The sequence below is a fragment of the Mytilus californianus genome, unplaced genomic scaffold (assembly GCF_021869535.1).
Source record: "Mytilus californianus isolate M0D057914Y unplaced genomic scaffold, xbMytCali1.0.p SCAF_10, whole genome shotgun sequence".
Taxonomy (NCBI): Eukaryota; Metazoa; Mollusca; class Bivalvia; order Mytilida; family Mytilidae; genus Mytilus; species Mytilus californianus.
The window spans coordinates 69,315,536-69,596,233 of record NW_026262582.1 but is presented as its reverse complement, the minus strand read 5'-3'; the positions used below and the strand labels follow the sequence as shown (position 1 = coordinate 69,596,233).

The window sequence follows — 280,698 nt, the reverse complement described above, 5'->3', positions numbered from 1 at the left end:
ATGATTATGAAAATAACAACAGATATTTTAGTTAATGCAAACTGCTTATGCTCTAAGAACATAGGCACGTGTCTCAGAAAAATATACCCATTTACGAATTAATTTTCTTCTTAGACAAGACTAAGTGCCTATGTATAAGAATTGTAATATACTAACTATAGTCAGTAAATTACAGTATATAAATTGATGCCTACAACAGGTTTGTAAATAGGCAGATTGGAATTGGATTTTAAATTTAGATATAAATCAAGTTTTTAGGCACCGACTATTATTATTTTGTGTGGGGCACAGACTTTTTTTCTTAGGGGGGAAAACATTTTTTTCAACTTAAGGTAGATGGGGGTCAAAATTAAAATCCATTGAATTTTTTAATAATTTGTCAAATGTAGTATATATCATGCTTTTTTTTCAAAAATATCATAAAAAGTATGGGTCACCAGGCTTTTTTTCACGCTACAGGTTGTGCAAAATTGTCAGATTTTGTATAAATTATGCATGGAAAACCCAAATTTGTGTGATAAAAAGAAAACTAAACTATAGAATTTTAAAATAAAATATGAGAAGATAGCTCTAATAATATGCTTTTAGATAAGAAAAAGATAAAACGGGGTCACTGAACTCGTTTTCTTGCTATATAATAAAAAAGGTAAATTCATTACACTTTCTATTGTAAAAGTTACTTTATCTGAGTTATGTCCCCTTATGTGGCAAAGTTTAAACAAATTTAATCAAACAAAAATATTCTGTTTTTTGTAAAATACAGTCATAAAATATGATAAAACACAAAATTTTCTATATCTACATGAAAAGTCTTACACATGAATTACATGTTACCCTGGAAATTTGCACATCTCATTAAAGATCTAGATCGCATTCAGCATATCGATGGCCTCGTTGTAGACTGTGCACGCCAACCCGGGTAAATCGAAAGACTTGCAAACTGGTATTTCATTTTGTTTCTTCTCCGCTAAGCAAGCGTCACTTAGGAGTAAGATTAAAAACTGGTAGGCTCAGAATCCATGTCATGTCTTAGTCCTGCATCCATTACCTTGTGAACAAGCACAAACAAAACCCAACTCAGCGTATTGCTCTAGTTCAAACCAGGATTTATATGCATATCACATTCAGGCACGTAGCTACGTTTACAGGGGCGGATCTAACCATTTTTAAAGGGGGGTCCAACCCAGGATAAAAGGAGGGGGGTTCCAACCATATATCCCCATTCAAAAGCATTGATCGTCAAAAAAAAACCGTACACAATTTTGGAGAGAAACAAAATTAATCTAAATAAATTAAAAGAACTTGTTAAAAGCACATGAGCCTTGTAATTCTTTCTTCGGTGGCGAGTAATTGAAGATAAAAGGGACGAAATTTACCTTTCAATCAAATTGTATCATATCATAATTTTGCTCATTTTCTGTCAAAATTTGAAACCACTCTGAATTATATTCATTTTCTGTCAAAGTCTGAAACCACTCTAAATTATACTTATTTTCAATCAAAGTCTGAAACCACTCTGAATTATACTCATTTTCTGTCAAAGTCTGAAACCACTCTGAATTAACTCATTTTCCTATTGTTTAAAGCAATTCTGTTGAGATACAATATGTGATTTGCATTTTTGCCTGCGACATTTATGTGCGTCTAGGTTTAGTCTGTGGTTAGTTTTTCAAATATTTTTCGAAAATTGGACCAAAGCTTTTTTGTGATCCAAAGAGTATCCAGAGCATAACGATGAAATAGATTTTTAATTTTTCCGAATTTTACTGAGAAATGGACTTTTTGCAGCTAACAAGTAGATAAAGTCTGGGGTTAAAGTTTGTTACATATCAATTACTTTTTCGAACCTTCATCGGATTTTAACAGATGGTCTTGGATTACATTTTATGACATGATAGATATGTAAACCACCATAAATTGTTATGAAACTTGGACAGAAACCAATCTTCATGATCAAGAAATCTAAAGCATCTAAAGAAAATTTTGAAATTTTTTTTTTTTTAAATTGTATTTGACTGATAAATGGGATCATTTATTACATATAACATTATATTTTATATTGACAGCAGCAATCCCAGGCTAGACAGAGGGCTCCGTGGAACTCATTACGAATTTCATATTACACCTGACATCTATAAAAACTAATTATTTCATGTGTCCATTAACGAAATTGAGAGAAAACTAGATGAAGACAAAATAATTAATAGAACGACAACATTGAAACTGAGACTGGTCAAAACATTAGGACCACCATTTTTCGAGAACTCTGTCAATGTGTCGGTCCTTCGCAAAAGTTTGGTGGTCGAAACCTTAGGACCACCATTTTTCGAGAACTCTGTCCGCAAAAGTTTGGTGGTTAAACCCTTAGGATCACCATTTTTCGAGAACTCTGTCAATGTGTCGGTCCTTCGCAAAAGTTTGGTGGTCGAAACCTTAGGACCACCATTTTTCGAGAACTCTGTCAATGTGTCGGTCCTTCGCAAAAGTTTGGTGGTCAAAACCTTAGGACCACCATTTTTCGGGAACTCTGTCAATGTGTCGGTCCTTCGCTAAAGTTTGGTGGTCGAAACCTTAGGACCACCATTTTTCGGGAACTCTGTCAATGTGTCGGTCCTTCGCAAAAGTTTGGTGGTCGAAACCTTAGGACCACCATTTTTCGAGAACTCTGTCAACGCTCTTCAACTTCTTACTGTATTTAGCATGTTTTAATATTCGAGCGTCACTGATATATAAGTCTTCTTGTAGACGAAAATTATAAGCCTGGAATCTTTGGTTAGTTTTTTTTGGTCACTGGATGTTTAACACTTAATTCATCATTATAGTCCATAATTGATTGAACAAATGTTCTACTGGTCGCAGTCGATTTCTGAACTAATATAACTTGGATCTGCAAACTGTCGGAATCTATTACAGACGGTCATACACGTTCAGTGGTTATAATTTATACTGCTTGTGGCTTTAACTAACTTGATATATATGTATAACTCATTGGGAGATGTAGGGCCTAATTTCCCATGAAGTTATTTCACAAAAGGGTCGTTTATAAATTATAATATGTTCTTTAATTTTTACTTATTTTCAGTATTCATCATTTTATGTCATATTACTAATCATATAGTCCAATTTGAAGGCCTAATATGCCTCAAGTCTGCAATTTTAAAAGCTTTTTGCAAACTTTGAGTATTCATAAAAAAATAAACGAAAGAGAAGAACATTGTTAAGCAAACTAAAGCCTAACTTTTTTGGAAGTAAATCTATTTATTAATTGTCTGCAAGATACATAATTATTTTGATTAAGGAAGTCGTGCAATCCTAAATTTTACAAAAAAATATATTAAGTTTGCAATATTTCACCCAAACTGTCTTAAACAGCAATGTGAATCATTTTGATTAATGGGTGTACGGAAAATTGTTGCAAAAGCGAGATCCAGTGATCCTAGATTCCGTCGTCGTCGCGGCGTCAACATTTAGGTTCAGTCTGTGATTAAAGTTTTTTTAGACATCTTGTAAAACCTACATGAAATTTTATGAAATTTGGACAGAAGTTTTTGTTTTTTTTTTATGATAAAAATACATTATCCAGAGTAAAATAATTAAATTTTCTTTTTTTTTTCATTTTTCCGTATGTTACTGATTAAATGACTTAAGTTTTTTTTGCAGTAAACAAGTAGATTCAGTCTGGGATTAAAGTTTGTAACATATCAATACTTTGTCAAAATTTATTGAATTTAATGAATCTTTGGTAGAAGCATTTTTTTTATGATTAAGAGATAATACCTGAAGCAGAGTTTTGAAAATATTTTTTTTTATTTTTCAGTATTTTACTGATAGATGAACTTAGTTTTTTGCAGTTCACATTTACATACGGTCTTGGATTAAATTTTTTTGACAAGATAACTTTGTCAAACCTTCATGGATTGTTAGGAAACTTTGACAAAAGATAATTTTCAAGATCGATAAATAAATCTGATGAAAATTTAGATGGTTTTAAAATTCTGTATATTGATAAATGGACCGACGTCTTACACTTTTTCACTCACAGTAGCAATCCCAAGCAAGACACTAGGTAGAGCGGAACTCTTTTCGATTTTTTTTGTTTATATCTTCCTCGTCCATCACACACCATGCACGTATAAAAGAATGACAGTTTTCTTAAAACACAACAGCATCCATGATCTGTTCCATGAAAACACGAGCATGGGGCATTGAATCGTTCTCCATACTCCATATAAAGCACAACAGCACAAGTACGACAAACAAGATTTTATACGAGTCTTTCCAGTTTTTGACGAGGTTCGTGTTGTTTATTCTTTAGTTTTCTATATACTAGTATAGTGTTTTGTGAACTTGTTTGTCTTTTTGTCGTCTATAAGTTTTGAATGTCCTTCGTATGCTCCGCCTCTTTTTTCATTCACTATAGAAGGACCAGAACTTTCAACTAGAAATACTAGTAAGTTTACAAATATACCTTATTGTTGGGATGTAGAAAACCCGTCCACGACCACTTTGTGTTTTTGTTGGATGTATTTCTATTTGTATTCATCTGATGAGTTAAGCCTTTTTCAACTGATTTTCATACTTTGTTCTTATGTTGTACTGTTACACCACTGTCCTAGGTTAGGGGGAGGGTTGGTGCCTTCAAACAAGTTTAACCCCGTCACATTCTGCATGTGACTGTCCCAAGTTTTTGTTTTTCGGTTCATTATTTTGTACATAAATTAGGCCGTTAGTTTTCTCGTTTGAATTGTTTTACATTTGTCATTTCGGGGCCTTTTATAGCTGACTATGCGGTGATGGGCTTTGCTCATTGTTGAAGGCCGTACGGTGACCTATAGTTAATAATAAAATTGAGAATGGAAATGGGGAATGTGTCAAAGAGACAACAACCCGACCATAGAGCAGACAACAGCCGAAGGCCACCAATGGGTCTTCAATGCAGCGAGAAACTACCGCAACCGGAGGCGTCCTTCAGCTGGCCCCTAAACAAATATGTATACTAGTTCAGTGATAATGGACGTCATACTAAACTCCAAATTATACACAAGAAACTAAAATTAAAAATGATACAAGACTAACAAAGGCCAGAGGCTCCTGACTTGGGACAGGCGCAAAAATGCGGCGGGGTTAAACATGTTTTTTGAGATCTCAACCCTCCCCCTATACCTCTAGCCAATGTAGAAAAAACAAACGTACAACAGTACGCACAGTAAAAATTGTTTATTTCTGTGTTATTAGGTCTATTGTGGAGAGTTGTCTTATTGGCAATCATACCACATCTTCTTTTTATATTTAGTCAGAATTTCTCTGTTACTAGGTAAGCCAGTACAACTACTTTCCTCATGCATTTGAACTATTATTTTATGTTTCTTTAATCACTCTGTAATGTATATGTCATGTTGTTATTAATGTTATGCTCTTAATGGGCCCTTTAATTTGGAAAATAAAAATATTGTTTTGTATTGTACTGTATCTACTAGGTATTTCTTTCAAAGATGTTACTGAAACATTTATAGTATAATACAATAAATATCATCAGATCTTTTCTATATCAGAGACGAATGTGTGTTGCCAGGACTGGATCATAGCATTCGCACCCAAATTACAATCGAAATATAGAAGAAGTGATTACTGTATGCCAAATCGCTTTGAATCCATTACAAAAATTAACTTGCTGAAACTTAACCATTATCATGATTATATGGATAAGGAGGTGTGGTATGATTGCGAGAGAGACAACTATTCACCAAATGTCCAAATGACGTGGACGGATGTAAGCAACTGAAACAATTCAAACGATAACACCAACGGCTTATATATGAAACAATAAATAAACGACGAACAAGTATGTTAGACAGCAAACTAACGACAACTACCGAGTTAAAAGCTTCTTATTTGGGACAGACCCATAAATTATGTTGCTTTGGTAAACAAGATTTTTTGTGTGCGCGCAACTCTCCACCCGACCCGAGACAGTGGTGTAACCTATTAAGAACAAATGATAAAAATCACTTGGACATTTCTTGACCTATCAGATTGGCACGAGACAAAAAAAGAACTAATATAAAAACAGAAGAAGCAAAGTGACAAAAAAAGCAAAATTAAAAAATCAACATTTACAGGCAATAACTCCTGTAAGGGGTCATTTGACGATTTCTGCAAAGTTGAATTATTTGTAGATCATTTTTACTGTTCCATTTTTAGCAACGGCGGCCATGTTTGCTGATGGATAAATTCCCGGATAAGATGAACATTCAGGTAAAGTTTAGTAACATTTGGGCCAGTAGGTTCAGAGAAAAAGTTTTTTTTTAATCTACGACGACGGACGGACTGTGCGAGCTAATATAATCGTCTTTAACACGTTTAATATCTTCATTATTTACTACAAGAGGGGGTATATCTACTGTATGCTTCCGAAGACAGTCCAGATAGGTTTCTCAGTAAATGTAACCATTGTTTATTATCTTGTATCATAATTATCATTTTACATCATTTGTTCTTTTTGTTTTCATGCTCACTTCGCATTACGTTTTTCGTCCCGAGCACATACCTGATGAAATATCTTACAGAAATAGGTGATATGCTTGCAGAAATCGGTATCATAAGCTTGTTAAAGGGTTCGAACGGGGGATCTTAATTTTCGTATTCTTTTTAATGTTTAGGCCATTTTCTAGATTCTTTTTTTTTGTATCGATTATTCCTTTTCTTTTTGTTTTGCGCCCTATAATTCTATACTCTTTTGTACCGATTTTCCTCTTTTACTTATTTTGTAAAGACATGTTTTAGACAAAACAGCTATTTAACTTTTTAATCATCAGAATTATACTGAACACACTGTTGAATGATGTCCAGAAACCGGTTCGTGACCTTCATTTCCTCGTCATGGAATTCTTTCATCATTCTCATCCGGTCATCTTCACGAACTTTCTGTTCCTCTCGGTATTTTTCGAAACTAGCCAACAATGTTTGTAAATCGTTATTTTTGCTTTTTTTAATTCGTTCTTGTCTTGATTCATTTTCAGAACTTGAACGTTTCCTGTCATTACAAAGGTCAATAACCGATGTATTTGGATAATTATGGCGGCCGTTTTCGGTGGGGTGTGATAATGGTGCTGTCGTGGTTTGTATGGGACTAGCTGGTGGATTTCTCTGTTGAAAACTAGATGATTGGTGACTGGATAGACGCCTCTCGGTATGATTGTCTGAAGCTTTCTGCTGTGCAAGACTCTGTCCTTGTGAAATGTGTTTGTTGCCATTAGAACTATTTCGTTGTGCGGAAGCTTCTAACAGCATGGATGCAGACACATAGAACTGACTATTTGGACTAGAATTTGGTACAGAATGTGTAGGTGTATTATTCGATCTTTTATCAAATGTTGATTCAGAGTTCGTTTGAGGAAGAGGTGAAAGTTGAGGCCCTTGTTGGCGTTGTGTAGGATATCGATATGCGGAGTGATCGGTAGGTGGAGAGGTAATAGAAGATCTACTTTCTTTTCCTTCAGAAACCGGTACCACTTGTACGTTATTAGCATTTGGTATCAGACGAATTGGAGCTGGCTGGAGATTCACTGGTGTCTTTCCATCGTCAATACCAATCTGCATCTGAAAAATCTCGTGTAGCTCGGAAAAGAATGCGCATGTTCTAGACATATTTCCGGTCATGCAGTTATGCTGAATTGTATTTCTGTAACTAGTTTTAAGGTTTAAAAATTTTCTTTCACAACGGTCTGCGTCAAAAGCGTATCCATTCTGTTGCATTACATCTGCTATTTCCCGCCAAACAACTTTCTTTTTCACATGAGGATTATTAAATTTCATTTGCTTATCACGATATAGTTTCAACATTAAAGCAGTGGCTGAGTCGCACCATTTGAAATCCGACATAAGAACTGGACTTTCTGGTGGCATGTTCTGTGATTGGTCCATTTCTGCAAATAAATTAAACGATTTCTGATCTGAAATATAAAACACACAATAGTGAATATCCATACATACATGTTTTAACTGTTTTGGCTGGTAGCATATATTTGATTGTACTTTTCGCTACGTTGAAAGTTCTACAATTGGCAACACAGAATTTAAAAAAAAAATGCAACTCGATATTTATTTGAAACATCTAAAAACGTATAAAATCATGCACATTCGTAATTTTCATCATTTATTATGATTTGGTTGTGTTAATCTGTAATCACCACAGGTAAGTTGATTTTTTGTTGCTTTTCCTCCTCGATGATTCACCAAATGCGGCTTATGCTATATACTTTTTTTCAAATAAAGAAAAACACATCACGTGATACTCGGGGAACAGGAACTGCTTACCCTTCCGAACTTCCGGTTTTTAATGAGATTAGTATTGCTACTGCTCAATCTTTAGTTTCTTCTGAGTTGTGTTTTGGGGATTGTTTTTTTTTTTTTATATCTGTTCGTTTCTTCTGGCCATGGTGTTGTATTTTTTCGATGGTTTTTACCCCCCCCCCTTTTTTTTGCTATTCTCCTTTTTGTTACATTAACCCTCTACATGCTGAAATGTTTAATTAACTGCACGTTTTGAATGCATCACTGAATCAAATTGATTCAAGTTTTAACCTGTAGAAAAATGAAAATAACACTTTATCAATTTGTAGCGCCGAGCGTAAGATAGGAACATGTGCTTTACCCATTCTGAATATGCATGACATATTTGCCACTGAATGTTGTAACTTAAATAATTGAACTATCGTTTGTCCATTCTAGAAATGAGGGTCTGGATGTGGTTAATAGAATAGAGAATAAAAGACCAATGCTGCAGAAAAAGTGGCAAAAAAATAAAAATACAAAAAAAAAAAATGAATAGAGAATAACAGGGTACTAAAATATAAAAAAAAAATCGTAAGGGTTCCGCGGAACCCAGTGTCTCGCCTTCTTTTGCTGTTAGTCGCAGGCTAAACAAAAATGGGGAAATAATTATTAAACATTTTCCTCTATAGATACTATCTTTTGAATGTAAGAAGCTTCTGTTCAAGTTTGGTAAGAATCCAAAAAAACTTTAACCACAGAGTGAATATTTGTGGACGCCGCCGCCGCCGACGACGACGACGACGCCGACGGAATGTAGGATCGCTATGTCTCGCTTTGGCGACAAAAGTCGCAGGCTCGACAAAAATGAGAATAATGGCAAAATTTATAAAGAATAGAGAAAAATTACCTAAATAGTGAAAAAATACAGATACAAAGGACCCCTATCCAGACCCTCGGAAAATGTTGGATGCTTGCGTTTGCACGTATGAACGGTCGCTTTGAAATAATCTTAACATACCGGTATCGATTCCGCATGTTCAACTTAGTGTGGATCTTCCGCTTCAGATTCCAACATTTTTGTGATAAAAGAAGCCGAGTCACAAGCCTGTATGCGGTTAAATAAATGATGTACTACAAATGACGCATGATTCTACTGAAGATTAAGCCAGGTCAATGTATTATTTTTTCAAAGTCAAATTATTTTCAATGAAATGTCAAGATTTTTGATTTTTTGATTTTTTGGTGTTTTAACGCCACTTTTAAGCACCGCTTTTGGGCTATTTCGTGGCGGCCAGTTTTTATTGTTTGAGGAAGCCGGAGTGCCCGGAGAAATCCACCGACCTTCGATAGGAAAACTGACAATCCTAGTCATTTAAGATTGGAGTCGAGTGCACCCGCACGAGCGGGGTTCGAACTCACAACCTCAGTGTTGACTGGCTAGTGATTACAGTAGTAACTACTTAGACCACTCGGCCACCGAGGCCCCTTGAAATGTCAAGAAATATGGCGTCTGAGAGCGACAATATCAAGGCAATAATAAAACTAGCTATTATTATAATATTACCAATGCTATGATCTCCTTTACTTGATTCTTCATTCTGTTGGTCCATTTTTATCTAACTAAAAAAAAAAGACAATCTAGTTAATAATAATGTTGATGATGGATGAGAGTTTAACATCCAGTGGCAAATATCACATGTATATCAGGTAGAGAGCATGTTAGAGGGTCTGGATGGGGGATCCTTCATTTCTGCATTCTTTAATTTTGTACACCATTTTTCTCAGTTCTTTAATTTTGTACACCATTTTTCTCAGTTCTTTATTTTTCCCATTATTCTCCATTCTTTACATTTTTGGCCTATTTTCTGTATTCATTGTTTTGTTTGCCATTGATTCTGCACTAATTACCCATTATTCCGTATTCTGAATTCTGTAAACACAATCAAGACCCTCATGTTAATGTTATATTATTAAGAACTCTGATTTGTACTAGACTGATACGTAAAGTCTACTATTTAAAAGGAGTTGTCTGATATAGCTAATGGATGGATACCGCTTCCGTGGTCTCGTCACTGGACGTTAAGCAACCAACAATCAATCAATCGGTGGTATCGTGGAAGCTTGTTCGCCTCGAGTGCGGGAGGTCGTTGGTTCGAACCCCGGCCGATTCAAACTAAAGACTTTAAAATTGGTATTTGCTTCTTCTCCGCTAAGCACGCGGCATGAATGAGTAAGAGCAATGGCTGGTCGGCTCGAAGTCAGAATAATGCGTCCGGGAAGGCTGACATGTCTTCCTGTGGACTGTTACCTGGTGAATTAGCATGTTAAAAATCCTCAGCGTGTCGGTCTAGTAAAAAGCATGTTTAATATTCATATTACACCAACATGTTCTCGACACAGGTGAATATGGATTTAATTTGCCGCTGGACGTTAAACATCCATCCATCATCTTCATCTTAGTGGATGGTAGATAGATCTCATCGTTTTGAACATTTATGTCCTCTGTCAGATTTTCTCTATCTGTCTACAAGATAATAGACAAAACCAATGATAATTGTGGCTAAGTAGGGTTTTATGTGGCCTCGTAGTTTCAGAGAAGAATATTTTGGTAAAAGTTAACGGATGACGACGACGGACAAAGTGATAGCAAAATCATAAACTGGCCTGGGGGAGCTAAAAAGACAAACATACACGGGCATTTTTCTCTTCCGCTATGTCAACGGAAGAACGTCTAAGACAAAACGTCTAATTACTTCTATAGCAATGACGATTATATATATATATATATTATATGATAAAGTTTCAGTGATTAATATATATACATGTAGCAACATTTTTTCAAACTTTTTGGCAATGAGTATTTTTTTACAATTATTTATGCAATGTAAACTGAGTAAATTTTGTTTAAGAACTTCGACCATTCCTTCGTACCACAGGCATTTGTCTCTGAACAAATACCTATATACCACAGCTGTATACGAAGGTCTGGATGGGTTTACAGAATAGAGAATAATAGGCAAAATGTGTAGAACAAAATGGTCAAACAAAATAAGGGATAGAGAAAAATAGGGCAAAAAATATAAAGAATAGAGAATGACGGGTTGTTAATAGATATAGGAAGATGTGGTATGAGTGCCAATGAGACAACTCTCTATCCAAGTAACAATTTATAAAAGTAAACCATTATAGGTCAAGGTACGGCCTTCAACACGGAGCATTGGCTCACACCGTGTTGAAGGCCGTAAATATTTTTACTGTTAAAATATAAAGAATATAGAATAATGGTAAAAAAAATATAAAGAATAAAGAAAAATGACCTAATAAATTAAAGAATACAGAAATGAAGGACCCTATCCAGATGATCCAGACCCTCGTTTAATAATATAGTTTTAGAGACAAATGCCTGTGCTTCGCATAAATATTTTTGTATTTTAGTTTTAAATTTCAAACATTTTTATACCTAAAATACCTATTATTTTAGTGAGATGATGTAAAAAAAAATACACAAAATAAAATCGAAAAAAAACTTTAAACATTTTGAAATTAGAAAGATATCCCCTTTTCAGCAGGTGCCTCCTAAGCAAATAAAATACTTGTAGCCATCAACTCAATCTGACGGAGTATCTCAAATATTTATAAACGAATCCGACTTTTTTCGAATATGATATTACAAAATATGTAAAATACTATAAATAGGTATTTCACCCTCAACGGAACCCCTCAATAAAATACAAAGTATTTACATAGAGATTCACAGAGCATGACGGATCAAAGCCAACATAATCATGTTCATTTTTAACATTTTTATGCATACATTGAGGACTCACTAGCTTTCTGATTAATCAAGCATGCATATCTTGTAAATAAACAAAGTAAAACGAGTAACATATTGTTTACATAATGACCTACTTATGATAAAATTATGATTGTTGTTGTCTTTGTCACCTTGTAAAGTCGGTCGGGAAAACGGGTCATTAAAATCATTTAAGCGTTGTCAGCCTTTTATATGCATTTAATTTTATCAGTAAATGCTGTTTGGTGTAAATGATTATTTAACAAATGTACCGGTTTATTTGAAACAGTAAATTGTATGATATACGTGCCTGGTAAACAGAATGATCAGCTTCCTAAACACTACAAACATGATCCGCCATGTTGGAGAAAACCAATTGATCATGATCGTGATGGGGGCTCCTGAAGGGTATTTTAAATACTGTATATAAATCGTTCTGAAAATGTTAAATATAAAAATCACAAATGTCTTAAAAGAATATATTTGTTTATACAATGAGTTTACAAAATAAATAATTAAGAAACTTAAAAGAGTCAAAATAATTACTTTGCTAAATTAATATTATTTTTTTGTCAATATGCCGAATCAATATAAAGTTTTACCAGAAGTCCATTAATTACTACTCTAGTATCAGTATTGTATCACCTTATTCTTTTATTTCCACAGTTTTATACTTTGGGACTATTATTCTCTTTTTTATATATTTTACAAGCTCATTTTCTGCATTTATTAATTTGATTTGCCATTATTTTTTATTCTGTAAACTCCATCTAGACCCTCAGAAATAGCTAGGGTTACTTATCTAAATACAAGAAAGCTATCAAATTTTTTGAAAAATTAATGAATCACGTGGTACAGGTCGACTAAGCTTAATCTAAAATAATCTTTAAAAAAATCATGTATTGCTCGAAAATCAGTTGAATGTACAAACATGACAAATTCATTATCAATTTTTTTGTGTTCTTGTCTTTCATTTTTGCTTATGTGCTTTGTCTTTATGCCATTTTGTTTTTCTTTGTTGACATATTTGTTTTTTTTTTATAGTGATTAAGATTATAACACAATGTTGACTGCTGTACCCTTATTTTTGACATTTTTACCTTTTATATATAAAAATCAGAAGATGTGGTATGATTGCCAATATGACAACTCTCCACAAGAGACCAAATGACACAGAAATTAACAACTATAAGTTACCGTAAGGCCTTCAACAATGAACAAAGCCCATACCGCATAGTCAGCTATAAAAGGCCCCGAAATGACAAATGTAAAACAATTCAAACGAGAAAACTAACGGCCTAATTTATGCACAAAATAATGAACGAAAAACAAATATGTTACACAGCAACAAACGACAACCACTGAATTATAGGCTCCTGACTTGGGACAGGTACATACATAATGAGGCGGGGTAAAACTAGTTTGTTGGCGCCAAACCCTCCCCCTGACCTGGGACAGTGGTGTAACAGTACAACATAAGAACAAATTATAAAAATCAGTTGAAAAAGGCTTAACTCATCAGATGGATACAAATAGAAATACATCTAACAAAAACACAGAGTGGACGTGGACGGGTACTTATGCATCCACACAACAGAAAGACACTAAGTACAGATATGAGAGTACTCGCAGTTACTGACAGCTAGTTTAAAGCCAATAACAGCTAATAAAAAAAAATCATGCATCTAAGACTAAAATATCAACCAGTACACATCCAACATCCATTGGATTTAGTGTAAAGACGTCATAAGCAGTCAGAGAAAACATGGCCTTGTGCAATGCCAAGGTACAGGTATCAACAGATTGTAGAGCCATGAATGTGCATATGTATATAGAAATAATATTTAGTTTGATTTTAATTTACCGATAACAAAATCAATATTAATACCAATAAAAACAATATTCACAAAAATCTAATTACAGTGTAGAATTGGTAATCTTTAAGAATAAGTTTATTTAAAGGATCGATAAGTTTACCCGGATCGTTTCCAAATTTCCGGGTTCGGTAAACAACATCTCCGTAAAAATGATGATGTGCTATTCCGTTTGAAATAAGTTTTCTACAGGTACAACCAAACTTTAAAACCAAATCTTTATATCTATAGAAGAATTTAGTAAAGGTTTTAAGTAATTTGTGGTAACGAAATTCCTGCCTTAATAATTGTCCAGTATAATATATAGATTACGTTAATTGAAATCCAAAACGTTACAACAGACACGGGCATTTTTACGATAGGGAACGAAAAATGTCTGTTTGTTTTCTTCACACATTGTTGTCAATATAATGGAATTTTATGCGACTGTCATACAAGTGAGAGGTTTAGCTAGCTATAAAACCAGGTTTAATCCACCATTTCTACATGAGGAAATGCCTGTACCAAGTCAGGAATATGACAGTTGTTTTCCATTCGTTTGATGTGTTTGAGCTTTTGATTTTGCCATTTGATAAGGGACTTTCCTTTTTGAATTTTCCTAGGAGTTCGGTATTTTTGTTATTTTACTTTTATAAAACTCAGAAAATGCTTCCATTTTAATATTATATTTGAATCTCTTGTACTGTAGATATAATTTGTCCATTCATGAAAAACAAGGCGATGCAGCAAGTTCAAAAATTATTAAGTGCATGATACCAGAAAACCTGCAAATTTAGAATTACTGCAAGCACCCACTTACTATTGAAATTTGAAGATATAAAAATTGAGATATAAAAATATCACACGCGATATCAAAGACTATGTTACAGGTGAAAAGTTATATTTTATCATATATCAAACAACTAGTCAGTGAGTGAAATCGCTAGGCTCCTTTGTTAAACAGTCTATGTTTTAGGGTGGGGTGGGGTTGCGCCCGCATCCATGTTTAACCCGCCAAATTCTGTTTGTTCGTGTCTAAGTCGCCAAATTCTGTTTGTTCGTGTCTAAGTCGCCAAATTCTGTTTGTTCGTGTCTATAAGTCAAGAGCCTGTAATTCAGTGGTTGTCGTTTGTTGCTGTATGTCATAATAATTTTGTTTTTCGTTTGTGGTATTGTACTTAGGTCAAGCCATTGATTTTCTCGTTGGAATTATTTTTACATTTTGTCAAGTCCACACCGGGCTAGTAAAATCTCGATCCGATTCTCACGGAGCATGTTCCTAAATCTCCGTGGGAATCGGATCCAAATTTTACTTTCCCACCGTTTGCGGTCTCGAGTAATTGCTCTTCGGGATTCGGATCTTCGGCGGATTTTGGATCGGGATACCCGTTTAGGCTGGTCCTCTCCCTTGCAACATACTGGTATCTCATCTGTCAGAGCCAAACAGATAAAAGACAGGGAACCAGTCTATATACCCGTTGTGATGTCGGGGCCTTTTATAACTTGCTATGCGGTAGGGGTTTTGCTCATTGTTGAACGCCATACGGTGACCTACTGTTGCTAACACCATTTGGTCTCTGGTTGATAGCTGACGGTCTTATTTGCAATTATAACACATCGTCTAATTTTATATGGAACTGAGGGCAGTGGGCATTTGTGGTTGTATTGAGGTTATGACGATTTTGTTCTTTAAAATTGCATTTACATGTATTGTCATGTATTTAAGAGATGTCCGTATTGTATTTGAAGCTTTGCGGACGTCCATGCATCGGTAGTTTTACCGTCGCAAATTGAGTTTACCTGGCGAAGCGTAGCAAAGTGTTATAAAATTTGATAAAAAGAAGATTTCTAGGTGCAAAATGTGAGGTTTTTTGCTTATTAATGGAGAAATTACATGTCAATACATTCTGGAATTCAAAATCTCGGTTTCCTTAGTTACAGACCGGAAGAATTTTACGCTTATTGTAATCCAATCTGAACCATTGATATAAAATAATTGCATTATAATATGACTTTGACCCTCTTATTGTTATAATTTGAGCTCTTTTTACCACTGTATCCATACATCTGATGGTGGACTGATGTGCCCCCCCCCCCCCCCCCAGGTACTATACTCAGTCCATTTGTGAATTGCTGTGGGTACTGGCATGAAAATACAGAAACTGTTTTATAAAATTGATTTGCAGTGATAAAACTGAGAAATCTTTTGAAATAAAGGAATGCATCTTCCTCGTGTATAGATCTCATTCCATATACGGATTCGACTACACTTTTTGTTCTTTTTGGTTATATCAGCTCTTCAATGTTTGTTTTATATTTTAGAATTGCAAATAGTTTGGCTAGACATTATTTGTAAAAAACAGAGACCAGAAGATACCAGAAGGGAACCAGTATATTTCCACATATAAGTATCAATATTTTTTGTTTCAATCTTAATGATCATGTGTAATCATGTTCATGGTTCGTACCCGTTCCCCAAAATGAAAATAACGGCAATTCATTGGTTCAATTTCTTTTGTTTGGGACGATATTAGGAAATCACAACGTTTTGGACAAGGATTTGTATAGTGAGCATTGATATCACTATACAAATCCTTGGTTTTGGTGTACGCTTTCAAATATTAAAATATTACCCACGGAATGCATTAATTTCGGAAATGGCCAATCTCCGATTGACAGGTGTTTCTTTTAGCTCCACGCCACGTAGAATATGTTATTTGATTATATTGATTATTAACAATAGCAACATGTTCCGTCTTACCTTAAACACAAGCAACAAAGAATTTATTCTTATAATGTTGATCTGGATTCAAATAATGAATTTCAATGATATTTGTAAACGCAGTGTAATATTACTACGAGCAACGTTTGGTTATTTTTGTCGTTGAGTGGCTGCTTTATTTGCGTGTATATCGCAAATCTACTTTTATTCATAAGTAAGAAAATAATAAAATGACGAAATTTTGTAGAGGTTGTGATTTCTTTTTTTCCCATAATTTGGAAAATAAAAAAAAAGATGAAATCTATTAAAATCTGTAAATTCTTTTTTTCATAGATTTGACAAGAAAAAAAAATGAAATCTTGTAGAATCTGCTATTTCCATTTTTTATAAATCGAGATATATTGAGTGATAGCCAAAGAAACAACAAAAATCAAAATAATAATCTTTATGTCTATAAATGTCACAGTACGGCCTTCAATGGACTAATATCTTTGACGTAGATTAAAATTAAAGTTCATGCCAAGTTCACGAATTGTCAAAATATAACTTGATCTATCCTTTTATCTTCTGTTGCTGTAATAACGATGCTATCTTTACGTGTAACTGCTTAAGGTTGATTTTTTTATACAGAAAAAATATTATATTTGTTGATAAACTGCTTTCTAAAATACCATTGAAATTTAATTATAATAACTAAATTCAAATTGGTGTGCGTATTTTTTTTTTTATTTCGCAACAAGTTCCAGCGTTATCATAATAGAGTTTAGATAGAGTAATCGCCTGTACCAAAAGCTAGTTCAAAGCCCAATTTCAGCTAATAGATTAATCATATTCTTCTAGACTAAAATATCAAATCAGTATAACTCTGACGAATTTAGATTAAAGTCGCCATGAGCAGTCTGAAAAACATATGACCCTTCGCTATGCCACAATATAAGCGTCGACAGGATGTAGGACCATGAGTGGTTATCTCTGGATATCAATACATGTTTTTAGTTTTTAAATTATAAAATAAAAGTCAATGTTAATACAGATATTTATTTTTCTTAATGATCTCTTAATAGCATTTTACCACGGGTGTCACTAGTAGATCAAAACCTCAAACCCTTCCCGGGCACATGGGTCCATCCACTGTTTTTTACGATGTTCGTGTTGCTCTAGTGTTTAGTTGGCTGTTATTTACTTTAAATTTAACTCTTTACATCTTTTTCATCTGGTCATATGATGTTGTCTGTTTGGGACGCTGATAGCAAATCACAATGTTTTGGTGCAAGCTTTTAAAATATTACCCAGAGTGCATTCGGGGTATGATGTAGTCTGTTTTTCTTCGACTTATGGTTTTTCATGAATCCTCGGTATCATCCCCCCCCCCCCCCCATTTTAGTGTTCGTCAGAATGATGCTCGCTTTATGAGGGTGTGGATGGGGGTTTACAGGATAGAGAAAAATGGGCAAAAAATATAAAGAATATAGAGAAAAATGAGGTGCTAAAATATAAAGAATAGAGAATAATGGGCAAAAAGTAAAAAGAATAGAGAAAAATGGCCTAAAAAAGTAAAGAATACAGAAATGAAGGACCCCCCCTCCCCATCCAGACCCCCTTTATACATAACATAATTCTGTAATTTTGATTTGCAAACGACAATTGCGAGACATTCTCTATTCATATTTTATTTCCCAATGAAATGCAACATCCACAGGACAACGTTGCAAAAAAATGCATAGAAAAAAGACAAACCATCGAAAAGCTTAAGTTTATTGGTTACAGCATAAAATTTTTGTATTGGTATAGGTTTACAAAAAGCGTTGATCGTGTGCACATTTTTAGTATGAAGCGCTTTTCATACAAAATGTGTATCAGTAAACGTTTTTACACATCCATACAGTTAAAAAAAAAACTAAAATAAAACATGTACCTGATTGGTGCATTGTTTTAAATCATGTTCGTCCTGAATATGCATGAAATATCTGTCATTGGAATCTTAATCATCAAAAATTAAACGATCCGATCACTTCTTAGACGTGTTGTCGGATATCGTTTTATTCACATAATCGCATTTATCAAATGTGGATGTTAAAATGATAATAACCGAAGGTTATGATATACCCGGTAGATATAGATGTACTTTTAGATTTGTTGATATATGAGGGTCTTCAAATCTGTATTCTTTAATTTTTTTAGGACATTTGTCTCTATTCTTTATTTGTATTGGCCATTATTCCCCTTTCCTTATATTCAAGCACCCCATTATTCTCTATTTTATATTTTTGGTCTTTTTTTCTGCATTAATTATTTTTTTCAAATTTGGCCCAATTTTCTCAACTCTTGCTCAATTATTCTTTACTCTGTAAACCCCATCCAGACCCTCGTTTTTAAAGAGAAAAGAAGTACATATCACGAAAAATTAGAATTCTGCTTAGTTCAGCATCTTTTTATTTATGAATATAAGGGAGACAAATCATCCGTCAATAAAACAGCAACTGAACAACACAACAGCACGTTCAATAAACTGCATGTCAAGTGTATATACATTAAGGGGTCTGGATGGGGAGTCTTCATTTCTGTATACTTTAATTTTTTCAGCCATTTTTCTCTATTATTTATAAATTTTGCCCATTATTCTCTATTCTTTATATTTTTGCACCCTATTATTCTCTATTTTATATTTTTTTGCCTTATTTTTCTCTAATCTTTTTTTTTTGCCCATTTTCTGTAGTATTGGTCTATTATTCTTTATTCTGTAAACCCCATCCAGACCCTCATACATATGTCAACCTTGCAATCGTCAAGAGTCTTAATAATTTAAAAATGAACCGAATAAAGATTGTGGCATCAAAAGCTAATTCCTTAAAAACATAACGCATTGATGAATTTCCAAAAATAACACTTTACACATTTTGTGCTTTCGAAGCGCTTTTCTGGATTTACCTTCATCAGGAACGCTCAAAATCAAAAAATTGAAAATGCCTGAATAAAATTGATATACACAAAAGGCTACCATGCATGCAACTGCCATGGAGAGGTACTACGACTTAAGACTAGTACTTGCATCAATAAGTGGTCGCGTTCGAATAGTTCTGTACTTGCAAAAACGTAAGAAGATAAAAAGGGGCAATAAAACCCCATTAGCCAAAGAAAAAACAGAAAACACGTACCACGACCAAAAGAAAAAGACGAAAAGACAAATATAAGTCGTCAAAACACTGCACAGAAAACTAAAGATGTAGCTACACGAAACTAACAAAAAAAAAGGGTTTAGCAGTTGTATAGTTGCACCAGTAGTGTTGCTAAACCCTCTACCATAATTTATATTAGTTGGGTAATACAAGGAACAGAGAAGAAATGTGCTGTATGCTATTAAAGATTATATTAAAAACCAGTCACACGTAAAACAACACTATACAGTAAAGTATCAAAAAATGCTCGCAGCTACTAGAAATGTTTTTGTCAATTGTTTGCGACAATGTTTCTTTTTAATTTGACGGTAAACCATTAGACTGCAGTTTTTAGTGATAATTTGACCGAGTCAATCACTGGTGCTTGAGGACAGGACCCCTGTTTTGAGCCCCAACAGTACGTTTCCTCCAACCTCATTAACGAAGATATTCATTTTTTACTATATTTATCACTTGTGTGTAGCGTATGTAATATAAATTTTCACGATCAATGTGCCACTCGATTTTTATATAGAGAAATATTATCTATCACTGTGCCACTCGACTTTAAAATCTTCATTCAAGTGGGACATTAATAGCATATACGGCATATTGGGTATACGGCTCAAATAAATGATTAATAATGGAAAAATATATTTTTAATGGTAATGAGGTGGGAAGAGGCTTTAAGGGATCAAGAAATGGTATTCTGAGTCCTCGAGCACATGTAGAATCATGCACAGAGTGCACAGAGAAAAATGTGCCAAAAAAATCAAGAATAGTGAATATATGGGTGCTGAAATATAAAGACTATTGTTTCAGAGAAGGGTGAAGGTTTGGTACCATTAAAACGTTTAAACCCGCTGCAATTGTTTGCACCTGTCCTAAGTCAGGAATCTGATGTACAATAGTTGTCGTTTGTTGATGTGGTTCATAAGTGTTTCTCGTTTCTCGTTTTTTATATAGATTAGACCGTTGGTTTTCCCGTTTGAATGGTTTTACACTAGTAATTTTTGGGGCCCTTTATAGCTTGCTGTGCGGTGTGAGCCAAGGCTCCGTGTTGAAGACCGTACTGTGACCTATAATGGTTTACTTTTATAAATTGTGACTTGGATGGAGAGTTGTCTCATTGGCACTCATACCACATCTTCTTATATCTATATAGGGAATAATTGGCCCCAAAAGAAGTAATCTAGAAAAATGGTCTTAAATATTGAAGAATACCTGTGTCATGGGGTTCTTTAATTGGATACTTTGTCATAATCTATTCCTGTTGGAACACATATTGTTTACCCTTTAAGAGGGTCTGGATGGGGGGGTTCTTCTTTTCTTCATTTTTTAAGACCATTTGTCTCTATTCTTTAATTTTTTAGACCATTTGTCTCTATTCTTTAATTTTTTAGATCATTTGTCTCTATTCTTTATCTATTTTGCCTATTATTCTCATTTCTTAATTTTTTGTGCTTACTTTCTCTATTCTTTTTTTGTTGCCCTTAATTCTGCACCTTTTGTCCATTATTCTATATTTTGTTAACCCCATCCAGACCCTCATTTATTTCGTCAGGTATATTTCTTCCTGTGAAAACAAAAATTCCATAATATTTCTTCCATTTGGAACATATATTATAAAAGAATTTTTATTCCATGACAATTGGATTAATTATTGTTTTAATAGTGAAATAAAAGTGTAAAATAAAACAGAGATTAATAAACAAACACCTGTAAATATAGATTATAACATGGCCTTTTTCATATCAGACCCCTTATCAGCCCTAGGTCATGTTATCAGCCCGAGAGCCGACAGGCTCGAGGGATGATTTTGACCATGGGCTGATAAGGGGTCTGATATGAAAAACGACATGTTATGTTCTTTTTATCATATACTTCAGCAGAAGACATACAGTCAAAACTATTTTTAAAAACTTTTTTTTGAAACAATGCATTTGTTGTAATATTTGTTTTGTATTTTTTAATAAATATATTTTCCTGGTTATTAATATTTTCTTTTTCTCCAACTTTGTTATGTTTTACTAAAAAAAAACGTACCATTCAGGTACATTTTTCGGAATTTGCCGAATGACGCCGAACTGTCATGCGATAACGTTACAGAAAAGCATGCGATAATATCCGGAAGCAGTTGATATGAAACGGAAGCAGTTGATATAAACCGGAAGCAGTTGATAACAAAAGTCATATCACACGGCTAAGGCAATTCTTCAAATTTAATGAATAAATATATGTACAAATAAGTTTTATCATGGGGTACAATTATACCATTATTTTCTATAAGTATCTGATAAATAGAGAATATCATATGGCTTTTTCAATATCACACCCGTATCAACCCGAGACACCAATATAATCCCAAGAGCTCTGCTCGAGGGATGATATTGGTTGAGGGTTGACCCGAGACACCAATATATTCCCAAGAGCTCTGCTCGAGGGATGATATTGGTTGAGGGTTGATACGGTGTGTGATATTGAAAAAGCCATATCATATATACACTTTATTATATACTTCAAGTAGGTGTTTTCCCCCGTAAGTTGATGTAATACAGATTAGGGGTTTGATAAAGCCTTTACAAGCGTGGCTGATATCGACGACGTGACGTCATAGAGTTGTAGGGTTTGGATAAATATAGATTATAACAGCCCTAGGTCATGATATCAGCCCGAGAGCCGACAGGCTCGAGGGATGATTTTGACCATGGGCTGATAAGGGGTCTGATATGAAAAATGACATGTAATGTTCTTTTTATCATATACTTCAGCAGAAGCCATACAGACATGAAAACTTTTTTAAAACTTTATAAAATTCATTTATTGTATTATTTGTTTTGCGTTTTTTAATAATATATTTTCCTGTTTCCTAATATTCCTTCTGTAATTCTACTTAGCTATGTTTTTTTTCACTTAAATGTACCACTGAGGTTTTCCGTAAATTGCAGAATGACGTCGAAATGCTTTGCGATTACGTTAAAGAAAGGCATGCGATAATAACCGGAAGCAGTTGATATAAACCGGAAACAGTTGATATATACCGGAAGCAGTTGATAACAAAAGTCATATCACACGGCTAAGACAATTCTTCAAATTTATTGAATAAATATATGTATAAATTAGTTTTATCAAGGGGTACAATTATACCATTATTTTCTACAAGTATATTATAAAGCTTATGTAACCGTGACTGATATCGATATCATCACGGATGGTTGATACAGCACGATTGTCATTGATTGTATTACACATACAGTATACCTGTATTTACTACTAAGTATATAATAAATGTCAATAAATGGGGATACCGGATTTTTGGCAAAGAAGGGGAGTCAGGGATAGATATTATTGTATATATAAAAATAAGATGTAGTGTGATTGCCAATGAGACAACTCTCCACCAGAGACCAACTAACATAGAAGTTAACAACTATAGGTCACCACACGGCCTTCAACAATGAATAAAACTCATACCGCATAGTCAGCTATGAAAGGCCCCGAAATGACAATTGTAAAACAATCCAAACGAGAGAATAACGGTCGGGTTTATGTGCAAAACAATGAACTGAAAGCAAATATGATATTCAACAACAAACGACAACCACTGAATTACAGGCTCCCGACTTGGGACAGGCACATACAGAATGTGGCAAGATTAAACATGATTGCAGGCGCGCCAAACCCTCCCCTAACCTGGGACAGTGGTGTACCAGTACAAACTATAAAAATCAGTTGAAAAAGACTTAACTCATCAGATCGATACAAAGCAGAAAAAACAACTAACAAAAACACAGACCAGACGTGGCAGGGTATTTATACATCCCCACAACAAAAAAGACAATAAGTACAGATCTGAGAGTACTCTCAGTTACTGACAGCTAGTTCAAAGCCAATAACAACTAATAAAAAATCATATATCCAATGGATTTAGTGTAAAGACGTCATTAACAAACAGAAAAACATGACCGTGTGCAATGCCAAAATATAGGTATCGACAAATTGTAGTACCGTGAAGGTGCATATGTATATAACAAAGGTATATGATTTGTTTTTAAAATTTGTTTAACTTAAGGTAAGTTAAAGTTATTAGAAAACAATCGTGCCCCTCAGAGAGCACCTGTCGATCTTAAGTCCATCTAAATTAAATTAGATGAATAAAAAGATAAGAGTTTGGGAAACTTAAAGAGGCATTTTTTCCCATATTACGCAATAAAGTAACTTACACGAGGGTTCCCACATTGTACCGGCTATTTTGACAGATTTATTTAAGAAAAATATCAAAAGTTGCCTTTGTGTGTTCATTTTGTATGAGAATCTTTATTTACTTATTTTTTGTTAAATTTTGAATCCATACTGAATCATAGAAAAATGGTTTAGAACCGACATCCAAACGTTTTAAGATTCTGTAATTAGGAGTACCTAAATTGCACACATGTTTAACTACGCATATACAAAAATTCGAATAACCGATGTTTTATTTTTATTTCTCCACATGTTTAGAACAATTTGACAGTATATAATGCTTATTACGCATTTTGCAATAAATGGATGTCTGTGACATATTTTAATTGTTCATATCTAAAAGTCGACTTTTTCGTATTCGTCGAATGGGGACTTTTCCGTAGTTTTACTTTTTTCCACCATCTTTTTGTATATTATTTGACCGTTTTGTGTATTTAATTATATTTAGCTAAGCTGAAAGACGTGCATAATGACAAATGATAAAAATACAAATTGTTCAGTCTTTAAGAAAATCTATCAGATTTCCGTCACACACAATACTCGGTGCAATTCGGACACTGTGACGTTATAATCAAATCAATCAAATACTTTATTGCCATATAAATCAAAAACATGATCTGTGACAAACACAACATATATATACAAATCAAACAATCTTCAAAATAAACAATACAATATAAAGACAATGAAAAATATAAATTTTACAAAACAAAAACAATTTTGACATTGAACCCCAAATAACTTTACAATCTTATTTTTTTAATCGTTGAAATGACCATTAGACGGGGGTCAGCAGTTTTCAAAATCACGATTTCTAAACAATTATTTGTACGTCTCATTTATTTATCAAAACATCTACGTCAACTACGAATCGTTTAGAAAAGAAAATCTTATACATTTGTACATGGTTAATTTAATTATAACACGGATACATGGATCGCCATCGGTGATATATTGAATTAACTTTTAGGTATTAACAAGGATTGCGTACTTATCATTAATTTTATTTTCATTTAAATAAAAACTGATATGTTTTGTACTTTAATTTAATTCAAATCTGTTGTAAACACAAGAGGCTTAATAACAATTTTACGTGGTATTATTCAACGTTTATATTAAATAAGACTTAGGTTTATGTTAAACCCGTGAAGACCCTCTGGACCATCTATTATATAAAAGATACCCAGTCTTCCGAATTCATTATAACGAAAAATCACTTTCAAAATGGAACTATTCAAGTTCCTTTTCTGTATTGTTTTTATTGCTGTCTGTGCAGCACTCTGTCCGGAATCGGATACAAATTTACTTAAATGGAGCGATCATGCTGGAACATGGAGCGGCTCGGTAAATATTATTATAATTTAGAATAAAATATTTTTTTTTGCATTTTACAATTAAACGAAAATTATAATAATTTTCCATTTTTTATTTTAGATTTATGAAAGTTTTTTCCCTTTGATTCAGTTCGGTATTGAACATAATCGGTAATTTTTGTAAATATATATATATGTATATGGATTGATCTGTCGTAGAGTTGTCACTTGTTTAGACGTACTTATCAAAATAATTATTTCTGTGTCGATCCTTTACGATAGGTATTTAGCTAACTCTGCAATCAATTCCATCTTCATGCCTAATATATCATGTACTGTGTTACAACTCTAGATTCTACTGACGAGGTAAGGTAACACTAGGTCACCGAAAGCTGAATTTTTAGTTCAGTCTAGGTGGCCGAGTGGTCTAGAGCGATGGACACAGTGCAGGCGGTGTTGTCTCGATATCCCAAATTGCATGAGTTCGAATCCCAGCGAGGGAAGAACAAAAAATTGCTTCTGCAGATTTAACATTGTTGTGCTGATATTTAGAGTAGTTATATATATATATATATACATATATAGACAACAATAGTGTATTGACTCTATAAGTATAGGCTTTGAAACAGGGGAAAATGCCAGCCGATCATTTTCTGCGTTTCGTGCCGAATCCTTATACATATATGTATATATATATATCCTTATTATGTCATGCCAATACACTTTTGTTGTCTTCATAGTTGCAATCTAAACAATTTTATACCCATTTTGTGCTATCATTTTGCTTTGAAAAATATTTCCAAAACTGCTTTTAACGGTTCACCCTAGAAAAGGCCTCCTACTTTGACGGAGTAAATTTGTAAGGTTTCAAAATATACATGCAGTTCATGCAGTCGTGTGAACGAGCGCGACAGATTTCAGTATAGAGGAGGGTCTGGATGGGGAAACCAGAATAGAGAATAATGGGCAAAAGGTACAGATTAAAAAAAAATAAAGAATAGAAAAAAAAAAATGGAATGGTAAAATATAAAGAAAAGAGAATAATAGACTAACAAATTAAAGAATAGAGAAAAATGGCCTAGACAATTAAAGAATACAGAAATGAAGGCCTTCCCACCCAGACCCTCAATCAGAAATGAATATAAAAAATTATACAACTTTATCAAATTATAAGAACAAGAACACACATGTTTGTATAACTTTTGTAGGATAAAATTGGAGAAATGAGTTTATGTCGACCGACTCGCGGAAGTGTGTACATTTCATTACGATACGGTCATTGAAGCGTATATCACAAACATATATAGTCTACGCATTTTGACTGCTCAAATAGAACGATTGCAGTATAAATATGTGTTTAGGTTATAAGCAATCGAACGTACATGATTTTTTTTATAGTAAAATGGTATGAGTTGGATAACTTTTTCATACAAACTTGATCCATAATCTTGGGTAGTTAACCTAAACCAGTCCAATCAGCAATCCTCGGGTGAATCCACTACACTCGTTCGTATAGATTGGAGGGACTGAATCGGCTGAGTTGTGACGAATTCAACTCAATCATGCTTAATGTTATGTTCCAGTTGCATACAATTTCAAAAGTCGAAATATATTATTTTTTCATCGTAGTCACATATTAAAAGTTTTTGATATGGTATTTATTTATTTACCGACAACGATATAGAATGGAGATACGTTCCGTTTTTTACATTTAGTCTTTGTGATTTTGTCTTATATTTTATTAGCATTTGTTTAAAAAAAATGTTTTCTTAAATTACCAATGTAGAACTTTCGTAGTGCGCTTGTTTTTCATTGTTTTTGAAAGAAAATACGCACCTTTACTGCCGATATAATTTTGATTTTGTTTAAGGTTTATGACCCCTTCTGTAGGCCTGTGTATTACGAAATTTTCAAAGTGCTGCAATATCAAAACAGTAAAAATACAGAATAAAAGTGATGTGCCATTTTGTACATATACCAAAGGGAAACGTTGTTCAAAGCAATACTGTTAAATATTTCATTTGGTGGCAAATGAAGCCAAGATTTTTTGTGTGCAAAAATCCCACAGACTTTATTATAGAGATTTACGTTATAAAATTGTAAACATATTTACTCAATTGTTTGTCCATGACGTGCTAGCGTGTAATGTCTACAAAAAGTCTTAAACAACCTTTACAATCCAAAAAACCTCGTGCTGGGTCATTAATGTCGAGCGCACACTAGAAGGTGTACTTGAATACTTAAATTGAGAATGGAAATGGGGAATGTGTCAAAGAGACAACAACCCGACCATAGAACAGACAACAGCAGAAGGTCACTAACAGGTCTTCAATGTCCATTTTTATACTTGTTTTAACCAATATATTTATCTAGTATATACTCGTTTTAAGGAAATAATTGCTAGCACTGCATGCAATAGTTCTCTATCTATTAAGCACCGAATTGTCAAATATATGAGTTCAAGGGGTGAGGCTGCGGGTGTTTTTTTAATAAAATTTCCATATGTTTAGCATTGAAACAATTAACAAAAGGGTACATTATCCTTAACTTCATCGTTTGATTAATAGCCCAAAATTGTTTAAATCTATCAAAATTACAGTTTCTTTAAGCTATATATATTTATATATATATATCAACAGACATTAACTTTATGGGTTGGTCAAAAGTTCATAAATAATGCGTACTGTAAATTCAGAAATTTTTGCGATGTTTTTTTTTTATTATTGCGAAAATTGCAACGGAATAGGTTTTTTATTGCATGATAATTTGTATGCAACATTTTACTGAAAATAATTATATTTTTGTCCATTCTTCAAAAATCGCAACAACGATTGCACACAATAAATTCTGAATTTACAGTAATAACCATGAAAATACGAATACGAAGCTGTTTTACAGTTAATCTTAGTTACGATTGGAAAAAGATGACAATGGTCCTGGTGTAAAATGAATTGAGGGCAATTTGGTACAACCTCTTTTCCTACAAATTCTTTTAAATATGTAAGGGATTACACGAGTTGAGTCGCTTAGTGCGGATTATTAAAAACATTATAAATTTGCCGATTTATTCATTTTCACTGATAACATATTCGAAAGTAAAATTTGTGTTATATTGGATTTGTTTATAAAAACAAACATGTTTATTCTGCCTACCTAACTATATAATCAAAAGAATTTAAAAATTACGTAATTCTATATGTATATACGTATATCATATAAATTAAAATTGAGAATGGAAATGGGGAATGTGTTAAAGAGACAACAACCCGACCAAAGAGCAGAAAACAGCCGAAGGCCACCAATGGGTCTTCAACACAGCGAGAAAATCCCGCACCCGGAGGCGGGCTTCAGCTGGCCCCTAAACAACAATGTGCACTAGTTCAGTGAAAATGGACATCATACTAAACTCCAAAACATATAAATGAACTAAAATTAAAAATCATACAAGACTAACAAAGGCCAGAGGCTCCTGACTTGGGAAATTGAATTAGTTTATATTTTTGTTTATGTTTTGTGATTTTCAAATTTCCGAATAATCATTCTAGGAATAACTAAGTTTACGTTTTAAACTAATGTATAGTATAGTTCTTCATTGCCATATTACCAAACGCCTAGGTGATCTCATGATTGCGTGCGCGCCATGATTGCTGGAGGTCGTTGATTCGATCCTCGGCCTGGTCGCACCGAAGACTTGATATTGGTATTTGCTGCTTCTCCCTAAAGCACACTCTACATTAAGGAGTTAGAGCTAAGACTGGTCGGCTCTTAGTCAGAATAGTGCTCCTTCTGTCTGTGTACCGTGTAAACTACCACGTCGAAAAATTTGACTCGTCGTGTTGGTCTAGTACAAATAAAGTGGAAAAGAAAGAACAATTTTATAGATATTGTATATATCTTATTTGATTAAAAAACAGGTACATAAATTGCCCTTTGAAAATACGATAACATTTTTACAGTGAAAATCTGGTATCTAAACATTTGTTTTCCTTTCGATAAATATTTGATAATGACATTAAATTTCATTTTTGTCATTTTGAAGTGGTTTAATTAAACACTAATGTGATATTATTCGACACTTACGTTTAAAATTCAAACGATTTAAATCTTGTGTTACCCTTTTGACCGTCAGCTATTAGAGATGTCTATAGAGATGACCAATTCAATAGCACAACTACTTATGTTCTTTAATTTGTTCGTGTAATTTAAATAGCCGTGTTAAAATATATTTAAAAGGCCATATTCAGCAAATATTTCTTGAAGTATTTTTTATCCAGAATTCACGGTTTAAATGTTCGTTCATTTTGTCTAGGAAAAACAATCAGTTCTAAGTTATATACAAAGCGTTTAAAAATAACACTGGATGTTCATTTTCTGATTACAATTCAGCACGTGCAGGTTTATTCTTCCGCCACTCTCCAGTTAAAAGAAATAGCTTGACCGTTCAAGTTTCCATGATCTTTAATTGTTTGACTCACATTTTAGTACATTTTTGATATTTCTAATAATCTTACTCCTGATTGAGAGATATATACATGATGGTCTTGATGTGTGTTCTTCATTTCTGTATTCTTTAAATCATTAGGTCATGTTTACCATTATTCATATTTTTTACCCATTATTCTCTATTCCATATATTTTAGGCCCATTTTTCCCCATTCCATATTTTTTTTGGGCCCATTTTTCTGGGTCATCCATGACTCATTAACCTCTTTTCTATAAACCTCATTCATATCATATATTTATTTTTTACTGTAGCCTCCAGCTGAAAATGACAACCTGACAATCACACAACCAATACTACTAGACGAACAGCCACCAACATTATACTCCATAGTCATCACAGCTACTGGTAAATTAGTTTGGGACCCAAACACTGTGGTCCACCTGAAGATACATTGGGTCCAAGTTGACGGAGGGTTACATATCGGAGCAGAGGATTGTCCATTTCAGACAAACACTCACATCACGTTTCTAGGTAAGCAAATAATGGGTTGGGTTGGGTTGGGTTGGGTTAAGGGGGGGGGGGGGGGGGGTCTTCACGTCGCTTCACGTACACATTAATATACACGAAAAGCGAGGCTCGTCGAGCTTTTCTCCTGTTTCGTAGCGAGTACAAATACATTTTATATTTTCCGACAATGTACATATATTGTTCTTATCCTGCAATTTACACCCGACACTTGAAACTTTAGTTGTCAAAATCCAAATCATTGTTTCTAATTTTTCAAAGAAATCGATATTGTTTAAACGCGGACCGCGAAGAAGACCCCAAAATGAACAGTTACGCAAAAATAAAAGTCCACATTACCGCTTGCTCAACATGGGAGCGGGTAACAGGAGACTTTATTTGTACAAGTACAAATAAACCAAAAAAATATTTGTGTACCTGTCATTTGTACAATAGTTGGCTTATTGCAGGATGAAATAGTATATGTAGGCTGAAAAAGAGTATTTCAGTCACTACACAAGCAGTTCCAAGATGTAGGTTCTCTCCCATGCAACATACTGGTATATGAATCACCCTTGTTGTTAGAGCCAAACAGACAAAGGACAGCGAACCAGTATATCCCAAGATAAAGAGCAGTGTTATTATTGCTATTTTTCATTTTGAAAACAATTGAAAGCACTTCGACGATGACTTAACGACCTCTTACTCCAAAGAGAACGACCAAGAACCATCTAAATTAGCTCTCTTAAATATTCACCTTTAACCGATAAATAAACCTTTTAGCCAAAATAATAAGTTTCATCATGTTTTATAACGGCTAAAAGGTTTTATTTACCTGCTAGAAGTATAATGATTGAAATGTTAAAAAGACCGTTATATTCTTTAAATTACCTTAAATTACCTTTTTTAAGGATGAATTATAAACATATCCTTTTAAGAAGTTGTCTTTGATGTTAATGATGACATGGGTGTGTATTTATGAGAGTATATAATGTACTTTAATTAAACTTATATTTGATATTTTATGTACGCTTTACTTTATTTTATGGACCCCCAGGAAGATAAATGTTGGTTATTGAGTTCGTTCTATTGAAATAAATGGTATTTATCTACTTAGTATATTTGTTTTGGCCTTGGTGGCTGGATGGTTTAAGTACTTCATCTAATGTATCACTAGCCTGTCAACACTGAGGTTGTGAGAACCCCGCATGTGACAGGTGCGTTCGACTCCTATCTTAATTAACTAGGTTTGCCAGTTTTCCTACCAAAGGTCGGTGGTTCTCTCCGGGCAATCGGGCACTAATAAAAACTTGTTGCCGCGATATAGCCATTAGTGCTGAAAGTGGCATAAAACACCAACAATCAATTAATCATTTAATGAACATTGAAAAGCTGATTTTTGTATTGTAATGAAATTTTTTGGAGAGTGTCTTTATAAAAAAGTAAAGAATTAAAATGTCAAAAATCTTTTGAGAATGTACCGTGACTGTAGACTACAATTGTAAGTTCCTTTTCTGATTACTTGATAACCAAGTTCATCTTAAAGTCAGCCAACTATTGTTCAAATAAAAAGGACACAAACAATTTGTTTGCTTTATTTGCACTTGCACAAATTAAGGATGTACTTAGGTCAGGTTTAGGAATTTTCATCAGATGTTCAGACTCCTTGTTTTTTTTCTACGATACAGGGTAAAATATTTTCCCCCATAACACCATATTTCTTTTCATATAGCTAAAAAAAATAGAAATATTTTGAGAACAATTTGACAAAAGTCAAGGCTAACTATTCATTATTTAAGAAATGGATGCCTGTAATATATTTTGATTGCTCATTTTTAAAAGTTGACTTTTTGTAGATGGCGACGTTTCCGTAGATTTTACTTTTTCCAGTGAATACTTCATCTGTTGATATATTATATACTCTGAACGTTTTGTGTATATTTAAACATATTTAGCTATGTTGAAAGTCGTGCATAATATCAAATCATTAAAATACCAATTGTTTAGTCTTCAAGAAAGATTTCCGCTGCTTTTTTACTAATTTGGTGCAATTTGGGTACTTTGACGCTATATTGTATATATTTACTTCAAACTTTATAACCGTATTATAATTTAAGAGCTCTCGTCCTCATATGCATTTGATATTTGCAACTGAACGCTGAACCAATCATATTATCATCATCTATACAATATCTCTACCTGTAAAATCGCCCATAACAGGATTGATTGAGTGTTGCGTATTCCAAATATAAACAAGTTGCTTTCTTTTAAAAAAGAAATGCAATACGTGAACAGTAAAAGCTGTTTTTATTGAAATTTGAGATATGTTCATTGTTATCTGAACAATGGCTTGATTTTGATCATTGTTAAAAGCTTTATGCCTGCTCTGCAAGGTTTTTGTTATGCTTAGGGTAGTAAGTATTGACATTTTTAAGTTGTGTGCTTCGTGCTCTTAAAGTTTGAGATGACAAACCTCTTTTGTTAAAAACAAATACTTTTTAAAACCCTTTCCACACTTTGGGGATATCGCTGAATTTTTTCTGAATGATCAAAAATATTCGTTTCAGAATAATTGTTAAACGCTAGTCACTTTTTATTTTGATGTCATATATTTTAATTTGGTGGTCATGAAAAATGGCCTGCAAATATTATTGTAAAAAGTAAAATCACAAAAATACTGAACTCTGAGGAAAATTCAAAAGGAAAGTCCCTAATCAAATGGCAAAATCAAATGATAAAACATATAAAACGAATGGATAACAACTGTCATATTCCTGACTTGGTACAGGCATTTTCAAATGTAGAAAATGGTGGATTGAACCTGGTTCTCACTTGTATGACAGTCGCATCATATTTCATTATATTTACAACGATGCGTGAACAAAACAGACATAATAGGTAACATTGTCAAAATATGGGTACAGCAGTCATCACTGTGTCACAATTTCAAAACAAACAAACATTTAACAAAGAAGCACAAAAAGCATCTATCAAATATAACAACCACATTCATTGCATACTTATATATGTATTTTAAATCAACCCATAAGGGATTGAAATATTTGAAAATAAGAAAATATAACTAATTTGAATTGCACTGTATCCTCTTCACCTTCATGACCAAAACCAATTCACAAAGAAAGCTATTAATAGCCCAGGCAAAACAGTTTACACCTAGTACTTGAAAATAAACAAACAAAAATGATAACCAAAAAAAAACCTAACATGGTCAAGCATGAAAATACCACTGAATAACCATCTCCTAAATATTAGTTTGATTAAGGGCCACATTTATGAAGTGTTGTAAGGTGTTCCTGTTTTATCTGAACACGACTTTTTCATTAATTTTTAAAGGGTGTCTTTTAAGTGCTAATGTAACACTACTGTCTTAAGGTTAGCATGTAAAAACATTTAAACCAGCTGCATTTACATGCACCTGTCCTAAGTCAGAATCATGTTGTTTAGTGGTTGTAGTCGTTTTGGTGCAGTTCATATGTGCTTAACGTTTCTCGTTTTGTTTTTAAATTAGACTGTTGGTTTTCCTGTCTAAATTGATTTACAATGGTCATTTTAGGGCCCTTAATAGCTTGCTGTTCGATGTGAGCCAATGCTTTGCGTTGAAGGCTGTATTGTAACCTATAATTGCTTACTTTGACTACACTGTGTCTTGTTGGATAGTTGTCTCATTGGTATTCCTATCACATTTTTTTATTCATAAATATATTTCCTCCAACACCTGTCCTAAGTCAGAAGCATGTTGTTCAGCGGTTGTAGTTTTTTGGTGTAGTTCATAGGTGCTTTTCGTTTCTCGTTTTGTATTTAAATTCGACTGTTGGTTTTTCCTGTCTAAATTGTTTTACAATGGTCATTTTAGGGCCCTTAATGGCTTGCTGTTCGATGTGAGCCAATGCTTTGCGTTGAAGGCTGTATTGTAACCTATTATTGCTTACTTTGACTACACTGTGTCTTGATGGAGAGTTGTCTCATTGGTATTCCTACCACATTTTCTTATTTATAAAGATATTCCCAATGACATTTGACAAGTCCATTAGAATATACTCTAAATACTGAAATTAAACTGTTTTTGCCTTGGAGGAATCTCTTTTATTGAACATTCTATCCTTTTGATCTCTTGCTTGAATCGTTTTGTACTGGTCATTTGGGGACCCTTTGTAGCCTACTGATCAGTGACAGCCAAGGCTTGCATTGAAAGTAATATTGTAACCTATAATTGCTTATTGTATCTACATTGTGTCTTGATGGGGGGTTGTGTCATTGGCACTCATACTACATCTTCTGATTTTTATATGGAGGCAGTTTTGAATGAAAAAAGATAATGATTTCCAATATTGAAAATGTTTTTTTTTTCAATTTAGTTGTTTTTTATCAATTTAGTTGATACTAAAGAAACTAATTCTTCAATTATATGTCATATATGTTTCTTGCTGCTTCTTTGTTTAAGTCAGAGTAATGATAAATGTAAAAAAAAAAAAACAAAGCAATTTAATACCAATAATATTTATTTTAAACAAACATGGCAAGTTATTTTAGAGAAAATACGAAAGCTGATGCACTATAAAGTATTAAAGTTTCATATAACATTTTAAATTTCGAAATCTCATATGAATCATTCAGACACATGTCAATTATGCAAAGAAATTACCTAAACAATTTTAGATTTTGAAACTTGAACTTAATTGGGGAAAAGTGTCTAAATAAGAAATTGGCTTAAAGATTGAATTTAAACTGGTTAAGAAATTCATTTTCTCTGACAGATAAACTATATATTAAGCAATGAATTCTTGTTCTAATAATCTAAATCTCTGGTATTCATGGTATTACTATAATGTGCTTATAAAGTACAAAATATTTACACTTGTGATAAAAAGTATGTTTTAAGCAATAATGATCTAAAAATATATTGCCAAAAAGAATGGAAGTTTTCAAGCGCCTTAAAATGTTTATCAAATCTAGGCTTTAGATATAAATATGTACAAAACCATATAGTAATTTTTCAATAATAATTATGAGTTGAAAAACATTTTGATATCTGACATTTATTGTATAGAGATTAATATGTTGGTAAGATGGAGATTAATAATTTTATGTCCAGTTAGAAAAATTACAGCTATAAAAATATTTTATAAGATAGAGCGGGATTCTGTTAAAGAAGTTCCAATCAAAGTTTAGAAAGAAAACACTCATTAATAAATGAAAAAACAAAGAAGTTTATAAAAATATATCTATACATATATACACAAGTCTATAAAATAATTACTATGATCAAGTACAACCAAAATACATTCATCCGAAGCATACATCTTAAAATCACATATTCATAATTTAAAATTTAAACAAACATGCATTCTTTCTTAGCAAACATTATAAAACCACATATTTATTATTTATAATTTAAACACACAGAAATTCTTCCCAAGCATACATCTTAAAACCACATATTTACTATTTAGACTTTAATGATTTTTATTTACATGTAAACCCAAATTTATATATAAGAAAACCAATGCAAATTGATTAAAATCTTCATACAAGGGAAAAAAAACTTAATAAAGTTATAAGTTGTTGAGTAAACAAGTATAGTTTTTCTTTAACATGTCTAATTTGTACAATAACCGATTTGTTTTTGCAACGCAACATCTACATCACAAAAGTAACACTTACAACCAAAACACCGTAGCTGTTATATAAGACATCATAGAAAGTTTCGTTTACACAATTATGAAAACAGTTGACCAGGTTAATTAGTTAGATAACGCGTTTACAACGGTACATTGTCAGAGCTCTGCTGCATTTTGATCCAAATCAGTGTATATAAAGTGCGAATCCAGTTAGTTCATTTTCACTGTCGTATGCGAGTATGTCTATTGTAGAATAAAGGATGATGGGAAAAACTGCGTTTGTTTACTTTTTGAAAATAAAAAATAATTGATTTGAATGTATGTTTTAACACTATTTCATTAGAATATAACTTTTTAATGTATGATAACAGAATTAAAGTCCAAAAAAGTGTAATTAAAGCAGCTAAATCCATAATATTGATTACTGAATGCGATTCATTTTAACTATAAATGCGATCATTTCTGATGTGGAATTTTTGGAGGTGCGATGAATTTTCATTGTTGTTTTATATGATAATTCGACATGCAACAACTAAAAAATAGTCTTTTAATGACTTTAATATTGATTATATTTTCAATTTAAAATGCAAGCTAGTCGTAGATATTTACTTGAATATACACGGGTATAACCAACGTATGGTTGATTCCGGACGTTGTGTATTGTGTACCGTTCGTCGATTTTTTTCTGTACGTTCGTTGCGTGTTTTCGTCATAGTTCTGTGTCGTTCGTTAGTAAAACATCGAGAACATAATTAGCTGTTTCTATTGAAATACCTATCTTTTATTTTTTGTTAGCAAGCATTTGCAACTACTAAAACTATTTGACATTTCTTACATTTCATATTGAAGATTAAAACAACCTGAATTTTGTATTGGTTTGACGTGATCTTACTTGAGCTAGAGAAGCTCACTTATCGGGAGCGCCTGATTGCAATTCAGTTTCTTATAAATCCAGTATTTTTGGTCTTGAGGTCAAAGGCCAAGCTCACACGAAGGTCAGGTGATATGCGTCACATCGCCGTAAGGTGATACACGTTCATATCATGCATATTCAAGTTTTTTTGGTGAGTTTGCTATTAGTGTGTCATGGATCCGAAAGTATTCTGGAGTAGAACATCTATGAATATAACGTATTTTTATGGCGAGTTTTCCTTGAAAAGTTTTAGTTCGCGCTTAAAAAAGCTTTCAAAATTCGTCCCGCCGTACCATACATATTTTTACCATATTGATAGGCTTTTGCACAACGAACAGTACAAGAATGTACAACGAACGGTGAATGAATCGTACAGTGCCAACATTCTGAGGTCAGTTTTTCAAGTAAATGTCTGCAAATAAAATAAAACAACGGGTTTCTCATTCGCATTATGTATTTTAAACAGCAACAAATCACAAAATACACGGTCGCATTTAGTGTAAGAGCCAACCAACTATGTTCTATTTGTAGTTTAATCAAGTTTGAGTTACACAGAGTGTTTGTTTCGCGATGTTTACAAGCAATTCACAGATCTGTCTATATCAAATAGTCACAGGGTGTTCATGTAATATAAATAATATACAATGCTGTCAGGAGCAGTAAACTTTTTTTTTATTAACATTGAATACTTAACTGAACAGTACGTCAATTAGTCTTTTGTGAAAATATTAGGACGGTCTATCTACCAACATCGCTTCGCGATGCAGGGATTAACGTCCGGAATCAACTATACGGCGGTTATACCCCGTTATATATAACTATTTAAACACGTTACAATAAATTGTATTCAATATATCCGTGTATTCTTACAATTACGTATTTGCTTATTTGTAACAACGATTTATACATAAATTACGGTTGCTCGAACTTTCTTTACTGTATATAATGTACTCAGACTTTGTAAAACGTCACCAGTATCTGAGCAGTTAGTTGATGAACGAGGGGTATGTCAAAGAACGTCTCATCCTTTTTCTAAAAAAGTTCATCGGAAGGTACCAAGACCTTGTTGATAAATATTCCGTATCAACTTCACAAATAACACACGATGTACTTGAAGTATAGATTATGGGTACTAACGTTGTGTATCATCTGAATAACGTGTTATAGTATTCTTTTAATTGTTTTTAAGAATATTACTTTTACTGTTTAGTCTATTTTTGATGATATCCATTTGACGTGGCTCGGTACTTATACATCCCGGCATTGTGTTATTGTGCTATGGCAAATTTTTGTATTCTTATAACACAATGTTGACTGTTGTACCGCTATTTTGACATTTTTACCTATTATGTCAGTTTGTTTTGTTCACACATCGTTGTCATTATAATGGAATTATATGCGACTGTCATACAAGTGAGAGGTTTAGCTAGCTATTAAACCAGGTTTAATCCACCATTTTCTACATAAGAAGATGCCTGTACCAAGTCAGGAATATGACAGTTGTTATCCATTCGTTTGATGTGTTTGAGCTTTTGATTTTGCCATTTGATTAGGGACTTTCCGTTTTGAATTTTCCTCGGAGTTCGGAATTTTTGTGATTTTACTTTTCATGCATACACAATGGCATGGGAAATATCAATTATCCAATCATCTAAGCTTCAAATGTAAGGCAATTGTTTGTGCGAGATGAAAACGTTACCACTCACTCAATCGTTAAATGAAGATCGTTTTGTGAACGCTCTTTGTTATCTAAGTTGCATCCATTAGAGCTTTTTCCTAATGCTTGTAGTTTAAAGGTTTGGTTGGCTTGCTTACTTTTTTTGTATAAATGTTTGCCCAGTCTTAATAACAATGCTTAAGCAAAATTCATAAAAACAAAGCAAGCAAACCAACCACACCTTAAAACTACAAGCATTAGGAAAACAGCTCTAATGACGTTTTATTAGTATGTGATGTAGATTTAGACCGAAACCGAAAACTTTGCTTTTTCGGTGACGTGGATTGGCTTAGCTGTCCAAGATATATGCATTCAATGATGGCGTGTCATACATGTATGAAAAGATAAATTTTAACCTACATATAGATCTGAATCTGGATAAATTATTAGAGAAAATAGAGTTGACTATATTAGCAATAAATGCTATTTTTAAGGAATTTATTGACATTTCCAGGCTTATGGAGGTAGAACATCATTGTTAGAAAAACGCCGTTAACTATTATAAACCTGATAAATATCGAGATTCAATTGTATACATATTTGTGAAGAAAAGATAAACACTTTACCTTGGCTTCTAATGAAACTTAACTGCTGATTTTAAATCTCTTGCACGCTATTTTCGTCAACTATTCTTAATATTTATCTATTTGTGTATCAATTTTACACCTGGATGGCTGTAGGCGCGATGAAAACCCGTCTGCATCTCATACCTATATCATGAATTTATAAAAACAGTACATTCTATTAAAAAATAATGAATTTGTCGTCTGTTTATTTATCATTGTATATTAGAAATTCATAACGGATACAGTAAAAAATGGTATTTCAGGATTCGCACATTATATACACTGCAAATTCATAAATAAACTAATTTCAAAATCTCCTAAAAACTATTTTTCAATTTCTTATTTATCAGATTATAAAACCGAATATCCATCATCCTGTCGTCTTAAAGATATATATATTATTTGTTTTTTTATATTTTGACGAAAATTTTGATGAGCCTTAATTATTATAAATAGAAATTCGTTTTCTTATCTCTGCCTGCATTTATCACCACTCGGTGTCTATAACTAGACATTTGATATCTTATCGCTGACCCTGTCAAGTCCGGTAATATTGCATGCATGATCAACTTTGATGTTATCGATCGTAATTTACGCGGCACATTTAATTAATCTTCCTAAGTCGTCATTTCATTGCTTAAAATATTTTCATATCTTGCATGCATCTGCATGATCAAATGTAATTTTTTTAAATATATTTTAGATTTCATTTTTTTTTATGAAATTTAATTTCTACCTATTTACATTTTAATAACGAAAATGGATCCAGAGGTACCTATGACAATCTGATTTGTTATTTTAACAAAATGGAAATAATGTTGCAATATTTAAACAAAAATAAATTACTGTAATTATTTCAGTTTGCAATTTTAATTAAAATAATAACTGAAATGTACTTTCATAATTAATTTTAACATTATTTTAAATAAACGAAAATTTTTATAAAAATCATCATTTTTTACACCTATCATAGACGTAAAAGTTTATTAAAATGCAAGAAAGACTTCCTTTTAATTTCAGTATTAAAAAAAAAATGAAATTCCTTGTTTTGTACATCTTCCCTAGATGTAGAATCTTAAATAAAATGCTAGATGGACTTCTTTTTTAATTTCAGTTTTAACGAATCTTAAATACGCGTAATCGTTTCATATATATCGCATTGTTTACATGAAATCTTATCTCATATCTGAACACAGCTGGTATCAACGCTTGACTCTAATTAGAAAAACTACGCATATAAGTAATGTAAATATTAGCAGCTTGTATTTGCGTGCAACTCACATTAAAATGACTATGGATGAAGGTTGTTTGAAAATTAGGCAGTTTTAAAATCTATATTATTAACACAGCTTGCATCAGAATAAATTTCTTAACATATGCGACTCTAAGTAAAACTAAACACATATCTCAATAGCAACTTTAAAATGCTAATGCATTTTCAATAGGTAGATTAATAAGCTATTGCGCATGTAGTTCCGAATAGAAGCTGTATTCTGAATATCAAAGGGGGCCATAGAAAGAACAGATGTATTCCGAAAAGACTTCCGGTGTTTCGAAAGACTACAGAGGTCGTCCAATATAAACTGCGTGAACACTCAGGGGTTCACGCAATAACACATAGCTGAGAGGGTGTTGGAGCAGATTGTTACCCAGAGAAAACATTGTCAACTGAGGCGAGGGGTAATAATCTGCTCTTTCACCCTCTCAGATATGTGTTATTTAATTTATTATACTTCAAATGTTTTGTTATTCCTGTCGATTTAATTTCAAATTCAAAGTCATAAACTATGACGTCTTGTTCATAACAATCATCATTATTTATTAAAGCGCACACTTGATCAAGCGTCTCCGTGAAGGGTAATATAGTATTTGCCATTGGATAGAGTAAATTGTCTCCCTCATATTAACCAATCAAAATCTGGCATTTTGACATGAATTATAATAAAAGCAAATATTTCATGCATATTCAGTTCGAAAACAAATAAACAATTAACACTGTAGGTACATTTAGGCTCATAAGATAGGTTGATCGTAATGAAATGCGGTACATTTAGGCTGCCACTGATAAAGCCGGATATGATAGATGGAGACAAAAGTTTATTGTTGCAACAGACCACCTGCCGACCCTAAGAGAGTTTTTGCAAGAGCTCTTTTACGTGTAGTGAGCATGGTATTCGCCCTACTCGCGACATGTGGATATACGATCACATTCCACACGGATATGATTGCAAATTTATACATCCCGCGCAACAAAACGGCCACCCCATGAACTTTAGAAAGCGTTTTACTGCCGGAACGGGAGAAGTTCAGAAATGACCCTATTGCTATACCCACATCTTTTTCCCGAAGAAGACTCTTTTTATTCTATGTATTTAACTTTGAAACCCTTGCAACATAATCACGCATAAGAAGAACGGTCGGTACCTAGTCAAACTGTGCACGAATGATAATGCATCGCTTCACTAAGACGACAATCGACATTGAACGACATCATCTCATACGTAACAATCTTGTTTCCTTCCTTTAAGCGTTTCGAAATATTATTTGTTTACAAATTTTGCATAATTTTATATTGATTACTTCAGGAAATGTTGAAGAAAACAATCTTGGTGCTGGCGGAGATAAAGCATTATTTGTTACAGCTGGTGGAACACTCGAAATTCACGGAAAACCAAAACTTTCCTGGACCAAGCTTGCGCAGACCGCTCCAAAATTAAACACAGATACAGACGTTATTGCTAGCCATCAGGTAAGTGAAATGTTAAACACATTGACATATGCACACTGATCATTGATCATTGATTGAATTAATTTGCATGACCGGCGATTGTTATGAATGTGGTAAATTCTTATGGTAAAATAAGTGCTAACTATCAACACGACGGGTGTCACTTTGAAATGTGGAGCAGGACCAGCTTAGCATAGCCAGAAATTAGTAGTACTTTTGCTAATTAATATTCATAATATGCAAATGAGAATTGTACCACGTGATAATAGTTTGAACTGGACTGGCTTGATATCATTAAAATCTTTAAAACACGGATATAATAAGTTGCCCGTCACAGAGTCCTTGTTTATAATCACTCTGGTATTTCCGTAAAGTTGTCAGGCGGTCAAAATCAAAACAATGAACGCGAATTTAGTGAATTTTTCGTGTTTTCGTCAGTTTATTCTTCTTGAAATAGTGGCATTTTAACTTTACGTGGGAACCTAGAGTTCAACGACTACACATACAAGGTTTGGACTTGCTTATTCTTTGGACATTCAAGTTTCAAGTTTCACCCCGGCAACCTGTATTTCTAATGACCTTGTTAGCCAAATTCTAGCACGAAGTTTGCAAATTTGACGTTTCAGCCATTTTAGCCTATATTTTATACTGCAATGTTAAAAGCCTCTCGCTTCGATTTTTAAAATAGCTCAGGAACCTTGATTTTTGCAGCGCCAGTCATTATATTTTGTTTAAATGGTATTTATTGTTGTGTATATTTATTTTCTGCCCCGGCAAACTGTCTATCACTTAAATCAAAGTTTAAAAAGACATTTTTTTCTAAATTCCCTATCATTTCAATATAATTTCCGTGACCCGTATCCGATTTCTTTAGTATAATATTCAAATAAGCAAATTGGCGTTGATTTCTGGATATGGCCTTCCGGATACAATATCTTCTTTCTATTTTATGGATGGCTAAATGCACGACATCATTGAGTAGTAAAAAGAAACTTTACGTACTTTTTAACATGTTTGCATTGGGCTTTTTTCTTCTCTTTGGTCAGGTTGTTGTCTTTTTGACACATTCCTTGTTTCCATTCTCCAATTTGTTATGAAAATAAGAAGATGTGGTTTGATTGTCAATACGACAAATATCCTCCAGGGACCAAATTACGTATAAGTTAGTATAAGTTAGTAACTATAGGTCACCATACGGCCTTCAACAATGAGCAAACGCGTAACGTATAGAAAACTATAAATGCCCTGAAATGTGAATCATTTCAAACGACATGACACATGTTCACTTGAATGTTCTACAAAGAGCAACGCATTATTTTTACTTGTATACTATGTAGACCGTCAACAATCATACTATTATGCTACTCAAATAGATCTTTTCAAAGACATCAGGCTTATAGTTTGGTACGCAAACCGCGCTGTTCGTCTACAGAAAACTCATCAGTGGCGCTCGAAAACAGTTTGAAGGCCAAATCAAATATGAATGTCCATGAAATTAAGCATCTAACAAGAGTATCATAATGTTTAAAATTTTGGTTTGGCGACTGATGATCGGAAACCATAGAAAAATCCGTGAAATATCCATTTGTTAAAATAAATAAATACGGAGTTGTATAAATAATGTATTTATGAATTTGTATGTATAATTACTACTTGAATACAGTTAGAAAATATGAACTATTTTAATAATATAAAACCATATTTATATATACATATATATATATATTATAACTACTGATCATCAGCTATATATAACTATAATATAAATAGTTATCTCACACAATTTGAACTATTTCAATGGTAAATGCTACAAGGACAACAAATACAGGTGTCGTTACAATTGAACCATTATTATTGATTGTGGTGCGGGCTATGTTATATTACAAACTTGTCAAAAAGAATATTGTGAAAAATTGTTCCATTTATACGGTTAAGGCAATCTTTGTCTGGGGGGGGGGGGGGGGGGGGTAGAAAATCACTACATGTACCATTATCTATCGTACATACTGTAAATGGTCTTCCTCTGACGTATACAATTTTGATAAATATATCAATTGGTATACGTACTAGCGTCTTAAACGGTCATTTTGATCTTAATATCATCTGAAAAGTCTGAACGATAAATTATTCTCTCAGGTTCAATCGTTCAGTCAACTTTCAGACTTATCCACCGCGGAAAATTCAGTACTGTCCTGACAATTTGCTTGCGGTCAATTCAGTACTGTTCAGTAGCTTTTAGATAATTCAGTATAATGGTGATGTGTACAGGTTAATAACAACTAGTGAACAATCTAAACATAGTCTGAACACATCTTAATTGAAAATAGAAATTGAAAAATTGAAAAATTATTTATTTATCAGTCTAAATCGGTACACCAGTGGTGGAACCTAGAACTGTATCAATATTCTGGGATTTGATTTAAACATGTGATATCTTTTTACAGGAAAATACTAATAGTAAAGGACTTGCTGTTTACAGTATCAACCCTACTACAGGAGAACTGATTGACTCAGCTTTCTTCAACTTTTTGATCAATCGTAGAAAATATCCAGAACTTATCGTAACATTCGTAAATTTCTTAGAAGGTAAGATTAATTATATATTTTATTTGGCACGTATAATCTGTATGAAGTTAGATATAAATAGGAGGTCTGAATGGGAGTCCCTCAATTCAGTAATCTTATTAGTGTTTTTTATATTATTTTCTCTGTCCCTTTATCTACTTTGTCTATTATTTATATTTTAACACCCCATTTTTCAGCTATTTTTTCCCTATTCTGTATTTTTTTTTGCCCTTTATCCTGCACTTTTTGCCTTTAGTTCTGTAACCTGCTAACCCCATCCAGACCCTCATATACATGTGTGACAGTACTATAGAATCATTTAATGCCATGTTTCAACAAAATACGATACGTGCAGGTCACATGTTTAAAGTGAAGATGTAAAGCAGGTGAAAAGGAGTAAGGTCCTTAAAATCTTAATTTGTAATATCATACCTAAACATCAATATTCATGATCAAATATATACATATTTAGATAATTTAGAATTTTTTTTTTCTGTTTACTGTTTTGTTTTCAGTGTTTACAACTTCAGAAGTGTGATATTTTACCAATTTTGAACTATTTATTCTGTGCATTTTAAGGTATATCTACTTCTGAAAATCATCGGCCACTTCCTTCCACCAAAACAGATTTGTTTTAAAAAGATTTACTCGGTGTGATACAAATGATAGCCATAAATTTTGGTGGTCAAAGCTTGTGGCCAATGTCTTCTGAAGGAAAATTTCGCAAAATTTAAACGGCATATTTTTCTGGAAAATATTGATTTTCAACGTTAGATCGCACAATTATAATCATTACAGTCGTATGGGACAAGAGCTTGTTTAATTCATATTGGTCAGATATTTTTTTCATCCATTTCATGAAATTTTAGGACCAATATTTCCGTGAACCTACTCCTTTACTATTGATTCTTTCAGATGTTTTAACAGAGCTGGATACGGGTTCCTTCATTTGTGTATTCTTTAAGATTTTAGATTATTTTTCTCTATTCTTTATATTTTTTTCCCATTAAACTCAATTCTGTATACTTGAGCACCCAATATTTCTCAACTGTTTATTTTTTTGTCCATTTTTTCCGTATTCTTTATTTTTTTGGCCCTTTTTCCGTATTCTTAATTTTTTTTTGGCCCAGTTTTCTGTAGTTTGCTCAGTATTCTTTTTTCTGTAAACCCTTTCAAGATCCTCTGTTATCATATAAACGGATCACTTCTAATAGATTTTATATTTGAAATAAACACAGTTTTTATTGAAAAAATCCAATACAAGCCACGGCCTTACCAAACATAGATTTTATACACGTTAATATCTTTGTGTACGACATCTTGTAGCAGAATTTTTTTTCGGCCATGGCTATTGCTCATATAAAATTATTAATAAGATCTCACAATGAGTGTTTTTGTCAGTTGTTTTGCAGTTTGTCAGACGTCATTGAAAAATCAGTCGGTCAAATGTATTTGCGAATTAGATATTAGATTTACAGAAATATTCTATTTTGGAATTCCTTGGCCTTATTATGACCTAACTATGCCTAATGCCATATTTCATTTATTATTTGTATTAACCATATTTTGTATGTGTAATACAGGTATACCAAATGGCAACATAGTTGGTATTGCAATACACAAAGACTTACCTCGTAGAGGCGACATCAGTGGAGCACTTGAAGCAATCGAAATCTTATCTGGACAAACAGATGGAACGAATCCGCTCAGGGATACTGAGGATGCAATGTATGCTCTTCTTACAACAAAAGGTAAAACAATAAGTCATATTTTATTTTTTAAGATGTGAATATGATTGAGCAACAGGCACAGCCTATAAAAGCTCTCTCGGTATTACGTTGTACGTGTGACCGACCGTGCAAGGGCTGTATAGCCAGTCAAGGTCGTTAAAAACTTCCATTTGTTGTACGTGTTTCTTACAACAAAAGGTAAAACAATAAGTCATATTTTATTCACTAAGATATGAATATGATTGAGCAACAGCAACAGTCTATAAAAGCTCTTTCCATATCACATTTACGTTATGCTCACACCAAAAGGTAAAACAATAAATCTGTTCAGGGATGCTCAGGATGATTGTACCCTCTTTCAACAAAAGATAAAACAATCAAATCGCTCAGGGAAACTAGTGATTCTATGTCGAATCTTCTTACAACCAAAGGTAAAACAGTACTGTTTACTTAGTACGACCAAAATTGTCTTTGTCAGTTGATAAAAAAAATATAAAAAAAAGAGGCATATTCTATTTACAGGCTCAACTTCCATGACGAAAGAGGTGTACCTTCCGTTAAATTCAGAAGGCAAAACAATTGCCGAAGTATCAATGGTGGTTGAAAATTTCATCGTCGTAGTGACAAGTACATTTGATATGAAAATGAAAGGAAGGTCCAAAGCTGAAGTATTGGTCGCAGTCGATTTGATATACAGACCAGTTCTGACTTTTATAGAAGATGTCAGCACCTGGGAAACAGGTATTTTAAGTCATAAATATATATCAATTTAGTAGAAAAATGTTTGAAGTTGTCTCACATTTTGTAATCCAGGGGGCATTGAAGGCTTACTACACGATATACGCTTGTTTTCCTTCAGTTTTGAAGGCCTTTTGATGATCTCAAGTAGTTTACATCCTTATCCGTTGACCTTAGGTTGTTAGTTGTCTCATTAGTTATCAAATGTTTAGTAACATTTTCTCTTATCTTATACAACCATGAAAGCAACATTTCGATTGAATAAGTACTAACAGCAAATAAGTCGAAATCATTTCACTTTTAAGATTTTTAAAACTGTTTGTATCGGTTCCTTATTTCCTGTTTTATAAAGGAAACAGTTGTTTTTATTTGACTTTGAGGTGTGGGATTAACTATACCTTAAATTTCAAATATATTATAAAAATATCAAAAAGTCGATATGAAAATAATTTTCGTACCATTTACATTGTCCTCTCGATTTAACCTATTTTTCGACAATTAAAGAAGAAATGTGTTTCATCTTACTTTTTCTGCATAGGAGATACTGTCGTTATTGCATCTACTGACTATGACTGGAGGCAGGCTGAAGACAAAACTCTCATTGAATGTCCGTCCTGTAGTGATAACCAAATACGGGTATCGGGTAAGTATCTGTACTAATTAAACTCACGTAACCACACATAGACACACCCACAATTGTATCCTGATTATTATATATATTGACATTATAGCTAAATCTTTAGGTTTCTGCATTACCTTTGTGAACAATTTGCGTAAAGTTATGTTTTTACCATGTTATGGATTGCTATTTTATATTTTCGGTACTGATTGATAACACGGTTGTTTTTTTATTCTCTGTTGATAAATTAAGGATGTATTCTTCTGACATTACAGTCTCGTTGGAATCTCGTTCTGGAATTATTTCCAAAACATGTGATACAAGTGGAAAATATCAATGAATTTAAAAAATGTTATAATCAAACTTAACTCTGTGAAAAAATTGTTGGTAAATTAATACACTAAATTTAAAAAAAAATAGGTTTCAACTGCATCATGCTAAGTTAACCTTTAGAGAATTTGGCTTTATCTTTTTAATTACACACGTTTGTTGGCCTTAAACATTTTAAACATTTTGGGTAATGAGCGTTCCGGACTAAAGGTAAAACCGGAAAAGCTCTTCACGCACTAATTATTCAAAGTGTTATATAGATATAAGAAGATGTGATATGAGTGCCAATGAGACAACTCTCCATCCAAGTCAAAATTTATAAAAGTAAACCATTATAGGTCACAGCACGGTCTTAATCACGGATATTCATTTATATTTTCTGTATGAATTCAAAATATACGAATTTGAATTAGAATGTATTAATGTTTTCGTTGGAAAAGATTCATCTTGGGTTTGATATGAAATGCATTGGAAATAATTGCATTTTTGCTTTTGATGCTAACGTAAATAAACACGTCAAGCGAAAAATGTAAAATAACAAAAATACCGAACTCCAATATCGAGCCCAATATACCGTGCTGACATTACAGCTTAAGAAGTTAGTATAAAAAATAAACAGTGCCATTATCTTATATTTATATTATTGCATTCCGTGTATCTTGGTTAAGAATAAGAATTACGTGAAGTAATTTATAGAACTCTTTTACGCTTATAAAACATGCGATAAATGTTCGGTTGTATGATTGACGTCAATTGCATTTCATTGATTAATTCACGCAGATGGACATAGAGGAAAATAAAATTGAATGGTTTTCCTAATTTATTCATTTATCAATAATAGTAGACGAAGAGCATAAAGGGGAAGCAAACTTATATTTAGTATTGCCTCATGCATCGTTTATCTACGGCAGGTCCACTGAAGTTCACTCACTATGGCGAAATCTACAAAAATGTTGATATGAGAGGCGAAGTCGGACTATTAACCAGAAACATTTTGTTCGACACTCAAGATGCTGAAGGATCAACTACATATGGTGGAAATCTTAAGGTAAGTATATCACTGTGTAAACAAAAGTCATTCACAGTGTTAAAAGAATAATAACAAAAATACCGAACTCCGAGGAAAAATCAAAACGGAAAGTCCCTAATCAAATGGCAAAATCAAAAGCTTAAACACATCAAACGAATGGATAACAACTGTCATATTCCTGACTTGGTACAGGCATTTTCTTGAATTATCTATCGCCAGGAAATCAACTAACGGAAAAGGGTACCTGTTTGTGCAAACTCCATGCAGTGATCGTTTCCGTTCCGGAACTATTTTCCTTTACTCCATCAAGTTTGTGTAGAGTAGTGTGCGGATCGGAGCTTGAACTGCCGGGCTGTTTGCTGTTTGTGGACTCGACACAACACCTATACTGTAACATTAAAGTACCTAATTTGGCTTTTATTGTCATCTACGTTTATTTCAGACAAAACTTTCGTTTATGTGTTTATTTTATAGATATAGCCTTATTTAATATATAGTTTCACACTTTTAATTTTCAATTCATATTGAATGGTAGAAGAATGGGTTTGAACGACCCAAGTTTCTGTACTGAGAATTACGTAAATTGCTCAAATTCACATCCGTAAAAATCGAATAACTGACGTTTTGTTTTATTTCTTCACATTTACAGAGCAATTTAACAATAGCCGATACATACTTCTCATGTTGTAGAAAAAGATGTCTCGGACATATTTTAATTGGTAATTTTAGAAAGTTAACTTTTTTGATAGTCACATGCGAGGTTTCTATCAATTTTATTTTTTTCTCGGTGTACGTCATCTGTTAATATACAATGTGACTTTTTTATGCGTATTCTAATATATTTATCGATGTTGAAAGACGTAGAGAATGATAAGTTATAAAAATATAAATCATTTAGCCTCTAAGATTTACGCTGAGTGCAATTTGGGAACTCGGTCGATCGTGACCGGCATTTATGAACGTTAAGCAATAAAATATCACAAAAACAAAACTTTTGAAGACATTATAACATGTCGTGTATAAAAATACTAGCAACAGTAATGTACCGATGTTTAGATATAGTTTATCCTTTTTTACTTTGAAATCAAGTGAAAGCAAAGACGGGAATAGCATTACCTCCAAAAAGAGAAAGAGCGGTTTGGTCAATGTGGAAATCGTCAACTGTACGATAAATCATAATTTTACCACAGAACTAGTCAATTTAGTTGTACCAGGCACTTTCAATTTATGATTATATATTGAAGCTAAAAATTGATTCGACTTATAGAGAACCAATCCAGAAAATCAGCTTCGCCTTGTTCGCAGTGTCTGCTTCCTCGTAAATTAAGATATTTGTTTGCAGAACTTTAAAATCTCTTAATCATATCCGTTTTGTTATCATCATCAATTGTAATACTAAGTAATTTAACTCTACATTAAGTTACTGAAAGGATTCGAAAGCGTTCATATTGAAAATGTCATTACATTTACCTTTATATTCAGGTACGAAAAGGATTCAAAAGCGTTCATATTGAAAATGTCATTACATTGAACTCTATATTCAGGTACTAAAAGGATTCGAAAGCGTTCATAATGAAAATGTCATAACATTTACCTGTATATTTAGATACTGAAAGGATTTGAAAGTGTTCATATTGAAAATGTCATTACATTTACCTCTATATTACGGTACTGAAAGGATTCTAAAGCGTTCATATTGAAAATTGCATTAAATTGAACTCTATATTCAGGTACTGAAAGGATTCCAAGGCGTTCATATTGAAAAAGCCATTACATTTTACTCTATATTCAGGTACTGAAAGGATTCAAAAGCGTTCATATTGAAAATGCAGAATTTAATGATCTAGGTCAACAAGAAGTGTTAGGTACGTAAAAATAATCTGAGTATAGTTTTTAAGGAAATCAAGAAATGAAATTCAACGACTGGAATAACGTATCAACTGGGAGATATATACTCTATATGCAGGCGCTGTTGGAATGGTGCTTCATAGAAATGGAAAGTTCACAATTTGTGATAGATCCATTCATTATTGTCACCTAACTTTGAAATATTCAGTGAGATGACACAATTTTGATAGCGGTACAGAAGTTAGAGGATAATGCTAGCTTTTTAAAATTTTTCCTTAGAAGCTCCTATATGAAGTCTGCACCATATGAATATAGGAAAAAAGTCGACAAGAAGGGGAGCACATTTGGTTTCCATTGGAAAGTGTTCTTTTCATTTACTTAAACTGGGTCAATTTCACAAAATCGTCTTCTGGTCTCTGGTTACCCGTTTTTTGCTGTTCTTTTTGTCCTTTTTGGTTTTATCAGCCCTTCTAATATTTTGGCCTCGGGCATCACTGAAGAGACATGAGGTATCAAAATGTGCATCTGGTGCAGTAAAATTGGTATCATTAATGTTATTTTATTATTGTCAATCATACCACATCTCAGTATCTCTATATTTATTAATTATATATTTGGAATTAAACTTACAGGCAGATACCCAATTCATTTCCATATGTGTGAGGATGTTGATGGTGATGATGCTACAAGGCCATGGATCAAACACAACTCTATCCATCATTCCAACAGCAGATGCGTTACTGTTCACGGAACACATGGTCTAATTGTAAGTACGGTTATTGATTGTGTCAGAAAAAAAGTATAACAAAATACCGAACTCCAATAAATTCAAAAGGGGGAAGTCTACAAAAACTCACAAAATCATACGATACTAATCAACGGAACAAGTGAAAGATATAGTGCGTTCAAATTTGTATCGCCCTTTTTGTAAAGCAGATATAAGTATTTATATCATGAAACCTGCAAAACCGTTGAAGCAAGGGCTTTAAACTAAGTTCTTGGCGCACATGTGATGGTTATTTCATGCTGAACTATAATTCTGCAGTAAATTATTGTCAATATGCAGTGAAACTTGTATAAAACGAACCTCATTATAACCGAAAACCTGCAAACTAAACACCTTTGCCAGAGAAAATAATAAAAACTATGTACTGACAATTGTGTAAACATGTTTGTTCTAAAACTAGTGTTAATTAAACATGCTTTATGATATAGCAAATAATTGACATATGCAGAATATATATAGAATTAAAATAATGCATTCCTTTATTTTTCGTGAAGGGGTTCGGTATAAGTAATTGCTTTGTACATGTGTTCTAACAGATTAACGTCGTTCGAAAACATTTAGTAACATTCAATGCGTAAAATGATATTGACATTCATCAGAAGTATAAATGCATCCTTCACAATGCTGAGTCTAAGATAAACTCGAAGACACCAAGCTTATTATTTTGTACTCCAAAAAAACATGCTTTATGATATAGCAAATAATTGACATATGCAGAAGAAATATAAAATTAAAATAATACATTCCTTTGGTTATTCGTGAAGGGGTTCGGTATAAGTAATTGCGTTATTCATGTGTTCTAACAGATTAACGTTGTTCGAAAACATTTAGTAACATTCAGTGCGTACAATGATATTGACATTCATCAGAAGTATAAATGTATCCTTCCCAATGCTAAGTATAAGAAAAACTCGAAGACACCAGGCTTATTATTTTGTACTAAAAAAAAAAACAAAAAAACAAAACATTTGTCTACAAAAGACTCCTCAGTGACGCTCAAATGAAAAAGTTCGAAGGTCAAATCAAGTACGAAAATCTATTCCAGGGGTAGAAAATCCTTAGTATTTCAAACAATTCAATGTTTTGTAAACAGCTAATTCATATATATGATCATATCCATGATGTGCAATGTCAACTCGGAAATGCTGACTACTGGGCTGGTGATACACTCGGGGAGAAAACCTCCACCAGCAATTTAGTGGGGAAGGAATATCTTCTATTATACCCAAATATGGTCTTAATTCTATCGTCAATTTCAAATAATGTAAAAGAACAATGCAACAGATTACAAAAAGACTACATATGAATAGTTTATTGTACGAAAATCAGTGTCAGCGCTCTTTACATCACGTCAAAATTACTGCAAATTTCAAACTTCAATATAATAAAAAAGCAAACTTAAACATTAGTCAAATAAAAAAAATACACTATAAAAAAGAAAAAAAAAACAAAAAAAAAAAACAAATAGACGAACAAAAGCCCACAAAATAATGAATTGAAAATTAACATATCGGGATGAAATCAAGTGCACCGGGAGCGAAGCAATTCATTCTTAACAAGTGACATATAGTACTCTAAGTATACTCGAATATCACAATAGTTATTGATATAGATAATAAACTCATCATAAATACCAGACTTAAAATTGTGTACGCGTTTTAACTTCAAAAGACTAATCAGTGACACATGAATCAAAAAGTTAAAAAGGCCAAAATAAAGTTCAAAATTGAAGAGCATCGAAGACCCAAATTCCGAAAAGTGGTTGCCAACTAATTTAAGGTAATCTATTGTTTAGAGCGGATGAATTAAAAGGAAGGTAAATTTTCATTATTTTTCTATATTTAGGTGGAAGATAATGTATGTTACATGACAAAGGGTCACGGTTATTTCTTGGAAGATGGTGGCGAAAAGAGAACGGTATTAAATGGAAACTTAGGACTGGGTCAGGAAAAAGGAACACTTATTATAGCTGATAAGTAAATATCTAAAATATCTCATCATTGCAATTTTTCTTTCCATAACAAGTGTGTTAATTTTTAAGTGTGTGTATTACCTCTAAAAAAGTAAAATCATATCTTAAATTTTTCAAATTTATTTTTTTAACGTGTATTATTCATGAACAAGCTATGTGTATTTAAAACGTGTGCTTAAGTATAGAAAAAGTAGATGAAATGCGGCAAAATATTTTTCCCTGTAACGTAGGAAAAAACCAAAGAAGTCCGAACATCTGACAAAAATTCATAAACCTCGCCAAGTACATACTTAAGGAAGAAATTCGGCAACATTTAAAACTGCCATTTTACTTTTTTTACAGAGCACCATCTACCTTCTGGATTACAAATCCTCTTAGTTACGTCACAAACAACGTTGCAGCAGGGGGAGAGGTAAATGTTTAATTAATTATCACAGAACAAGTTGAAATCCCAATCACATTCTCGGATGTCAAGTTGGTTCAGTATTCAACTATTAACATTGAACATACAGAATATTTTTTTTTTTTAAACATTTTTTTTTCATTTTTTTTAACATTTGTTTTCAGCATTCAACATTCGACATTCGATTTTAACATTCAACATTAAACATCGTTCAAAATTTTTGCATTCACACGAATAAATAAACTTAAAATTTACAATTACAATTTATCAGTTTGAGCAGTCCAGTTTTTAAGCACATGGTTATGTAACGTACGTTGCCTTTTGGGTCTATGTTCACACAGCTGTAAAAAGAAAATTGAAGTCTATAAATGTATTTTGTGGCATGGAGAATGCTATGACTTATAAGTTTTATCGTAATTTAATATCTTCCACCTCTCTTTAGAAATTGTTAATATTTGGTTATCCAACTATTTGGAGTATGTGGTTATCCAACTATTTTGAGTATTTGGTTATCTATACGTTTTGTCGGAGCATATTTGATAAAGAGTATTCATCAACACGTGCCATACGTACTGAAATATGTATCCCGCTTTTGTTGTGGTGTTACCTTCTATCAGGATTTTGCAATTGTTGCAGAATTGGTGTCGTTTTGTTTTTTATATTGCTGTATCGGGGCGAAAATCAAGCAAGTCCTCTATTAATTTTTATCTGCTATTTTTCTGAACTATTTGTTTTAGCTAGAAATTAAATTACAGTTAGTAGTTAAAAAGTAACGGTTTTTATGCGATCAAAACGATGCAATAGGTGTTTGATAGTATGGATTATGTCTCGTGCATTTTATTGTTACATTGACCCGAATCTACATGGACAATGTGGCGTTGATGCATTGATACCTGATGTCTTTGTCTGATATTTATCGGTTTCACGTCTGGTTCATTATCTAAAAATATTTTATGTAATAGGATCATCGGGAAAATGTTTAAATCGTCAATAAAAGCAGATCATTCGTGTTTTCTACATACTTCTTTAAGATTTGGTAATTTCAGGTATGTGCCTTGGTATTTTGAACATTGCATTTTGTGTTGAGTCTTGTCATTTCTAGAAGCACGAGACAAGTTAATGTAATGTTTATGTTTTTGTTCGGTTTTGCACTCAAATCTCTTTCCAATCTGTTTAAAGTTGCCGTATATTTTTTTTATGAAACAAAATAATGAAATAGAATGAAAATCAAAATTCCTACCAACAAATTAAAAGAAGTCACTAGCGATCCTTCGAACAAAAGATTGTTTCTGTCCTGTGACGAATGTTTGTTAAAGCCTTAGATATTAGTTTCATCATGTTGCGTCACTTTCGTATGGAACAGAGCAATAACTCATCATAGATACTATGATTTGATAAAAATGTTGTACGTCGGACGTTCGTTTTTTCTGCAAAAGACGCATCAATGACGCTCGAAAAAAAGGTTAAAAAGGCCAAATAAAGTACGAAGTTGGGGCGTTGAGGACCCATCATTCCGAAAAGGTTTGAAAATACTGCTAAGGTCATATATACCTTTAGTGGAAAATCCTTAGTATTTCGAAAAATTTAAAGAAATTTCAGTGTTAAAGAGTTAGAGCAAAGGTTAGGGTAAGAGGTTGGGTTATGGTTAGGGCTCGGGTTATCTAATGTAGGGTTGGCTTTGTAGCCTTCACGAAAATTGATGAAAGTTAATTCAATCTTAAATTGAACAAAACAATAAAGAAGAAAATTGTGGTTATTTGTATATGTATATGTTACTGATGACCATCAATTTGTGTTATATGAAAATATATAATATACCAGGACTGGTCGGGTTGTAATTATTCGCCTTTGTTTTACAAAAAAATCCTTATAAATATATATTTGGCTTATAATTAATATTAGCAATTCATTGACAGTACATTTACAGAACATAACCGCATCAATGGTATTTCATTTCAGTTGTCAATTGTTAATTACAATACAAATGGTGATGATTTGGTCATTTCCGTATGTCATTTTAATTTTAACCACAAATTTATTTGAAATTAGTAACTTTAAAACTGAACTATTTTTTCCGTATGTAAAGTGGATTTTAGTCGTTTGGGGATATAAATCTTTAGTAAAGCAACATGGCACTATCTTGTGTTTTTATTCACACTTTGTCCATTCCACTGTGGATGGATTAAAGTGACAAAATCCACACGAGCGTACGAACCCGCCTTGGTGTTTTGGTGGTAGCGGCATCGCCTCGATTTCAAGAGGTCTTGTGTTCGAACCCCGGCCATGGGCAAATCAGAAGTTTAATAATTAGTATTTGCTGTCTCTCCGCTAAGCACGTGCTATTTAGGAGTAGTTACAAATAATGGTCGGCTCGGAGTCGGAATAATGTGTCCGGGTAGGATGACAGGAGGACTCATACCTTGTGAACAAGCAAGCTTAAAATCCGGCTCAGCGTGTCGATTTAGTACAACGCAGGGTTTATATTCATATCATATTACCATGTTGTCGTCCTGAGTATGCATTTAATTTGCCACTGGGCGTGAAACAGTCATCCATCCGTCCACCCATCAACCCATTCATGAGCTAACGTATTAACAATCTTTATTTTATATAGGGACGAGGATATTGGTTTACATATCCACGAATTCCAACAGGACCTTCAGCTGACAAGGGATACATGTTAAAAGATGAAGCAAGACACACAGTTATTACTGAATTCGACAACAATGTTGCCCATTCAAATAAAAAGGTAGGGAAGATCTTTTCACTGTAGTTTTTCAAGGAAAATTCTAAATAGAAAGTCCCTTTTCAAATGGAAAAATCAAAAGCACAAACACATCAAACAAATGGAAAACAACTGTCATATTCCTGACTTGGTACAGCCACATTTTCTTACGTAAAAAATGGTGGATTAAACATGGTTTTATAGCTAGCTAAACCTCTCACATGTATGGCTGTAATAATCTAAAGTAAAAGTTTTGACCTTTGCAGTCATGAAATATGTTCTAAAATGTCTAAGGATAAAATGACCTTTGGATTGGATTTACATAATTTTTAGATATTTTACTTGCGACGTGTTTAATTATATTTTGACTTGCAAACTTTGGTCATGGACTTACCTCATAATGTATTGAAAAAAAGACGAATTGTTTGCTCCCTGAAATATTCGTAGTGGATTTACCATGATCTATTTATAAATAACCACTAAATTCTAAATAAGGTATGGAATATTTTGACAGATGCCTGAATAATGAATCAAACACAATTGTTACTAGATGCTTTTAAAATTCATTATTTAGAGTGAATATTCCTTAATAACTGCCAAAAATAAAAAAAGAAAATGTTATAAATTGCATGCGTCCGAAGCGCTTTTCTTGATTTACCTTCGTAAGGAACGTCCAAAGCCGAATATTTGAAGGCCAAGGGTGTATAAGAATCTAAACAGTTGAAGAGCTTTTTGATCCAAAAGGACTGAAAAGATATCCAAATCCATCTAAGGTAAACTTTGCATGAGGGGATTAAAACCTTAGTTTCTTATATTTTCAAAAATTTATTAGCGGACAATTTCAGAAAGTTTGTTCAACTTTCATTCCTGATGAAGAAAATGCATGATCCGATGAATGTGTTTTTCAAGATCTTTAAATGACGTCTATTCTATGCCTATAGAGGTAGGTCACTACCATTGATTGAGGTGCTGTATATACTGTCATATGTTAATTTGTGGTTGCTACATTAATTTCAGCATGGATTTTTCCTTGATAACGAATTTCATCCCGATGGAAGTGCTACTGGATACAACAGGTACAGACCTAAGGAAGATCCCATAATGCACCTGAAATATAAGAACTCTACTGATAAACCATCAATAATAAACAGAATGACAGGTAAAGCAATATATACATATATATATATATATATTACAAGTTTGTATTTTTAATAGTTTAATTTACGTGGAATCTTTGATACAAGAGTCTCTCGTGTGACTAATCCCATTAAAAATGTAAGGTTTCAACAGTTATTAATGTTAGGTACTTTTACTTGTTGTGTAAGGTTTTTAAACTGAAACAGTTTTGTCGAATTTTTAGTTTTCCTGAATTTGCTGAAACCTTATACAAGGACAACTGAATTGGAACATTTTGCGAACTATTTATTTCAATAATTTTTAACCCCTTCAGCTAGTGTTGCAGACTAAATTGATTTATATATTCTTAAGATGTATTTGGCGGTTTGACGTATAACTCTCATCTCCTTTGTGAATTTTGACGTACAACTCGCATCAGCTTTCGAAATATTGGATCCTCAATGTTTTATAACTTCGTATTTTCGTATTTTATTCAACCTTTTCAACTTATTTGATTCGAGCGTAACTGATGAGTCATTTGAAGACGAAACGCGCGTCTGGCGTACACATTTTTAAACCTGGTATCTATGATGAGTTTATTTTGTTAATAATTTACTATCAAACGATAAGTTAATGAATTTACATGGTACGAAAAAAAATGCATAATGTGAATTAGACATTTTTCATCCATTTTAGCCTACAAAAACACTCCTAGAGACGCATGGATTAGAGGAGGAATGTTCAAAATAGTCCGTGCATCGTAAGTAGTTATTCAAAATCTGCCTACCCTTCCGGAGCACCTGACATCACCCCCGGTTTTTGGCGGGGTTCCAGTTGCTCAGTCTTTAACGTTTTATGTTGTGTTTTGTGTACTGTTGTTTGTCTTTTGGTCTTTTTCGTTGTTTGCCATGGCGTTGTCAGTTTAGTTTCGAATTATGAGTGTGAATGTCCCTTTGGTATCTTTCGCCTCTTTTTTATGAAAATAAATATTTTAAGATATTTCATACATCGAAATATTCCCCTTTGAAATCTTCATTTGAAGAATTTAGAAACTATTGTTATCAATTGGATACTAATACACATATAGGGGATGCAGTTATCTGCAAATATCAATTGTAAATTTTGCTCTCCGTTACAGGATACCGGAAGGTATACCAGAAGTTACATGTTGTCTGATATTTGTCATCGCTGTAATGTGATGCAATCGTATTAACACGCTATATTATTTTTTTTTATTTTTGTAATGCTCTTTTTCATTGTATAAACTTGTCTTGAAAATCGAATTGCAAAAAAAGTAATTAATTTTGTTTACATTGGAAGACTAGAAGCAACATTCAGTAGTTTACCGATACTTAAATCTTATATATTCACTAAAAATCTAGATGAACAAATTACGAGAAAAAACGAAAATGAGGGAACCACATCAACTCCAAAATGGAGCGAGACAGGATGCTTCGACAGGGACGCGTTTTGCATGCATCACCACCATGCGAATACAATCAGTGAAAATGTCAAAATTGGGAATAAGACACAATCGGGAAATGTAAAAATCAGACGACTCTTCTGGCTTCAAAAGATCAAAGACTGTGAAAACATGTGTCTTGCTATTTAAGACACAAATACCTAGAATCTTCTTCACTGATTCATAAGTGGTGTTTAATTCAAAATTGTTGGGAGTTCAGATTAGAAAACTAAGCAGAAAAAATCAACCTGAGTAAATAGATAAAGGCACTAGTAATATACCGCTTTTCAATAGTCTTACATCGATTTAACTGAAACAAATCCGGGTCACAAACAAAAACTGAGGGAAACACATCAACTATAAGAGGAAACAAAACGGAACAACAGAAACACTGAACTGCTACAAAAACAAACGTTAGATTGTTTCCACATAGTTTAGTTTACTCTGTAGAAATTTAACAGGAAATTCGTTCTGAATATCATACTATCAAATGCAAATAAAAGCAAAGATATGTCACATGACCTGGTTATAAATTATCTACGTTCTGCAATTCAACAGAAGTACTACAAATATTTACATTCCACAATGATTCATTTGTCTCCAATTTTTAACTTTTCTTTTTTTTTCTTTTTTCTATAAGTCATCTTTTTCACATCACGTCTCAGTTCAACCAAATCGCTTTACAACAAATTTATTTGGCATACTGTGATATATATATAATAAACTCTTCACTTTTACAGGTTATCAGACAGCGCTGAGTTACTTAATTTAGTAAAGTAAGTTTTGCATAAAAGCACACATATGAACGTACACCCATTAGCACACACCGACTCTTAAATAATAGTTTTTATTCGTTTTAAATATTGGGTGAACATTCAATTAAGAATTGTTTCATTTTTATTTTTATCATTACTATTTTGTCTACTAGTATCATTAATATGCTCGCAATAGCTTTGTGTACTGTTATGGCGATCTCCTTTTTTCTATAAAAACCGTGATCTTTCTATGTTTTAGAAGTTTTTGTCTCTTTCAGTGAAGTAGTTGAGGCAAGACTTATGTGTAAGATATCCAGCGTTAACAGCTGTTTTAGTTTGTGATTATGTAATTATGTGCATACATCACAAATGCATTGCTAATTGTATATATATGTATATATATATATATTATATCCACCAGTGTTGAAATGAAGTGGAAGTAAGCAGTTATATGAAACCGTACGGCCTTCAATTAATAGAAAAACCAATACCGCATAGTCGACTATATGCATAAAGACATGGAAAATGTGAAACAACTCAATCAAGAAAACTAACGGCCTAACCTGTAACAAAACAATTAACGAAAAAATAACTTGACAAACATGAACTTACGTATATTTGTAACGTAATTTAGGCTGCATTGACTTGTAATACAATACTATGGTTAAGTCAGTGTAAGTGGAATTATTACGTGTGGGTCAATTGTATTTGGAAAAAAACTTGTAATAACTCAAATACTGAAAATCGAAAAAACGGGAAAATGCATAACAAAATGACAAAACCAACCGTTTGACTGTATTAACCAACGGAACTCTTAGAAAACCATTGTCAAATGGAAAGCATTTGTATTAACATAATATTAATAAGAAGATGTGGTATAAACACATGTTATAGCCATGGAAATCATGTAGCCCGTCCAATCAGTCACGGCAAACTGATATTGAAAACGTTCCATAGATGTTATGAATAAGTTTGTTATTATATATGTAGGACTCTGAATCGCGATGATACTCCGAACCGCGATGGTCACGCTGAAGTGCGATGGTCCACGATGAAGTGCGTTGGTTAACACGCTGAAGTGCGATGGTGACATTGTGACGCCAACTTGTCGATAGCTACGCTGAAGTGCGTGTGTGGTTACGCTAAAGTGTGATGGTCTACCTTTGACGTTGACGTTGATTGTTACAATGAATTGCGATGGTGTATACTACCTTAATCCATTTATCTGATGTTCTTACAGTTTTCAGGAGATAGAGAAAAAAAAAATAACTATGACAAGTTCCAGTTGAAATGAATTATACGCATACATTTAGTCGATATATACTTGATTAAAATTTGCCTGTATCTTTGTTTTGCTAAATCTCATCTGTGGTAGGTGATAAATCTTATGCTACATTGTGTGATTCTGTATGATATTATGATATTTTTAGAGAGAATTCTGCACTACAGTTCATAGACCAGAGCGTATTTATAGGAGATTCTCCTAATTTAGGAGAGCCAGCAACAGTTAACGGCCAACCCGTATCAATTGGAAGATCTTTCCCGATTATGTCTTCAAATATGTGAGTAACGAAATTTATACGAACACTAATGCGATGGAAAAAAAATCAACAATCAAATGGATGAATTAATAGCAGAAAAGCTATTCAATGCTTTCGGAATTTAGGGTTGTCAATTCTCATTAACTTCTTACTTTATTTGCCTTTTTAAAACTTGTTGATTGGAGCGTCACTGGTGATTTTTTTGTAGACGAAACGCGCGTCTGGCTTACAAATTTTTAATCTTGGCATATATGATAAGGAAATATTTGTATAAGGTTCGATCATCTCTTAAGATACAAATTAATTCTGAAAACGCCTCTTGTGCAGTACAATTGGTATAGTTTATATTATTAGAAAATTTGGTCATTATTTCTGTGGGAGGACTATAAGTCCCAGGGGGAAATTACCATCCTAATAAATAGGATTGTATTTCGGTATTAGACTTGATACATTAGTTTATTGAATTTTGCTATAATAAAATGTTGGAAAACGTTTTAGATTTAGGAATGTATCTCTGATTCCTTGTCCGGGATGGGCGAATTCTAATCAGTTTTTGTGTGTCCATTATCAAGGCCTCTAGCATCTTGCTGTTATACATGGTATAAGCACTCCATCTTTTACATTATGTTTTCTGAGTTTCTATTATTAAGGACTTCAGCAACTTGCTGTTATACATGGTATAAGCACTCCATCTTTTATATTATGTATTTGAGTTTCCATTATTAAGGCCTTCAGCATCTTGCTGTTATATATGGTATAAGCACTCCATAATTTATATTACGTTTTTGAGTTTCCATCATCATGTCCTCAAGCATCTCTGAATAGATATATATATTTGAAATAAACATCTACAGGTCTACAACTCTAGATTTCTTGACGTCAGAATATATTTGCGTAGTAATTTCCGTAATAGAAGGTAAACATGGCCTTAAAAAACTGACCAATTGACTCAATGAACTACAATGCATTGTGGGCTACTACGAGTTTACTACCGCTTAAAAACACGTGGAGTTAGTGGAAAAACTGTCAACTAATATAGTGTCTGGGACTCTCATAATAAATGATTTTGTTCAGCGAATGTGTTTAATGTAAAATATATAGCATAATCTTCAAATTGCATGCTCAGATATTGTTTACTGGCTTCACGATTCGACTTTCTTTTTCGCCTTGTAAAAGTAGTTGAACAGGTTTTGTCCATTGTAATGCATTGTACCTGTGGATTAATTTCACGTGAAACAGTGAAATTTCCAATGAAGTTATTACTGTCCAGAATAGAAATCTTTTGAGCTCTTTTAAACCCGTCAAAACGGTTTGAAGGAATGGGTTGCACGTCTATCTCTAAATATGCTTTTGGATTTTTTTGTATCCTGTATAAGGGCATACGATACAATTTTAATCTCACGGTGATTTTTTTTATGAAAATTTGCATACAACCTAATTTTCACCTAGTCAATTCAAATATGAAATAAAAAATATACCTTCATGTGCTACTTTAAGAGATAAATGGGGTCAAAGTTTTAAACATTTACAAAAAATTTCGGTTTTGTGGACATTTCTATCCTTTGGAAAGACATACATAACATTTTTTGTTTCAAAAGATACACACAAGCGCATTTTTGTAAAAATAAAACATTTGGAAAATCTTCTTTACATAAGTATGTTCTAAAATTGTATAACAATTCTTTGGAATTAATTAATTTTTATCAAAGTTTCAGGATTTTAGAAAAAAAACGGTTTTTTTTTGCTGTATATTTATCTTATTTTAAAAAAATAGTATAAATAATCTTCATACGTAATGATAGCACCATACATGATTTTATTAAGATTGGCAAATATCCGAGTCCGTTAAAAATATAAAAATTCCAATATCTACTTTGGAAGAAAACGAACTTTGCATAAACGAAAACAAAACGAAACTACAGCTGCTTGCAATGATTGAGGAAAATATTGCTTCATTACCTTCAGAACAAAGGGAACAGTTTGAAATAGAAAAAAAATCCAAAAAACTGCAATTTGCCAAAAAATCAATACTTATTGATTTTGATAACATTTTCAAAGAAGAATTAAGAAATGTCTTGAGCAGTTTTGATAAAATATGATAGATGATATAGGTTTTATACATGTTCTGTACCTGTCAAATTCTAAATTTAAAAATATTACACAGTATTCTATAGTAAATATCTCTTTTCGAGATAATGGAAAACCAATCATTCTGAAAGGTGTTTGTATATAAAAATAAGGAGGTGTGGTATGAATGCCAATGAGACAACTATCCACCAAAGTTCAAATGAAGTGGATATAAGCAATTACAGGCAACAACAATGAGAAAAACCCATATCGTATAGTCGGTTATAAATAACCCCGATTGACGATTACACGTGTTTGTTTCTCAAAAACAGATTAATAAATAAATACCCTTCCTCGATTTAAATTACTTTTTAATCATAAAAAAAGGTACAATATCATAACATCAATTTTATGAATAGTTTGGAAATTTCATTGACCCCAACAGATATTTGACACACTCTAAGTCTTCCTTTTTTTACGAACCCAAAATTCAAGGATCCTTTTTTTTTTACTATCTAAATGAAAGTTTGTCTTATGAGTAATTGTGTTTTTCACTGTTATTTCGTTGTTGTCTTGTGGACGAATACCTGAAATCTTCGTATAGCTTAACCTGTCACTTGTATAACAGTTGGAAAAAAGTGATCAAGCGTAAAGGTTAGCATTAACCTATTTTCCAATAACTATCAACTTTTTCAAGTATCCGCAAAGGGAACAAATTCTTAGGTTTGATAAGCTGATATCTTTACCTGATAAGGAAATGACCTGTCCTCCATTTTGGTATACAGGTGAGGAAAACTATGGCATACAAAAAGACCCTATATAACTAACACTAAAGAACGCTAAAACATGCCTATTCAATTAAGCTTGGATAGGGAACACAGCATGTTCTACTTAATAAATGTTTCCAAAGGCAAAAATTTGAAATTAGTAGCAAAATCGGTTAACTAAACATTGAATTTTATTGGTATACTGAATAGGCTTTGTGAATTTGAACTGAATTTCAAATCCGATGTATAATTAAGAATATACTTTATAGGTAATCTTTAACGACTTAATTGAATATTTAAGGATAAAAAGTTTAAATCCACGAAATTTTATAACATTTAGAAAAGAACCTGTTTTGATATATAAATTAGTATTCTTAAATGAACTGGGGCCTCGGCGGCCGAGTGGTCTAAGTAGTTACTACTGTAATCACTAGCCAGTCAACACTGAGGTTGTGAGTTCGAACCCCGCTCGTGCGGGTGCACTCGACTCCAATCTTAATTGACTAGGATGGTCAGTTTTCCTATCGAAGGTCGGTGGTTTTCTCCGGGCACTCCGGCTTCCTCCACCTATAAAAACTGTCCGCCACGAAATAGCCCAAAAACGGTGCTTAAAAGTGGCGTTAAAACACTAAAAATCAAATCAAATCTTAAATAAACTTTTAAGTTAAAAAGTTTCAATTTGAGAAATTGAATCAACTGTTGACATGTGTAGAAAAGGGCCTTTGTTGATATAGATATATATACATATAATTACTCTAAATTTCAGCACAACAATGTTAAATCTGCAAATTTGCGGAAGAAAATTTTTGTTCTTCCCTCGCCGGGATTCGAACTCATGCTATTGGGATATCGATAAATTGCTAATTCTTGATTTAAATTTTAAGGATGCAAAGTTTCAATCCAAGAAATGGAATCAACTTGAGAAGAGGACCTATTTATGTAACAGATGTTTTCTTTGATGGTTTTGCTGATAACGAATATTACCAAATGGGAGCCATTGGTTGGGATAAACTGCACAGACAATCCCCTTTTCACAGTATTACTAATGCACAATTTGGTTTTTCTGATGTAAGTTGATTGTTTTAAACGGGGCCGTGGTAGTTGAGTGTTTTAATTAGTTCAGTGACAAAAAGCATGTCAATATTAAGGTTGTGAGTTCGAACTCTGCACCTGGCAAGAATGTTAGACTCCAACTAGGATTGCACGTTGTACTGCCCACGAATGTCGCAAAAGAGGGCAAAATATACCAAAAATAAAATTCATAAGTCGATAACATAATGACAATGCAAACTAAAATACGAAAAGACAAACAGTACAGAAAATACAACCAAAAAACCGGGGGATATCTCAGGTGCACAACAAGGTTAAGCAGATCCTGCACCACACAAGTTTTGACACATGTGCCAATTGGCAATTGACGATACCCATCAACAATCATTGCAACAAAACATTCAAGAATTATCTTAAAATCTGACACATGTTCTCACAGAATACAACTACAAAAGTGTTGATTCTTATTTATGTATTAATAAATGAAAAAGTAAGGAATATTTCAGCTCACAAGTTTGATGAATTCATATTTTCAGAAACAAGAAATTATGCACATTGTTTACAACAATAGATACATATTATGCCTTATTTCAAGTGCAACTAGTCCCATCAAGCTATAAAGAAACCCAAACCTTAATATTGTAATACAAATGCATAATAGTTTACTCAAGCTAAACATATAGAATGAGTTAAATATGTTCGCTGCTCTGTTTAAAAAAATCCCGCACAAATCAAACTTTTTATAATAGATATAAGAAGATGTGGTATGAGTGCCAATGAGACAACTCTCCATCCAAGTCAAAATTTATAAAAGTAAACCATTATAGGTCAAAGTACGGTCTTCAACACAGAGCCTAGGCTCACATCGAACAGCTAGCTATAAAGGACCCCAAAAATTACTAGTGTAAAACCATTCAAACGGGAAAACCAACGGTCTAATCTATATAAGAGACGAGAAACGAGAAACACTTATGAACCACAGACTGTTATAGATTGATAGTATATAAATGACGTGAATAAAAGCAGAAAATAATGAAAAGTCCGTGTCCTTGTCTTTGAGATATAAGCCATTGAAATATTTGCAGGAAATAGTTCTCTTTAGATTTTTGTTATATATTTAACATTGGCACCATTGTCCTTTTAAAGACTACGATTTATAACAAGGTATCAATCATATATGTAATAAAATTATGAAAAGAAAAGTAGGAATTAGCGGAAATGCTTTTTATTGGTTCTTCAAGGATAGTTGAATATCAGGCAAAAAGTCAAAAACAAGACCAACGAGTACACTCAAAGTTAAAAAACGGGTTATTGGTTTATAAAATGTTATTTAGAAAAGATTTTGCAGGGATTTAGCACTCAATTAATACCATGTCTTCTTGTATAATATTAAATTTACAGATGTTTTTATGGAACTCAGTATAAGATTATCATTTGTTACACTTCTAGTCACCTTTAGATACAAATGTATTTTTCTACCACAGCCAAGCGAAGGAAACAGAGTCAGAGATATTCTTCAGGATGAAACGCAGCGAACTGGTGACGATATCCGAACATTCAGAGATATGGATAACTCGGTGACGGAACTTGATGTATCAGATGATTCAGTCGTTACAGTTCTAAGTCCTACAGCCTTCCATATGACAGAAGAGTGTAAGATTAGGTCAAATTGGAACTTTGGATACTGCGAACATGCTTTTGGTAAAGTAAGTGGTTAACACTTTTTTCATCAGTGTAGCATTATTCAAAATGAAAAATCAATTACGCAAAAAAGACAATGAGGATATGAGGCTTTAAATTTGAACTGCCATTTTTGGCGTTTGGTAAACACCAGACTAATTAGAGGTGCTTGAATAAAAAAAGAAAGAATAAAGCGTGTATGAAGTTGAAGAGAATCAAAAGAAAAATAATGCAAAAGAAAATGTAGCATATATACTGTAAACCAACTTATTTTCGCGGATACTTTATTTCGCGTTTTACCCTTTGTAGACCACTTCGCGGCTATTTACTTTCGCGATTTCCTTACTAACTTGATTAATTTTAATAAGGAATGATCCAAGTTGTACATAATCGCGACGATTTATATTAGCGTTATTTTTCTACTCGCGAAAGTCGCGAAAATAAATCGCTCGCGAATATAAGTTGGTTTACAGTATTGCGATATCGTTAAGGTAAATGATTTCATCAAATAAGAATAAACAGAAGAACAAGCACATGTATATATAAAGATAAGAAGTTGTGGTATGATTGCCAATGAGACACCTCTCCACCAGAAGCAAAATGACATAGAAGTTAACAACTGTAGATCACCGTACTGCCTTCAACAATGAGTAAACGCCATACCACATATAGTCAGCTATACAAGGCCCCAAAATGACAAATGAAACACAATTCAAACGAGAAAACAAACAGCCTGTTTTAAGAAGAAAACAAGGAACGAAAAACAAATATGACTTATAGCAACAAACGACAACCACTGAATTACAGGCTTCTGACTTGGGATAGGCACATACAGAATATGGTGGGGTTGAACATGTTTGAAGTCTCATACCATCCTTTAGCATGGGTCAGTGATGCAATGGCACAACACAAGAACAAACTATACAAATCAATAAATGAGAAACTAAGACGAGAAACAGCGATGAACAACAACCACTGAATTACAGGCTCCTGAATTAAGACAGGAGCCTGTTGTTTAGTGGTTGTCGTTTGTTGGTGTGGTTCATAAGTGTTTCTCGTTTTTTGTATAGATAAGACCGTTGGTTTTCCTGTTTGAATTGATTTACACTTGTCATTTTGGGGCCCTTTATACCTTGCTGTTTGGTATGAGCCAAGGCTCTGTGTTAAAGGCCGTACTTTGACCTATAAATGTTTACTTTTTACACACTGTGACTTGGATGGAGAGTCGTTTCATTGGCACTCATACCACATCTTCTTATTTATACATATAGAAAATACAATAGTTGTAAAATGAATCCCCCAAAAGACACAATACTCAGTAATACTTGGTCAAATTTCCATGATCTCGGACTTTGAAAATCAACTTTGAAGAAGTTGTGTACCTAAGATGTTCCCGTTTATGAAATGTCAAATTGTAAGAACTAATTGTTTTATTTAGAATATCTGGAAGAAAAACAAGTTTCTATTTACAGTAGCTAAATACCGTATAGCGGGTTATTTTCGCGGGTGTAAAATTTCGCGATTTTCATTAAATAAGGTATACGAAATATTTTGGCGGTTCTTATTTTGGCGGATTCAAAACTTTTATCAATACCTTTCCATGTACACTTTGGAATTAGCGGAATTTATTTTGGCGATTTTGTTCTATCCGCGAAAATAAGCGAAAATTTACACCCCGCGAAAATAACCCGCTATACGGTATTGTTCGTCTTGATATAACAATAAAAGTAAATACAATGAAGATTTACACTCTTTGAGGTGGTACCTAACACTACAGGGAGATAACTCTGTGAAAATCAACTAAACGTTTTAATCACGTTGTATTGTTAAGGAAATATTAAGCTTCTCCATGATCAAGATTAGTATTTGTCAGACTGCTATATAACCAATGAAATTTTTCTGATAAAGTGGTTGGTTGAAATTTTTTGAAATTTTTATATTTTTGTCAAAGGGTCAAAGTAAACATTTTGTCAAAATTTTATGAAAATTAAACGAGCCAAATTAATATTAGTCAAGGTGTTTGGTACCACCTTAATATATTACCAGGATGTTTTCGATTCTGTAATGGCGAACTGTGAAAATCTCTAAAAAAGCAAAGTACTGTTTATTACAGTTAGCTATAAAGTACTCTTCAGAAAACGTTTTAACGATGACAAGGGACGATGATTACGAGACAGCCAGAGTGGATGCGGATTCACCAGATGATGCCAGCTTTCTCGTCATTACAGGAGAAAGTTACAGTTATTCTATGTATTTTGAAGAGGAAGTTCCGAAAGGATTCAGTATACAAATGGTCGGATTGTCAAAGTAAGTTTCGAAAGAATTTAATATGAAATGAGCAGATGCAGATTCTCAAAGAACGTCCCGAAAGAAGTTAACATAAAAATGGTCGGATTGTCAACGTAAATTGTAAAAAGAGGATATGTAAAAGGATCGGATTGTTAAAAAAGGATTTGAAAGAAATTATTTTAAAATTATTGGATTGTCAAAGTAAGTTCACACTGGACGTCAAGCAAACAACAATCGATCAATGAATCAAAATAAGTTCCGAAAGAAGTTTGAATAAAATGATCGGATTGTCAAAACAAGTTTCACTTCATAAAATAATAATGTCTTCTTATTATTTGTGTTGTTAGGTGTCTGTCTATTGACGTTTTAAATAGATATTCGATCATACAAGAGTGGGAGAGGTTTTCAATTTGAATACCATATATGTATTGAGTAATTAGACCACTGTAGAAAATTCCGGACTGTTCATTTGATACTATTCTTGATCTTACTGAAAAGTTCATAATTTTGTACAATTATAGGAAACTTTTTTATTCGATTATATTTTCTCAGGCAAAATCATGACAAAAGTAATTAATTCCTTTGGTCTCACAATGACGCTAATGCATGATTGCTGATTTGGTTCTATATGATCATTCCAATTTTATATCAAATTCATTCGTCACCTCTCAATCAACAGAAATTGATAGTATGATAGATAGTTTGTTTAAAAAAATCTACTCAAATATCACATGTAACAAAATGCCAACTTTTACACACACTTGATATAGCATGTTTATGTTTTATAAACCATATAGCAATTCCGTTCGCTTTTCCTCATTCGTGACATATAACTGAATGTCACCCAACATTGGAGCCGGTGAGTGAACAGGGAACCAGTCTCGCTTCCGGACATCATTTATGTGTTGTTCATGTTGCCCAATCTTTAATTTTCCGTGTAGCTGTTGTTTGATTGTCCCTTGTTTCCTTTAAGTCAATTAGCACATTCAACACACATAAGCTGATCATGACATGCATCTGTTAGAAAATGATAATGAGTGAAAGGTTCTACTGTGGATTCATTTATATTCGTTGGATACCAATTTTCGTAAATTTCGTTGGTATACGCTGACCACGAATTCAAATGTCCAACGAAGTAAAAATGTTCTTTTGGTATATATGCAGACTTTTTGTAAAACCCCGAAATCAAATATTCCCAAATACATAATTTTCCCTTCAATCCACGATAATTTGTATCCACGAAAATAAGTGGATCCACAGTAATTAGAAGGGCTTTCTCGAATAAAAAAAATAATTCGGTATGATTTCTCAAAATTGAATTGATGCAGTATTTTTATTTCGATTTTTCACTTGACAGTGTCCTTCAAAAATATTCTTAATAAGAACAAAAGAATTAATTGCGAATACATCAATCAAAAAGCAAACCAATGACGAAGATAACCAAACAACATCTATAGGGCGAAATGTAGTTTTTCAACAATAGACAGATGTCTACACCATACGTTAACTGTTTGTTTAATGACCTTTTGATGTCACTTCTGGATCCAACTTTGTACACTAAATGTCTTTTCACATGATTTGTCTCATCTTTCAGATCACAAGGTGTACGATTAGGAGTGTGTATCCCATCCGATGCTACTTTTAAAGTTTCCGGAGGAATGGTGAAATGGGCAGCCGTAGATTCACTAAGCGACGTTGATGCGATCGGAGACTACTTTTACGATTCCGATACTGGGTTTGTGTTGTTAATGTTATTACGTTATTCTAAAGTCTGAAGTGGCAAATTATTTGTCCATGATTTCTTAATAGCCAACAGTTATGGTTTACTTTTTTTTAATCATAACACATCAAGCTAATCCCTCTGGGAATAAAACCACTAGTTCATTGCCCCATTGCTTTCTATGTAAAAAATAAAAACAACACGTTATGGATTTCATGCGTCCGAAATTCCGCAATTTGAAGCATTAATGGCTACTTTGTCTTTAAGTTCAAATGAAGTGGCAGTCATTTCATATTAAAACAATACCTTATCCTGACTTGTGCAGAAAAAAATCAACATATCTTAAATCGCATATTAGAGCGCACTGGTTCCTGCAAGTTTGATAGTACAAATAGAAGTAGAACTGAACAACAGGACAAATGTGCCCTCCAACCTCCAATGATAATTTCATATATTTTTTTTTTATTCAAAAGAAACTTTTAACAAGGGTTCAACAGTGATCCCAAGTGCCTAAGCTTCCATTTCATACCAAAATTACCTAGATATTTTACTTATTTTCAAAATTAAAACTCTGCGTAGGAACTATTTTGATTAAAATATATACTACTTTCTCGTATGTTTAATTTCTGACCGGTCCCGAATTAGTGGTTAAATACCTCCAACAGCATAGAAAATGACATCAAGATGATCAAGCAGCTTGAAATGTAGTTACATAATTTAAGAATTGAAAATGTACTGCTGGTTGACCGCCAGTCCATGACATGATTACATACATAACTTCTTTGTTGATAAATTTACGAATTTTTGTTGTAATTAAGGTTCTAAGTCTGTCAGGAAAGTTGACCTCAGGTGACTTTGGTTATTTCTTTTCATGTACCATATGGGCATGATGAAAGTAAAACCTCAAAAGCGCTTTGGACGCACAAAATTTATAAAACATCAATGTCATCCTACAATAAGAGTAATACAATCTGACGATGTGTACCTGTCGTTTTGTATACTTTTTCAAAATGTTTATCTATGATGAAATTATGTTTTTTTGCAAATAGGTACCTTGCCTTATTCCTGGCTGACGTGAACGATTTTGAGCCTGGGGAAATAGGTCAATGTGTTGGAGAGGGTGAAATGTGTAAAAGAGTAATGATACGAATTGAAAACGGCGATTTAACTCAGACTGACTGTTTAAGTGCTGCTCATGAAAAATTCAACCTTTCTTCGAATATAGTAAGTTTATTCTTCAAAGTTAAAGGGGCACTAGCTGTCAAAATCATGTTCACCGATTTGACTCAAATTCTCATAGTTGATTTATAACATACTAAAACATATATCCAAATTATAGTAAGTCTTTAATAAACAGTTAACAATGCATAAGATAGATAATATATATCAGAATTTCTGTGTATTTTAGTCTACATGCTATCTAATTAACTACCGAGATGACCTCCGAAAGCTACCGACGGTCACAAAACACGATATAAACATAAATATAAATATAAATCAATAGCAACCTCGTGCAATTAGATTTGTCTATGTCTGTTTGATTTCATGTTATAGGTTAAATAAATATAGGCAATTTTACCTGTATAAGAATGATTTTTTGTGGATCAGTCAATCAAATGATTTACCTTTGTTTCAATTTCAATGTTGACAGTCTTTTCTTTTGATAACGGAACACGCATAAATCATGCGTAATTCATCTCTATCTAAGGGGTTAAATTGGAGTTCACATGAATACGGATTCAATAAGATCGAATTATTCACTTGCAAGTGAATAATTCATCATCGATGTATCTTATTTAGCTTATTTTGACAAACTTGAACTATACTGGCTGCGTTATTTGCGTTTTATGAGATAAGGGATTTCTTGTAATCTGTTAATACTGCAATAACATTAACGATACCAATTTAACTGCATCAGATGAGTATTTCGACAATTAATGTCTCTGTAGTAATGCTCGAGGCCAAATTGTTGATAGTTCAAAACCTAACACAGACGTGGCAAAATTCTTTGATATATATTTGTGCACCATCGGTTTGCTATGATGATTGTTGTCGTATGATAACACACGCGTTACGAAAATATCTAAGATGATTTTTATTTTGCGTATTTTCGCAGATGTGAATAAATAGTCTTTCTGTCGATCAATGCCTTGAACATTTATTGTTAGTGTTTAGGGTATATCAGCATAATGTTCATTGAACAGAAATAATATATTGTTCTCGTGTATCTCCCGTGCTGATAAATGGCCGGCGTCTGAAGTAAATTATTCCTTGATTGATTTATAAGTTACGTATCTAATTATATTTTCCTTCTTTCAATATGTTCAGTCCGAATCCCGAAGGAAACTTACAACACTACTCAAACTGCTAAGTGAAACACTTACTCACGGAAGCAGACATAAAAGGGCCGTTGACACTGCTGGCGAGATAGATACCAGAGAACTGTCTGCTTCTGCAAATGAACCACCTGCGGTAAGAAATTCTCTGTTAAGAATAATACGGACAATAAACAGCAGGTTCCGAATTCCAAAATCTCACTATGAATAGGATTATCTAGGGGATAAGTCAAATATATCAACGTTAAATCATTAGAGAAAGATAATGCACTACTAAATCTCGTGCAATACGATATGTCTGCATCACCGAATCTCGTGCAATACGATATGTCTGAATCACCAAATCTCGTGCATTTCGATATGTCTCCAATCTCCACAGTTAAATTTCAAATATAAAAAAAAAAACGTTCGAGAAGCTTTGTTTTTAAAATTTATAATTCAACTGAGTGTAGAAATACGGAATCATACGCCATGCAATGATATAATGATTATTACAAAAATCTATATATCTATCACAGCTGTGTCATGATACCATTACAATAATTTTGATTAAACGCACATTACTACGGATTTCACAAGAATTGAACTTAGATTGCTTTATATGAAGTGTAGCTAGCTTAACAGCATAGGTTCTTTATCATTAAACGAATAACACCCGTTTTACAGTCAGATTTTTCATTTCTTAAAAATAAGAAGATTTGGTATGAGTGCCAAAGAGACAACTCTCCACCAATTTCACCATACGGCCTACAACAATTTTTACTCATTTTTATATTATTAAGTTATTTTGAATAGAGATTTAATGAACCAATGTCCTACTGATTGTCACTTTAATTGACATGAGACGAATAACTCTCATGCGAGTCAGTTTCTCTCAATTGTGATATTTGTTCTTATTGAGATGTTTTGTATTTCTTTTCAGAACTGGGGAGCAGGTTCAACCAGAGGATGAGAAAACACAGGGTGTCAAAATCTAAATTCAGATAAAAAAAAAAAAATCATACGAAACCACTTCTGTTTCGTTGTATCAATAAAAATGAAAAAAAAACGCCTTTTCCTGTTGACTTATACATGTTATATATCACTCTATTTTGAAGCATTTGCGATATACAGTGAAACCTGCAAAAGCAAATGCTTTACTTTTACAAATTGTGACTTGGATGGAGAGTTGTCTCATTGGCACTCATACCACATCTTCTTTTATCTATAAACCGAAACCTAGCCAAAAGTAAAATAACAAAGATACCGAACTCCGCAGAAAATTCAAAACGGAAGTCCGTAATCAAATGGCAAAATCAAAGGCTCAAACACATCAAACGAATGGACAACAACTGTCATATTACTGTCTTGGTACAGGCATTTTCTTCTGTAAAATGGTGGATTAAACCTGGTTTCTATAGCTAGCTAAACCTGTCAATTGTATGACAGTCGTAAGAAATTTTATTATATTTTCAACGATGTGTGCACAAAACAAACAGACATAATAGGTTAAAATGACACAAATAGGGGTACAGCAGTCAATATTGTGATATAATCTTAATCACTATAAAAACAACAAACATGTAACAAAGAAACACACAAAGGCATATGGACAAAGCACATTAGCAAAAATGAAAGACAAGAGTACAAAAATTTGCCATAGCACAAAAACACAATGACGGGATGTATAAGTACAGAGCCAAGTCATATGTAACAAAGAAACAAAAAAAAAAGGCATATAGTCCATCACATTAGCAAAATGAAAGACAACAATACATTTTTTTTTTACTTTAGCACAATAACACAATGACGGGATGTATAAGTACAGAGCCACGTCATATTTAACACAGAAACACAAAAGGCATATAAACAATGCACATTAGCAAAAATGAAAGACAAGAATACAAAAATTTTACCATAGAACTATAACACAATGACGGGATATATAAGTACAGAGCCACGTCAAATGGGTATCACAAAAAAACAGACTAAACAGTAAAAGTAATATTCATAAAGACAAATAAAAGAATACCATACACGTTATTTAGATGATCAACGAGTCGGTACCCAGAATCTATAGTTCAAGACCATCGTGTTTTATTTGTGAAGTTGATACGGAATATTTATCAACAAGGTTTTGATACCTTCAGATGAACTTATTTTAGAAAAAGGACGAGAAGTTCTTTGACATACCCCTGGTTCATCAGCCTTCTACTCCAAACATGTTCTAAAGCCGCGTCATATCAAATTATATGCGTTGCGATCTTGATGACACCGAACATCTGCCAAAACCGAACAAAATCTTAAGGATGTTCGCTCCTCTTGTTTTTGATTTTTTGTCAGATATTCGGAATCCTTTGGTTTTATCCATGAAGTGCCATTAAAATAATTTCTCCGCTAACCCCTACTTTTCTTTTCATAATTTTATTACATATAGTTTTAAAAGCCATATTTGAAAATCCTATAAAATCCTTGTTATTTTTTCGTATTTTTTAAAAGAAAAAGGGTGCCAATGTTAAACGTATGAAAAATCTAGAGAGAATTATTTCCCGCCAAATTTTCAATGGCTTATATCTCTAAAACAAGCACACGGACCCTTCATTTTTTTCTGCTTTTTTAGTTCCTTTATTTATATACTATCCATCTATAACAGTCTTTTTATAATCTTGTTATTTTAAAACAGAAAAGCGAACATCCTTAAGTCCCAAAGAGGTTTCAGACAAGTTTTTGGCAATGTACTATTATAAATGATTCAGATTCCTTTAAAGTTTATGACATATTGAAATATTGACTTCACGGGACGGTACATACTAAATTGCTATGGCAATATTTATGACAACATATCCCATGTAATGATATAATGATAACTTTAATTAGCAGGGAGGCAACATATACCAATATGATGTTTAAACTAATAAGTTGAAAACAAACTGACAATGTCATGGCTGGAAAAGACGAAAAAAGATTAAAAGACAAATAACGGTACACAAAACACAACATAACGACTGAGCAACACAAACCCAAAGAAAAACTAATTCCCCTGAATTTGTTTCAAATTTAGGATAAATTCCGAAAGTTATCCCTCGCATTAGTTTTTTTTTAAGATAAAGAGGTAACTCATTAATTAGCAACAGGACAGCGTCCAACAACGACAAGAAGACTAATTAAGCGACAAGAAAACTTACTTTTAATTATTTCAATTAGATAAATATAGAAAAATGCATTACAGTTTATTTGTTAAATATACGTTTACAATAAATTTGTCTTCTTATCGATAATTTTTTTTCTTGTCGCTACTTTTTTCTTCTTGACCCTGATAAGTGAGACGGGAAAAAGAATGATACTTTGCCATTTGATTGAGGTATGAAACTAACAATGCAAAATGATAGAACCGTATCTAAATTGAATGATATTAAGATACATCTGCGCATGTCACGTATTGTAACGTATGTAACAAGACTAAAAACCAAACAAGTATAAACGGTCTAAACATGACTGAAGGAAAATGATGTGACGCTAAAACAATAATACGGCAAGCTAACGACACACAAAAGTTAGCATACGGTTTTCAACAATATAAAAGGCTATTTAACAAAAAAAAAAAAAAAAAAAAAAAAAAAAAAAAAAAAAAAAAACTATTTGAAGAGGACACTTTCTCCACTTGTTAGCTTTATTATTACAATTCCGTAAAAGGCTTGAGGTATAATATGCATGATACAAATGTATTGAGTGTAAGTGAGGTATCTTTTTTGTTTTGTCTTATCAGCGATTCACAACAGCAAGAAGTACATTTATAATAACATATTTCACTGTCACTTATTTATGGTAACACCACATCTACAGGTTCAATGATTGACCAAAAATATTTACTGACCGGATCATCTGAGTAAATGTTTTGTGATATTTTCGTTGGTCAACTTGTAGTTTTCTTTGAAATCGTCTTTTCTTGTCTGATTCTGTGTATTCATTGACATACTCTGACTTTGTCACGGTCTACCCACATTTCAGAATCATGTTTTTTGGATCAACGAACCGATTGTTTTGACAATGATTATGTTGCTATCTGTCCCTCGTCAACTTCGTCTTGTTTCTGGGGTCGGACTTTGCCAATTTTTGTATAAGCATTATTAGATTGATTTGATTTTGATTTTTTGTGTTTTAACGCCACTTTATAGCACTACTTTTGTGCTATTTCGTGGCGGCCAGTCTTTTATTGGTGGAGGAAGCCGGAGTTCCCGGAGAAAACCACCGACCTTTGATAGGAAAATATTATTTTTAGAACAAGTGACATCACACGTTTTGTATATGCATAAAACACAATATAGAAAACTAAAGATTGACTAACACGATCAAATCTTAAATCACAATCTACTTTTGTAGTAATATCATATGTTTCTATGCCTTACACATCTTCTTTCGTTAGAGAACATTGTGAAAAGTAAAATAACAAAAACACAAAACTTCAACTGAAATTCAAAACGGAAAGTCCTTTTTAAATGGCAAAATCAAAAGCTCAAACACATCAAACGAATGGAAAACAACTTTCATATTCCTGACCTGGTACCTAATGTAAAAACTGGTGAATTAAATATAAAAAAAATAGGGAGATGAGATATGATTGCTAATAATACAACTATCCATCAAATAAAGTGGATGTTAGCAAATATAGGCAACCGCACGGCTTTCAACAATGAGAAAAACCCATACAGTGCAGTCGGCTATAACAGACTAAAAGCTAGCTAAACCTCTCACTTGATTGACAGTCGTATGAAGAAAAAAATAAAAATAAAAAAAAAACTTTTTCAATTAAACATTTTTAAACAGTTCTTATTTCTACTTAAAGGTGATTGAATATAAAGATTCCTTGTTTCAAGTCATGAAAAAGTTTTCTTTGTGAAAAAACCCACAATGATTCCAACAACGAATACGCTGAAAATGAAACAAGCTGGACTTTTGTTGTTATCTACAACTTGTTGATTGCTATTTCAATGAGTACTAATTGTGCACTACCATTGTTAGACTTGTCGATATATCCATAAGAAGCAGACTTGTCACTTGTTTTCAAATCCTTGTATTGTATTGATCTACGTATGCATTTATTTGTTTTCTGAATAAAGTATTTTTTTACACTAAGACACAGAAATCATACGGTACGTGAAAAGGTTACTTCTAATTAAGGTTACTATCATAAACTGGAAGATCGGGATTTTTGTATTGACCTATTTACAGATAGTGACATACACGGACGGCAAAGGCTATTACAAACGTGATGATTTCAATTTTAAAAATGTCAACTCTCAATTAATAAGCAGTAACATACCTTCTGGCGCTTCGTATGATGTTTACATGTCACATTTAAACGGCATTCATTCACAACAGTGCTTCAAGAACAATTGAAATCGAAACTTCATAAGTTTTACTGTAACCATTACAAATTGGTTGACCAATGGTCGATGCTACTACATATATGTGTCTCAATTCACTGACGACATGCAGTTTACGGCTCTAGATCTTAAGACACCATTTCATTTCTGATAGTCTGATCTGTAATTTCATCGATTGTGGCTTATTCCCATTTGTGGCAAATAGACTAATTGTTTTCACCTGTCCTAAGTCTGGAATCTGATGTTCAGTAGTTGTCGTTTGTTGATGTGGTTCATAAGTGTTTCTCGTTTCTCGTTTTTTATATAGATTATACCGTTGGTTTTCCCGTTTGAATGGTTTTACACTAGTAATTTTTGGAGCCCTTTATAGTTTGCTCCGTGTTGAAGACCGTACTTTGACCAATAATTGTTTACTTTTATAAATTTGGACTTGGATGGAGGGTTGTCTCATTGGCACTCATACCACATCTTCTTATATCTAAGTATGGATTTGTATGGCATATGACACAGACAGTGTATGATGCATCAATTCTCACTCTTTTTTAGTGTTCGTGCGATATCATGGGTTTTTCTTTGTTTCTCTGAAACGATTAAAGATATTTGAACATCGTTAAATCACCAACAGATTATGAAATGACAATATATATATCAAGTAAATTAACACAAAATACCGAACTTCGAGTAAAATTCAAAATGGAATGTCCCTGATCAAATGGCAAAATCAAAAGGTCAAACACATCAAACAAACGGATAACAACTGTCATATTCCTGACTTGGTACAAGCATTTTCTTATAAAGAAAGTGGTTGATTAAACCTGGTTTGATGGCTAGCTAAACTTTTCACTTGTATGAGAGTCGCATAAAATTCTAATATATTGACGACGGTGTGTGAAAAAAAAACCCAAACAGACATAATGGGTAAAAATATCAAAATAGGGGTATCAATGGAAAAAATCATGGTCGGGATTCGGTCAGGGTTATAAACACTCAAACGTGACTCTTTTTCATGATATTTGCGTCATCTGTTATGCCGGTTACACAGAAGACAGGAATCTGTAAAAATGATAACTCCATAAAAATATATTAAAATAAAACATTTTTTTATATACTATGTATGATATATTTTTCTCAATATTTGTTTACGAATTCGAAAGATTGGCAACAGTACTATCACTAAGTATTTAATTTTAATTTTCACTTTTTTAATATAATTGTAACTGTTAAAACTGCAATCATGCCAAAAGATATCACAGCAACTCATCCTTCAAAAATAATTTCTCCTCTTACGTGTCTTAAACCATGTCTCTGAAATATATGAATTAGCTTAATGTTAGGCGAAACAAAACTACACACGCAAAGAAAAAAAAACCATTTGGATAGATATATAAATTCAGTGAGAAGAAGTTTTATGAGACACATAAAAAAAATAATATCAGTATAATGAATACTATTGCAAGTAAGATTTTCTCTTTTGAATTGACTGTGTATCATTTTCAAATTGTTATATAATGTTGTACGTTGATTATATGTGCTTATATGTACGTTAAATGGTGTCTATAAATAGTTGTATCACTGGCAATCATACCACATCTCCTTATCTTATTTCATAATGATTCTGTTCAAATTTTTATTATTTGAGTTTCATATTTTTTTTTTGTTCTTAGTTGGCTATAAGCAATCTGTCTTATTCGAACCACATTTAGCACATCGGATCAGTCTGCGAATTGAATGATCATCTTGAAATGACTTAATAATGTATGTTATATAGATACAATGGATAAGCGTGGATTCTTGAAAAAGAAACCATGAGCCCGGAGGGCGAATGGTTTGTTTTTCATGAATCTACGCTTATCCATTGTATTTATAACTTAAACTATTGTGTTAATTTCTTTTCAAAATTAAAGCCTTTTCTTAATTAGAAGGTATTGTAAATGAGTTTAAATAACCATGTTATCGTGTCCAACGATGCATTGATAAATCTCAGATCACAATTAATTGGTTAACAGAACACAAATATAACACTTCTACCTTTAAAGATCTTTATATTACCAGACATATGAATATTATCTGTTTATACAAAATAAGACATATTCAAAATTATTTCTAATAAAATTAAAAATGGAAATGGGGAACGTGTCAAAGAGACAACAACCCGACCAAAAAGCAAATATAAAGTATATATGATAAGTATGTTATCGAAATTTTTCTAGCACTCTAGGCACATCACGATTTTCTCGCATAGGAATTTGCGAACAAACCTTTGTAAAATTATGTAGTAAAACAGATGAAATCATACTATATTTATAAAACAAAAATTGACAAATAGAATGTAATCATTTTTGTTTCAAACATGTGAAATAGCCAATAATAATAAAAAAAAAAACGGTAAAAACTCGCTATTATTACAAAAATATCCACTATAACATGCAAAATTAGAAAAAGAACAGGATAACTTAAGAATTGGAACAACAGAGAGAATACAGGGATTCGAACCTAAACCGACAAATCCCTATCTTTGACTCATTGATTTTAACCATGCTAACCTCGCGGCTACCAACTCATACTATACGACTGCCTATTGTGTCTATATAAAGGTACAAGCCCTGTGTGTCCGATGAACCGATGTATATCAGATGTTCATTCAAATATATAAAATAGACATAGATTTAGGAAGCGTTGATTCTAGAAAAAGAATCCACGATAAATGAATAGGCTGACGTCACCACAATGGTTTAATTATCAGTGATTGATAGTCAAGCCTAGTGAAGGTCATTTATTGAGATATCTGTCAAAACGATTTCAATTCATCCTTTTCGTATCTTTTATTTGTATCGTTGCAAAAAGAGAGAGAGAGAGAGAGAGAGAGAGAGAGAGAGAGAGAGAGAGAGAGAGAGAGAGAGAGAGAGAGAGAGAGCTGAGGCCCACCTTCGGGTGTGGGATTATCTCGCTCCATTGGTGGCCGTCGGCTGTTATCTGATCTTTGATCGGGTTGTTGTCTCTTTCATTTTGTCTTTAACATATTCCCCAATTACATTCTCAATTTTAAAATAAAGGAAGATTTATTGCAAAAAAACAACAAATCACAACACAGCATGACAAATAGAATGATATGATATAAAAAATACTAGCAGAAACTAACAGTCCATCATACTCTCGAGGGTAACAGTCTATCATACACTCAGGGACTAACAGTCCATCATAATGTCAGGGACTAACAGTCCATCATAAAGATTATGGATTCAGTGCTAGTATATGTGAATAAGCATTATAGGTTTAGGTGCACCGAAGTGTTTGTCTGGTTAACATTTGGCAAAAGTGCTTAAGGGTAATCATTTGAAAGCAGGGATGTATAAATAGTATTACTAGTAAATGCGTTGAAACTTTTCGAGTTTTTACAACAAAAGAGACATAGCGTAATGAATGTAAGAAATGAATATGAGTGTCATGTTTAAAAAAAAAACCTGTTTATGATATACAAAAGATAAAGAGTTAGATGTTTATTATGAAATCCAGATAATAACGGAAAAAAGTCTAAGCAAGAAGGATGTAGAATATAGGGGGAATCGTTTTAAAAATGAATACTTAGAAATAATGATACTGAATCATTGAAAATGGATTTGAATCAACATCCGAATTTTTTAAGATTCTGTGAATAGGAGTACACTTAGAGCTTAGTTATTCATCCATAAAATCGGATAACCACGTGGGGTCTCAATTACGAATACAACATACAAATTCGAGTACAGACGTCTAACCAGTGTTTAGAAAATACCAACATTCTTATATTGATTTATGCGAAAATCCCCACCCGTTCATATATTTCATAAAAAAAATCTTAACTCAATTGTATTTATTTTCCGGCTATCATGACATCTTATGTAGACGTTAACCAAATGCGATCATTCATATTGTTAGATAAATAGGGATTGCAGAATAGAGAAAAAAAGGACAAAACATTATAGAAATTTTGTAATAAAGTAGACTAAACATTTTTCCTTTTGGAACAAATATTGTATAAATTACTGTAATTTTTCCTCCTGTAAAACATTTTTTTTTAAAGAATGTTTCTTCCATTAGAAACATACATTATAAATGGGCTTTGCTCATTGTTGAAGGCCATACGGTGACCTATAGTTGTTAATTTCTGTGTCATTTGGTCTCTTGTGAATAGTTGTCTCATTGGCAATCACACCTTATCTCCTTTTTTATATATTATAAAGCATTTCTGTTCTTTGACAATTAGATTAAATAGTAATCTAACAGTTAAATAAAAGTGTACAATAAACATAATTTAAAATACAGAAAAACAAAAAATCTGTAAATGCCAATGAAAAGGGGATCAAGAAATGTTGGCAAAGTAGGCCAGTATTATTTTAATGTAAGTTGTAATTATTGGAAAACAATCGTGCACTTCAGAGAGCACCTGTCACCTTCAAAACTTGAAGTTATATGTGTTCAATCTGTAGAATGGTTTAGATCTTAAATTTCTGACAGAATTCAATTTGTATCTTTAGATAATGTTATGTCGGTACCCATGGAAGTAACATGTGGTGTCCCCCAAGGAAGTATCCTTGGACCGCTGTTATTTTTAACATATATTAATGATATGTCAATCACTATTGTTGAAGACTGTAAATTAATTCTATATGCTGATGACAGCGCTATCTTATATAATCATGTATTATTTCTACAAAATTTGGAAAAATTGTAGAAACATGTTTAGATAAATTTTGGAATTTTGAACAAAATAGTTTCGAATTTCATGAAAAAAAGTTAATGCAAGATTAAGATTTATTTATAGAAATGCAAAATATTTGGATACTAGATCACGGATGACTCTCACATCAGCTCTGATATAATGTTATTTCGATTATTCCTTCTCTTCGTTGTATAGTAGTCTGGGCAAAGGGATGACAACACAACTGCAAGTTGTACAGAATAAGGTGGTGAAACAGGTCGGTAACTCTAGATTTCCTGACGTCAGAATATATTTGCATAGTAATTTCCCAAATAGAAGGAAATATAGCCTTGCAAAACTGACCAATCGACTCTATGAACTACAATGCATTGTGGGCTACTACGGGTTTACTACCACTAAAACACGTAGAATGAGTGGGAAAACTGTCAACCAATATAGTGTCTGGGACTCTCATAATAAATGTTTTTGTTTTCCGAATGTGTTCAATATAAAACATATAACATAATCTTCAATTAGCATGCTCAGATTAAAAAAATATTGTTTATTGGCTTCATGATTCGACTTTCTGTTTCGTCTTGTAAAAGTAGTTGAACAGGTTTTGTCCATTGTTATGCATTGTACCTATGCATTTATTTCACGATGTGAAACAGTGAAATTTCCAATGAAGTGACCACTGTCCAGTTCAAAAATCATTTGAGCTCATTTAAATCAGATTAATGCCATTCTAAAAACATTGCTGCTTCCAAAATCACAAAGAACATTGAACTTAAACACTGCTTAATTTCAAGCATGTTGCATTATGTTTACTTTTGTCCATCGCTGAAGTCCGTCTGTTGCTAATTTTATTTCAAAATATACCTAAGGGGTATTTTTATCGTTCGGCTGCTATCCTATTGACTTATGTGCAATATCTTCAATCATTTAAATCCTTCGAATCATAGTGGGTGCCATTTTGCCCATTTAGGTTTTCTAAAACGTGCTTTGAATATAGAAATAAGAAGATGAAGTATGAGTGCCAAATGAGACATCTCTCCATCCAAGACACAATCTAGTAAAGTAAGCAATCATAGGTTCAACGCTTAAAAGTAAGCTATAAAGGTACCAAAAATTACTATTGTAAAACAATTCAAGCGCAAAAAAAAACAAAAAAAACAAAAAATAAAAGAACAACGGCCTAATTTATATACAAAACGAGAAGAAAAATTGTCAAATAAGTAAGAGAAACATAATAGGTTAAGATTCGATGCAGCAATTTTTACAAAACATATCGAAGTTCGCGTCCTTGTCGCACATACACATGGACAGCATCATAACTAATTTTATTAAGGTTGGCAAATAGACGTGTCTGTTAAAAATATCTAAAATTCCAATATATACATTAGAAGAAAAAACGAACTTTGCAAAGGGGAAAACAAAACTAAACAAATTCTGCTTGCAATGATTGAGGAAAGTATTGCTTCATTAACATCAGAACAGAAGTAACAGATTGAAATTGAAAAAAGTCCAAAAGACTAAAATATGCCAAAAAATCAATACTTAGAGATTTTGTTAACATTGTCAGACAAGAATTAAGAAATGTTTTGAGCAGTTTTGATGAAATATAATAGATGGTATAGGCTTTATACTTGTTCTGAATCTATCAAATGCTAAATATAAAAGAATTACACAGTACTTAAAACCTTCCATCCTTTATGGGTGGATTTTACATAGATAAATAAAATCGTATAATATAAGCAAAATGAGGATTTTAAATTTGATGTATGCCTTTTTGTGCTTCTTCGTTACATTTGTTTGCTTTTATAGTGATTAAGATTATATCACAATGTTGGCTGCTGTACCCCAATTTTTGACATTTTTACCTATTGTGTCTGTTTGTTTTGTTCACGCATCGTTGTCAATATAATGGAATTTGATGCGACTGTCATACAAGTGAGAGGTTTAGCTAGCTATAAAACCAGGTTCAATCCACCATTTTCTACATAAGAAAATGCCTTTACCAAGTCAGGAATATGACAGTTGTTATCCATTCGTTTGATGTGTTTGTTTTTTTGATTTTGCCATTTGATTGGGGACTTTCCTTTTTGAATTTTCCTCGGAGTTCAGTATTTTTGTGATTTTACTTTTTACACAGTATTCTACAGTAAATATCTCATAATGGAAAACCATTTTTTTTCTGAAAGGTGTTTGTATATAACAAAAAATAAGGAGATGTGGTATGATTGCCAATGAGACAACTATCCATCAAAGTTCAGATGAGGTGGATGCAAGTAATTAAAGGCAACCGTTATGCCTTTAACAATGAGAAAAAACCCTTACGGTATAGTCGTCTATAAATTTCTCCAATTAATTACACGTGTTTGTTTTTTGAAGACAAATTAATAAATACATACCCTTCCTAGATTTAAATGACTTTTTAATCATACAAGAAGGTACAATACAATTTTGTGAAGCGCTGTGAATAGTTACCCCAACAGATATTTGAGACACTATAATTCTTCCACTTTTTTACGAACACAAAATTCAAAGATCCCTAATTATTTTAACTATCTATATATCATATATGGAAGTTGCTGGTCTCATGAGTATTAACGCCGGCAGTTATCGACGTCTAGCTACACACTAGTAAGTTTGTCTTATGGGTAATTGTGTTTTTGACTGTTGTTTCGTTGCTGTCTTGTGGGCGAATACCTGAAATATTCGAGTCATCATCAATCATACTAATGGCTATATTTCGGGTAATACAAACACTCGTTTCTTCGCAGAGAAACAACTCTTCGTTAATCTGAGCATAGAACGAATACTTTATATCATGGAATATAAATGTGGATACAAAAAATGAAAAACTAAGCGAAATTGTTAATCCCGCAATGCATGAAAAAAGTGTTGTATTTCAGTAATTAACACGTGTTCTCGGTTGATTGTAAACACGTAGTAGTCCATCATAAAATTGAGAATGGAAATGGGGAATATGTCAAAGAGACAACAATCCGACCAAAGAGCAGACAACAACCGAAGGACACAAATGGGTCTTCAATGCATTGTTAGTCATTTAGTGGATTGGTCAAAAACCCAGGTACAAAAAAATGCGTCATACGTAAATAAACAATAACATGTGCGAGGACATAAGTATGATAATTTATGCATATCCATATAAGGTAGTGTTCCCGACCTGTTAAAGTATTATAGGATTGTAAGTATGCTTTATTTTATCACCTTGCACTTTCACGACTTGATTGTGATTTTTTACAGCAGTTTGTTCAAATTTCTGACTAGTTGAACAGTTTGGTTTTATAAAACAAATTGCAATTTTGTCAGAATTTTGAATAATTTGCAATAGGTGGAGAGCAACACTAACAGTCAAGTCACAGTAAATAAAATGAAAATTTGTAAAATTATGAAAATACAAATTGGTTTTAATCCATTGAAAATTGGTACCCAAGAAAGTAAATTCAGTAAGATAGTTAGTATCCTTTCAATTGTATTTTTAAAAGTGGTGTACTTGTGGGAACACTTATTTTAACAGTGTAAGGGAGTAAATTAACAGATTAGTATGTTTGTTTATGAATGGTTTCCATGAAAAGATGTATTAACATCAGACTATTTTTGTCTTAAATTTTCACTTTTATAAAAAAAATCCACAATGTTGACTCATTAAATATATTTATTCTAATATGTTTTGATTATTTACTTATTTCTTAGGCTACCCCGACATTCTGTGGATTCAATATGATTTTTGGGAATTTTAGAGTCTAAAGATGAACCACAAATTTAAATGTTCAACGAAATACAAATTCTATATATGCTTGTACGCTGACTTTGGCAAAACGATGAATTAAATTTATTAACAAATGTATAATTTTTCCTCAATCCACAAATTAAATTGGTACATATGGAAAAAGAATGAATCCACAGTAACCTACATCCAGGTGGACTTACTTTCAAGTACTAACTTATTCATTTTGTTTCAAATTTCCTGATAAAGCAGGAGGTAGAAACAGAGGGGGGAAGTGACATAAGACAGAGAAAAACAGACCGTAATTTGACTAGTAATGGTTTACTTTTATAAATTGTGACTTGGATGGAGAGTTGTCTCATTGGCACTCATACCACATCTTCTTATATCTAATAATCATGGCAAAGGCTAAAATTACTGGAAATTAAACAAGTAATCAAGCAAAGGCCTAAATAAAAAAAAAGATAAACACCGGTTTGCAAATTCTAATAAGAACACAAGATTGAAGAAAAAATACTCCAAAAAAAGAGGGGACAAGCTTTTGGCTCCGAAAGGGTAAGCAGTTCAAGATCAATTAGTAACAACTGCCTTGTAGCTAGTAGCAACTGAAAATTCAGTGGTAATAAAATTGAGAATGTGTCAATGAGACAGCAAGACGACCAAAGAGCAGAAAACAGCCAAGGTCTTCAACACAGCAAGAAAATCAACACCCATGCAGAGGCAGGCCTCAGCTGGGCCCTAAACAAAAATGTGTTCTAGTTCAGTAAAAATGGACGTCACAGTACTCCAAAACATATAAATGAACTAAAATTCAAGACTAACAAAGGCCAGAGGTTCCTGAATGGGACAGGCGAAAAAATATGACAGGGTTAAACATGTTTTGTGAGATAAGCTACAAATGTCAATTTCCCCGGCCCTTAAAACAAAAAACGACAGGATTGTGGCTACAACAAGAGGAACACATTGTCTTTAGTTATTTCTGACTCAGGTATTCAAAAACAGCCAACAAGATTATGATGGTGTCATTTAAGACAATCGAAGAGATGACGTTCACATTAAAATTGTCAGTATGTAATGAGTGCCAATGAGATAACTCTCCATCAAAGTCACAATTTGTAAAAAGTAAACAATTATAGGTCGAAGTATGGCCTTCGACACAGAGCCTTGGCTCACACTGAACAAACAATTCAAACAGGAAAACCAAGGGTATAATCTAAGAGTGCACACGCTTAAATGTCTCGCCTTCTTTACTAACCATTGATATTATGTTGATAGTCTTAAATATAAAGCTTTACTACAAATATAACATAAACTTAACATGATCCAAGAAAATGAGGTCAAGAGCATATAAACCAAACAAGAAATACATGTACACCTTACAATCCTTCAATACACTTTGCTTATAGTTTCTATGAAACAGACTTAACTAAGAAAACTAAACATTGACCAATGAACCATGAAAATGAGTTCAAGGTCAGATGAACCATGCCAGGCAGACATGTACAGCTTACAGTCCTTCCATACAACAAATATAGTTGACCTATTGCTTATAAATTAAGATAAACAGACCAACACTTAACACTGAGCAATGAACAGTGAAAATGGGGTCAAGGTCAGATGAATCATACCAGGCAGACATGTACAGCTTACAGTCCTTCCATACAACAAATATAGTTGACCTATTGCTTATAGATTAAGAGAAACAGACAAAAAATTAACACTGAGCACTGAACAGTGAAAATGGGGTCAATGTCAAATAAAACCTGCAAGACTGACATGCACATCATAAAATATTCCCATACACCAAATATAGTTGACCAATTGCATATAGCATTAGAAAAAAAGACCAAAACTCAAAAACTTAACTTTGACCACTGAAACATGAAAATAAGATCAAGGTCAAATGACACCTGCAAGTTAGACATGTACACTTTACAATCAAATATTGTAGACCTATTGTATACAGTATAAGAAAACCAGACCAAAACACAAAAGCTTAACTATAACCAATGAACCATTAGAATGAGGCCAAGGTCAGATGACACCTGCCAGTTGGACATGTACACCTTACAATCCTTTCATACACCAAATATATACGACCTATGGCTTATATATAGTATCTGAGATATGGACGACCACCAAAACTTAACTTTGTTCACTGACCCATGAAATGAAGTCGAGGTCAAGTGAAAATGTCTAACAGGCATGAGGACCTTGCTAGGTACGTACATATCAAATATAGATATCCTTTAACTCATAATTAGAGAGAAATTAACATTACAAAAAATCTTAACTTTTGTTTCAAGTAGTCACTGAACCTTGAAAATGAGGTCAAAGACAATGGACATGTGACATGTGACATTCGGAAACTTTGTTACATAAGGCATCTATATACAAAGTATGAAACATCTATGTCCTCCACCTTCTAAAAGAAAAAGCTTTGTAGAAGTTAGTTAACGCCGCCGCCGCCGCCGCCGCCGCCGCCGCCGCCGCCGCCGGATCACTATCCCTTTGTCGAGCATTCTGCGACAAAAGTCACAGTCACGAAAATATAAAACGAGAAAAGAGAAACTCTGATCATCAACAAACTACAACCACTGAACAACAGTTTCCTTACTTAGGACAGGTGCAAATAAAAGCTGTGAGTGTCAAAATTTTTTAAACAAACCCAAATCCCCACCCTAACCCGAAACAGACTAATATTATGTTTAGTTTGTGAGAAATTGAACTTTTATTGAATAGAGTCCTTGGAGGAGTATTTTCTTCAAACTCTTACAATTGATCGGTCTTTGGAGAATAACAGTTGCAAACGTTGTCCATTGATTAGTCTTTGGAGAATAACAATCAAAATTGATGTTCATTGATTGGTCTTTGGAGAATTACAGTCAAAATTGATGTCCATTGATTGGTCTTTGGAGAATTACAGTCAAAATTGATGTCCATTGATTGGTCTTTGGAGAATTACAGTCAAAATTGATGCCCATTGATTGGTCTTTGGAGAATTACAGTCGCAAAGACTGTCAAATGTCTACCTTTGAATTCAAAGAGATTGAAAGAATATATATATGTTTAATAATGTGAATAGACAAACTGAAACATAGACAAGCGTTAATAGGCCACAAAAAAATACTATATGCTCGAAATATATGCAGGAAATAAATATATTCAAAGGTTAAAATAAATAAAAAACAAGCGAGCAACAGGTGAAAATGAATATTCCTCCCGAAATATTGCTTCTGTGCAAACAATTTTAGACCAACAATCATAGAATTGATGCTCTGAAAGGAGTAGGTCTGGTAATGGCTGATTTTGGGCTCAATCCTCAGGTTCATCTGATGTAAGATTGTAGACACTTTTAAAATGTTTTTTGAACACTTAAGTGTCTACTTCAGTCGATTCAATTAGTTTATGTGAAAGATTTGAACTGACTTAGTCATTAAAGACGCTCAAATGCAAGCTTAAATATGAAAAATCTATCAAATATGCCATAATATGTCACTTTCCAGATGGTTTATGTCGAAAATAAAAGTGGCCGCATCCGTGTTCAGTCTCAACCTTTATATATGTTATGTTTTATCATCAAATACAACTTACATATAAATATTAAGAATGAACACAAATGCGGCCACTTCCATTTAAGATGGAAACCGTATAAAAATTAACTCAAATGCTAAAATTGTAGGATTATATGTATCCAATCCAAATGAATGATACAATGTACAAATAATGATGCAGTACAATGGTGATACATTATGATAATCCTCCACTTTGTTAATTAAAAAATATAGCGAAAGTGGAACAGAAATATAAAGAATAGACAAAAATGATGTGCTTAAATGTAATGAATAGAGAATAATGGGCAACACATCTTCGCCAGCCAAGGGTTACGATCCTCTACCCTCACGTGGAGAGGAGGGGAGTGGATCGTTACCCTTGGCTAGCGAAGATGACAAAAAGTATAAAAAATAGAGAAAAATTCCCTAAAAAATTCAAGATTACAGAAATTTGAAATCCTCTCCCCCTCCAGTCCACACTCTCAAAAGAATGCTCATATACTAAAAGTCAGTAATGATAGTAAAGAAATCACGGTATCCCTTAAACAGGCTAGACAAATTGGTATTGCATTTTAAATTTGTATTTGAAACATATTTTTAGGCACTGCATGACCATTTATTCTATGGTTTTGTGGGGGACACATTTGTTTTCTTTGGGTAAACATTTTTTCAACTAAAATAATACAAACAATTTTGGGTTTTTTCATAATTGTCAGGAACAAATCAGTCCGTTGTTGGGTTTTTTTTGTGGTTTTTTTTGACAGTATACTGTTTGCTCGTTGTTAAAGTCTGAACGGTGACCTATATTTGCCTATACACATTTCATTTGGTTAGTGGTGAATAATTGTCTAAGGGAACTTCAAGGCGGAGGGGGTGGGTTTATGTTTTTTTTTAAATATTCTGATCCCGTTTTTGATAAAAAAAAAAATTCTGGTCAAGCAGATGACAAAAAAAAATTCTGAATACAGATTTTCCAAATACCTTATAGTGTTAAATATCGAACAAAATAATATGATTGATAGCGTTGAAAAACTTAATAAACAACTGATCGCGCCTTGCGCTACAAAAATTTCTTACTCAGACAAAAACCATTCCATTCCGGTTAAAAGATAAATTTAGAGATTATATAAAAAAAAAATGTATGTCTTTGGTTGTATGATATGCTTATTTTTATTCTTATTCTTATACTATGCCGACTATAAATAAAGCTTAAATATTATTATAATTTATTTGTCAGCTCAAGATGTTCTCGTCCTGTGTTTGCTGTTAAAGTTTTAGACTAATCTATCATCACGGTCCATAATTGATTAACCATCTGATGCAGTAGTCATGGTTACTATATGTTTCATTCGCTTGTAAAAAACGAGGGTTTGGATGGGGTCTTCATATCAGCATTCTTTAATTTCGTAGTCCATTATTATACGCCCGTCAAAATTTTGACGGGACGTATTATGGTATACAAATGTCCGGCGTCCGTCTGTCCGTCTGTCCGTCCGTCCGTTGTCCGTCTGTCCGTCTGTCCGGCGTAAACATGTCGCACCATAACTTGAGAACAACTTATCCAAATTTCATGAAACTTAAAATAGTTGTTTCTTATGATGGTCAAACGATCTGTATACTTTTTGGTGAAAATAAGATTAAAACTTTTTGAGACACGGGACTTTGTAACTAAAAAACAGGGGTGTATTTTTTTCACATGTCGCGCCGTATCTCAAAAACGATTTATGATTATTGCTTAAAACTTTACACACTTCTTAGTTATATTAATCTAAAGATCTGTATAGTTTTTGGTGATTATTCAAAATTTTTATTTTAGAGTTATTGAGTTTTTGTAAAAAAAAGGGGGGTTTTTACATGCCGCGCCGTATCTCAAAAACGATTTATGATTATTGCTTTAAACTTTACACACTTCTTAGTTATATAAATCTAAAGATTTGTATACTTTTTGGTGACGATACAAAATTTTATTTTAGAGTAATTGAGTTTATTGTAAAAAAAAGGGGGGGGGGGGGGTTCACATGTCGCGCCGTATCTCAGAAACTATGTATGATTATTGCATAAAACTTCACACACAAGACGACGGGCGTATCATGCGCTCGTAGCGCAGCTGTTTATTTTTTTTAATCAATATTTAATTTAAGAACACCGTGGGCATCATTCTCCATTCTAATCTTTTTAAATTTTAGTTGGCCAGTTAATCTGTATGTTTTGCCCTTTATTCCGGCTTTATCTTATAAATTCCAATCATACCCTCATATACATTCAGGGTTAAGTTCATACTGCTTGTATTTCTAATAGATTTGAAAAAAAACTCGTGTTTTGTTGGAACAGGTCATGGCTGCTGAAAACTTCCATCTTTTTTATGCGTGGTGTGTGATGGAACATGAGTTCTAATTTAAGGATGTTCGCTACTTTGTTTTAAAATAACAAGCTTTTTAAAAGACTGTTCTAAAATGATAGTATATAAATAAAGGAAATAAAAAAGCTGAAAAAATGAAGGGTCCGTGTGCTTGTTTTTCGGGATATAAGCTATTGAAAATTTGGCGGGAAATGATTCTCTCTAGATTTTTCATACTTTTAACATTGGCCGCTTTTTTGTTTCAAAAACTATGAAAAAATAACAAGGATTTTATAAGATTTTGAAAATATGGCTTTTTAAACTATATGTTATAAAATTATGGAAAGAAAAGTAGGGGTTAGTGGGCAAAATTTTTGAATGGCAATACATGGATAAAACCAGAGGATTCCTAAAATCTGGCAAAAATTCAAAAACAAGAGGAGCAAACATCCTTAAAGCAAATTTCTGAATCATAAATATATATCTTGGGTGTTTCAAAGCATCATTCATTTTTTTCATGTGGTGATTCTATAAGATATTTTTGAAACTTGAGGTTACATGGTTACTTAAGCTTTGTAAACAGGAAAAAAAGTTGTGAAAATTTGATTGGTAAACTTATCTTATATGACGTGAAACTTTGTCTGTAGTACATTGTACTTGACAGAATAAAACTTCGGTGATGCCATGTATATTTTTATTTGGAACAAAGATAGCGTCTGCATAATTTTTGGTAAAGTGTCAATTTAAGAAAGACTAATAGGGGAAAATAATGGTGGTCTTATTAACGGGGATGACGAAGTGGTGTGGTCACGTTTCTCCAACATTTGATAATTTGACTAAAACAACATTAGGGTCCTCTTCAGAAATCATCAAAATTTTTCCATGTATTTTTTAAAATAATTTGCCAAGATATTAAAAGTCGACATAATCTAGCACAGTGATGTAAATTTTTATTTTACTGTGTTTTCATATTTCTTTTCTCTGTTTTCGAATTTAATGTATTATCAGTGGCGTAGCTAGGCCATGTTTAAGTGTACGCCCGCAACTCACAGAGTAGCTTGAGATCTCTTAAGCAGATCCAGGACATACTACCTCCTGGTAGGGGGCGAACCCCAAGAATTTCAAGCGTTATTGGGAAAGATATACCAATATCTGTCATTTAAACTCAGCAAAAGCAACATACTTGGTCGGCTAAGAACAAAACTTTGCGACAAAAGAGATTATTTCAGCTACCAATTGTAAACTTTTCTTTTCAATCTAGCAACATTCAAGTAGCACCTGCATATGCATGGAGTAAATAACTCCCAGATGATAAGTTATACTAGATCCAGCATTCGTATTGCTTACTCTTACGGAGCACTCAGCATTCCAGCTGCTTGCAATTGGAATATGATATTGATTTGGCACAAAATACCAGGTCAGTGGTCGAGCTTCTAAAAGACAGACGTAGAGGTGACCGGAGGCAGAGAAGATGGTGAACTAATGACTGACTACCTATCCATGGTCAGAATGAGCCCCTCATGACTGAATTTTGTGCGGAAAATCCAGTAACATTTAGGAACTTTGTACGAATAGTCAAAAATATGTTGCTACATGTTATTGGTCCGAGGATTACAAAGAACACCACATGGTACAGTCACACAGATACATAATTTATTTAACAAAACAAAACAAAAATCTACGATTCACTGCCATAAAGAAATGATAAATCACAAGCTTAATCATTTGTTAATTATATAAATAACTACGGCTTTTAGAAAATATGGCGGTTCGTACTACTCCGTTTTAGACCGTTCTCAATCGTACTAACCCTTTCTTAGCTTATACCGTAGCAAACCGCTGTTTATCCGCAGTACCTACGCCCCGACACGTCGTTGCGTATTAAACCGTGTCTCACCGTAAGAACCCGTATCACTCATGTTGCCAAATGACCCATGTCCTTCATTATCCGTAGTAGTAACGTCAAAGCCCGTAGTCATACCGTTTAGCCTCCATATTGGATCAGTATCGGACTACGGAAACTGCATTTCCGGGATCATCCGTGAGATTAAATCCGTAGTGGATCCGGCGAGGTGATCCGTGAATGTGTGACCTAGGCAGAAGGGGCATACTAAATATTCTATATTCTGGTGCATTTATAATAGTTCGAGTCATCAAAATTTTTAAAAGTATCTAGGATGTAGTATATTTGAATTTCTTGGTCAACTTGCATTAATTGTCCAAATCTTAAGTGATAAATCGAGAAAACTTGAATACCACAATTTACCAAGCCAATTCCCACAGTTGAACACCCACGATGTGATGTACCCAATTTTTGTTCTCCCTTTTTCGTGGAAAAAAGTGGACAGCTATAGCTGCTATACCATTGACTGTTCCATCTGCGTAGAAAACATGCCATGAACATGGACTTCAGCTAATAAGATATACAGACAGTAGGACTAAGTAGATATATGGATTTTCTCAGCTTTAGTTGACTTTCTATGTAAACAAAACTTTGCTGTTGCGCATCGTTTTAGAATTGAACATCTACATGTAACACAATGCACAGACAAAAATATACCGAATAATAGAATAAATTACTAAAATGATGTATAGTCAGTGTACATTTCGATTGTTCGTGTTATTTTCAATAAAAATTCATTTAAAAAAAAACAATTTTGAAAATATTCCTTGATAACTTTTTTTTTTTTGAGATTGATTTTCATAGTATATTCATATGGTATTCATGGAATATTTAGTTGGAAAACTTTTAAATTTTGTAATTCAAATTTCTGGTTATATTCGACCAAAAATATATGAAAAATAAATTGTTACCCCAAAAAATTGATTTGAAATGTCTTAATATATTGAAAGTTATGTCCCCCTGGACTGTATGGACATGTCTAATTGGCATCTCCAAAAAAATGATATTTAAGATAACTTCAGTGTTGGTTGGTCGCTCTATTATAGTCAGTGTGTGGTAAACTTAGATCTAATGGAACATAAAAGAAGAGTAACAAAGCCGCAATCAAAATGAAATCATTTTAGATAATAATTACGGATGGCGAATATAAAGATTACAGATCAATAACTTACATTGTAATTCAGACGTCATAAGAAGACACCATGTGACAATTTTAATTAGTCAATTGTTTTAGTGTAACAGAGTTGCATTTTTTCTTAGATCTACAAAAAAAAAACACAAAAAAAAACGAACTGGATGTTTTTATATCAATATTAATCCCAGTAAATAATTTTAACCCGTTTTCAATATTAAAGATCTGAAACTTTTATTATTAATATAAATTTGATACAGAATTTAATACGATTAAACAATTATGCAAGTAGTCATTAAAATTGCTCTGCCTAATGAGTTTAATAAATCATATTGCACAGGAAGAGAAGCTTTTAAATACTTTCTTTCATTAAAAATGAAATTACGACGTCGGCTGAGAGGGCATGGTATATATTGTCCGTTACATTTATTAACAACAACTTGTACAAATATTCTTTTTGAAAATAAAAACAGTTAAATAAATCAAACAAAACTATCCGTCACAATGATATATGAGGGTCTGGATTAGGGGGAAAGGGGGGGGGGAGGGGAGTGGGTGGGTTTTACATTTCTGTATTCTGTAATTCTTTTGGCCATTTTTCTCTATTCAGTAAGAAATATGCTTATTCTGTAAATTCTTGTGTTCAGACCGTGCATATGAAAATTTCCTGTTGTATCATGATTTTGACATGATAAGATCTTTTTGTCTGTATCAACGACATATAAATATTTGAATCTACATTTTAAATTGATACAAAAAAATCAAAATTCTTTGATCTATAGATTTTCATAAATGGAGTCTAAAATATATCCATAATAAATGCACTGTATCAAATGCATATATGAAAACAACTACTTATAAACTGCTACGCGTCGCATACTTTGTATAGAGACATGCATCATAAATCTAAGTTAAAAGACAAATAAAAAAAAGGAATTCTAAAAGCTTTCTTTGACAAATTTTATACTAACTTCATTTTAACAAGTTTCAATTACATTTTCTAAAATAGAGCTAAGAACTGTTTGTAATGTTGTATAAATTTAATTCGTTTGAAATTTTTATTCAAATACACTGTTGAAGATTACTAAGCGCCAATAGAATACAATAATTTTGTATTTTATAAATTAGTGTCTTCGATAATGAAAAATTCGTCATCGAACAGTCTCATTATCATGTCGGTATTTGAAATGACTCGTTTCATTGTTATTACAAAAAATAGGTCATAATAATATGACAATTATGCAAGTAGTCATAAAAATTGCTTTGCCTAATGAGTTTAATAAATCATATTGCACAGGGAGAGAAGCTTTTGAATACTTTCTTTCATTAAAAATGAAATTACGACGTTGGCTGAGAGGGCATGGTATATATTGTCCGTTACATTTATTAACAACACCTTGTACAAATATTCTTTACGAAAATAAAAACAGTTAAATAAAACAAACAAAACTATCCGTCACAATGATATATGAAGGTCAGGATTAGGGGGCGGGGGGGGGGGGGGGGGTGGGGGGGGGGGGGAGTGGGTGGGTTTTAGAATTCTGTATTCTGTTATTCTTTTGGCCATTTTTCTCCGAGTATTCAGTAAGAAATATGCTTATTCTGTAAATTCTTGTGTTCAGACCGTGCATATGAAAATTTCCTGTTGTATCATGATTTTGACATGATAAGATCTTTTTGTCTGTATCAACGACATATAAATATTTGAATCTACATTTTAAATTGATACAAAAAATCAAAATTCTTTGATCTATAGATTTTCATAAATGGAGTCTAAAATATATCCATAATAAATGCACTGTATCAAAAGCATATATGAGAACAACTACTTATAAACTGCTACGCGTCGCATACTATGTATAGAGAAATGCATTATAAATACTAACTTCATTTTAACAAGTTTTAATTACATTTTCTAAAATAGAGCTAAGAACTGTTTGTAATTTTGTATAAATTTAATTCGTTTGAAATTTTTATTCAAATACGCTGTTGAATATTACTAAGCGCCAATAGAATACAATAATTTTGTAATTTATAAATTAGTGTCTTCGATAATGAAAAATTCGTCATCGAACAGTCATATTATCATGTCGGTATTCGAAATGACTCGGTTCATTGTTATTACAAAAAATAGGTCATAATAACATGACTGAGTTTTTTTGTTTCAGAATATTCTAGATAAATATACAAAAAGCAAAGTTTAGACAATGTACCCTCATAAGCCTGGAAGTGGGTAGTCACATATAGTTAACGGCATTTTTCTCACAATGATGTTCTACCTCCATAAGCCTGGAAATGTCGTGGCGGGTCACATATAATCAATCCTTCTGACTTCATAAATTTTGTTAGAGAGTCGGCTGAATTAAGACGTTATATGATGAAAATTAATTAATTTCCTTCCGTGAAAATGCATCACATGTATAATAGAAATGAATCGCCCCTACAGTGAAAATGAAGGTCTAGTATCATTATTCGACAGTAAACATGAATCGCATAACGAAAACAGCATAGTGGAATTTAATTCAATATCAACAAGCTGAATAGCAAAACATGTTTTAAGTTATACAACATTAATAATTATGTTAAAAGGTACATTTTTCTGCAAATGAAACTTGACTGCTGCCTTTAAATACCTTGCACGCTCTGTTCGTGAACTATTCTTAATATTTATCTATTTGTGTATCAATTTTTACACCTGGATGGCTGTAGGCGCGATGAAAACCCGTCCGCATCTCATACCTATATCATGAATTTATAAAAACAGTACACATTATATCTTATTTCTTATTCTTTTCAAAAATCATGAATTTGTCGTCTGTTTATTTATCCTTCTACATTAGAAATTCATAACGGATACAGTGAAAATGGTATTTCAGGATTCGCACATTATATACACTGGTTTTGTTTATTTTATTGGACTTTCTTTTACTTCTTTTTCAACGACAACGCATGCAACTTCTTATTTCTTGTTTGAAAATTCTTCTCTTGGTCATAGATCTTCATGCAATATTTGCCACTGTACGTTCAGAAAACAGCAACCAATCAATCATATCTCCTCTAAAATTGCAGTACTATAATAACTTTAGACATTATCAAATAATTGTTAAAAAATTCGTTTAATCCTTTGATCAAATATAAACACATCTGGTCACTCTCCTATTATTTCAATTTCCGATACAAAGAAAAAAAGTATTATTGAATATTAAAGGAAGTAACCCATCAAAGATACAAGGCTTGTGTTTCGTCTACAAATGAAAAACATACGAATACACCCACTCACCTGATTCGCTCGTCCTCACAAATATAAAAATTCAAAATATAAAACCAATTATATACAAAATAAAGGATAAGGTCACCCCGTATGCCGCACAAATGCCAAGGCAACGAACGAGAACCCTGAAAGGACATACTTGGATTCCAAACCGATACCGCTAAATGCCCAGCTGTATTCCTGCTAGAGGAAAGCCGAAAATCCTACAATAAAGCATCTCGGAAAGAAACTACCGATTCATTAGGGGAACAATAGCTAAAACCCCCAGACATCAAATAGATTGGTCTGACAGTTTCCCACATGGAAACTACTAATGAATTCCATCTGACCACATGTCTCAAACAAACCTGAAAATATCTGCAGAAACTTTTCTCAACAAAAAAATAATAATCCAAAAACATAAAATATAAGATGTAAGGATAATAATATTTATCCATGAAACCAATTTGGCAAAACAATTTCAATGATGTTGAAGGATTCTCTCTGCAAACATTTTCACGTCCGCTCTCATCAGCATGCTCGACTCACTGATCTGTGAAAGAAGAGTGTGCCATATTCCGATGTAAATAAACTACGATTCACACCTCCTGTTTACAACAAGAGTTCCTTTTTACGATACACTTACGATGATACACAGTGCGTAACTTGTGATCAACTTAGTAGTCCTTTACGATGCCTTTGTGAAACACACGTAACGGGAACGTAGAACCACACGTAAACGGATCGTAAAATGATACGGTGATCGTAAGTTAAGAAGGCTTTGTGAAACGGTGGCCAGGTGTTTACGTTTGATGCCGGAAGCATACCTATGACGTCACCTAGTTTAGGCGCCAAAGAAGATAACATCATTTCGCGGAATTTTCGTTTAATTAAGATTTTACACTGAAAAAATGACTAAAATTCATTGATTTGTTTATTTTGCATTATAATAGAGATAACTGTATTCTATTTGAAGCTTTGCGGACGTCCATCGGTAGTTTTACTGTCACAAATATCCGTTTACCTGTCTCCGCTACGCGTCGCCAGGTAAACTAAATTTGCGACAGTAAAACTACCGATGCACGTCCGCAAAGCTTCGAATACAATACAATTATCTCAAAATTCTCTTGATGCATGTAATTGATTCAATGTCGATTATAAACGATATATGTATTCAAACTTTGAACCTACATATTAAAGTATTGAAAGAAAAAAAGGTTTTGAACTTACAAATACAAAGTAATAGAATCACACAATTACAATTCTGCAAAAATTGATGCCTGTGACATAATTATTTAATTGATTTTTTTCAAAGTATATTTTTTTGTGGACGTCGATTGCACCTTTCAGTAAATTTTACTTATTTGCACTGGAGACCACCTTTTTGCATGTTATGTGTCCGTTTTGTGTATCTATAAATATATTTAGCTCAGAGGAATGACGTGCATAATGACATATATAATAAAAATACGAATTGTTCAGTCTCTCAAAAAACGTATAATATAATATTCCGTCACTTTTCTTCGAAATAGTTGCAAATTTGGGTACTCGGTGCAATTCGGGCACTGTGACGCTATATAGATGATGAAATAGTACAGTTTTAATTCTAAATACGCTTAATTATATGCGAAGTTCGTTTTTTCAAAATTTCGAAATTCTGTACTATCAATAGTACCTGTTCAGTGAGTACTTTTAAGGTACTTTGTATTCATAATTAGATATATTTTCGATACGTTGTTAAAGATGGAGGTTTGCATCTAAATGAACTGGAGTTTTTCAGCTTAAAATGTGTTTTATTCATGTCATTTCGCATTTGTAAATTGCATATGTTTAATTACATAGTTGTAGTTTGTTAACTTTTTCTTTGGTTATATTTTGTAGATAACCACTCAAGTAGGTGGCTTACAATGAAGTTCGTTATTCATTGAGTCAGAAGATTTACAAAGAAGTAACATATTCTTTGGATCTTCAGTAGGAGATTTACAAGAAAGTATCATATTGATTTCTTGAGTTTCCTCAGACTTACACAAAAGTATATCAGTTTGTGGGTCTGATTGATTACTATTCTATAATATTGCTTTATCTTTTTTGTTTTGTGTTTTGCGGGCTTGTTTGGCGGGTTATTTTTGTAGGGTCCGCAATGTTGTATACTCTATTTCATGTATATGTATATTATTTGTTAACTGAACTTGTACAATAACTTTCGGCCAAAATAAAAGTATTATTTATCTTGTTTTCTATTCTGAGCCAGAGATAATTGTACTGTTTTTAATTCTAAAAACGCATAACTATATGCGAAATTCATTTCTTTCAACATTTCGAAATTCTGTACTATCAATAGTACCTGTTCAGTGAGTACTTTTAAGGTACTTTGTATTCGTAATTAGATATATTTTCGATAAGTTACCCTCCCGCCCATCCCTAATTTTGAATTATTGTACTAGTGAGTTATTTTTATTATTTTTTGTTTACATATTTAACTAATGCGGGTTATTTTTGTAGGGCCCGTAATGTTGTATACTCTATTTCATGTATATGTATATTATTTGTTAAATGAACTTGTACAATAATTTTCGGCCAAAATAAAAGTATTATATATCTTGTTTTCTATTCTGAGCCAGAGATAATTTAAATTGTACAAAACAAAAACAATTTCGACTTTGAACCCTGAATAACTTTACAATCTTTTTTAATCGTCAAAATGACCATTAGATAGAGGTCAGCAGTTTTGAAAATCACGATTTCTAAAAAAATATTTGTAAGTCTCGGGAGGTTTGGCTAGCCACAAAACCAGGTTCAACCTATCATTTTTTCTTAAAATGTCCTGTATTATTAAGTTATTTTATAGTTCGTTTCTGTGTGTGTTACATTTTAATGTTGTGTTTTTGTTGTGTCGTTGTTCACCTCTTATATTTGATGCGTTTCCCTCAGTTTTAGTTTGTAACCCAGATTTGTTTTTATCTCTATCGATTTATGAGTTTCGAACAGCGGTATACTACAGTTGCCTTTATTTACTGTACTAAGTCAGGAAAATGGCCATTGTTATATTATAGTTCCTTTCTGTGTGTGTTACATTTTAATGTTGTGTTTCTGTTGTGTCGTAGTTTTCCTCTTATATTTGATGTGTTTCCCTCAGTTTTAGTTTGTAACCCGGATTTGTTTTTTTCTCAATCGATTTATGAATTTCGAACAGCGGTATACTACTGTTGCCTTTATTCATTTATTTATCATAACATCTACGTCGAAAACGAAACGTTTATAAAAGAAAATGTTACACGTTTGTACATGGTTAATTTATGTATAACACGGATGGATGGATTAACATCGGTGATATATATATTCAATTAACTTTCATAGGTATAAATAAGGATTTTGTACTTACCATTAATTTTATTTTCCTTTGGAAAAAAATCAGTTTACTGTGATGCATTTTGTACTTAAATTTAATTCAAATCTATTGTAAGCACAAGAGGCTCAATAAAGCATGATATTATTTAACTATCACAATATAAGAAGACTTAGGTTTAAGTTAAACCCGTGATGATCCTTTAGACTATCTATTATATAAAAGATACCCAGTCTTCCGAATTCATTATAACGAAAAATTTCTTTCAAAATGGAACTGTTCAAGTTCCTTTTCTGTATTGTTTTAATTGCTGTCTGTGCAGCACACTGTCCGGAATCGGATACAAACTTACTTAAATGGAGCGATCATGCTGGAACGTGGAGCGGTTTGGTAAATATTGTTATAATTTAGAATAAATTTTTTTTTTGCTATTTACATTTAAATGAACATTATAATAATTGTCCATTTTTATTTAGATTTTTTTAATATTTTTTCGCTTTGATTCAGTTTGGCGCGGAACATTATCGTCCATGTATGTAAATATAAATATACATGTATAGACAATAACAGTGTATTGACTTCTTAAGGACAAGGCTTAGAAACGGGGAAATGCGAGACTGCCAGGGGCGGATTCAGGCGGGGGCGTGGCAGCGTGCGCCCCCCCCTGAAATTTGCAAAACATGGGTTTTTCAAGTTTGCGCCCCTAACCTAAAATCCTGGATCCACCCCTGACTGCCGAACATTTTCTGCGTTTCTTGCAGATTCGTTATAACGTTAGTACGTGAAATCAATACACTATTGTTGTCTTTAAAATGCAACATAAACGATTTTATACCAATTCACCTTAGAAAAGGCCTCCTACTTTGCCGGATTAAATTTGTTATGTTTCAAAATTGCCAACTGGAAAATTTTCGTTGTGCGCTTGTAAAAATACAGAATAAAAGTGACATGCCATTTTGTACATATACCAAATGGAAACGTTGTTCAAAACAATACGGTTAAATATTTCATTTGGTGGCAAATAAAGCCAAGATAGAAATTGAAGATTTGTGTTTGTGCAGAAATCACACAGACTTTATTACAGATATTTTCGTTATAAAATTGTAAACATGACGTGCTAGCGTCTATTGTCTACAAAAAGTCCTAAACAACTTTTACAATCCGAAACACCTCGTACTGAGTCACTAAAGTCGAGCGCACACTAGAAGGTGTACTTGAATGAGTCCATTTTTTACCGGATTTACAATTAAAGTAAAAATCGGTTATTGATTTGGGGATGTACGGCGGGTGGAGCATCCGGGGGGTGGGGGTGGGCATTCGAGCGGCTGCCAAACAGTGTCCGTGCATTAACCCATGAACCGTTCAACCAAAGCTTTTCAGATTTTAATATGTTGTAACTGTTGATATAATGGAGGTCAAGTTCAATATTGACGATATTCACTATCACCGTTCAGGAGTTATGGTTCTTGAAAGATTGAAAAATTGTGTTTCCAGTTGTGTCCGTGCTGTAACCTATGAACCGTTTAACCAAAGCTTTTCAAATTTTAATATGTTGTTACTGATGAAAAAATGGAGGTCAAGTTTGATATTGACGATTTTCACTTTCACTGTTCAGGAGTTATGGTCCTTTTGATATTGAAGAATGCAAGGACACAAATAAAATGTTAAAAATCCGGTTTGCTGTCACTCTGACAGCCTCCTGTTATACTTGTTTTAACCAATAACTTTATCTATTTACTTATCTTAAGGAAATATTTCTAGCACTGCATGCAATAATTCTCTATCTATTAAGCATAGGGTTGTCAATTATAGGAGTTACGATTTTTTTTTATAAAATTTCCAGATGTTTGGCATTGGAACAACAAAAGGGAACATTATTCTTAACTTCGTCGTTAGATTAGTAGCTAATGTTTTTTTAAACTATCTAAACTACAGATTCTTTAAGCTATATATATTAACATACAGACATTTTATGGGTTGGTCAAAAGTTCAGAAATAATACGTACTGTAAATTCAGGAATTTTTGCGATTTTTTGTTTCATTAATGTGAAAATTGCGACGAAATAGGTGTCGCAAAAATACAAAAACTCACATTTTATTACTTGATAATTGTATGCAGCATTTACTAAAAATAATTATTTTTTTGTCCAGTCTACAAAAATTGCAATAACGTTTGCACACAATTAATTCTGAATTGACAGAAATTAACACGAAAATACGACCCAGAAGCTGTAACAGTAGTACAGTTAATTTTAGTATACTAATGATTGAAAAAAAATGACAATGGTCGTGTTGTAAAATGAATTGAGGAGAAATTGGTCTGACCTCTTTTCCTACAAATTCTTTTAAATATGTAAGGGATTACACGAGTTGAGTCACTTAATTGTGATCATTAAAAACATTAGAAATTTGCCTATTTTCGAATTTTCACTGATGACATATTAAAAAAATTGTAATTTCCAAATTTCCGTATAATCATTCTAGGAATTACTAAGTTTACGTTTTAAACTTATGTATAGTATAGTTCTTCATTATCAGATTAACAAACGTCTAGATGATCTCATGGTTGCGTGCTCGCCATGAGTGTGGGAGATCTTGGATTCGATCCTCGGCCTGGTCGCATCGAAGACTTGAAACTGGTATTTGCTTCTTCTCCGTGAATCACACTCGACATTTAGAAGTAAAATGCTAAGACTGGTCGGCTCTTAGGCAGAATAGTGTTCCTTTGGACTGTGAACCTTGTGAACTACCACGTTGAAAAATCTGACTCGTCGTGTTGGTCTAGTACAAATAAAATGGAATAGAAAGGAACAAGTTTATGGAAATTGTATATATCTAATTTGATTGAAAACAGGCACATAAACCGCCTTTGATAACACAATAACATTTTTACAGTGAAAGTCTTATAACTTAACATTTGTTTTCTTTTCGATAAATATTTGATAATGAAATTAAATTTCATTTTAGTCATTTTAAAGTGGTTTAATAAAACACTAATGCGATATTATTCGAACGATTTAAATCTTTTATTACCCATTTGACCGTCAGCTATTAGATTATATTTATTTGTCTTTCTTAAATTGAATGACCACTTCGATAACTTTACAAAACGGACTTTGCGATCCATCCTAAATTTTTTGTTGGGTTCCAGGCTCCAATTTACAGACTCCGGGCTCCTTTCAGCAATGTTTTGGTGCTCCGTGCTCCTTTCGGCAATGTTTTTGAGCTCCGTGCTCCTTTCAGCAATGTTTTGGACCTCCGTGCTTCACTGATACCGGTATGACATCGAGCTGTTCTACTAGAGCCCCAAGCTCCAATGATAGAGCTCCGAGCTCCGTCGGTAGGAATTCGGATAACAGATACGTGTTTGATCCCAATAACATAATTACTCCTTTTCTTTGTTCGTGTTATTTTGATAGTCGTCATAAGATATATTGAGACCATATTCAGGAAATATTTCTTGAAGTATTTATTATATAAAGTTTTCGGTTTAAAGTGTTCCTTCAGTTTGTTTACAAGAAAAGCAATCAATTCTTAGTGTATACAAAGCGTTTAAAAATTACATCTGATTTCGATTCAGCACGTGCAGGTTTATTCTTTCGCCTGATCAAGTTTCTATGATCTTTAATTGCTTGACTCACGTTTCAGTACATTTACTACTGTTTGGGATATATATATTTATATGTATACATTGTCATTTTGTTTATTTTCTTTGGTTACATCTTCTGACATCAGACTCGGACTTCTCTTGAACTGAATTTTAATGTGCGTATTGTTATGCGTTTACTTTTCTACATTGGCTAGAGGTATAGGGGGAGGGTTGAGATCTCATAAACATGTTTAACCCCGCCGCATTTTTGCGCCTGTCCCAAGTCAGGAGCCTCTAGCCTTTGTTAGTCTTGTATAATTTTTAATTTTAGTTTCTTGTGTACAATTTGGAGTTTAGTATGGCGTTCATTATCAATGAACTAGTATATATATTTGTTTAGGGGCCAGCTGAAGGACGCCTCCGGGTGCGGGAATTTCTCGCTGCATTGAAGACCTGTTGGTGACCTTCTGCTGTTGTCTGTTCTATGGTCGGGTTGTTGTTTCTTTGACACATTCTCCATTTCCATTCTCAATTTTATGAAAGTCTTGATGCATAGGCGGATCCAGGGGGGGGAGGGCCCGCCCCCCCTTTCGTGGGAAAAATTTGGTTGATTATATAGGGAATCACTGAAGCATGACTAGAGCCCCCACACCCCCCCCCACCTTTATGAAAACTTCTGGATGCGCCACTGTAGATGGGTGTCTTCATTTCAGTATTCTTTAAATCATTAGGTCATTTTTTGCCATTATTCATATTTTTGCTATTCCATATATTTTTGGCCCATTTTCCTCCATTCCATATTTTTTTGGGCCCATTTTTCTGGGTCATCCATGGCTCTTTAGCCTCCTTTCTATAAACCTCACTCATGTTAAATATTTATTTTTTTTTTGTAGCCACCTGCTGAAAATGACAACCTGACAATCACACAACCAATACTATTAGACGAACAACCACCAACATTATACTCCATAGTCATCACAGATACTGGTAAATTAGTGTGGGACCCAAACACTGTGGTCCACCTGAAGGTACATTGGGTACAAGTAGACGGAGAGCTACATATCGGAGCAGAGGATTGTCCATTTCAGACAAACACTCACATCACGTTTCTAGGTAAGCAAACAATGGGTTGGGTTGGGAGGTATTCAAGTCGCTACACGTACACATTAATATACAATATATGTACATTGTCAGAAAATATAAAAATATATTTATATGAGTTTTAGAAACAATACGAAAAGCGAGGCTCGTCGAGCTTTTCTCCTGTTTCGTAGCGAGTAATTGTTTCTAATTTTTCAAAGAAATCGATAAAATGTGAAAGCGGACCGCGACGAAGACCCCAAAATGAACAGTTACGCAAAAATAAAAATCCACATTACCGCTTGCTCAACATGGAAGCAGGTAACAGGAGACTTTATTTGTACAAGTACAAATAAAGCAAAATTTTATTTGTGTACCTGTTATTTGTACAATAGTTGGCTGATTGCAGAATAAAATAGTATTTCAGTCACTGCACAAGCAGTTCTAAGATGTAGGTTCTCTCCCATGCAACATACTGGTACATGAATCACCCTTGTTGTTAGAGCCAAACAGACAAAGGACAGAAAACCAGTATATCCCAAGATATAGAACAGTGTTATTATTGCTATTCTTCATTTTGAAAACAATTGAAAAGCACTTGGACGATGCCTTAACGACCTCTTACTCCAAAGAGAACGACCAAGAACCATCTAAATTAGCTCTCTTAAATATTCACTTTTAACCGATAAATAAACCTTTTAGCCAAAATAATAAGTTTCATCATGTTTTATAACGGCTAAAAGGTTTTATTTACCTGCTTGAAGTATACTGATTGAAATGTTAAAAAGACCGTTATATTCTCTAAATTACCTTTAAGGATAAATAATAAACATATCCTTTTAAGAAGTTGTCTTTGATGTTAATGATGACATGGGTGTGTATTTATGAGAGTATATAATGTACTTTAATTAAACTTATATTTTATATTTTATGTACGCTTTACTTTATTTTATGGACCCCCAGGAAGATGAATGTTGATTATTGAGTTCGTTCTCTTGAAATAAATGGTATTTATCTACTTAGTATATTTGTTTTGGCCTTGGTGTCTGGATGGTTTAAGTACTTCATCTAATGTATCACTAGCCTGTCAACACTGAGGTTGTGAGAAACCCGCTCGTGACAGGTGCGTTCGACTCCTATCTTAATCAACTAGGTTTGCCAGTTTTCCTACCAAAGGTCAGTGGTTCTCTCCGGGCAATTGGGCTTCCTACACTAATAAAAAACTTGTTGCCGCGATATAGCCATGAGTGCTGAAAGTGGCATAAAACACCAACAATCAATCGATCATTTTTCAGTGAGATCAAGGCTTGCATTGAAAGTAATACTGTAACCTATAATTGCTTATTGTATCTACATTGTGTCTTGTTGTGGGGTTGTGTCATTGACACTCATACTACATCTGCGGATTTTTATATTGAGGCAGTTTTGAATGAAAAAAGATAATGATTTCCAATATTGAAAATGTTTTTTTTTTTTTCAATTTAGTTGTTTTTATCAATTTAGTTGATACGAAAGAAACTAATTCTTCAATTATATGTCATAAATGTTTCTTGCTGCTTCTTTGTTAAAGTAAGAGTAATGATAAATGCCAAAAAACAAAGCAATTTAATACCAATAATATTTATTTTAAACAAACATGGCAAGTTATTTAAGAGAAAATACAAAAGCTGATGTACTATAAAATATTAAAGTTTCATATAACATTTTAAATTTTGAAATCTCATATGAATCATTCAGACACATGTCAATTATGCAAAGAAATTACTTAAACAATTTTAGATTTTGAAACTTGAACTTAATTGGGGAAAAGTGTCTAAAAAAGAAATTGGCTTAAAGATTGAATTTAAACTGGTTAAGAAATTCATTTTCTCTGACAGATAAACTTTATATTTAGCAATGAATTCTTGTTCTAATAATCTAATGTCCAGTTAGAAAAATTACTGCTCTAAAAATATTTTATAAGATAGAGCGGGATTCTGTTTAAGAAGTTCCAATCAAAGTTTACATAGAAAACATGCATTAAAAAATGAAAAAAACAAAGAAGTTCATAAAAATATATCTATACATATATACACATGTCTAAAAAGTAATTACTATGATCAAGTACAACAAATTTAAACACACATACATTCTCCCCAAGCATACATCTTAAAATCACACATTTACTATTTAGACTTAAATTATTTTTATTTACATGTAAACCCAAATTAATATATAAGAAAACCAATGCAAATTGATTAAAATCTTCATACAAGGGAAAAAAAACATAATAAAGTTATGAGTTGTTGAGTAAATAAGTATAGTTTTTCTTTAACATGTCTACTTTGAACAATAACCGATTTGTTTTTGCAACGCAACATCTACAACACAAAGATCCAAAACATCGTAGCTGTTATATAAGACATCATAGAAAGTTTCGTTTACACAATTATGAAAACAGTTGACCAGGAGTTTTTAATTAATTAGATAATGCGTTCACAACGGTACATTGTCAGAGCTCTGCTGCATTGTGGTCCAATTCAGTGTATATAAAGTGCGAATCCACTTAGTTCATTTTTACTGTCGTATGCGAGTATGTCTATTGTAGATAAAGGATGATGGGAAAAACTGCGTTTGTTTACTTTTTGAAAATAAAAAATAATTGATTTGAATGTATGTTTTAACACTATTTCATTAGAATATAACTTTTTAATGTATAAAAACAGGATTAATTAAAAAAAAAGTCTAATTAAAGCAGCTGAATCCATAATATTGATTACTGAAAGCGATTCATTTTAACTATAAATGCGATCATTTCTGATGTGGAATTTTTGGAGGTGCGATGAATTTTCATTGTTGTTTTATATGATAATTCGACTTACAAAAACTAAAAAATAGTCTTTTAATGACTTTAATATTGATTATATTTTCAATTTGAAATGCAAGCTAGTCGTAGATATTTACTTGAATATACACGGGTATAACCAACGTATGGTTGATTCCGGACGTTGTGCGTTGTGTACCGTTCGTCGATTTTTTTCTGTACGTTCGTTGCGTGTTTTCGACATAGTTCTGTGCCGTTCGTTAGTAAAACAACGAGAACATAATTAGCTGTTTCTATTGAAATACCTATCTTTTATTTTTTGTTAGCAAGCATTTGCAACTACTAAAACTATTTGACATATCTTACATTTCATATTGAAGATTAAAACGACCTGAATTTTGTATTGGTTTGACGTGATCTTACTAGAGCTAAAGAAGCTCACTTATCGGGAGCGCCTGATTGCAATTCAGTTTCTTTTCTTAGAAATCCAGTATTTTGGTCTTGAGGTCAAAGGCCAAGCTCACACGAAGGTCAGGGTGATATGCGTCACATCGCCTTAAGGTGATACACGTTCATATCATGCATATTCCAATATTTTTGGTGAGTTTGCTATTAGTGTGTCATGGTTTCGAAAATATTCTGGAGTAGAACATCTATGAATATAACGTATTTTTATGGCGAATTTTCCTTGAAAAGTTTTAGTATGCGCTTAAAAAAGCTTTCAAAATTTGTCCCGACGTACCATACATATTTCTACCATATTGATAGGCTTTTGTACAACGAACAGTACAAGAATGTACAACGAACGGTGAATGAATCGTACAGTGCCAAAATTCTGAGATAAGTTTTTCAAGTAAATGTCTGCAAATAAAATAAAACAACGGGTTTCTCATTCGCATTATGTATATCAAACAACAACAAATCACAAAATACACGGTCGCATTTAGTGTAAGAGCCAACCATCTATGTTCTATTTGTAGTTTAATCAAGTTTGAGTTACACAGAGTTCTTGTTTCGCGATGTTTACAAGTAGTTCACAGATCTGTCTATTTAAAATAGTCACAGGGTGTTCATGTAATATAAATAATATACTATATAAAAAAAATGCTGTCAGGAGCAGTAAACTTTGTTTTCATTAACATTGAATACTTAACTGAACAGTACGTCAATTAGTCTTTGGTGAAAATATTCATATCCAACTAAGTCAGACATCACGTGACTTTTGTGACGTATACTAGCCGCCATTTTGTATTATATTGCCCCATATAAAATGCATAGGTGCTTCAATAAAGTTGAGTTTTCTCATGAACCTGACCCGTTTTCTAACTTTTGCAAATCAATCCTTGATATTCAAACATATTTCTATCAAACAATGTTGGTCCTAACAGTTTAATTTTTGATTAAATTCTGTCACTGGAGAATCGTAAAAACATGAACTTTTTCCCGTTATTTCTCCGTTGACTCAATGCTAAATTACCGATACCCATGTCTACTTGTATAACAAATAAAGAAATTCCGTTAATAAAAATAAAACTTTGCAACTCGATTAAGTATATTCAAACATATATCTGGCGAAAAATACTATTTAAAACAGTTTAATTTCTGGGCAATTTCGGTCAAAAATCGATTTAAAAAAGTGAATATTTCGGGATTTTTCAAAATGGCGGATGATGTATATGGAAATGTTGCATCAAATCGAGGATTTGTATAGTAAGACTTTCCTTGATTTAATTTAATTTTCATGTAGAATCTCTGATGTTTCTGTTATTTTCTTTGGTGATATTTCGATATGATTGATTTCAAAATTTATTGATTAAAAAAATATAATTTTAAGTGTGACACGGGAAAATTTTATTTTGACAGATATCCAGGATATACTGTTACCAGAAAATAGTTAACAATAAAATTTATAATAAAATTTTTTCTCTTCTTTTTTTCCTGTTTTCTGTATAATTTATCTTTCTTTAGAAATATATTTATACATTCCTTTTAGAACAAAAAAATATTTACCTCCCAAGAGAGAAAAAAATCCCAACAATTATTATAGATAAATATTCCATACCTTCAAAATCTCATCACTTGACGAACAGGTGAACTCTGACTTTGGATGTAATGTTACATAACAATATATTGTCAGGTAGACGTGCAAACCAAAAGCAACCAGGTGACATTAAACATCCTGTGTATACATGTATTACCAGAGTTTAAATTTTGTGATATACAAAAGTTTTCATAACTGTACAAATAAATATCTTCTCTTCCCCGTGTCAAACCAGAAGAAGTATGTATCATAATAAACTTAAAGAAAATATGAATATTATAAAAAAAAATCTTTAAACAAATAATTTTTGCTTTAAAAGATAATCAAACTAATATTTATGTTTCTATAATTATTTTAAAGAAATATTTTGATTCAAATTTCAATTTAAATGGATTTTGTATTATTTCGTAAAAAATTAAACGAGATTTCATTGAATATGATTTTATTATTTATTTTTTTAATTCAATATTTTAAGCAAAATCCAGGCATTCAATAAATCGATATAAAGTTAAACTTGTGTAAAAAAATTTGTTATTGTATACATTTCAACAGAGACATATAATACAATTGCTCTGATTTCAACAACATTGTTTACCCGACAATATTTATCGACAGAGTTATCGGTCCTGAATAGGACTGATATAGTTGGGTATGAGGACGGTCTATCTACCGACATCGCTGTGCGATGCAGCGATTAACGTCCGGAATCAACTATACGGCGGTTATACCCCGTTATATATAACTATTTAAACATGTAACAATAAATTGTATTCAATATCCGTGTATTCTTACAATTACGTATTTGCTTATTTGTAACAACGATTTATAAAAAATTCATACATAAATTAAGGTTGCTCAAACTTTCTTTACTGTATAAGATGTACTCAGACTTTGTTAAAAGTCACTAGTATCTGAGCAGATAGTTGATGAACCAGGTTCTTTTGTTGACTAGTATATGACACATCATATATAAGTTCTGAAGAAATTTTACGTTATCGTTTGAAGTGAAAAATATTTGAATCTACATTTTAAATTGATACAAAAAATTCAAAATTCTCTGCTCTTTAGATTTTCATAAATGGAGTCTAAAATATATCCATAATAAATGCACCGTTTTAAATGCATATATGAGAACAACTACTTATAAACTGCTACGCGTCGCATACTTTGTATAGAGACATGCATCATAAATCAAAGTTAGAAGACAAATAAAAAAAGGAATTCTGAAAGCTTTCTTTGACAAATTTTATACTAACTTCATTTTAACAAGTTTCAATTACATTTTCTAAAATAGAGATAAAAACTGTTTGTAATGTTGAAAATTTGATTCGTTTGAAATTTTTATTCAAATACGCTGTTGAAGATTACTAAGCGCCAATAAAGTACAATAATTTTGTATTTTATCAATTATTGTCTTCGATAATGAAAAATTCGTCATCGAACAGTCTCATTATCATGTCGGTATTCGAAATGACTCGTTTCATTGTTATTACACAAAATATGTCATAATAACATGACAGAATTTTTTGCTTCAGAATGTTCTAGATAAATATACAAAAAGCAAATTTTAGACAATGTACCCTTATAAGCCTGGAAGTGACTAGTCACATGTAGTTAACAGCGTTTTTCTCACAATGATGTTCTACCTCCATAAGCATGGAAATGTCGTGGCGGGTCACATATAATCAATCCTTCTGACTTCAAAAAAATTTTGTTAAAGAGTCGGCTAAATTAAAACGTTATATGACGAAAACAGCATAGTGAAATTTAATTCAATATCAACAAGCTGAATAATAAAACCTGTTTCAAGTTATACAACATTAATAATTATGTTTAAAGGTACATTTTTCTGCAAATGAAACTTAACTGCTGCTTTAAATCTCTTGCACGATCTTTTCGTCAACTATTCTTAATATTTATCTATTTGTGTATCAATTTTACAACTGGATGGCTGTAGGCGCGATGAAAACCCGTCCTCATCTCATACCTTTATCATGAATTTATAAAAACAGTACATTCTATTAAAAAATAATGAATTTGTCGTCTGTTTATTTATCTTTCTACATTAGAAATTCATAACGGATACATTGAAAATGGTATTTCAGGATTCGCACATTATATACACTGCAAATTCATAAATAAACAAATTTCAAAATCTCCTAAAACTATTTTACAATTTCGTATTTATCAGATTAAAACCGAATATTCATCATCCTGTCGTCTTAAAGAAATATATATTATTTGTTTTTTATATTTTGACGAAAACTTTGATGAGCCCTAATTACTATAAATAGAAATTCGTTTTTTATCTCTGCCTACATCTATCACCACTCGGTGTCTGTAATTAGACATTTGATATCTTATCGCTGAGCCTGTCAAGTCTGGTAATATTTCATGCATGATTAACTTTGATGTTATCGATCGTAATTTACGCGGCATATTTAATTAATCTTCCTAAGTCGTCATTTCATTGCTTAAAATATTTTCATATCTTGCATGCAATGTAATTTTTTAAAATATATTTTAGATTTCAGTTATTTTTTTTGAAATTTAATTTCTACCTATTCATATTTTAATAACGAAAAAGGAAAAAGGTACCTCTAACAATATGATTTGTTATTAAACAAAATGGAATTAATGTTGCAATATTTAAACAAAAATAAATTACTGTAATTATCTCATTTTGCAATTTCAATTAAAATAAAAACTAAAATGTACTTTCTTTTGTTACCTATTCTGACATCGAACTCGGACTTCTTTTAAAGAAGACGTGACACGATTTTTAAATTTTTTTTTAATTTTTTCAGTAAATTGATAAATATTAGTCTTAAAACATATTTTGTACAATTCTGCTAGTCAAAACATGATTAATCGGCATTTTCTAGGTCAAAGAATCCAGCGCTTGTCATAATGAATGAGTTTTAATTAGATAACGATCACGTGATCGCGCTTACGTCAGTGGTTACAAGCTGGGAAAATGTCTCTTACTGTGGTAACAATCCGATCGGTATTGTTTGAAAAATCGTCCTTGTTGGACTTTTCGCATGAAGAATTAATATCCTTTTCTTGGTTATTTTCCACACACATGCAATGGCTCAAATTGATGAGGTCAATTGTCTTTGTTGTTTGTCAGTAATCGGGAAAAGTGCTTTCAATACCGTCCATAGTGTATCGACTTCGTCATATAGGTTTGTCGAATAAATTTAATAAACCGCTTTCCTCATTTTTTATTTATTCAAATAAAACTACTTCTAATCATGATTCAAATTATAAATTTTATTATTGATGATCAAATTGTTCTTTTTTCTCTCTGTTACGGTAATTTTATAATTATGTGTGCGCCCGAAGCAGAAAAAAAAGAAAAAAAAAACGATAGTAAAAGTAAAATTATGCGTTCGCAAAGGGTACGTTTTTTGTTTTGTTTTTTTGTTTTGTTTTGGTTACGGTGAGACTTTTAATAGGTATAAATTATCACCAAAAGTTATGCATATATTTTTTTTGGTTGGAAACCATACATCACGCCAAGGATTTGTATAGTGGCAAATCCTTCATCACACTTTTTCTGCATTAAGATATTCAATTAACAATTTTATTACTTTCCTTTCCACCTTTTTATGTAAACAATTCAATTCAATATTTTATTTACGTCTCACCTTATGTATAGAATTAAACAATACAAAACATTTATTGGAGGCTGTTGTATTAGTAATTAAATTTTGACACCTATAGCATACATGTACTTGACCAGGTGAAAGGTAAGAAGGCACCTGTAGTGTGATTAAGTCGCGTGTTATGTTATTTACCTTGAACTACTGTAGTCTTATGTTGAAATAATTAATATAGTTATATTACACTTCTAACGTATACAATTCCATCCAAACTTTATAAATTTAACTTCAAATTTAAGGAATTACACAAAGTAAATTCAAGTTCACACATTTCCACCCTTCTATTCCAAATATCATTTAGCAATCAATTTGTTTATTGCTACCAGCAAAATGCTTGAATCCAGGAAAATATTCACAACTTAATATTTCTTCAAAAAGGGGTCATTTGAATAGATATTAAATTTTCAATCGTACTGAGTATGAAAATGTTTACATGTTACATACTTCAGTCTTCGAATACATGAATTATGTATTATTTGTATTTGGCTTTGATCTAGCATACATTATTTGTGCGTTATCTCTATTGTTTTTACGTAAGTGGTTTCTGTACTTCGTACCGATCTTTTGAGTTAGACTGGTTTGTATAGTTCTTATGTACTGCTGTAAGACCGCTATCACACGTTTGGAGGGGGGGGGGGGGGGGGGTAGGCGCTCACAAAACATATATCCCCCTGCATATGCATCTGTTATAAACCTTTTTATATCTGCATATTCTTTAAAGCAATAAAAATACTATATACAGGTTGTCTATAATTAGTTATCAACGCTGGTTAGGGTATTTAATTGGTGGTGCATAGGGTATTGTATGGTCGTACTACATGCAGGTATTCATTAAACATCAGGTAGTTGTACCTGTATTACTGTAACAATAATATATTCCAATCTCACCTGTGCCCTCGGCAAAACCAACATCCAGGATGTACACAAAGAGCTTATGAAGTAATATTGCGTAATAACTATATCTTATCAATCCCCAATGTGGCGTGACACCTGAAGCTTGCAACTTCAAACGAGACCTGAAATTGCGAAACTCAATCACCTGTACCGTTCACCTGTAACCTATGATGAACTCATGGCATGGCACCCAAGACCCTGGATTCCTTATGAAAGTGGGCGGAAAGAAGTGTAGTTTGGGCTTGTTAACAAATCCTATCTTTACACCTTTTAAGTCCGCGTGCCATTCGAAAAACAGAAAATATCATGTCAATATTCTTTTTAATTATATTGTTGAATCCACCGGCATCACACATACTCATTTTTTTATCACTGTCATGCGTTTTGTTGGATAATAATCGAAACTAAATTTGCGCTGTACCATATGTTAATATGAATGAAAGGAACCACTGACGTAGTAGCCTCGTTCTGAGTGACTTCCGGGATGGAAATATGCATATTTGACAGGTCGATAAATAGTTGCATTAAAATCTCATTCAAATACATATTTTAACAAATATTTGACACTCATATTGCTATCGATGTATTTTTGGGGAAAGTTAAGTATAAATAAACATTTTGAAACACAAATTGAAAATCGTGTCATGTCTCCTTTAAACTGAGTTTTACTGTGCGTATTGCTATGCGTTTCTTTATTCGACATTGGCTAGATGTATAGGGGGAGGGTTGAGATCTTACAAAACATGTTTAACCCTTTTTGCGCCTGTTCCAAGTCAGGAGCCTCTGGTCTTTGTTAGTCTTGTATGTTTTTAAATTTTAGTTCATTTATATGTTTTGGAGTTTAGGGTGAGTTCCATTTTCACTGAACTAGTACACAATTTTATTTAGGGGCCAGCTGAGGACCACCTCCGGCTGCGGGATTTTCTCGCTGCGTTGAAGACCCATTGGTGGCCTTCGGCTGTTGTGTGCTCTTTGGTCGGGTTGTTGTCTCTTTGACATATTCCCCATATCCATTCGCAATTTTATTTCATAATTAATTTTTACGTTATCCTAAATAAACGAAAATTTTTATAAAAATCCTCGTTTTTTACACTTATCCTAGACGTAAAATTTTATTAAAATGCAAGAAAGACTTCCTTTTAATTTCAGTATTAAAAAAAAACGAAATTCCTTGTTTTGTACATCTTCCCTTGATGTAGAATCTTAAATGAAATGCTAGATGGACTTTTTTTTTAATTTCAGTTTTAACGAATCTTAAATTCGCGTATTCGTTTCATATATATCGCATTGTTTATATGAAATCTTATCTTATATCTGAACACAGCTGGTATCAACGTTTGACTCTAATTAAAATAACTACGCATATAGGTAATGTAAATATCAGCAGCTTGTATTCGTGTGCAACTCACATTAAAATGATTATGGATGAAGGTTGTTTGAAAATTAGGCAGTTTTAAAATCTATATTATTAACACAGCTTGCATCAGAACAAATTTCTTAACATATGCGACTCTAATTAAAACTAAACACATATCTCTATAGCAACTTTAAAATGCTACTACATATTCAATAGGTCGATTAATAAGCTATTGTGCATGTAGTTCCGAATAGAAGCTGTATTCTGAATATCAAAGGGGGCCAGAGAAAGAACAGATGTATTCCGAAAAGACTTCCGGTGTTCCAAAAGACTACGGAGGTCGTCCAATATATACTGCGTGAACACTCAGAGGTTCACGCAATGAGACATAGCTGAGAGTTTGTTGGAGCAGATTGTTACCCGGAGAAAACATTGTCAACTGAGGCGAGGGGTAACAATCTGCTCTATCATCCTCTCAGATATGTGTTATGTTTTGTTATTCCTGTCGATTTAATTTCAAATTCAAAGTCATTAACTATGACGTCTTGTTCATAACAATCATCATTATTTATTAATGCGCACACTTGATAAAGAGTCTCCGTGAAGGGTAATATAGTATTTGCCATTGGAGAGAGTAAATTGTCTCCCTCCTGAGCAACTAATCAAAATCTGGCATTTTGACATGAATTATAAATTATATTATATAATTAAAGCAAATATTTCATGCATGTTCAGTTCGAAAACAAATAAATAATTAGGTACATTTAGGCTCATAAGATAGGTTCATCGTAATAAAAGGCGGTACATTTAGGCTGCCACTGATAAATCCGGATATGATAGATGGAGAAAAGGTTTATTGTTGCAACAGGCCACCTGCCGACCCTAAGAGAGTTTTGCAAGAGCTCTTTTACGTGTAGTGAGCATGGTATTCGCCCTACTCGCGACATGTGGATATACGTCCACATTCCACACGGATATGATATACATCCCGCGCAACAAAACGGTCACCACATGAACTTTAGACAGCGTTTTACTGCCTGAAATGACCCTATTGCTATACCCACATCTTTTTCCCGAAGAAGACTCTTTTTATTCTATGTATTTAACTTTGAAACCCTTGCAAAAGAAAAAATTGAAAACAAAACGTTATAAAATTCATGCGTTCGAAGCGCTTTTCTGGATTAACCTTCATCAGGAACGCCCAAAGCCAAATATTTGAAAGCCAAGGATGTATAAGGACCGAAAACGTTGAAGAGCTATAAACCAAATAGGACCTAACAAAATAGCCAAATCCATCTGAAGGCCAACTTTGCCTGAGGGAGTTGAAACCTTACTTTCTGTATAATTTCAAAATTTATAAACGGGCAATTTTAGATAGTATATTATAAATCATGTTAGTACCGAAATACTGACTACTGAGCTGATGATACACTCGGGGACTGATAGTCCACCAGCAGAGGTATCGACCCAGTGCTGTTAAAAAAAATTGAAAACAACACATTATAAAATTCATGCGTTCGAAGCAACATACTCACGCCTAAGAAGAACGGTCGGTACCTAGACAAACTGTGCACGAATGATAATGCATCGCTTCACTAAGACGACAATCGACATTGAAAGACATCATCTCATACAATCTTGTTCCCTTTCTTTAAGCGTTTCGAAATATTATTTGTTTACAAATTTTGCATCATTTTATATTGATTACTTCAGGAAATGTTGAAGAAAACAATCTTGGTGCTGGCGGAGATAAAGCATTATTTGTTACAGCTGGTGGAACACTCGAAATTCACGGAAAACCAAAACTTTCCTGGACCAAGCTTGCGCAGACCGCTCCAAAATTCAACACTGATACAGAAGTTATTGCTAGCCATCAGGTAAGTGAAATGTTTAACACATTGACATATGTACACTGATCATTGATCATTGATTGAATTAATTTGCATGACCGGCGATTGTTTACGAATGTGGTAAATTCTTATGGTAAGATAAGTGCTAATTATCAACACGACGGGTGTCGCTTTGAAATGTGGAGCAGGATTAGCTAAGCATTCCGGATACAATATCCTTTTTCTATTTTATGGAAGGCTAAATGCACAACATCATTGAGTAGTAAAAAGAAACTTGATCTTTTTAATAAGCTTTGGATTTCCAAATGTGTTGGCCTTGAGCATCACTGAAGAGACATTGATTGTCAAAATGCGCATCTGGTGCAGAAAAATTGGTACCGTTTATGTTATTATTACCCCTGGGTCGATGCATCTGCTGGTGGACTGATAGTCCCCGAGGGTAAAACCAGCCCAGTAGCCAGTACTTCGTTACTGGCATGAAAATACGGATATTGTGTTATTAAAATTTGCTGTTATAAAATTTTTGAAATTATTTTAAATTGAGGAATTTATCTCCCTCATGCAAACCTCTGATTCCTTGCTCAGCTTTGGCTATACTTTTTTGTCCTTTTTTGGTTTATAGCTCTTCATCGTTTTAATAAGCTTTGGATTTTCAAATATGTTAGCCTTGAGCATCACTGAAGAGACATTAATTGTCAAAATGCGCATCTAGTGCAGAAAAATTGGTACCTTTTATGTTATTAATAACAACTAGTGAACAGTCTAGACATAATCTGAACACAACTTAATTGAAAATGAAAGAATAAAAATTGAAAAGTTATTTATTTATCAGTCTTAATCGGTACACCAGTGGTGGAACCTAAAACTGTACCAAGATTCTGGGATTTGATTTAAATATGTGATATCTTTTTACAGGAAAATACTAATAGTAAAGGACTTGCTGTTTACAGTATCAACCCTACTACAGGAGAACTAGTTGACTCAGCATTCTTCAACTTTATGATCAATCGTAGAAAATATCCAGAACTTATCCTAAGATTCGTAAATCTCTTAGAAGGTAAGATTAATGATATATTTTATTTGGCAAGTATAATCTGTCTGAAGTTAGGTATATAAAGGAGGGTCTGGATGGGGGTCCTTCAATTCAGTAATCTTATTAGTGTTTTTTAAAATTAGTTTTCTCTGTCCCTTTATCTACTTTGTCCATTATTTATATTTTAAAACCCCAATATTCAGCTATTTTTCTTTATTCTCTATTTTTGTTGCCCTTTATCCTGCAATTTTGCCTTTAATTCTGTAACCTGCTAACCCCATCCAGACCCTCATATACATGTGTGACAGTACTATAGAATCCTTTAATGCCATGTTTCAACAATACGATACGTGCAGGTCACATGTTAAAAGTGAAGATGTAAGCCAGGTGAAAAGGAGCAGGGTCCTTAAAAATCTGAATTTGTAATATCATACCTATACATCAATATTCATCATCAAATAATTACATATTAAGATAATTTAGAAGTTTTGTTTTCTGTTTACTGTTTTGTTTTCAGTGTTGACAACTTCAGAAGTGTGATATTTAACTGATTTTGAACTATTCATTTCTGTTTTAACTGCATTTTAAGGTATATCTACATCTGACAATCATCGGCAACACCCTTCCACCAAAACAGATTTGTTTTAAAAAGATTTATTCGGTGTGATACAAATGATAGCCAAAAATTATGGTGGTCAATGCGTGTTGCCAATGCCTTCTGAAGGAAAATTTCGTAAAATTTAATCGGCATATTTTTCTGGAAAATATTGATTTTCAACGTTAGATCGCACACTCTTGATCACTACAGTCGTATGGGACAAGAGCTTGTTTAATTCATATTAGTCAGATAGTTTTACATTGCAATGTCACTTAGATTGATAAAGTTAAATTTCATGAAATTTTAGGACCAATATTTTCATAAACCTACTCCCTTACTATTGATTCTTTCCGATGTTTTAACAGGGCTGGATGCGGGTTCCTTCATTTCTGTATTCTTTAAGATTTTAGATTATTTTTCTCTATTCTTTATATTTTTTCCCATTGAACTCAATTCTGTATACTTGTGCATCCATATTTCTCAACCGTTTATTTTTTTGTCCAATTTTTCCATATTCTTTATTTTTTGGCCCTTTTTTCGTATTCTTTATTTTTTTTTTTTGCCCAGTTTTCTGTAGTTTACCCCAGTATTGTTTATTCTGTAAACCCTATCAAGAGCCTTTGTTATTATACATACGGATCACTTCTAATAAATTTGATATTTGAAATAAACACAGTTTTATTGACAAAATTAGACAGAAGCCACGGCCTTACCAAACATATATTTTATACACGTTAATATCTTTGTGTATGATATCTTGTGGCAGAATGTTTTCGGCCATGGCTATTGCTCATATAAAATAACTAATAAGATCTCATAATGAGTCTTTTTGTCAGTTGTTTTGCAGTTTGTCAGACAACATTGAAAAATCCGACAGTCGAATGTCTTTGTGAATTATATTTTGGACTTATAGAAAGATTTTATTTTAGAATTCCGTGAACTTATTGTGACCTTACTATGCCTATTGCCATATTTCATTTTTTATTTGTATTAACTATATTTTGTATGTGTAATACAGGTATACCCAATGGCAACATAGTTGGTATTGCAATACACAAAGACTTACCTCGTAAAGGCGACATCAGTGGAGCACTTGAAGCAATTGAAATATTAGCTGGACAAACAGATGGAACGAATCCGCTCAGGGATACTGAGGATGCAATGTATGCTCTTCTTACAACAAAAGGTAAAACAAAAAATAATATTTTATTTATTAAGATATGAATATGATTGAGCAACAGACACAGTCTATAAAAGCTCACCCCGTATTACATTGTACGTGTTTCTTACAACAAAAGGTAAACAATAAGTCATATTTTATTCATTATGATATGAATATGATTGAGCAACAGGCACAGTCTATAAAAGCTCACCCCGTATTCCATTGTACGTGTTTCTTACAACAAAAGGTAAAAAAATAAGTCATATTTTATTCATTAAGATATGAATATGATTAAGCAACAGGCACAGTATATAAAAGCTCACCCCGTATTACATTGTACGTGTTTCTTACAACAAAAGGTAAACAATAAGTCATATTTTATTCATTAAGATATGAATATGATTGAGCAACAGGCACAGTCTATAAAAGCTCACCCCGTATTCCATTGTACGTGTTTCTTACAACAAAAGGTAAAAAATTAGTCATATTTTATTCATTAAGATATGAATATGATTGAGCAACATGCACAGTCTATAAAAGCTTTCTTGATATTATATTGTAAGTGTTTCTTACAACAAAAGGTAAAAAAATAAGTCATATTTTATTTATTAAGATATGAATATGATTGAGCAACTGACACAGACTATAAAAGCTCACCCCGTATTACATTGTACGTGTTTCTTACAACAAAAGGTAAAAAAATAAGTCATATTTTATTCATTAAGATATGAATATGATTGAGCAACAGGCACAGTATATAAAAGCTCACCCCGTATTACATTGTACGTGTTTCTTACAACATAAGGTAAAAAAATAAGTCATATTTTATTCATTAAGATATGAATATGGTTGAGCAACATGCACAGTCTATAAAAGCTTTCTTGGTATTACATTGTAAGTGTTTCTTACAACAAAAGGTAAAAAATAAGTCATATTGTATTCATTAAGATATGAATATGATTGAGCAACAGGCACAGTCTATAAAAGCTCACTCCGTTTTACATTGTACGTTCTGCTCAAAACAAAAGGTTAAACAATCAATCTGTTCAGGGATGCTTAGGATGATCGTTTGCTCTTCTTGCAACCAAAGGTAAAACAATAAATCCGCTCAGGGATACTCAGGATAATTGTACCCTCTTCTTTCAACAAAAGGTAAAACATCAATTCGCTCAACGAAACTAGTGATCCTATGTCTGCTCTTCTTACAACCAAAGGTAAAACAGTACTGTTTACTTACGACCAACATTGTCTTTTTCAGACTGGAGTAAGAATATACTATCTTGATACTGCGAACCCAGATCTCGAGGATTGAATTCGATTTTCTGAATAAGTTCATTTTGATAAAAACAAAATGTATGAAAAGAGGCATATTCTATTTACAGGCTCAACTTCCATGACGAAAGAGGTATTCCTTCCGTTGAAGTCAGAAGGCAAAACAATTGCCGAAGTCTCAATGCTGGTTGAAGGATTCATCGTTCTAGTGACGAGTTCATTTGACATGGAAATGAAAGGAAGGTCCAAAGCTGAAGTTTTGGTCGCAGTCGATTTGAAATACAGACCAGTTTTGACTTTTATAGAAGATGTCAGCACATGGGAAACAGGTAGTTTCAGTCATAAATCTATATCAATTTAGTAGAAAAACAAATGTGAAGTTGTCTTACATTTTGTTATCCAGGGGGGCATTGAAGGCTTATTACACGATATACGGTTGTTTTCCTTCATATTAAAAGGCCTTACGGTGATCTGAAGTAGTTTATATCCTTATTCTTTGACGTTAGGTTGTTAGCTGCCTGATTAGCTATCAAAGTTCTCTAACATTTTCTCTAATTTTATATCCATGAAAGCAAAATATCGATTGAATAAGTACTAATGATAACATTACATGTATGTTTCATTATAATACGTTATTTTGATTGGCTAACAGCAATCTCGCGTCATTCTGAAATTAATCATCATTTCAAAATGAAATGTAACATTGATCATCACACGTGCTTCCACGATAAAGTGCACAGGTAAATAAAAGAAAACTTAATACAAATCGTGTTTTCATGATCCTAGCAAAAAAATGTAATTATAAGTATTGAATGCTTCTTTTAGTAATTTTATAGGGTTGTAAATGCGTTGAGCGTGCGCACATTTTTAGAATGAAGCACTTCCGCGCTACATACAAAATGTACTTCGGTCAACGCTTTTACCCCCAAATAAATTTACAAAAAGAAGCATTCAATTCTTGAATAGCAAACAAGGCGAAATCATTTCACTTTAAGATTTTTAAAAACTGTTTGTATCAGTACCTTATTTCTTGTTTTATAAAGGAAACAGTTGTTTTTATTGATGTTATTTGACTATGAGGTATGGGATTAAGCATACCTTAAATTTCAATTATATCATAAAAATATCAAAAAGTCGATATGAATAATTTTCATACCCTTTACATTGTCCTCTCGATTTTGTTTATTTTTCGACAATTCAAGAAGAAATGTGTTTCATCTTCTGTTTTCTTTATAGGAGATACTGTCGTTATTGCATCTACCGACTATGACTGGAAGCAGGCTGAAGACAAAACTCTCATCGAATGCCCGTCCTGTAGAGATAATCAGAAGCGGGTATCGGGTATGTATCTTTACCAATTAAACTCACGTGACCACATATAGACGCACCAACAAATGTATCCTGATTATTATAGATATTGTCATTATTGCTAAAGCTTTAGGTTTTGGCATTACTTTTGTGAAAAGATGCGAAAGTTATGTTTTTACCATGCTATTGATTGTCTTTATATCACTTCGGTACTGATTGATATGTTATGACAGAAATGTACTGGAAAAAATATATGGATAAACTGCATAGTGATAGAATAATTGCATTTTTGTTTTTGATACTGACGTAAATAAATATGTCAAGCGAAGAAAGTAAAATAACAAAACATACCGAACTCCAATATCTAGCCCGATATACCGAGCTGATATTACAGCTTAAGAAGTCAGTATAAAAAATGAAATGCCATTATCTTTTATTTATTTTTTTCATTATGTGTATCTTGGTTAAGAAAAAGAATTACGTGAAGTAATTTATAGAACTCTTTTACGCGTATAAAACATTGCGATAGTTGTTTGGTTGCATGATTGCCATCAAGTGCATTTCATTGATAAATTCACGCAGATGGATATGGAGGAAAATAGCATTGACTGGTTTTTGTCTCGCCTTGACGGAGTCAAAAAGCGAGACATAGGTATGCTGCCTCCTGTGTCGGCGGCGGCGACGGCGGCGGCGTCAACAATGTATTAGTTTGTGATAAGGTCTAGTTTAAGGTGAACCACTAGTGGTTGGTCAATGATATCTGGTATGCAGTTGTATTAGCACTGACACATCTCATTCCCATAGAGATTATTTGGCCCTGCCCCCTCAGTCATGGTCTATTGACTTTGAAACTTTTGCTTATAATTTATATGTATTAGTTTGTAATAAGGCCAGTTTATGGGGAACCACTAGTGGTAGGTCAATGATATTTGGTATGCATTTGTATAAGCATTTGCATATCTCATTTCCATGGAGAATATTTTGTCCCGCCCCCGCAGTCATGGTCTATTGACTTTGAAACTTTTGCTTAGTTTACATGTATTATTTTGTGATTAGGTCAGTTCAAGGGGAACCATTAGTGGTAGGCCAATGTTAATTGGTATGCAATTGTAAAGCATTAGCACATCTCATTTCCATGGAGAATATTTGGTCCAGCCCCCTTCGTCATAGCTATTGACTTTGAAAATATTGCTTAGTTTTACATGTACTAGTTTGTGATTAGATCAGTATATGATGAACCGCTAATATTAAGTCAATGATATTTGGTATGCAAATTTATTTGCATTTGCAAGTATCGTTTCCATGAAGACTCCTCATTATGGTTCATTGACTTTGAAACTTTAACATAGTTTACAAGTCAATGTTTGTGAACGACTTATGATAAGTCTATGGTATTTGGTATGCACTTGTATTAGCATTGGCACATCTCATTTCCATGGAGATTGTTTTGCCATGTACCTTCAGTCATGGTTCATTAACTTTGAATATTTGCATAACTTACATGTTAAGGTATTGCTATTTTAATTTCAACATTTGCATTATCAAAAGTACAAAGAGGTGAGACATATCTCTGTGTTTACAGTTTATCCTAATTTATTCGTGTATCAATAATAGTAGATGCAGAGCATAAAGGGGAAACAAACACATTTTAAGTATTGCCTCGTGTATCGTTTATCTACGGCAGGTCCACTAAAGTTCACTCACTATGGCGAAATCTACAAAAATGTTGATATGAGAGGCGAAGTTGGACTCTTAACCAGAAACATTTTGTTCGACACTGAAGATGCTGAAGGATCAACTACATATGGTGGGAATCTTAAAGTAAGTTTATCACAGAGTAAACAAATGTCATTCACAGTGTGAAATTATCTATCGCCAGGAAATCAACTAACAGAAAAGGGTACCTGTTTGTGCAAACTTCGTGCAGTGATTTTTTCCTTTACTCCATCAAGTTAGTGTAGAGTAATATGCGGATCGGAGCTGATTGTGGACACGACAAAACGAACCGGAAGATACCAAAGTGAAAATCAAAACTCACGAGTCGAAGATAATCTGAAGACATCATTGCAAAGCACACGAAAAACGACGAAAAAGTAATTAACAGTTTACAAAAATTTCATAAATACAATAGACCGAGCAACACGAACCCGACCGAAACCCAGCAGGATCGAAGTTGTTTTTGATCCTACTCTACATGTGGCACCTGTCATATTGCTCATTTAAGCATAAATTCTATACTGTAACGTGAAAGTACCTACTTTGACATTTTTTCTCCTACGTTTATTTCAGATCAAGACAAAATTTTCAATTCTGTTCAAAATTTTTAAAGACATAATATCAAGCCGTGCATAAAATTACTAGTGAGAGGTTTAGCTAGCTTTAAAACCAAGTTCAATCCACTACAGTACTTTACCGATGTTTAGATATCGTTAATCCATTTTTACTTTGTAATCAAGTGAAAACAACGGCGGGAATTGCATTACCTCCAAAAAGAGTAAGAGCGGTTTGGTCCAGACGGAAATTGTCAACTGTACGCAAATGATAATTTTACCACAGAATTAGTCAATTAAGTTGTACCAGGCACTTTCAATTTATAATTATATATCAAAGCTTAAAAATTGATTCGATTTATTGAGAACCAATCCAGAAATTCAGCTTCGCCTTTTTCGCAGTGTCTGCTTCCTGGTAAATTACAATAAAATATTTGTTTGCAGAACTTTTAAAATCACTTAATTATATTTGTTTTGTTTTTTAATTTCATCATCAATTGTAATACTAAGTCATGTAATTCTATATTCAGGAACTGAAAGCATTCAAAAGCGTTTATATTGAAAATTTCATTATATTTACCTCTATATTCAGGTACTGAAAGCATTCGAAAGCGTTCATATTGAAAATGCCATTACATTTACCTCTATATACAGGTATTGAAAGGATTCCGAAAAAAGTAAAATCACAAAAATACTGAACTCCGAGGAAAATTCAAAAAGGAAAGTCCCTAATCAAATGGCAAAATCAAAAGCTCAAACACATCAAACGAATGGATAACAACTGTCATACTCCTGACTTGGTACAGGCATTTTCTTATGAAGAAAATGGTGGATTGAACCTGGTTTTATAGCTAGCTAAACCTCTCACTTGTAGCAGTCGCATCAAATTCCACTATATTTACAACGATGCGTGAACAAAACAGACAGACACAATAGGAAAAAATGAAAATAGGGAAACAAAGTGTTCATATTAAATGCCATTACATTTAACTCTTTATCCAGGTATTGAAAGGATTCAAAAGCGTTCATATTGAAAATGCAGAATTTAATGATCTAGGTCAACAAGAAGTGTTAGGTACGTAACAACAACCTAAGAATAGCTTTTTTTTTTAAATGTTTTTGATTGCATTCTATATAGCTAGATGTTTAGCAAGACACATTACAGAAACTTCTGTTTTCTACATTTTTCAAGATGCTGTGGGGAAATTGTCCTGAAAACGAAGATCAGATAAAGTAAGACGACAGCAGTTTACCGACATTCAAATCTCTTAAATCGATTTAGAAAAGACAAATCATGGTATTTAACAAAAACGTATCAACTGGGAGATATATACTCTATTTCTCTATTTGCAGGCGCTGTTCGAATGGTGCTTCATAGAAATGGAAAGTTCACAATTTGGAAGCTGTCATCATCCCTTTTGTCATAAAGTTATGTTCTAAGCCGAACATCATTGTTAATTTCTAATGTCAAGATATGATGGAGACTTAGCATTAATTATAATCGTGGTAACTTTGATAACTATTTAGCATTATCTGTTGTATCCTTTATTTCAAGTTCGATGGGATGGATTCGTTCATAATAGTCACCTAACTTTGAAAAATTCAGTGAGAAGACACAATTTACATAGCAGCACAGAAGTTAAAGGATAAGGCTAGCTGGATTTAATTTTTCCTTATAAGCTCCTGTATGAAATCTGCTCCATATGAATATAGGAAAAAGTCGGAAAGAGGGGGACGCATTTGGTTTCCAATAGGAAGTGTTCTTTTCATTTACTTAAACTGGGTCGATTTTACAAAATTGTCTTCTGGTCTCTGGTATCTTTGGCTTTGGCTGTTCTTTTTGTCCTATTTGGTTTTATCAGCTCTTCAAATATTTTGGCCTCGGGCATCACTGAAGAGACATGAGTTGTCAAAATGTGCATATGGTGTAGTAAAATTGGTACCATTAATGTTATTTTATTATAGTCAATCATACCACATCTCATTATCTCTATATTAATTAATTTCATATTTGGTATTTAAACTTACAGGCAGATACCCTATTCATTTCCATATGTGTGAGGATGTTGATGAAGACAAAGTTACAAGGCCATGGATCAAACACAACTCTATCCATCATTCCAACAGCAGATGCGTTACTGTTCACGGAACACATGGTCTAATTGTAAGTACGGTTATTGGTTATGTCAGAAAAAAGTATAAACATGTAAACATGTTTGTTCTAAAACTAGTGTTAATTAAACATGATTTATGATATAGCAAATAATTGACATATGCAGAAGAAATATAAATTTTAAATAATACATTCCTTTGGTTATTCGTGAAGAGGTTCGGTATAAGTGATTGCTTTGTACATGTGTTCTAACAGATTAACGTCGTGACGATCAAATCAAAAAGTTCGAAAATCTATTCCAGGGGTAGAAAATCCTTAGTATTTCAAACAATTCAATGTTTTGTAAACAGTTAATTCATCTATATGATCATATGAATAGTTTTTGTTAAAAAATCAGTGTCAGCGTTCTTTACATGACGTCAAAATTACTACAAATTTCAAACTTCAATATAATAAAAAAGAAAATTAAACCATAAGTCGAATAAAAAAATAACACTATAAAAAAGAAAAAAAAAAAAAAAAAAGACGAACAAAAGTCCACAAAATAGTGCATTGAAAATTAAAAGACCGGGATGAAATCAAATGCACCGGCAGCGAAGCAATTCATCCTATACAAGTGACATTTATAGTATTCTAAATATACTCGAATATCACAATAGTTATTGATATCGATATTAAACTCATCATAAATACCAGACTTAAAATTTTGTCAGACGCGCGTTTTAACTTCAAAAAGACTCATCAGTGACACATGAATCAAAAAGTTAAAAAGACCAAAATAAAATACGAAATTGAAAAGAATTGTGGACCCAAATTCCGAAAGGTTGTTGTCAACTAATCCAAGGTTATCTATTGTTAAGATCGGATGCATTAAAATGAAGGTAAATTTTGAATTTTTTTATATATATTTAGGTGGAAGATAATGTATGTTACATGACAAAGGGTCACGGTTATTTCTTAGAAGATGGTGGCGAAAAGAGAACGGTATTAAATGGAAACTTAGGGCTTGGTCAGGAAAAAGGAACACTTATTATAGCTGACAAGTAAATATCTTACATATCTCGTTATAGCATTTGTCTTTCTATAACAATTTTGGTAATTTTATAAGGATGTGCATCAGGTCTTGAAAAGTATAAATCATATCTTCATATCTTCAATTTTTCAAATTTTTTATTTTAACGTGTATTATTCAGGAAAAAACTATGTGTGTTTACAACGGGTGCTTAAATATAGAAAAAAGTTGGTGATATGGGGCAAAATATTTTCCCCTGTAATGTAGAAAAAACCCAAGAAGTCCGAACATTTGACAAGAACTCATAAACCTCGCCTGAGTTCATCCTTAAGGAAGAAATTCGGCAAAATGTTAAACCGCCATTTTACTTTTTTTACAGAGCACCAGCTACCTTCTGGATTACAAATCCTCTTAGTTACGTCACAAACAACGTAGCAGCAGGGGGTCAGGTAAATGTTTACTTAATTATCACTGCACTAGTTAAAATCCCATTCACAATCGCAAATGTCAAGTTGGTTCAGTATTTAAAATTCAATATTCAAAATATTGTTTTCTTAAACATTATTTTTCAGTCTTTTTTTAACATTTGCTTTCAATATTCAACATTCGTGTTTCAACATTCAACACTCGTTTTCAACATTCGACATTCGATTTCATCACTCAACATTAAACATTTAAAAAATATTTTGCATTCACACAAATAAATAGATTTAAAAATTACAATTACAATTTATCAGTTTGAACAGGCCAGTTTTCAAGCACATGGTTATGAGGCGTACGTTGCCTTTTGGGTCTATATAAAAAAGAAGATGTGGTATGATTGCCAATGAGACAACTCTCCACAAGAGACCAAATGACATAGAAATTAACAACTATATGTAACAATACGGCCTTCAACAATGAGCAAAGCCCATACCGCATAGTCAGCTATAAAAGGCCCCGAAATGACAAATGTAAAACAACTCAAACGAGAAAACTAACGGCCTAATTTATGTACAAAAAAATGAACGAAAAACAAGTATGTAACACATCAACAAACGACAACCACTAAATTACAGGCTCCTGACTTGGGACAGGCACATACATACAGAATGTGGCGGGGTTAAACATGTTAGCGGGATCCCAACCCTCCCCCTAAGCTGGGACAGTGGTGTAACAGTACAACACAAGAATGTTTACTCAGCTGGCATAAGAAAATTGAAATCTATCAAATGAATGTACTTTGTGGCATGGATTCTGTTATGGCTTATGAATTTATATTGTAATTTGTTATTTTCCGCCTCTATTTAGAAATTGTTAATATTTGGTTTTCCAACTTTTTGAGTATATAGTAATCTATACGTTTTTTCTGGAGCCTATTTGATAAAGATTATTCATCAACACGTGCCATGCGCACTGAAATATGTATCCAATTTTTTTTGAGGTGTTACTTTCTTTCAGGATATTGCTATATCGGGGCGAATATTAAGCAAGTCCTCTATTAATTTTTTTTCTGCAATTTTTTTGAACTAATGGTGTCATCAGTATCACATACAAATAACCAAAATGTTCTTCTTTATTGTTTTTATTAATTTAAAATTGGTTGTTTATGAAATTACAGTTAGTAGTTAACAATTTTTTTACGCGTCCAAAAAGATGCAACAGGTGCTCTATAGTATGTATTATGTCTCATGCATTTTTTTGTTACATTTACACAAATCAACATGGACAACGTGGCATTGATGCACTGATACCTGATGTCTTTTTCTGATATTTTTGGGTATCACGTCTGGTTCATTACCTAATGCAATAGGATCATCGGGAAAATGTTTAAATCGTAAATAAGAGTAGATTATTCGTGTTTTTAACATACTTCTTTAAAATGCGGTAATTTCTGATATGTGCCTTGGTGTTTTGAACATTGCATTTTGTAATCACTCTCGTCTCTTCTAGAGGAAGGAGACAAGTTAGTGTTTGTGTTTTTTTTCCAACTTCCAATATTGCCTACTAGTTGTGAACAATGTCCCTTAGCGCTACAACAATGACGCTAAGGTTCCTCCCTGTGTTATAAGTTAGTGTTTATGTTTGTGTTTGTTTTCGCACTCAAATCTCTTTCTAATCTGTGTCCAGTTGCCTTATTATTTTTATGAAACAAAAAGATATAAAAGAAGTTAAACCCAAATCACAACCAACAAGATTAAAGAGGTCACTAGTGATGCTTTGAACAACCGATTGTTTCTGTCCTGTGACGAATGTTTGTTAAAGCCTTTGACATTAGTTTTATCATGTTGCATCACTTTCGTATGGAACAGAGCAATACCCCGTCATAGATACCATGATTTGATTATGTGACGCTTGAATAAAAAAGATAAAAAGGCCTTCTAAACTATGAAGTTGAAGAGCGTTGAGCACCCATTATTCCGAAAAGTTTTGCAAATACAGCTAAGGTAATATATTCCTTGGGTAGAAAATCTTTAGTATTTCGAAACTTTCAAAGCAATTTTAGTGTTTAAAAATTAGAGCTAAGGTTAGGGGTTTGGGTTAGGGATTGGAGTATGGTAAGGGCTCGGGTTATTTTATGTAAGGTTGACTTTGTCGGCTACACGAATATTGATAAAATTTAAATAAAGGCAACAGTAGTATACCGCTGTTCAATAGTCACAATTCGCTTCAACTGAAACAAATCCGGTTCACAAACCAAAACCGAGGGAAACACATCAACTATAAGAGGAAAGCAACGGATCAACATAAACAACCAATTTTAAATTAATAAAAACAATAAAGAAGAACATTTTGGTTATTTGTATGTGATACTGATGACCATCAATTTGTGTTATATGCAAATATATAATATACCAGGACTGGTGCAGTTGTAATTATTCGACCTTATTGTTACCAAAAAAATAAATCCTTATAATATTTGGCTAATGTAAGTACATATTAGACACGCGTTACCTCTACGACAGATTCATGTTTTGTGCTGGGATCAAAACCATTTGGATGTCAAATCAAACACGGCGTTTCAAATTCATAAAGCAAGATTTAGCAATGATTACCTCCCTTGGGGAAAAAGAATCTTAATATTTGCAATTGAGTGACAGTATATTTACAGAACATAACCGCATCAATGATATTTAATTTCAGTTGTTGATTGTTGATTACAATACAACTGGTGAAGATGTGGTCATTATGACAACTAAATTTTAACCATAACATTATTTGAAATCAGTAACTTCAAAAACTGAACTATTTTTTCCTAATTCGTAGTTGGTTTTTATCGTGTGGGGCCATACATCTTAAGTGAAGAAACATGGATTTTTCTGAGGGTTGTAATAATTCTTTGTCAACTCCCACCTCTGTCATCTCTTGGTAGCATTCTCGCTCAAGTGTGGGAGGTCGTGGGTTCGATCTCCGGTCAGGTCAAAACATGAAAATTGGTATTTGCTGTTTCTAAGCACGTGGCATTTAAGATATAAGCAAATAATGGTCGGCTCGATGTCAGAATAATGTGTTCGTAGGATGATAGGAGGACTGGTACCTTGTGCACAAGCACGTTAAAACACGTTAAAAAACCAACTCATCGTGTCGATGTAGTACAACGCATGGTTTATATTCATATCACATAACCATATTGAGGTACTGAACATGCATTTAGTGTACACTGGACGTGAAGCAGCCATTCAACCTTCCGTCCACTGGTGAGCTTACGTATACACAAATTTTTATTTTATATAGGGACGAGGATATTGGTTTACATATCCACTCATTCCAACAGGACCTTCAGCTGATAAAGGATACATGTTAAAAGATGAAGCAAGACGCACAGTTATTACTGAATTCTACAACAATGTTGCCCATTCAAATAAAAAGGTAGGGATGGAAAATCTGTTTTCTACGGGTTTTCATAACAAAATTTAAAGGACAATCATTGTATCAACGATTTATCAGGGTTTTCTCTATAGTTAATAAAACTACTACAATCAAGAGTAACTCATAACTAAGGTATTATTTGCTTTTACCTTTAACTGAATTAAGTATATAGTTATTAAAATCTATCATATGACTCCTGATGTTTACAAAAAAAGAGTAAAATAAAAAAAAGTCTCACTTGTATGACATTCAAATGTTCAGCGTTGGTGTGATTATCAATACAGAGCGTCTTGATTTTTTATTTTTTCTAATGTAAATACTATTAATATTCATTGAATTATTGGTTTTCATTGAGTATACCATAAGCAAATATAAGATGTATCAATTAAATACAGAATTCAAGAGAACTTGTGTCCCGCATAAGATTGATAATTAGATGAACCTTTTACTTAACTAAATGGACATACTATTTGAATTTGTTTCCAATGGATGTATTGTGTATCTTCATGACTCAGACATAATCATGATACTTGAACTCTGTCTAAACATGTTCCAGGTACCAGAATGTTGTTATAATCTAAAAAGTTATATAACAAAAATATCGAACTCCGAGGAAAATTCAAAACGGAAAGTCCCTAACCAAATGGCAAAATCAAAAGCTCAAACTCATCAAACGAATTGATAACAACTGTCATATTTCTGACTCAGTACAGGCATTTTCTTATGTAGACAATGGTGGAGTAAGCCTGGTTTTATAGCTAGCTCAACCTCTCACTTGTATGACAGTCGCATTAAATAACACTTTTGACCTTTGCAGTCATGAAATATGTTCTAAAAATGTCTAGGGATAAAATGACCGTTGGATAGGTTTTACATTATTTTATATATTTTATTTTGCGACGTGTTTAATTACATTTTGGATGGCAAACTTTTATCATGAACTTACCTCACAATGAGTATTGAAAAGAAAAAAAATGTGCTCCCTGCAATAGGTATCATGCATTTATTTCTAATGGATTTATCATGATCTATTTAAAAATAATGACCAAATTCAAAATGAGGTATGGAATATTCTGACAGTTGCACAATAGTGAATCAAACACAATTGTTACTAGATGCTTTTAAAATGTACTAATAAGCGTGAATTTTCCTTAATAACAGTCAAATATACAAAACAACATGTAATAGATTGCACGCGTCCGAATCTCTTTTCTGGATTTAACTTCATAAAAAACGTCCAGAGGCAAATATTTTAAAGCCAATGATGTACAAAATTCGAAACAGTTGAAGAGCTATTTAATCAAAAAGGACCTAAAAATATCCAAATTCATTAAAGGTCAAATGTGACTGAGGGAGTTGAAACCTTAGTTTCTTATAATTTCAAAATTGATTAAAGGACAATTTAAGAAAGGTGTGTTCAACTTTCTTTACCGGATGAAGCAAATGCATGATTCGATGAATGTGTTTTCTAGATCTTCAAAAAGTAATATAACAAAAATACAGAACTCCGAGTAAAAGTTCTAAACGGAGAGTCCCTAAGCAAATGGAAAAATTAAAAGCTCAAACACGTCAAACGAATGGATAACAACTGTCATATTCCTGACTTGGAACAGGCATTTTCTTTTGTAGAAAAATGTGGATTAAACCTGGTTTTATAACTAGCTAAACCTCTACTTTTGTATGCCAGTCGCATTAAATTCCATTATATTGACAACGACGTGTGAACAAAACAAACAGACGAAATAGGTAAAAATGTCAAAAATAGGAGTACAGCAGTCAACATTGTGTTATAATCTTAATCACTATAAAAACAAGCAAATATGTCAACAAAGAAAAACAAAAAGTCATATAGACAAAGCACATATACGAAAACGAAAGACAAGAATACAACAATTTACCATAGCACCATTAAACAAGTATGAGATGTATACTTACCGAGCCACGTCAAATGGATATTACCAAAAATAGTCTAAACAGAAAAAATAATAATTTTTAAAGACAAATACAAGAATAGTATAAGTCTGAGTAGTTGCTGCATGCTCTTGAATACCGAATGAGTTGGGAAATGTTTATCCCATATGCAGATGAAGTTGGTATATTGCTATTAAAGTGGGGTGAAAGTGATAATTTTAAAATTAAAATCGTCTCGTTTGTCATAAATTCTATACTGAGATGTCCACATATGACAAATTCGAGGTATAAGTCTAAAAAGGAGACAGAGGAAGCCGTGTCTGTTGTTTCTTTAATTTCTAGTTTTGGAGTATATATTAATGGAATCCAATCCGAAAAGTTTGGATTGTTAATGGAAAGAACATCATCAATATATCTGAATGTGATATTAAATGAATGGCGTCTTTGATCTACATGTTTTTGACAAGAGTCTGAAGGAACTCCGACTCGTATGAAAAATACGAAGAGGAAGAGGTCTGCAAGGAGATGAATTATATTCTATGCCTATAGAGGTAGGTCACTACCATTGGTTAAGATGTTGTATATACTGTCATACATTTATTTGTTGTTGCTACATTAATTTCAGCACGGTTTTTTCCTTGATAACGAATTTCATCCCGATGGAAGTGCTACTGGATACAACAGATACAGACCTAAGGAAGATCCCATAATGCACTTGAAATATAAGAACTCTACTGATAAACCATCAATAATAAACAGAATGACAGGTAAAAACAATATATAATTATATATATAAACAAGTCTAAATTGAAAACAACGTTCAAACCTATCATTGCGTTGTGCATGCAAAACAAATTTCTTGTTAGAGGGGTCTAAATACAGCACAAACAACATTTTCCAAAAGACCAAAAATGTGAAAAAGTATATTTTAACAAAACGCATTTGACTAACAGGTCGAACAACAAATGTTCTTAAACCCTGCTGACTGCCATTGGCGATTGCCAAATTAACGGATCACCGATATAATAAATGGATCTTAATTATAAATTCAAAACTAAACAGAAACCAATAAACTTGCGGAAAAGATGGTATACCGCAAATAAAAGGTGCAATGGTTTTTGTACACCATATCCGGATTTCGACAATTAATGTCTCTTCAGTGATGTTAGGAATCGAAACGGTATTTGGAAAGCCATACAATTTACCTCAATTTAGGATAGACTCTTGAATTGTGAGGAGTCATCTATATATATATACAAGTTTGTGTTTTAAATAGTTTTTAATAACTTTAGATGACGTGAAATCTTTGATACAAGAGTCTCTCGTGTGACTTATCCACTTAAAAATGTGAGGTTTCAACAGTAATTATTTTTAGGTACTTTTAAGTTTTTTTGTGATTTTTTCTAAATGAAAAAAATGGCCGAATATTTAGTTTTCCTGAATTTGCTTAAACTTATACAAGGACAACTGATTTGCGTCTAAAGATTCAGACTATGAATTAGGATTTTGAAATAAAAAGAAAATCATAAAATTGATATATGATATTGCAAATTCAGTTAACCAAAATTATCTTGATAATGTTCTATCCATTTTGGTAAAGGACATTTTTGCGTAGTACTTGTTTCAATATTTCTAACTTCTCTAGTCTAGTGTTGTAGACTAAATAGATTTCTATATTCTTACAATGTTTTCTTTGACTTATAATTCGCATCTCTTTTTGGAAGTTTGGGTCCTAAATGCTCTTCAACTTCATACTTTATTTGGCCTCTTAAACGTTTTTTGATTCGAGCGTCATTAATGAGTCTTTTGTAGACGAAGCGCGGGTCTGGCATGCACATTTTTAATCCAGGTATCTATGATGAGTTTATTGTGTTTATTATATACTATTATACGATTTTTTAATGAAATGATATGGTACGAACAAAATGATGTAATTCAGACATTTTTCATCCATTTTAGCGTACAAAAATTCTCCCAGAAACGCATGGATTAGAGGAGGAATGTTCAAAATAGTCCGTGCATCGTAAGTTACCATTCATGATCTGCTAACCCTTCCCGAGCACTTGAGATTACCCCCGTTTTTTAGTGGAGTTCATATTTCTCAGTCTTTAGTGTGTAATGTGGTGTTTTGTACACTGTTTATCTTTTGGTCTTTTTTATGTTTGCTATGGCGATGTTAATTTATTTTCGACTTATGAGTTTGAATGTCCCTTTGGTATCTTTAGCATCTCTAATTCAAAAATGAATATTTTATGCACGGAAATATTCCCCATTGAAGACTTTATTTGAAGAGTTTAGAAACAAGTGTTATCAATCGGATACAAGCATAATGGGGATGCAGTTATTTGCAAATATCAATTGTTCATTTGTCTTTTCTTTACAGGATACATGAAGTTGCATTTTGTCTGATATTTGTCACTGCAGTTATTTGTTGCAATAGAATCAATGAGCTAGGATAAATTGTTTAATTTTTGTGATGCTTCCCTTCGTTGTATAACATTCTCTTTAAGATCGAAAAGCAAAAAGGTCAATAAGTTTTGTACTTTTGAAGACTAGTCAGTAGTTAAGCGATACTGAAATCGTATAAATGCACTACAAATGTAGATGAATAATTTCCTATTTTTTCTTTTTTTTTCTATCAGTCAACTTATTTACATCACGTCTTAGTTCTACCAAATTGCATTACAGCAAATTTATTTGGCACACTATGATATATGTATAATAAATTCTTCATTTTTGAACAGCGGTTAACTACTATTGCCTTTATTTACAGGTTATCAGACAGTGCTGAGTTACTTAATATAGTAAAGTAAGTTTTACATAAAAGAACATGTGTAAAGTAAATTTGACATAAAAGAACACGTGTAAAGTAAGTTTTACATAAAATAACACGTGTAAAGTAAGTTTTACATAAAAGAGCACGTGTAAAGTAAGTTTTACATAAAAGAACACGTGTAAAATAGGTTTTACATAAAAGAACGTATGAACGCACTCACATAATCACACCCGAAACTTGCATAATAGTTTTTTTATATCGTTTTAAATATTGGGTAACAATTCAATTAAGTATTATTCAATTTTGTTTTTTACATTTTCACATTTGAATTGAAATGTATAAGCTATTTTTTTTATCGCAATTCACTTACATGCTCTCAATAGCTGTGTGTATTCTTAAAGCGATGTTCTTGTTTTGTGTCTATCAAATACCGTGATCATTCTATTATTTATGACATTTTTTCTCCTTCAATGAACATGGTGAAGTAGTTGAGGCAAGACTTATGTGTATGGTTCCGGCGTCAACAGTTGTTTAAATTTGTGATTATATAATCATGCGTATATATTAACTGATGCAATGCTAATTGTATATATGTATATTTATCACGTAAATTATATAGGCTGTTTGAATAAGATACTATAATTAAGTCAGTTTAAGTGGAATAAGTAAGAAGTTAATAAAATTTAGAAAACGAGTAATAACTCAAACACAGATCTCCAAGATTAATTTAAAAAGGGGAAAGGCAAAAAAACTGACAAAACCAATCGCTCGACTGTATCAACAACAGAAAGCATTTGTATTATCATTGACCAATGTGATTGCCATGGACATCACGTAGTCCGTCCCCTCAGTCATGGCAAACTGATATTGAAAACGTTCCATAGATTTGTGATTAGGTTTGTGATTGAAATAGTTAAGATGAACCATAAATGTGAGTCAATGGTATTTGCTTTGTGGGTATTTGCTTTAGCATATTAAATTTTAATATCATTATTATTTGGGTTCAACCCTCCAGTCAATGCCTATAGAAACGTTTCATCTTTATGTGTTGCTATTGAAAAAATTCCACATTAGCTCTGTTTTATTAAAATGAGACATATCACTGTCAAAACAGACTATTACCCTTTTACACATCTATTATATAGAATATTTCATGTTTCATTTCGTGTTTTTTTCACCAGATTAATTTACTCTCATTCAAATTTCCTTTGAAGCTTTCGAATTTATAATGAATGACATTCAAGCGACATTATCATTATAAAAATAAATATAAAATGAATGTCATTTGAAAACTACAAATACGAATTAAATGCATTGGTTATCAAAAAAGATACCCTTGAGGACCTACATTTTACCAGCAGAGGTATCACCAGCCCAGTAGCCAGTACTTCGGTATTGGCTGGTATACACATACGAATATTATTTTTTAAAAGTTGATGTTGCCAAATTTGGCAAATTATTTTAAATCAAAGAATACATCTCCCACATGCAAAGCTCTGATTCCTTGTCCAGGTTTAGCGACCGTTGCTGTCCTCTTTGGTTTAGAAACTCTTCATTTCTTTAATAAGGTTTGGATTTAATAATCTGGTCTGGAGCATCACTGAAGTGACGTTTATTGTCAAGATGCGCATCTGGTGCAGAAAAAATGATACAGTCAAGGTTAATTGCCACTTCATTATTTGGGATAACTAATCTGTGCTTTTATTACTTTAAATTTAATAACAATGACAATTTTCAGTTGAAATGAATTTTACGCATATATGTAGTCGATATTAACTTGATTGAAATTTACCTGTTCCTTTGTTTTACTTAATTTCATCGGTGGTCGATTATTTATCTTATGCTACATCGTTTGATTCTGTATATGATATTTTTAGAGAGAATACTGCACTGCAGTTCATAGACCAGAGTGTATTTATAGGAGATTCTCCTAATTTTGGAGAGACAGCAACAGTTAACGGTCAACCCGTATCAATTGGAAGATCTTTACCAATGATTCCTGCAAATATGTAAGTAATGATAGCTTTAAGAACACTGATGCGATGGAAAAAAATTTGCTCCTTTTAAACTTTTTGATTGGAGCGTCACTGGTGAGAGTTTTGTAGACGAAACGCGCGTCTGGCATACAGATTTTCAGTCCTGGCTTCTATAATGAAATATATGTATAAGCATGATAAGGTTCGATCACCTCTAAAGATGCAAATTAATTCTGTTAAACGTATCTTGTGCATTGCAATTGGTATAGTTTATACTACTTTTGCCTTTATATATATTTCTAACTATTAGTATTGTATTTCGGTATTAGAGTGACCAAAAAAAAACTTGATACATTATTTCATTGAATTTTGCTGTAATGAAATAGTGGAAAACGTTTAAAATTTAGGAACGTATCTCTGATTCCTTGTCCGGGGATGGGAGAAACGTTTAATTAGTATGGTATAAGCACTCAATCTTTTGTATTATGTTTTGAAATACTGAACTCCGAGGAAAATTTAAAAGGAAAATCCGTAGTCAAATGGCAAAATTAAAGCTCAAACACATCAAACGAATGGATAACACTGTCATCTTCCGGACTTGGTACAGGAATTTTCTTATGTAGAAAATTGAGAATAAAACCTGGTTTTATAGCTAGGTAAACCTCTCACTTGTATGTATTTGAGTTTTTATTATCAAGTCCTCGAGCATCTCTGAATAGATTTATAAAGAAACAGAAATACTGTTAAATTATCACAATTATTGAATGGGAACGGTAAATTGAGGAGCGGTGGTGTAGACACGACTAAAACTAATTGAACACTTAATGTGAAAATTTAATTGAGGAAAAAATATAACAAAAATACGGGACTTCAAGATATATTCAGAAAGGGAAAGTCTATACAAAACTGACAAAATCAAACGTGTTATTTTTTATAACATCGACACGAATGGAAAAAAGCGTCATATTCCTGACTTGGCACAGGCATTTTCCGTCGAAACAGGTTGGCTTAACGTGGTTTTATAGTCAGCGTAATCTCTAACTGGTATAACAGTTGAGAACAAGTGATCAATAGTACGGGATAAAGTTAGCCTTTTTTCCAATTACCATTCACTTTTTCAAGTATCTGCAAAGGGAACAAATCCCTAGGTTCGATAAACTGGAATTTTTACATGATAAAGAATTAAAAGTTCCTACATTTGTAGTATACAGGTAATCCAAACAAAGGCGTACAAAAAAAACCTATATAGCTACATTATAACTTATGTCAAAGTACGCTGAGACATGCCGATTCAAATAAATTTAGATAGGGAACACCGCATGTTCTACTTAATAATTATTCTCAAAGCAAAATATTTTGAAATTAGAAGCAAAATTGGTTAACTAAACATTGAATGTTATTGCTAAACTGAATAGGATTTGTGAATATGAACTGGATTTCGAATCTGATGTATAGCTAAGAATATTCTTTATAGGTAATCTTTTTCGACTTAATTGAACATTTCAGGATAAAAAGTTTCAAGCCACGAAATGTGATAACCTTTGGAAAACGGACTTGTTTTGATATACAAATTTGTATTTTTAAATTAACTTTTACGTTACAAAATTTGAATTCAGGAAATGGAATCAACTGTAAACATGTGTAGAACAGTTCCTTGTTGCTTTATATATATACATAATTACTCTATATATATATATATTGATAAATTGATAATATTGATTTAAATTGTAAGGATGCAAAGTTTCAATCCAAGAAATGCAATCAACCTGAGAAGAGGGCCCATTTATGTAACAGATGTTTTCTTTGATGGTTTTGCTGATAACGAATATTACCAAATGGGAGCCATTGGTTGGAATAAACTGGACAGACAATCCCCTTTTAACAGTATTACTAATGCACAATTTGGTTTTTCTGATGTAAGTTGATTGTTTTAAAAGGAGCCATGGTAGCCGAGTGTTTTAATTTGTTCAGTGATAATAGCATGTCTATATTAAGGTTGTGAGCTCGAACACTGCGCCTGGTAAGACTGTTGAACTCCAATTAAAATTGAGAATGGAAATGAGGAATATGTCAAGTGACAACAACCCGACCAAAGAGTAGACACCAGCCGAAGGCCACCAATGGGTCTTCAATGCAGTGAAAAATTGTTTTTTTAATTAAGTAGGATTGTACATTTTACTACCCACGAAAGACTGGTAAGACTGTTGAACTCTAATTGTTTTTTTTAATTAAGTAGGATTGTACATTTTACTACCCACGAAAGACTTGTAAGACTGTTGAACTCCAATTGTTTCTTAATTAACTAGGAATGTACGTTTTACTGCCAACGAAAGCCTGGTTAGACTGTTGAACTCCAATTGTTTTTTTAATTAACTAGGATTGTACGTTTAACCGCCCGCGAATGCCGTAGAAGAGGGCAAAATATACAAAAAATCAAGCTCATAATTCAAAAACATACTGACAATGCAAACAAAAAAACGGAAAACAAAAGACGACGAATAGACAAACTGTACAGAATATGAATAACAAAAAAACACCTTACGACTAGAGCAATGTGATCTCCACCAAAAACCGGGGGATATCTCAGTTGCACCACAAGGTTAAGCAGATCCTGTTCCACACAAATTTTGACATATGTGGCAATTGACGATAACTATCAACAATAATTGAGATATAAGCCATTAAAACTTTTGCAGGAAATAGTTCTTTTTTGATTTCTTAAACATATAACGTTTGCACCTTTTTCTTTAAAAACTATGAATTTTAACAAGGATTTTATATGATAACAAAACAATATGTAATAAAGTTATGAAAAGAAACGTAGGAATTGGCGGAAATGCTTATATTAGTTCTTCAAGGATAGAAGACTTTCAGACAAAAAGTCATTAACAAGACCAACGAGTACCCTCAAAGTTAAAAACGGGTTATTGGTTTATAAAATATTATTAAGAAAAAAATTTGCAGGGATTTTGCTCTCGATAAATGCCATATTGTTTTGCAAAAATGTTTTGTATAATATTAGATTTTCAGATATGTTTACAGACTTCAGTATAAGATTATTATTTGGTACACTTCTAGCCACCTTTAGATACAAATGTATTTTTCTACCATAGCCAAGCGAAGGAAACAGAGTCAAAGATACTCGTCAGGATGAAACACAGCGAACTGGTGACGATATCCGATCATTCAGAGATATGGATAACTCGGTAACGGAACTTGAAGCATCAGATGATTCAGTCGTTACAGTTCTAAGTCCTGAAGCCTTCCATATGACAGAAGAGTGTAAGATTAGGTCAAATTGGAATTTTGGATACTGTGAACATGCTTTCGGTAAAGTAAGTGGTTAACATTTTGTTCATCAGTGTAGCATTATTAAAAATGAAAATTCAATTATACAAAAAGACAATGAAGATATGAGGCTTTAAATTTGATCCACCAGAGTCATAAGAGGTGATTGATAAAAAAAAAAAACTAAATTATGTATGAATTTGAAGAGAATGAAAAGAAAAATAATGCATAACAAAATGTAGCATATATAACGCGATAGCATTAATGATTCCATTAAATAAGAATAAACGGCACAAGCACATGTATATATAAGAATTTGAATTTGTGGTATGATTGCCAATGCGACACCTCTCCACCAATGTCAAAATGACATAGAAGTTAATAGCTATAGATCACCGTACGGCCTTCAACAACGAGTAAAACCCATACCGCATAGTCTGGTATTCAAGGCCCCAAAATGACAAATGTTACTCAATTTAAACAAAAAAATTACTGCCTGATTTATGAAGAAAACAAAGAACGAAAAACAAATATGACTTATCGCAACAAACGAGAGCCACTGAAATACAGGCTTTTTACTTGGGATAGGCACATACAGAATGTGATGGGATTGAACATGTTTGAAGTCGCATAGCATCCCCTAGCATGGACAATGATGCAATGGCACAACACAAGAACATACTATACAAATCAATAAACGAAAAACAAATACAAAAAACAGTAATGAACAACAACCACTGAAGTACAGGCTCCTGAATTAAGACAGGAGCCTGTTGTTCAGTGGTTGTCGTTTGTTGGTGTGGTTCATAAGTGTTTCTCGTTTTTTGTATAGATAAGACCGTTGGTTTTCCTGTTTGAATTGATTTACACTTGTCATTTTGGGGCCCTTTATACCTTGCTGTTTGGTGTGAGCCAAGGCTCTGTGTTAAAGGCCGTACTTTGACCTATAAATGTTTACTTTTTACACATTGTGACTTGGATGGAGAGTTGTTTCATTGGCACTAATACCACATCTTCTTATTTATACATATAGAAAATACAATAGTTGTAAAATGAATCCCCCAAAAGACACAATACTCAGTAATACTTGGTCGAATTTCCATGATCTCGGACTTTGAAAATCAACTTTGAAGAAGTTGTGTACCTAAGATGTTCCCGTTTATGAAATGTCAAATTGTAAGAACTAATTGTTTTATTTAGAATATATGGAAGAAAAACAAGTTTCTATTTACAGTAGCTAAATACCGTATAGCGGGTTATTTTCGCGGGTGTAAAATTTCGCGATTTTCATTAAATAAGGTATACGAAATATTTTGGCGGTTCTTATTTTGGCGGATTCAAAACTTTTATCAATACCTTTGCATGTACACTTTGGAATTAGCGGAATTTATTTTGGCGATTTTGTTCTATCCGCGAAAATAAGAGAAAATTTACACCCCGCGAAAATAACCCGCGATACGGTATTGATCGTCTTGATATAACAATGAAAGCAAATACAATGAAGATGTACACTCTTTAAGGTGGTACCTAACACTACAGGGAGATAACTCTGTAAAAATCAACTAAACGTTTTAATCACGTTGTATTGTTAAGGAAATATTAAGCTTCTCAATGATCAAAATTAGTGTTTGTCAAACTGCTATATAACCAGTGAAATTTTTCTGATAAAGTGGTTGGTTCAAATTATTTGAAATTTTTATATTTTTGTCAAAGGGTCAAAGTAAACATTTTGTCAAAATTTTAGGAAAATTAAACGAGCCAAATTAATATTAGTCAAGGTGTTGGGTACCACCTTAATATATTATCAGAATATTTTCGATTCTGTAATGGCGAACTGTGAAAATCTCTAAAAAAGCAAATTACTGTTTATTACAGTTAGCTATAAAGTACTCCTCAGAAAACGTTTTAACGATGACAAGGGACGATGATTACGAGACAGCCAGAGTGGATGCGGATTCACCAGATGATGCCAGCTTTCTCGTCATTACAGGAGAAAGTTACAGTTATTCTATGTTTTTTGAAGAGGAGGTTCCGAATGAATTCGGTATACTAATGGTCGGATTGTCAAAGTAAGTTTCGAAAGAAATTAATATAAAATGAAAAAATTCTCAAAGAACGTTCAGAAAGAATTTAACATAAAAATAGGCGAATTGTCAACGTAACTTGTAAAAAGAAGGATATAAAAAATGATCGGATTGTCAAAAAAGGTTCCGAAAGAAATTAATTTAAAAATTATTGGGATATCAAAGTAATTTCACAGTAGACGTCATACAAACAACCATCGATAAACGAATAAAAATAAATTACAAATTCGAAAGAAGTTTATATAAAATGATCGGATTGTCAAAGCAAGTTTCACTACATGAAAAAGTACTGTTGTTTAATTATTTGTGCCGTTAGGTGTCAATCTATTGACTTTCTAATTATATGTTCGACTATACAACTGAGGAAGGTTTTCAAGTGGGATACCGTATATGTATTAAGTAATTAAACCAAAGTAGAAAGTTTTCCTATTGTTCATTTGGTTCTATTCTTAATCTTTCGCGAAAATGTCTTTTGTCCAATGATATGAAACTTTTGTTTTTGATGATATTTCTTTTGGCAAAGTTATGACAAAGCTAACTCGTTCTTTTAATGTTATTTACCCAGATTGACTCACAATGACGCTCACGTGCATGATTGCTGATTTGATTCTATATGATCATTCCAATTTTATATCAAATTTATTCGTCATCTCTAAATCAACAGAGTTTGATAGTATGTAAACATAGTTTGTTTAAAATCTGCTCAAATATCACATGTAGCAAAATGCCAACTTTTACAAACACTTGATATAACATGTTGATGTTTTATAAAGCATATTTCAATTCTGTTCACTTTTCCTCATTCGTGACATATTATACAACTATAGGCTGATGTATCTGTCAAAATATATTATAAAAAATCTATTTATAGTTGATATAACAATCAGAAGTCAAACCAATGACAACTATAACCAAACAACATGTATAGGGCAAAATGCAGTTTTCAGCAATACCATACATAAGCTCTTTGCTTAATGACCTTTTGGATCAATCTTTATACAGTATATGTCCTTTCACATGCTTTGTCTCATCTTTCAGATCACAAGGTGTACGGTTAGGATTGTGTATCCCATCTGATGCTACTTTTAGAGTTTCTGGAGGAATGGTGAAATGGGCAGCCGTAGAGTCACTAAGCGACGTTGATGCGATCGGAAACTACTTTTACGATTCCGATACTGGGTTTGTGTTGTTAATGCTGTTATGTTATTCTAAAGTGTGTAGTGCCAAATTATTTGTCCATGTTATGTAAATGGCCAACACTTATCGTTTACATTTTTATAAGCATAACACATCAAGCAAATTCCTCTAGGAATAAAACCACTAGCTCACATCCCCATTGCTTTCTATGTAAAAATTAAAACCACACGTTATAGATTTCATGCGTTAGAAATTCTGCAATTTAAAGCATTATTGGCTACTTTGTCTTGAAGTTCAACTAAAGTGGCAGTCATTTCATGTCAAAACTGTACCTTATCCTGACTTGTGCTGGCAAATTCAACATACCTTTAATTGCATATTAGAGCGCACTGGTTCATGGAAGTTTGATAGTAAACAGATAAGTAGAACTGAACAACAGGACAAATGTGTCCTCCAATGATATTCTCATATATAAATATTTATTAATCAACAGATACTTTTAACAAGGGTTCAACAGTGATCCAAAGTATCTAAGCTTTCATTTCATACCAAAATAAACTAAATATATACTGATTGACAAAGATACAGCTCTGCGCAGGAACTATTTTGTTTAAAATTTATACTACTTTCTTGTATGTTTTTTTCCTGACCGGCCCCGAATTAGTCGTTCTATACCTCTAAGGGCATGGAAATGACACCAAGGATATATGATGATTTAGCAGGTTGAAATGTAGTTACACAATGTAAGAATTTAAAATTTACTGCTGGGTGACCGCCAGTCCACGACATGATTTCTTACGTAACTACTTCGTTAATAAACTTACATTTTTTTGTTTGTGTAATTAAGGTTCCAAGTCCCTCAGGTAAATTGGTATCAAGTGAATTTGGCTATTAAGGTCCCCTAAAGTGTTCTGTATTTGTGTTGACATTTTTTTTTGTAAATAGGTACCTTGCCGTATTCCTGTCTGACCTGAACGATTTTGAACCAGGAGAAGTAGGTCAATGTGTTGGAGAGGGTGAAACGTGCAAAAAAGTAATGATACGAATTGAAAATGGCGATTTAACTGAGACTGACTGTCTTAGTGCTGCACATGAAAAATTTAACCTTTCTTCTAATTTAGTAAGTTTATTCTTCAAATTAAACTATGCTTATATACCGATATGAAGTTTTTTTTCTTCTCAGTACGGTTGCCTTTTCTACTGAAGAAGCAACTAAGGCGATGCAAAGTTTCTATGAAATGTGATTCAATGAATACAATAAGGACTTATGTATTTGTATATGTAGAATTGTTATTTACCCTGAATGAAATAACAACTATTATCGCTATTTTACGGAAATTTTCCTTTGATCTTACTGACTTTTAATTTCCTTTCTCAGCACAGTAGAGTGATATGAAAAATTATCGCTAGTAACTAAGGAGCACGTGCCTTAGTCAATGTAAACATCAACGTCATCATAGGCAAAGAAGCAATAAACATATTATCATTGGTCATCTCAACTCGATTGCTTTTCTCACTTTCGACGTACCGGCTCAAACGAGAAAATCAATCTCGCTGAGATGACCAACGATAATCTATAAATATAGTTTGTTAAAATATTTTATTAATTCGATTTTGCAAATACTTATATATATATATAATCCTTCAAACATAAATATCAGTGGTTTTAAAATGTTATTCAACATTCATTGTACACTTTCTGTCAAATGTCATGCTAAGAACATTTTTCTGCTCTATTTTTATGCCCCTTTCATGGGCATTATGTTTTCTGGTCTGTGCGTCCGTTCGTCTGTTCGTTCGTTTGTTCGTCCGTCCGTTCGTTCGTCCGTTCGTCCGTCCGTCTGTCCCGCTTCAGATTAAAGTTTTTGGTCAAGGTAGTTTTTGATGAAGTTGAAGTTCAATCAACTTGAAACTTTGTACACATGTTTCCTATGATATGATCTTTCTAATTTTAATGCCAAATTAGAGTTTTGACCCCAATTTCACGGTCCACTGAACATGATAGTGCGATTGGGGCATCCGTGTACTATGGACACTGTACTATGGACACATTCTTGTTTTAAACTAAACTCAGTGTATATTCTTAAAACAAGGAGGTAATATTTCAATGCAGATAATATTGAAGTTTTCCATAAATTTTCCAAAATTATGATTCAATTGGTACAAAGCATATCAGTTTTAGGAAATGGGGGATTAAATATGTGTATTAAAATGGAGGCATAATATTTTCAAGAGTTTATCAATAGTTAAATGAATAACAATAATGACATTTACTGTTGATTAAGAAGCACGTTAAAAAGTGTTAGCAGGCGACATTTTCGTTTAATAGAAAGAAGGATTCAGTGCAATGTTTTACAATGCAATAACATGAACGGTACCAGTTTTACTTAAGCAGATGCGTATTTCGACAAATTATGTATATTTATTACGAGGCAAAATTTTTGAGAAGCCAAAACCTAAAACAAACCTTGCTATAGAATTTTATGCCTTCGTTTTGCTATGCTGATTGTTGTCGTATGATAACACAAGCGTTACGAATATATCTAATTTGATTGTTATTTTGCGTATTTTTCGCGGATGTGAATAAATTGTCTTTATGTCGAGCAATATCTGTGTGTATTTAAGGTATATCAGCATAATGTTCATTGAAAAGACATATTATTAGTATCTCTCGTGCTGATAAATATCCAGCGTCCAAAATGTATTATTATTTGATTGATATATAAGTTACGTATCTGATTATATTTTACTTCTTTCAGTCCGTGTCCAGAAGGAAACTTACAACACTACTTGAACTATTAAGTGAAAGACTTCATCACGGGAGAAGACAAAAACGGGCCGTTGACACTGTTGGAGAGATTGATACCAGAGAACTTCCTGCTACTTCTAATGAACCACCTGCGGTAAGAAATTTTCAAATAAGAAATATTTTGGTAGGACAATGAACAGCTGGTTCCAAATTCCAAAATCTCACGATTGATAGGATTACCAAGGGGATAAGTAAAATGTATTAATGGTTTTCTTGTACAAACTTATTTCATTTTCACTTTTTAACCTTTTTTATTCGAGCGTATCGGATGAAAATTTTGTAGACACATAGCGCGTCAAGAGTACAAAATTTGTAGCCTGGTATCTATAACGAGTTTATTTACAAACTGTGGCTGTTTTGGTATCGGTTTGATATACATACTTCTTATTAGTAATGCGTTGATTTAAGGTGGTACCTAACACTACAGGGAGATAACTCTGTAAATTCAGCTAAACGTTTTAATCACGTTGTATTGTTAAGGAACTATTAAGGGTTCTCAATGATCAAAATTAGTGTTTTTCAAACTGCTATATATCCAATCAATTTTTTCCGAGAAGTAATTGGTTCAAGTTTTTTGAAATTTTGAAATTTTTTTGCAAAGTAAATATTTTGTCAAAATTTTATGAAAATTAAACGAGCCAAATTAATTTTAGTCAAGGTATTGGGTACCACCTTAAACTGTCCGGTTGACTATTTATTTTATTATTGGCTAGTTTGATACCATTATTTTCATTAGATAAAAGTTCAATCATATGTAGTCAATATTTCTGGAATTGCAATTCTGAGAAACATGAGATAGAACACAGATACTACAGATCGTTTACAAACCAAAAAAAAAAAAACAGATAAAGTTGTCTCTGTATATCAACGTTAAGTCATTAGAGAAATATAATGCACCACTAAAATCCATGCAATACGACATGTCTGCATCACCAAATCGCTTGCAATACGATATGTCTGCATCACCGAAACTTGTGCAATATGATATTTCTGTACACCAAATCGCTTACAATACGATATATCTGCAACACCAAATCTCTTGCAATACGATATGTCTGCATCACATAATCTCATGCATTTCGATATGGCTCCAGTTTCGAAATTGTGAATATAAAAAACGTTCAAGAAGCTTTGTTTTTAAAATTTATAACTTATCTGAGGGGAGAAATACCAAATCACACTCGATGTAATGATACATTCATTGTTAAAAAAAAATATATATATGTATCTATCACAGCTGTATTATGATACAATTTCAATAATTTTATTTAAACGTACATTACTACGGGTTTCACAAGAATTGAACTTAGATGGCTAAACATAAAGTGTAGCTAGCTTAGCAACATAAGTTCTCTATCATTAATCGAGTTTCACTCGTTTTACAGTCAAATTTTTCATTTTATAAAAACAAGAAGACTTGGTATGAGTGCCAAAGAGAAAAATCTCTACCAAAGTCACCAACTGGCTTTCAACAATTTTTACTCATTTAAATATTACTTAATTATTTTGAATAAAGATTTGATGAAATATAGTGTCCTACTAATTGTCACTAAACGAGATACTCTCAGATGAGTTAGTTTCTTTCAAATATGATAGTTATTTTTATTTAAACATTTTTACATTTCTTTTCAGAATTGGGGAGCAGGGTCAACCAGAGGATAAGAAAAGACAGTGTTTTAGCATATGAATTCCAAATGAATAAAATCATACAAAAACATATCTGTTTCGTAGTATTGATACAATGTTTTTTATTCATACGACTTCTTCTGTTGACTTATATATGAAGCTCTATTCCGAAGCATTTGCGATATACAATGAAACTTGTCTAAACCGAGTCTTGCATTAACCAAAACCAAACATGTTCTTTAGACCAGTCATATCAAAAAGTATGCGTTGAGAACCTGACGAAACCTTACATCTGCCAAACCGAACAAAATCTAAAGTCCCGAAGAGGTTCGTGTTAGACAATTTATAGGCACTGTACTGCATCAAACCTCTTTCAAAATTATTTACATCAATTCTGTCAGCAATCAAAGCCAGGCTTCAAAGTTATTGTGAAACTGCCTATTCTAGAGGTGGCATGAATCAGATGTGGATACATAAAAATTCCAAAGATCTATAAGAGTACATACAATCCAAGACTCTTTCATCTTGCAATAGTATTAAAAATTTGACTTGTCTACACTTTACAGAAGTATTCCCCATTCCAAAATAAAAGACAAATTGAAAGAGTTGGTATTGATTTGTTTCATAAAAAAAAGGCCAACGTAGAAGGATCTTGTCTTAGAGAGGGATAAATCCTACTTTGTAAAGAATCACTCTGATTCAAACAAAAAATTCTCTGAAACTGACATTTTCAAGATGCTTGATTTCTTGATTGACAACATATTTGTTACGTTTGGATGACGTGTTTTTTAACAAACCATCGGCATTCACATGGGAACCAATTGTGCCCCCTTTCTTTCCGACTTGTTCCTTTATTCTTATGAGGCTAACTTCATACAGGAACTTCTTAGGAAAAAAGTAAAGAAGTAAGCAATATCCTTTAACTTTACTTTCCGCTATATAGATGATGTTTACTCGCTAAATAATTCAAAACTTGGTGACTATGTTGAACGCATATATCCCATCGAACTAGGGATAAAGGACGCAACAGATACATTTAATTCTGCCTCATATCTTGACACACACCTAGAAATTGACAATGAGGGTCGGTTAAAAACAAACATTTACGACAAAAGAGATGATTTCAGCTTCCCAATTGTGAACTTTTCATTTCTATGTAGCAACATTCCAGCAGCGCCTGCATACGGAGTATATATCTTGACACCAATTTCCCAGTCTTGTATTTCCTGTCATGATTTCCTTGATAGAGGGTTGCTGCTCACAAGGAAGCTATTAATCCAAGAGTTCCAAATGGTAAAGTAGAAATCATCCCTTCGGTAATTCTACGGACGCCATCAAGAGTTGGTTGACTGTTATGGAGTATGTGTTTCACATATGATATCGGATATGTTCCTTACGTCGTAAATAAAATCCCGTTCTGTAATCACGAATGTGACCTACCGAATTAGACTATTTACCGAGTTTGTAATAACACGAGCAACACGGCGGGTGCCACATGTGGAGCAATATCTGCCTACCCTCCCGGAGCAACTAATACCCCCACACCCAGGTTTTGGTGGGGTTCATGTTGCTTAGTCTTTTGTTTTCTATGTTGTGTCAAGTGTATTATTTTTTGTCTGTTTGTCTCTTTCTTTTTTAGCCATGGCGTTGTCAGTTTATTATACCCCTCGCAATTTATTGCGTCCGGTATAATGTTTTTGACGTGTCCGTCTGTCTGTATGTTCGTCCGTCCGTCCGTCAGTCCTGTTCTTGTTTATCAAAACTCCTCTGAAACCACTTAACAGAATTTCCTGAAACGTTGTAGATAATAAGGACATATTATGTGGATGTGCATATCGACAGGAAATTATGATTCAATTTTTTTTCTAGGAGTTACGCCCCTTTGAACTGATTTGCCTCAATATACTACTGCAACAGTTTGTCATCGCAACTCCTCTGAAACCACACAACAGAATCGCATGAAACGTTGTAGATAATAAGGACATAATATGTTAATGTGCATATTCACAAGAAAATTTTGATCAGTTGACTTTTGTAGAGTAATGAGTCTTAAAACTTAGGAATCTAGTGCGATTGTGTTTGTTCAGTGACAATGTGAGGGCGTGGGGCATTTTAGCGTGCTCACATAGGTTCTTTAATTTTCAATCTATGAGTTTGAATGTCCCTCTAGTATCTTTCGGCCCTCTTTGAGAACCTTATATCTGCCAAACCGAACAAAATCTAAAGTCCCGAAGAGGTTCGTGTTAGACAAGTTTAGACAGTCAACCAACTCTTGCTATATCGAATGATTGACTTTACGGGACGGTACAGACTAAATTGTTGTAGCAATATTGATGAAAACATATCCCTAGTAATGATAATAATAACATGTATGAGCAGGGAGGCAACAGATACCAAAGGGATGTTTAAACTAATAAGTCGAAAACAAACTGACAACGCCTTGGCTTGAAAAGACGAAAAAAGATTAAAAGACAAATAACGGTACACTAAACACAATAAAGACTGAGCAACGCAAACCCAACGAAAAACATATTTACCCTGAATTATTTCAAACTTAGGATTAATTCCGAAAGGTATCTCTCGCATTAGTTTTGTTTTAAGATAAAGAGGTTTCTAACTAAAAACAACAACAAAAAAGCGTCCATCAGCGACAAGAAGACTAATTAAGCGACAAGAAAAATTTCTTTTAATTATTTCAATTAGATAAATATAAAAAATGCATTACAGTTTATTTGTAAGATATACGTTTACTATAAATTTGTCTTCTTAATATCGATAATTTATTTTTATTGTTGCTACTTTTTTTCTTGAGACTGATTAGTGAGACGGGAAAAAGAATGATAATTTTGCCATTCGATTGAAGTACGATACTAACAATGCAAAATAACAGAACCGTTTTTAAATTGAATGATATCAAAATACATCTGCATATGAAACGTATTGTAACGTATGTAACAAGACTAAATACCAAAAAGGTATAAACGGTCTAAGGATGAATGAAGAAAAGAATGAGACGCATACAACAATAAGACGGCAACCTAACGATACACAGAAGCCAGCATATGGTTTTCAACAATATAAAAGGCTAGTTAAAAAGAACTTTATGAAGGACTATGCCTTTACTTGTTACCTTTTTAATTAGAGTTCTGTAAAAATATATTATATGTATGATACAACAGTATTGAGTGTTTGGTCTCATCAGTGATTCACAACAGCAAGAAATAAATTTGAATCAGACAGATGTAACTGTCACTTATTTATGGTGGTACCACATCTTCAGCTGACGAAAAGTATTCACTTACCAGATCATCTAGGTAAAAGTTTTGTGATATTTTCGTTCCCAAACTTGTAGTTTTCTTCGTTTAGTTTGATGATTTTTGTTATCGTCTTTTCTTGGCTGAAACATATCTGTGTATTCATTGACAGTCAACATTACCTTCGAGACTAACAAGCAATATGAATTCAGTGCTTGTTTATGTGAATAACCATTTATAAGTTAAAGTGCACCAATGAGTTTCTCTAGCTAACATTAATCAAAAGTGCTTAAGCCTAATCATTTGAAAACCGGGTTGTGTAAATGCGTTGAAACTTTAAAAGGAACACGAAAAGCATAGCGTAATGAATTTTAAAAATAGATATGTAAGTCTTTTTAAAACAAACAAAGTTTAAAAAAAGCAATACGTGAACCTAAGATCGCTGGTCACCAAAAGATTGTTGCTGAATTTTTGTTTGCTTTTGAACTGAAATAATTGACTGTGAATAAAAGAAGATAATGATGATGTTAAACTACCTTTTTTAAAATTATGTAATTATGTCTACATTCTTGCCAAGTCAGTTGAAAGCAATGCTGGATAGTTGTGAATATAAAAGTGTATTTATCCAGCTACTATTTGAATATATATTTTAAAGCTCGTCTATTTTATTTATTACTTGGGAATATACATAATTTTTTCATAAACCTTTTGCAAATCCAAGTTTCTACAAACCAGATGTCTAATGCAAATTGCACAAACCAATAGCAATATCAATTTAACCACTCAGTTTGCTTTATAATCTGGATGTATTTATTTTATCTGTCATATCTTTATTTTATGTTTCCTGCATGGATGCCTTCAAATTCTCAACTCATTATTGAAGCTATATGAACTCATGGTAGATGTTGTATAGATGAATTTATTTAAAGTCCAATTTCTATTTGAAGTGAAACCCTGTGGCATGCAACTTATAAGAAGGTCTCGTATATTTTTCCTAAGAGTAACACACCAGCTTCATTGGGCCCGCTTATATAGAGACTTATTTTATTCCCATTAAAACATATCAAATTTTAAGGATTTCTTGATTTTACTTTAACCAATCCCAATATTCTACAGAGAAACTTGGTTTTGAAGAATATCTTATTTATGAAGTTTCATGAATACCTGAACATACTCTCAAAAGAAACAATTTATATAAAAGATATGTAGATATAAATGATACCAGGATTAAAATGTTGTACGCCAGACGCGCGTTAAGTCTACAAAGAATCATCAGTGACTCTCGATTAAAAAAAATTAAAAAGGCAAAGTTAAGTAATCTATTCCTTGGGTATAAAATCCTTGGCATTTCGAAATTGTCACAGTTAATAATAGGACAGTGACTCAAAAGAGAAAACAAAAGAGAAACAGCTAGAGGTCAGAATACCGTAAGTAACATATATATTACATGATGACCGTGCTTGAAAGTCACATGTCAATCTCTTACTGCCGTGTCTTGAATTAAATTAAAAAAAGCGAAAATTCTCATTCACGAGTGAAATTAATTTTTATGCATGCACGTGGTATTTTTGTCCAAGAAATAGTGAATAGAAAGCATACGCACTGATACTCTGGATAAGAATACGCATTTTCGTCATCGCATATATTAATATAATAGTTGAATTCGGGTGTCAAACTACCTACCTCAAGTGTTTTGACTTCGGATTCATTGACATTTTATCCGGAATTTTTGTGATAGTGGGCGTGTGAACAGGATGATGTATAATGTGAATGAATCAAGACGTGTATGATAGCTGGTCAACACAATGAATACAATTTTCAAATCTGTACCATAGTACAAATATTTAGATGCTATAAGTAGCAAATGCTCAAGTGATTTTTTTAGTGATATTTCTAAGTAATTTGAAGTAACATTCCACTAGTTCAGAGTCTTACTGATATAAAACAGCAATAAATACAAGATAATCTGAGATAACATTTTTCTATCCATGTTTAAAGATTTAAAAAATTTCAGTCAAATTATCTAACCTTAAATATTCCCCACAAAAAGCGTCAACCATGAATATTTTCAAAAATAAATAATATTTGGCTTACTTTTTATTTCCAAAATTACTTAACTGGTTTAATAGAAATAAAAATATACCTTTAGATAAGATGTGTAGCATAGAAAAATACAATTTTGCAAAAAATATAAAATATCATAAATTTTGTAAATCTTTTGTAAATTATCTCCCTTTCGTCAAAATCATTTTTTTTCTAAATGAATGATTAATTGCAAGGCAAATCATCAAGAATTAAATAGAAATGAACATAGTTTTATTATGGAAAGAATACACTGGTATAAAACTTTAAAATTATAACACATTTTCTGTCATTTTTGCAAAAAGACTTGGCTCTGGATACCTTTTTTTTCTGTATTAAGCTGTTTTTCGTTTTAAACCTCACTGCTCTTCTGTAAATCTCACTGACTGCTCTTCTTTACACCTCACTGCTCTTCTATAAATCTCACAGACTGCTCTTCTATAAACCTCACTGCTCTTCTATAAATCTCCACTGCTCTTCTATAAACCTCACTGCTCTTCTAAACCTGCAAAAACATATATATTAATAAAACTTAATTTATTGGATTCAAGAATTTTTTATATCAATTATAATCATATTCAATGTTAACATGTTCTTTAATACACAAATTAAAATGACAGAGACAAAGCTGCAACTACAATAGCTTTAAAAGATGATTTATGAGTACAAAGTTAAAATATATTAAAATTTACATGCTACTATTTTTTAAACAACCGAAAGTATTGTTCTTCCTTTATATATTAAAATATTTATCCAAAAAATCTTGCGAAGAATGTCATTGTTATCTGTATATTTACATGTCTGCTTTTACTATCATATTACTGCAAGAAGATTCTGTGCATTCAACAGAATTAACAAAAAGCAACAAAAACAAACAAAAGCAGCAATAAAAAAAATTGTAACATAACAATAAATACAATGGTATATTTCTAGAGAGACCTTTACTATTAGTAGTACGAGTATATTAACAGACCATAATTTATCATAATTTATTTTAGAATTTATGGTGTCGCTAGATATAATCAAGTGTATTAATGATCTAGGATATATTTCTTGTACTTTCAATCTGAATATAGTTAAAATTATCAAGTTTTCTAATAAATTCATTAATTTGCAAAAGAGGTCTTTTACTGTTTATAGAATGTTTAATATTTTAGCACATAAAAAAAATTCTTACACTGATATCTCTATCATGCCACGACATTTTTTGTTAATGACCTAACCATTCTGTTTAAGAAACATTAAAGTTGAGAATGGAAATTGGGAATGCGACAAAGAGACAACAACCCGAGGACACAGCGAGAAAATCCCACACTCAGAGGCGGGCTTTAGCTGGACCTTAACATATCAGTGAAAATGGATGTAGCAACTCTGAAACATAGATGAACTAAAAATAAAAAAAACATACAAGTCTTACTGAGGCCAGAGGCTCCAGACTTGGAACCAAAGAACAACCAAAGAACAAACTAACATTTGAACAAATCAACAATGTATTCTTTGCTTCTCCCATTGTTTAATACATCTAACATATTACTGTTATCATTTTTAAGTTCTATGCATTCTTATTCTTTATGTTTGAAATCTGTCTTTATATCTTTTATTTCATTACACATTTCAACATACTTTGTTTTCAATGACTTAAGTCTTTCAACAGATTCCCTTAAGCTGTTACATTCCTTAATGAGACTGTCTTTCACAACAGACAGCTTTGAACATTCATTCTTAAATTTTTTTATTGTTTTCAGATTTATTCAAAGCACGATCGAGTTTTCTTTTTAATAAAATTCGCTCTTTTCTGACATTCAAATATTTTTCTTTCACTATTTCCACTTTATTTTTTTCATTTTCAAGAAATTCATTTTCTTCCTTAAGTTCCTTAAATACTGATTGTTGTGATGTTTGTACAATTCTCTTGAATTTTGCACTCTGGGTATTTGACAAACTCTGAACCGGTATGTAGAATTGTTCATTATTGAATGTTTTTAGTCCCTTTCCTCCTTTTTTTTTTACATGCTAGAATTTTATACAATTTTGCTCGTAAAGTTGGTAAATTTATGATGGTAAATTCGATTTCACAAATTTTCGACAATATTTCGGCTACTCTACATTCTGGTTGAATTGTTTTTTCACTTTTTTCAGATTTAGCATATATAAAAAGTTCAATAACTAAACCATTTTTAATCATAAATTGTGGTATATTTTGGACAAGTTGTTCTTCATTTCCAGGTTCTAATGTTTTAAAATTTATATTAAGGCTGTCAGCAAATGGTCCTAATGAAGACATATTTCTACAAGTACATGTATATATATTTAAATTAAAATTATTACTGTTTATTAATTTTCTTCTTGAAACTATCAATCTGACCACTGAGCACTTTCATTTCGGCTTTCATTTTGTCTTGCCATATTTGCTGTTTTTTTAAATCTTTGTTTTTTTCTTCCAAATCTTTGTTTTTTCCTTCCAACTCTTTGAGTTTTTCTTCCAACCCTTTGTTTTTTCTGTCTAAATCTTTATTTCTTACCCTTAGCTGCTTGTTTTCAGATCTCAATTCAATATTTTCTTTCCTCAGTTCTTCATTTTTCTGTATGTAACGTAAGGCAAATGGATCTTTTACCTGGATAAAGAAATAATAAATTTCCACTTGAAAACTAATAGTTGTTTGTTTGTAGGATTATTAATGATTGTTTTGCATAATTTTCTATTTTGAGTAAAGGTGGCAGCCATGTTTGATAGCTGTTGTCGTCTTCAAACACAATACTGAAAGAAGATCAAATATGTATCATTTTTCCAAAGTTTTTGTTTTCCTCAGTTGGTTGACCGTTATGGAATACCTGTTTAACATACAACGACGGATATGTTCTAATTGTCGCAACAACATTCCTGTCCCTTTCCCCTGACTTTGACCTAGCAAATTAGACTTACAATGTATAACTGGGGTTGTACTTACATGATCAACAAGACGGGTGTCACATGTTGAGCAGGATCTGTTTACCCTTCTGGGGCACCTGAGATCGCACCCAGTTTTTGGTGGGGTTTGTGATATTCAGTCTTGTCTTGTGTTTTGTGTACTATTGTTTGTGTTTTGGTCTTATTTTTAGCGATGCCAGGAGTTGTGAAACATCATTGAAAGTGAGAATCATAGCATGGCGTTGTCAGTTTACTTTTGACTTATGTTTGAATGACCCTCTGGTATCTTTTCCCTCTCTTTAAATGAATATAACCCTCAAACTTCTTAAAATAACATGAAGACATGTCATTTTTTACATAATTGTACTTGACTCTAGTCTTTTACGTGTTTGTATAAAAATTAATAACAGACTCTAAACATACTATTTTCACTTCTGGTTTTTCCCGTCTAACAATGATGGTCTTAAATCTTTTTTTCTCCGGTGTATTGAACACAAACTCTTGATCAGAACTACTTGGTTCACACTGAGAAAAAAATATATATATATACATGAATCTCATAACAAAAGCAGATACATCAAAATATGCTATTAAATTAAAATCATAGTGCTAGCATAGCATTAGTATAGTAAAATACTCAATATCTGGGGATATCCTTACACGTACATGCAACCATATATACCTTATTGTAGATTTGATTTTGTCTAGCTGATAAAAATTAATATACTGCTGCACTTGTTCAGTATGGTGGAAAAAAACTGTCCGTAATATAACAGTTATAAAATACATGTAACACATTTATCCCTTGAAAAATAGTGCTGCAAGTGTGTCAATTAAATGAAAGCTACAATGTATGGTACAAATTGTAAACATGTATTTTAACAAGACAAAATTGACTTATTTAAAAAAAAAATACTTTGCAAACAGTATATATATATATATATCTTATAAGTACCTCCACTTGGTTTCTTTTCAATTCTTTTGACATTGATGATGACATCTAATGATTCCATAAATTCTGATAATGATAAACAAATTGTGTAAAATGTATAGAATATATTATGATAATGACACAATAAAAAAATATGAATTCAAATATTTACTTATCTGAATCAATTTCTTATATACTTTATTGAAGAAGAAAGTTTAGGTTGAATTTATTTGTTATTTATTTATTATTCTAAAGACAACAATTAAATTACAAGTTGTGAACTTGAATTGTCTATACAGAGCTCTTCATAGACGATCCAAGTAGTCTTTTATGTTTTAGTATACTCAAAATGGGAAATTTATCAGAGACGATATTGACTATTGTTGAAAAGATTTCTCTTCCGACACAGTCTTTTTCATTAAATATAATTTCTCTTCTGACACAGTCTTTTTCATTAAATAATTTACATAGTCAAAACTTTAAATTTCATACTTTGACTTTGAGACAATGATGATTTATTGATGGCCAGTTGACTTTATAAACAGTCTGAGTTGTCTTTTTTGTAGACTGTCCAATTAGTCTAGCATTCGTCTATTTTTTGTCTACCCCCTTTTTATGTACCTTGCAACCCAGTCGACTATTGGACCTAGAGCACCTATCTGAAATCATTAGATGACTGAAAAACTATTTATCATCAATATTCATTACGATCTTCTAATTTTCTGGTTACTGCAAAATTGCTGTTGTGAAAAGTTTGCTGTATTTTCTGTGAATCGGAAAACCGGAAGTGAAGAAATCATGAACAGATAACTGTAGTTTGCATTTTTACCTTAGTTATTGAGGAACACCATAGCAAAGATTATCTCTATTTTTAAGCTAAGTACGGGAAATGTATGTATGTGCAATAGAATATATCAACTCAATATGAAATATGCTTCAAAATGAACCGAAGTAAAGGGGGACTATAGTTAATAAACAATATCCTTCATTTTTATTGCTTCAAACTGGGTACGTGTTTGGAATGTGGTAAATAATGAGCAGTGAGTTATTTCCCCTTTGCATTGAGCATTGCTACTATAAGGTTGAACTAATAAAAGAAAAAAAAATTGAAATTGTATAATAAACAAACATTCCTGCTAGTGAACTTTTCCGAAAATTTAGAATATAATATCAATTAACACAAACGTTGAGTATTTAGTGATGGACAATGTATTTATCAAATGAATCTCTTTTGAAAGTCTATCATTCGACTATATGAATATATTGCTATACAAAATATAAGAAGAGACTTATAAATCCATACTAAAACAATATAAAACAATTAACATTATAGTAGTTATTAATTTTGTTATTATAATTATTGTAAAATAATAATTACGTTTTTTGTGAGATACAAGGATTTCAAATGCGTGTGATTTGAAACGTATTTTCCATTCACGACCGTTTGAAATTTAGATATTTAGCTAACTTTGGTTACGCATCCGTGCTCATTAGTGCTCATACATTACATATAATTTTCATAAATGTAATAAAGGCAACAGTAGTATACCGATGTTCGAAACTCGTAAATCGATAGAGATAAAAACAAATCCGGGTTACAAACTAAAACTGAGGGAAACGCATCAAATATAAGAGGAGAACAACGACACAACTGACTTGGTACAGGACATTTTAAGAAAAAAATGGTGGGTTGAACCTGGTTTTGTGGAATGCCAAACCTCCCGCTTTTATGGCAACGTCAAACACAACACAAAAACGACAACATCACATGACAGGACCACAATACAAATAAATGGGAGAACATATAGGACAAAGAAACACACGAATAATAGCTAACAAAAGGTACTAGGCTTAAAATTCAATACGCCAGACGTGCGTCTCGTCCACACATGACCAACCAGTGACGCTCAGATGAAAAAAGTTTGAAAGCCAAAACAAGTACAAAGCTGAAGAGCACCGAAGACCAAAACTTCCAAAAAGTTGCGCCTAACACGGCCAGTGTTTTCTGCCTGGGACAAGAACATCCTTATTATTTAGAATAATTTATAATTTTGCAAACAGTAAATTTTATAAAATGACTATATAATAGATATACATGATAAAACCGAAGTGGGGACTAACTACAGAATAAAAACGGATACATTACATAAAACAACTTAATCCAACACTTAAAATTACACAGCCGAGTTAGCCAAAGCCTCAACGCACAAAGTAACGTCACATCTGAAATTCTATAAAATCACACAAAGTGACGTCACATTTGAATTTGTAAAAATATTTCCCAAAAATAAGATCAAATCTGATTTTGAATTTTTGGAATTTTGGGTCCTCAATGCTCTTCAACTTTATTCTTGTTTGGCTTTCTAACTAATTTGACCTGAACTTCATTGATGAGTCTTATGTAGACGAAACACGTGTCTGGTGTATCAAATTTTAAGCATGGTACCTTTGATAACTATTTTACTTACCTTAAAATGATATCCATCCAGGCCTCTCTTGGCCTACTTTACTCTATGGGCCACTCGATATACATCGGAATCAAGATTCTCGGAACGTCTCGACAATTTTCGATCATTTATACAGGTAGTTATCTATGTCTTTGATACGGTCCCTCTGTGGATAGACTACCACGTGACATTATAAATTTCAACAATCAAAGTTCATTTGTAGATTGGAAAGTTAACCAATAGAGACTAGGTTGCATTTAAAAATCATTTATATGTTAGAACCTATTTACCTTTTGACAAAACATATGTGTTTTTAATAATGTGAATGTTAATTAAATATTAAGTATAATGATAACGCAATTATATCACTGAGATCACCCCCAGTTTTTGGTGGGGTTCTTGTTGCTTAGTCTTTAGTTTTCTATGTTGTGTCTTGTGTACTATTATTTGTCTGTTTGTCTTTTTAGCCATGGCGTTGTCGGTTTGTTTTCGATCTATGAGTTTGACTGTCCCTCTTGTATCTTTCGTCCCTCTTTTATATAATTTATGCTTTGATAAGTTCCCTCTACACGTTGTGTGTTGTGTATTAAAACAGCGTGGTGTCGTGCATTGTGACAATAAACCTGGGAATAGTTTTCTGATATATAATGACCCAGGATGAACTGATTATTTCTGAACGTTTATCATTTGATATTGTGTATTTAGATCATAGCATGAGAATATGTCGGAAAGCAAAATGAAAATTAAAAAAAACGATTTTTCTGTTTATTCATCTTAGGTCGGAAAAAAAGTGGTCGGAAAGCAGAAAGATAATCAAACAAGAAGATTTTTCTGTAAAAAAAATATCTAATTTCATTAATAGATACTACCAGACTAAGAGAATATTCATTGTTAAGTTTAAACTGAGACTGAATTTATTAACAGAATATAATTAAAATTGTAATTTTTACGTGCATTATCATGTCTCACAGATTTGATCTTATTTTTTTTAAACTCATAGATCGAAAACAAACCGACAACGCCATGGCTAAAAAGACAAACAGACAAATAAAAGTACACAAGACACAACATAGAAAACTTAAGAATAAGCAACAAGAACCCCACCAAAAAATGGGGGTGATCTCAGTGATATAATTGCGTTATCATTATACTTAATATTTAATTAACATTCACATTATTAAAAACACATATGTTTTGTCAAAAGGTAAATAGGTTCTAACATATAAATGATTTTTAAATACAACCTAGTCTTTATTGGTTTACTTTCCAATCTACAAATGAACTTTGATTGTTGAAATTTACAATGTCACGTGGTAGTCTATGCACAGAGGGACCGTATCAAAGACATAGATAACTACCTGTATAAATGATCGAAAATTGTCGAGACGTTCCGAGAATCTTGATTCCGATGTATGTCGAGTGGCCCATAGAGTAAAGTAGGCCAAGAGAGGCCTGGATGGATATCATTATAAGGTAAGTAAAATAGTTACCAGGCTTATAATTTGATACACCAGACGCGTGTTTCGTCTACATAAGACTCATCAATGAAGTTCAGGCCAAATTAGTTAGAAAGCCAAACAAGAATAAAGATGAAGAGCATTGAGGACCCAAAATTCCAAAAAATCTGAAACCTATTTCAAAACAGTCGTGCTCTTCAGTGAGCACCTGACGATCTTACATGCATCAAATTAAATCAGATGAGACAAAAACAGGATAGGTAACCTGGTTTGGGCTTTTTATACGCAATGAAGTAACTTATACATGAGGGATCCCATATTGAAACCGGCCATTTTGACAGATTCATTTAGGAAAAAGATCGAATGTTGTCATTTCGTGTTCATTTTGTAGGAGTATAGAATTGAGAATGGAAATGGGGAATGTGTCAAAGAGACAACAATCTGACCAAAGAGTAAAACAATCCAGCAGAAGTACACCAATGGGTCTTCAACACAGCAAGAAAATCCACCTGCCGGAGGTAGACTTCAACCCCTAAACAAAAATTAGTACTAAACTCCAAAACATATAAATGAACTTAAATAAAAAACAGATACAAAACTAATAAAGGCCAGGTGATCCTGACTTAGGAAGGCGCAAAATCCAGCAGGTTAAACATGTTTTGTGATATCTTTATTTATTTTTCTACCTATTGAATTTTGAATCTGAATCATAGGAAAAACGTTTTGAACCGACATTCAAACATTTTTGGATTCTGTAATTAGGAGTACATATGTACCCAAATTAAACACATGCTTAAATACGCATCCGAAAAATAATAAAAAAGATGTTTTGTTTTATTTTTCCTTATTGCTTTTAACTAATTTTGGAAGAAATAAATTCTTGCGACATATTTTAATTGCTCATTCTTAAAAGTCTTTTAGTGTACATCTTAATTTTTATGAAGAAATAGTTATTTGTCTTCTTATACTAAAAGTAATAAAAATAAAGATGAAAACTAAGAAAGAAAATTCAAAGAAAATTCAAAGAAAATTCAAAATGTGAGATCATGTTATTTTTCTGATAAAATTGAAGGAAATTAAGATGACACAAAAACTAAGGAGTCATTTGAAAGATCTTGGTTATAAAACAAAGTTCAAGACATTAGTATTGTACTCGAAATACATGAGAAATTTCACCATGACTCTAACACCATTACTGAATCAGTACAGACATTAACAAATGCCAAAGGCATATTTACGATTGTATCATATATTTTAAACAAAGAAATATAAAAGGAGAAATCCTAATCATATGAAATATTACTTGTCGCAATTCAATATTAAAAAGAGCACTTTAGATGAAATACCTGCAAAATTTATCAGGAATGGTGCTGGTATATTACAAAAATCAATCTTAATTTTGACTGCTGTACCCCTAAGTTTGACTTTTGTACCCATAATGTCTATTTGTTATTGTTCACGCATCGTTGTCAATATAATGGAATTTGATGCAAATGTCGTACAAGTGAGAGGTTTAGCGCTATAAAACCAGGTTAAATCCACCATTTTCTACATAAGAAAATGCCTGTTCCAAGTCAGAAATATGACAGTTGTTATCCATTCGTTTGATGTGTTTGAGCTTTGGATTTTGCAATTTGATTAGAAACTTTCCGTTTTGAATTTTCCTCGGAGTTCAGTATTTTTGTGATTTTACTTTTTTTTCACAGAAATTATAAACCATCAATATTGACTAGCGTTGTTCCAAATAGTATGTAATTCTCAAGAGTAAAACCTTTATTTAAAAAGAATAGTGTTCTTGGTGTTGGTAATTATAGATCTGTCAGTGTACTTAGCATTTTATCGAAAGTTATTGAAAGGAGTGTTTATAACAGTTATCATAGTTTTAAAGAACCAACAGATTTTTATTTGAATTTCAATCAGGTTTCAGAGGTAAATACTCTTATATTACATGTTTAATACATTTATTATATTATCTAAGAACAAATGATGAAAATGCTACTTATACAGGAATGATTATGTTAGATATGCAAAAAGCGTTTGACACTGTCGACCACCATTGCTGGCATTGCATTGCTTTAGCTGTCACTTATGGTAGAAGCATCGAATTAGAATAAAGAATGTTTTTACATTGGTAGCAATGAATTACATTGATTTCCCAGTCAAATAAAAACCGATAATTTCACATGTGAAATAAACGTGGTTATTTCACTCTCTGACGTCATACAACAATAGGCGTTGTCAAGACGTCGATAACGTCGGATCAAAACAAATTGTGAATGCGTAGAAAAAAGATATAGTTCCTTACATTTTCTACATTAATTTCATTAAAAAAGCCCTTTGCCAATGTAATAAAAAGAATAACTCATCAAAGAATTCAAATAGAGAAAAATATTCAACGAGTGACCGAACAACACTGATAATTAACTCATGCGCTACGCGCATTCGTGAATTGATGTGTTGTTCGGTCACTCGTTGAGTATTTTTCTCTATTTGAATTCTTCGATTAGTTATTCTATAAATAACTCTCTCTACATGATCAATCAAGTTTCATCGCTCTCGTTAGATTTCGTACGATTTTTTTTTTTTTATTTTTCGAAGTTGATCAGGTCAAGTTTTCTTCTTACTCTTAATTTTTTTTTCTTTTTTTTTTCTTATATTTATTAAATAAAAATTGTTATCTTGCTTGGTTCCAAATATAAGTAAATTCTTCCAATAATGAAAACGTAATTACCATTTTCATATCCGTCAGGACATTGTCAAGACATAAGTGTAACCCTTAATGGCTGCCAGATTCTCGTTTAATCGCGATCTTGAAAAAAACGGGACAGAACGGAACAAATTCGATGTTAAATACATTAATTTTCATTTATTTACAAAAACAAGAATTTAGAAATTTTGGTGACGTTTGTAGTTCATTTAAATTTTATTGTACCACGGAAATAACCGAAGTTTGAACGATCAAGTACAGACCTTCTAAAATTCAAACTGACCACACGCACTTTACACGCACGATGAGCGATGAGCGTTACACGGAGGATTAACGAAAAATGAATGATGAATGATGAACGCACGATACACGCACGATGCACAATGAAGGATGAACACACGATACACGCACGATGAAAGATAATTGATACACGCACGAAACACGCACGGTGAATGAATCATTGACGAATGAACGATAAGCGCTTAATACACGATTCTAAAAGCCATTTTATTTGGATTGCATTTGGAATTGATGTATGATAATGAAAATATATAAGGGTATACAAATTTTAGATATCTCGCTTTCCGTGTTGATTTGTCGACAATTTTACTAAACATTCCAAGTCTTAAGGAGGCTCGAGGGAACAAAAATTTCAGCAAAATATTTAACATTTTTTTTTTCATTACAAATTTTATTTATTACACTTTTAGTTGTTACTTTATTATATGGTACAAAAATCAACCTAAAAAAATCGATTCGTTTTGGCCTTAGATGATTTTTAAAATGCTTATATCATTGAAAAAGCTCCAAATTATCTCCCTTTGGTGCAAAAAAACCCAACATTTTTTTGGCATTAAAATTGAAATATCTTTTTTTTATTTCGGTATAACCTATGTTTCTCCAATTAGTTCAACAGAAAAAAAGTACCTTAACAAAAATGCATGCTTCTTTCGGACGCAGATTGTGAGCTTAAATGAACGGTGACCCCATTTGTTATTTCATTTTTCTATTAAGTATATGATAAAGTTCATTTATAGAAAAAAAAAATAGCGAAATCGGATTATCCTATGTTAAAAAAAAAAATAGCACTCCTATACAATTTAGTCCTTTGTAGCATTTTATACGTCATTAGTGTACTAAGGAGTCCTTAGTCGTGTTTAGACGTACCCTTTTCTGCTCTTTGGTCGAATTTTTGTCTCTTTGAAACATTCTCCATTTTTTTTCAATTGGTTGTTATTCTTTTTATCTCCCTCTATGATGTTTTTGCAGACAAAAACAATTCGCAGAATTAATCTAAATAAACAAACATTAAACTCTTTCTTCTAAAACATTTAGCATTAAAACCTAATTGCATGAAATTGAATTAGTATGTTATTATCAGTTTTATAACTTTTTTGGATGACCTTAATAATATTTACCTATACAATAATTTTTTGACAAAATTTTATATATTATAGAATTCGTTCTTTTTATCGACACATTAATTGCTGCCGTAAAATGTTATATTTCGCGACGTCAAACTGAAATATCGAGAAAAGATGCATTTTATCGAGATTTAACCATTAGCTTAAAAACAGGCACATGGACCCCTCTTTTTAAAAATGACGTTTGGCTTGATACTGTATGAAGACTATTCGTTCCAACTTTTATGAAGAAATAACCGACTTTTTCAACTAGATAAATATACAACAAAAATCAATTTATTTAAACAAAAATTAAATATTAATAAAGAATTGTTCCACACATGTAGAGCCCAATTTTGTAATGAAGATATTCCTAATCTCAAATTTGCATATTTTTATCTTTTGAAACAAAAAAGTTAAGGATGTCTGTTCAAAGGACAGAAATGTCCACGAAACCGAAATTTTAAGTAAAAGTCGAAAAATTCAAACCCATTTATCTTTTAAATTTAGCACATGAAGATATAATCTTTATTACATATTCAAATTGATTTTGTAAAAATTAGCTTGTATGTGAACTTTCGTGAAAAATCACTGCGGGTTTAAAACTGTATCGTTTGCCCATAATAGCCCTAAAGCTAAGTGTCATCGCCAGATTATGAGGGTCTGAATGGGGATTCATTTTTTTTAGTATTTTATCATTTTAGGCAATTTTTTCTATTCGTTATACTGTTAGCCAATTATTGTTTATACCATATATTCTAGTACCTCATCATTTTCTTTTCTATATATTTGTCTGATTATTTTCTGTATTCTTTATTTTTTGTCAATGATTTTCTATTTTGTAAACCCCCATCCACACCCTCATGTATAATGGAAGACGATAAACATTTTAGTATACATACCACCCCTTGTCATTTCTCACCTGTCATACAAACCACATGTTGTTATTTCTCACCTGGACACAGGATTTATATATATATTACGTAATAGTAACGAATGTAAAATTATCGATATAGTAAATTCTGTAGAATATAACCTGAATCAACGCACTATACGGTATGGGTTTTCTCATCGTTTAAGGTCGTACTGCGCGACCTGTTATTGCTTTTATCTTCGTCATCCAATCTCTGGTGGATAGTTGTTTCATTGGCAATCATACCATAACTCCCTATTTTATATGAAATATAAATTTAATAATAATTACCTCTTGCAAAATTTCAAGCGGTCTGTCATACTTGTTGATATTGGGTTGCATTGAACCCGAAGGACGCCACATTTTAACTTTATATTTAAAATAAGTCTGTTTTATAATTTGTGTCTATTCGTGCAAATATTGAAACAGTAAGTGGGAAAGAAAAGAAAAGAAACAGACTACAATATACTCAGCTTTGAGTAAAAGCCAATTTCCATTGTTTTTACTGTTATTTCCGCAAATCTTTTATTTAAAAAAGCGCAAACAAACACTTTTCCAAATATAATTTTTCTAACAAAGCATCAAAGAAAAGATCAACAGCCCTTTAATCATTACTAATTAGCAACAAAGAACAATAATTTACTAGTTAAAAGATAATCCCTCAAAATTGATTGGATCAATTAACAATGTGATCAGACATTACACAAGAAGTGCGCGTGCCACGTTGACAATGTTAATAACTTTTAAATCTCTTTAGATCTTCGAACCAACTTTTAACATAATTTTTTTTTAATATAATGATTTATCTTAATTAATGTTCTTGGTGCATATTTAACCTTTCATTCATATCCTTAGTGCAGTGTTTATGAATTCGTCAAGCTTCAGTGGATTCAATCAACAATATGACAACTGGGCTAATATGCATAAAAGATTTTTCCGAACGGACGGATTTTTCATTATGTCCTACGATAAATTAGTACTACGATTGGATATCTTAACTTAAGTGGTTTTATGCATATCATCCCTGGACACATTACACAAAAGTCGGCCCGTGCCATGTGAAATGTTAATAACTCTTTCATTTCAGAATATATTTACACCAACATTTAAATATATGCTCTTTATTCAAAGCTTTATCGTACTGAATGACCTTGGTGCTTATATGACTGTTCCATCATGGGCTTAGTGCAGTTTCAGGAGCTTAGTGCATCAAAGCGGACTAGGTGGTGTTTAGACGTACCGTCAATGCACTGGCTTGTTAAATGTATTTTGATCTGACAACAAGAATACATTTGTTTATCATATTTTTAGTTTATTTAAAATTGATAAGGTAAATGGGGAAAATGTCAAAGAGACAAAAACCCAAAAAGAGCAGATAACAGCCGAAGGCCACCAGTTATATTTGATCACGTTTTAGTTTCGAAAAAGGCAAAAATCATCGTATTTTAAAAAAAATCTCTAAAAGGATGATGAAAGTTTTAACGACCTTGACTGGCTATACAGGCTGAGCCCTCGCACGGTCGGTCTCTAACAGTTGCCAAATTTAAGAGCCTATATCAAGAGATAGGCTTTACCTAGCTTTAGTGATTTTAAAAAATATCCATTTTATTTTAGGAACCAAATTATGGCTTCTTTCTATTTATATCAAAATTGAAATTCAAACCAGTATTTTGTCGAAGAGAACAATTACCCAAAGTGCAACATGCGAGAAGAGATTTCATTTTCCCTTAAATTTTTTATTGAAGGGACTAATCTTTTGAGGTTACGTCACGAAAATGTATTTTAAATGAAAAGGTGCAACTGGATGCATCCCTAAAAACAAATAAATATATATAAAATGACGGGTATTCGTCAATCAGACAGCAATCCAACATAATCAGAAGTAGGTTACCTGACATCTATAATAAAAGGTTTAAGCGTAACCCCCGCTGGTATCAACTTTCTGAATTCTGAGTAAAATTCAATATACATGTAGGACTCTGAAAAGTGAAATATACGGAAGTTTTTTTTTTTACGTACGATGGAGAGTGGCATTCCCTAAATACATACGGGTTCACGAACTATTATTATTATAATATAACCGTAAATGAGGATCTTATTAGAGGAACAAAGTAAAGATACATGTTGAAGCAAGAATAATTTCCACATGCAGAACATCAAAAAGGACGATCTCTCAATTAGTATGCAACTGTAACTAATACATCCATAGACCATAACACTAGTAAATGCTTTATATACTGACATTGAAACAAGTATACTGCTAATAATAATTGCACATATATAGACTTTAATCTATAGGTATCCCGCGTTATATATAAACCATCACACACCATCGAACGGCTCATCGCACTTCGGCGCAGACCAGCGCACTTCACGCGTGACCATCAAACTTCATGATCCCCATTGCACCTCCGATTCATACATATATATATACTTCTTTTTACTTGATTTTGATAATTGCAAACACTTTTATACTGATGTTCTAATGATGGTTTTTATTTTAAGTAATAATTTTAGGTATTGCCCAAAGAAATAAGGTTTATTTAAGGGTTTACACATCTTCATAGCTAAAATGTTTGATACTTACAGTGGAGATCACTTCTAACTCATTAGAACACCACGCTGAAGTACGTCCATTTTTCATTTTTCATTATTCAAAATTCAATAATGAATAATGAAATAGTTCACTATTCACTATTCAATATAAAGTGATGAATAATGAATAATGAAATAGTTTATGTTTCATTATTCAAGTTAAAGCGGTGAATAGTGAAATAAAAATAAAAAAAATTGACTGTGACATTTTAGCTATATCCCGTATTTCTAAATGAGTCTTTTTGATGTTATCTAACAAATATTCAAATTGATATAAGAAAAAATAAATAAAAATACTCTTTAAATTATAATTTGATTTATTTATCTGGTTCCTAGTTTCGGAGGATAAACTAGTGGGTTTTCCTAACTATTCTTAACAGAAATTCCTTGGTTCAATGTATGGACGACCTGAATACCAAAACATATATTTCCATTTCCATTCTCAATTTTATATATAAATTAAAATACTCTACGTGGTCTTTTTTTTATTTTTACTGGACCTTTGCTATTCTTCATCCTCTAATTATAGATATAACAAGTCGATTGTTCAGCAATGACAACTAGAGGGGTTACGGAGGACCTAAATGCCAAAATACGCGTGAAAATTAAGAAATAGCCAATTTTGAATAATGAAATGGATATTTTGAATAATGGAATGGACTGCTGCGACCCTTTAGCTCCTAATTATAGATTTACCTTATACCTCATTCGAAAGCTTATTAAGAGAGGAACAAAACTTATATAGTCAATATGTTCAGCAACGCATATTAGAGGAATAACGAAGGACCTAAATATCGAAATACGCGTGAACATTAAGAAATAGCTTATTTTGATTAATGGAATGGGCTGCTGCAACCCGTCAGCCCCTAATCACGGAAAAATTTATACACCAAATTAAAGCTTATTGATAGAGGAATAAACTGAGTATAAACGATAAGTGCCGCAATGACCATTAGAGGGGTTACGGAGGACCGAAATGCCAAAATACGCGTGAAAATTAAGAAATAGCCAATTTTGAATAATGAAATGGATATTTTGAATAATGGAATGGACTGCTGTGACCCTTTAGCTCCTAATAATAGATATACCTTATACCTCATTCGAAAGCTTATTAAGAGAGGAACAAAAGTTATATAGTCAATATGTTCCGCAACGCATATTAGAGAAATGACGAAGGACCTAAATATCGAAATACGCGTGAACATAAAGAAATAGCTTATTTTGAATTATGGAATGGACTGCTGCAACCCGTCAGCCCCTAATCACGGAAAAATTTATACACCAAATTAAAGCTTATTGATAGAGGAATAAACTGAGTATAAACTATACGTGCCGCAATGACCATTAGAGGGGTTACTGAGGACCTAAATGCCAAAATACGCGTGAAAATTAAGAAATAGCCAATTTAGAATAATGAAATGGATATTTTGAATAATGGAATGGACTGCTGCGACCCTTTAGCTCCTAGTTATAGATATACCTTATACCTCATTCGAAAGCTTATTAAGAGAGGAACAAAAGTTATATAGTCAATATGTTCCGCAACGCATAATAGAGGAATGACGAAGGACCTAAATATCGAAATACGCGTGAACATTAAGACATAGCTTATTTTGAATAATGGAATGGACTGCTGCAACCCGTCAGCCCCTAATCACGGAAAAATTTATACACCAAATTAAAGCTTATTGATAGAGGAGTAAACCGAGTATAAACGATATGTGCCGCAATGACCATTAGAGGGGTTACGGAGGACCGAAATGCCAAAATACGCGTGAAAATTAAGAAATAGCCAATTTTGAATAACGGAATGGACTGTTTCGACCCTTCAGCCCTAATTACAGAGAAACCTTATACACCATTCGAAAGCTTATGGACAGAGAAACAAAAATTATAATCAATATGTGCCGCAATGCCCATTAGAGGGGTTACGGAGGACCTAAATGCCAAAATAAGCGTAAACATAAAGAAATAACCACTTTTGAATAATGGAAAAACTATTTTGAATAATGGAATTTACTGCTGCGCTGCTGCGACCCTTAGGTTCGCCAATTTATTTACTTATTACTTATTTATTATTCGTTACTTATTCCTCATTCCTAATTCCGTATTTCTTACCTATTCGTTACTGAATCATTATTCCTTATTCGTTACTTGTTTTTCCTTATAATCTTTTCATATGTTGCCCCCCTTTAATGCTTTCTTTTCTTTCCTTAACTTTGGTTTGAGGAGGTAAAAATAACCTGTAAGCGCGTATGTACCCGTTTCAGCGCTCGAATGATACCCTATTACTTGTTCGCTACTTATTCGTTCCTTATTCCTTTTGATACGCTACCCCTTTTTGATGCTTTCTTTTCTTGTCTTTGGTGTTAGCTATGGGTTCGGTGAGTTGATATTTCCTGTTAAAGCGGATGTCTCCGTCTTTGCGCTCGACTGACACCCTGTTACTTATTCGCTACTTATATGTTCCTTATTCGATTTTTATACGTTGCACCTTGTTGATGCTTTATTTCCTTTTCTTTTCTTGGTTTTTGTTCTTGGTTCGTAGAGGTGAAATTGCCCGATTAGCGCGTATGTATCTGTTTTTGCGCTCGACTGATACCATGTTACTTATTCGTTCCTTATTCGCTTATCATACATTGACCCCTTTTAATGATTTCGTCTTATTTCTTTTCATGTCTTTGGTGTTGATATAAAAAAGAAGATGTGGTATGATTGCCAATGAGACAAATCTTCACAAGAGACCAAATGACACAGAAATTAACTATAGGTCACCGTACGGCCTTCAACAATGAGCAAAGCCCATACAACATAGGCAGCTATAAAAGGCCCCGAAATGACAAATGTAAAACAATTCAGACGAGAAAACTAACGGCCTGATTTATGTACAAAAATGAACGTAAAACAAATATGTAACACAGCAACAAACGACAACCACTGAATTACAGGATCCTGGCTTTGGACAGGCACTTACATACAGAATGTGGCGGGGTTAAACATGTTAGCGGGACCCCCCCCCCCCCTCCCCCCTCCTAACCTGGGACAGTGGTGTAACAGTACAACATAAGAACGAACTATAAAAATCAGTTGAAAAAGGCTTAACTCATCAGATGGATACAAATAGAAATACATCTAACAAAAACACAGAGTGGACGTGGCCGGGTATTTGTACATCCCTTTTTTACTTATTCGCTAGTTATTTGTTCCTTATTCACCTTTTATACGCTGCACCTGTTTAATGCTTTTTTCTGTTCTTCTCTAAGGTGTTAGTTCTTAGTTCGTAGCGGTGAAATTGTCCTATTAGCGCATATGTACCTGTTTCCGCGCTTGACTGATGCCCTGTTACTTATTCGTTCCTTATTCGCTTATCCTTATTCTTTTTTTTTAAATGGTTGTAGGATTATTCTAACTTGATTTTTTTTTGCATGATTGGAATGAAACATTTACACAAGCAATATATTGAACTGGGAAGGGAAGTTATATAAAAATAAGGAGATGTGGTATGATTGCTAATGAGACAACTATCCTTCAAAGTTCAAACGAAGTGGATGTAAGCAATCATAGGCAACTGTACGGCCTACAACAATGAGGGGAAAAAACATACCATGTAGTCGGCTATAAAAGGCCCCGACATGCAAAAATGTGAAACAATTCAATTGAGAAAACTAACGGCCTATTTTATAACAAAACAGTTTACAATAAAACAAATATGACAGACATGAACAAACGACAACAACTGAAATAAAAAACCCTGACTTGGGACAAGTACATAAAGAGTATGACGGGTTAAAACATGTTTATAAGCGCTCAATCTCCCCTAACCTGGGTAAGTGGTGTTGTATCACAACATAAAGCATCGAAATAGTACTCGCAGTTACTGCTACTCAAACCCAATTACCAGTAAAAGATAAACTATGTTATCCCAGACTTATATATCAATCTTTACACATCCAACATATTTAATGTGAAGACGTCATAAACAGTCTGAGAAATGCATTACCCTGTGCAATGCTCAAATATATGTTAACAGTTTCGACAGGATGTAGGAATATATATAGCAATATATATTTAGTTTTCATGGTTCAATTTTATCAAAAACAAACTCAATGTTAATACCAATAAAAACAATCTTTAAAGATTTTTCTACTGTGGTAAATTTATAACCTTTAATGATAAGTTTATATATAGGATCAATTAGTTTACATTGATCGTATTTAAATTTAGGGGCTTTATAATCAACATTTTCGTAAAATTAGGATGTGGTATTCCATTTTCAATAAGAACTCTTCAGTTACAGCCAAACTTCTAAACTAAATATTGAATTTGGATGGTTTTAATTGATTTTTGATAACGAAATCCCTGACTTAAAAATCTATCAGTTAAACATGAATTACGTTCATTGAAATCTAAAACATGACTACAGACATGGACAAAGAGAACATATTGTGAAAAATACACACCGTAAGTATGGGCGAAAGGAACGCCACCATTCTAAAGGCGAAAATTAACAATAAATCGTCTCTTTTGTCGTAAATTTTTGTATAGAGTTTCCGTGTGGAACTGAAATGTCCGAATCTAGATAAAGAAAAATATTGCTGTATGTATTAGATGTATTCAAACTAATTACCTTTGGGTGAATTCCCACAGTAAAATTCGAAAATTCTGGATTATTTAAAGCAAAACGGATTTTTACTGATTTTTGGCCATAAAATGTGATTCACAACAATACAACAAGAAGTCTACTATTAAAGGGGCGCAATTGGTACCCATCGGAATACCTACATAATTTCGTTAACCTTTATTGCCGAAACGTACATATATGTTGTCAAGAAGAAAATTTAAAGCTCTAATCATCTCATCACAGTTCCAGTAAGCATATTTGATAGAAAAGCAAAGGATATGGGTTATCCATCCATGACACAAAATCAGAACATGCACAGCAAAAAAAAAAAAAACCAAACAAACATACAAAAAGCAAAGGAACAGCGCTTTCATTGCTGTTCTTCATCTCTTCAAATCACAGTGAGGCCTTCAACACGGAGTAAAAGATAAACTCTCACCTTACTGCAAGAGTAAGACGGTCCCCAGCACCGATTTGAATGAAATTCTTTGTAAAATACTTCGGGTAGACTTTGTAAGATGCAACACCACTAAATCGGGGACGGTAAAAAGACATACTGAAAAGTAGCATATTTCCCGTTTTCATTACAGAAGAACCTTATGTGATTTGAAGCAATTAAATCTGCGACCATATTGTAATATAGTGTATAGAGTCGAAAATATCATAACTGTCAACCGAATTGAACGGACCATCAAAAGCACGTAATTTATCCAAAACATCCAAATAGTTTATAACACTCCAAAATAGTTAATTCAATTATTTTCATATGCTTTATAACAAGTTTTGTAATAAAAGTAAGGGGACCAGTTAACAGCCAAGTCAGATTAGAAGTAGAACATTTACTAAAACACAAAAAAAAAGATGACAAATAACATTTAAGGAAATCACTCCTGTATAGAGTAAACCAACGATTTCGGCAAAATTTGACTTATTTGTAGATCTTGTCTTGGTGATCATTTTCAGTGTATATAAAGTGCGAATCCACTTAGTTCATTTTCACTGTCGTATGCGAGTATGTCTATTGTAGAAAAAAAAGATGATGGAAAAAACTGTGTTTGTTTACTTTTTGAAAATAAAAAATAATTGATTTGAAAGTATGTTTCAACACGATTTCATTAGAATATAACTTTTTAATGCATAAAAACAGGATTAAAGTCCAAAAAAGTGTAACTAAAGCAGCTGAATCTATAATATTGATTACTGAATGCGATTCATTTTAAATATACATGCGATGCATTATCACTGTAAGTGCGATCATTTCTGATGTGGATTTTTTGGAGGTGCGATGAATTTTCATTGTTGTTTTATATGATAATTCGACATGCAACAACTGAAAATAGTCTTTTAATGACTTTAATATTGATGATATTTACAATTTGAAATGCAAGCTATTTGCAGATGCTTACTTAAATATACACGGGTATAACCAACGTATGGTTGATTCCGGACATTGTGCGTTGTATACCGTTCGTTAATTTTTTTTTCAGTACGTTTGTTGCGTGTTTTCGTCAAAGGTCTGTACCGTTCGTTTGTAAAACATCGAGAACAAAATTAGCTGTTTCTATTGAAATATATATCTTTTATTTTTTGTTAGCAAGCATTTGAAACTACTAAAACTATTTGACATTTCTTAAATTTCATATTGAAGATTAAAACAACCTGAATTTTGTATTTGTTTGACGTGAAACAGAACTTACTGGAGCTAGAGAAGCCCACTCATCGGCAGCGCCTGATTGCAATCCAGTGTTTTTAGAAATCCAGTATTTTGATCTTGAGTTCAAAGGTCAAGCTCAGACGAAGGTCAGGGTAATATGCGTCACATCGCCTTAAGATGATACACGTTCATATCATGCATATTCAAATATTTTTGGTGAGTTTGCGATTAGTGTGTCATGGATCCGGAAATATACTGGAGTAGAACATCAAAGACTATAACGTTTTTTAAAGCTTTGTAAGCTTTGAAAATTTGTCACACCGTTTCATACATATTTCCTCCATATTGATAGGCTTTTGCACAACGAACAGTACAAGAATGTACAACGAACGGTTTTAAAGAAAGCAAACAAACTACAAAGAGAATAAATCGTACAGTGCCAAAATTCTGAGGTCAGTTTTTCAAATAAATTATTTCTTATTTTATTCAAAAATCATCTGTTTATTTATCATTCTATATTAGAAATTCATAACGGATACAGCAAAAATGGTATTTCAGGATTCGCACATTATATACACTGATTTTTGCTTTTTAAGTGTCTTTCTATTCTTTTTTTTTTTATAGTTTTCAAGATAGTAGGCAAAGACGTAAAATATTGGTAAAAATCGACAGTAACTTCTATAAAAACTTATTTGTAGTACTTGACTTGCTGATAATTTTTGCTTTCTTATGTTTTTATCTATCTGATTACAGTTTTTCAAATTGATAAAAAAAAAGTCATTAGAGGACAATAACTCGAGAGTCGTCTGACGATTTCGACTATGTGCTTTGATCATTTTTGGAATATTAGCCAAAAGTTTTGAAATAATAGATAATAAGTAGACCTGATCATTTTGAACATTTCAACCTCTTTCTGTTTGTTTATTTTTCTCTATTGGCTCAATAAGTAGCAGTTTTCAAGATAATAGACAAAACCTGCATTTTATTCCTGTGTTCTATTTAAAGCCATGTCGGCCATGTTGGTTGGCAAGCGGGGTCATCAGACATATTTCTCTAGATACTCTAATCATGATTGTGGCCAATTTTGGTTAAATTGCCCACTAGTTTCAGAGGAGAAGATTTCTGTATAAGTTAACGACGACGGACGACGACGGCCAAGTGATGATAAAAGCTAACTTGGCCTTTTTGGCCAGGTGAGCTAAAAAATGATATACAGATAGTAGCACAGATTTATCTTGCTTGGTGGAATGAAACTTATACAGATGGTTGATATAGGGAATAGGTTTAAATTACTATTAGTTCAAATACAGGTTCGGTACAGTATCCCATTATCAATTATTAATTGCAACACATGTATACAGACAAAATATTTTCAATGAAGGTTCCTGCTTCTTTCTCACTATAATTGCAAGCATATGTACATAAAATGTAGTTCGGGGAGCGTCAGTTGGCAGTGAAGCTTTTACTGGTATTTTTTTACAAGCATATTTGTAAGATTCTGATCCTTACTATCATTTGAATACGGCATTGCAGCTCATATTGATAATATCTTTTCTTCCTCTATAATTAGGGCTGAAGTGTCGCAGCAGTCCATTCCATTATTCAAAATAAGCTATTTCTTAATTTCAACGCGTATTTCGACATTTAGATCCTCCGTAACTCCTCTAATAGGCATTGAGGAACATATTGACTATATACCTTTTGTTCCTCTCTTAATAAGCTTTCGAATGAGGTATAAGGTATATCTATAATTAGGAGCTAAAGGGTCGCAGCAGTCCATTCCATTATTCAAAATATCCATTTCATTATTCTAAATTGGCTATTTCTTAATTTTCACGCGTATTTTGGCATTTAGGTCCTCCGTAACCCCTCTAATGGTCATTGCGGCACAAATCGTTTATACTCAGTTTATTCCTCTATCAATAAGCTTTAATTTGGTGTATACATTTTTCCTTGATTAGGGGCTGACGGTTTGCGGCAGTCCATTCCATAATTCAAAATAAGCTATTTCTTAATGTTCACACGTATTTCGATATTTAGGGCCTTCGTTATTCCTCTAATATGCGTTGCGGAACATATTGACTATATAACTTTTGTTCCTCTCTTAATAAGCTTTCGAATGAGGTATAATGTATATCTATAATTAGGAGCTAAAGGGTCGCAGCAGTCCATTCCATTATTCAAAATATCCATTCCATTATTCAAAATTGGCTATTTTTTAATTTTCACACGTATTTTGGCATGTCGGTCCTTCGTAACCCCTCTAATGATCATTGCGGCACATATCGTTTATACTCAGTTTACTCCTCTATCAATAATCTTTAATTTGGTGTATAAATTTTTCCGTGATTAGGGGCTGACGGGTTGCAGCAGTCCATTCCATTATTCAAAATAAGCTATTTCTTAATGTTCGCGCGTATTTCGATTTTGAGGTCCTTCGTTACTCCCCTAATATGCGTTGCAGAACATATTGACTATATGACTTTTGTTCCTCTCTTAAAAAGCTTTCGAATGAGGTATAAGGTATATCTATAATTAGGAGCTAAAGGGTCGCAGCAGTCCATTCCATTATTCAAAATATCCATTTCATTATTCAAAATTGGCTATTTCTTAATTTTCACGCGTATTTTGGCATTTCGGTCCTCCGCAACCCCTCTAATGGTCATTGCGGCACATATCGTTTATACTCAGTTTATTCCTCTATCAATAAGCTTTAATTTGGTGTATAAGTTTTTCCGTGATTAGGGGCTGACGGGTTGCAGCAGTCCATTCCATTATTCAAAATAAGCTATTTCTTAATGTTCACGCGTATTTCGATATTTAGGTCCTTCGTTATTCCTCTAATATGCGTTGCGGAACATATTGACTATATAACTTGTGTTCCTCTCCTAATAAGCTTTCGAATGAGGTATAAGGTATATCTATAATTAGGAGCTAAAGGGTCGCAGTAGTCCATTCCATTATTCAAAATTGGCTATTTCTTAATTTTCACGCGTATTTTGGCATTTCGGTCCTCCGTAACCCCTCTAATGGTCATTGCTGAACAATCGACTTGTTATATCTATAATTAGAGGATGAAGAATAGCAAAGGTCCAGTGAAAATAAAAAAAGACCACGTAGAGTATTTTAATTTATAAATATATGTTTTGGTATTCAGGTCGTCCATACATTGAACCAAGGAATTTCTGTTAAAAATAGTTAGGAAAACCCACTAGTTTATCCTCCGAAACTAGGAACCAGATAAATAAATCAAATTAGAATTTAAAGAGTATTTTTATTTATTTTTTCTGATATCAATTTGAATATTTGTTAGATAACATCAAAAAGACTAATTTAGAAATACGGGATATAGCTAAAATGTCACAGTCAATTTTTTTATTTTTATTTCACTATTCACCGCTTTAACTTGAATAATGAAACATAAACTATTTCATTATTCATTATTCATCACTTTATATTGAATAGTGAATAGTGAACTATTTCATTATTCATTATTGAATTTTGAATAATGAAAAATGAATAATGGACGTACTTCAGCGTGGTCATTAGAACTGTCAGAATAATCTGTAATAGAACTGTTCTAAACTGTCCTAGAACAGTTCTTCCTTAAACAGTTTTTCCTAGAACAGTTCTACCCTAGAACTGTTCTAAGTAGAACTGTCGGAATCAGTTCTAGGTAGAACTGTCAGGATCAGTTCTAGGGTAGAAATGTCTAAAACTGTTCTAGGTAGAACTGTCCGAATCAGTTCTAGTCGTAGAACTGTCAGCAGAACTGACCAAATCAGTTCTAACCGTAGAACTGTCAGCAGAACCGACTAAATCAGTTCTAACCGTAGAACTGTCAGCAGAACTGTCTAAAACTGTTCTAGCTGTAGAACTGACCAAACCTATCAGGATTGTCGAACAGTTCTAAATGACGTCCCGGCAGTTACGACATTTTCCGTAACGAGAAATGTTAAAACAGTGCTGTGATGAGAATTTTTTAATATATATTATATTCTTTTGACTTATTCATATTTAAGACAAAGAGTTCTCAAAACTGTTCTATGGATACAACTGACTAAATCAATTCTAGCCGTAGAACTGGCCAAATCAGTTCTAATCGTAGAACTGTTCTAGTCGTAGAACTGTTCTAGCCGTAGAAATGTTCTAGTCGTAGAACTGTCTAAAACTGTTCTAGGGTAGAACTGTCAGGATCAGTTCTAGGTAGAATTGTCTAAATCAGTTCTAGGTAGAACTGTTCTAGCTAGAACTGTCTAAAAGGTGTCAGGATGACAGTTCTACATACTGTCCTAGAACAGTTCTCCTGACAGATTCTTACAGATTTTATGAGAGAGTAGAAGTGATCTCCACTGTATGTAACGAACAGATATCTATGACAAACATTTCTTAAATTGTCAGTATATAAATTCAATATAATAGATTTTTTTTAAGAAACGTAGGTTTCAGCTACAGCAGACTAAGTTGGCCTAAAATAAGAAAATGTGGTATAATTGCTAGTGAGACAACTATTCAAGAAAGTTCAAATCAAGAGGAATGTTATCAGTTATATCTATATGACCTTCAATAATGAAAAATACGGAAACCGTAAAGTCGGTGATTAAAGGCCCCGTCCCGACATGAAAAAAATTAGAAACAATTCAATTGAGCAAACTAACGGCCTTCTTTATGACAAATCAATCTTGCCACAAAAAAAGCCAAAATATATAACAGAATTTAAGTTACGAAAACCACTGAACTACGTGCTTTTGACTTTGGACAGACACATATATACAAAGAATGTTGTGAATGTGTAGGTCCTTTATTGGTCATATAGCTCTACACTCTTATCTATTTTATACGTTCTTTGTCTTTCAAATATTTAGCATTGAGCGTTCCCAGAAATTTATAAAGTATTGTTTTGTGATGGGATCAAAATGTAGGAATGTGAATGAGTGTTTTATATGTGCAATAATTTTGGCTTCCAAACTTTAGTGCAAATCTGCAGTTGTTTCATGTATTCAGTGATATGCAAATTATCACAAAACTAAAAGGATAAGATGGGTGAATTAATAGTTGATCGTTTAACGTCCAGTGGCATCTTTTATAGATTCATTATTAGGGGGAGAACAATAATTATGATATAACTATGAACATTGGCAATCATACCACATCTTCTTTTTTATAAGGACGTACATGTGTAGATTTTCGTCTTTTACTGTAAATGACAGTGTCCCCGGGAGTCAAAGCCGAAATTAAACTTGTGTAAATTTCTGAAACATACATTTCATTATTCAACCAATGTAAGCAAAACAAATAATACCGTTTTGAGCTATAAACCAAGGCAATCCTTTATACTAGACAAAAGTTGCTGGATCTTGATATATGCATACGAAACTTCAATGAAATGTTTGTATTTTTCAAATTAACTATTATATCCGATAAAAATGAAAAAAATCTATCGGATTATAACTACCGTTTTTTCTATGAGACAAAATTTATCCCTATTGGAGTCAAATTTTTCATATGGATTCGTAGGGGACAAAACATATCCTCAGTAACGGAACAAAACATATCCTCAGTAAACGGAACAAAAAATACCCCCATGGTAAAAAAAAAATCCGTCATTAAAAGGTTAACAAAGTACTATTGTAAATTCTTTTTTTCGGATATTAATCTTTTAGACATACATTAAAACGGTGTCCCGGATATGCAATCATGAACACGATAAAAAGTGAATCCGAGAAATTCTATTCAAATAAAGACTTGTTATGATAATACCATATATTTAACTTTTTTTATCAGAAAATTAAAAAAAAGACTGTATTTTAAACCCGTAAACACAATTTCAAGTTAAAAAGTTCCTCAATTTAAAATCATTCTTAAGGAATACGTGATATATTTGCCTGATCTTATACTTGTTTAATTACAAAATGCCTTCAAATACATATAATGTTTATTTTTATTTAATTTGCCACAAAACGTATTTAGCTTAGTTTAAATGAAAAGTAAAGAACAGAGAATAAAAACACTGTTTAATAGAAAATACATATTCGTGTTAAATTTGGCTCAGTTTGTTAATTTAAGTTTGACATCTAACATCTTAATCCGCAATCCAAATTTACCCGACAATCTTGTGTATTGTATTTTCTTAATGGAATACCCTCATGTGCATGTGACCATCAGAAACTGAGACAAATAGGATATTTGTAATGGTATTTATCAAAACTTAAATGATTGAAAATATCTTAGTTGAATATGAATTTGCCAAATAAGCGAAGAATTATAATCTACCATAATTCAACATTGGAGAAATGACTCAAGTTGAACGTTATTACTGATAAGATGTCCAAAATATATGTACATGCATATTGCGATTGGTGCTGTAGTATATCAATGGTATTAAACGCCCGTTGAGGGACAAAAATTTGTCAGCTTAAAAATCTAATTCTGACACTGTTGGTTTTAATTTTCTGACTCAAGTAATGCATAGATTTAAGTGAAGTTTATAGTGACACTATTTTTAGATTCAATATTTTATTATAGTCTCACCACATACAAACATAAAATGAGATTCACAGAAATAAACATAAAACATTATAACATTTGCATTGTATGCACCAATCTTAAAAAGATTTATGAGATACATATATACATATTTTTACTCATTTACATTTAAAATTTACAGTGTCCATCTATACTAAATGAAAATAAAACTAGTGAAATAAAATACCGTTTCTTTTCAATATAATATTGTTGATGTTTTTGTCAACTATAGCAGCAACATTGTCGTTATTAAATAAAAATATAAATTTTTCGCTATCTGATAATAGGTTTAAATGTTCATTAAAATGTTAAGCTTATTGTATCATGATTTGTCTTAAATCTACATATAATTGGTATTTTAAAAGGACACGAAGTTCATCTTCAATAGTAGAGCTACAAAACATGTCATCTCGTGGACTTCTTTTCTTTCATACCGTACAGTTTCTATTTTAGTGGAGCTACCCCACATCTAATACTTGCAAAAGCACTTCTGTTTTTAATTGACAGAATATTTTTAACAAATAACAGCTGTTCAACAGTATATTTTTTAGCCCATTTCGCTCAGTTGAATAGAAATTCCAATTTTAACTGTTCTGTCGTAGAAATGTCATCATGTTATTGTTTGTATGTAGAACATGTATTATTATATTAAAATGTGTCAATCTCAGCCAAGACTCACTGAATAAACACGAAATATTTACAGACGATAAATAAATTTTACACAAAAAAGTCATGAATCTGTATGGACGTTATGTACGATGAAGTTAATTAAGAGTTCACAAGAAAGTAAGTAAAAATGTAAATTTTATTTAAAATCGGAACATATATACACTATAACAGATAAAATATAAGCTTTGGTGAGCTCTATAACCTACTATCATATAAAAACCACAATGAATGAACGTTACACGATTAGAGATGAACGATTGACGAATGCACGTTACACGGCTATACACGATTGATGAACGCACGATACACGGTTAAGAATGAATGATTGTTGAGTGCACGATACACGGTAAAGAATGAACGAACGATGCACGCACGTTACACGGAAAACACACGGAATGATGAATGATGAGCGCACGATTGGTACACGCACAATACACGCACGATACACACACGCAACACGCACGATACATGATGAACGCACGGAAAATGGTCAGTTTAAATTTTAGAAGGTCTGTAACCTTTAACTTATCTTACGCGATGTTTCATCGTCTGCCATGTGCTTCATCATTCCATTGTCAGTGACAGCGAAAGTAAATTTCCTAAATAATCACAGGTACCTCATTTAAAAGTCACAATATCATTATTAATGATCATATTTATGGTGTAAAAGTTCCGTCCAGCCATGGGAACACAGAAACCCCTCTGCAAGCAATAAATCTAGAGAGAAACGTAGGTCATATGCAAAGGTAGTAAAATCCGGTTCTTTGGTCGACCATGACTAATATTGATTTGATACAGAATTCCCCATATCAACAGTGATAATGACGCAGTCGCCTGTATATTAAATGCGTCAGTTTAAACCTGATCAAAACATTTTCACTCTACTGAATGTGGATATACATGTACTTTTATCAGGTGCACATTTCAACCTTTTTAAGAAATCAACACCTATGGATATATACCAAATTCACCATTACAAATTAATTTTCATGACAAAAAAAAAAAAGGAACCAACCAAAATGCAATAAAATGCTTCGCCGAGCGCAGCCTGATGGTACGCACTGAAACCCGGACCGGACCGGACTCCGGACCCGGACTTTGGTATGAAACCCGGACTCCGGACCCGGACTTTGGTATGAAACCCGGACCGAACTGTGGAATTTATGATCACTGTGATGTTTTTAAGATTACTGTCATAATAAACAGTATAAATAAAAAAGGGTGAACCAAAATTTTCCCACATTCCGAACGCAAAATTAAATAAAATGAATATTACAATAAATAAATAATTAATTAAGTAAATATAGGAAATCGAAGCCTATTTATTCAAAATAACTCTAAGAGTTGAATATTTGTGCTTTATGCTTTTGTATCAATGATGATAATAAGTGGTTTTATATGACTTAATTGATGAGAGACACTTTATTTTGTAACGTTTGTTGTTTCTGTACTATGTTTATAAGGTTTCTGGACGTACCCAGCCTGATATGACCGCAGATATCCAACCATGAACAGTTTGAGCAAGTTTGGACACAATATTCAAGCTTGATACTGTCTGAACTTGGATTGTGATCAAATTTAATTTTTGACATAATATAGGTTTCTTACATAATATAATTGTGGTCAAAAATCTTAAAAATTTGAAATGGGACATTTAATTTAGTAAATTGAATTATTTACCTAGTATGGTCTAATATCCAAAATCTTACAACATTGTTAGATTCAGCATATAAAAAAACACCAAAAATTTAATTTCAGTTGAAATCAAACAAAGTTTAATTTTGGACCCTTAAACATCTAATATGGACTTATTTGAAAACAGGTATCAGGTGAGCAATAACATTTCTATTCAGCAGCAGTCTCCAACTTTACATCTCCTTAATTTTATATGATAGTACCACAAAAATATTGAAAATGTGAACATTTCATTTTTTCCCTAGCTTCTCTCATGCGAATGCAGTACTTTTTTGGTCACTATTTATGTGTTGCATCTAAATATGAAATGTAACACTTTATAGTGACTGAACAGGTAAAACAAATACTTCTCAAGAAACAGAAAAAGAAGACAACTTGGAACAGCACCAGGCATGCCAGACTATGTATGAATAGTTATATGTCCTTGTGAATAGTAAGGAAAGCTATCAATAATATTGCAGATACAGCATTTTTTTAAAGTTTATCAGGTTTTTCGTACATTTTCTGTTCAAATTTTTACACAAGGCCAAACAAAAATAATATATGTGTTTACCATTACATCTTTGAAACAAAATAGGGTAGGTAGATTGGGATTTTTTTTATTTTATCATATTTTTTACATTGAGTCTATGGGAGGGAAATTCTGACTTTAACAGTGCTTATTGAAAAATAAAAAAAAAGAACTTTAGGGTAGGCTAGTTTTGATCTTAAAAAATAGGGAGGGAAGGGTAATAGGACACACACATTTTTTTTTATTTGGCCTAATCGTGCAAAAAGGCTCAACTAACTTTACTGAAAGTTTCAAACAATGACAAGTGTTTCATTCACCATATTGGTGGTGTGTTTCTGCGAAAAAAAAAACATTTTGTCAATTAAAGGGAAAGTAGATCCTTTTGCTGTGCACTCTCGCATGTCAATAGAAAATTGACCCTATAGTTTTTTAATCATGACCAGTCCACTGATACTGACATTATCAGGGAGAACACATCAAAGAAAAAATGCACAAATTACTGATAAAATAATTTACACATTGTGTTTGGTGTGTATCTCCTGCCATATCAGTATTTGTTGCTTTTATGTACAAATCACAAATAATAAATAATCAATGTATTATGGTAAATTTTTGGAAAAAAACCCAAAACAAATTATGGAAAAAAAAAAAAAAAAAACAAAGCCAAAAAAAGCCAAAAAATGTTTGAAAAGATTTGAAAAATCTTGAAGAAAAAAAGAATTAACCCCTCCAAAAAAAAATTGCAAGAAATTGCACAAAACTGACTCTGAATTAGTACATGAAATTGGTGTAGAAAAACCACAAACAGAAGATGATCATGAACACATTTATACTGCTGAGCAGTATTTTCCCCACAAATTTAAAATAGCATCCAAGAAAATAGCAAAATCTTTGGATTATCAACTTAACAATTTTTTTTATGGTTCTTTAAGCTAAGATGAAAATGAAAAACCTGATCAAAACAATATTCTAACAAATTCAAACTCTTTTAACAATCAGTATGATCCTCTTGCTGATCACATATATATGATAATGAGATGCAGGAAACTTGGAATACAATATAAACATCCAGCTAATTTAGAAAGTAAAAATAATTCAACAAACAGAGAGAGTCGTTTGCAATACAAAAAAAAAAAAACAAAAAAAAACAGCTGTAACTTTCAAATATTGATGAAAAAGATATTCCAAATCCTTCACCTCACTATGAAAATCAACAATTTAATAAAGTTATAGATTGAATAACAGTATTCATAGTTTTGAAAATAAACAAATGTCTAATTGTTTTAAATTTTGTAATATTTGCAAAGGAAGGAAAATGGATACGAAAATGGCACAAGATAATGCATGTAAGCATTGTCATTTAGATAAACCACCAATAAATTTATTTTCAGCAGAAAACAATATGGACCATAAAGGAGCAACCATTTAGCTTCAGAGGGGGAAGGTATGGTTTTTTGTTTGAGTCAGATTTGTTTTTTCACGCGAAGCGCTTCAATGCTTACAATCCAAAAAAAGTTTATCACTAGAAGGTATGGGAAAAATCTGGATTCAGAATAAATTTTTCTTTGTCCTCTGCTTGAAAAGAATATTTTTTTCCAACAATTTGGGAATCAGAATATTTGTTTAAGAAAAAAGACATACCCCCCCAGTCCTATAACATATGACTTCGCATTCTTATTCAATTGATAACGTTTTTAAACTGATATTTTCATTTCGGGTGGCACATTGATAGTAACAAAAAATAAGTCAGAAATAGTAAATAGAAATAGTAAATAATGCCCTCGAGGTCATATGTTATAGGACTCCCCCCACCTCCCGCCTTTTGAAGTTCAATGGTTGTTCTCTAAACATATTCCATCTGAACTTGTTATTTTATTTTAGACAATATGGGAGCATACAATATACCTACATGTAAATGTATCACTCCGACTCAAGTATCCTTGGACCGCTTTTATTTTTAACATAAATTAATGATATGTCAATCAGTTTTGTTGAAGAAGATAAATTAATTCTATATGCTGTTGATAGCGCTATTTTAAATACTCATGTATTATTTCTACAAAATTTGGAAAAGTTGTAGAAATATGTTTAGATCAATTTTGGAATTTTGAACAAAATAGTTTCGAACTTCATTAAAACAGTAACTGCAAGATTAAGATTTATGTGTAGAAATACAAAATATTTGGATACTAGATCAAGAATGATTTTCACGTCAGCTCTGATATAATGTTAATAGAGAATATCATATGGCTTTTTCAATATCACATCCGTATCAACCCTAGACACCAATATAATCACAAGAGCTCTGCTCGAGGGATTATATTGGTTGAGGGTTGATACGGTGTGTGATATTGAAAAAGCCGTATCATATACACTTTATTATATACCTCAAATAGATGTTTTTTATGTGACATGACGTCATACAGATAAGGAGGTTTGAAATGACGTCATACAGATTATAGGTTTGACATGACGTCATACAGATTAGGGGTTTGATAAAGCCTTTGCAACAGTGACTGTAATCGATGACGTGACGTCATACAGATTAAAGGTGTGATAAAGCCTTTACAACAGTGCTGATATCGATATCATCACGGGTGGCTGATACAGTATGCTTGCCAATGATTGTATTACACATACAATTTATCTGTATTAACTACTAAGTATATAATAATTTCGATTATCCCTTCTCTAATTTTGTCACTTTTTTCACATTTCCCAACCGATTGTGAAAAAATTGTTCTCCTCACTAGTGAAATGTCTGTTCTCGGCAAATGATTGGTCGAAATTTAATTATGACGTTAAATTTTCTTGGTTTCTTCTAAATTCCCGATTGTGACGTCATGAAAAAAGGCGACCATGCCTGATGAAGTCACATATAAAGAACTTTCTGCAAATCTTTGAAAAGGAAGGATAAAAATCATTAAAGAAATAGATTCCACCACTATAACTCGTGTATTACGATATTTCTCCACTCTCAACAGTTAAATTTTAATATTTAAAGAGCTCGGCAAGCCTCGCGCTTTAAATATTAAAATTTAACTGTCTCGAGTGGAGAAATATCGTAACACACTTGTTGCAATGGTGGAATCTATATTTCTTTTCTTTGTATAGTTGTCTGGGCAATGGGATGACCACACAATTGCAAGTTGTACAGAATTAGGTGGTTAAATTTATCCTTGGTCTGGGTCCAAGGTGTAGATTTAGATGTGATATCTAATACAAATTCAACATGCTATGTGTAAAAGATATATTTAGTCTACTACGTTAACCCATGTGTTCAATTTATATCAATATCATATACTGTGTTACGACGCTAGATAAATGAGGGGGCGGACAGGGGGGTACCTTTCTCCTTTCTCCCGTCCCTTCTCTCCTGTCTCCCGCCCCTTTCTCCTTTCTCCCGCCCCTTTTCTCCTTTCTCCCACCACTTTCTCTTGTCTCCCGACCTCAAACATGAAAAACTAATGTACAGAAATCTCGTTTTAATAAAAATCGATCAAATTTGTTGCTATTTTTATAGCTAGTCCCTGTCTTGTCCTTTCACAAGATAGAAGTGTTGTTTCTTCTGCTTCAAGAACCTCAATATTATTTTCACTGACTGTTAAGCTGCCTGTTTGCATTGAATTTGCAACTGAGTTTGATGCACGCCGTTTCCCAATATTTTTTTTTAAAGTAGAAATCCAAATGCTGCTAAATAAGAAGAAAAAAATATCTGATTTTGGACTGTTTAGATTCGATATAATTTCGGAAGTATACCTCATGAGGAGAGGCCTATATATACATGACCATAACCGAAACACCTTGTTTAGTACATGTATAAGAAACACAGAGCAAATCTGGATTTCTATTCTAAAAATACACACACACAATAATTATACTACAAGCATGAAAATAAATTCTGAAAAATGTATTCCACAACAAGAAATATGTATCATATGCTGACTATACCAGCTCCAAATTACTCTAAATATGTGAACATAGAAAATGGAATTAATTACGAAGGATTATAATAACATATACTGGATTGGTCCTGGACCTGATTGAGTTTAATATAGGTTCAAGTTAATTTACGCTTCGGTGTACAGGAATGGTTGTATTTTTTTTGTTTGAGCTGGACATGCTGTACAGGTACAGAAGATGAAAAATGCACCATTTCATAAAACGGTGAGTCAAAACGATTCATAAATGAATAACAAAGGTGTCTTTTTGGGGAGGGACACAAGTCAGAGGGTATTTACGATCTTTAAAAGAGATTTTATAACAAGTACATATACAAGTATGTATGTTAAATAAAAGTGTTGTAAATGGAGATATGGGAGATTCAATAAGACTGCAACTGGCCAATTAACGACACACAAAAACCAAAGACATCTAGATAACACAGGACAAATGCAGGATGGGCGAGAATTTTTATACTGCTAATTTGTAGATTTAGAAAAGATAATTTGGTCCCTTGAATTTGAAAGTTAATAAGTATATTTACTATAGCAAGTATAACATCTATCAAATGATAACATAACACGTTCACAACATTAGTTATATTAATTATAATACAAACATATGTCAATCTCGTAAGGTACAAATTTGTAAGTCTTTAATTAAACAACTCGTATTGCAGAAGAAAACTCAAACCATTATGAAATAAGGAGATGTAGTGCCTATGAGACATCTTTCTATCAAAGACAATATTATGTTTTGTCACAAAATACCTTATAAAATAGACCATCACCAGATACGCTTAATATATATTTTGGTCCCGGAAGCATACTGTTTTACCCGTGTACGTATGACCGCCCGTTCCTGACTTGGTATATATAACTGAGGGTTTATTCAGCTTATTTCTTATTGCTAAGTTTTTAAGATTTAACTTTAAATTATGTATACCAGGTGTTAGTATATATACCAAAAGTGCGCATATTGTCAGGATTTTTGATTGTTTTTTGTTATAAATGTCAGGTTGCTTAATTTGGCATTTAGATAATATATAAATGCACGCAGAATACATAGCCCTGCTTACTCTTTCTACGACTACATGTTACAATTTCAAGCTTGAACTTTTATATTGCGCCGAGTGTTTTACTTATATAGAGAGTGCATATATATTCTCAGGATTTTATATTGTATAATTTTTCACGAATGACAGAATGTTGAACTTTGTCTTTTCAAGTGAAATTTTGAATACAATTTGTAAAGTGCCTTTATATATTATAAAAATCATACGTTTACACCATACAGTATACTTGATTAAGAATATGTATTTCATCAAGATATTGTTTGTATCTATCATTTTTACAACTAACAGAATGTTTAACCTTTTAATTTTGATGGTTGCATTAAATTTGTCTTTTAAACACAACTATTTCTAATTGTATTGAATCGTCCTAAACATGCATGTAATAATTGACACACGGAAGTTGCGGTGGCATCACCCTTGTCTAATTTGGCTAGTAAGGTTAAGTTGAAGATTTGAATTTCTTTATAAGCTAATTATGCACCCGGTTAGTACGAAATGTAAGTAACTGGACAGGGGAAATGAAAACAAAATAACAAACACCATTCAGATCCCGTTACATATTTTCATACCTCTCCGTAAAAATAACGTTATTTGATATGCAGAAGCGTCAACCCTCTTCTGTCAAATTCTTTGCATATCGGTCAACTTTGACACAATTTATCTAAAAAACAGGGATGGTAACATGTTTGTTTCTATAAATGCACGGATTCAGAATACAATCATTGATATTCTGTTAGTTTTTAGTCTTTCTCCGTATATAAGAGATCGTAATGATTGAATAATTGACGACGCATGGCGTATTTATGAGGTCATTTTCATTAAGCCTACTATGACATTTATTAGCACTTTCTTCAAGCTTTGTATTATCTAATTTAATAAAAAAATCAAATTTCCGACTCACTTTTATTATTTTTTTACATTAACATTTTTTGTCTCCCTTATCTACCCCTTTTCTCCTTTCTCCCGTCCCTTCTCTCCTTTATCCCGCCCCTCTCTCCTTTCTCCCGCCCTCTCTCTCCTTTCTCCCGCCCCCTCTCTCTTTTCTCTCACCCTTCTCTCCCTGTCTCTCTTTACCCTGTCCGCCCCCTCATAAAAACTGACGAGGAAATTAACACCCGGCTACCGAAAGCTTTATTATTGTAGAGCCTAGGTGGTCGAGTGGTCTAGCGAGTCGGGCATAGTGCAAGGCGATTTGTTGCCACGATATCTCAGTACGAATCTCGGCCAGTGACGAACAAAAAATTAGCTTCCGCAAATTTAAAATCTAACATTGCTCGGCTGATATTTAGACGAATTATATATACAGAATGTGTTTTCAGCCTTGTAGCACCATCACTGGTGATCTGACTTAGGTTAAATAATTGAACGTGACTGCGTACTTGTACATCCCTCCCAAATGAATAAGTTTTAACTGTTTTATTGTATAAATTTCAAGATATAAGAAGAATAGATAGATATGATTCATTTTACATCATAATCATACTGATGAAGGATATCTGTTATCCGAAATATTTTAACATTTGTTCGTGATTTTATTATTTTTTGGTGATGTTGTACCCTTTTAGACTTGTTATATATTATATTTTGTAGTGTACTGTATCATAATTATATGATCCGTCGCCCCGTAAGATTTATCGTTGGCTATTATTCAGTCATTTTATATATACATGTATCATGTGTATATCATGGACATACTCCAGAGTATTTGTGTGAACATTTTGATTTAAAGTATGAAAATACCAGAAGTGCTCCACATAATTATTATTTCGTAACAAATATTTAAAACCGTTAATAAAAACATTTTTGTCTATAATGCTTTACTAGACTGGAACAATCTACAATCCAAAATAAAAGAAATATCAAATAAATCTGATTGTTGCAGTTAAGGTGGTACCTAACACTACAGGGAGATAACTCTGTATAAATCAGCTAAACGTTTTAATTACGTTGTATTGTTAAGGAAATATTAAGCTTCTCAATGATCAAAATTAGTGTTTGTCAAACTGCTATATAACCAATGAAATTTTTCTGATAAAGTGGTTGGTACAAATTTTTTGAAATTTTTATATTTTTGTCAAAGGGTCAAAGTAAACATTTTGTTAAAATTTTATGAAAATTAAACGAGCCAAATTAATATTAGTCAAGGTGTTGGGTACCACTTTAAAAAACAATTTTAAAGAACAGCAAGAAATATAGAAACGGGAGATCTTTTATATTTCTTTTTTAAGAAACATCTGTTATGTTTATCTTTTTTTTGGTGAAGGTCAAATTTAAAAAATAAATTTAAATATTATTTTTATATATTTTCAAACAAGGGACCCATTGGAAATGAGCTATACAATGTAATCTTTTGTTTGATATCCATGGCTTTTTTCTAAGCACAGTTTAAAAAAAAAATTATAAGATGCCTTTTTAAAAGTATATATACATATATATATATATATATATATATATATATATAAACAAGTCTAAATTGAAAACAACGTTCAAACCTATGATATATGATTGTCTTGTCTTGTGAATTTTTGTATATGTGCTTGAATTTGCCTGAATAAAACTATACTGTACTAACACTCTTATTTTTTTAAATCGTCCACTAAGCACTTATTATCAGATTGACCACTTGACAGGGATCACCAGTTTTCTAAATCACGATTTCTAAACAATTATTCGTATGCCTCATTTATTTATCAAAACATCTACGTCGATAACGAATCTTTAGAAAAGAAAATGTTAGACATGTGTACATGGTTAATTTAATTATAACATGGACTGCCATCGGTGATATATAATTAACTTGAGGTATTACATGTAATAAGGATTTCGTAGTTATTATTTATTTTATTTTCATTTGAATATAAACTGCGATACGTTTTGTATCCTAATTTAATTCAATTCTCTTGTATACATTAAGCTGCTTAGTTATACTTTTACGTGGTATTATTCAACTATCACATTTAATAAGACTAATGTTTACGTTAACCCGTGAAGACCCTCTGGGCCATCTATTATATAAAAGATACCCAGTACTCCGAATTCATTATAACGAAAAATACCTTTAAAATGGAACTATTAAAGTTCCTTTTCTGTTTTGTTTTAGCTGCTGTCTGTGCAGCACACTGTCCGGAATCTGACGCAAATTTACTTAAATGGAGCGATCATGCTGGAACGTGGAGCGGCTCGGTAAATATTATTATAAATTAGAATAAAATCATTTTTGTTTGCATTTTACAATAACACGAATATTTAGATTTTTGAAAGTGTTTTCCCCTTTGATTCAATTTATCTAAATAAAATCGAACAAAATCGTTAAATTTGGAAATATATTTGTTCCAGACCATATGAGTATTTGGTCCGTACGCGTACGGTCCGAACCGTATACGTATATACTCGTACGGTCCGACCATACGCTTACGGTCGGACCGTACTCGTACGGTCCAGTACGAGCTAACCATACATGTTTTGGGATCATATGGGTTAAATCTAAACAAACAGTTATCAAAATCTTTTTTTTTTAGTTTTACAAATTGTTATTATTACAATTAGATGAATAACATGAATAAAGTGAATAAGCGAACAATTGAAATTAAATATTTGTTTAATTATATGTCTGAATTCCTATTTTGGTACTCTTGCCAAAGATGACACTTGCTACCACAAGGAACGTCATATTTGTTGTACATAAATTTTCATGTGTTGTTCAAGCATGTTCCTTTGCATTTGCATTTTTTTTGTAAAGTTCCTAAATATTCTAAAAAATTGCCTTCCACATTATAAAAAAGATGATGTGGTATGATTGCCAATGAGACAACTCTCCACAAAGAGACCAAATGACACAGAAATTAACAACTATAGGTCACAGTACAGCCTTCAACAATGAGCAAAGCTCATACCGCACAGTCAGCTATAAAAGGCCCCGAAATGACAATGTAAAACAATTTAAACGAGAAAACTAACGGCCTAATTTATGTACAAAAAATTAACGAAAAAACAAATATGTAACACATAAACAAACGACAACCACTGAATTACAGGCTCCTGACTTGGGACAGGAACATACATACAGAATGTGGCGGGGTTAAACATGTTAGTGGGATCCCAACCCTCCCCCTAACCTGGGACAGTGGTGTAACAGTACAACATAAGAACGAACTATAAAAATCAGTTGAAAGAGGCTTAACTCATCAGATGGATAAAAATACAAATACTACAAATACAAGTGGACGTGGCCGGGTACTTGTACATCCAAACAACAAAAAGACACTAAGTACAGATCTGAGAGTACTCGCAGTTACTGACAGCTAGTTCAAAGCCACTAACAACTAATAAAAAAAATCATGCATTTAAGACTAAATTATCAATCCGTACACATCCAACATCCAATGGATTTAGTGTAAAGACGTCATAAACAGTCAGAGAAAAACATGACGTTGTGCAATGCCAAGATACAGGTATCGACAGATTGTAGATCCATGAATGTGTATATGTATATAACAATAATATTTAGTTTGCTTTTAATTAACTGATAACAAAATCAATATTAGTACCAATAAAAACACTATTTAATGATCTAATTACAGTGTTGAATTGGTAACCTTTTAGAATAAGTTTATTTAAAGGATCGATAAGTTTACCAGGATCGTTTCTAAATTTCCGATCACGGCAAACAATATTGGCGCAAAAATGAGGATGTGCAATCCCGTTTGAAATAAGTTTTCTACAGGTACAACCAAACTTCAAAACCAAATCTTTATATTATGTTTACTTCCGATAACTTCAATTTCAGTGAGCATATTTCAATTAATGTATAATGATATGCTAAATACAGGAGATTAACAGATTAAATTAGCGTGACTTTTTAAAATAGATCAAATATTAAGTTTCAATTACAATTGAACTTTTTATATTAATTCGAGATTTAAGTTATATATATATGTTGATCTGTAATATACATTTGTATCTAATAACTTGACCAACTTCTTAGTATATGTAAGAGAATGATAATCCCTTTCTTCATGAATAAGTACGAGCGTTAGCGAGTACTTATCATGAAGTAAGGGATTATCATTCTCTTACAAACTTAGAATATTGTAAAGTGCTCAAGGCTCAAATGATCTATTCAAGGATTAGTTTCATTGTCAGTGCAATGTTTATAATTGATGCATGACTTCCTTTTTTGGCATGTCATTTATTGATAAGTTTTAGTGATGTGAGGACTTTCTTATCATTTGGGAAATTTTTTTTTTTTTTAAATGCGTTATAGATATTAGGTGACACAACAGTAGAAAGAAAAGGTAGGAATTGTATGTTTCCTGATTGTGAGTATGAATGTAAATCATGTAATATTTTAGTGAGGAATTATCCTTTTTTTATTTACAGTTTAAATCAATTAATTCATTTGAGTTACAACTAAATTTTATTTCACAGCCAATAATTTGGTCCGGCTTTTTACATCAAATACTGTTTCATTATGTCAGGGAAATGTTAAAAAATAATGCCCTTAAAAGTTTTTAATATGTTAAAAATTAAATTCCTGTTTCTTTTTTCGGAATACATGTATTGGAAATATTAACTATTCTCCCCAACCGCTGATCAAGTAATCAAAGTTTTGGAAAGCTAAAGATTTAGGTTATTTTTTATCTGAAAGATTTTTTTCTTTCTTTTTTTGCATTGCTTTGATATTGTTTAATTTTATAATAATTTGAAGTTATTAATATTTTCATAAGAAAATTCACGGTACCAATTTTACTACACCAGTAAACTTCAAATTGTTTTGAGATTTTTGTTTGTTTCACAATTCAACTTTTAGTCAGTTTTAATCACTGTGTGATAAATCTTTTCAATCTGATAAATGTGCTTCGGGGCAGTTGTAACTCATTCATAGAAACTCTTTGTTTTTGAACTGAAAATAGACCCAAATAATAGGATAATCCCTTACTAAGAACATGATTTACATTCATTCTTCACAATTAAGAGGCATCCAATTCTACAATTTCATTGGTCGAGAGTACTTTGCTATATTCTAAATATTAGGCAGACCTTACGCGTACAGTCCGACCGTATGCGTATTTTGAAAAAGTACGCATAATGTCCAGACCGTACGCGTATTGTCCAAATACTCATATGGCCCGGAACATATATATATATTTAAACATCTTTTCCGCAAGTTTATTGTTTTCTGTTTGTTAATAAATTAGCAATAAGATCCATTTTGTTACATCGGGTGATCCGTTTATTTGGCAATCGCTAATGGCAGTCGGCAGGGTTTAAGAACATCAGTTGTTCGACCTGCTAGTCAAATGCGTTTTGTTAAAATATACTTTTTCACTTTTTTGATCTTTTGGAAAATGTTGTTTGTGCTGTATTTAGACCCTTCTACCAAGAAATTTGTTTTGCATGCACACGTATAAAAAATGCGTTTTTTATCCAACGCAATCATAGGTTTGAACGTTGTTTTCAATTTAGACTTGAATATATTTAAACATATATACACAATAATAGTGTATTGGTTCCATAAGTATAAGGCTTAAGACACGGGGGAAATGCTAGACTGTGCTGAGCTTTTTCTGCGCCGTATCGTGCCAAATCCTTATATATCCAGTGGCGGATCCAGAACTTTTCATAAGGGGGGCCCACTGACTGACCTAAGGGGGCGCTCCAGTCATGTGTCAGTGATTCCCTATATAATAAACCGAATTTTTCCCACAAAAAGGGGGGGGGGGGGGGTGGGGGCTGGCCCCAAGGGCCCACCTGGATCCGCCTATGATATCGTTATTATGTCCAATCATTGTCTTAGTAATTTTATACTCACCTTTTGTTATCATTTTGTTTTAAAATCTGCGTTTAAAGGTTCACCCTAGAATAAGTCTTCTACCTTAGCGGAGTAAGTTCGTTATGTTCCGAAATTTAATGTGGAAATCATGCAGTTGATGCAGTCGTGAGAACGAGTGCGACAGATTTCAGTAACGAGGATGTTCTTGGTTATGTTGATGGGGTTTACAGAATTGAGAATAATTTCCGTTGGGTACAGCGTGACGGTAAAACAGAAAAGAGATAAATAGCCCCTCCCCAGTCCCCCTTTCCCTAAAAAAGAAAAGAATGGAGAACAATAGGGTGTTATAATATAAAGGAGGACAGGGGGCAAAAAAATAGGGAATTATAGTAAAAAAAGTGCATACAAATTATAGAATAAAGAAATGAAGACCCTCCCATCCAGACACTCTCAACAATTTAAATCACGCTCCTTATCAATTTAATCTAATCGAGCACACAAATAGAGTCAGTAAGCGTGTATCATTAGACACAGTAATTTTGTCAATTTACTAGTTTTCGTGTTTTTTTTTAGACATTTATTTATTTCGATTACCCGACTATATTGAAATTTTGAAAATTAAAAAAAATCGTAATTGTACGTATAGTTAAAGTCTTCTTTAAAAGATTTTTAAACGCCTAGTTCGGTGATCACGTGGTAGCGTGTTCGTCGTTATTGCGGGATGTCTTGGATTCAGACATCGACCTGGTCGTAAAGAAGACTTGAAATTGGTATTTGCTGCTTTTCATGAGCACATGCGACATTCACGAGTAAAAAGCTAAGACTGGTCGGCTCTTAGTCAGAATAGTGTTCAATCGGACTGTTCACCTTGTGAACTACCATTTCGAAAAATCGGACTCGTCGTGTTGGTTTAGTACAATATAAAATGGAATATAAAGGAACATTTTTATAGACATTGTTTACATCTAATTTGATTAAAAACAGGTACATTTGAAAGTACGATAACATTTTTACAGTGAAAATCTAAACATTTGTTTTCTTTTCGATAAATATATGATAACAGAATCAAATTTCATTCTTGTCATTTTAAAGTAGTTTAATAAAACATAAATGGGATATTATTCGAAAACTACATTAAAATGTCAAACGATTCAAATCGAGTGTTATCCTTTTGACCGATAGCTCTTAGAAATGGCTAAAGCTAGTATTTTTGTTTTTTGTTTTTTGTTTTGTTTTGTTGATGTTTTCTTTTCTTTTTCTTTTTTTATCTCAAATGAAATGACACATATTCTATAACACAACTGCTTATGATTTTTTTAATTTGTTTTGTAATTCAAATAGTAGTGTTAAATACATGTATATTTAAAAGGCCATATTTAGCTAATATTTCTTTAGATATATTTTTTCCAAATTTAGTTTTAGCGTTCTTTCATTTGTCTATCCAGGAAATGCAGTCAATTCTAAAATGTGTACAAATCGTATAAAAGTGACATTGAATGCTTATTTGCGATTACAATTCAGCACGTGCAATTTTATTCTTTCGCCGCTCATCCAGTCCAAAAAAATCTATATCTCTCCAACCATCCATCCCTTATTCTCATCTCTATAAACCCACTACCCCATCCAGACCCTCAATCATGTTATAGCGGGTTATTTTCGCGGGGTGTAAATTTTCGCTTATTTTCGCGGATAGAACAAAATTGACAAAATTAATTCCTCCAATTTAAAAGTGCACATGCAATTGTATTGATAAAAGATTTGAATCCGCCAAAATAATAACCGCCAAAATATTTAGTATACCTTATTCAGTGAAAATCGCGAAATTTTACACCCGCTATACGGTATATCTATTTATTCCTGTAGCCTCCAGCTGAAAATGACAACCTGACAATCACACGACCAATATTACTAGACGAACAGCCACCAACGTTATACTCCATAGTCATCACAACTACTGGTAAATTAGTCTGGGACCCAAACACTGTGGTCCACCTGAAGGTACATTGGGTCCAAGTAGACGGAGAGCTTCATATCGGGGCAGAGGATTGTCCATTTCTGTCAAACACTCACATCACGTTTCTAGGTAAGTAAATAGGGGGGATGATTTTAGTCGCTACACGTACACGTTAAATAGTATCAATATGAAAGCTGGTTTCCTGTAAGCAAATGTTACAATAGAAAAAAAGAATATTTTAGTCACTGCACGTGTCGACGTACTTCCAACACGTAGGTTTTCTTCCCTGCAACATACTGGTATCTGAATCCCTCTTGTTGTTAGAGCAAAACAGACAACGGCAGGTGAACCAGTGTATTTCAAGATACTGTACAAAATTCAGAAATTATTGCGATGTTTTTATTATTGCGAAAACTGCGACAGGGTTATAATCGCAATAATTTAAACTCGTATTTTGAAATTTTTTATATGAATTAAACAGGATTTTTCTCAATATCGCAAAAATTAAAATCGCATTTTAGTCTGAAATGACAAAATCGCAATAATAAATGCACGCAATAATTTCTGAGTTTACAGTATAGAACGATGCTAGTATTGCCATTCTTCTTTTGGAAAACATTTGAAACCACTTGGACGATGCCTTAACGACCTCTTACTCTAAAGAGAACGACCAAAATCTTTCTAACCTAATCATAATTATTTACACCTCGCGGAACAAAACGGTCGTCGCCTCTTGCACTTTCGAAAACGTTTAACTACCGGAACAGAAGAAGTCCAGAAAAATGACATTATTTCTGAACCCTAGACCCTAGTTTTTTCCCCGAAGAAAACTTGTTGATTCTGTGTAACTGTGTACGAATGATAATACATTGCTTCACTAAGACGACGATCGAAATTGAACAACATCATCTCATATAAAATCCGGTTTCCTTTCTATAAGTGTTTCGAAAACTAATTGTTTACTTATTTTACATACTTGTATATTGATTACTTAAGGAAATGTTGAAGAAAACAATCTTGGTGCTGGTGGAGATAAAGCATTGTTTGTTACAGCTGGTGGAACACTCGAAATTCACGGAAAACCAAAACTTTCCTGGACCAAGCTTGCACAGACTGCTCCAAAATTTATCACAGAAACAGACGTTATTGCTAGTCAACAGGTAATTGAAATTCTTATAATTTGAATCATGTACACTGATCAGAGATCATTCATTGAAATAGTGTTCATGACATTTACGTACTTTTTAACATGTTTACATTGGGCTGTTTTCTGCTCTTTAGTAGTGTTGTTGTCTTTTTGACGCATTCCCCGTTTCCATTCACTAATATATTATAGAAGAAAAAGATGTGATTTGATTGTCAATACGACAAATATCTTCAAGTGACAAAATGAAGTTTAGGAGCATTAAAAACCAAATATTTTGAAAAAAAAGTTCCATTTATACGGTTTGGGCAATCTTTGTCTTGGGGTAGATAGTCACTGCTCGTACCAGTATCTAATGTACATGGTCTTCTTCTGACGTTTACAATTTTGATGAAAATATCAATTGTTATTGCACTAGCAATGAATTTTAGTCTTAAGGTATCAACTTCAAGGGGGGGGGGGGGGGGGGAGGGGGGTATGGTTTTTTGTCTGAGCGAACAATTTTATTTAGTTTTTCAATGCTATCGATCAAATTATTTTGTTCAAAATTTAACACTATAACATGTATAAGGTATGGGGAATATCTGCATTCAGAATATTTTTTATTGTCCTCTGTTTGAACCGAAAATATTTTTTTTAATCAATTTGGGAATCAGAATTTTTTTTTTTAGGAAAAAAACCATCCCGCCTCTACCTTTTGAAGTTAAATGGTCGTTCCATAAATGGTCATTTTATACTTAAAACATCATATTAAAAGTCTGAACAAGACATTATTCACTGAGGTTCAATCATTCATAAAATAATTTTGTGTTCTTTTTTTGTCCATTTCAATAGAGCTGTTCAAATCAAAATTGATATTCTAGTGGTTGAACCTAGAACCAGTTACAAAATTCTGGGATTTGATTTTAATATCATGAATATGTTTTATCATTTAACAGGAAAATACTAATAGCAAAGGACTTGCTGTTTACAGTATCAACCCTACTACAGGAGAGCTGGTTGACTCAGATTTTTTCAACTTTGCGATCAATCGTAGAAAATATCCAGCCCTTATCCTTTCATTTGTAAACTTCTTAGAAGGTAAGACATATTTTATTTTGTACGTATAATCTGACTGATATTAGATATATATATATATATATCATGTATATAGGAGGGTCTGGTTGGGGGTCCCTCAATTCAGTATTCTTATTTGCGTTTTTTATCTGTTCTCTAACTATTTTGTCTATCATTCTCTACTCTTTATATTTTAACACTCCATTATTCTCTATTCTTTATATTTGAACACGCCATTATTCTCTATTCTTAATCTTTTTTAAGCTTATCTTTCTCTATTCTGTATCTTTTTGTTGCCCTTTATCTTACAATTTTTGCTTATAATTATGTCTCTATCAAACTCCATCAAAATCCGCATATATATCTCTGACAGTACTGTAGAAACCTATATGTCATGTTTCAACAAAATACGTTGCATGTAGGTCACATGTTCAAAGTGAAGATGTAATCCAGGTAAAGAGGAGTAGTTTGTAATATCATACCCAAACATCTGAGTTTGTAATATCATACCTAAACATCTGAGTTTGTAGTATCATACCTAAACATCTGAGTTTGTAATATCATACCCAAACATCTGAGTTTGTAATATCATACCTAAACATCTGAGTTTGTAATATCATACCCAAACATCTGAGTTTGTAATATCATACCTAAACATCTGAGTTTGTAATATCATACCCAAACATCTGAGTTTGTAATATCATACATAAACATCTGAGTTTGTAATAGCATAACCAAACATCCATATTCATCATATGATATCATCTGTTGTGTTCAAATTGTAATGTTGTACAAATTATAATTTGTACAAAATTTTTGTACAAGTAATCAGTGTTTTATGAACCTCTTAACACATATGTATGATAGAAGCACACCGTCTTTTGTTTCGCATATTTCTGTCATATTTCCATGACTACATCAAACAGTCTAATACTTAGCACTGATACAAAAACATTATAAGAACACAAAAAGATTTTTTAATTGATATGGTTTTGGTATAAGGAGAAAAATTAAAATATAATTTATACCATTCAGGTGACCTGATTTCCAGTTTTAGGACTAGGAGAATAGCACTAAATGTTAGGTTGAAGTATATAAATTTGAATTTAAGACATTTAGCTGATACATTTTAGAAGACTAACTTTTATCACCTGGTGCAAGAAGGTGTGTGTCAAAAAACTTATAAGGGAGCTACCATTTGATTTTTTTCTTTCTGTTTAAACTGCATTTTTAAGATGTATCATCGACTACTACCTTCCACTGAAACAGATTTGTTGTATGACGATATATACAAATTAGAGCAAATAATTCTGGTGGTTAATGCTTAAGCCAAATTTATTTCTTGAAAAATAAAGATTTTAAACATTAGAACGCACCTTTATGATGGCATAATGGCACAGTCGTATGGGGCAAGAGCTTAATAAATTCATATTAGTCAGATAATTTTACATTTTGTTCATCCAATGTCACTGGGATTGATAAAATCAAATGTCATGAGAATTTAGGACAATACTTTCATGAAATAATATTGATTTTTTCTGCTGTTTTATCAGGGCTGTATGCGGGGTCCTTCATTTCTATATTCTTTAACGCATATGAACATTTTTCTTTATTCCTTATCATTTGTACCCATTAATCTCAATTCTTTATACTAGGGCACCTCATTATTCTCAATTGCTTATTTTTCTGGCCCATTTTTTGTATAAGTTTTTTTTCCAATTTTCTGTATTATTACTTGGGCAAATTTTCTGTAGTTTTTCGTTGTATTTATTTATTCTGTAAACCCTATCAAAACTCTTCTTTATAGTATCACTTCTAATGAATTTTATATTTGAAATAAACACAATTGTATTGACACAATCAGATAGAAGCTACGGCCTTACCTAAAATGAATTTTATACACGATAATATCTTTCAGTTATAGCTGTTGCTCATATACAATACTAATAAGATCTTATAATGTCAGGTGTTTTGCACTTTGAAATGAAAGACACCCATCTCAAACAAAATTGAAAAATCCGTCAGTCGAAAGTCTTTGCGAATTATTTTTAGGACCTTATTTTATTTAAGAATTCCATGGGGTGATTGTGACGTGATTTTTCCAATGCCATATTTCATATTTTACTTGTGTAAACTTTATTATGTATGTATAATACAGGTATTCCCAATGGCAACGTAGTTGGTATTGCAATACACAAAGAATTACCTCGAAGAGACGACATCAGTGGAGCACTTGAAGCGATCGAGATATTAGCTGGACAAACAGATGGAACGAATCCACTCAGGGACACTAGGGATGCAATGTATGCTCTTCTTACAACAAAAGGTAAAACAATAAATCCGGTCAGGGGTTCTTAGAATGATATTTGACTATGCACGATCTACTAACAACAAGAAGTAAAACAATTGATCCATTCTGGGATACTAAGGATGATTTATCGTTCTTCTTACCACAAAATTAAAAAGTAAAACAATAAATCCGCGTAGGGATACTCAATACACTATGTTTGCTCTTCTTAAAACAAAAGGTCAAACAAGAAATTTGAATAGGTATAATCAAAAAGATATAGTAATATATGTAAGCTCTTCATACAACAAAAGGTTAAAAGTTAATCCGCTCAGGCAAGCTCATGATGTTATGCACGCTCTTCGTACAACAACAGGTAAAACAATGCATTCATATAGGGATGCTCAGAATGTTGTGTACGTTATTTCTAAAACACAAGGCAAGCAATCAATCTGCTAAGAAATGATTGTACACTGTTAAGACAACACATGACACACAATGATGCCATTCAGAGATACTCGCGATGGTATGGTCGCTCTTTTTAAAACCCAGGGAAACCCCGGATGCTATAACGCCTTTCTTATAACAGATAAAACTCTTAATATACGTAGGGATACCTAGGATGATTGTACGGTTTTCTCACAACACAAGGTTTAACAGTACTACTTACGACCAATTTGTCTTTGTCAGACTTCAATAATAATACACGAGCCTGATACTGCGAACCCAGATCTCGAGGATTGAAATCCATTTTCTAAATAAGTTCATTTTGATAAAACAAAATATGTATGAAAAGAGGCATATTCTATTTACAGGCTCAACTGGCATGACCAAAGAGATGTACATGCCGTTGAAGTTAGAAGGCAAAACAATTGCCGAAGTCTCAATGTTTGTTGAAGAGTTTATCATCCTAGTGACGAGTACATATGATATGAAAATGAAAGGAAATTCTAAAGCTGAAGTCATGGTAGCTGTTGATTTGAAATACAGACCGGTTTTGACTTTTATAGAAGATGTCAGCACATGGGAAACAGGTAGGTTAAGTCATAATTATATACCAATGGAGTAGAAAACAACATTTGTTTCTGTTCCACATTTTGTAATCTCGAGGCGTTTAATACATAGGTTAAAAAAAAAAGAAGATGTGGTTTGGTTGGCAATGAGACAACTCTTCACAAGTGACCAAAATGACACAAAAATTTAATACAACATAAGAGCGAACTATACAAATCAGTTGATAAAGGCTTAAGTCACCAGATGGATACAAATAGATATACATCTAACAAATACACAGCGTGGACGTGGCCGGGTACTGGTACATCCAAATAAAAAAAGATGCTAAGTGCAGATCTGAGGGTACTTGCAGTTACTGACAGCTAGTACGAATCCAATAACAACTGATAAAAAATCATGCATCTAAGACTAAATTATCACTCAGTACACATATAACATTCAATGGATTTAGTGTTAAGACGTCATAAACAGTAAAAGAAAAAAAAACATGACCTTGTGCAATGCCAAAATACAGTTATCGACAGAATGTAGATCCATGAAAATGCAGATTTGCTAGTTTATAACAATAATATTATGTTTGCTTTTAATTTACTGATTACAAAATCAATATTAATACCAATACAAACAATATTCAAAGATCTAATTACAGTGTTGAATTGGTAACCTTTTAGGATAAATTTATCCAAAGGATCGATAAGATTACAAGGATCGTTTCTAAATTTACGGGCACAGTGAACTACATCTCCGTAAAAATGAGGATGTGCTTTCCCTTTTGAATTAAGTTTTCTACAAGGTACATCCAAACTTCAAAACCAAATCTTTATATCTATGGAAGAATTCAGTAAAGGTTTCAATTTGTGGTAACGAAATCCCTGACTTAATAACTTACCAGTAATACATAGATCATGTATTATTAAAAATTAACAATAGGTAACGAAAAATCATCCCTTTTTGTCGTAAATTTTAGTGTGGAGTTTCCCGTGTAAAACTGTAGAGCTTACTTTACTGTCGTATTTTTCTCATTGTCAAATCCTCACGGTAGTCTTAAGTTTTTACATCCTTGCCCTTTGATCTTTGATGGATATCTGAGGGTCTTGGTGAGGTTTACAGAATACAAATAATGCGTTCAGAAAAGGGATCATAAACGAAGAACTGAGAAAAACCAGGCCAACAACGTAAAGATAAGAGAAAAATGGACAAAATAAAATAAAAAATAGAGATACATTGTATTTATTGCTAAGAAACAAAAATGAAGACCGTATCCTGACCTTAATAGTCGTCTCATTAGCAATTACTTATTTAGTTCCCTTCATGGAAGCAAGATTCAATGGAATATTAAAAAAACAAAGCGAAATCATTTCACGTTAAGATTTTTCAAATATGTTTGTATTAAGACCTTAGTCCCAGTAACTGTTGATTTTATTTGACTTATAAGATGTATGATTTCGTGTTATTATTTTCTTTTTTTGTTATTTTTTTTTTGTGTATTTGTAAACATTTACTCTATGTATCACCTTAATCATTGTTTGTTAACTTTTTATGTTTCATTCTCTGTTCTTTTGTTAATTAGTTCTAGAGAATAAAGTATATATCTATTAAAGGGGCACTAGCTACGAGATATATTAAAAATATAAAATATGATTTTTTTAGTTCAATCATTAATGAAAGTGAAATAGTAAATTAATATATCGCTTTTAGCAGCCAGTATGGTTCAATTTTGTAAAAATAAGCTAAGAAACATTGATGATGAATTATTCACTTGCAAGTGAATAATTCGACCTCATTGAATCCGTATTCATGTGAACTTCAATTTAAATCCTTAGCTAGAGATGGAAACCGCATGCATTGTGCGTGTTAAATTATTTAAAAGAAAAACATGTCAACATTGAAAGTGAAAAAAAGGTAAATCATTTGATTGACTGATTCGATCCACAACAAATTATTCTTATAAAGGTAAAAACGATGATTAACATATATTTTAATCTATAATATGAAATTAAACAGACATTGAAAAATCCAAATGCACGAGTCTGATATCTATTTATATCTATATTTATGTTTATATCGCTTATATGGCAATCGGAGGTGTTCGGGGGTCAACTCGAAAGTTAATTAGATGGCGTCTAGACTAAAATACACACTAAACGAAGCTACATATTATCGAGCCCATGCCCGGTATATGGTTTATTTTAGACTTTTTATTATTTGGATAAATGTTTTTACATTGTTATAAATCAAATATGAGAATTTGAGCCAAATCGTGACAGCTAGTGCCCCTTTGAGTATAAATTTCAACAATATCGTACAAATATGAAGCAGTCGATATACTAGTATATCAATTAAATACCCTTTACATTTCTATTTTTCGACAATCAAAGAATAATTGTTTTGCATCTTCCATTTTCTTTATAGGAGATACTGTAGTTATTGCATCTACCGACTATGACTGGAAGCAGTCTGAGGATAAAACACTCATTGAATGTCCGTCCTGTAGTGATAACCAAATACGATTATCGGGTAAATATAGGTACTAATTAAACTCACGTGACCACACATAGACACACCCACAATTCTCTCATTGAATGTCCGTCCATTAGTGATTGCCAAATACAAGTTTGTATCATACTCAATTAAACTCACGTGAAAACACATTCATAATTTATCCTCTGCTAGTGAACTGATAGTCCCCGAGGGTATAAACGGCCCAAATACGGATTTGTGTTATTAAAATTTGCTGTTCTAAAAATTTTGGAAACAATTTAAATTAAGAAATATATCTCCCATATGCGAAGCTCTGACTCCTTTCCCGGCGTTTGTCTATACTTTTTTTGTCGTTTTTGGTTTATAACTCTTCATCCTTTTAATAAGCTTTGGATTTTCAAATAGTTTAGCCTCGAACATCACTGAAGAAACATTGATTGTCAAAATGCGCATCTGGTGCATCAAAACTGGTATCGTTTATGTTATTATCCTGATTATAGTGACGTGATTGCTAAATCTGTTTGTTTCTGCATAGTCCTTTTTTGGAATGTTACCTGTTTGTACGTCACTACCTTACAAAAATCATTTATAATATTTTTTATTATTCTCTGTTGGTAAATTAATATACAATTAAAAAAATAGGTTTCAATTCACCAGGTAAAGTTGACTTTAGATGGATTTAGCTCTCTTTGGTAATATAACTGTTTTAGTTCATATACATTATTGGCTTTTGAACATTTAGCTTAGATCGTTCCTGATGAAGGTAAATCCAGAAAAGCGATTCGAACGCTTGAAATTTATAATTAATTACTAGAAAAATAAAGTTTCAACTCCTTCAGGCAAAGTTGACCTTAGATGGATTGGGCTCTTTTCATGTCCTATTTGATAATATAGCTCTTCAACTATTTTGGTTCTTATACATCATTGACTTTCAAATATATTCGGCTTTCAGCGTTCCCAATGAAGGTGAATCCAGAAAAGCGCTTTGGACGCATAGAATTTATAACTTGTTTTTTTTTAAAGACTTAGGTTTACAGGTGTTATAAATCTTTCGGGATTTTGAGCGTTCCGGATGAATGTAAAACCAGGGAAAAAAACGCTTCAGATACAAGAAAATATATGGAACTAAAGTGTTTTTTGTTTGTATCGAAAATACGTGCATTTGCAATATTATATTTTTTGTTGCAAAAGATACATTCTGATTTTGATATGAAATGTATTGGATAAAATGAAAGATTAACTGCATAATGATGGAATGATTGTATTATTGTTTTTAATGCTGACTTTAAAAATATACCAAAGGCTGAGTTGATAAAACAGCTGAATACGTATAAAAAGTACCGACATTTTTTTAAAATGTATTTAAATTAATTTATTTTATATGTCTTAAAAATAAGAATCTTCTGTGCCTCTTAGAAAATAAATTCAAATTACATGAAGTAATTTTTAGAACTATTTTTACACGTATAAATCTTTGCAATAGTTGTGCAGTTATATATTTGGCATCGCGTGTACTAGTATTTCATTGATTAATTCACGCAGATTGAGATTTAATTTATTCATATATAAATGATAGAAGACATTGTCCATAAAGGAAAAGCAAACATATTTTTAGTGTTGTCTCATGTATTGTTTATCTATGGCAGGTCCCTTGAAGTTCACTCACTATGGAGAAATCTACAAAAATGTTGATATGAGAGGCGAAGTCGGACTGTTAACCAGAAACATTTTTTTTGACAGTGAAGATGCTGAAGGATCAACTACATATGGTGGAAATCTTAAGGTAAGTATATAACTGTGTAAACAAATGTCATTCACATTGTGAAATTATTCATCACCAGGGAATCAACTTATGGAAAAGGTAAATGTTTGTGCAAACTCTGTTCAGTGATCAAACAAACTGTAAAATAATTCTTCGCCGGGTAATCTCCTAATGGAAACCTGCACCTGTTTGTGGACACGACACTTGTTTTGTTTTCATAAAAAGAAACGAATGATACAAAAGGGAGAGTCAGAAGTCGATGACAGTATGAGAACACCATTGCAAAACACACAAAACACGACGTTAAAAAAACCCAACAGTTTACAAAACAATTTCACAAAATAATAGTTCGATCAACACAAACCCAACCAAAAACTGGACAGGAGCGTAGTTGTTCTGGAAGAATAAAAAGATACTACTCCACATGTGGCACCCATCGCGTAGCTTATTTACGCATAACCTTCTATACTTTAACGCGAGAGTTCCTTATTTGATATTTTTTCATATACGGCTATTCCAGATCCAGACAAATCTTTCCATTCTGTTATTGTTTTGTAGATATAGCCTTTATAGTTATATAGTTTCACACCGATAATCCATACTGAATGATAGAATAATAGGTTTGAACTTATCCTAAAACGATCCAAGATTCTGTAATGAGGAATACCTCAATTGCATCCATGCTCAAATTCACATTCGTTAACTGAAAGTCAAATAACTGATGTTTTGTTTTATTTCTCCACATTTCAAGAACAATTTGACCATAGTTAATGCTTACTACTCATGTTGTACGAAAAAGATGTTTCCGGTGTATTTAATTTGCTAATTTAAAGAAGTTAACCTTTTGTTGTAGTCACACGCGACGTTAACGTCATAATTACTTTTTGTATCTTTTACTTTTTGCGGTAGGCATATGGGACGTTCTATAACTTTTACTTTTTTTTCGGGATACCTCATCAGTTAATGTGACCATTTTCTGCATATTTTTATATATGTATCCATGTTGAAAGACGTGCAGATTGGTAAATTATAAAAAATATAAATTATTTTCTCTCTAAGAAAAAATATAAGAATGATGTTCATTTTTGTAGCAAAACAAGTGCAATTTGTGTATTTGGTTCACTTGTGACCGACATTTAAAATGGTTAAGCAAGTCATATCAATAAACCAAACTATTTTAGACATACAATCAAGCCGTGTATAAAAATACTAGCAGTAGTACTTTCCCGAGTTTAAATATCCAAAAAAAAGAAAGAGCAGTATTTTCCATAGGGAACTTGTCATTTTGTACGATAAATATTGATTTGACAACAGAATTAGTCGATGAAATCGTTCACAATACTTTCAATTGATACGTATTTATTAAAACTAAAAAATGCTTCGCCTTTTTTGCATGTCTGGTTCCTCTAAATTGAAAGTAGAATAAGTATTTACAGAAATTTCAAAATCACTTCATTTCAGTTTGTTTATGTCCATTTAGTCATCTATTGTAATACTTGGTAATCTATACTCACAAAGAGGTTCTAAATTTACCATACGTTTAATCATGTATTGAAGCATTTGAAAGTGTTCACAGTGAAAATGTCATTATATTTACCTATATATTCTTCAGGCACTGAAAGGATTAGGAAGCGTTCATATTGAAAATACACCACATTTAAATCAATAATCAGGTACTGAAAGGATTAGGAAGCGTTCATATTGAAACTACCATTACATTTATCTCTATATTCAGGCACTGAAAGGATTCAAAAGCGTTCATATTGAAAATGCAGAATTCAATGATCTAGGACAGCAAGAAGTGTTAGGTACGTAAAAATAACCTAAGAATAGATTTTTTAAATGTTTTTAATTGTTTCATAGTAGTTTAACAAGACACAATACAGATACCTATCAGTTTCCTCCATTTTGCAAGATGGTGTCGGGAAATTGCTTTGAAAACGAATTTTAGATAAATTAAGGCAACGGTAGTTTACTGATGCTCAAATCTCTCAAATCGATTGAGAAAAGACAAATCAATGTATTGAACAAAAACTGAGAGAACTACATGATCATCAATATAACTCCTCAAAGTTACCTGGGTAATAGTTTGGACGTCAAATACGCGTTTTGTCTACAAAAGACTCATCAGTGACACTCGAAAAAAATTGAAAAGGATCAATTAAGTATAAAAGTGAAGAGCATTGAGGAACCAAAGGTCGCATAGTGACCCTTTGAATAAAATAAGCTGAAATGCTAAATAAAGCACGAAGTTTTAGAGCATTGATGGCATCCAAAGCGTGTTCGAAAGAATGACTTCAACTTCGTCACTTTGAACTTCGGGTTTATAACATCCTCGTGAACAGCGACAATTTATCAAGGAAATCATGAAAAATATTCAACGACTGCAATATCGTATCAACTGGGAGTTAAATATTCCATATGCAGGCGCTGTTGAATAGTTTTTCATAGAAATGGAAAGTTCACAATTTTCAAGCTGACATCATCTCTTTTGCCGCAAAGTTTTATTCTAAACTGAACCTCATTGTCAATTTCTAGATGCCAAAATATGAGGCAAACTTAACTGTATCTGTTGTATCCTTTATTTCACGTTCGGTTGGATAGTTCCGTTCAACAAAATCACCTAACTTTAAATTGTTCATTGAGAGGACATCACTTTCATAGTGGAGTGTAGTTATAGGATATTGCTAGCTTATTTTCACCCTTTCTTAGAAGCTCATGTATGAAATCTGCTTCATTTAAATATCCGAAAAAAGTCGGCAAGAAGGGGAGCACATTTGGTTCTCATTGGAACGTCTTCATTTTATTTACTAGAACTGGGTGGATTTAAAAGAACTGTCTTCTGGTCATTGTGTAATAGTTACCCTCTTTGATTTTACGTTTTGTTCCTTTTTGGTTTTAACAGCTTTTTAAAATATTTTGACCTCGGGCATCCCTAAAGAGTTGTCGAAATGTGTATCTGGCGCAGTTGAATTGGTTCCATTAATGTTATTTTTTATTGTCAATCATACCACTTATTATAATCTTTAAAATCATTAATTTCATATTTGGTATTTAAACAAACAGGAAGATACCCAATTCATTTCCATATGTGTGAGGATATTGATGAAGATGAAGCTACAAGGCCATGGATAAAACACAACTCTATCCATCATTCCAACAGCAGATGTGTTACTGTTCACGGAACACACGGTCTTATTGTAAGTATGAGCATAAAACTACAAGGCCATGGATCAAACACAATTATATCCAACATTCTTAGAGCAGATGTGTTACTGTTCACGGAACACACGGTCTTATTGTAATTATGAGCATTAAGATACAAGGCCATGGATCAAACACAATTCTATCCAACATTCTTAGAGCAGATGTGTAACTGAACACGGAACACATGGTCTTATTGTAAGTATGAGAATACATCTACAAGGCCATGGATCAAACACAACTCTATCCATCAGTCTAACATCCCACGTGTTACTGTACAAGGAAACGCATTGTCTTATTTTAAGTATGAGCGTAAAGCTACATTGCAATGGATTAAACAAAATTCTATCAACAATTCTTAATGCAGATGTGTAACTGAACACGGAACACATGGTCATATTGCAAGTATGAGCATAAAGTTACAAGGCCATGGATCAAACACAATTCTATCCAACATTCCTACAACATATGTGTTACTATACACGGGACACGTGATCTGATTGCACGTACGGCTATGGGTTATGTTAGATATCTTGATTTCTTATGTTCTCCCCTTTCACTGTAATAAATAGGGAGCGATAACAGTTCAAACTGTATAAGTGACACATAAACTACTACCTACCCTTCCGGAGCACCTGAGATCACTCCCAGTTTTTGGTGTACTATTATTTGTCTGTTTGTCATTTTCATTTTTAGCCATGGCTTTATCAGTTTATTTTCGAACTATGAGTTTGATTGTCCCTCTGGTATCTTTCGCCCCTCTTTTACTATGTATTTGCTTTAATATTGCAAAAGTTATGGATATGGATCGGAAGCACAAACAATGACGAATCATTCATATTAACCGGAAACCTGTATGGATTTAACTCCCTTTCGAGGCAAAACAATAACAAGAAATATAGCACCGTCTATTGTATTAACAAGTTTGTTCTGAAAAAAAATGAAAACACGTTAAATATTTCATGCATCTGAAGCACTTTTCTTGATTTACATTTATCAGGGACGATCAAAGCCAAATATTTGAAAGCCAAGAATGTGAAAGAACCGATACAGTTGAAAAGCTATATGACTAAAAGGACCTAAAGGTAGCCAAACCAATCTAAGGTTAACTTTGATTTATTTAAAAATGTTTCCTTAAAAACTATAAGTTCTTTAGGATATAGTTAGTGAATAACATATACAGAAGAAGTTAGAATTATACATTCCTTTTCTCATTTGTGAAAAGGTTCGGTATAGAAAATTGCTGTGTACCTGTATTCTAAAAAATATATTTCGTTTATCAATAATCATTGACCATTTGGTTTTGTATATTTAGGTTGAAGATAATGTATGTTACATGACAAAAGGTCATGGTTATTTCTTGGAAGATGGTGGCGAAAAGAGAACGGTATTAAATGGAAACTTAGGACTCGGTCAGGAAAAAGGAACACTTATTAAAGCTGACATGTAAATATCTTAAATATTCCAGAATTGCAAGTTCTTTTTGAGATATGTTTAAGGAACAGTATTAGCTCTTGAAAAGTAAATAAAAATCAGTACAGCTTAATTTGTCAAATTTATTATTTCAACTATTGTCATTCATGCAGAAGCTGTATGTATTATACGTAAAATCACGTGCTGAATATTTCAAAATGAAATAATAAAACAGTCACACTGAAACCTTTACATGTTGCGGAGAAAAGCATTTTTAAGCTCTGATGTTACATCATGTATACACACACAAAACTAAACGCTTTTAAGATAAACTAAATTAAAAATGAGATTAACGTAAAAACGAATAAGTCCAATTTGAATCCACTACGTAAAATTTGGAAGGAACTGTGAGTCTTATCAATAAAAGTATTTGAATTAAAAGACCGTTATTTTATAATCACTAATACATGTAATTAAAAAAAATAAAGTATACTTATCTTTTAGTAGACATTTGATTGAAATTGTCAACAATTCGAAAAGCGGTGTTAAACACACCGCCAACAATCAATCAACCAATCACTTTCCATACCAAATTAAAGAAGAAATTCAGCAAAAGGTTTAACTGTCATTTCCCTTTTTTTACAGATCACCAACTACCTTCTGGATTACAAATCCTCTTAGTTACGTCACAAACAACGTAGCAGCAGGGGGAGATGTAAGTGTTAACTTAATTATCACGGAACAAGTTAAATCCCAACTCACATTCTCGGATGTCAAGTTGGTTCAGTATTCAACATTCAACATTCAACATTTAACATTCAACATTCAACATTCAACATTCAACATTTAAAACAAAAATTTTCTTTAACATTTTTTCAATTTTTTTCCACATATGTTTTTAACATTCACGTTTTTCAAAACTCAATATTCTTTTTCAGCATTCAATATCAAACATTTTTTTCAAGTTTTAGCATTCGCACAAATACAAAGAACTTCAAATTTACAATTACAATTTATCATTTTGAGCAGTCTTTTTTTCAAGCATATGGTTATTAAGTTACTTTGATTTCAATTCATCGTCAATATTTGTATCTGTTGTTCGGGCGAAACGTTTCAGATTTATCTTCAACGCTGTTTTTTTTTATAAAGGGACGTAACACCACTAGTAATTGAGTATTAAGATAAACCACACCTGCTATTCCCATTTGAAATGTACACGGTCTCCATGCGGTCGCTTTTAGCCATTCATATTCCTAGAAATGTATAGACGGTACGACAATAGTTCATCTACATCTGCCGCTGAACGGGAAACAGCCATCCACCGATCCATCCATCCATCCATCCATCCACCCCATCATGAGCCATTATATTAACAAATGTTTATTTTTTTTTAGGGACGAGGATATTGGTATACATATCCACGAATTCCATTAGGACCTTCTGCTGATAAAGGATACATGTTAAAAGATGAAGCAAGACACACAGTTATTTCTGAATTCGACAACAATGTTGCCCATTCAAATAAACAGGTATGGATGGAAGATCTTTTTAGTACAAATTTTCAAACCAAAATTTTAAAGTAAAAATTCAAGGAAAATTAAAAATAGAAAGTGATTTATCAAATGGCGTCCTTCAGCTGGCCCCTAAACAAATATGTATACTAGTTCAGTGATAACGGACGTCATATTAAACTCCAAATTATACACAAGAAACTAAAATTAAAAATGATACAAGACTAACAAAGGCTAGAGGCTCCTGACTTGGGACAGGCGCAAAAATGCAGCGGGGTTAAACATGTTTACAATTGCAAATTTAGTAAACCAAAATACCGTATACATGTTTGTAAAAGAAAATTAGTATAACTTGTCTCAATATTTTTAACTTATTGAGTCCAGTATTGCAGACTTAATTGATTTCTAGTTTGTAAAGATGTTTTTGGCGCTTTGACGTATTTATCGCATCCCCTATCCTTTTGGACTTTTGGGTTCTCAATGCTCTTCACCTTAATATTTCATTTGGCTTTTAAAACAATTTTGTTTATTCTAGTGACACTGATGAATCTCGTATAGACATAAAGCAACTGGAGTACACATTTTGAGTCTTGATATTACTTAAGCTTATGAGTCAGTTTATAAGATCATATAGTACAAAAAAAAAACAGTACATGATTTGATTTTACATCCATTTTAGCCTACAAAAACAGCCCTAGAAACGCATGGATTAGAGGAGGAATGTTCAAAATAGTCCATGCATCGTAAGTTATTATTCAAAATCTGAGTTTGAATGTCTTTTTGGTATCTTTCGCCACTCTTTTTCAAATATAAATATTCTAAGATACTTCATACATGAAAAATTCACATATATCGGGGATGCAGTTATCGGAAAATATCAATTGTTAATTTTGCTCTCCGTTACGTGTTACAAGTTATACCGGAAGTAATATGATATTTGTCATCGCTGTCATATAATGCAATCGTATTAACACGCTATGATATTTGTTTCATTTTTGTGATACTCTTCTTCATTGCGTAAACTTTTCTTTAAGATCGAATAAAAAAAAAAGACGTCAAGTAATTTTGTTCTCAACTTATTTGTTTACGTTTAAGAATGGATAGAAAGCATTTGAAGACAAGATTCAACAATACTTTACTGATGCTCAAATATCAAAAATTTACTAGAAATTACGATGAAAAAAAACCCGAGAGAGTCACCGCCGAAATGAGGCAGACAGGTCGTAAGGCCGGAAGAGTGTATGCATGAATCACGACTGGCCGTGCGTATACAATTTGTATACATGTCACAATTGTGAATAGAAAAAATATGAAACAAATCAGACAACTATTCCGGCATCTCAAGATCTAATACAACATGTTCCATGTAAGACAAAGACACATAGTATCGGCTCCATATATTTCATGTGGTGTTTTATTCATAATTGTTGGAAGTAAAATTTAAAATAAGTGCCCAAAAATGGCGAAAAACCTAAGCATTTATTGATGAAACGGTAGATTGATACAACATTGTATACTTCTACTTTGTAAAATTAAACAGATAATTACTCCTACATGTTCTAATGTAATACGATCAAATACATTTAAAGGCAAGTATATTCAAACGAATGGGATATAAGTTGTCCTCGTTCTGCAATTAGCTAGAACTGCCACAAATATTTAAAGTCTATAATTATTCATTTTTCTTCCATTTTTAACTTTTATTTCTCTTCCAGTTTTCTCTTTTTATCACGTTTTATTTCTACCAAATCACATTACAACGACCTTTTTTGGCGTACTATGATGAGGATTAGTAAACTAAATATATAATTGATTCTTCATTTTAACAGGTTATCAGACAGCGCTGAATTACTTAATATAGTAAAGTAAGTTTTAAGCACACGTATGAACGCACACACATAAAGCACACACTTGAATGTACACACAGTATCGCACCTGTGTACATAATCTTTGTTTCGTTCAAAAGGAATATCAACGAATATATTTCTCTCATGCAAAGCTGTGATTCCTTGCCCGGCTTATGCTATCGTTTCTGTCCTTAGATTATAAGCTCTTCTTTTCTTTAATACGTTTGGGATTTCATAATTTGGCTTGGAGCATCTCTGATGAGATATGTATTGTCAAAATGCGCATCTGGTGCAGAAAAAATTGATAGATCAATGTTAATTGCCTCAATTCATTATCTGGGATTACTATTCTGTACTTTTATTACTATACATGTAATTACTGTGAAAGGTTTCAGTTAAAACGAATTTGAACCAAACATTTATTCGATACTAACTTTGCCTGTACTTTTGTTTTACTTAATCTAATCTGAAGTGGATTATTAATGGTATGATACATCGTGTGATTCTATATATGACTTATGAACAGCGGTATACTACTGTTGCCTTTATCTATATATGATATTTGTAGAGAGAACTCTGCACTGCAGTTCATAGACCAGAGTGTATTTATCGGAGATTCTCCTAATTTAGGAGAGCCAGCAACAGTTAACGGCCAACCCGTATCAACTGGAAGATCTTTCCCGTTGATTTCTGCAAATATGTAAGTAAAGAAAAGCCATACGAACACTGATAGGATTTATTACTTAAATGACCTTTGATGTTATACTATTTTAAATTATTTTTTTTCTCTGATTCCTTGTCCGGAGGTATACTTTGAGTCAGTTTTGCTTTCATAAGCTCTTCAATTGTCGTATAATGATTTTTCGTGTTCAGTATCGAGGCACTGAAAATATATATATTTTTGAAATGAGGTAGACTCTTCACGAACAAAGGGAACGGCTGACATGAAAACAAAAATACGGAATTCCAAGGTAAATTCAAAATTAGGATTTCGTAAAACTTACAAAATCAAACATAAGACTTCATCAATCAACAGAACGAACGGAAAACAGCTAACATATTCCTGGCTCTGTACAGGCATTTTCGAAGAAAATGGTGGATTTAACATGGTTCTATAGTTAGCTACACCTCTAATATCGATGATGTTTGAGAACGAGTGGTCAAGATAACATGTTTATATTAGCCGATGTAATAAACTGAAATCCTTATTGAATAAAAAAATGATATGACCAAGGTTTATTATGCACGACCATACGACATATTTGACTTTCATACAATTCTGTTACATATGTGATGCAAACTAGGCTGTTGGAGGAAAAACTGCATAATAGCTAATACAAAAATATAGACATTGATATTCTTGATTAAATGTTAAAAGTTAGACAGTTTCAATTCAAGAAATAGAATCAACGGTAGACATATTTAGAAAATAACTTATTTTGAAATAGAAATTAGTGTTCTTAATTGACTTTTTAAAGATAGAAAATTCCAGTTCAAGAAATTGAATTTATGGTAGACGAAAATGGACTATTTTGATATATTAATAACATGAATAGGTTGACATATTTTATTTAATTTTAAGGATGGAAAGTTTCAATCCTAGAAAAGGAATCGCACTGAGAAGAGGGCCTATTTATGTGACAGATGTTTTCTTAGATGGTTTTGCTGATAACGAATATTACCAAATGGGAGCCATTAGTTGGGATAAAATGCAAGGACAATCCCCTTTTCATAGTATTACTAATGCACAATTTGGTTTTTCTGATGTAAGTTTATTGATTAAAAAAAGGTCCTCGGTGGTTGAGTGGTCTTTTTAGTTCAGTAACAGTGATAAAATCATGTCAATATAGAGCCTGTCAGTTTGAACTCAGTACCTGTCAAGATGTTTTAGACTTCAGTTCTAGTCAAATAGTATTGCAAGTTTAACTGCCTGCGAATAGCACAGAATAGAGACGAAAGATACCAAAGGGATGACGTCAAACACAAACTGACAAATCCATGACAAAATAAAAACAAAAAATAGACGAAAAGACAAACAGTACACACAATAGCATAGAGAAAGCTAAAGACTCAGCAACATGAACGCCACCGAAACTGGGTGAGATCTTAAGTGCTCAAGTGCTCAGCGAGGGTAAGCTGATCTAGCTTCACACACTAATATGTACCACATGTGAAAATAGGCGATAACCATCAACAATCAATCTAGTGTAATACATTTTGGACAAAATATATCAAAATTATCGAAAAAGTATACCAGCTCTATGTAAACCAATGGACAGTACCATGTTAATGGGGTCTATAGCTAAGTTGTAACAGCGTCAGACATACTATATTATTACTTTTGTTTTAACTGGACCAAATGATTATTTACCTACAACTCTGTCATCACATCAATAGTCTATGCTGGCTATTGATATTGAATAAGATAAGGATGTCCATGCTTTATTAAAAACACATTTTTATAAGAATTTTATAAATTTATAGAATTTGAATAAAGTACATAAAAGCAGAAAAAAAGAAAGGTCCTTGTTCTTGTTTTTTTTATATATTAGTCATTTAAATATTTGCATGAAATCATTTTTTAAAATGTGTTATACATTTAACATCGGCACATTTTTTTCTTTTAAAGATATTTGTTTTTGAAATATCAATAATAAATGTAAAAAACTCATGAAAGGATTTGCAAGGATCAAAGAAAAGAATTCAAAGATTCTGTTACAGGGATTTTGCACTCAATGACTGTCATGTCTTTTCATATCATACATTTACAGATATTTTTACCGAACTCGGTATATTATTGTCTTTTGGTACACTTCTATTCTATTTTAGATACCCATGTTTTTCCCTACCACAGCCAATCAACGGAAACTTATGATTACAAGGCATGACATGTCTTATTATACAATACATTTACAGTACTTTTTACGGAATTTAGTATAATATTGTTATTTGGTTCACTTCTAGCTACCCTTTAGGTACACATGTATGTACGGCAGTCGGCATATGATTGTTATTCTGTACACATTTATATTTTTCTACCACAGCCTAGCGAAGGAAACAGAGTCAAAGGCATTCTTTTGGATGAAACGCAACGAACTGGTGACGATATCCGAACATTCAGAGATATGGATAACTCGATGATTGGCCTTGATGTTTCAGATGACTCAGTCGTTACAGTTCTAAGTCCTGAAGCCTTCCACATGACAGACGAATGTAAGATTAGGTCAAATTGGAACTTTGGATATTGCGAAAATGCTTTCGGTAAAGTAAGTGGTTATCTTTTTTTCATAATTGTAGCATGATTCATAATTGAAAAAAAGTAACAATTATGCAAAATCTCAATAAAGATATGAGGCTAAAAATTTGATACTCCAGACTCACCATACTCATCAAAAGTGCTTCAATAAAACGAAAAGTAGTGCAAAGGCACGTACAGAGAAGAAGAACATTAACAGCAAAAATAATACAAAATAAACGGTAGAATATATATATATATTGTTCTTCTCTGGCCTGGATTTGAACTTATGCTACTGAGATATCGTGGCACCAAATCGCGTTGCACTGTGCCCGACGCGCAAGACCACTCGACCATCTAGAGCCTAGACCACACGGCCAGTTACACTTAACTATATAATTCAGCTTTCGTTGGGCTCGTGTTACCTTTCCTCGTCATTAGAATCTAGATTTGTAACACAGTACATGATATATTAGGCATGAAGATGGAATTGAATGCAGATTAGCTAAATATCTATCATGAAGGACCGTAACATGCAGTCACAGAAATAATTAAGTACGTCTAAACAAGTGAATCTACGACAGATCCATCCATATGATCACCATTGAATGTGATACACGACTGAACACACATATTATATTCATAATTACTCAAAATATCAGCACAACAATGATAAATCTGCAAATTTGCGAAAGCATATATCGATATATCATAAACGATTCCATTAAATTTAAATAAATGAAACAAGCATGTGCATATAAAAAAATAAAATGTGATATGGTTGCCAATGAAACAAATTTCCACCAGAGACCGATAACTGGGGTTTAACATACTTGAAAACGCATACCCTCCTAACCTTGGACAGTGGTCACAACACAGGAACAAACTACCAAATATGAAGCGAAGAAAGAGTAAGAGAAACAGCAATGAACAACAAGCACTGATAAAATATTTGTCAAAAAATCCCGTAAAAAAAAACCAACTTGAATATGGTGGTCGATTTTTTATGGTCTCGGACTTTGATATTTCCGATTATGAAATGGCAAATCGTAAGAACTAATTGTCCGAAGAGAAACAAGTAACTGATAACAAATAGCTAAATATAGGTTCCTCTTCATATAACTAAAAGTGCAAGGGACTATTTTCTCTTTTGAATATATTACCCATTATGCAAGGAACGATTTCCTCTTTTACATATATTACCCAGAATTATTTTGATTTTGTTATGGCGAAAAGCTTTCCAAATTGTATTTCTTAATAAAAACAAGTTATTTTTTTTACCAGTTAGCTATAAAGTACCCCTCAGATAACGTTTTAACGATGACAAGGGACGATGATTACGAGACCGCCCGAGTGGATGCTGATTCACCAGGTGATGCCAGCTTTCTCGTCATAACAGGAGAAAGTTACAGTTATTCTATGTATTTTGAAGATGAAGTTCCGAAAGAATTCGGTATACTAATGGTCGGACTGTCAAAGTAAGTTGAAAGAAATTAATATGGAGCAGATTCTCAAAGAACGTTTTGAAAAAAATTAACATTAGAATGGCCGTATTGTCAAAGTAAATTTTATAAAAAGGATCGGATTATCAAAGTAGCTTCCAAATGAAATCATCAATTTGAAAATTATTGGAATGGCAAAGTTAGTCCACACTGGACGTTATGCAAACAATAATCAATCAATGAATTGAAATAAGTCCTTTAATTTTTTCATATAAAATGATCAGATTGACAAAGATAGTTTTCCTTCATAATATAGTAATGTCTTTTGGTTATTGTCAAAGCAAGTTTTTCTACATAATATAGTAATGTCTTTTGGTTATGATCAAAGCAAGTTTTTCTACATGATATAGTAATGTCTTTTGGTTATTGTCAAAGCAAGTTTTCCTACATAAAAATTAGATATAAGAAGTAGTGGTACGAGTGCCAATGATACGACTCTCCATCCAAAGCACAATTTGTAAAAAAAAACCAAAACAATATAGGTCAAAGTACGGTCGTCAACACGGAGCCTTGGCTTACACCGAACAGCAAGCTATAAAGAACCCCAAATGTAATGCTTCTTTGTTAAATATTTGTTTGTTTTTGTTGTGATTAAGATTGTGACACGGCGTTGACTGCTGTACCCCTATTTGGACATTTTTACCTATTATGTCTGTTTGTTTATTCAAGCATCGTTGTCAATATAATGGAATTTGATGCGACTGTCATAGTGACACAAGTGAGAGGTTTAGCGCTATAAAACCAGGTTCAATCCACCATTTTCTACAAAAGAAAATGCCTGTACCAAGTCAGGAATATGACAGTTGTTGTCCATTCGTTTGATGTGTTTATGCTTTTGATTTTGCCATTTGATTAGGGACTTTCCGTTTTGAATTTTCCTCGGAGTTCAGTATTTTTGTGATTTAACTTTTAAGCTATTTGTGTCGTTATCTACTGACGTTTTAATAAGTTGATATATCATACAAGAGTCGGAGAAGTTTTCTAGTCGAATACCTTATGTATTGCGTAATTAAACCAAATATAAAAAAGTCATGGATAAAAAGAAAAATACAAACACAATAAAGTACACATCACAACATAGAAAACTAATGATGAAAATGTGATTTCATCCAACTTGTACACAGAAATATTCTGTACTTTTTTATTTGTTTTTACATATGAAAAATGTTAGGCGAAATATACCAAACGGACATTCAAACTCATAAGTCGAAAATAAACTGATACCGCCACGGCTTAAGAAAGAAAAAAAAAACAAGCAATAGAACACAAAACACAACAGAGAAAACGAAAGACTGAGCAATACGAGCCCAACCACAAACTGGGGGTGATCTCGGGCGCTCCGGAAGGGTAAGCAGATCCTGCTCCCTATAAGGCACCCATCGTGTTATTCATGTTAGCAGAAACCCGTTATGCCTATCTCAGTATTATTTCTCAATTTGCAAGGATGCAGAATTTTCATTTTGACGATTCACTAAACAGTGTCTTTCGAAAATATTCTTAATAAGAACAACAGAATTTATTGTGAATACATCAATTAGATGGCTAGCCAATGACAAACGTAACAATACAACATTTAGTATGGCGTTCATTATCACTGAACTAGTATATATATTTGTTTAGGGGCCAGCTGAAGGACGCCTCCGGGTGCGGAAATTTCTCGCTACAATGAAGACCTGTTGGTGACCTTCTGCTGTTGTCTGTTCTATGGTCGGGTTGTTGTCTCTTTGACACATTCCCCATTTCCATTCTCAATTTTAACATCTATAGGATAGTTTTCAAAAATGGACAGATGTCTACACCTTACGATAGCTGTTTGCTAAATGACATTTTGATTTAATTTCTGGATCAATCTTTATACAAAATATGTTTTTTCACATGATTTGTCTCTTCTTCCAGATCACAAGGTGTACGATTAGGAGTGTGTATCCCATCCGATGCTACTTTTAGAGTGTTTGGAGGAATGGTGAAATGGGCAGCCGTAGATTCTTTAAGCGACGTTGATGCGATCGGAGACTACTTCTACGATTCCGATACTGGGTTTGTGTTGCTATTGTTGTTTCATTATTCTATAGTCTGAAATAACAAATTATTTCTTCATGATATCTTAATAGCCAACACTTATCGTTTATATTTTTATAAGCATAACACAGCAAGTAAATCCCTCTAGAATAAAACCACTTATTCATAGCTCCATGGATAGCTAAGTAAAATTCTTTAATATCAAGCATTATTGGCTATTTTTTCTTCAGTTCAAATAAAGTGGCAGTCATTTCATATCGAAACTATACCTTATCCCGATTGGTGCTAAAAAATTAAACAAACCTTTAATTGCATATTAGAGCGCACTGGTTCCTGGAAGTTTGATAATAGATATATATGTACTTTAGAACTGGTGTTCACTCCAAGATAATTTAATATATTTTTTTAATATGCAAAAAAACTTTTAACAGTTCAACAGTGATCCCAAGTGCCTATGCTTCCATTTCATACCAAAATTACCTAAATATTTTACTTATTGACAAAGTTACAGCTCTGCGTAGGAACTATTTTGTTTAAAATATGTATTACTTTCTTATATGTTTTTTTTACTGACCGACCCCAATTAGTGGTTTTATACCTATAAGGGCATGGACATGAAAAGTAGTTACACTTTTAAAGAATAGAAAATTAACTGCTGGTTGATTGCCAGTCCATGACATGATTTCTTACATAACTACTTCTTTAATAAATGTAGAACTTTTTTATTTAGAAATTAAGGTTCACAGTCCCTCGGCCAATTTGACCTCATGTGAATAAGACTATTTCCTTTTAGGTCCCCTATGGTCATGCTAAAAGTAAACCTCGAATGCGCATTGGACACACCAAATTCATAAAAAATTACTGTCATCATACAATAGTATGAAGTAATAAAATGTTACGATTTATACCTGTCTTTTTGCATACCTTTTTAAATTTGTTTCTGTTTTAAAACCATGTTCTCTAAATACGTAGGTACCTTGCTGTATTCCTTTCTGATTCGAGAGATTTTGAACCAGGAGAAGTAGGTGAATGTGTTGGAGAGGGTGAAATGTGTAGAAGAGTAATGATAAAAATTGAAAATGGCGATTTAACTCAGACTGACTGTTTAAGTGCTGCTCATGAAAAATTTAACCTTTCTTCTAGTTCGGTAAGTTTATTCTGCAAAGTTTAGGGTTATGAAATAGGACGACTGTCAATCATCATTTTGAGAAACAAAAATACCGACTCCCAAGAAAAATTCAAATCAGAAAGTCCATTATCAAATGGCAAAATCTCAAATACATCAAACGAATGGACAACAACTGTCATATTCATGATTTGGTACAGGCATTTTTATATGATTGATTGATTTTTCAGTGGAATTTAAATCATGCTTTTATATGGCTATAAAGAAGCAGCTGGACGATACCAAGTTTCAATAGAATGTGCATCAATACATAAAACAATGTCCAATGTAAGGTCATTATTTACCCTGATTACAATACCAGATAGTGTAGTTTGTCATATCGAGGTTTGGCCAAATTTGGTTTAATTGTACAATGTTACATCTGAAATATTTTGTGAAAGTTTAACGGCAGAATCAATTTATCAAAATAATGCGTTATCGCATAGTTAGTTTAACTTTCAACAAAAATGAAGCAAAGTTCAGTCTGTAAAGTTTACGCTGTAATAAAGGGATGTTACATTAGATAACATTGATAATGGAAAACTTTGTATAACACTTTTATAACAAATCATTTTTTCTCACTCGCATTTATGAATAGGAATATGAAAAATAAGTATAAAATTGTGTTAATTGACTTTATTCAATATTAGTACTGTAGATTTAAATTTATGGTCTTTCTGTAGAATAATGACTTGCACATTTGTGTCTGTGTGTTTAAGGTATATCAGCATAATGTTAATTGAACAGAAATATTAATATTGTTCTCGGGTATATCCGTGCGGATGAATGTCCAACATCTGCAATGATTGATAAATAAATTATGAATCCTATTATATTTTACTTCTTTCAGTCCGAATCTCGAAGGAGACTTACAACATTACTTGAACTACTTAGTAAAAGACTTAATCACGGAAGCAGACAAAAACGAGCCGTTGACACTGCTGGAGTGATTGATACCAGAGAACTTCCTGCTACTGCTAATGAACCACCTGCGGTAAAAAATTCTTTTTAAGAAATAGTCCTCCAATTTAAAATGGTTAAAATTTCAATTCATATCGTCTATATTTCTGAATTCGCTTTTTTGAGAAAGACCACCGTTTTTTTAAAGATCGTTTACAAATTATATATCATCTAAAAATTGTAACAGAAACATAATGCACCACCAGCATCTCGTGTAATATGATATGTCTCCAGTCTCGAGACAGTTTAATTTTATATATGAAAAACATTCGAGAAGCCTTGTTTTATAGATTGGGAGAAATGCCAAATCACACTCCATGAAATGATAAAATCAATGTTAAAATGTATTTATGTATTTATCACAGCTGTTATGATACCTTAACAATACAGTGAAACCTGTCTAAACCGAATCTTGCATAAATCAAAAACATGGCTAAATCAAAGATGTTATAAAATCCAGTCATATCAAATGGTATGCGTTAAAAACCTGATAAAATCGGACATCTGCCAAACCGAAAGAAATCTTAAGTCCCGAAGAGGTTTATTTCAGACAAGTTTCAATGTAAATAATATTTCATTGCTGTTAATTTAACGCACACTACTACGGTTCTACGAGAATTCAACTTAGATTGCTTTGCATAAAGTGTAGCTAGCTTAGCATTTAGCACGAGAAGTTATTTATTAAATCTGCTTTCGTTTTACTGTCAGATCTTTCATGATATGAAAATAAAAACATGTTATAAGATTGTCAAAGAGACAACCCTCCAACAAAGACCAAATGACATTAAAGGTAAACAAGTATAGATCATCGTACGGCCTTCAACAACTTGGCTTCTTTTTATATTATTTTTGCATATGCATAAAGCTGTAATGAACTAGTATTCTACTTATTGTATTTAATTGACACGAGACAACTCATGTGAGTCAGATTTTTAAATGTAATTTTTATTAAAACGTTTTGTATTTCTTTTCAGAACTGGGGAGCAGGCTCAACTAGAGGATAATAGAATACACAGTGTCTCATAATCCAAATTTCAAATGCAAAAAATCGTACGAACCAAATCTGTTTCGTTGTATCAATAATAAAGTGTGTGATTTATATACGCCTTTTTCTGTTGACGTAAATATCAACCGAACGTTCGAGACCCTCTTGGATAGTCAAGGTCGTTAAACATTCCCTAGTAGTAGACTTTCTATGTTGCAATGTTACACTATTGTTTCAGGGAAGAGTGAAGGTTGGTACTATTAAAACGTTTAAACCTGCTGCATTTTTTTTGCACCTGTCCTAAGTCAGGAACCTGATGTTCAGTGGTTGTCGTTTGTTGATGTGATTCATAAGAGTTTCTGTTTTTTTTTATATAGATTATATCGTTGGTTTCCCTGTTTAAATGGTTTTACACTAGCCCTTTATAGTTTGCTGTTCGGTGTGAGGCAAGGCTCCGTGTTGAAGACAGAAAAGAGACCTATAATAGTTTACTTTTACAAATTGTGACATGGACATGTTGGATGGAGAGTTGTCTCATTACCACATCTTATTATATCTATTACAGTCCCTGTAACGTAAAAGTTAACACTTTTTTCATTCGGGAATCGTACGTGTAGCGTTCGGGAATCGTTCGTATAGAGTTCGGTCATCGTTCGTACATCATTCGTATAGCGTCCGTACAACGTTCGGTCAGCGTTCGTTCATCGTTCGTTCATCGTATGGTAAATGTCATCGTTTAGGGTTTTGTATATCGTATGTTTCATGGTATCGTTCAGCGTTTTATTTGTCGTATGGTACATGGTATGGTTTAGCGTTTAGCGTTTCGTTTATCGTATGGTATATGATATCGTTAAGCGTTTCATCTATCGTATGGTATATCGTTTTGTTAAGCGTCTGATATATGTTAGGGTTTTCTTTCTGAAAGTTGTTTTGAGTTAAAATAGTTTAATATAAAAAGATGCGGGATAAAAAAAAATTATTAGATTGGATTGATTGATAGTTGGTTGCGTACTTGTATATTTCAAACAACCAAGCGGATGCCCCACTTTGGCAAGGTTTTTTTTTTACCGCCAGCCGTAAGAAAACCTTTAGTGACCATATTTATATCCTTTTGTCACCCTTTGGACTATATTAGATTGGAAAGATTGGATTGGAAACATTTCACTTGTTAATTAAAGCAAATAAGTTATCTTATTTAGTATATATTTTGTTTCATACTAATTGCGTAGTTCTTGATGTCTTTTTGCAATTTTGAATCATTTCAAATTCGATCTTATAAAATGTTAAAAAAAAAATAACCTAAACAATACCCTAAGTTAATTGAAACGTGAACTATTTATTTACATAAAACTTATTTAGTCGTAAAAATAGTATTGGTTGTAAACGTTTTATCTTGATTGAAAAACGTTTAGTAATGCAATAAACTTACTTTAAATGTACTATAACTTAATGTAGATTTCGAACTGTATACCATTTCTTACCGATAGAAAATAATCTGCAACTACTATCATTATGGAATACCCTGCTATATAAATCAAAGGGGAAACATTTCCTTCCATCACATTTTGACATGAATAACATGAGACCAAATACCGCGAAATAAGTCTCTCTCTTTCTTTCTCTCTTCTCCACCAAATATTTCTCTGATCCAAATATTTCCTTGAAACAATAAATTATATATACTGTTCTATAAATGAGGCTTTATATATGAGATACACGTTTTATATCTACATGTATTAAAAAAAAGACAGGGCATCCATGGTATTTGTTCTCCTCAATGACAGAGTCTGATATAAACCGAAAATTGCCAGGGATATTATAGTAAAATTCTTTGAAGACTTATATGGAACCAGAGTCGCTTGTGATTCCTGCTGTCGGTGTTAAAACGGTTATTTTGACTGTAAAAAGTGCTTAAGTCCATGTATGATGATAAAGAATTAAAAAATAACTCTACCTTTTTTTTATATTTCTTTATTTTAGAGGTAAGCTTCTGGCCAAGTATCACCAATTTTAACGAAAATCATTTACCCTAAATAACCAATCAATTGTATTCTTAAAGTTGTTGATTTGTTCTTTGTACAAATACATGAAATATTTGTCACTGGACGTTATGCATGCAATCGATGATCAAATACAAATCTACAGTATTTATACGCATAATCATACTGCAATTGTATATATGAAAGAGATTAAATAATATAACTTTTAATTATTTTACACATATTTGAAGGATCGAAATATACAGTTCTACAAATGGTTTTTATTGAAAGACTTAAAATTTTACAAATATCACATGCCTCTGAAATTTCGTATCGACGCACCAAACTATTTCCTTTTATCATGCATAGCTCATTTTCCAATTAACTTAAGGTTTTTAACAATCTTCTTACTTGTTCATTACATTCTAAAATTAAAATCCTACACAAATTGCCAAAACTTTTATTCTCAGGCTAGACAGCGTAAATGATGAATACTGTTTTGTTAGTGTACACACGGTGTTTGAAGGCCGATCTCCAATTTCGCTGAAAAATAATGAATAATTTGCGCCACAACTTAATTACGCCAATTCTGTTTTTGCATCACTTTATTTTAAAAGAGGGACGAAAGATACCAGAGGGACAGTCAAACTCATAAATCGAAAAAAAAAACTGACAACGCCTGGCTAAAAATGAAAAAGACAAACAGACAAAAACTGCAGCATTCATTTACACCAATAAAACAAGCATTTAATTGCAAAAATGTTATAGACTTATTTGCAAATTGTTGTTCTTAGTGTACAGAGGAGGTCCTTTGCGGTATTTATACGGACAAATAGAAATATCGCAAAGGGCCTCCTTAGTGGACTAAGAACAAAATATTGCACTAAGGACCTGGTGGAATGATAGAATTGACACAAAAAACATTGCATATAGAAGGAGATTTTCGAAAAGTACATAATTTTAAATTTTATAATCATATCTTTAGTAATTATAAAGTTATTTAATGTTTTATCGACACGCACCACCCTCCGTTGATTGTCACCTGTGTAATCTATAGAAATTCATGTTCGTTCAACCTTGACCCGTTTTGAATCGGCTTGTATTGAACATGTTTATGATATTTCAATTTTCTCTGATTTTTTTCGTCTGTTTGTTACTATATCGTATTTCTTTTGTTTCTGTCTGTTATATTTTTTAGTTCAATGTAACAAAATGAATGTATTTTCTACTATTCTTTTTTTTTAATTTTTGTTCCTTTTAATTTTTTCTTGCTTTTTTGTTAACTTCACTTTTTTATAGTTCTCTCGTATTTTTTTTTCTATTAAAAAGTATTTTAGTATGTATATACTTGTTTACCAGCACATTAGATACACATGTTCAAAGTATAACAGTTTATTACATTTATGTCGAGCCTACGACTTTTGTCGCTAAAGCGAGACATAGCGATCCTACATTCTGTCGTCGGCGTCGGCTAGCGACATCCACATGTTCACTCTGTGGTTAAAGTTTTTGAAATTTTAATTACTTTCTTAAACTATCCAGGATTTCTACTAACAGAAGAATGCTTATAATCATAAGATAGTATGCGGAAGCAAATTTTGGAGAAAAAAAAATCCTGGTTATCTGTGTTTCACATGTATAAATGGACTTAGTTTTTTTTCTCAGTTAACATTACATTCATTCTGTGGTTTAAGTTTTTGAAATTTAGATAACTTTCTTAAAATATCCCGGTTTTCTACCAAACTTGGATGGAAGCTTGTTTATGATCACAAGATAGTATCCAGAAGTAAATGTTGTAGAATAAATCGTATTTTATTTATGGACTTAGTTTTTCTTCCAGCTAACATTATTTTCACTCTGTGGTTAAAAGTTTAAATTTAAAAAAAAAACTTTCTTAAACTATCCTGGAGTTGTACCAGTGGCACGCGAAAGAGATGGGCTCGATTCAAACATTTTCAATATGATGGTAGTTGGCACAAATAACAGACAGGTAAATTCTTCGCCCGGGGATATGTATTTGACATTAATCTTCATTCGGTAACTTTACAATACCCAGCCGTGTCATTTCCGTATATTGTACATGTAGATAGCACGTGTGATACATGTATATACACTAGAAATACCCATTCAAGTGAATTTAATCTTTTAGAAGAACGCCATATCGGGTAACATTAAATATACATAAACATAAAATTACAATTAAAAAAAAATGATAATAATAAGTTCAAATGTTGCTTTATTAAATGCACCTAGGTACGTATTTGTAAACTTATGTTATGACTTTATTTCATGTATCTTTTTTGCATTCTTTTTTGGATTCAATAACATATTTTTTTCTAATTGACTCTTTCGTAAATCGAAAAACGCATGAACCTAAATAGAATCATATAGCATTGAATAATTTCTCCAACTCAAAACTAGTTATTGATGCCTCTTATATTTTATTTTTCTCGTTGGGTTGCTTGTCCATTAATCGATGTTTACGCCATATTTTTTTTTTTCTTTATTTGTAAAAAGTCGCTCATCGATCAATTTCACAAGAAATCTAATACTCGTAAGTCATGAACATTGAAGTTTAACTTGCTATCATTTTTTCGTATACGCACAAAGATAAAATAAATGAAACACTTTTAAGCTGTTTAAATCATGCAGTGAATTTTGAAAATGTGGTTTTGAAAAACCGGTTATTTCTGTTTAATACTTGTCTGCCCCTTTTCTTAATAATTAGGACACGTGCCACTGGTACATATAGAACTAGTCAACCATGAATAATTGGTTTGTCATACTTGCTTATCAATTTCGTATTGTTTTCGGCTGAGACTACTATAACAGTTATAGTAGTCTCAGTTTTCGGCAATAGTGTAACAATATCCTTTAGAATGTTAAATTGCTTCTGTCATTTAATATATATATTTTTTTTTCGTGATTAATATTTTTAGATTGATAATATAATTGCATAACTTTTTAAGCATTATGTATATGACTTTTGATATTTATTTAACGTGCATACCGATTTGATTGGCAAATAACTGTTTAAACACTTGACGCCATATTAATATTATACATGAGCGTTTCGGAAAAATTAGGCAGATATTTAATCATCGGCTCTCGGGAAAGTTTTCTTGTAGGTTAAAAGAAGGGGGAAAATGTACCTTTTAGTAGTAAAACTTTAAGATAGGTATTCTTTAAATTGTATATCTGTCATATTCCAGCTTTCTTCTCAATTTTTAAATTATACATGGAGAATCACGTTGTAATGCGAGATCTTTTATTATTGGTTCTGTTAAATCAAAGACATGTAGTATATGTATTATATTTTCCGGGATAAATTTATTTATAATGATATAGAAATTGGGGATGATTTAGAAATTGGCATGTTGTGTCTACACCTTTCTATTGGTGAAAACTATATATACGTTGCCCACTAGATGTCCTTATGTGTTTTTTGTTGTTTGATTGCTGTCTCGTTGTCCTTAAACCCACTTTGATCTCCTACAGTTTAAGTTTCGTTTAATGTACGTTTAATTCGGTTTAAAACAAATCATATTTGATGGGGTTATTGAAAATATTTTTCACTTAAGAATTTTCTCAGTGGAAAGGTAATAGAATAGGTTTGTATATACATTTTTAGTGCAAAGTTAACAATAAAAGAAAAAGTTTCACTTTCAATTTTTAACTCCCCAAAATTGTAAACTATTAATTTCGAAGAGTTGAAGTCTGAATGGTCTCCAACTTACCAGTTTATTGTTTTCCTATTTGGCACATACATAAATATAAACCTCATTGTCAATACAATTTAATTGGTCGTTGTAAATTCTATTGAGCACAAAACAAATCCATTTTTTTTTAGAAATATGAAGAAACATAATATTATCTTGTTTGACTTTGAAACACGGAGTTAATACTTTAAATTACGTTGTGCACAAAAAATCCTTAAATGATCATCCTAGGAATGAGAAACTTTTTCTTCATAGAAATGTATGAAATAGTTTACACTGGACATTAAACAACTTACAATCAGTCAACTAAAATATATACAAGGGATTATTATTATGCATGAACATGTATATAAATGCCGGATACCATATACATATATTGAATAATCAATAAAATATAGTGCTGTCAAAAAAACAACATTATCATTAGGATATCAAAATAATTCAGTTTTTCTTTCAAAATGATTCGCAAACAATCCTCTTTCCGGAGCATTTTCAGTCTGTGCTATCGTTCCTTGTGGGTTAAATATTTTATGCATAAAGTTTATAAATCGATCTTTGAAACACATTATGTATATATATATATATAGAAGTCACAGTAAACATTAAACTTATCCATGGCGGAAAAGAAATATACGAAAACGATTGGTGCAATGTGCATGCAGCCTTGCAAATAATATTTAAAAAAAACATTTAATTTCAAAATCTTAAGACTTTAATTTAAGTATTTTTGATGGGATGTTGAAGTTTCCAGAACATAGAAAATCTATTAGTACACTAGTCTATCAAAATGTGCTTGGTGTCCATTTTACAATATATTGTTTAACAATTTAGTGTTTTCTTATTCATTCTGACATCTGTGTCCCTGGAACAAGAAATTGCGAGGACGTTATGCTTATCAGTTTCCCTTTAGAATGATTTTTCAACAGAATGTTATATATATAAAGTTTTAAAATTTTTGATTTTCTTTGCGAAAACAAAATTAATGGCCCTAAAGGTAAATGTCATCGTCAGATGTATAATGGAAGGCGATAAACACTTCAGAATATATACTACCTGCTGGTTCTTTCTACCTGGGCAAATATCTTATTACGTAACAAGTACGAATGTAAAATTATCGATATGGTATATTCAGTCGAATATACACGGTATCTCTGGACTGGGGTATTTAAGATATTTTGATCTGACAATGTACATGTATGTAAATTCATTTGTGCTTTATGTAAAAAAAATGCATTTAACCATTTTATTTTCAAAACATCTTTAAAATGTGTTGACTTTGAGTAATATATATTTTCAAAACCGGAGACAACTCACTGATTTCCAATTATAGACCAATCTCATTATTATGAGCAGTGGGCAAAGTATTTGAAAAAATTGTATTTACAATTGTATTTAATCACTGAATTAGTAATATTTCAAATATACAAGAAAGCGTTTTTGTTTCAAGTTCATATTCGCCTTTTAAGAATACTAATGCAGGAGTTCCACAATGCTCTGTGTTAGGTTCCCTACTATTTCTTATTCATGTATATAACATAGCTGGTAATTTGATAAGTCTAACTCGATTGTGTGCGGATGAAACATCCCTTTCTAATTTAAGTAGTATAGTCCTTACACAATAGACGATGTCTTAAATAGCGATTTAGAACAAATTTCAGCATGGTCTAAAGATTGGCTTATTCATTTTAATCCTAACAAGACAATTACTATGCTATTCTCCTGTAATTCTTCCCTAGATGATATTAAAATATTCAAAATCAAGTAGTAGAATTGTCTCCTGTCATAAACACTTAGGGATTACTTTTGATTCCAATGGTAAATTTTTTACACATATAGAAAACGTTTTAAATTGTGCAAGCACAAGATTAAATTTCTAAAGAAAATTGAAATATGTATTGACTAGAAATTATCTTACTCGTATAAACTTAACACTTAAAAGACCAATTATGGAATATGCACGTGGGTTATGGGATGGTTGTACTCAACAAGATTCCGACAATGTAGAACATGACGTTTAGTTGGAAGCAGGAAGATTAGACTGGGTTGTCCGTGTTTGCTTATCCGGAAGTTATATATTTTCAGTGGTACAGGCCGAAATTTGCTAGTGGACAGAAGAAAATCCAGAAAGCTCAATATGTTCTATTCTTCACATAAAGTGGGACTGCCTCTACAATGTAATGCCACTTTTTTTCAGTTATAGATAGATATAACCAGAAAATCCTTTTTTTTTCATCTACTGCTATCGAATGAAATAGCCTAAACCCCGGCATATGTATTTCCAGAAATATGAATATATTTATCTAACTTGATACAGACACAATTGCACGCCAATCTTTATTATTAAGGACAGTTGATTGGATAAAAGAGATGGATTGCCACGCCTATATTAAAACTGAGGTCCTATGAACTGACTTCAGATAGCTCCCAGTATTTGAATTTGATAAAAACAAAATTGATATCTTGTATTGTTGCAATAGTAAAAGTGTTGAGTAACGTAGTTGAATTTTAGATTAAAATTGGGAAGTCGTGTACATCCCCATTTTTAAAAGTTATTCAACATGAAGAAATACAGAAATATCAGCTGGTTTTGAATTTTTTTAAGAGTTGCAAATATTTAGCAAATTAAAATTATGATACAGAATGATTTATTTTATTTGTTTTCATGAACAGTGTTTGGTGAAGTATTTTTTCCCCGAATCCCGAAAAGTTAATCATATATACTAGAGTTTAATACGTGTAAATCCCGATTTCACACAAATAATAAAGTCCCAACCCGACGTTCATAAAAGGTCGGTTCTAGAGTTTAGTTTAATTTTCAGAAATTAAAATATAACACAATGTATTATACAAATTCGTCTTCAGACACGTAAATAATATAGGTTATTAGCTGACCTGGATTGTGATAGAAAATATACAATGAAATGCATAACATATCTAATGCCATGGGTCACGCATGGACTGTCTTACTTTATAGGGATTTCCATGTGGCACATCAAAGACAAGATTGATTTACCCATTGTACTTTAGAATTGCAACAAATCTAAAATTCACTTGAATACATTGACTTGTTATCTTGCCGACTTTAAAGCCAACATACAGATGGCCGTTATATCTTGAGAAGAGACCTAGATGAAATTTGAAAATTAAACAAAACTTGGTTTTCACGGGAACGAATATTTTGTAAAAACGTTGTAATGATCAGATCATCAATGACGTAATTTAAAAATAAGACGACAAGGTCGAACATAGTTCTAGCCGTCTTATAGCAAGAAAGTCTCCTCACTCAGATTGTGGTTATGTGTTGGAAGTGGATAAATTCACACCGACTTACAATTGACTTTTTCTCTGCGGTTAGAACGCTCGTTTTCGAAATCAACATTAGGGAGCTACCATGCAATTTTTTCTTCAAATTTCATACTAGCCCCAAGCCCCCAGCCCCCTAAAAATCAAATGGTAGCTCCCTTATTTTGATTCAGTTATCCTCCGACAATAAAGTACAAACTAGCAGTAGTTGCAGTTTGACATTTCTTCATAAATGAGCTGCGTGTCGACTTAATTTAGTAATGCTTATTGGTTAAAATGTCTTCTTTCAAACATAAATATATTATTAAGATAAGTACACTGTGTTTGTCCATGAAGCCATGAGATATGGGACTTACGAATGTTACGTATTTTCACGTCAGACAAACTTCTTTGTGCGTGTGACTTCATATTCGATTAAGAAATTTCAAAAGGAATAAGAAATATCTTAATTGATAAGTTCTACATTGCATTTAAAAAGTCTATTGAAAGAATATTGTATAATTAGAAATCATTGTCCGCTGTTGGAAGTTCAGTTTCGCCATTTCTCGTGCTTGTCATGAGACGATATTTCAGGAGTTTCGATTGTTAAACTCATTAAATCAAGTAACGAACGTATTCCATCTCGCAACATGAGAAAGAGTGGTTCATTTACCTCTATCATTGTTTATCGTTTATGTTGTACTTTCAATGCTATTTATAAACGCAGAGTAAAATTTTAAATGTTTGGTATACAAATTTTGAATTATTCATCTTAAAAAATATTCAGAAGATAATGAGAAATATCAAAGAATCATGATATAAATTTAAAGAAAAGAAGAAAACCCCAACATATTTTTTATAATTAAAATGAGAATCCAACTGATTAAAAGTCGTATTGACCTCTAAAATTCTATACACATAAAACAAGAACTTAGAGTATCTTATTATTTCCAAATAGAGCCCGTTTTATAAACGCGTACTGGACATAATTGTTATATTTTTATTCAGACATTCCACATTTCATCAACCATTTCTGAACTATTTTTGAAGATTACGAATCCGTGGCTTCATTGCACATTTAACGCAAAATCCATTTTGGTTTTTTATTAAGAAAATAAAATACACAGTTACTTGTGTGTAAAATAATTGCAATGGAAGCTTTCTGAAGGTATTTGATAGGACGTACGCCAATTCATGAGGGCGTGACAAATTGTCACGAATGTCAAATCAGGTTTTTCTGTTGTTTAAAGTTTGACGTGCAGTGATGTTTGAACAGTGTTGGGTGTATTTATTTTACATTTGTCATTTCGGAGCCTATGCTGTATGGATTTTGCTCATTGTTGAAGGCCGTACAGTTACCTTTAATTGGTCATTTCTACGTTATTCAGTCTCTGGTTAAATTCTCTCATTAGACATTATCTCATCATAGATGATCAGGTGTAAGATAAAAAAGAAAACTACATTATCATATCTCGGATATATATATCTATTAGATATAATAAAGAAAACTTTCGTAAGATTGAGTACAACTAAAACTTTGCCTTATTAAATCATTGATGCTGTCTCCTTCAGACTGTCAAACACCGTCACCCTAATTGTTAACGTGGTATTAAATGTGATAAATTTCTGTAAAAAATAGTAAACTGAGTCTTTATTCACAGTACGCACTTCCTATTTTAGTTGTGGTGATAGAAATCTTAATATCATTGATACACAGTTGAAAAATATGGTGCAGTTCTTCAATTGCAGATTTAAACCTTATTAACATTAAACCCAATCCCGCATGCAGCTGTAGCCACCCTGTTGAGGATAGTATTCACTATTTTTTAAGTGCCCTTTTATCAACGAAGCAAGAGAAATATTGTTTTCAAAATTAGAAAAATCTACTATATCAATTTTGCTTCTATTGGCTGGTGATGGTGACCTTTCATTTCAGCAAAACAAAGAAATTTTTGAGTCTGTACAATCATATATCAGAAATACACAAAGATTTAGAACATTCAATTTAAATTCGGAATTCCTACTTCCCAACTCTTCAATCTAGTCCATTTTTATATATTACTCTATATTATATTATACTTTTTGTGTTTGAGACAAGGCCATATTTTGTCAAAAGAGAAACACAATTACCACAAAGCGAATTGCGAGAAGTGGTTTCGTATTTCGTTATAGAAAAAAATACTAGTAGTTTATGTAAAGTAAAGACTCTCGTACGTTGTCGCGTTAATATCTTTTTAATAAATTCGTGCAATTGGATGCAAAAAATAATGACCATAAAATGTCAGGTTTGCGAGATCAGACAGTAACCTAACAACTAAACAATTGAAAATCTAGGGATCAATATTTAACATTCGTCAGCAATGAGCAACTACAACAGAAATTGGAAAATAGGGCCTGGAAGTGTTTCTTAGACATTGTTGTTTTCCTTTTCTATGTAACTTTCTTATTGGCAAACATGGTGATAGATTTTATAAATGCTGTCAAGCACCGACCATTGAAAAACAATCGGTCTGTTTAAAATAAGAAATGAAAATAACTGTTTGATGTTGGTTTTTTTTGGCAAATCAAAAAATGACCGTTTGATTGAAAATTATTTTAAAATAGATTTATGAAAATAATTTATTTACATTTGAAAAGGCTAGACTTTGTGGCGTAGGAATGTGATTTAGTGGTTTTGTTTACAAGTTTTTCCCATTATTTCGGCAGTGAAAATCTGCAATAATTATTGTTTCATCATGTTGTTTCATTTACACATTATAACAAAAATTAAGAATATGACGGATGAATCTATAGCTAGCTGTTTAATGTCCAGTGGCAACTATTAGAAGTATTATTATGAGGACATTCAGGAAATAAAGAAAAAAGATATATACAATTAGAGTATAACGGGCAAAATAATGAACAGATGAAAATGGCCTGAGTATAAGAAAACTAAAGAATAGAGGGAAATAGTCTAGTTTTTTGCCGGACAATTGTTGATGAATGTTTGAAGTCAAGTGCATTTATAGGTAAAATAATACATAATCGATTGTAAATAGCGAGTAATTGTTTTTATTTGAAATTTCTCGAATATTTGTTTTTTTCGACTGATTTGATAGGTGAATAAAAAAAATCTATAATCTAAAAAAAATGGTTTAATTACGATGTATAGATAAAACTGCTATTTAGTCGATTTTAATACTACGATAAAAGAGAATACATAAAAAATATTTAACAAACCTTTTGAACAAAAGGTCAAACTTAAGACCCCGAATATACTTTTGTAAGAACATTAGATTAATTCCGAATTCTATCTAAAATAAATTGTTCATTTAGGTAAAAAAAATGTTAATACCTTAGGCTATTTTCAATAAATGTTGACTGAATACCCTACACCTACAGACTGCAGTTTACTCGTTCATTCACCAAGTACGTATTTCTACGGCTTACAAAATTCAAAATCGTATCTTTTAATTTTTTAAAATTTATATCAGTGCTTATTTTTCAAACTTTTTATGTAAATAATTTTGGATCAACATCGAGTCAGATTAAATTATAATTTATTAAATTATTAATTAAAAACTGAAACATGCATCCAATCTAAATTTTACGCCTATTATCACCTATATAAAAAGATTTAATAGAACACAATTCATGTTTTATATTTAAAAAACATATATACGCTAAACGAAACTATGCACGCAAAGAAACCATGTACGCTAAACGATACGATATACGCTACATGAAACGATGTACGCTAAACGATACGGTATACGCTAAATGAAACGAGGTATACGCAAAACCATACGATGTATGATAAAAGGGCGCTTATGTTATCGTTTATGGTATGGTTTATGGTACATGGTTTCGTTCGTACATCATTCGTTCAGCGTCCGTACAACGTTCGGTCAGCGTTTCGTTTGCATTCGTACACCGTTCGGGAAGCGTACGTACATCGTTCGGGCATCGTCCGTACATGATTCGGGCATCGTTCGTATTGTTAACTTTTACGTTACACGGACTGTATATATGAATTATATGACACTCTATACTGAAGTATTTCCGATAATCTATTATAAATGATTGAGATGTTATGAAAGTCGGTGATATATTTAAAGATTGACTTCAGGCTGTACATACTAAATTGTTCTGGTAATATTTGTGAATACATATCAATTTTATTGATAACATAATAACATGAATGAGAATGGAGTCGAAAGATACCAAATGATGTTCAAACTCATAAGTCGCTAACAAACAAATAATGCCACGACTGGAAAAGAAAACAAACGATAAATAGACATAATTTAGTATGGACATACATGATGTACCCGTCCACTCTGTGTTTTTGTTAGATGTATTTCTATTTGTACCAATCTAAGGGGGTTAAGCCTTTTTCAACTGAATTCAACCGACAGTTTGTTCTTTAGTTATAATGTTACAACACTGTCGCAGGTTAGAGGGAGCGCCCACAAACATGGTTAACCCCGCAATTCTGTATCTGCCTGTCCCAGGTCAATGGTTGTCGTTAGTGGATGTCTGTCATATTTCTTTCGTAAATTGTTTTGTTATAAATTAACCGTTAGTTTTCTTAATTTAAATGCTTCATATTTTTCATGTCAGAACTTTTTATAGGCGACCATACGATATAGGTGTTTCTCATTGTTAAATGCCGTACGGTTGCTATACTTGCTTACATCCACTTCATTTCAACTTTGATGGAGTCATTGAAAGCCCACAATGCGGTAGCTTATAATTGCTAACATCAACTTCATTTGATTTTTTGTGGATAGTTGTCTAATTGGAAATCATACAATATCTCCTTATTTTTAAATTTACTAAAAACTAAAGACAGAGCAACACGACACCTACCAAAAACTAGGGATGACCTCAGGTGCTCGAATTTTGGTAAGTTGAGAAGTAACCAGATCCTGCTCCACGTGTTATGAATATGTGATTTTCTTACCAATTAAAACAATATCCATCAGAGTCTAAATGACGTGTAAGAAAATAAATATCATTTTAGAGTGAAACCTGTCTTATCGAAACCTCTTCTGACAGAAGATTTTTTCTCTCGATTTTTTGGGTAATATTCGGTTCATCATGTTCTCAATGCATACACTCTAACATGACTTGGCTCAAGAATATGTTAACCTAGCCGGGTTTTCTGTTAAAACAGGTATCACTGTATTTTAATTGTTAAACTCATCAAACACATATTGCAAACTATTGGTTTTATACAACATACATGCGTTTCAGCTACACAAGATTCATCAATGACTCTTTATTACAAACAGTTGGAAGGCCAAATCGAAAACGACGTTGAAAGGCACCAAAAATCGAACAATACCCCAAAAATGTCTAAAATATGGTTTAGGCCATATTAACCTTTCTTCGATAAAATAATTGAATGATTTTACTATTTAGTGATTCCTGTGAGTTATATTTCGTGTTCATATGAACACTGACTGCTCTGCTGGTGGTACCTCCACGGAAGAGGCAATTTCCAGCAATTAAAATGGTCATTGGTATGCCACTTATGAAAATAGAATTTGTTACTCGAAAAAGGAAGGACAAATAAGGTCATAAGGTCCCTCGAATAAGTATTTTTTTTTTATATAAAGAGAGATTTCATGAACTACCAACAAAAAGCGCCAAGAATCGACAAGCAGAATGTTTTTTTTAAAAAGATAAAACAAAATGACTATTGATTTAAAAAAAGTTTGATGTTATGTTGTATTGTTATACCACTGTCCCATGCCTTCAAATGAGTTAAACCTCGCCACATACTGTATGTGCCTGTCTCATGCCAGAAGACTGTAATTAAGTGGTTGTCGTGTGTTGTTTTATATCAGATGTTTGTTTCGTTCATTATTTTGTACACAAATCAGGTCGTTAGATTTCTCGTTTGTTTTACTTTTACCATTTTGGGGTCTTTTATAGCTGACTTTGCTGTACGGTTTTTACTCATTGTATGGTGACCACTATTTTTAATGTCTGTGTCTCGTGGTCTCTTTCAGAGATTTGTCTTATTGGCAATCATACCAATCTCATCATTGTTACATAGTTATTTTAACTTTAAACCGTTGTCGTGACGTAAGCCTATTCGTTAACTCGGGATTAATAATCTAGAAACAACGCTCATTTAATCTGTCGCTTAAATGGACTCACCAAATTGTATTCAATAATATCCTTTTTGTATATAATTTCACAAATTTAAATTTGATGATTTACTGAAATCTGTTCACTAATGAAATCAATTAGGAAAATTACCTTTAATTATTTTAATTTTCAAATGCCTTCACTGGGAATCGAACCCCTCCTTGAAATCTGTTATGTGTGACTGGCATCAACACATTGACGAAACATCACGGTTACCAATGGGTTGCAATTCTAATGTCGTTTGTATATATTTTTATCGACGGGGTTGAAACAACTACTATTCGTTTGATGTGTTTGAGCTTTTGATTTTGCCATTTGATTACGGTCTTTCCGTTTTGAATTTTCCTCAAAGTTTTTTTGTTTTTGTTATTTAACTTTTTACTATTAGGATATCGAGACTATATCGCCTTCATTGTGTCTAGTGCTGTAGTCCACTAGGCCACCTAAACATAACTACAAATTCAACTTTCGGTGGTCTAGTGTAACCTTTCCTCGTCAGTAGAATCTAGTGTTGTAACACGGTACATGGCATATGATTGCAGATTAGCTTAATTATTTGTGAGGATCGTACAATGCAGTCACAGAAATAATTATTTGATAAGTACGTCTAAACAAGTGACAACTCTACGATTGGATCACCAGTGAAGGTGATACATGACTGATACGCATTCTATATTCATAACTGCTCTAAATATCAGCACAACAATGTTAAATCTACAAATTTGCGAAAGCAAATTTTTGGTCTTCCCTCGTCGGTATTCCAACTCATGCTATTAGGATAATGTGATAACACCGCCTGCACTGTGTCCAGCGCTGTAGATCATTCTGCCACCTAGACTGAACTGAAAAATCAGCTTTCTTGTTATGTTACAACTCTAGATTCTACTGACGAGGAAAGGTAAAGCTAAGCCACAGAAATTGGTAGACAATGTCGGTTAAGGTTCGAATCCCTGTATTCTCTCTGATGTCAATATTCTTCTAGTTTTTCCGTTTATTTCTTATTTTTTATGTTATTGTGAATATTTTGTAATAGCAATGGGTTTTCCCGTTTATTTTTGTAATATTATTGGCTATTTCATATATTTGAAAAGAAATTTATTACACCAAATTTGTTGATTTTTGTTTTATAAATATACACTTTCATCTGTTTAGCTTCATATCTTTACAAATGTTATTCGCTAATCACTATGCAAGTAAATCGTGATGTGCCTAGAATAAGGCTTCTGGGTAGTATTTTTGGTGGCATACTTATTAGATATACTTATAAGTTCGAATATGTCTCATTTTGTAAATTATGGATGATATTGAGATCCCTCATAATTTAAATTAGACGTGCTATATTTTTTTATTGCTCCAACTAATAAATTGTGAACTTAGATTTATTACTGCAGCGTTGGACATACTAACATGATTATGTAAACTCATTGACGATACCTTCTAAAATAAGAAAAGGCTTTAAATTTGAAAAGACATCAACACAATAGTTTAAGCTAGCGATACAATGGATAAGCGTTGATTCATTAAAAAAAATCACTCGCCCTCTGTGCTCTTGGTTTTTTTTTAAGAATCAACGATTATTCATTGTATTTATGAAAACACGCATACATTAATTGCCATCGGTGATACATATGCAATTTACTTTTAGGTATCAATCAGGATTTCGCACTAAATTTTCATTAATTTCATTTTCCTTTAATAAAAAACTGTGATATAATGTGTACTTTAATTTAATTCTTTCTGTTGTAAACACATGAGGCTTAATTATACTTTTACGTGATATTTTTCAACTATCATGTTTGAGGAGAATTAACTTTAAGCTAAACCCGTGAAGACCCTCTTGACAAAATATTATATAAAAGGTTGCCCGAATTCTGAATTCATCATAACAAAAGATCACTTTCATAATGGAAGTTTTATGGTTCTTTTTCTGTAATGTGTTAATTGCTGTTTGTAAAGCGCGCTGTCCGGAATCGGATACAAATTTACTGAAATGGAGTGATTATACTGGAACATGGGGTGGCTCGGTAAATATTACTAAGATTTAGAATGCAATATTTTTTTTGCATTTTATAATTAAACGCAAACTATTATCATTTTTCATTTTATCTTCAGATTTGTTTTCTCTCTATGGTTATATTTGACATAGATCATAATCGGTCATTTTTGTAAATATATATTTGTATATAGACTATTATGGTGTATAGACTCTATAAAAGTAAGGCTTATAAATACACTATTGTTGTCTTTATAATGCAATACTTTTGCGGTGTAAATTTTAATTTCACATTATCATACTGCATCCGTTCAACCTATTGTATTTGTATTGATATTGTTATTTCTCTGTAAAATTGTATTTAGGTTTTAGAGAATAAAGATAACTATCTCTCGCTCTGTCTGTCTGTCTGTCTGTCTGTCGGTCGGTCTGTCTGTCTGTCTGTCCCTCTCTCTCTCTTCCTCTCTCTCTTGTTGCAGGAAGATTGGTATGCACCATTTTACTGAAAATTTTACATTTTTGTCCATTCTTTGAAATAGATTCTTTCAATAATGGATGCTTGCAATACATTCTGAATTGACAGTCATAACCTAAAAATACGAGCACGAAGCTGTAGTATAATTAGTTTAAGTAATGATACTTTTTTAAATTTTGACCTGGATGGAGAGTTGTCTCATTGGCACTAGAACTCATACCACATCTTCTTATATCTATATAGAAAAAAAATGATAATGTTCCTACTGATAATGTGAAATGATTTTTTAGAGTTAATTTGTCTAACTTTTACCTATAATTTACAAACACAATGTATGTTGTGGGGCACAGTAGTATAGCCAGTAAGCGTGGAACACTCGAAACATTCTAGTTTAAACATTCTGAACTTGGCAATTTGCTTTTTTTCAAAACTATTAAGTGTCCTCGTGTAAAATGAAATAAGTAAAAATTAGTCCAAGTAACAAAATGTCAAAAAAGAAACAATTTACAATCCAATACAGTCTCATTACAATGTATCAACATTTTGTGTATGTTATAGAATAGACGTCATAAAATTAACAAACGAGATGATCGAAGAGTTCCAACGGTCATACGACCTGATGAAAAAACAAATTTTATTCTAATTCAATTCGTTTAGATCTATATTTTTTTATTAGACGCTGACAAATATTTGAAAGATTAAATTCCACGTTCTACCAGTCCGTAACTAAGGAAAGCAACTGCTTTGAATTCCAAATATTTTTGTGTTCTAAAGAAATAAACCAAAAGGTCACATTTTGTGACTAAAACTCTTCTTTTTATCAATATTTAAACCATCCAGAACGTACGAAAAGTGTAAATACGTCTGTTGTTTATGTTTGACATGTTTGGCGTCACATTAAAACGATGTAACAGTTTTGCGGACTTTATCATCCAGAGCATTTTTAAGCCAAAACATTCACTAAAAGAGAATTTATTTTAACATATGCCATAAGAATGGAAAAAAAATGTATTCTATTTTAATAATTGGAATCTCGTAAGACTTGATTTTGCTATCGTAAATATCCGTTTACATAGCTCTGCAACGTGTCGCTTAGTAAACTCAATTTGCAATGTTAAAACCTACCTATTACAAAGGCCAAGCTTAAAAGAGAGGCGACAGAGACGAAAGACACAATTAAACTCATAATGAAAATAAACTGACAACACCAAAGCTAACAAAACCCAAAACAAACAGACAAATAATAGTATACACAACACGAGATAGAAAACTAAAGACTAAGGAACACGAGCACCACCAAAAACTGGGGGATCTCAGGTGCTTCAGAAAGATAAGCAGATCCTGCTCAACATGTGGCACCCGTCGTATTGGTCAAATTTTGTCATCTGTGAAGCGGATATTCCACAACGGTCAACCTAACTCGTGATTGTGTCCTTAAAATTAATGAAGGGATGATTTCACTTTAACCATTTGGAACTCTAGGTTTAACAGCTTCCTTGTGAGTGTTTTTGAGATTTTTTTGACAAAATTGAACCACAGCTGAGTGCTTATAGTGAAATATAATTTCACTATTCCGTTAACAATACAATCAATACAATATGCTTTATTTAAAATCACTCCGTCACATTGACATGTGAAACAAGAGGTAAAATCATACAAAATACAATCACATACAATCATAGAAATAAAAAGAACAACTTAGAAATGAAATATACTAATAATTACTTTACTTTATAATATTTTCGTTAACTTTGAAACGAATAAAGATAAATTCTTAAGTACATTAATATTAACCAATGTTAACAAAAATGAAACAATTCAAATCATATTTTGGAATTTTTTCTGGTCGCACCGAAGACTTGGATCTGGTATTTGCTGCTTCTCCGTAAGCACACGCGACATTAAGGAGTAATAACTTAGGCTAGTCCGCTCTTAGTTAGAATAATGTTCTTCGGATTGTTTATCTTATGAACTACCATGTGGGAAAAAATTGACTCGTCATGTTGGTATAATACAAATAAAATGAAAAAAACATTGTATGATTTGAATACAAAAATAGGTTTATAAATAACACTTCAAAACACGACAACATTATTACAGTAAAACGCTGGTATCTAATCATTTGTTTCATTTAGATAAATAGTTGATGATGAAATAATTTCATTTTTTCGTAATTTGTGGTGTAATAAAACACTAAATGTGATATTATTCGACACTCCAAAGCGGTATACTACTGCTATCTTTATTTACATTTAAAAGTCAAACGATTTATATCTTGTTTTACCCTTTAGACTGTTAGCTATTAGAGAAATCTATATCACTTTTTCTATTCCTCAAATTGAGTTACCATTTCAATAACACATCTACTTGTGTTCTTTAATTGTGTGTTCGTGTTATTGTAATAGCCATGTCAAAATATTGTTGGTTGTCAACTTTATGTGCACCGTTTTGATTGAAATTCTGATATTTTATAACATACTAAAACGTATATCCAAATTATTAAAAGTCTAAAATAAACAATTAACAATGAATGGGCTCGATAATATGTGTCAGCATTTCAATGTATTTAATCTAGACGCCATCTAATTAATTATCGAGGTGACCTCCGAAGACTGTCGAAGGTTCTATAACCCGATATTAACATAAATATAGATATAAATAGATAGCGAACTCGTACAATTTGATTTTTCAAGGTCTGTTTAATTTTATAATATAGGTTAAAAATATACGTTAATCTTCTTTTTTTATATGTATAAGAAAGAGTTTTTGTGGATCGAATCTGCCAATCACATGGATTACCCTTGTTTCACTTTTGAATAACTCTAGCTTAATGGTTAAATTGAAGGTTACATGATTACGAATTCAATTAGGACGAATTATTTACTTGCAATTACATAGTTCATCAGCGATGTTTCTTTGCTTATTCTGACAAAATTGAACAAAACTGGCTGCTAAAAGCGAATTTTTATTTCACTATTACACTTACATTAATGATTGAATATCAAAATCATATTTTATTGTTTTGTATTCTAGTAGCTAATGCCCATTTAAAAGATCATATTCAACAAATATTCCTCAAAGTATCTTTTATTCAAAATCCATTGTTTAAACATGTCAGTCCACAAAATATATATGCACAATCGAGTACAATTTGTCTCTTATCAAATGCCAAAATCAAAGATCAGACGCATCAGACGTAACTGACTTGGTACAGCCTTTCCAAATGTAGAAGATTGAGACTTAAAACAGATTTTTATAGCTAACTAAATGTCTCACTTGTATGACATTTGCATGAAATTCCATTATATTGACAACAATGTGTGACCAAAATAAATTGAAAACCCACCTAGACCTCCACTGATCCTATATATTTATCTATTATTGTAGCCACCAGCTGAAAATGACAACCTGACAATCACACAACCAATATTACTAGACGAACAACCACCAATATTATACTCAATAGTAATCACAGATACTGGTAAATTAGTCTGGAACCCAAACACCGTGGTCCACCTAAAGGTACATTGGGTCCAAGTAGACGGAGAGCTGCATATCGGAGCAGAGGATTGTCCATTTCTGTCAAACACTCACATCACTTTTCTAGGTAAGCAGATTTAAATGGAAAAAAAATATTATGGCGCTGCACGTGCTTAAGGGTGAAGTCATGTCAGATTTATAAATTTTTGTCAGATGTTCGGACTCCTATGCTTATTTATGGTATTTTTTACATTTTTACCTATCATGTCTGTTTGTTTTGTTCACACATCGTTGTCAATACAATGAATTTTTATGCGACTGTCATACAAGTGAGAGGTTAAGCTAACTATAAAACCAGGTTTAATTCACCATTTTCTACATAATAAAATGCATGTAGCAAGTCAGAAATATGACAGTTGTTATCCATTCGTTTGATGTGTTTGAGCTTTTGATTTTGCCATCTGATAAGGGACTTTCCCTTTTGAATTTTGGTATTTTTGTGATTTTATTTTTTTCCTACGGTATAGGGTGAATATTTTGCTCCATATCACCCACTTCTTCTTTCATATTAGACTTAACCAGCTCATAAAAGGTTATTGATTGCCATTTTTACCTGCTGTGTCTGTTTGTTTTGTTCTCCAATCGTTGTCGATGTGGCGGCGTTTTTTGCGACTGTCATACAAGTGAAAGGTTTAGCTAGCTTTATAAGCAGGTTTAATCCACCATTTACTACTTTAGAAAATGCCTGTACCAAGTCAGGAGTATAACGTGTTTTCCATTCGTTTGGTGTATTTTTTCGTTTTAGTAATATCTTATAAGATTCTATATTTCTTTTCTTTCGATTTGAGATCCAAATAATACCAATGCTAAATATATGGTAACATTTCGATTCAGTCTTTTCCTGCCATTTAAAAATACAGTTAAATATCTCGAAAAGGAGCTCAATAATCTATCAATATTTTTTTAGCTTTTTTTATTCCTTCACAAACGCTCTTCTGACATTTGTCTGATGTATAACGTCGATTTTTAACAAGTTGACTTTGGTGTTAATGATAACATGGGTGTGTATTTATGTGCGTATATTATGTACTTTAATTAATCTTATGTTTGATATTCTATGAACACTTGACTCATCCTGTGGACCCCAAGAAAGATAAATTTTGGTTGATAAGTTCATTATCTTGAAATAAATGGTATTGTCTATAATTGTTTTGGCCTCGGTGACCGATTGGTTTGAGTAGTTCATTTAATGTATCACAACCTGTCCGCACTGAGGTTGTGAGTTCGAACCCCGCACGTGGCTGATGCGTTCGACTCCTTTCTTAATTGACTAAGATTATCAGTTTTCCTACCGAAGGTCGGTGGATCTCCGGGTAATCGGGCCCTCTCTACTAATAAAAAACTAGTCGTCACGATATAGCCATAAGTCCTTAAAATGGCGTCAAACACAAACAATCAATCAATCGTCTATATGTGTTTATTGTATTAACTTTATTGATTAATAATGCAGATTGAAAACCTGATTTTTGTATCGCAATGAAATTGTTTGGAGAATGACTTTGTAGAAAATTAAAGAGTTTATATGGTGAAAGTCATTTATCGATTCACATTGCCTTTGGAATATCATTGTGAGTCTTTTTTATGAAAACCCATCTTCGCTAGTCAAGGATTCCGACCAGACCAACTCTTCTTGCATTTAAGTTGGGTAGGATCGTAACCCTCTATTAGAAAAGATGCCAAATACCTGATAGTCAAGTTTATTTACCTTGGAGGCCTAGTTGTAGCGTGCTCGTTACGAGTGCGGGAGGTCATTGGGTCGATTCCCTGCCAGACAAAGCATAGCATTATGCTGTTTCTTATTTCTCACCATTAAAGATTAAGAGCACAGACAGCTAGGATCGGTGTCAGAATAATTCATCTGTTAACATGGTTAAGTAATGCACACTTATACCCCGAGGGGTTGAAGGCAAACAATACAACAATATACACAATGTAAATATTATAAAATGGTAAAATATCATATACCAATAATAAAAAAAAAACAACTAGTAATGACTATTCAGTTGTGGTGTCCAATCTCCTCAGTGGAAAAGACTTTTAAATGAACAGTAAGCTGTATAATAATAAATGAGAAAGAAGTAATTGCAATATATCATTTTGGATGATTACATAAATCCTGATTGAATATCAGTTACGTCTTTTTCAAGCTGTTGTCGTAAAGATTTATTAATTGTAATGATAAGATAAAATGATTTTCATTTTCAAACTCATAAATATTACAATATTTACAAATGATATTTTTTCAATGAACTCTTTCATATCTACCCTTCTCTATAACCAAGAAATGGTCACTTACTCGAATTTTACAAACTATTTTTTTATCTTAAAAATTATTTTCAAGAACATTTCTGTCTAACTCATATTTTGTTTTTAATTTTACGGTATAAGGAATGACCATGAAATGGCCGTCTCATGTAACCTTGTAAACCATGTGAGCAAGCAACATTTAAAATACGAGTCGAGCTTGTCAAGAAATAAAGGTTGATATTCCTCTCACAAAAACATGGTCTTCTAAGCACGTGACATTTGGGAGAAAGAACAAATAGAGATCGACTCAGAGTTGGTACATTGACATGTTACAAATTAACAACTTACACAGTAGTAACGTTCTGGAAGTTTGGTTGACCCGGATTATATAATATAATACCATTGGATAATTTGGGTATAATAGATCGGGCATACATTTAGCCTTGCAAGAGACCACCTACATGTTTGTACCCCTAAGATATTTGTTGCAGGGGTTCATTTACACGACATCGGTATTACTTCCCCTTTCCGACCAGACACGGCTGGAATTTATACAACCCCTGCAACCAGACGGTTGCCCACGTTAGCAATGACTTTACTGTGAAATGTCTAGAAATGAAACAATTTATACACCCGAGCAAATTCCTGTTGTTCCTGAATAAGACATTTTTTGTTATTCTCCATTTTCAATTTCTGATTTTTTTCACAGCTTCAAATGCGTCTCCGATATCGAAACGACAAGACATGTCGATATTTTATAGGTTTAAAATCCAAAATTATAGGATTGATACCAAATTTGACAATAAACATTGGCTATATAGGATTAATATTCTATATTTTTGTTGTTGGATTGGAATTTTTCTGAAAAAAATAATGCAGGGATTAAATAAAAAAAAATATTAAATCATTAAACAAATGAAGACTTTCTTTTCTTGTTTGCTATTAAAAAACATGTGTGTTTGATTATAGGTGAAACTAGTCTTATAGAATAAACCCCCGCTCTGTAACCACACAAAATCAGTTATTATCCATTCGTTTGATGTGTTTGACCTTTTGATTTTGCCATTTGATAAAGGACTTTTCATTTTGAATTTTCCTCAGAGTTCAGTATTTTTATGATTTAACTTTTCCGTAACCACACAAAATAAGAATGATAGGTATCTATAGCTAACCAGACTCATAAAATATATTGATTAAATTAAATGACTATTTATCAAAGACGACACTGAACGTCACCATTTCATCGAACCTTCATTTATGTCTCTCGGAATATTTTTGTTTTTTAATTTATGCTTATTTGAATCGATTTATACAGGAAATGTTGAAGAAAACAATCTTGGTGCTGGCGGAGATAAAGCATTGTTTGTTACTGTTGGCGGAACACTCGAAATTCACGGAAAACCAAAACTTTCCTGGACGAAGCTTGCGCAGACCGCTACTAAATTAAACACAGCAACAGACGTAATTGCTAGCCATCATGTAAGTAAAATGTTTGATATACTGAAATATACAACGATCAGAGATTTATTGATTGAATTGATTTCTATGATCGGGCGATGGTTTACGAATGTGGTATATTATTTCGGTAAGTTAGGTGTTAATTACCAATTAAAGTTTGATATAACTGAACAACAACATTATTTATAGGAGTAACACGACGGGTGTCACATTGACATGTAAGGCAGAACCTGTTAAGACTTCCGGAACACATACAATCACACCGGTTTTTGGTTGGTTCGTATTGCTCAGTCTTAAGTTTTTTGCCATGTTAATGTCAGTTTCTCTTGGGCTTATGAATATATTAAATTGACCTTTGGTATCAGTATTTTTTGCATGTTTATATTGTGCTGTTTTCTGTTCTTTGGTCGCAGTTTCTGTCTCTTTGACACATTCCCCGTTTTCATTCACTGTTCATTTATAAACGTAAGAAAATCTGGATTAATTGCCAATACTAGTAAGACAAATACCATCAAGAGACCATCTATCGTAGAAGATAGTTACTATAGGTCACTTGACGGCATTCAACAATGAGCAAAAAACGCATAACGTTTAGAAAACTACCAATGCCCCGTAATGTGAAACATTTCAAACGAGAACATCAACGGCTGATTACATGTATATTTGAATATTGTACAAAGTGCAACGAATATTTTTGCTTTGATCGTCAACAATCTTATTATGATGCTACTGAAATCTAACTCTTTTAACGATAGCAGGCTTACAGTTGTTTACGCACTAGCAATGCATTTAGTCAAAAACGGTAATTTCTGAAAATCATCTGAAAAGTCTAAACAATAAATTATTCACTCATGTTCAGTACACCTTCAGACTTTTCCATCGCGGACATTCCAGTACTGTCCCGACAATTCGTTTGCGTCTAATTCAGCAATGTTTAGATACTTTCAAGTAATTCAGTATGATTCTGATGTATACTGGTTGATAATTGCTAGTGAACAGTCTGAATATAGACCGAACACATCCAAATTGAAAACAGCAAATGAAAAATTAAAAACCAAAAAAATAAAACTGAAAACGAAAAATTCAAAATTGAATACGAAAAATGAAAAATTAAAAACCCAAAAAAAAAGAAAAACTGAAAACGAAAAATTCAAAATTGAATACGAAAAATTCAAAATTGAATACCAAAAAAAGAAAAACTGAAAACGAAAAATTCAAAATTGAATACTAAAAATGAAAGATTAAAAAAAAATAGAAAGAAAAACTGAAAACGAAATTAACAGTTAAAAACGAAAAATGAAAAATTGAAAATGAATTTTTTATTCAATCTATTGAAAGTTGCTCAGATTAACAATTGCGTACTAGTGGTGGAACCTGCAACTGTATCAAGATTCTGGAATTTAATTTGAATATTTGTTTTCTTTTACAGGAAAATACTAATAGTAAAGGACTTGCTGTTTATAGTATCAACCCCACTACAGGAGAGCTGGTTGACTCAGCTTTCTTCAACTTTGCGATCAATCGTAGAAAATATCGAGAACTTATCGTAACATTTGTAAATTTCTAAGAAAGTAAGATTAATTATAGACTTTATTTATTACGTATGGTCTGACTGAAATTAGATATATAGGAGTGTATGGATGGCGATCCCTTAATTTTTTATTCTTATTTGTGTTTTTTTTCTATTTTTCTCTGTCTTTTATTCATTTTGTCTATTCTTTATATTTTAACACCACACTTGTTTCTATTCTATAACTATGTTTCTCTATTCTGACAGTGCTGTAGAATTCATTAATGCCATGTTTCAACAAAATACGATACGTGCAGATCACTTGTGTAAAGTGAGAAATGATGTAATCCGAGTGAAAAAGATTATATTTTAAGGTATATTTACTTCTGAAAGTCATCGGTCACACCCTTGCACCAAAACAGATGTGATTTAAAAAGATTTATATATGATGAGATACAAATTAAAGCCAACAATGATGGTGGTCAATGCATGTGGCCAAGGTTTTCTTAGGCAAAAATATTCAAAATTGAACCGGCATATTCGTTCCTTAAAAATATTGATTTTCAACGTTAAACTACAGAATGATGATGCCACAACGATAGCATTACAGTTGTATGCAATAAGAGCTTAATAAATTCATATAAGTCAGATAATTGTACATTTTTTCATCCATTGTCACTTAGATTGATAAAGTTAAATTTCATGAAATTTAAGGATCAATATTTTCATGAACCTACTCCTTTACTATCAATTCTTTCGGATGTTTTAACAGGACTGGATGCGGGTTCCTTCTTTTTTGTATTCGTTGATGTTTTATGTTTTTTTTTCTAGGTTTTATAATTTTGACAAATTAATCTAAAATCTTTATAATTGAGCACCCCATTATTCTCAACTGTTTATTGTATCCATTTTTTTTTCGTATTCTTTATTTGTTGGCCCTTTTTCCGTATTCTTTATTTTATTCCCACTTTTTGTAATCTTTATTCTTTGGCCCATTTTCTGTATTCTTTTTCTGTTGGCACACTTTTCTGTAGTTTGCCCCAGTATTTTGATTCTGTAAACTTTATCCAGATCTTTTTTTTATAATACAAACGTACCATTTCAATTTTTTTTTATTTGATTTGATATAAACAGTTTTATTGACAGTCAGATAGAAGCCTAGATCTGACCAAAAATATGTTTTATGCACGTTTATATCTTTGTGTATGACATCTTGTAGCAAAAAACTGTATGCGCTTGCTCATATAAAATTACTACTAACATCTCATCATGTTTTTGTTAGTGGTTTTTTAGTTTAAAGAGCAAGACACCTTTGTCAGACAACATTTAAAAATTCGCGCATTATTCATGAAGGACTATAGAAATATTTTATTTTGGAATACCTTGCGGTGATTATGACAAAATTATTCTTATGAACAGATCACTTTTTATTTGTGATAACTATATTTTGATATGAACAATACAGGTATTCCCAATGGCAACATAGTTGGTATTGCAATTCACAAAGAATTACCTCGAAGAGGCGACATCAGTGAAGCACTTGAAGCAATTGAAATATTAGCTGGACAAACAAATGGAATGAATCCGCTCAAGAATACTGAGGATGCAATGTATGCCCTTCTTACAACAAAAGGTAAAATAATAAATCCGCTCACGAATACTCAGAATGCTATTTTATGCTTTTCTTTAAAAAGTTAAATATAACATCCATTCAATCTTACTCAGAATGATCTTACGCTCGTCGTACAACAAAACGTATAACAATAAAAACGCCCAGAGTAACTGATGATGTTCTTCTGCTTCGTCTTTGCAACGAAAAAAAAACATAATTCCATCATAATGGTTTTACCTTCTTCTTATAACAACAGATAAAACAATCAATTCACTCAGGTATACTCAGAATAAATGTATGCTCTACTTACAACAAAAGGTAAACAATTAATCCACTTAGGGATACCTACGATGATTGGGCATATTCTCTTTATAGGTTCAAATTCCATGACACAAGAACAGTACCTACCAGTAAAGTCGGAAAGGAAAACAATTGCAGAAGTCTCGATGGTCTTTGAAGAATTTATCGTCGTAGTGACGAGTACATTTGACATGAATATGAAAAATATGTCCAAAGCTGAAGTCTTGGTCGCAGTCGATTTGAAGTACAGACCGGTTTTGACTTTTATAGAAGATGTCAGCACATGGGAAGCAGGTAGCTAGAGTTGTAATTCTATATCAATGTTTTACAAAAATAAATAAACGAATTTTGCAGTTTTCTGATTGTTGTGATTCTGCAGCTTTTAAGGCTTACTGTCCGGTTGATTTTTTTCTAATTACTGAAGCCATACGGTGACCTGAAGTCATGTATACAGCAAGCATTTGATCTTATGTTAATAGTTGTCTAATTTGCAATGTAATTTTTTCTATCATATATTCTTATTTCATATCCATGAAGTCAAATTTCAAATATTTTAAGTAAAAAACGCAAAATCATTTCACTTCAAGATTTGTCATGACATCATTTACAATAATAACTGCATAACATGGTGTATTATCTGCTTAATTACCCTCTAGAGAACTTACAATCCCCCCGTGTTTTGGTGGGGTTCTTGTTGTTCAGACTTTAGTTATCTATATTGTGATCTGTGTATATCTTTTCGTCGTATTTTCGTTTTTTTCGAATAAATGTTTATCATCTTCCGTTTTCTTTATAGGAGATACTGTTGTTATTGCATCTACCGATTATGACTGGAGGCAGGCTGAAGACAAAAATCTCATTGAATGTCCGTCCTGTAATGATAACCAAATACGGGTATCGGGTAGGTATCTGTACTAATTAAACTCACGTGGTCACACCTAGACACACCCACAAATTGTTCAGGATTATAATGAGATTGTTGCTGAATCTTTAGTATTCTGCCTAATTTTTGTGAACAGATTTCAAAAATAATGTTTTTCACAAACGTTTTTACCATGCATTTGCTATTATTCTATCTCACGATTTATAACATGATTGTTTTTTATTCTCCATGAGTAAATAAATTAACTATGAAAAAATTAGGTTTCAACTGCATCAGGCAAAGTTTACACGAGATGAAATTAACAACTATTTCTAACTCCACACGTTTGCTGGTCTTTTTTAGTTTTAGGGGTTCTGGACGAAGAGTAAATTCAGAAAAAGCGGTTCAAACTCACGAAATTATATACAGTGTTATTTTTACTTTGAATTTTCAAATAAAAGGTACTTGAAAAATGAAAGATAAAGTTCAAAATTTCAATGTACTTTTGATTTTGATACTGACTTGAACAAATATACGAAGCGATCCTGATTGGCTGAGCTAATGTTCTAGCTGAAGAAAAAGCGATCCTGATTTGCTGAGCTAATGTTCTAGCTGAAGAACTCATTTTGAAAAATAAAAGGCCATTCTTCGTTTATCGGCAATTTGTCTTAGACAAAGAATTCTTATTTTCCTCTTGGCTAAGAATATGCAAATACATGAAGCAATTTAAAGAACTTTTTTACGCGTATATAAGTTGGTCGGTTGTATGGTGAATGTCGAAAGCATTTCAGTGATAAATTGACACAGATGGACATGAGAAAAATAACATTGAATAATCTCCATAACGATTTTGTTTTCACATATGAATAACAGGTCCATTGAAGTTCACTCACTATGGAGAAATTTACAAAAATGTTGATATGAGAGGCGAAGTCGGACTATTAACCAGAAACATTTTGTTTGACAGTGAAGATGCAGAAGGATCAACTACATATGGTGGAAACCTTAAGGTAAGTATATTACTGTGTAAACAAAAGTCAAACTCAATGAGAAACTTTTTATCGCCAGGGAATCACCTAATAGAAAAATGTTGTTGTTGACAGGACACTTGTTTCTTATACAAAAAGGAAGTAGACACAAATTTCAAAACATCATTGCAAAAGAGAAAAAATTCAAGAGTGTACAGTACACTTCAAAATAACAACAATAGTCGATGACACGAACCCGAACAAACCGGAAACGATCTGAGGTGATCTGAAAGTGTAAGGATTACTTATTCACGTCCACTCGGAGTACGATTTTTATGAACGCCAAGCACAAACTGTCACGAAATAAACCTTTTGAAGATAAAATATGAAGCAGTTTGTAAAATACGATATTTTAAATTAACTTTTATGTTTAAATATCATACATCCATTTTTAGTTATCACATCAAGTGAAAACAATTGTATTACATCCAAAGGGAGAAAGACCGGTTAGATCTGTAGGGAAATTGTCAACTACACGATGAATGATAGTTTTACCACACAATTAGTCGATTTAATAGTACACAGTCCTTTCCATTTGTAACTATAAGTAAGAGGTTTAAAAAGTATAACAAAAATTAACTTCAAGTTAAGCATTTCAACTTTACAAGGAACTTATTTAGAAATTGAGCTTCGCCCTTTTCGCAGTGTTTGCTTCTTAGTAAATGAGATCAAAACTTTCTAAATCACCTGATTGTTTCTGTTTTATTTCAACAATGGTAATACTTGTTGATCAATACGCACAATGAGCTTCTAAATTAGGATTTCATTAAACTATATATTCAGATACTGAAAGGATTCGAAAGCGTTCATATTCAAAATGTCATCACATTAAATTCTATATTCAGGTAATGAAAGGATCCCAAAGCGTGCATATAGAAAATGTCATTACATTTAACTCTATATTCAAGAATTGAAAGGATCCAAAAGCGTACAAATTGGAAATGCAATTAAATTTAACTCTATATTTAGGTACTGAAAGGATTCAAAAGTGTTCATATTGAAAATGCAGAATTCAATGACCTTGGACAGCAAGATGTGTTAGGTACGTAAAAATAAAGTCATGTCAGGTTTAGGAATTTTTGTCATATGTTCGGAATCCTTGGGTTTTTGAGTACGAAATGAAGAGATTTGATGGCGCCCGTAACAATTGAAGAGATGACTACACCTTCACCACTTGGAACTTTTGATTTTATAATTTCGTTGTAAATAGTAACCATCTATTAAGGAAATTATGATAGGAAATGCAACGACTGCAATTTAGCACATTTGGTTCCCATCGGAAAGTCTTCTTTTCATTTACTAAATTATGGTCGAATTCTGGTCTCTGGTGTATATCACATCTTTGAAATGAATTCTCAAATATTTTGCCTCGAACATCACTGCAGATCATAAGTTGTCGAAATGTGCATCGGGGGTAGTAAAATTGGTACTACTAATGTTATTGTATTGTTGTCACTCCTACCAAACCTCATTGTCTTTATATTCAATAATTTTATATTTGTTATTTAAACGTAAAGGCAGATACCCAATTCATTTCCATATGTGTGAGGATGTTGATAAGAATGAAGCTACAAGGCCATGGATCAAACACAATTCTATCCATCATTCCAACAGCAGATGTGTTACTGTTCACGGAACACATGGTCTTGTTGTAAGTACGGCTATTGGTTATGTTCGAAAAAATGTATAACACAATACCGACCACTAATACAAATTAAATAAGAAAATACGTCGTTTTTGTTGAAAAAAAACCCGAATAGAACAAAAAATATGTATTTAAAATACTATGAAAAAGAAAACAATCGCCAAAAGACGAAAATATATAATTAAGAAGATGAGGTATAATTGCAAATAAGACTCTCCACCAGAGAACAAATGACAGGGAAGTTTGCACCATTAAAGTCAATTGGTCCTCAATGCTCTTTAACTTCGTACTTTATGTGGCCTTTTTAGCTTTTTTAGAATCGAGGGTCACTGATGAGTCTTTTGTAGACAAAACGCGCGTCTGGCGCAAATACAAAATTTCAATCCTGGTATATATGATGAGTTTATTCACCTTATGATCTTGAACAATGAGTCGAACAAATATCACATTGTCAGCTAAAAAAGGTCACAAAACATTTTACAAAAAAATTAAAGTCGACCAAAGCTATACCCATAAAAAAATGGGTGATCTCGAGCGCATCGGGAGCGAAAGCAATTCATTCTTTACTTGTGACATATATTACTCGAGTGCACCGGGAGTAAAAGCAATTCATTATTTAGATTTAAGTTTGGTTCAACGAAATTTATACGATATATTTGGTTTACAGTTTGATCAGAAGAAACACCGACATAGCTAGATAATACAATTAATTATCTAATACTACCACAATTTGATATTAATAGTATTGTAATTTTTATTGTTATTAATAAATGTAATGTCAGTATTACAGATCTTATCTTGAATCAATCCTAATTCTATCTTATTTTTGGGAAATATTTTTACAAATTCAAATGTGACGTCACTTTGTGTGTTTTTTTAGAATTTCAAATGTGACGTCACTTTGTGCGTTGAGGCTTTGGCTAACTCGGCTGTGTATTTTTATGTGTTGGATTAAGTTGTTTTATGTAATGTATCCGTTTTTATTCTGTAGTTAGTCCCCACTTCGGTTTTATCATGTATATCTATTATATAGTCATTTTATAAAATTTACTGTTTGCAAAAGTATATATTATTCTAAATTATAAGGATGTTCTTGTCCCAGGCAGAAAACCCTGGCCGTGTTAGGCGCAACTTTTTAGAAGTTTTGGTCCTCGATGCTTTTCAGCTTTGTACTTGTTTTGGCTTTCAAACTTTTTTCATCTGAGCGTCACTGGTTAGTCTCGTGTGGACGAAACGCATGTCTGGCGTATTAAATTCTAAACTTAGTACCTTTTGTTAGCTATTATTCGTGTGTTTCTTTGTCCTATATGTTCTCCCATTTATTTGTAGTCATGTCATGTAATGTTGTCATTTTAATGTTATATTTAACTTTGCCATAAAAGCGGGAGGTTTGGCATGCCACAAAACCAGGTTCAACCCACCATTTTTTTCTTAAAATGTCCTGTACCAAATCAGGAAGATGGCCATTGTTATATTATAGTTCGTTTATGTGTGTGTTACATTTTAATGTTGTGTTTTTGTTGTGTCGTTGTTCTCCTCTTATATTTGATGCGTTTCCCTCAGTTTTAGTTTGTAACCCGGATTTGTTGTTATCTCTATCGATTTATGAGTTTCGAATAACGGTATACTACTGTTGCCTTTATTTACTAGTAACACATATTACTTTAGATATGCCCTTATATTACAATAGTTACTCATATGGATAATAAACGCATCATAGATACGAGACATAAAATTTTGTACGCCAGACACGCACGTGTTGACTACAAAACACTCATCAGTGACACTCGAATACAAAAGGCCAAAATAAAAAACAAAGTTGAAGAGCATTGAAGACCCGAATTACGAAAGGTTTTTGAAAAAAAGCTAAGGTAATCTATTTTTAGATTGAATGCAAAACAATGAAAGTAATTATTTTTCTATATTTAGGTGGAAGATAATGTATGTTACATGACAATGGGTCACGGTTATTTCTTGGAAGATGGCGGCGAAAAGAGAACGGTATTAAATGGAAACTTAGGACTCGGTCAGGAAAAAGGAACACTCATTAAAGCTGATAAGTAAATATCTTAAATATCTCATAACTTCATTTCTCTTTCCATAACAACTTTGTTAATTTGTAAAAGAGGGACGAAAGATACAAGAGGGACAGTCAAACTCATAGATCGAAAACAAACTGACAACGCCATGGCCAAAAATAAAAAGACAAACAGACAAATAATAGTACAGATGACACAACATAGAAAACCAAAGACTAAGCAACACGAACCCCACCAAAAACTGGGGGTGATCTCAGGTGCTCCGGAAGAGTAAGCAGATCCTGCTCCACATGTGACACCCGTCGTGTTGCTTATGTTATTACAAATCCGTAAGTGTGTGCATTTCCTCCTGAAAAGCAAAAATCACACACCTTCAATTTTTAAAATTTATTATTCTAACGTTTATCATTCATGCACATGTGGTAAAACTTGGTAAGATTATTATATCAAGGGCCACATAGTGCCTCTCTTTGGTGAACGATATTAGATATTTGTGACACTTTCTGTAAAGGGCATAAGTAGTCAAGTAGTTTTATTAGCTTATCTACTGTATCACTAGCCTGTAAATATTGAGGTTGTGAGTTGTAAGATGGGTTTAACTCCAATCTTTATTGCAAATGATTGTCACCTTTCCTGACAATAGTCTGTAGTTCTATCCGAACATTCCTGCTTCCACCACAATAAACACGGATCACTACGATATGGCTAATAGTACAAAAAGAGGTGTTGAATACCAACAATCAATCAACTAATCACATTCTTTACCATATCAACAAAGATCGACATTTTGGCAAAATATGAATTTGTAATTTCACCTTTTTTTACAGATCACCATCTACCTTCTGGATTACAAATCCTCTTAGTTACGTCACAAACAACGTAGCAGCAGGGGGAGAGGTAGGTGTTAACTTAATTTGCCTCTTTAGAATGTAGTAGACTATGGGTAATCTCATGGTACATTAAAATGTAAACAACTTTACGTCATTGTTTGAATTTCCATTGCTTAAAGATATTAGAAGATGTGGTATGAGTGCCAATGAGTCAACTCTCCATACATGTCACATTTGTTATAGTAAACCATTATAGGTCAAAGTACAGCTTTCAACACGGAGCCTTAGCTCATACCGAACAGCGAGGAATAAAGGGCCCAAAAACTTACTAGCAAACTAAATATTATTGTTATATACATATACACATTTATGGATCTACAATCTGTCGATACCTGCATCTTGGCATTGCAAAAGGTCATGTTTTTCTCTGACTGTTCATGACGTCTTCACACTAAATCCATTGGATGTTGGATGTGTACGGATTGATAATTTAGTCTTAGATGCATGATTTTTTTATTAGCTGTTAGTGGCTTTGAACTAGCTGTCAGTAACTGCGAGTACTCTCAGATCTGTACTAAGTGTCTTGTTGTTGTCTGGATGTACAAGTACCCGGCCACGTCCACTTGTATTTGTAGTATTTTTCAACTGATTTTTATAGTTTGTTCTTATGTTGTACTGTTACTCCACTGTCCCAGGTTAGGGGGAGGATTGGGATCCCGCTAACATGTTTAACCCTGCCACATTCTGTATGTATGTGCCTATCCCAAGTCAGGATCCTGTAATTTAGTGGTTGTCGTTTGCTTATGTGTTACATATTTGTTTTTTGTTTATTTTTTGTACATAAATTAGGCCGTTAGTTTTCTCGTTTGAATTGTTTTACATCGTCATTTCGGGGCCTTTTATAGCTGACTGTGCGGTATGGGCTTTGCTCATTATTGAAGGCCTTACGGTGACCTATAGTTGTTAATTTCTGTGTCAATTGGTCTCTTGTGGAGAGTTGTCTCATTGGCAATCATACCATATGTTCTTTTTTATATATTAGACCATTCAAAAAGGGAAAACGAACGGTCCAACTAATGTATAAAGTAAAATCACAAAAATACTCCGAGGAAAATTCAAAACGGAAAGTCCCTTATCAAATGGCAAAATCAAAAGTTCAAACACATCAAACGAATCGATAATAACTGTCATATTCCTGACTAGGTACAGGCATTTTGTTATGTAGAAAATGGTGGATTTTACCTGGTTTTATAGCTAGCTAAACCTCTAACTTGTACTTAAAAAAATGAGAAACGAGAAACACCTATGAGCAATATCAACAAACTTCAACCACTCAACAACAGGTTCCTGACTTAGGACAGGTGCAAACAAATGCAGCTGGTTTAAACGTTTTAACAGGCGCCAACATTCACCCTAACCTAAAACAGTAGTATAACATTACAACATAGACAGACACACTATGCAATATACATTTAAATGGCTTAACTCTCTCAAAAAGAAACAATAACAAAACAAGTAAACATACGGAAACAGTTGTTATGCATTTCGTTTGATGTGTTTGAGCTTTTGATTTGGCCATTTACATAGGGATTTTCCGTTTAGAATTTTCACCAGAGTTCTGTATTTTTGTTATTTTACTTTATACACTGAACGAATGAATGGGATCTATGACACAATAAGAATACAATATGTTAAACAATGTCAAAAAGTCAAATATAACTTGGGACAAAATGGCGTTGAATAAAATAATGTACAAGGTAACTTTCAATTTAATAATTTTGTTGTTAGGAGTACGGAAAACTTTTTACAATATAATTTTGTTATTCATAGTACGAGATCAGAAGTTAAGATTTATCTTAATACTAAACACCTATCAAAGGTGGTACATATAAAAAAATAGTGAGACGAGATATAAAACAAAACAAGCAAACATTATTTAGTACTTTTTAAAATAATCACAATGTTGTTTGGTGCGGAGTTTAAAATATTACCGATAATGCGTTAGATTTTGAAACGGCGAATTATCACTGAACAAAAATTCCACTTGTATTCTCACAAAAAATGTTTGAGCAGATCACTACTCAATCACATGTTTATCTAATGTAAATTTCTTTTTGAGTCACCGTTCACTCATCTGGGATAAGAAAATTTAAATTTTTCAATGTATTTTGTTGTTTTGAAAATACTATTACTTATGCATTTATATAATTGTAATTTTTATATCATTGTATATCTTCCGCCTGTTTTTATGAATTCATACTGTTTGGTTATCTTAGGCTATAGAAATTGATAAAATTTAAACAATAGTCAATTGAACAAAACAGTAAAAAAATTTTTTTTGTTTATTTGTATCTGTTAGAGATGACCATCAATTTGTATTAGGGTAAATATACGCACATATATTTTATTTACCAAAACAAGTCGAGTTGTAACTACAATTTATATGTCAGTGTTTAACAAAACGTTATTAAGTATATACAGCTTATATTATAAGTAAACACCAAACACATTTATTAAAGTCTGATGTTTTGTGCTCGAACCAAAAACAGTTGGATGTCAAATCAAAACGGAGTTTCAAAATCATAAAGCAATATTAAACAATGGTTATCCCCCTTATCACCCTTGTTGTTGACGAATCTTAGTGTTACTTTAAATCTAAGCAATTCATTGTAACTACATTTAATGAACATAATTGCATCAATGATATTTCTGTTGAAGATTTGGTAATTTCTGTCTTCCCCCTATAACCAACTACATTTGATCCATAGATTTATTAGAAAATTGGGACTATATTTTTCTTATTTTTTATGTATGGTGGGTTTTGATCTTGTAATGGTATACATCTGAAGGATCGCAGTATAACCTTATCTGGAGGTTGTTTCACACTTTGCATATTAAGGGTGTATTGGTGCACTGTCGTAAATTAATTGTTCGTTGTTATTCTGTTCTTGCTGTACTGTATTCTTGTCACGTTATGTTGTCATTTTAGCGGTATTTTGAACATTGCCAAATAAACGGGAGGTTTGGCTAGCTATAAAACCAGGTCTTGTGACGCGGATTTGTTTTCTCTTAATCAATCTAGAAACATTGAACAGTGGTAAACTACTGGTGTCTTTATTTGTCCAATTCCTCTGTGAATGGACGAAACTTAAAAGTCCATAGGGGATTATGAACCCTCTTTTGTGTTTCGTGATAGCGTGCTCGCCTGGGGTGTAGGAGGACTTGGGTTCCATATGGTCAAACCAAAGACTGGAAAATTTGAATTAATTGTTTCTCTGACCAGCATCTTTTGGAAGAATGACCAAAAATTGATCGGCCCGTAGTCAGAATAATGATCCTGGTTATGGTGATTTTTGTTCGTGCAGACTGTTACCTTGTAAACTTAGACGTTTGAAATTCGGCTAAACATGTCGATCTGTAAAAAGCATGGTTAATATGAATATCACATTACAATATTGTAGTACTGAATATGCATTTAGTGTACATGCAGTATACACTGGACATGAAACAGCCATACAACCTTCCGTCCAGTCGTGAGCTTACGTATTAACAAATGTTTATTTTTATATAGGGACGAGGATATTGGTTTACATATCCACGAATTCCAACAGGACCTTCAGCTGACAAAGGATACATGTTAAAAGATGAAGCAAGACACACAGCTATTACTGAGTTCGACAACAATGTTGCCCATTCAAATGAAAAGGTAGGCATGGAAAATCTTTTCACCTCGGTTTTGTATAAAAATGTGTGGCATTGTTATTTTTTCCAAACAGAACATCTTGTTGATATTTTCAAATAATAAAATTATTACAGCTGAATACATTATTTGTTTACATTGAGAATACCGTTAAAAATAAACGATATATCAATTAAACTCAATCAGATGAGACTTATACCTTTTATAAATGTTTATAATATTTAAATTTATTTTCAACGGATGTAGTATGTATCAGTATGCCCCAAACATAATATTGATGCTTAAACAATGTCTAAACATGTTCCAGGTTCCAGAGTCTGTTATAATCTGATGTTACCTTTTTCCCTTTGCAGTTATACAATTGTTCTAAAATACCTATATGACAGTTTCATGGGTTTTAAATAATTTTTTACCTTTTACTTGCAACATGTTTAATTATATTTTGGCTTGCAAATTTTGGTCATGGACTGATCTCATTAATAGTATTGAAAAGACAAATTCTGTGCTTCCTGAAACAAGTTTAAATGCATTTAAGTCTAATGGATGATCTATTTATAAATAACGATTACATTTAATATATGGTACAAAAAATGTATGGCATATTTTGAAAGGTGCATTATAGGGAATCAAACACAATTATTACTTGAAGCTTTTGAAATTCTTTTATAAGTGTAATGATCCTGATTATGTTTTTTATATATCAATAAAAACAAAAACAAAATATTCTATGATATCTAGAAAAAGTCGTTTTAGGGGTTGAACTAGATCGGATTATCTCATAAAAATTGATATAAAAATTAAAAATTTTAAATTTATAGTACACAACATTCAAACGTGTGAGGGCCTTTAGTGGTTATTTTTTATATAGATTAGACCGTTGGTTTTCCCGTTTGAATGTTTTTACACTAGTAATTTTTGGGGCCCTTTATAGAGTGCTGTTCGGTGTGAGGCAAGGCTCCGTGTTGAAAACCTTACTATGACCTATAATGGTTTACTTTTATAAATTTTGACTTGGATGGAGAGTTGTCTCATTGGCACTCATACCACATCTTCTTATATCTATGTCACTACCATTGATTGAGGTGCTGTATATACTGTATGTGTGTTTGTTTCATCTACACTGGCTAGAGGTAAAGGGAATGGGTTGAGATCTCACTTAACATGTTTAACCCCGCCGCATCTTTACGCCTGTCCCAAGTTAGGAGCCTCTGACCTTTGTTAGTCTTGTATGTTTTTTAATTTTAATTCATTTATATGTAAAGGAGTATAGTATGACGTTCATTTTTCACGGAACTAGCACACATTTTTGTTTAGGGGCCAGCTAAAGTCCGCCACATGACACATTCCCCATTTCCATTCCCTTTTTTTTCTGTCATAACTTCTGTTTGCTACATAAATTTCAGCATGGATTCTTCCTCGATAACGAATTTCATCCTGATGGAAGTGCTACGGGATACAGCAGATATAAACCTAAGGAAGATCCCATAATGCATCTCAAATATAAGAATTCTACTGATAAACCATCAGTTATAAACAGAATGACAGGTATAAGTATATTTATATATTCTTACAAGGTTGTGTTATAAAAAATTAAATAAAAGAGGGGAGAAAGATACACAAGTTTCTCGGATGAATAATGCCCTAAAATGTGAGTTTTCAACAGTAAAAATTTCTACTTATACTTGTTGAGTAAATATAAAAAATAAGAAGATGTGGTATAATTACTAACACGACAACTCTACACCCGAGAACAAACGCTATAGAAGCTAGCAACTATAGGGTAATATACGGCTTTCAGACATAGAAACTCCGTATCACATAGTCAGCTATAAAAGGCACAGAAATGACAAATATAATCAATTCGAACGATAAAAATTAACAGCCTGATTTATGTACAAAACAAAGTACTTAAAACAAATATGATATACCGCACCGAACGACAAATGTTTAATAATGGTATCTATGTTGAGTTAATTCTAATAATAATTTACTATTTAACGATTCTTAATGGAACTACAAAAAGGCAAAAGTAGTATACCGCTGTTCAAGCGTCATAATTCGACTAAGCCAAAAAGAAATCCGAGTAACAAACTAAAACCAAGAGAAACACATCTACTATAAGAGGAAAACAACACCTAACTACAACAAATGTAAACGCCATCATACATAAAAACGGACTGCAGATAACAACTTCCATATTCCTTATTTGGTACAGGATATTTTAAGAAAAATGGTGGGTTGCACCTAGTTTTATGGCTAGCTGAACCTCCCGCTTATATGACAATGTTAAAAATACAGCAAAAATGACAACACTACGTGATAAGAATACATTACTAACAAACGCAAGAACACTCAGCACATAGAAATACATAGATAAATAATACAATAGTACATTACAACATGTAAACAACAGAATGACAACGGACACCTCCCATGAATTGACGACAGCAGTCCTGGACACTACAGACGAAATATAAACTGCGTGTCACATTAATGGACCAACCTCGCAAAAAATTACGTATTTTCATTTTAGATGTTTACACTATCACAGATAAATTTCGAAATATAAAATAGATTTGTTTTATTTCTTAGAAGCATTCAGCAATATTAAATTGGGATTTTAGTTTGTTATATTGTTTTTTATGTATTCTGTAACCATAACAAGAATTTTAGAATTGAATTGTATTTGTAAATGAGACCACAAATACAATATGAAGTGATTCAATAATTTTTTTATTAATTTTAGCCTACAAAAACACCCCTAGAAATGCATGGATCAGAGGAGGAATGATCAAAATTGTCCGTGCATCGTAAGTAACCATTTAAAAAGAATCACGTGATCGTAAGTAACCATTTAAAAAGAATCACGAGATCGTAAGTAACCATTCCAAATGAATCAAGTAATCGTAAGTAACCATTCAAAATGAATCACGTGATCGTGAGTAACCATTCACAGTGAATCATACGATCGTAAGTTATCATTTAAAGTGAATCACGTGATCGTTAGTAATCATTCACAGGGAATCATGTGATCGTAAGTAACCATTCACAGTGAATCGTGTGATCGTAAGTAACCATTCAAAGTGAATCACGTGATTGTAAGTAACCATTCAAAGTAAATTATGTGATCGTAAGTAACCATTCACAGTGAATCACGTGATCGTAAGTAACCATTCACAGTCAATCATGTGATCGTGAGTAACCATTCAAAGTGAATCACGTGATCGTAAGTAACCATTCAAAGAGAAGCACGTGATCGTAAGAAACTATTCAAAGTGAATCACGTGATCGTAAGTAACTATTCAAAGTGAATCACGTGATCGTAAGTAACCATTCAAAGTGAATCACGTGATCATTCACAGTGAATATTTTAATATCTTATACATAGAAATACTCCCCAACGAGGGCACCAGAGATTTCTCCGGTTATTGATGATGTTAATTTTACCCAGTCTTTAGTTTAATTTTATGTTTCGTGTGCTGCTGTTCTTTTTTTTTTTGCCATGGCGGTGTCAGTATAATTTTCGACTTGTGAGTTTGAATTTTGTTCACAACTTATATTTGTTTTCGTTTAAGAACTGGAAGAAACATTTGAAAACTAGACGCGGCTTTTATTTCCTGATACTCAAATGTCGTAAATTCACTTCCAATCTAGGTGTACACAGAAAATGCCACAATCGGTAATAGTATACAATCGGAAAAGGTACAAATCAGACAATGTTTCTTCCATCATAAGACCTAAGACTGCGGAAATATGTTCCTTGTAATGTAAGACATAAACACACAGAATTATCATTACTGATTTCATATGTAGGAGTTCAGATAAGAAAAAAAAACAACGATACGGTGAAAATTCAAACGTTAGATTGTTATCACATTCCTCTGTGAAATTTAAAAGACAATCAGTTCTGAATATTTTAGTATCAAATACGTTTAAAGGCATTCATATTCACATGGTCGGGATAATAATTGTACTTGTTACTTGTAAAATTAGGTAGCATGTTCTAATTAATAAATGTTTCAAAATGCAAAATTATTTGAAATTAAAAGCAAAATCGGATATAAAAAATTCATATTGTTATTGATATATTGAATACGCTTTGTGACTTTGAACTGAATTTTGAATTCGATGTATGAAAGAGAGTTTGCTTAAAAGATGATTTTAACGACTTGATATAACATTTAAGGATAAAAAGTTTCAATCCACGAAATTTTATCACCTATAGAAAAGGGGCTGTGTTAATGTAGAGGTTAATATTCTTGAATTAACTTTTAAGTTAGAAAGGTTCAAATCTAGAAATTGAATTAACCGTACACAGGCAAAGAACAGGTTCTTTGTTGATATATTTATAAGTTGATATTCTTGATTTAAATTTTAAGGAGGCAAAGTTTCAATCCAAGAAATGGAATCAACTTGAGAGGTGGACCTATTTATGTTACAGATGTTTTCTTTGATGGTTTTGCTGATAATGAATATTACCAAATGGGAACCATTGCTTGGGATAAACTGCACGGACAATCACCTTTTCACAGTATTACTAATGCTCAATTTGGTTTTTCGGATGTAAGTTTATTGCTTTAAAAGGGGCCGTGGTAACGGAGTGTTTTAAGTATAAAAAAGAAGATGTGATATGATTGCCAATGAGACAACTCTCCACAAGAGATTAAATGACACAGAAATTAACAACTATAGGTCACCGTACGGCCTTCAACAATGAGGAGAGCCCATACTGCATAGTCAGCTGTAAAAGGCCCCGAAATGACAAATGTAAAACAATTCGAACGAGAAAACTAACGGCTTAATTTATGCACAAAAAAAATGAACGAAAAACAAATATGTAAGACATCAACAAACGACAACCACTAAATTACAGGCTCCTGACTTTGGACAGGCACATACATACAGAATGTGGCGAGGCCAAACAAGTTTGCGGGATCCCAACCCTCCCCTAACCTGGGACAGTGGTGTAACAGTACAACATAAGAACGAACTATCAAAATCAGTAGATAAAGGCTTAACTCATCAGATGGATACAAATAGAAATACATCTAACAAAAACAGTTCAATGATAAGTGACATGTCAGTATTGAGGTTATGAGTTTGAACTTAGCACCTGACATTCTTTTAATTTAATAGGAATGCATGTTTTACTGCCCTTAGAATGCCACAAAAGAGGACAAAATAATCCAATGAGATAAACAAACTCGTACATTTAAGTCGAAAACAAAGCCATGACAATAACAAAACAAAAAACAATGAAAAGGCAAAAGTACATGAAATATAATAAATAAAACCAAAGACTGAGCTTTGCAAACTGCACAAAAAAACGGGTGTGATATCAGGTGTTCTGAAAGGTTAAGCAGATCCTTCTACAAACGTTAGATTGTTATCACATTCCTCTGTGAAATTTAAAAGACAATCAGTTCTGAATATTTTAGTATCAAATACGTTTAAAGGCATTCATATTCACATGGTCGGGATAATAATTGTACTTGTTATGCAAATGGTAAAAACTACTACAATTATTTACAGTCCATAATTTTTCATTTTCCCTCCATTTAAAATTATATTTCTTTACTGTTTTTTTTTCTATCAGTCGAGTTTTTTTTGCATCACGTCCCAGTTATATTAAGTTTGCATTACAAAAACGTTGTATTACATACTTTGATTTAGATGAATACATATATTTGTAATAAATTCTTTACTTTTACAGGTTATCAGACAGCGCTCAGTTACTTAGTGTAGTAAAGTGAGTTTTACATTTAAGCACACACACGTATGAAAGAGCACACATGAACGCACATGATCGCACACACAAGTATAAGTTCAGTTTGATGCATCGAGCCACGTCAAAGGGATTTACCAAAAATAAACTAAACAGTCAAAGTAATAATTAACAAAGACAAGTAATACTTTTTTACAGTTGTCATATGGAATTCATTTGTATTAACGTTGACAAATGGATAAAATACCGTAAACCGACTTTTACGGGTAGAAAAATAAGGTGAATATAAATCGTCACGAATATGTAAAACTTGGAACGTTATTTATTCAACTACTTCAAGTAAATTTGAAAATCGCCGCGAAAAGTGATTACACTTTAACACATCTATTTGTAAGACAATTAAGTTTGTGATTTTTTTCTTAGGAATTTTTTGAAAATCTAATATCTTTTGCAGCATTTGAATTTTATCAAATTGAATGAGGTTCAAGCGATATTCTCAAGATAAAAAAGAAATATAGAATAAATGTCAGTATCTAATTTAGAACAGAAATTAAATTAGATATGAAAAAGCTTATGGTCGTTATTTCTCTTGGTGGACTATTAGTGGTAGATAAATAAGGGCAGCAGTAGTATACCGCTGTTCCAAAGTTATAAATCGATTTAACTGAAACAAATCCGGGGGAAACACATTAGCTAAAAGAGTTAAACAACGGAACAACAGACACACAAAACTGCTACAAAAAGAAACGCCAACATACATAGAAACAGACTATTTGATATTAACGACCATAGTTTTGTCTTGGTATAGGACATGGAAAGAAAAACAAATCGGTTGAACCTGGTTTTATGGCTAGCCAAGATTATTAATCTGTTGCTACATCGTGTGATTCTGTATATGATATTTGTAGAGAGAATTCCGCACTGCAGTTCATAGACCAGAGTGTATTTATAGGAGATTCTCCTAATTTAGGAGAGACTGCAATAGTTAACGACAACCCGTATCAATTGGAAGATCTTTCCCGTTGATTTCTGAAAATATGTAAGTAATTTAAGGCCATAAGAATCTTGATGCAATGGAAACAAATCAACAACTAAATGGATGAACAAATAGCAGGAAAGCTACATTGTATTCAATGCTATCGAAATTTTGAGTTCTCAATTGTAATCATTTCCGTACTTTATATAGATATAAGAAGATTTGCTTTTAGTTCCAATGCCTTTTTTTATTCTTGCGTGACTGATTATTCTTTTGTAGACGAAACGCGTGTCTGGCTTACAGATGCTTAAACTTGGCATCTCCGAACATTTATATAATAAATTATAAAAAGAGGGATATCTATATAAAACTGACAAAATCAAACGTGAGACTTTATCAATCAAAGAATCGAACCGATAACAGGCGTCATATTTCTGACTTTGTTCAGACATTCTCTGAAAAAATGGTGCGTTAAATCTGATTTTATAGCTAACTGAACCTCTTAATTGTATGACAGTTGGGAACCAGTGGTCAAGAGTACATGTTAAAAATGTTAGTCTATTTTCGAAAAAAAAACCATCAATCATCACCAAGTATCGACAAAGGGAAAAAATCACTAGGTTTGATAAACTGGAATCCTTAACATAAATTTGTGGTATATAGGTGATGCATACTATGCCGTAGGGAAAAAACCTACATAAGAGCTAGTGGTAAAGTAAGCTAAAATATGCATATACAAGTAAAATTAGGTAGCATGTTCTAATTAATAAATGTTTCAAAATGCAAAATTATTTGAAATTAAAAGCAAAATCGGATATAAAAAATTCATATTGTTATTGATATATTGAATACGCTTTGTGACTTTGAACTGAATTTTGAATTCGATGTATGAAAGAGAGTTTGCTTAAAAGATGATTTTAACGACTTGATATAACATTTAAGGATAAAAAGTTTCAATCCACGAAATTTTATCACCTATAGAAAAGGGGCTGTGTTAATGTAGAGGTTAATATTCTTGAATTAACTTTTAAGTTAGAAAGGTTCAAATCTAGAAATTGAATTAACCGTACACAGGCAAAGAACAGGTTCTTTGTTGATATATTTATAAGTTGATATTCTTGATTTAAATTTTAAGGAGGCAAAGTTTCAATCCAAGAAATGGAATCAACTTGAGAGGTGGACCTATTTATGTTACAGATGTTTTCTTTGATGGTTTTGCTGATAATGAATATTACCAAATGGGAACCATTGCTTGGGATAAACTGCACGGACAATCACCTTTTCACAGTATTACTAATGCTCAATTTGGTTTTTCGGATGTAAGTTTATTGCTTTAAAAGGGGCCGTGGTAACGGAGTGTTTTAAGTATAAAAAAGAAGATGTGATATGATTGCCAATGAGACAACTCTCCACAAGAGATTAAATGACACAGAAATTAACAACTATAGGTCACCGTACGGCCTTCAACAATGAGGAGAGCCCATACTGCATAGTCAGCTGTAAAAGGCCCCGAAATGACAAATGTAAAACAATTCGAACGAGAAAACTAACGGCTTAATTTATGCACAAAAAAAATGAACGAAAAACAAATATGTAAGACATCAACAAACGACAACCACTAAATTACAGGCTCCTGACTTTGGACAGGCACATACATACAGAATGTGGCGAGGCCAAACAAGTTTGCGGGATCCCAACCCTCCCCTAACCTGGGACAGTGGTGTAACAGTACAACATAAGAACGAACTATAAAAATCAGTAGAAAAAGGCTTAACTCATCAGATGGATACAAATAGAAATACATCTAACAAAAACAGTTCAATGATAAGTGACATGTCAGTATTGAGGTTATGAGTTTGAACTTAGCACCTGACATTCTTTTAATTTAATAGGAATGCATGTTTTACTGCCCTTAGAATGCCACAAAAGAGGACAAAATAATCCAATGAGATAAACAAACTCGTACATTTAAGTCGAAAACAAAGCCATGACAATAACAAAACAAAAAACAATGAAAAGGCAAAAGTACATGAAATATAATAAATAAAACCAAAGACTGAGCTTTGCAAACTGCACAAAAAAACGGGTGTGATATCAGGTGTTCTGAAAGGTTAAGCAGATCCTTCTACACACCAGTTAAGCCACAAGTGATAGTTGACGATACCCAAAAACAATCATTACAATTTTCTTAAAATCTTACACCTGTTATCGCAGAATACAACTATTAAAGTGTTGATTCTTATTTATGTAAAATTAATGAAAAAGTAAAGAATATTTATGTGCATCAGTTTGATGAGATCACATTTTCATGATTTTCAGAAACAAAAAAGCATTCACATTGTTTAATTACTAACAGTAGATATATATTTATGCCTTATTTCAAGTGCAACCAGTCCTGTAAAATAAAAACGGTCAAGTCAAACCTTAAAATTATAATAGTTTCTTCAAGCTAAACATATTGAATAAGTTAAAGCTGTTCGCTGCTCTGTTTAAAAAAAAAAAACCCAACAAAACAAACTTTTTATGAGACTTATAAATTGATAGTCAATAAATAACCTAAATGAAAGCAGAAAAAACGTATGTCTGTGTCCTTGTTTTTAAGATATAAGCCATTGAAAACTTTGCACGAAATAGTTCTCTTTAGATTTTCTACACATTTAACATTCACAAAAAGTAAAAAATAAGATCAGCCAGCACCCTTAAAGAAAAAACCTGGTTATTGTTTTAGAAAATATTATATAGAAAAGATTTTGCATGGATTTTGGACTCAATAAAAGGCAGGTCTTTTTATACGATACATATACATCAGTTTTTAAGGAATTCAGTATAAGATTGTTATTTGGTACACGTCTATCCTCCTTCAAATACAAAAATATTTTTTTTCTACCACAGCCAAGTGAAGGAAACAGAGTAAGAGTCATTCTTAAGGATGAAACGCAGCGAACTGGTGACGATATACGAACCTTCAGAGATATGGATAACTCGTTTACGGAGCTTGGTGTATCAGAAAACTCAGTCGTTACAGTTCTAAGACCTGAAGCCTTCCATATGACAGAAGAGTGTAAGATTAGATCAAATTGGAATTTTGGATACTGCAAGCATGCTTTTGGTAAAGTAAGTGGTTAACACCTTTTATCATCAGTGTATCATTATTCAAAATGAAAAATCAATTATGCAAAATCTCAATGACGAAATGAGGATTTAAATTTGATACGCTATTTTGGCGTTTTGTAAACACCGGACTCATTAGGGGTGCTTGAATCAAGAAAGAAAGACTAAAGTATATGTGAAGTTGAAGAGAATTAAAAGAAAATAAAACAAAACAAAATGTAGCATTTATATCGCGATATCGTTTATGTAAAGGATTCCATTAAATTAGAATAAAGGGAACACGCACATGCATATATAAAAATAAGAAGTTGTGGTATGATTGCCAATGAAACACCCCTCCACCAGAAGCTAAATGACAAATGAGTTAACAACTATAGTCACCGTTTAACCCCGCCATATTCTTTATGTGCCTGTTCTAAGTCAGGAGCCTGTAGTTCAGTTGTTGTCGTTGGGTCATGTCTGTCATATTTGTTTTTCGTAAATTGTTTTGTTATGAATTAGACCGTTAGTTTTCTTAAATGAATTGTTTCATATTTTTTAATGTCGGGGCCTTTTATAGCTGACAATACGGTATGAGATTTTCTCATTGTTGAAGGCCGTACGGTTGCCTACAATTGCCTACATCCACCTTATTCTAACTTTGATGGATTATTGTCTCATTGGCAATCATACAACATCTCCTTATTTTTATAAAAGAGGGACGAAAGATACCAGAGGGACAGTCAAACTCATAGATCGAAAACAAACTGACAACGCCATGGCCAAAAATAAAAAGACAAACAGACAAATAATAGTACAGATGACACAACATAGAACACTAAAGACTAAGCAACCCGAACCCCACCAAAATCTCTAATTAAAAAGAAGTTACTGTTTATTACAGTTAGCTATCAAGTATTCCTCAGATAACATTTTAACGATGACAAGGGACGATGATTTCGAGACCGCCCGTGTGGATGCGGATTCACCAGATGATGCCAGCTTTCTCGTCATTACAGGAGAAAGTTACAGTTATTCTATGTATTTTGAAGAGGAAGTTCCGAAAGATATTAATATACAAATGATCGGATTGTCAAAGTAAGTTTCGAAAGAAATTGATATAAAATGAGCAGATTCTCACAGAACGTTTCGAAAGAAATAAACATAAAAATGGTCAGATTGTCAATATAAATTGTAAAAAAAATGACATAAAAAGGATCGGATTGTCAAAGTAGGTTCAAAAAGTAATTATTTTAAAAGTCATTGGATTGTCAAAGTTCACACTGGACGTTATGGAAACAACAATCAATCAATGAATTAAAAAAAAGTTCCAAATGAAGTTTATATAAAATGACCAGATTGTCTTATTAAGTTCCAATACATAAAAATAGTTATGTTTTTGATTATCTGTGTCGTTAGGTGTTTGCCTGTTGAAGTTTTTTTTAATATTCGATCAAAAGAAAAGGACAAGTTTTCAAGTGGAATACCAAATAATTATTGAGTTAGTAAATCAAATTAGAAAGTTATCCGATCGTTCATTTTGTACTATTCTTGATTTTACTGAAAGTGTTATTTTGTACAATGATATGAAACTTTTAAATTTGATAATAATTTTTTCAGGCAAAATTAAGACAAAGCTATCTCATGCTATTAATCCTAGATTATTTCACAATGACGCTCATGCGGGATTGCAATTTGTATAGCATGTTAATGTTTTATAAACCATTTTACAATTCATCGTGTCTGCTAAGTACCGAACGTGACCTATTTATATAATAATTGTATAAAGTTCGAGATTGCATGTTCGTTACATAAGTGCGTCACTGTTTGTGATGTCCTATGGTGTATGTCGTTGATGGAAGATGTTCGTTGTTGTTCTGCAGTTTGCATGTTGTGTCGACATTAATATTATGTGTTTGTGTTTTTTCTGTGATGAGTGTTCTTGCGTGTGTTTTTGCTGTATTTCTGTCACGTAGTGTTGTCATTGTAGCGATATTTTTTAACATTGCCCTATAAGCGGGAGGTTTGGCTAGCCATAAAACTAGGTTCAACCCACCAGTTTGCTCTTAAAATGTCCTGTACCAAGTCAGGAATATGGCAGTTGTTATCATAGTTCGTTTCTATGTATGTTGGCGTTTGTTTTTGTTACACTTCAGTGTTCTTGTTGTTCCTTTGTTTTCCTCGTATAGTTGATGTGTTTCCCTCGGTTTAAGTTTGTAACCCGGATTTGTTTTCTCTCAATCGATTTATGACTTTTGAACAGGGTATACTACTGTTGCCTTTTTTATTCAGCACTTAAAGGACCATGGGTAATTTTTATTGTGTGTACCCAAAAAAGAAATTTTTTAGACGTTGTAAGCCAATCACAGCGTTTTGGTGTACGCTTTTGAAAATGTTACTCAGAATGCATTAGATTTTGAAACTGCGAATTCCGTCTGCTTTTCTTCATTTGTGACATATTACTGAATGTTACCCAACATTGGAGCCGGTAAGTGAACAGGGAACATGTCACGCTTCCGAACATCATTTGTGTGGTGTTCATTTTGCTCAAGCGTTATTTTCCGTGTAGGTGCTGTTTCATTGGCCCTTGGTATCTTTTATTATTTAAGCATAGACCTGTCAGAATGGCT

The 280,698-nt window shown here is 32.5% G+C and overlaps 3 protein-coding genes and 1 long non-coding RNA gene across 5 annotated transcripts; 2 read left to right on the top strand and 2 right to left on the bottom strand.

Annotated features, from left to right (window-relative positions):
* Window positions 1-6,791: 6,791 nt before the first annotated feature.
* Window positions 6,792-12,443, bottom strand: LOC127718423 (uncharacterized). 2 transcript variants are annotated; one of them, XM_052224439.1, is made up of 3 exons: window positions 12,378-12,443; window positions 9,839-9,890; window positions 6,792-7,952 (listed from the first exon to the last, which is right to left on the bottom strand). In XM_052224439.1, exons 2-3 carry the CDS (start codon window positions 9,882-9,884, stop codon window positions 6,805-6,807), a joined length of 1,194 nt encoding a protein of 397 aa, XP_052080399.1. In that variant the 5' UTR covers window positions 9,885-9,890; window positions 12,378-12,443; the 3' UTR covers window positions 6,792-6,804. The 2 variants fall into 2 exon arrangements, with proteins under 2 accessions (XP_052080399.1, XP_052080400.1); XM_052224440.1 differs by having other exon boundaries at window positions 6,792-7,925.
* Window positions 12,444-25,259: 12,816 nt separating this feature from the next.
* LOC127719150 (cell migration-inducing and hyaluronan-binding protein-like) lies at window positions 25,260-74,447 on the top strand. The gene is made up of 24 exons (XM_052225173.1): window positions 25,260-25,383; window positions 30,108-30,327; window positions 41,721-41,884; window positions 44,308-44,449; window positions 46,012-46,179; window positions 46,681-46,899; window positions 47,435-47,539; window positions 48,757-48,893; window positions 50,668-50,740; window positions 51,356-51,489; window positions 53,356-53,486; window positions 53,825-53,894; window positions 56,500-56,634; window positions 57,628-57,769; window positions 58,423-58,486; window positions 59,929-59,964; window positions 61,374-61,505; window positions 65,203-65,386; window positions 66,853-67,074; window positions 69,162-69,355; window positions 70,932-71,072; window positions 72,107-72,281; window positions 73,386-73,529; window positions 74,316-74,447. The coding sequence occupies exons 1-24, from the start codon at window positions 25,264-25,266 to the stop codon at window positions 74,343-74,345; spliced, it is 3,282 nt and encodes a 1,093-aa protein (XP_052081133.1). The 5' UTR covers window positions 25,260-25,263; the 3' UTR covers window positions 74,346-74,447.
* Window positions 74,448-102,935: 28,488 nt separating this feature from the next.
* Window positions 102,936-230,033, top strand: LOC127718417 (cell migration-inducing and hyaluronan-binding protein-like). The gene is made up of 24 exons (XM_052224433.1): window positions 102,936-103,101; window positions 107,194-107,413; window positions 119,857-120,020; window positions 120,909-121,050; window positions 122,643-122,810; window positions 124,169-124,387; window positions 125,295-125,399; window positions 127,051-127,187; window positions 128,639-128,711; window positions 129,667-129,800; window positions 130,662-130,792; window positions 131,141-131,210; window positions 134,476-134,610; window positions 137,147-137,288; window positions 138,481-138,544; window positions 139,295-139,330; window positions 141,175-141,306; window positions 143,006-143,189; window positions 144,387-144,608; window positions 146,437-146,630; window positions 226,685-226,825; window positions 227,780-227,954; window positions 228,823-228,966; window positions 229,907-230,033. Exons 1-24 carry the CDS (start codon window positions 102,982-102,984, stop codon window positions 229,934-229,936), a joined length of 3,282 nt encoding a protein of 1,093 aa, XP_052080393.1. The 5' UTR covers window positions 102,936-102,981; the 3' UTR covers window positions 229,937-230,033.
* LOC127718433 (uncharacterized) lies at window positions 160,959-162,083 on the bottom strand. Its single transcript, XR_007989826.1, has 3 exons — window positions 162,014-162,083; window positions 161,417-161,479; window positions 160,959-160,986 (listed from the first exon to the last, which is right to left on the bottom strand). It is a non-coding gene; the product is annotated as an uncharacterized LOC127718433 (long non-coding RNA).
* Window positions 230,034-280,698: the final 50,665 nt, after the last annotated feature.

What these genes read in the sequence shown, in the direction of transcription:
- LOC127718417 (XM_052224433.1), top strand. Translation starts at nt 102,982, where the DNA reads ATGGAACTGTTCAAGTTCCTTTTCTGTATTGTTTTAATTGCTGTCTGT. An exon ending in CACTCACATCACGTTTCTAG is followed by an intron (nt 107,414 to 119,856) that starts GTAAGCAAACAA and finishes TGATTACTTCAG; the next exon opens with GAAATGTTGAAGAAAACAAT. An exon ending in AAGTTATTGCTAGCCATCAG is followed by an intron (nt 120,021 to 120,908) that starts GTAAGTGAAATG and finishes ATCTTTTTACAG; the next exon opens with GAAAATACTAATAGTAAAGG.
- LOC127718423 (XM_052224439.1), bottom strand. Translation starts at nt 9,884, where the DNA reads ATGGACCAACAGAATGAAGAATCAAGTAAAGGAGATCATAGCATTG. An exon ending in TAAAGGAGATCATAGCATTG is followed by an intron (nt 7,953 to 9,838) that starts GTAATATTATAA and finishes TTTATATTTCAG; the next exon opens with ATCAGAAATCGTTTAATTTA.
- LOC127719150 (XM_052225173.1), top strand. Translation starts at nt 25,264, where the DNA reads ATGGAACTATTCAAGTTCCTTTTCTGTATTGTTTTTATTGCTGTCTGT. An exon ending in TAACCAAATACGGGTATCGG is followed by an intron (nt 47,540 to 48,756) that starts GTAAGTATCTGT and finishes TATCTACGGCAG; the next exon opens with GTCCACTGAAGTTCACTCAC. An exon ending in TTGCCCATTCAAATAAAAAG is followed by an intron (nt 56,635 to 57,627) that starts GTAGGGAAGATC and finishes CATTAATTTCAG; the next exon opens with CATGGATTTTTCCTTGATAA.